The sequence below is a fragment of the Aquila chrysaetos genome, chromosome 4 (genome assembly GCF_900496995.4).
Source record: "Aquila chrysaetos chrysaetos chromosome 4, bAquChr1.4, whole genome shotgun sequence".
Classification (NCBI taxonomy): domain Eukaryota; kingdom Metazoa; phylum Chordata; class Aves; order Accipitriformes; family Accipitridae; genus Aquila; species Aquila chrysaetos.
In genome coordinates this window covers 28,793,573-29,081,930 of record NC_044007.1, presented here as the reverse complement: position 1 = coordinate 29,081,930, position 288,358 = coordinate 28,793,573, and the positions used below count along the sequence as shown (strand labels likewise).

At 37.4% G+C, this 288,358-nt stretch overlaps 1 protein-coding gene across 2 annotated transcripts; it reads right to left on the bottom strand.

Annotated features, from left to right (window-relative positions):
* Nucleotides 1-81,345: 81,345 nt before the first annotated feature.
* Nucleotides 81,346-269,891, bottom strand: MMP16 (matrix metallopeptidase 16). 2 transcript variants are annotated; one of them, XM_030012193.2, is made up of 11 exons: nucleotides 269,715-269,891; nucleotides 268,838-269,020; nucleotides 179,901-180,049; nucleotides 172,111-172,233; nucleotides 160,266-160,570; nucleotides 137,896-138,057; nucleotides 134,742-134,959; nucleotides 110,685-110,823; nucleotides 101,730-101,880; nucleotides 97,401-97,516; nucleotides 81,346-92,807 (listed from the first exon to the last, which is right to left on the bottom strand). In XM_030012193.2, the coding sequence occupies exons 2-11, from the start codon at nucleotides 268,967-268,969 to the stop codon at nucleotides 92,473-92,475; spliced, it is 1,830 nt and encodes a 609-aa protein (XP_029868053.1). In that variant the 5' UTR covers nucleotides 268,970-269,020; nucleotides 269,715-269,891; the 3' UTR covers nucleotides 81,346-92,472. The 2 variants fall into 2 exon arrangements, with proteins under 2 accessions (XP_029868053.1, XP_029868054.1); XM_030012194.1 differs by lacking the exons at nucleotides 81,346-92,807; nucleotides 97,401-97,516; nucleotides 269,715-269,891 and adding an exon at nucleotides 101,591-101,646 and having other exon boundaries at nucleotides 268,838-269,290.
* Nucleotides 269,892-288,358: the final 18,467 nt, after the last annotated feature.

Here is a 288,358-nt window from a genome sequence, read left to right as displayed (position 1 = left end):
TTGTTGTGGGTTGACCTTGGCCAGAAGCCAGACACCCACCTAACAGGGCAGAGGGAGAACAGAGGATGAAACACACCATGGATGGAGATATAGACAGGGAGATTAACTTCTTACCTACATATCAACTACTGTCATGAGCAAAACAGGATCAGCTTGGGTAAGATTAGTTTAATTTAATTTATTGCCTATTAAGATGGATTTGGATAGTGAGAAACTGAGTCAAAAATTAAAACAACACCTTCGCCCCCCTCCTTTTTCCCAGGCTCAACTTCACTCCTTCACTCTGTTCTCCTCTACCTCCTCTCTCCAGTGGCACAAGGGGATAGGGAACGGGATTTGTGGTCACTCCATAACAGCTCCTCTCTGCTGCTCCTTCCTCCTCACACCTTTCCCCTGCTCCAGCGTGGGATCCCTCCCATGGGATGTAGTCCTTCATAAACCTCTCCAAAGTGGGTTACTCCTACAGGCTGCAGTTGCTTTCAGGAAATACCCACCTGCTCCACCATGGTCTCTCCCCAGGCTGCAGGGGCTGCTTTGGTGCCTGGAGCCTCTCCTGCCCCTCCTTCTTCTCTCACCCTGGTACTCACAGGGCTGTTTCTCACTTTTGTCCTCACTCTTCTGCTTGTGTTGGTTTTTTTCCCTCTCTTAAATGCATCTTTCCAGAGGTGCCACCCACTTGACTGATGGGCTCAGCTGTGTGCTGTGGTGGGTCTGTTGGAGCAGCAGGAAAGAGCTGTGCCCAGCACAGGGCAGTCCCGGCCTCTCCTCACAGAGGCCACCCCGCAGACCCCCGCTGCCAACACCTGGACACAGACACCCGATTCACCTTCAGCAGCAGGAAAAGGAAGGAAGACTACAGCCCTAGTTTGTCTCTTGATACAACCGTTGTCAGGAGGATAATGGATAATAGTATAGTGCTTCTTGTTCAATAATCTCCACTTCTCATCTTACATTTGTAGTGATGCAGGGGGAATAAAGTAGCTTTTTCACTACTCTTTTACAGCTCACAAGGGCTATAGGTAGGGATAATATTTGCAGGGGGAGGAAGCAGGGGAGTTAATTCTGAGCCTGCTAGATGATGCAGCATGTTTCTCATAGGCTTATTAGATGTTTCTCCATTTTGTAAAGCCTGCATTAGATCTCCTTTCTTCATCTTCAGGCACTCACTCAGTTTCAGTAGCATGTACATTTTCTCCACAACAGCTGCTGAACTAAACGACTGTTCTGAAAAAATATGTGCTTGCCTGCTATTAACTTCATTGGCATGGTCAAGATTTCCTAGAAATGTGAAGCATCTTCTGGGCTTTCAGAGCTATTTCAGGGTTATCCTCAGTGCAGCATCTGAAGCTTTTTAGGGAAACATTCAAATTCAGAGCTCAGCTGTGTAGCAATACTGCTTACTTATACTGGTTTTGCTGCACTGGTACCTCATTAGTACCAATCCTCTTCCTCTGTTGCTTTTGTCATCCTACCATGTATTAGGGATGCAGAAAAGATGTATTTTCTGGATTTGGGGTTTTTTTTTCTTTATCATAGGGACTCTGCTGTTTAGTGTTCTGATTTCTTTTCCCTCTCTTATTTTCTGCTTCCAGCAGAAAGCATCAGAAAATATAGCCTCTCTGATGGACCTCTTCCAATAAATGTCATCAAATGGTTGATAAAATATATCCTGAAAAAAATCTCATTTAACTGCATCTGACTAGTCCAAACTGACTATGTGCATTAGTAATAGCAGCTCATTCCAGTTACCTATTCAGGTGCTAAAGAAAAGAGGAACATTCATCTTTATTTTATTTGGTTCAATTAGCTTCCCTATGTTGTCCTAGAAAATAATCTATAGAATGATTAACAGTAGTTCTCCCTGTATATTATGATTGTGCTGCTTCTATGATAGGTCTTTATAATGCTCTGGCAGTACTATTTCTTGGGCTTGTCCCCTGTTTATCCTTGGACAATGTGGTTTAACTGTATTACCAATAAAAGTGCCCCACTGTATGCTAGAACTTTCTAACATAGGAGGTAAACAAGGAACCTACAGAGTACAGCTAAGGCATCACTGCCTTATATTATAATCCAGCTCTGAGTGGCTGAAGTAATACTCTAGCCACTCTGTTGTGTGGTAAACTGAAGTCTTTATGCAATTTTTCTTGGAACTAAAATGTGAGCCTGGCAGTTATTGACAACTATTAAATGCATTCCACGCTTACTTTGATGTAAACTGGGAGTAATACAGATAAAAACAGGCATAAATGAGAAGAAAACCAGCCAGAAATATTTTTATTATCATTTTGATGTAACTGGTTGGGGTAAAAAAAAAAGGAAAAGGGACTGGGTTTGCCCCCAAATATCTATTAAATAATACAATTTACTGAAGTGTAGGTAATAGAGTCTTGAAAGATCACATGTCTAAATTCATGAACAAAGGACTAGAAACTCATCCTCTATATTCCTCCCAATGGAGGCTTAATAACCTGCTTCTGCAAGAACATTATACAAAAGAAACAACTCAAATGTATTTGGAGCAAACACAATGGAGGAAATGTCTCTCTCGTTGTTATGAGAAGCTATGAAAATCATACTGAAAAGCTATATAATATTGTATTCAAATCACAGGAGGAAAGAAAACGTCAAAACAAAGTAAATTAGAAAAGAAACTAAAACCAGGAACCCAGAGGTATTTTACAGACTCTTCCAGAACAGAGTAGCCAGAAAATGCTCTAATTCACAATTACTGTTCAACACACACAGAAAGAAACACTTACATTTTTATATCTAAACCAAAATGCTATTTTTAAAGCAATGGTGAAGACGAAGCTCAGAGAAGTGCTTGACTCATCAGACATCTTCAGCCTGGTTATTGTTGTGTGCCTTAAAATACTAGCAGTGCAACCATAATTACTAAATTTCAGGAAATAATGAAAGAATGCTGCAATTTCTGGGAGAAACTTAATGCAACTAAACGCAATACAGAGAAGTTCATGACAGCTGGGCCAAGTGTTTAAAGTTGTCGATTCTTCCAAAACCTGAGTTGTTTAAAACCCCACTGTGGCCGGATAAGTTTGAGCCATCCATTAAAAACACCAAACGGTGAAAAGCTTGGGATCTGGATGAACTTAAGTGTACATATTAAAACAACTTCATTTAATCCTTCTTTCAAAGCAAATTAAAAGGTGACTATTTAGATAAGTTATGAATTTCCAGCTGTTATGTTTTCTACGCTGCAAGAGCAAACCAGATTTTTTTCTCTTTGTGACTTTTATTTTAAGTGAAGGAAACCTACAAGGAACAAATATAAATTTCTGTTTGATAGAGAGTTGAAAAGAGAGACAGGAAAAGCACTAGCACTCTAATTGCTTTCTTTAAAGGATTCTCAAACTGCCCTTACAACAGACAGTAGTGGGAGCAGAACAGGTTTCTTTATGTGAAAAGTACAGTCTATTTATCCCCAGCAAAGGGACAGGGGAGGATACAGAAGCATCCAAAAACAACAGATGGGAGATGTACTAAACTGCCCATTTCCTGTGCTGTTTCTTAGCCACCCATAAATGATCAAGTACCTTTTATATCATATCACATCATCCCAACAGACCTCTCCCCAACACAGTTTGCAGACCTCTCCCTGCTGTTCTTTACCGCTTAATGAGTGACTCTAGACCTCCCTAGCTACATACTGCTCAGCCCTGCAACGATATCACCTAGGACTATTAATCTGGGACTTTTGCTGTTCCACATTTAGGGGTCATCCCCCTACTCCTGTGAGTGGCAAACACATTTCACCTGACAAAGACATCTTTCTTCAGAAGATGATACTGGTAAGTGAAGTATTGAAGGCTTTGTTAGCAATGTAAGATAGGCCATATCCATTTTTATGAACGCTTGTAACACTACAAACTAGCTGCTCTTATCTTCATACTACCCATTCATCTTGCTTTAGGTCATTATATAGGTTCTGCTACTACACTGTGACTGGAGCTCTGTTATCCTGCTATTCTTGGATAGTCTTAAGCAAATAAATACATCTCCTAGCAAAAGTAATGCATTATATTTCTAGTTGTTGATAATACTGTTGAAGTAACAGAAATGTGCTACAATGCTAGTATTAATGAGAGCCTTCAGGTGTGCCTTCAGTTTGTGGGTAAAGATAGGTGCTGCAAAAGCTGACTGACACACTAGCCACTTGTTATTTATGTTAAATGGAAAGACTGTTTTATGAGATAGGTGCAGATACTGTGGACAAACAGCTGTAGGAGGCACAAAAATGTTTGCCCAGTGACAGCTTAAACTAGTCTCAGTGCTGTCTGCCAGGGTGTCCCCCTCCTTCCATCAGCCCTTCTTGGGCCAGCTCCAGCTGAGCTGATGCAGAATGCTGAATCAGCAGAAAACACTTGCCTTTACTGTAGGGTTTGTTTTGTGCTGACTTACTGTCCTGAGCACAGGGCCTGGCAGGCACAGAGACTGGAATGCATAGCCAGGAATGGCAAGATGAAATGGCACTAGAGCAACCAGTAATTAGATTGGCTTGCAACCCACTAAAATTGCAGCCTATACTGACTGTATCTAAAGACAGCAATTAAACTGTGTGTCCTGAGTCTCCAGTATATCAATGGACTGACTAGTGTAAGAGATGAATGTGTCAGAAACAAAATACTGACTTGCAACAACCAAAAGTGGAAGAAGATGAGAAAGCCAGGGAAATAACTGTATCTGAAGCAAAGCTCTTGGAAAACTAGTCTGACTGGAAAGGCATATAAGGATATTTTAAGACAAAGCCTGCTGTTGTTTTCCTGGTTGTGCTCAGGTAAACAGAACTGCCGTATGTTCTTTAGCAATATAAACTAAGCAAAATCTATAGTTCTGTCTGGCACCAATCTCATCTTCTGTTGGAAATTGTTTGGGAATATGCCAAACATCAGCTATATGACCAGGCTAAGGGTAATAAACCATAATACTATTTGAACAGTATTGATGAAAATATCTACTCAGTGTGACCATTTAACTCTGTTGTTTTTATTAAAATTAGTCTTCCAAGGCACTTAAAACATCCTTGTGCTGAGGGCGGGCATGGCTTCCTTACAGCATATCATGAGGCTGGACAGGAGCAATCCTTCTTTTCCTACATGCTGGAGAGAGATTGCCCCTTATTTCTCACACCTGCACTACTGACTAAATGTTTCCTCACCTCTGACTTCATGAACTTGAATGGCTCACACACCTCTTATGACCCCTGCAATGATAATGCCATGCTGGAATGCTCCGGTTTCATTCCACATAAACGCAGCTCATGTTTGGTCTCTCTGTTTTTGGATTACTGTGAATTGTTGGTTATAATAAGACTTACTTAAACCATCATTCCCTGGTGGCATAGACACAACACATCCTCCCTTCAAAGACCAAGTTGTCTTACTGTGGCAGATCAGCTTCTCAACGTCAGGATCACTTCTTTACAGGGACTCCCAGTGATAAAAAGAGATAGACAAATCAACAGAAGGAGATTAACTGTCACCAGCTTGTGAATTGTTACTCCAAAAATATAGGATAATACATTTATCTATTTAATACACCTGTATTAACTTGAGAAGAGCTTGTGATGTTGTTTTATTTTCCAGGGTATAATATAATTTTCTATAAAACAGAAACCAAACCAAACCACACCAAAACCCAAAACCCTGGGAAGCCAACTGTAGCTTTAAACCCTACTGCTCTAATTACCAAACAACATTTTCTGCCTCAGCAGCAAAATCAAGACACTTCAACTACATATCAATATTTTTATTAGCAATTTTTTTTTAAACAAAGCAAAATGCTGTGCACTAATGATCTAAGAACGGCTGAAAAGGGCAAATGAAAGAAAAACATGAGAACAACAAAAGGCATTTGCTTTTTTGGGATGAAAGTAAAGAAAACCTTTTCTAAAAGTGCTTCAGATAATGTGCTTTGCAGAGTCAATCTTGCCTTTTCAGACTTTATCATTAATTATTCAACAGGGCACTAAAGAAAACTCCAAGCTTCAAGCAGCATGACGATTTGTTATTTATGCAAAAATTCAGAGTCAAGGTTTGGTTGCAATCCCTTTTACAAGCAGTACCAGCCAAGTTACCAGGATTCATTTCTAGACCCACACAGAGTTTAGCAGAATCTAGATAGATGCTAAAGTGGTGAAGCAGAACTGGTCAGGCACTATCGCTGGATCTTTTCACAGGGAAGGTTTTCTGATAAATTTGTCAGTCCTTTCTTTTTACAAAATCAGCAGTCTTACTCTTCCAGAGATGTAGGTATTTCTTGAGAAAAAGGCTTTGTCCACATATTGTTGACTTAGACAAACTTGGTCTTTAGTAGTCCAGTTTCCATGCTAACCTGGAAACAGCTCTGAAAGCTGAACTTTCTGTGTCAAAGGTTGGCATTTCATAAATCTCCCTAGATAGGCAGCTGCTGAGAGCAAAGCAGGAGAAAGAATGAATGTCACATTTTGAAATAAACAGAGAAGAGATCTGGAAGCGGGAACCGCTGTGCCGGAGGCCCTCCGAGCTCTGTTCACGGACATGTTGTATGAGAGAATATTACCTGCCATGCCTGAATGTTTTTTGTCCTGAAATCACATGATCTTAAAAGCTGTTCTTCACACTACAGGTTGGCCTAACCTCATCCAATACATATTAATTTTGCTAGTTGTTGGTAGTTTGATTACACAAATTTTTTCAGTTGGCCAACTACGCTGAAAGATGACTGAGAGAAGTTATTAATCTTTCACATAATCAAAAGCATACATTAGACTAATGTTTTTCAGGTTTAATTTCTACAACTGAAAAAATATTTTAACAACATAGATTTCTTCAAAAGTTAAAATCTGCTGGATTGAAGGAGTAAGTAACAGTTCTGAGCTATAAAAATTTCACTTTCACAACAATATCAGATAACATTGAAAAAAGTAATTTGTAATTTATATGTGCAGAAGTTCATCTGGCTGAAAAACACCATCTATATTTTCAATGACAAAAAGCACATTAGAATCTTAGAATCACAGAATGCTTGGGGTTGGAAGGGACCTTAAAGATCATCTACTTCCAGCCCCCCTGCCATGAACAGGGACACTGTCTGCTAGACCAGGTTGCTCAAAGCCCCATCCAACCTGGCCTTGAACACTTCCAGGGATGGACCAGCCACAACCTCTCTGGGCAACCTGTTCCAGTGCCTCACCACCCTCACAGGAATGAACTTCTTCCTTACATCTAATCTAAATCTACCCTCTTTCAGTTTAAAGCCATTACCCCTTGTCCTATCACTACATGCCCTTGCAAAAAAAGTCCCTCTCCGGCTTTCTTGCAGGTCCCCTTTAGGTACTGGAAGGCTGCTCTAAGGTCTCCCTGGCGCCTTCTCTTCTCCAGCCTGAACAACCCCAACTCTCTCAGCCTGTCTTCATAGGCGAGGTGCTCCAGCCCCCAATCATCTTTGCGGCCCTCCTCTGGACTCACTCTAACAGGTCCGTGTCCTTCTTATGTTGGGGGCCCCACAGCTGAACACTCCAGGAGTGCTCCAGGTGGGGTCTCACAAGAGTGGAGTAGAGGGGGACAATCACCTCCCTTGACCTGCTGGTCACGCTTCTTTTGATGCAGCCCAGGATTCCGTTGGCTTTCTGGGCTGCGAGTGCACATTGCTGGGTCATGTCGAGCTTCTCGTCAACCAACACCCCCAATTCCTTCTCTGCAGGGCTGTTCTCAATCCACTCATTGCCCAGCCTGTATTTCTGCTTGGGATTACACTGACCGGGGTGCGGGACCTTGCACTTGGCCTTGTTGAACTTCATGAGATACATCATGACCCACTTCTCAGGCCTGTTAAGGTGCCTGTGGGTAGCATCCCTTCCCTCCAGCGTGTTGGCCGCACCACACAGCTTGGTGTTGTCGGAAAACTTGCTGAGGGTGCACTCAGTCCCACTCTCCCTGTCACCAGCAAAGATGTTAAACAATGCCAGTCCCAACACTGACCCTTGTGGAACGCCACTTGTCACTGGTCTCCGCTTGGATATCTAGCCATTGACTGCAAGTCTCTGAGTGTGACCATCCAGCCAATTCCTTATCCACTGAGTCATCCATCTGTCAAATCCATGTCTCTCCAATTTAGGCACAAGGATGTCATGTGAGTGAGACAGTGTCAAATGCTTTGCACAAGTCCAGGTAGATGATGTCCGTTGCTCTTCCCTTGTCCACCAATGCTGTAACCCCATCATAGAAGGCCACCAAATTTGTCAGGCATGATTTGCCCTTAGTGAAGCCATGTTGGCTGTCACTGGTCACCTCCTTATTTTCCATGTGCCTGAGCATAGTTTCCAGGAGGATCCGCTGCATGATCTTGCTAGGCACAGAGGTGAGACTGACCAGCTTGTAGTTCCCTGGGTCTTTCTTTTTTCTCTTTTCAAATATGGGGGTTATGTTTCCCCTTTGCCAGTCAGTGGGAACATCCCCAGACTACCACAACTTCTCAAACATGATGGATATTGGCTTAACCACTTCATCCACCAGTTCCCTTAGTACCCACAGATGCATCTCATCAGGTCCCATGGACTTGTGCATATTAAGGTTCCTTACATGGTCTCAAAACTGATCCTTTACAGTGTCCGGTTCTTCATTCTCCCAGTCTGTGTCCTTGCCTTTTGCAATTTGGGTGGTGTGGCTGGAGCACTTGCCGGTGAAGACTGAGGCAAAAAAGTCATTGAGTACCTCAGCCTTCTCCATGTCCTGGGTAACCAGGTTTCCCATTTCCTTCCGGAGAAGGCCCACATTTTAGAAACTATAGGAGAACATCAAGAGTCTTGTGCTCATGACTGAACCTATCTTCTTTATTTATTATCATTCAATGTTTTCCTCTTACAGCATCACATAAGGCAACTATGATATTTCCTTTGCATGCAGACAATTATGCAACAATAAAATTCAGCTAAGTAGCTATTTTTATAATCGTGTCTATAAGCTTTGTTTTTACTATTAACTTCCTTCACATTTAATTGCCTTACAAAATGTCCAAGAGAAAATACCTGAAATTATCCTGCAGTAGCAGCAATTGCATCCAGCAGGCACACCAAGTGATCAGGGAACTGCAAAATCTTACAAATGTTTTTAAGACAGGAAGGATCCAGTTTGATTTTGATTTGTGCCCACTGAAGTCTTACTTTAGTATTTTACATCAGCAGTCAAACATGATTCAGTGTTTCCATTTATTAATAAAATCTCTCTATGTTTTAATAAACTAGTTCTTCAGAAAGAAAACAGATTATTAAGTTAAATGCTCTTTGCCCGCTAAGGTTAATAAAAACTCTCAGAACCAACTGGGATGACTTTTACCATGGCAACTAAAGCTTGGACTTATCAAACACATCAAAGCTCACATTTGATAAACTGAATTGAAACCAGACCCTGGTTTTCCTGGAGAAAAACAAGGGAAGGAGTAAGGTGGGAAAGCAAGAGAGTTAGACACGTGTAACCTCACAAATGTTTGTGTCTGGTACATGCTGTATGCCATGTGATTTTTTGCAGCAGCTGTCTTTCTGTAAAATCTCAACATCCATATCACAGACCTGCTAAAGGTGACGTGTAATAATAGGCTTGTGCTTAAAACTGGTGGTATTAAACCCTGAGTAATATTTTTTTTGTGCTGGCTATGTCCTGGATAGATTTCACCTACCTTATCTGTAAGAATGGTATAGTTCTTAAAGCAAAGTAACTACTAAATCTTGCTGGGTCAATATTTCTAGTATTGTTTACGCGACATCTACAGATTTTAGAGATCTTATGCCTTTGTTTCATTTCTAGAAGTCACAGCTTTTTGATTCTTGGACTATCTAGCTGTTAGTCTTCCTTTCCTTTGCCTCTCTAGGCGTGAATAGTAGTTAAATTTGGAAAGTTAAGCTTTTGCTGCCTGAAGACCATACATTTTGTTGGAGATTAAATATTTTTTATTGATTTCAGTGTAATAAAGGTTTAATTTTCATTTTCAGAAATCCTCTTTTGACATTGCACATAATAAGTGGCCTGATAGCAAAATTCTCATGGAGGTGGGGGTAAAGAGGAATTGTGAAAAAGAAACAGCTAAAGATGTCAAGATATCCCAATGCTCAGTAAATATTGTAGACTGAAGTCAGATATAAGTATGAGGGTCTGTTTCATCACCAAGTAGCTAAAAGGGAAATTAAAGACTATAAACTGTAGGGAAACTAAATGAATTCCTCATATCAGTCTTCACTTTTAAGGGTAAGGAAATTCCTGTTCAGAAGTTATTTTTCGTGGGCAATCAAGGTGAAACATGAGCAAAAATAGAAGTATCTACGCAAGAGTTGTTAGCTGAGCACAGGAAGCAAAATAGCAGTAAATCACTAGGGCCTGATGGCATTCATCCACTCAGAGCACTGAAGCAATTAAAAAGCAAAGCAGCTAAAGAAAACAATAAATAAAGCAACTGGAAGGGCTCTAGGGTGGCCAGTGCTGTGTTCATATTTTTTTAAAAAGAAGCTAGATGTTATTAAGAATTGTAAGACAAGAAATTTTGTTAAAGTTTTGAGGCAATAGCTCTGATTTAAGACTAAAATCCTGTGAAAAGATCTTACCTCTTGCCAGGGCCAGGGCACATTGCTGAGGAACTATACTGACACACTTAACTCTATTCTACCTCAGCCTGGGAGTCCTACTATACTGATTTGAGTTGTGTGCATTGAACAATGTGAAGGAGAAGCAGATTTCAGAACTTCCTTGTAGAAGAAAGTGGCTTTTTTTTAACAGACATCTTTTCAAGAGTACCTGCTTTTCTTTCCACATAGCTCCCTCAGTGCTAAGCCACTGGTCAGGACCTCAGAGGTCAGACCAGATGTCTGCATCTGGGAACCAAACTCCTGGAGTGGGCAGGATTGTGCAGTGCTGTGCAAATGGATGGATGTGAGGCAGGAGTTGATGACCTGAGCCTTTTGCTCGGTGTGCAGGATGTGATCATTCTGCACAAGGACCAGGGTAAGAAGTCCCCCAGGGGAAACTGGGCATGTGATAGCACTAAGGTCTGCTGGTAGATCCTCTAAGAGACCCTGGCTGAAGTGGTTTGCCATGGCAGGAGAAACTTTAGGATTGCGAAGAGAATCCTTGTGCCTCTCTAGCCACAGGAAATTTTGAACTGAAGCAGTTCAGCAGCCTCCAAGAAGTTGGCATCAGAACCTGCAGGTGTTCCTGGCTCCTTGAAGTTGCAGTGAAGGACTGTAGTGGCCTCCAGAGCAGAGCAGAACAGGGAGGGTGCAGCCAATTCTCCTGATCACCTCTGCTGTGCCCTGCTGTGTCTAGGTATAAAACCTCAACCCAAATGAATAAACAAGATAATGGGCCTGTAAAAACCCCACAGGTTCTCTGAGGCACTTAAAGCTTGAGAACAGCTTACTGATATGACTTGCTAGCCCTCTGCAGACAACCTGGACACAGTTGTGTCATTGAGGATTGAGGACAGCACTCCTGAAGTGAGAGGCTATGGCTTGTCACAGCTTGAAAACTAGCCCTGGTAAAGGGCCCACTGGCAGCTCGGGCTATCTGAAGAGAACGAGGCTCTGAGATGTCCCAGTGTTGCTACCTTGCCTGAGCTCAATGTTATATGAGAAGCGCTGCAGGGGTCAGTCCTAGCTCTTCTAACATTCAATGAACATCTGAATATGACTCATTTCCTGCTTCAAAGAAAGCCTGACTGAAAAAGAGACTTACGGATTTTAAGACAACAGGGATAAGAGCCCTTTGTCGCCAAGTGGGTTAAAAGAGGCTGTTTACATAGGACTTGTAAGGATAGTAAAATTATGAGCATAGAAATGAAAGAAAGCAGAGGGACTGGAGAGCAGGGGTCTGCCTCTTTAGTTCATGGAATGCCAAAGCAGAAGAGATCAAACCTTTGCTTTTTGTTATTGTTTCACCTCTTCCTCTGCTCCTCTAACCCCAGGAAAACTTTCACTGAAATCAATGGCAGTATGGCCTCAGGTATCCTAAACTAGCAGGATTGCAAGATTTGGCTTCCACTTCTCATTCTTTATTTACGCATGTGTTTTTAGGTAAAAGCTGAGCAAATCAAGTGGGAAATATTAGTGTTGAAACTGAAATTGGGTCACTTGTTCCTGAATTGCATCTTGCCCTGAGTCCATTAGTACAAAAACATTCTGCTGCTTTTTTTGAAATTCATAGTTTTCCTTTTTTTAGTTCAGTCCTTCTAACTTCAAGGAGTTCCCTTGATTTCAGTGTATTTTTGCTATTATTTTTGCTGCATTATCATTGTTATTGCCCTCTTGGTGTGTTTTTTAGCTATAAAATATTTTCAAAGTATTTTTAAGATTTCCTTCACGTCAGTCCAGTCCTGTCTCAGTGCACTTAGTAATTAACTTGCCATTGCCATCACTTGACTCAAACTATTCCAGTTTCCCTAGTTCTAAGGAGCCTCCTTTAGGTGCTCCTGGGACTATCATGCTAGTGATCTAAACTTTATTAGTTAAATAGGTATGGCAAAATATCAATAGGACAGGATCATCCTTTTTTGAGCTTTCTCAGTTCACTGTGAGAAATTAGCTATTATCTGAAAGATGGCTCAAAAACCTTCTCTGAATATACAAGTAGGTTTTATGATAAAGAATGAACAATGTCATCTATCTCTACTTTCCTTGAAAAACAAATAATGCAGCTGGGTGTCCTTTCCTCTAATTTGTCATGCAGGTACGTTTCATTCCTGTATTTTTTCCTTTTGCATTCCCCACATATTTTTAGGGACTCTCTATTCACTTTTAACACCCTGAGCCCTGAACATAGATCTACAGTGTGTCTGCTATAGGCAGATGCAAGCCTGCTCTACACAGACTCAGAGGCGACATGACTTTAGCTTGCCTTAAATTTGAGTTAGTACAAACTTATTCTGTCCATATTTTAAGTCATAGCAGCAGGTTGATTCAGCGCTAATGAGCCCTGATTAAAGCCAGCTTGGTGCCTACTTACTGTAGGGACATGTTTTTTAGAAGCAAACTTATGTTCAATTGTAATTTGTCACATGCAGGACTAGGAGATCTGGAGGGGTATAAACACGTTGTACTGTAGTTTTGCTGAAACAGTAGCAACAGCAGCTTCTAATTCTGAGACCCAGAGGTTCTAAACTTAGTCTTCTGCTGCACAAAGGCATCTTATTATACTTAAATCTTAAAGATATTTTTAAGTCACAGTGCTAAACTATTCTGAATCACTTTCACAAAGAAACATGTTGGCTGAACTAAACCCTTCCTGCAGGTTTCTTTTTAACCATTCTTTGTGGTTTGATATTTCTCCACAAGTCTTTGTAAATCATATATTTATCCATTTTTACATCATGTCTTATGGCTTTCTTCTTCCTGAGGGAGTATAAAAAAGACTAAATGTTTCCTGAAAAAAATACTGTCAAAGTTTTGTCTTTTGCACTAGTGGTTAAGTATCCACACCATATAGACTTCATGTGAACAAATAAAACACAAAGCAATGACTTAACAAAATGAATTCATCTGACAACAAAATCCCACTTGCCACCTTCTAAAAAAACATGTCCAGAAAAATTTTCTATGGGCCCTAGTCTGCCATAGCCTTGCAAAAATAAAGAAGTATTTATGCATATTCATCAACTCTTATTTTGTGAAAAGCTGCATTTGCTACTAGAAATGGTTAAAGGTAAAACACCAGAATGACAAAAACTGCTTTCTTATCTCTTTACAGATGACAGTTTTGAAGAGTCCTTAGATGGACTTTCCCAGTGCAGATAAATATCTCACACTAGCAGAGAAATGTGGGACAAGAGTTCTGTTTATGTTCTATTTATCTATGGGTTCTTCTGGGGAAGAAGGGAAAACAAAGTAACAACAGAAAAGAAACAGAAAGCATCTAACAGAAGACCAAAGAAAAGAACACGGAGAAAGGAGATAGACCTGTTAAGATATCTGCATAAGTATAAAAAAGGGCAAGGAAAACAGAGAAGTTCATTGTCAAATGGATTAAACCAAGATTAAAGTGATTAAACCAAGAAGATTAAAGGATACCTGAAAGCAACAAAAGGGCTTGAAAAGATAAGAGCAGAAGGCACAAAATAGAGGGAAGCAAACAGAGCAGCTGCCTGAAAGACCAGGAATTTTTAAACTGATGTTAGCAAGGGTCTAAGTAGCCAGTGTAGCCACATTGTGTGGCTTCTGGGAGCATAACCATATGAACTTTAACAGTGTGTGACTTGTAGGAACATAACCACACAGGTTTCAACAGTTTGATTTGGTAAGTTGCTTGTGTTACCCAGCTGGAAAGGATGTTTGCTACTCCTAAGGGAGAATGTCCTCTGTCTCTAGGGGTTTCAGTGGTATCTAAACATGTACGCTCCTTTCAAAGACTAAGATATATTTGATGTGTGGCATTCTGCAATTCAGAACAGATTCCATAAGCATTTATAGAGTTTTGCTCAGAATATTCCCTAGCAACAAAGACACGTGGCATCTCAACAACGGATAATGAAAGTTGTTGGTTCACATAGCAATATTATCCCTGAGGAGGAAGGACTCAAATCCTGACTGGTCTTAACACATTAAAAGTTCCCACAGGCCACCTGTCCTCTGTTACTATGAAGCCTACTGCCAAAAGCTAAAGAAGATATTTTTCCTCTTCCTTCCCAACACAGCTAGTGAAAGAAGAAGAGAAATCAGTGCTTGTACAGGCCTTTAGTTTTCTTAAGCTGAATAATCTGAGAATTATCTCTAACATCATTACATGCAGGTGTTAACCCACTTTCAACCCCAAATTTAGGCTGACTCTCTCATACTCTCAAAGTGTAGTGGGATAGAAGTTAAGCTGATAAATGTCTCAGTGTAAATTCAAACTGCTATGGTTTACAGGATATGAACAAGGCTGAGTCTGCTCCAACTCTGCCAGCAGATACCCTCCCTTGACTAAACAAAATGAGAAACTGCCACTCAGCTATAGCCAAAAAGTAGATGGAATATATGGATGTGTCAATTTGGGCATATTTTAGTTTATTCTCTCAAGCATGTTCCTTATCTTATAGGCTACACTAGTTAACAAAAAAATGTGTAAAGGCACAGGAACAGGCATTGCCATACAACTTTTGAATTGTTAGCATGGTCCCTGGCTTAGTTTTGACTCATGTCAATGAGTACTTTCATAGGCAGTACCCAAGTACAGTTTGGAAGTTAGTATGGGCTAGAAACCACTCCTGATGGGCCATTTGAATGAAGCCTTTCTGGTTTGGGTAGTAGAAGAGTTTAAATGTGGGGACGTGAACTGTGCTGAGCCAGAGATGAATCCCTCCCTTGTATTATTTACTGTTCTATAGAGGTAACCATAGCAGTCACAGTGGTTACAAGGTTATGCAAACTTCTCATATTAAAGAAAGGCTCTAGCTAAAACATTTTATTTGTAGCTAGATAATCTATTTGCAATTATTCACCCATGGAAAGACTCTTGTAAGCAGCATTTATTTTTTCAGCTAAACCTGGGATGAACACAAAATCACATAAAATAAAGACAAAAAGGTTTCCTTTCAACTGCCATTAAAAATCTGGAAGACCTGGCCTTGCCCTCTGCACTGTGCTGCAGATATTCTGTTCCAGGACTTTGTGAGTACTAACAAGATATTTAAGGTCATATCTGCTACCTCTGTTTACTATGGCTGCTTTTCTTTCCCTGATTGCTGCAAATGACTACTTTTGCTAAAAAATAATCCCCTTCTCACTGACAATCATACTGCAGAGAATCTTTTAAGTGGTAAGAGGCAAATCTCAGTAGTGAGTCAGCCAATCAGTCAATCAAGAAAATAGTGAAGATTGGCCATGCAGCAATCTCATACATACATATTCCCCCTTGCATTGCCCATCAGTGTCAAATTCAAAATGCAGGTGCATAAATGCTCTTTGATGACTGCACAGGCAGTCGTCATTACATACTTCAACCAGTTGATAGGTATGCTCAGTAGTGTGAATCGCTATTCAGATTTCCTTCTCACCAGGGGAAGTATTTTGTTTTCAGACATTTTTTTTTTAATTTGAAGAGCAATGTTTTTGAAAGCAAATAAGAAAGATGGATGAATAGCATGGGGATTCTGGCCTACTGGAATGACAAATTAGTTTAAATATCCTCTTTCTCATTTCCTCTTCCTTCTTAGTCATTTGTCGTTCATGTCTTCTCCATGGACAGAGGCCTTAAGTATAACCCACTTTTAATCACCAACAGTTGACATTCAGTGCAACTATGCAAATGCTCACTGTCTCCAATTCTAAGCTCCCCACCTAGGTAGTTACAGCAGGAGTCTTGATTTCATAGACTTTATGAGGACATGTTTTTTTCCAAAAGGCAAGGCCTACATATCTGGCTGCTGTTCTGAATAGCTGTGTAGAAGTGCCTGTTTCTCTCCGTTGTTTGTGTCATAGTCTGAAGAGACTGATTTCATAACTTAGCCATTTAATTTAGGTGCCTGAAATTAAGTATAGGAGTGCATCTTTTTTAGTGTTCCAAAACTGTTAAAGCCAATCATCTAAGCTGCTGTGGTGACAACACCTTGCCCCCTGAACATAGTCGCTTGTACTCTCTTTCCTGGTCTTCCCTGACATTGGAGCATAACGGAAACTGGCAAACCATTTCAGGGTCCTAGCATCATGTAAAATTAGCTTTGTGAAAAAATGTCTGTTGTTTTAGCTCCATTGGCTGTCTCACTTCAGCTGTGGAGCAGTTGTCAATGCAGAGAGAAAGAATGAAATGAGAAGGAGTGTGGGACTCCAGTCTAAATCAGAAGTGATTTAGATTGGCTTATAAATTGTTTGGAAACAGCACCACGAAGTCAAAATTCAGAAGAATGTAATATAGTCAAGCTCAAAGGTGCAGCATAAATTCACAATGCACCTGGTTCCCTGAATAGATTCACAGTGCTGACTCAGGAAGCTATGCTTCCTGACTAAAGATGCCAGTCCCCTACATAAGAGGTTGCGATGGGGCCCCACCAGGGAGTGGGAGAACTGAGTGAAGTCCAGGCCCTTAGCAGCTGCAGGATATTGCAGTGTAGCATGCCCCTATAGTATCTTGGAAATAAGTATCCACCATCCCTGCTTTTGGAGTTAGACCATTGTGTGTCCTTTGGCAGAAAATTCTTGGGCCCAGACAAAAAGAAAGGGTCCAGCAAGGAGCTATGTTCCTGAACATTTCTCCATGCACATGAAGAAACAGACTTAGGTTTCTCTGTGTTAGCTCTGAGGCTGGCTACATGAAGCTATTCTGACCCAGAAGCCACACAGAGGATTTGCTGTGGCACTATGCCTGACCTGGTAAGCCCATGGCTTGTTAGCTTTGGCACAGTACCAGCTCAGTGTGGCTAAGCAGTTTCTAGTTCTGACCAGCTTAGAGTCTGAGCAGAACAGTAGCAGGTCTGTCTGAACATGTCTGTGTACATTAGGTGTCGTGGCATTTGATTAAGTGGTGAAAGTTCTTCAATACTGCTCTTCAGACTGTATTTAAGTATAAACATCAGACAGTTACAGACAGACAGTTAAGGAAGATAGGACCAAAACCCAGGGACTCCTCTTTCTAGTTGAGAACTTGACTTTCCCTTCTACTTCTGCTCAACAGTCTTAGCCTAACTAGGTAGCCTAACCTGGGAACCAGATGAAAGAGGAGAATGGGGAACTGCTTCAGTCCTGTAAATGAAGCCACTATATACCAGGAATGCTAGAGTTATTGAGACTGAAGAGCAGCCAAAGGAAGCTTCAGAGTACCGAGTGCAGGAGACAAAGAAATGGCTCTGTTCCTTTCCAATTCACTTTTGCTTGTTTTTCTGTCCCCATGAGACTTTTGTACTCCCATCTCAACAGAAAGTCATCATCATTTGCCCAGTGGAGCATATAGTTTCCCGGGCTGTTAAGATGTGCAAGTTCAAATCTATGGCAGCTAAGGCATAAGGTGCTTAACACTAGGTGTTCCACTTCCTAGCTAATCATGAGGACTGCCCTTATATTAATATTATGCCTTCCATATTAACTGTAGGCCTCAGTAAGTCTAAACATTTGGTGTCTTTAGGATTTAGATGGTTGTCAACCTAAATCTAGAGTGAAGAAGAGCTATAAGTAGAGATCAGTACCTATTTCTCCAGAAAAGGAACTTCTGAATCTGGTTATATATCTAAAATTAGGTTATTTCGGAAGCTACAGGTTAAGCAATAAGATAACCATTGACTTTAAGCACTTGAAGGATTAGACAATGTTTGAAATCTAGTGAATTGTTGTTGGGCATTTTAAGGGCTTTGAGACACTTAAATATCCAGGACAGACAATGCAAGCTTTAGCCTCACCATTAACTAAGGAGAGAGATTTCCTTCACCGTTTTCTTTTCATGCATTTTGCATGCTGTGAGGTACACAAGTCTCTCTCCTTCAGAAGTGGGGAAGGGTGACATTCGCTTTTCAGCACTTAGGAAAGCTGTCAACCTGGTGCTTACAGGCATTCTCCTTGAATGTGAAGGTTATTAGTTCATAGCACTTTCTTCTGACTTACAGTAGAGAAGTTTTCCATTTCTAGGTAGGTACCTACTGAATCTGGCTGGTATTACATGGCCTCTGTGCTTTGAATTGGACACAGTGCAATTTTAGACACAGAGTCTCAAGAGGGTGTTTAGTGAACAGAGGCACAGAACTGCCAAGCTTCTGTATCAAAAGCAGCCACAGGTGAGAGACAGAGGTGGGGTGCCAATCCAACTGCAGCACTCCTGGTCATGTACATAAATACAGCTGTAGGCATTTGAAAGAATTCTTGCCAGGAAACATAAGCAGCTAGGGTTTTAAACCAGTTAGAAGTGGGGTGAGGGAGAGTTTTTGGGTAGCTCTTCTGATCTGAGGTTCTTATATTCCATTTAAGGTGTTTATGAAGTATTTTCATAGTCACCTTCAGGTCTTGTGAAAAATTTACTTCAACTTTTGGCTCCTTTGCTGAAAGTAAAAATGACTTTTTTGTCTTCTTGGCATACCCCTATATTTTGCTTTTCCATGGGATACAGACTTTGTGCTGGTAATGTTTTGGCTCATTTTCTATTGTGTCTTCTATAAAATACAATTATTAAATGTATTCTCTTTATTTTAGAACTTGCATAAATGTAAACTTGTTATATATTGGTTCCATTTGAATCTCTCCAGCTTTGATCCTTTTATTCTGTACTGCTTGCTGGTCCAAATTTTTAGTGTTACTTGGAGACACAAAAACGAAAGCAATAGAGTTTTGTCTTCCTCTAAATCGTTTAGGTGCATACTGAATGCATCAGGCTCAATTCTCTCCCTCTTGTTAATGTATTCCACTAACTGTTGAAAGACACTTTTTTAAAAAAAAGAAAGTATTTAACAGTGCCACCACATTGTGGCAGATTTTTTCGCTATTTTACTAGTCTATACAGTCTGTATTTCTGTTTGCCCTTCTAAATTTCAGTTAATCCAGTCTTAACAACAACTTTTATCCAGTTACTTACTATATTAGAGTATTAGTATTTCTATGTATTTGAAGAGGTTATTTTCTCTTATTTTAGCCAGTGTCTTAGTTGGGATACAGACTAGGAAATATTAATATATATATGGCATGTTGAATACAGATTTTTTTTACAGGTTATGAAAATTATGTGACATTGCCTTTGCAAAAAAAAAAACCCAAACCAAAACAAAAAAAACCCCTCTAATTGCATGGTTGAAGACTGCACATGGGCATGGGACAGTTGAATATTGATCTGTACTTTAGCACATCTAGACTTTGCAGTGACCCACTGTAGGCCCTTAGATTATCTATGATCAATTTGAATTGGAATAGAAGCCACCATCTGAAGGCCTGACTTGAAAGAAAGGGTGACAAGGATATTTCAGTTGAGCATTTCCTTTGCCAAGATTTTAGTATTCCGTTGTTTGGAAAAAATTTACCTTTTCTAAGTGTGTTTATCAGATGAACCCCAGACAGACTTTCTATTTCTTACACAGAAACATAATTAGTGTTCATCACAACCATAGGTGGAGATACATTAACTGAATACTTCCTTTGAAATGAGCAGTTGTACGGATACTATGAAGAGTAACTTGGGAGTTACATGCTACCAAATGTTACAGCCTCTGGCCCTGTTCCAACATACAAGGAGTCCCATTACCTCCCAGCCCTGTTCTTTAGCTATTCCCATTAAAGTCAAGCAGTGTTGAAATGAATAAAAACATCATAAACCAGCTTACAGAGTTTCTATCCCATTTCTTATAATCAACAGTATCTAATTAAAGAAAATTCTATTCCTCTTTCATCCAAAACTATTACAAATGTTGTAGGATATGTCTAATCGGAACACAGTTGCAAAACATAATTATTCTGCAGTCATGAGGTGAACTTTTCAAAGAAAGTTTAAAAGAGATTGCATGCTGTGATAAGTTAAATGTTGCCCAGTAGCATCATTTGTCTAGTATCAGAACTTGAACAGGAAAGATATAAAATAGGCGGCCTTAAAAAAAAGGAAAAAAAAAGGTTTTTCATTTGCTTTGGTATTTTATGAGATTTGTTTTAAAGGGCTGTGGACTTAGCAAAGATGAAACAATTGGAGAGGAAATTTTCTTTGTTTCAGTTATTCTGAATTTACTTAGGAAATTTTTCATGTCTGAAGAACTAGTGAAACAGAGATATTAAAAAGATCAATGGTATGATATTTGAGTGGCTGAAAGACAAATTTTAACCACATCTTGTAATCCTCTGCCTGATTATTAATTTTCATTCAGATCTATATTGATGCATTAATATTTTGTAAAAATAATGTCATTCCATTAAATCTGTCTGCTCTGACAACATTCCTTGAAGAAATTCTCCAACAACAACAGCAAAAAAAAGAAAGCCCAAATATCATAGTCTGCATACTTCTACATCCTGAAATGAAATGCCCTGCTTGACTTTTTCTACTTATATGGAAAGGGACTAGGGGAGAGGTTTCTGGATAACAACATACATATATCCATATACAACTACATAAGCACCTAAAATCAAGAAATATTCACACAGACACTCAAAACCACAGAGCCCTGAAGGAAAAAAAAAAACAAAAAAAACCCCAAAAAAACCCAAACAAAAAACCAAAACACAGAACCAAAAAACAAGGACAAATAAAAATTATAAATTAACTACCTGCATTTTTCTTCTAGCAACCTGCTATCTTTATTTGAGCTGCTTTACAATTTATTGAAGTAACAGAAGATGCACTCAGTTTTCACTAGGTTTGTAGACTTTGAAATACCTCACAGATTCATGTGGTAAAATGTTACTGCTTATTCCAGATTCTTATGTTTATACTCTGAAAACAATAACTTTTTAAGAAAGCTGTTCCTTCTGCACACCAGTAGGAAGAACAGTGATAAAATTGTCAGGAGTCCTTTCCTTTAAGTAACAGGAATGCAGTTGTGGAAAAGGCTATGAGCCTTTTTTAAAAGTTTGGGATTGCTTACCAAAAAGCCCATATAAATCAAATTTATGTAGCGTGCCTTTATGCATGCCAAGGCCCCTGAGCCTACTGAAGTTGAAATCCTTCACAAGATTTCTGGAACTTGCTATTTCACTCAGACAGTAAATGTTGTTTTGTTTGGTGCTTAATCTAGTTAAATAATGAGGGATTTCACACACTTAGCTGCCATGTCCAAAAACAACTTTTTCATACAGTTGGAGCACAAACATTGGCTTTCTTAGCTGTCCTGAACTTGGTATGTGCTATATAGAATGCAATCACACTTTGTCTGTGAGGGTTGGCTTGAGAAATTTATCTTTTCCCATGTTGACCTTGCCAGTGATCTGATTATACTGTATAAGCAGGATATTAAACTGAAAGACAGACCCGACCACAAACCTTAGATTCTAACTTGCTTGGAGCAGAATCAATGCATACTGTCTCTCTGGAAAGCTCTCTTGTTAACACCTGCTGCATTTATTAAAAAAAAAAAAAAAAGAATAAAATTAAAAATATCAGTAGTAGTACTCACAAACACATGTAATAGTAGTATTGTTGTAGCTCTGATTGTCAAAGAATAAAATGGAGTCAGTTTGTTAAGAGATTTTATATCTTTTACTAAAACATCTGATATAGCTGAAAAGGAGACAAGCTATAAGGCCTACAAGTCTTTCTGCAAATGACAATAACACAAAAATAAGATATTGGTCAGTACCAATATCCTAAATAAAGTGTACATTAAGAAAAAAAATAATCTTTGTTACCCTTGTGAAAATCACAGGTAAGTAAAGCTTAATTCTATTTTAGTATATATTAATAACATGATCTATCAGTTGCATTCCTAAATTTACGAGGGTGATTGTGTAACATGGCACACAGACAGCAGTGCCTATCAGCCTCATCTTCCACCTCATCCCCCCACCCAACCCTCCTACCATTTCCCAGTTCCATCAGCTCCAGGTCCATGACGTTGTTAGGCACATGTGGTGATGGAGGTCTGCCCTTGCAGTTGTGTCTGAGCAGTGGCAGCCTGTATATTCTCTCTCCTTGTCTTCAGGCTGCGAAGTGGTGCCCGTTTGAGGGGCAGGGGGTTCATTATTCCTCTTGTTTAAATGCTTGAAGGCCACAACCTATTTTGGATCTGCTGTTAGCAGTGAAAGCTTTGAAAGGTAGATATATTTTCTGATAACAGAAGGAAATTCAGCATAATCTGTGGTGACTTTGCAGCTCTTTATCAACTGTGGACTGAAACAAGAAATTCTGGGAGAAACATGTGGTCTGGCAGTGCATGAATAATGCTGCCATAATTTGATTGTTTCAGACTGAAATAATAGAGACAATTGTAAAATAGCAGGTATTAGAAACATCTGGTTTTTCATATGTAGGTTAAATCAAAGAGCAGAATAATTAGGACTAGGCATTTGGAGGCAGTTGGCAGCTGAGATGGCTGGTATCAGTGTTCTTTCAGGAAAGAGCTGATAAAGAAAATAAACTCCTAAATAAATTAGAATTTTTAACTTATGCAACTGTGAGTTTTATACAGAACCAAAGTATTGTGATCATTGTTTCATACGCCATGATACTGGAAGGTGCTTACCATTTTCACTAGGGTCAGTGGACAGGAAACATTGCATGTTTCAGTAGAAAACTTCAGTTCCTTTAGACAGGTTAGACAGCAGTGCTGATGACTATATCAAAAATAGCTATTCCCATTGGCCATTTGCCACTGCCTTCATCATCATCTGTGAGAGTCACCTGTGTCACACCTACGTACACATTTTTCCTCTTCTCCCTGCTTAGTGTCAGGACCCTGATGGCACTGGTATACCCTAACAGCCTTGACCAGCCTCTTCTGGGACCCCTGCACACACCCTCGGGTCCAGGGCTCTGTCTAAAGTCATTGCCTTCAATCCCTGTCTGAGTCTAGCTGTAAGATTATCTGTCTGCAGCCCTGACCCCAGATGGACATCAGCCCCATCTTCTGGATGAGCCCCCCATGTATCTTGTAGTTTGTCTCCAGGCCTGTCTTTGGCCCTGTCTCCTTGTGACCCCGATGGGACCACTGGTTGGCCCCTGGCCCTGGTTCAGCCCCTTGCCCTGTTGATGGACCGACCCTGTTACCAGTCCCCAGCTCTGCCCCCCTACTCAGCCCCTGGGGTACAGTGCCCTGTCAGTGGTCCACCCCCCGATCCTGGCTTCCTGTTCCTCGGGGAGAAGCTGGTCTTCACTTAGCCCTGACATCAAGTGGGTTCCCTTCCCATTTGTTGTAGCTCTTTAATGATCTATTTGAAGTTATAATGAATAGAAGGCTGCCCTGTGAGAAATTAAAAGAGGTGTGACCCAAAGCTTAGAGTCATGCCATTGAAAACTTGATAGCATTTGAGAGAGTTCAGTTACAGGAGCTAAGAAGATAGAGTCCATCTCAAGCAGAAAGGTCAGGAAGTGATTTACAGGAGCAAAGGTGCTGTGCATTCCTAGGCTAGACGCATTGCCATTTTACTTAAGATTTGAAAAGGCTCAAGGAATCAAACTTAAAAATAAACAGAAGAGTTGCATGTTTCTGAAATTAAAGTACTTTAACTATTTCAATTCATAAGAGTTTATTTGGAAATGCGGTCTGAAGTGTCTATGAGCTTGTGAATTCAAAGGCAGGTGAAACCTGGAAACAGATCTTTGTGGTGGTATCGACAAAATACTTAGGGACATGTTCTGGTATATGTATAATATAAATGTCAGATTGAAGATCTAAACATGGAATATAAAATACTCCTAGACACTTTTACTAGTTTCTAAAACCACTCTAGTCACTACAAGTAAAACAAAATTAAATAATAGGAAACTACAATGTGATAGTAATATCTTTTTTAGCAGTTGCAATAATAACCGTGGCAATCATACACTCAGGACTTGATGGTCCAAACAGTGTTGGATATCTTCTGTACATAGTGTTGTATGTAGTGTATACCTTTTGAACACAGTACATATGTGCAGTTAGGGAAAAAGCACATAGCTATAGAGTAAAGGCAATAAAGCATATTAAGGGAGAAAATATAATTCTGTTGATGATAAAAGCTCATAACTAGCCACAGATGGTAAGATGTTAACAATAATGAAGAAAAGGCATGAATGTTCAAGAAATGTTAATGTTCTGTAATTAGGAAGAAGCAGAATGCTATATAAACATCAGATGAGGACAATGAAATGTTTTTTCAGGCCATTACTAGCCCCAGAGAATAGTAAAAATCTTCTATAGATATATACATATTTAATCTGATTGTCTGAATAACATGAACCAAAAAGTCCTTGAAGAGCTAGCTGAATGTGGCCTGCTGATGCTTTGAATTTTCACAAATCAGGGGATACCAAGGGAATTTTACAAAACTAGAAGAACTTGTGATGTGCCAATAATGTAAAGGGCAGAGAAGGCAACTGTGGCAGCTATAGTCCAGTTGGATTATCAGTATAAACATTATGGAGGGGGGAGGAAAACTGATGTAACAGAGAAGTGATTTAATTAGGCATCAAAATTATCGTAAGTTCTAACCATCTGGTTTAGGAAAAATAGAACTTGTAAAAAAAAAATGCTTTTTTCATTTTTTTTTCTCAGAATGCATGTTTGATTCCTCAACATTATTGTCTAGATATAATACTGCTGAATTTTGTATGGACCTTTGATGTACTGTTGCTTCTCATTCTGTAAAGTACAAGGTAAGTAGATGGGGGAATATCTTAAGTAGTTTTCAGTAGAAAGTTATTGAATAATGAGATTCTGAGTAAACTAAAAAATTCTTCAGGCCTTGATACTTGGTCCTGCCTTATTTAATGTTCCTCGTATGTGTGCCCTCTGAATCTTCATCTAAGCTAACCTCCACCAACTTTTCTTTTGCTATCATTTTTCCCATTTATTCATCTACTGAATGTAAAATGTGTTTGCAGTGGTGCACTGTCACATAAACACCTGTATGAACAAGCAACAGAGGTAAAGAAGTCCAAGCCTACTGATCAGACTATGGCTTTAATTATCAGGCCAAGGTTTTCAAAAGTGACTAGTTGATTACACAAGCATTTTTCCTTGGAACCTAATATCACACTTTTTCTAATATCATAAGGTATAGAGCAACCACTCTCAAAATTGTTAATCTGTTCATGTTTCCCCCAAAACACCTCCAGTCTCCTAGCCACTTTTGAAAATCTCAGCCATGATGCACTCCACTAAATAGACATTTGATGCCAGTTTCTAGGTACAAGCTTATTCATTGTCTTCAGCCTCTTCTAGAAAGACCACCTGTGGGGGAATGCACAACTGAGTCCCTGTGACTATTCACAGACACTCAATGCCTTTAAGATAGGTTCACATGCTCGAGGGTTTGCCCCTGTTTTAGAAATAGTACTTAGATATTAAAAGAATAGCTTAAACATATGAATAATTTTCCATGTACAATTTTTCCATGGACGTAAGAGTTGTAGAGGCTACAGAATTTTATGTTATTGTGTACTGTAATACATTATACTAAATAATATAAAATTCCAACATTACTTGAAGAAAGGTATTTTTTTGCAATTAGTAGGTCTTTAAAAGATGATCATTAAAAGTTAAAATTCTGTTTTGACTTCCATCTTGGGTCATCTCTAGGAATGGATTTAAAACAATGTCTAAAATGAAAATGTCATCACTGAGCTTCTTTTCACTCTGTCTAAATTCTGATGAAGAGATTGCTACATGCTGAGATATTAATTGTATTTTATACCTTTGAAAAGTTTTACAACAGCAGAAGAAGAGATAAATGAGTAAACCACAGTCTAGTAGTGATCAACTATACTTGCTTCAAATAAGCATTTAGGTTCACATAATTGACATTTAGTCTAAATTAATTTACTGGGAATGGGCATTTTCTAAAATCTTACTGACTGCAAGCTGGCCAAGGAATGGAAACCTAAACAAAAACATTCCATTGGATGGAATGTTATTGTTTTGTATAGGAAGGACTTGAGAAATAACTGTAAAACTTTACAGTTATGAAGGTTAAATAATTTTATCTGATAGCAAACATAGAAGATTCCAACATTATCTTCCTCATTTGACATCTCTCATAAGAAATTAAATTTTTGATAGGGTAGATGGGGACTAGTGAGGTGACATGGGGAATATCTAGGTGCACCTATCACTAGTAGTTAGAATAATATACAGCCTTATATCATTTGAGGCAGTCTTAACCATGTGATCACAGCTTTCCATTTTTGTGAGCAACTGTTCTCTCTCTCTAACATGCTTTAGATGTCTTTTGTTTCCACATTGTAAGATTATTCTTAGACCTAGAAAGGTAATATACTGTTTTCTCCTCTTTTCAGTTATTTAGGATTCATCATAAAATAAATGCCTTTTTGAGAGTGAAATTAGGGGAATAGGAGTTTTGGCAAGGGGCTTGTTATGCCATATAAATATGGGAAAAGAAGCTGGGATCATGTAACCCAGAATTTACAAGCAAAAGACAGCAGATAAACAAATACAGACAAGGAGAATGGAGGAAAAAAAGTCTCATCAATGAGTTTCCTAACATTGTCCCCAAGGCCAGAATTATTTGTGTTCCGCTGTAATAAACTGAAAACTTAACCAAAGTGTTAATGTGACAGAAGGCATGCTTGTATTATCTGCCTGCATGTGAAGGAGTTTGCAAGCACAGAAGGGATTTGTAGCATGGGATTTCTGTAAGACATGTTCCACATTGCAAGAGCAGGAATGAGGAAAAATGATATTGAGGGTGAGCCAGCACTATAATGAATGTGTATCTTGCACTTTATCAAGCCAGCTGTTAAAATATAAAATGATAATAAAAGATAATTTAAGGAATATTTTTCAGTTATCAATTTCATCATTCATTAATATTAATTTTTATTACAGAAACATATAAGAATCTCTGACACAGATTAGGTCTCCACTGCGTATGCACTGTGAGATACAATCTCAGACCCACAGAATTTTCTCTCTAGAAACACACAGGGTAGAGAATGAAACAGAGGTAATTTGGCTTGCCCGCAAGTAAATCAGCAGCAGAGAAGAGGGTAGGACTGGAATTTAAGGTGATATGCAGTGGAATATGATGCTTCTTGTGCTGTTTTGAAAGTATAAGCCTTCTTTAATCCCCATTCTGTTTCTGTTCTTTATCAACTGAGATTCTCTCAGGTGGTGATTATTTCTTTCATGGGTGTAGAGCATGATAATATACTTTGTGGCTCTGCTATACATGGTTGTCATGAATAGCTATCAGGATTATGTGCTAAATATAAGTAATTGACTCTTGCATAGGACATGGTCATTCCTATTTGTAGGATATTGTTGGGCAATGATGCAAACATCAGTGTGTGAGAAAGGAAATGGCAATCATTGACATGGAGAGGAACAGATCTCTTTCAAGGATGCCATATCAATGGTCTTCAGTCCAATTCAGGAAACAGAAGTCATTCCCTTCCATGTTTTTTCAAAATGCATTCTGAGCTGAGAAAGTCAAAACTAACAGAATCTTCCAACCTCTTTTGAAATACTTGTAGCCTCAGTGCTGAGTCAGCCTTGTCTTAAGCAGCACCATCAATGAGGTATTGAGTAGAAATATTTCTTCCAGACCTGCTGACTCTGCATGAGGTGAGTGGTCCAGCAACTGCCAGAGAATTAGTTAGAAGTTTCAATTTCTTAAAACCTATGCATTCAGTGGAAGGCTCTTCTCCTCAATCTCAGCCTGTGCAGCCTGGAGGTGGAGCCTTTATTATTTATATTTGATTTATGGTAGCACCCACAAGCCTGACTGGAGATCCAGGGTGTGTTAAGTACCGTATAATATTTTTCTTCATACACAATAACCAAAAGACAAAAGCAAGCCTCAACTTAACTGGATTAATATCTCAAAATAACTGTTGTTCTGTACATAAATTATTTATATATATTAAAAAAAAAAATATTGGCTCACCTGATTAAAAGTTCTGTTGTTCAAGCATTTTGGGATATAATAGAATAAATTACTTCAGACTTCTAAAGGGATTAAAGATCCCTGTTCAGGATCCTGGAGTGTGCAGGACTGGCTGTAGTAGATTTTATGTGATTGAAAGCAGTGCAATGTATTGGAACAGCCTAAGGAACATCAGACTGCAGTGAAAAGTTCTGACCATTTATTCCCTAGCACTCAGGTCACAAGTTGTGATTTGGGAAAATTTTTTTTAATTAACTGTTTCTTTAACAAAGAGAATATAGAGCAGAACATTATTTCAAGACATACTTTCAAAAATAATGCAGAGACCTGGGCATACAAGGTATGTGCAGTATACTCAATGTAGCTATGCAGTGGATAAGTACATCTTTCTAAGAGACAATCTGTATGGTGTAAAACAGGCTTAGCCTTTGAATGCGGGATAATCCCCTCTGCATACCAGAAACCATTCCTGAGTCAAGAAAGAATGAGCATGTGGGACTTGACTAGTGAAAACTAGAAACCTTACCGACTTTGTTTTCGGTAGAACTTTTTGACTTCTTTAATTGTGAAAGTTTGAAAATAAAAAGGAGTTGAAACCTTTAGACTCCACACATTTATATTACACAAACTCCAAAGTTCTAAAGCCTAAAATACTTTGGACTTGGTTTTGTTTTCTCTTCTCACATTGATATAAATTGCAAGAAAACTCAGTGAAGGCCATTACTTCATTCTGATGTTAATAGACAGTCCGGTTTTGTGTTTCTGCTGTCTCAGAATATTTAAGTAATATTTAATGCTAATATACTTTTGTCTCCATTGAATATGATTGTGAGATTCCCACAGCAATATCACAATAATACATTGATATATAGTGTTATGAGATACTTAAATGATTTCATTAAGTCACTTTGGACAACTTTTTTTCCCTTATAAATCATCCAAGAACCTCTGTTAAAGAGCAAGCTGTCTAAACAAAAGTTTCTAGAGGAGCAGTAAATAAATATATTTTTTCCTTTAAGAAAAGTAGCCCAGAACATAGAAAAAAATGTTGAAGGAAAAAGCTATTATTCATGTTACTTAAAACAGAATTGTTTAGCTGAAGACTCTTGGTCTGCACTATGTTGTAGTGCCTTCCAAAAATGACCAAGATTTAGTGTTTAAAAATATAATTAGCAACCTTAAAGATATAATTGTTCTCCTGTCTGATGCCCCAAAGAGTCTAGATAATAGTAACACTTGTTTTCGTTTTTTTCTACAATCTAAGTACTTGTACTGATGCACTCTCCAGATTATGTGGCTGGAAGAGCTTTTGCTTAGTATGATAGCTAGTATTCTTTTGAAGCAGCTTAAAGTTTTTTTCTTTTTTTTTTTTTTTTTTATTCCTTCTTTTCCCCTCTTCTTACAAAGCTTGGAGGATATCCAGACAAAATGAATTGGACAATTCTTTTGTATCCAGTTCTCATGGCAGCTGTTCTCTAAAAGATCTTTTGTTCCAAAGCATCTAACTCTGCTGTAGACTAATATAAGTTATGTCAATTTTTCAGTATACTCTATGTTTGGAAGTAAATGAAGGGCCACCTTGTTGCTATCCAACTTAGCTCTGACTTCCAAGTCATATAATTTAAGATGGGAGTGGTTTTTCATATACTAACCCCTGTATCTTATGAGCAACTTTAATATATCAGTTCACTGAATATAAAACCTCCATGAGAAGGAATGAGCGTCAGGAACTTTGAAATATTGACGCTACAACCATTTATGCCTGAGAATCACCAGAAAATAATTTTTAACATTGAAGCAGGCCTATAACATTTGACCATTCATAAATAAGTTACAAATCCTGTTGGATCTGCATCTTCTTCAGATAACGTTAAAAAAAAAAAGAAAAAAAGAAAAAGAGGCTTAAATCTGGAATTAGTCTGAACTATGATTAAAAGGTACCCTTTAAATCCTTTTTTGATTTTCCCTCAGAAAAGTACACAGTACATGCTCCCACATAGACTAAACAGATAAATAAGTTTTCAAAGAAGGAACCACAAGCAACAGTCTCCAATGTGTTTCACAGTCAGTTATGTGACAGGATTTACTTTGGTTAATTTGTTGAAGTTTTCTTTTTTTTTTTACTATTGGCTGTATCTCCTGTGGTTTCTAGTTCCTCTGTTTCTCAGACTTGGTGCGTAATCATTGGCCAGCTACACAGACTATTATTCAAATGTATGACTAGTTCAAAATAAATAGTACAATTAAGATGCTCACATTGGAAATCTTTGTGGGAAAATTACTTGACGCTGGAGGTGTATCTTGCTGCAAAAGGAATAAAGATGTTTGTTAAGTGATCAGAATGCTTATTGTTCTAAAAGTGTCAAAATGTCAGATACAGTAAAATCTTCTTTAAAAGAGCTCACTCTTAAAGGACATTGATTTAAAAACTTTATTCTTCCCAGCACTTCAGGGAATAAATGTTTAACGCTTTTTTTCTCTCTCTGATAGATTTTCTGTTCATGGAGTTTCTATTTCCGTGCAAAATTTTCCAATGCAACATTTCAAGCATTTTTACTGAAGCAAACATAATTATTGGGTTATGCAGATTGCTCTAATGAATGGTTAGGATTCTAAATGTCATGTAAATCCTGCCTTGTGAACCTAAATCCTGCTGTAGGTATGGCCTCAGTATCACATAATATATTTGTGGTACAGCAGAGAGTCAAAATCAAATCTTGAAAACTGCACACTAATCTTTAGACTATCCTCTCTTGAGAAACTTTGTTCTGATGGCATCAGTGGCAATCACTGGTTGCAGTATGAGGAGAGATGTCAAAAGAGTTCGGGCTGTATGCTGGGTTTAGTCTCTTACCTACAAAACAGCAATGGAAAATGCTTATAAAGCATTTGAACCAGGTTTCTACACAGCTCATGGAGAGAGAGAAAAAACACATTAAAAAGTGAAAGATTTATGTAAAATCTAGAAAACACTGGGAAGCTTAAAGGAAAATTAATCTTGTCTTTGCATAAACGGATGGAAAGATGTTGTAGTCAAATAGGACCCTGCATTCCAGTTACGTAAAATTATAAAAGACTGGTCACTCCTGGATCTTAGGAACAACATGGTTTTAACTGCTTTTCCTTTGTAGATTAAAACCAACAGTCCTGCCCCTTGTTCAATGTCTTCCCTCAGGTCTTGTTTAATAACATATATTTATCTTTTTATTTTTCCTTTTTTAATTTGACTTGTTTGGAGAAATTGTAATTTTGACGATGACATAAGAATGGGAAAAAAGAATGTCAGAACTTTAGAGAATGGTGGAAGATGCTATGTATGAGCCTCCCTCAGCTTTTCACGAACAAAGCCAAGGGTATGAAGTGGTTTGTGGACTCCCTGACTGAAGTGAATACCATCATTACTCATGAACACAAAAGTCAAAGGTTCTCATTCTCAAAATGATTACTGCACAGAAAAATACCATAAATGTGATACGTTGTGAGCAGCAGAAGCAACCAAGCTCAGTTCCCTACTGATTTATCTGTTAGAGTGTGCACTCCTGGGTTGGATTCTCTCTATGAAATGTAAGGGTCTCACCTCACCTATAAACTTTCCCTAATAGTTTATCTGCTTTATCCAAGAATCTGGTTTTATGATTCGTAGAAACAAGGTCTTTAACTCTTCTGTTTAATATGTTTAAGATTGGACAGAGGCTCTAAAAGCTAATAAGGGGGTTCACACATATACACACACGTACACAGAGGCTTATTAAATAAGCCTCATTTCCTTAGGAAACTAAGTTACGGATGAACTCCTTATAAATTGTTTGTGCTAGAAATTGAAGAATGTCTTAAGTGGACCCCCTCTAAAAAACCCCAACCTCAAAAATCTTCCTGTTACCCCCATTTTCTTCATAAATTAATAACAGGAACATTTTAGTGGAACTTTACCAAACTTTGTCTTAAACATTACACTTTTAGATAAGCCTGTTAAAGAGGAGATTGAACCTGGGCTGCTGGCTAAATTACAGCAGTAGGGGAAAGAATTTTAGACGTTAATCCCAGCTCCAACATTTCACACGAATTACATCAGAACTAGCTCTGCATTTTTACTTTTAGAACTGGTCTTCCTTCAATAAGAACAAGTAAGGAGGCTGAAATCCAGTTTGTAAATAAATTTCTGAATTTTGTTTCAGAAGAGGAGGAAAATACTTTCCTCTTACAGGTGGTAGATGTAAAGCTTGTCTTTGTTAGATAATCAAAACCAGTATGTGTTCATGAGGGCTTCTGTTAAATCATAATTGTTAAATGTAAAAATCTAATCTCACATAAAAACCCCTGCAATTCCAACAAGCATTTTAAATTGTCATGGATGAAGAATGTCAGAAAAGAATATGGATCAGAGAAGACTGGAGTGCAACTGATATTAACTAGAAATCTTGGACAAAAAAAATGGAAGTTTTGGGGTGCATTGTGATTGACTCACATTTGTCAATATTGAATGGTGAGGCTGACAAGAAAAGAATATATAGCAGAAAAAGAAGTTTTTCAATACTTAGAGGTAATAGGCAGAACCAAGAACTGTTCATTCATAAGAGAAAAACTAAATATGAGGCAAATACTGTGTACAATTTCCATGGGTAGTTGCAGACCTCCAATTATGCCTCCTAAGAAACAGCAGCAAATCAGCTATACAACTTGGTGTTCAGACTTTTAGAGCCGTGGGCGATTATTCATTTCTGCCCTGAATTCATGCTATTACAAAATTTCATGTATTGCAGTTATTTTTGCTCAGAACAGTAGGATGGCTCCAGTTTAATTCATTAATCAATAACATTGACCATGCACAGAGGGTCTAACAAAAACCCTCTGCACCATTGTTTGCCAGTAGCAGTGACTCCAGTCTTGCAGAACACCTTGGGAAAACTTTTTTGTCTGCAGAAGAATTTAGCACACTGATCTTTTTGAGCAGCTGTCAGTCCAGTGAGAAAGAACAAGACCAGAGTAGGAACTAGACCAGGATGGGTCACTCATGAAATGGAGCTGTAAACCACTGAGGATATCACCTCCTCTTAACCTCTTTTTCTCTTCCCCAATTTGTGTGCCTGCCTTCCTTTTGATGTAACTTCTTTAGGGAACACTGGCCCTTTTGTTACAGTTCTTGAATATCTACTGTGATCCTAATTCAGTGATGGTTCTGTTTGCCGGTGTTAAAGAAGGAATGAAGGAGCTACAGAAGTGCAAAATATATTATATGAATTTAGTTTAAAAGTTTTAATGCAAATGGAGCTTTCTCAGAGTCCAATCAATTTCCCAAACAGTTGGAACCAGTTTAACTCAAATGAAAGCCTTACCTCACTCTTGGATCTCTTTCTTTCTCTTCCTGTAGATTTCTACTACATTTTTGTGGAGAAAAATAACTCAGTTTTCAAATTAACCATGCTGTATTATAGTAACTTGAAGGTGGCCTAATTTTTTCTCATTTCAAATATTCTATTATTAATGAGAAATCCAGCCTAATTATATTTCCGTATGCTTTAAAATTAAAAATGACAGACCTCTGCGGAACATGGAGATATTTTCCAGGTCAGGTATTAACACTAGCATGCACATTGTTTATTTTTTCTGGCAACTGGCCTTTTCTTTTTAAACTCCAAAGTGATGTTAATTTAATAATAGAGGATAAAGTTCAATGCTGCAAAAGCCTTCCACTCCCATCAGGGCTTATGCACATTTCTGAACCTGCTCATTCCTCTATCTTAAAACCCAGAAATCCCTTTGGTTACAAAAGGAAATGATTTCTGGATCCTCTGATAGTGGAACATAGGGATTAACCTCTTGCAACATTTGTATTTGAAAGTGTTTTAATTGGCATTCAGCAAAATCTGAGTTTAGAGTGCTTTTTCTTCTGCAGGGTGACCTATAACAAGTTTCTGGATTTCCAACCTTTTTATTGAAAAAAAAAATGTAAACAGAAAATCAAAATATTATTTAATTCTAGTTTTCTGCTACTTTTTTTACATTAACTCAGATGTCCATGTCTTATTTTCTAGAATGAGAAAATTTGAAGAGAAGGAAAAAAATTAACCTTAAACCTAAACTAATTTGAAGAGAAGGTAACAAGTCAAATCTTCAACTCAAACTTAGTTCATTTAATTCATTAGGACTGTTTAAAATGCTTTACTTTCCTGGTGAATACTTTTTAATATCTTGTTAATTCAAATGCTCCAGAAGAGCTTTAGTGAAACACTGCCTTTATTTCAGATCTAACCCCTTCCTTCAGTGAAGTACAGAGAAAATACTTTTATCACATACTATGTCTTTCAGTAAACTGAGATAAAAACAGATGTGATATTTCTAATGCTAACTTTTAAAATTGCTTATCTGAATGTACTTCCACTTTACCAACCACCTCAGTATAAGAAAGAAAAAAAAAGGCTATCATCAGGCACATACCCACATACAGTGTGGCAATCACTTCAAAACATTTAGCTCTTTCAATTCAATCTGAAACACAAAAATACCAATTTGTATGATCCAGGAAAATGCCCACTGTACTGTTACTTCTCTCGAGCTCAGACATTTTAAACTGCATGTTCTGATTCATGAAAATGATAATTTGAGCAATGTTTGCTTTTAAGGGACTTTGTTGTCAACACCATTCTTCCAAAGAAGTGACTTCTATTTATTGCTAGCATATGACACTGGAAAAATGATCAGAAACAAAGATATTTAAACTATTTTGCTAATAATATACTCAAGAAAATGTTTTCCAAGTCTTCCGTCTTCCTACATTATCATGACACTTTGCATATTTCTCCATGATGCAGACCCCATTCACCCAGCTCCTAAAGTGAGCATAATTTTTCAGTTGGGAAGTGTTCTCACGTCAAAATTCAGGTGAAATAAAACATTATTTTATATATATATATATATATATATATATATATATTTTAGCCTAAGAAGGTTTACAGTCCTGGTAGTTGATAAAACAGCTGGACAGTTTTGCTCCAAGCCATGCCCCTTACACCTAGCATAGTTCAGTCATGTCATGGAATCTTCTGGTTTGGAGACAAAGATTAACCAAAGCATTTCCAAAGTAATATCAAAACAGGAAATCTGAATCCTTCATCAAATGAACCAATGAAATAATTCCTTCTGGAATCTTGTGGGAATTCAATGTGTCACAGCTTTGACCAGCTTGAGGTGCATCTGCTTTTTCAATATACAGTATAAGCTTGTTATGACAGTGTCTGGGGCTGCAGACATTCTACCTGGAGTCATGGGCACCTCAGATAGCTGAAAGTATATTCTGAATAATAAGAGAGTAAGTCAACAATTATTGTGTCAAAAGCATGTGTGGTAGGTCATATTCTATTTTCTACTTAGTGCACAGTTACTCTATCCTACTTATGTTCTATTGAGTCATATACTCTCTAAAATTTCTTCTAACACAATGTAGAAGTGAAGCAATATAATTTAAAAATATTAAACTTTCAGGTACATTAAATTTGGATATTTTTTAGAAAAAGGAAGTAAGTCAGCACCAAAAATTCTAATATTCTTTCAGTTCCCCAGTATTTCTGGAAGGAACATTATACAACTTCATTAAATAATCCATCATTTTTAAATTAGGTAAAAAAAATCAGTCAAAAAAATTATCTGTATTTATTTAGAGTTCTTCAGCAGGAAGATTGTTTGGAATATTTTATACATTCCAATCAACCATCTCTAGAATTACGTGTTCACTGGAAAGAAATATGAGCTAAATTTGAAAAGTTAACAACCTGGAAGGGATTTGTTTGGTTTCCGTTCCAAGTATTTCCCTTATGCAATTTAAGGAAGTTAAATATAGTGTTTACATACGTAGCATCTCCAATAGAAATAACCAGATGCTGAGCCCTTTCATGTTCTTTCAAAACATATTATATACACTTTCAGTGTACTTTGTGATTGGAATCTCAAAGCCATTTAAAGAAAGCAACTGATCCTGGTAGCCTCCCTGCCAGCTTTGTAAGCATTATCCTTATTTAATAGCTGGAACAACTGAACTTGCAGTATCATAACATGCTCACAACCCAGAAAATTTAAGCACATTTCAGAAGCCCCTGTAAGAATCATGTGAAAGATTTTCTATATCAGTATGGATTTAAAAGTGACTTTAGGTAACCAAAATATTTGTAACCCTTTAAAGAATGTTTGGGAAACTGTTTTCTAGTATTGACACAGAGTTAGTGAAATTCAGAGGTTAGAATATATACTGTGCATGGAGGTTTTGGTTTAATTTGAATCCAGGACAAAATGTGGCTCATAGGATATAAAAGCTATATGAAGAATGGATTTCATTTTTTTTTTTTTTTAAATTAACCTCTTCCCTCAAGTCTGAGCAGCCCTGATTCTACCTCTCTCCCCCACTGGACCCCACTCCGCAGTGTTTTCCTTGCTGTTTGCCTTTATGAAAACAAGAACTAAAAGAAAGATTTAAAAACAAGTACAATCAGTTCTCAAATTCTCTTGTAGTTATTACTTGCTCCCCAGAATATAAGAATCCATTGCCAAGAGCGTTTTGAAAGTAGACTTTTTTTATATTAAATTGAAAGTCAAATTATAAACTACATCTAAGAAAGGATAGTTACAGCTTTGCAATGACACTAAAACACTGTTTACATGTCTGAGAGGTAAGACTGGAAGGCTACAGAAAGCTTATAGTGGGAGTGATAAGTGCAAAATAATTTGGGAAAGTCTTTTGTATCAAGTGCAACGGAAGATGGAGACAATTTCAAGAAATGGATTGGGCACCTTTTCTTTGCTCTGAAGGAATGATTGACAGCAATGCTGTGATTACTGTAAAAGTGGAGGGCTATACTCATCAGCTTACTGCTGAGGTCTCAACTAGCTGAGTCAAACACCATGTCCTCAAAGATTTGTGTTTCCAGAAGATCTTGTCTTGAAAGAGAAAACTTTTTCCTCTGCGCTTCTTTGTGCATGGAAGCTTTGGGTTTCTACCTCTAAGGTCAGTAACTTGGACACCAAACTGTAGTCTGGATTACTTTGAATCACCAAGTGCATGGAGATATTTAGTGGAAAACATGACAGGAAGATGACCCTGCCAAAGCATTCAGCTGCTTGTTCCAGAAGATGCTTGTCCACCCATGCCACATAAGTTTCCTAAGAGACTTCTCTTTTCAGTTTTCTAGAAAAACAGGGTATAGATTCACATAGCAGTAAAGGTTAACCCACAGAGAAGTTCTATTGATGCAGAAATCACAGGATACACTGTCTTTTGTGAACAGATTTCTGTATCTAAATCTTTAGTTCTAAATCTTAGGCAAATATTTAACAACTCAGATCATCAGCTATTTTATAAATGGCTTCTGTTTATGCAGATATCTGTTATTTTAGAGGGAAAGTTTATATCTGGCATAATGCACTCTCCTCCAATTTATACAGAAGCTCCTACAATTTAAATCTTCCCCTTAGCAAGGCAACTCTACTAAGGTACCTTGTGCCTGGTTTTAAAAGTTCCTGTTTCAAAGCCTTTTCTAATTCTGTCTCCTGTTGGGCTTTAAGCTGCTCAGGGAAGTGTTCAGGGTTTTCTTGACTGTCTACTTGAATTTCCAGGAATTACCTGGTAACCATTACACAATAAATGATTATAACACTGAATGGCCATCTGGGATGGGAATGGAAAGAAAAGTGAGGTGAATATTACATTTGGAAAAAAAAGATTAAGTAGAAGGTCTAGAATACCTTAGTAACATAGTTCAAAATCCCATGTACGATCAAAGTATTAGTCCAAATCTGAAGCCTAATGCTGAGTATGCTCTAGCCACATGCTAGCAAATTCAGGCCATGTTGATCATGCAATTTATGTCATGATCTCCAGTGGAACTGGGAAAATTAAAATACGCCTGGCAGAAGGACGTGTCTTTCTAATAAGGAAATAAGTACTGTTTAAGGGAATTTACCCGTCAGGGCAAGAAGGGTCTTAGAGGACAGGTGGAGTTTATGTGCTCTGGAGTTAAGTCAGTTAACCACACAAGAAGCAGCACAGATCAGTCAATCAATTTAACATGCCTACATCTGTGTTCAGAGCAGTTTGAAGCATTTTAAGCATATCACAAGCTGCCTTGTGCAGTAAAGGGGATCTAACAGTGCTGGCCTCAGGTAAGTCACCTGCTTTAGGCTGTGGCAAAGAGGAGGAGGAGAAGGAGGAGGAGGAGGATGTGTTGCGCTGGGGAGACTGACACCATGGTGTAAGATCTATAACACACTGCTGCATTTGAGCCTGCATGTGCCTCAATTCTCCTTCAATCCGAATACTTCCACACTGAATTCAGAACATTTTTGACAAACGTGATCAGTGCCATGGTATTCTGAAATGCGAACCAAAGGAGTCAGAATTTTAGCTGTTGTTTCATCTACTGTGAGTCATTGACTTGAAGGCAGTAATTCTAACAAAAGCAACTTATTATCCAGATTCATATACATTACAGAAACTGTGGACAAAATTGTAATTCGGTCATCAATATGAACAATAGAAGTACCCATGGGTTAAAGTTGAAATGCTGTTCTTACTCTTAGAAAAAACAGTGTAGCAAACACTTACCAGCTCTTTTACCAATTGCTGCACAGAGCAAGAAGCAACCACATATAGACCAGAGTATCTACCTGACGGCAACGTGAGTATATAGATGTAGAAAAAGGAAGTTTAGCCTGCAGAATCTCTACGAGAATAAGCAAAATAAAGAGAAAATGTGGCACAGCTTTTCTGTCATGATCTGAGTTTGCCTTGTGGGCAGTTAGGAAATATTGCATAATTGTTATTATTACAGTTGTTATGCTTTTAAACTCAGCAAATCTGCAGCAAAAGTTAGCAGGGACAATTTGTGTTCATTATACCCTGCTAGTCAGCTTTCAGCATGGGACACACTTAAATTTTCTGATGTATTCTGATTCTAATAGCTCTGTCTTTTATGATATTACTACTGTTTGGCAACAAAAGCCTTTAAATCCATTGCTTTTAATTTAACATACCCCTCCATGTTTTCCTAAAATAAAAGCCAATGCAAATTCTCTTTCTATATGTAGCATTTCAATGGGACTTACGGAAGAAGTTACAGTCATCTTGCTGGTGAACACAGACACTGAAAGCAAAATTTCTGTCAGTACCTCAAAACTAGCCAGCTGGACAGTCTGGGTTGTCAGTGGATATTTCCCTCTCTGGAAGTGATAGAATTGCCAAGGTATAGGTGAGTGTCTAGCGGTGTCTTCTTCAGCACTCTTCCCTTTTTAGAGTAAAGGAAGAATTATTTGGGGGTACTCTTCTGTATTGGGAAAGGAAAAAAAGGTCCCCAGGTTTACAAATCAGGCTGCCCTAGATGTGTCTGGAGGAAGATCTCCCCGCTCCGGCGGAGGGCGGCAGACGGAGCAACAGACGGTGCAGGAAGCAGCTGGATGGCTGCGCAGACGCTGGCGGCGGGGGTCTGAAGAGGCTCTCTGTAGAGATTTGGGGGGGAGCAGAGTGGGGAGCAAGGGTAGTCTGCGCTGACCGCTGGACTGCAGGGCATAAGGAAGGGGAAGGGAGGAGACAGTGTCCTTAGCCGCATGCTGGAGCGTCTCTGCATGGCCAACGTTGTGTTTACACAAAGCTCAATCCCTGGAAATGAGAAGCTGCTGTAAACAGAAGTGTGCCTCAAAGCCAAGGAGCACCTGGGGACTTTCGTTCTCAGCGTTACAAGAGCTTCACTTCATTCGCTGCCACTATGAGAGGGTTCTTTTGTATTCCAAAAAACTGAATCAGAGTAAGTCTGGACTGTAGTTCCTAGAAACTCTGTTTCTCTGGGTGTTACTTTTGGGAACGCCTAGACAAATACTTCAGCATCCACTGTAGGTGTTGGCTGTGTCAACAAGGTCAGTAGCAAAATATTTATTCTTCCTCTACGGGCCTTCGAATACAGTTTCTAAACTCTTTTAAATGGTTTCTATTTATTTCAAACTTTGCTATATGATAGGTTAGAGATTTAATTGAGCACAGAAAAAAACAGTGGATAAAGGAACCTACATGTTCTCTCTTCCAAAGCTCCTGTTAAGTAACACACACATCTCTCTCAGTAGAGTCTTAAATCTAGCCAATCTCAAAATCTTATCTTCCACGAAATAATGGATTTTCTGATCTATATATCCGTCTTATGCAGTATTGTTCCCATTCTTATCAGAAAAAAATGAGAGGCAGCAATCAGGGCACCTGCCAGAATTAACAATACAAGCTGCAGCTTTCTTCATCAGTATTTTCAGCTGGCATATTTTAAAAATCTCTTAGTTGAAAGAAAATGTTCCTCATGAATTTGGTAACTTCCGAACATAGATAGAGTCATGTTCTGTTATTATAGCAAGCTCTGCTAATTTTCATACAGACTGTTTTTTCTTCAAACTCCTGGAAATAATGAAGTAGTTACCGGTAGTTTAAATGGATTTTCCAACATTGTTTAATTTGAAATTTTATGGTATTTTTACACAACTCTGCCCATAGCCAGTATTAAGTAGCAATTTTCCATCTGGGTAGGGTGACATGTCATCCAGATGGTACTGGTGTTTACTCTAAGGCTCTCTAAACATCTGTCTTGCAGAGAAATTAAAGTATTCTTTCTGCTCTGAACAGAAATTACTGCTGAATTTTCTGTACTATAAAAACATTATTTTCAGATTAGCAGTGGCCAAGCCATCCATTACTTCTTTAGGAGAGGTTATGACATTGATCTTGTGGGACAATAAAGCCTAATTGTAAGGATAAAAAGCTTAAACTCTAAGCCCGTCTGTGTTGGATTGGTCTGCAAAGAGATAACATGCATGAAAAATCTTCTTTTGGATAATGTGTTAGTTCCTGTGTCATTCCTATTAACCCACAGGCAAATATCTAATTGCCTGATGGTTCGGGTTTGGTTCTGATCTTCTGGAACACCCGAGGCGTTGTGTCGTGGAGGTGAGTGGTGCCTGCAGCAGTGGACAGCGAGGGCTGCTCCCCGCTTTGCACAGTGAGTCCATGTTGGCTTTGTGTCCGTCTCGACGGTGCTCCAGACTTGACCTCTCTTCCGCAGCTGATGGCTCCTGACCAGCACAGGGGCTGGAAGAGAGGTTTGCTGGCTGCATTGGAAGTCAAGTTTCACCATGGCAATGAGCCAGCATGGAGTCCAGATGGGGCTGGCGTCAGCAGAAGAATCTGTGATGAGCACAACAAGCTTAGTTTTATGTGAATCAGAACAATCAGAAGATGGAGTTCAAAAAAGCTTACATTTCATTATTTGTAAGTATATTGGAAGGAGACAAAACAGTTCAGTCTCCTTGTGGAAAGGGCTGGGGTGCTGCAAATAAAAACATTAGTTTCACATCCAAAATACTTTGCCGTGAAAACCTATAACAACACAAAATTGGATCTCCCTTTGCTGTAGTTTGGTACTCATTTGTGGAGCTGATTAGCATGGATAATGAGCACGTTCATTGTGTAATACTCTCTGTACCCCGTTAGTTGGATGGTTAGTTTTACCCTTTGTATAAGAGTGTTGCAGGATTCTTGACAAAAGGGACTGATCTCAACACACTGAAAACCAGACCACCTTTCTGAAATAATGCTCTTGTTATGCCCGTGGGATCAGAAGCAGAGGTATGTTTCAGATAAATTACCAGTGAAACTGCTAAATTCAGCAGTCTTGAACTGGACTTCCATGGCTAGGTCTGTTACTCCCATGCTGCATGACCCTGATGCAAAGTGTTTGCCCCTCCTCCTTGTTCTCGCTGCAAGCTCTTTAGGCATTGTCTCCTACTGGGTGTTTGTGTAGTAGCTAGCATAACAGGGCCCAGTAGGCACAACTGCAACACAATTAATAAATAATAAAACATCTAGTCCCATTCTCTGCCATTACAGGACTGTTTGCTAAGCAGCATTTTCTAGTGTTATTGTTATTCCCTTAATCATTATTTAGCCAAGCTAAGCATACATAAGTCTTTTATTCTTCTCTAATAAATCAGTTTCTCTAGACCCTTCATCCTTCATTTCTCTGAAGGAAGAAGTTAGAGAGGCACTAATAATAAAGTAGCCTTACATTTTCCACAATTCTTATAAGCAGTAAAAGTTTTATGTTATTCATAACCAATACATGATACCCATTTCTCAAAAATAAGCTAAACTGTGGGTTTTGCTTGGTGCATTTCTAACTGTGCCTTACCTTTCATTATACCTCCCGCTTACACATGGTTATCACTTTTCAAGACATAGAGTAAAATTTCCAGTCTTATCTGAGTTTTTCAGGTGCCTCACCTGGCCATCCACTGGTGTGCAAACTTCAGGCAGCACTGCTTTTGGATGCACTGACCCCTGAGTGCATAGTTTATGGATTTGCATGCCTGAACATGCAAATAGATTGAGATAACTAAGTTTTATTTGAACCCCATATTCATATAAACACACGGAGGATGGTTACCAGCACTTAGGCCATGTAGAAAGGACTGTACATGAAACTACATAAAACCCCCATGGCTTTGAATGAGTGGAGGCAGACCTTGCTTGTTAAAAACATATGCATTATGCATTCTGTCTTTTCTCTTAAGGAAGAACTAGAACACTAGACACAATTTTATACACTATTTTAGAAGATAAACTGGATATATTTGGGACTTGACTTGTGCCAAGGTAATTCGTCTCACATAGTACTAATCTTTCATCTTTAATAGTATAAACTTGATAGTTTATCCTTTGAAAGATAATGCTGGTGAAGAGGTGAACTGCAAAAGCTTGCACAGCAACCAAAGCTATATCTACATATTGTCAATCACACATGTCTTTTTGCACTGAACTTGCCATATAACAGCTAGTCTCTTGAGATTCAAGGCTAATAAATATAATACAGCTAAATTGTAGTTGAGAATTTTTCAGTAAGTAAATTGTTTCTTTTGCAGTGGCAACAGTTACACTGCTTTAGCTACTGGCAAGTTTTGGAGAAGGTACTGATATCCTTATGCTGGTAGTTAGCTCCTCACATGAGTGAATCCACCAGAGCTGGTGCTTCTATCTGAGTTAATGTCTGCTGATGGAAAACTCTGTAAACAGTCTGTTAAGAATAAAATAAATTATTTTCAAGTTAACTACTGGAAAGAGGGAAAAGAGATGATTTTGTTGTGAAAAGGATCATGCTAAAGCTGTGAAGGGAGCAAACAGACTGATATTGCATAATGTATAGCAAGCATAGATGGAGATATCTAGATCACTGAGCAGCACAGAACAGATAAAATTACTCCAAACAGTTGGTATTAAGTGTTAATTGCCTGAGCCTCTCAGAGACCACAGGAGTACACTCTGCTGCATGACCCAGTTCTTATGTAAAGTAATTAAAGACAAGTTTAGGCCAAACTCTTCAACATACATACCACAGATCTTGAGGAAGTTTGTCTAAGTCCTTAAGCTTTCTGGTTGGATTTTATCATTGTGGTAGATCAAGCTTTAAAGCCATGGATGCAGTCCTCAAGAGCTTGATTTTTATAAAATTAAAATAATATTTTAAAATATGATATAATATTTTGTTCTGGATCTGTGCAGTTTGGCTTAAGCCTATCTCCAGTACTGATAATATTCCTGTATATTTTAATTCCACAAATTTCATCAACAGGTCACCTAAACATGTCCTTATCTCTTTATGTTTGAGACATCCCTTTGTTTTTAGTGTGATATCTCATGCATGTAAGTGGTCTACAGGATCAGAGCCAAAGTATTTAGTATTTTGCAGAACATAGCCCTTATAAAATAGAGATAGCATGTATTATAAAGTAGGTAGATGGCTTTCAGATGCAGACATAATGCCTTCTCCATAAGCCTGTAAATATAAAAGAAGAAACTATAATTTTGCAAAACCAATCAGTAAAAGTCAAAATGTAATGATAATAATTTTTTATGATTTCCTTGAATACAGATAACATGTCTCTACACAATATGAATTACTGAGCTCTTACAGAAAATTATTGTAAAAGACTCTGAGACAAGAATCAATAGATGAACTCTTCTATAGCATGACAAACATGCAGAAATAGTGCCTTACAAATGGGCTACAGAATTGAAGTGCCAGGTATAATCTTCCTTATGTAATCACTGAGCAGGATCATCATGAAGTATTAATGTATTAGTCAATAAAATAAGTCTAGATAAGGTCAAACACCTTAGGTGTTATCTCTTCAGCTATAATTGCTGTTACAACATGAGTTTATGAACAGCATGAAACATCCTGCATTTTAGCAGAGAAAAGACTTTGGCAAGTAACAGGCTGTTTGGAGGTAGCAGTGAAATAAAGCAAAAGAGTAAGCAGGACCAAACTCTGACAGATGTGTTCGTAGGGCTCTATCTGCCTCTTCCTAGGGCAGATTCTCCCATTCTGCTACTTTTGCACAAGTTAAATGTTGCAAAGAAACTGGAAACATCTTACCTATTGGCAGCTTAGGATCCTCCATCCTTTTCAGGCTCCTTACTAGGTCATTATACCACTTCCCTGAGGCCATGACTTAGCAAAGTTTATTCAAAGAGGAGAACCTGGCTAGGTCACCTTGGCTAGCATCAGCAACAAAATGACCTTGCTGTGCTGTTTTTTCTCATGTTCATCCAGCAAGTCACATCACGCCCAGTAGTTTCTCATCCTCCTTTTGGTTAGCCTAACCTTAGGCCAGGACCTAGCCTTAACACAATTCACAATGCTTTTAAGTGCAATGTGAGTGCAAATCAAAGCAAAGCACAACACTACTTACAAGTCTTTCGCAGCCAGTTACAAGAACTGCAGATGCCAATCGCAAAAAGTTAGACTTGTTATGAAATGGATGACATCAGTGATTAAATTGTCTGCAAAAGCTGACTAGTGCTCAAAGAATACATTTACTCTTACATCAGCATCAAGTTTTTCTAATATTGAAGGGGTTAAAACTTTTATCAATTAGGACATTTTTACGGAAAAAGTAAAGTCATATAGTGACTAGAAACAGAAAATGAATAATGAGAGTTACTGATTCAAATCGTTATACATTATTTTTCTGCTTATCGGCATACCCTAAAAAACCTAGAATATGCCAAAAACCTTCCACTGATTTCTCATTCTTATATCAATTTAAATGTATTAGGATTTGATGAACTGTAATCAGTCAGCAAGCCACTGAAAGGTAATTTTCAGTACAAGGTTATTTGCAACTGTACATTCAAAGTTATACACAATATCATGTACCAATCATTCAAGGGGATTTACCTCAGAATATCCATATATTGTTTTGAAGCTTCATTGACTTCAAGAACAGGCTTGTTACAGGCTTGATCTTGCAAGGAGCAGCATTGGGATCCACCCAGGCACAGCAGTCTGTGAACACAGAATTCACTGAACTTCCTAAGAAACTGGAGGTAGGATTGTCTATCCTGTCTATTGAAATACCATCTACTAGATATCAAAGTTAGCAGTGCTGGGGTATAAAGAATCATCATTATCAGCTGCAGTGTCCTGGCAACCCTGGATATAACAACTTAGTCATTTTAACTGGCTGTTAGGAAAAAAACAGTTTTGTAGCATGGAAAAATTCCTGAAACTAGTCAATTAATATTATTTCCTTTATAAGATGTGATTTTGTAATGGGCTGAAAACATAAAAGTAAGGTTTCAGTTTTTAATCTATATGAACTAATCAGTTCAGGAAATTTACACTAAGCTCATCAGCTGGAAGGCCTCATCGCCTATTTCAGAACAATGAATGTGTCTTGATTGCATTGTGTTTCCTAAATATTTCATTAACACTAATTTGGGAACATTTGTGTTCAGCAGAAATCAGGATCTAAATTCTTGTCTTCTGAATGAGAAGAGCAAATACAGAAGAATAGCTAACCTAAGAAATTGGGATTATTATTGTAGTTAATGATCTCCTTTGGACTAGGAGAAAGATCAGCCTGGCTCTTTTGCAAGGATGGATCAACCTCCTTCAGCACCACTGGTTACAAAACCTCTCTGACATGTCTGCAGATCCTGATGAGACTAGATGTAACCATGTTTAAATGGCTGAACAATTTTTTCCCATGTCATTCTATGTATCCTAATCAGCAATTATTTTTTCCTTAAGGCTCATTTCTATTCTATCATCTCCTCAGTATGCACAAGTAACTTCTAATAGAGACAGAAAAGCTTTTCCTAAGATAAAGAAGTTTCCTACTATAATTTGAGACTCCCCCCCCCCAAAATTACAGTTTTTTTAGTAATAGCAACTGACATGCTAAAAAGATCATTTAATTCTGGTCTAATACAACTCTGCAGAACTTAAAACACCAGCAGAAACACACAGGTTTCACCTTTCATAGTTAATTAGGTATTGCCAGGGAAGACTTTTGGGCACTGAAGCTTCATCAGCTGTTAAATTGTTAGTATAGGTTTTAAATTTCTAGTATGGTCCTTAGCATAATCTTGGCCTGAGCCGAAACACTCTCCCAAACAATATTTAGATTTGAATGATGGTTTTTCATAGGCCAGGATCCATTCCTCATAGGTAATTTCATGCAGTCTGTTTTGAATGGTAAGAGAGTTTAACACTATGTAGTAATAAACTATGGACTGTGTTCTGGGAGCTGGCTTTAGTGCCAGAGATCAGTCACAAGCCTTTCACTAATCTTGTTCCACAAAGAGATCCCATTTAATTGTCTAGAGCTACTTGTCCTCTTCCTCTACTCCTGTGACTCTTTTTTTCCCAAATCTGTTTCAATAAATCTGTTCTTCTGTTTGTCATTAAGACACTTCAGGAATTCCAAGGAAGTCTCTTTAGAATGAAAAAGAAAACTCAGAGAAAAAATAAGTCCATCAAGAGATATTAAACAAGAAGATATGACCTTGGCTCAAGAATTCCCTGTGCTGCTGATTGCTAAGGATTTGGAGGATTTACCAAAGAAATACTGTTATATCATTACCACCTTCTTGTACTTTTTCTGAATCATATGCAATGGCTAGAGGGACTGCTCTGTACCTGTACCGCTGTTCTTTTGTTCTTACAAGAACAACCAGAAAAATACTTGTGGGAGAGATATTATTGTTCTTTTTCATTGAGTGGCCTAGGAATTTTTATTACATGCTGGCATCATGAAGAATAGCAAAGTTTGCAGTGTAGTGTATGAAAATCCATCTCGCTGATTAGCATGATTATTGTGGTTTTTTCCTGCAGTAATTCTCTGTCATTAATGGAAGAGGAAAGAAGGAAACGTTCATATCCTGTTGTACAAAGATGATGAGATAAAATATTGATGTTTTCCTTTTGGCAACAGGCTTTTAGAGAACACCAAAAGATCTATCAATACACACACACGTACATGTAAAAATAGTCATACACTGCTCAATTTTTTAAATGTAATAAAATTTACAACTAAATATATCTTCCTAGTGTCATATATGACTTGCTAGAGAAAATATTAAAAGGCAATGTAGCAAAACCACATCTATTCCAGATTATATGGCTGCAAACTAGTGCATAACAGCTTATAAGAACAATATCAGAAAAGTATGTAGGATTGATCTTGGTTTTACTGCGATCTGTGGGATGTTGTATCTGGCATTTATTGTAACAGGACTAAAACTTTAGTCCTCATTAAAAAAAAATCCTCTTTTTTTTTTTTTAATAGCTGTCCAGCTATTTTCCAAGCCATTCATTGTTACATGGTAATTTTATGTCTTAAACTGCAAGTTTAACTGAAATAATTTGGCTTTTCAAAATAATGTAAATATACTTTAAATTTGACTTTTAATACATTCTAATCAACCTGTACTCATACAAACGGATCTGCTCTTGAAGTGGTATTTTTTTCACTGGTCCAGTGAACTTCATTTGCCTGTTATTTTCTTTTTACAGTAACACAGTGTCAACCAGGACATACTTTGCAGAAAGAAATAAATGTTAATCTTCTACATGTAAAAGGCTATGCTCTCTCTTTGTTCTATCACAGTTTGGATGTTGTCCTATAAAGTATAGAAAGTATTTCTCACAACATGCTGAATTGTGTATAGAATTCAAAATTACATTTTAATCTAAAAAAAGCAAATCATGCATGCCTGATTTTAAATTTTGGTTGACAGTGGGTTTGTTCATTAACAGTAATTTTGGATACTGTCCATACAGACAATATATGTCAGATTTCATTTGCAAGATAAAGTATATGGTGAGACTTTGCAGACTTTTTTTGCCATGTTAATATCATTCTCATTACATTTGTTCAAATTTCTGTCTAGACTGTTTAAAAATAAACTTTCTTAGCATATAGCCAGGACACAGAAATGTTTGTACAAATAAATTTCCCTATTATTATAGATCAGTTATGCATATTCTTCAAACACTGATAAAGAACTAGCTATGCCTCTGAGCTAGCTAATTTGTGGCATTTTTCTGACTTACTTAAAAAACTTACGTTACAAAATATATACCGTTCTTTCCACAGTAGGTGGATTCTTCTTGACCACAAGTCACAGAAAGCTAGAGCAGAGTCATGAATTATAAACAAGAAAAGGTAGTTCATGTTAGGAATGTAACCCTTTGTAGAGATTCAATGTTGTCAATATTTAGCTCCTACCTGGGTTTAGCAAAAAGCTTCTCCCATTTTACTCACTAGTTTTGAATGCCCTTCTTATCTCAGATCCCTCACTTTTTGCTGTAGCCACACATTTCAATTCATGAGGGAGTTTTTCCAGGAAATGGAGCCCACTGAATTAGCATTTCTCATCTTATAGAACAATTTCTCTGTCCTACTGTCTTTCTCTGTTCTATAGGCAGTACTGAAGCATATTTCCAGAAGAGAAAATACCTGTTTGAGCAAAGAACTATAGATTGAACGTAGCCCAGAAATGTATACTACTGCCATATATTTTCATCCTGTTAAGGGTACCCCAGAGCAGTGGTCTTCAAATTGGGGTGCCCATACTCCAGGTTGTGCACAATCCATTGGGATTTGGGAAGAAAATATTTTTTGTATCATTAATAAATAAAATTAAAAAAAAAGAGTGTTTATTTCATCTTTACCTCATCTTTTGTTGATTTCTGTGGGTTTTGTATGTTTTATAATGTGCATAATATAATATTACAGTAGTAAAGGCATATAATTTATAAATAAACAAATATAAATATATTGGGAGTGTGTGCTTAAAAATTTTATACTGATACGGGTGTACATTCAAAAATGTTTGGAGACCACTGTCTTAGAGGGCCCCTGTGTAGTTACAGAACTGCACAAAATCTACAAGTCAGTCAGACAGCAAGCTTTAGCTTCCTATATAGATCTCTACTCCAGCAACAATAGTAACTGGAATGGGCTGCTGACACCCCACTCTGGCTTATCCTGCCACCTTCATAATGGTTTTGTCCCAGAAGCCTCCAAATATATACCATATTGAAATTTTCAGCATCTTGGTCTTGGATGTGTAACAGATGTTTTGTCATTGCTTGTCTCGTCTTACGGATGCTCTGTAGCAGGTCTTCTGTGTTTCCTTACCTTACTTTTTTTTTTTCTCCTTCCTTTCTACCTTGCTCTTCATGACTGTTTCTGTACCCACCCAGTTATTTTATTCTCTTTATCTTCCTCTTGTCCTGTTCTTCTCCCTATCTCTTTCTTTATCACATCCTCTTATTTCCACACAATTATTCTATGTGACTGCTTCACCACAGAGCAACTTTAAGTTCATGCCAATTAAGTAATTATAAACTGCTCCCAAAGACAGGAACAAGTGTAAACAAGAAAGGGAGAAAATAGCAAATGCAACCTTCCTATTATTGTAACTCTCATGCTCTCTTGTTTGCAATCACTTACCTTGTCAGATCTAAGTTTAAACTATAAATTCCCCAAGGCAGAAACCATTTTTCACTTTCCTAGAAACTGTTATGCCATCCTATTGCACTATATAAATATTGGTGCACATTTTTAAACACAATCGATCATTTTGTATGCCATAGTGTTCATCTGTCCAGCTAAAGAGTGCTTAAAGGGTTATGAATTTTATATGGCAGGTACTATGCACTTCCTAAAATGGTGTTTCTTTAGAATGCCATATATTGGGTAACTGAGGTAATTAATCATGCTAGAAAATTTGAGCTAATAGCAACATCAATCTTATGCATTTTGCACATGGAAATCTCACTGGCATCGCTGCCAGGAAGAGCAGAGGAGAAAAGCAGCGGGAAAGGAACCACTCTCTGTTAGGAGCTGCCCAACCCAGCAGCCTGATAGAGGTGCTGCGGCTGCAGCTCCACCCAGCCCCTTACTCCAGCCAGTAACAAGGCTGAGCATGTAGTCCCAGCAGGTACACAGGCAAACACACATATGCAGTATGTATATCCACATGGCCAGCGACACCAGCTAGCACAGGCAGAAAAGTCAGCGCTTGGGCAAACACAGGCAGCACCAGTGGCCTCCTCTGGTTCCCCTCTCCGTTCCATCTGGATAAAAAACTCTCAGTGGAAATGCGCACATACGTAAGATATGGATCCTTCCAGTAACTGGCCTAGACACTTGGTCTGCACTGGAACTGGCCTTTGGATCCCATTCTTCCCAGTCGTTAGCAGCTGGACATAGGAGCCTCAAGACCTGCAGCCCCACTCCAGCTGCTGATATAGACCTACACACACACACACACACACACACACACACACACACACACACAGTGGATGGACCCAGTAACAGATCTTAGACACTCAGTCTATCCAGTAACTTGCCTTGAGACTCTCTCACCTCCTGTTGTCTCACGCACTGACACACTCATGTGCAAATGGGTCCCTTGGTCGAATCCTAGACCCCATGGTCAGCCCAGCAGCTAGCTTGGTCCTCTTGGTAACCTCCAGTAATCAACTGGCAGATTCATTGGTCTCTCCAGCATCCAGCTTCCACTTCTGGCCATTTCAACATGTGTTTCCCAGGCCACTTACCCTACTCATCGACTAGTTCGACTTGATATTCACAAATAATCACACATGGACATACTTATCCACACACTATGCACACACTCCAGTCTCACTGAACAGGAATGTGTGAGGCACTAGGAGGAACAAACACCAGTCAGAAAAATGGCTGCAAGAATTTGCATATATGCTGGTTTCCCCAAGATTAAGAGGATCCCCGTATATTTACTTGCAACTGCTTAGGACAACAACACTGAAAGACAAAGGGCATTGAGTAAATTCTCATTACTTACACAGATGTGAAAGAATGGAAAGACTGTCAGGTCCTAAAGGACAAAAAGGCTATCCAAAACCAGCACAAGACAATGCTGGGAGACATGATGACAGGACCCTTTCCCTTATGTGCCATCACAAGGAATCCTGCTCAGACCACCTGAATACAAATGCCTTGGATGCTAGCTGGACTACTTGGACACATAGGTTTTAGTGGTTTTGAGTATGTGGGCAAGATGATGTGAGTGTGAATGAACAAAATAGGTTTTTGTTTTAAAATTAAATCACATTTTCCTGTAATGCCTCAGGCTAAGCTTTGCTACATTTCTGTTGCTACATTATTGCAACATTATTTCCTACAGGCTGGTTGAGATGTCATCTTGCTTAGCCTAGTGGCTGCTGTGCTTCCCCATCACTAGGCTCAATAGAAATTATCTCAAGAACTTAAATGCTTAGCTTCAATTAATGAATTTCATTAGGTGCTTGACACATAAATGTTTTGTGTGGTAACATGTCATGCTATCACACCTATATCTGCTTGTGGATCTGGCTGTGTTTCAGTCATGATTCATTTGTTAGGAAAGATGTGTTCTGGAAACCTTGCCTGATGTTCAAAATAGAATTTGTTGGCATATTTAGTAGGCAATCATCTCTACCGTATTCAACTGCTAAAGGGCTCACAGACCTCCTAAATAATCTCACAACAAATTCTAAATTTACACAGTAATACTTATACTATGAGATTTGAAAATTCCTCATCCAGCCAGTTGCTTTTTCTGTATTCACAGAAGTTGTATTATTTCCATTGTACTATTAAATGATAAACAAGAACAGATTCTGACAGTCTTAGCAAACCTGAATTACTATCAAATACAGAGTTTGAGGAGGAACATCAGGATTTAGTCAAGCGGTTGAAGCTGAATTTAATGAAATACAATTACTTACTGAGCAGCCAGAGTGTGTGGGTGAAGTGAGACTGTGTGTGGGGGAAGGTTTGAGTATGTGTATGTATTGCTATTTGTAACCACCCTTCATACACCAGGTGGTACATTCTGCTTCCCTAACAAAAAGAATTTCTCTCCGCTACAAATAAGTGCCATTTTCCTTTTCCTTTTCTCATTTATTTTTATATGCGGGGTTGGAGTATAATGTACAGCTGTAATAACAACAGCTAAAAACATTGTAAGGAACTAGCCAAGAAGTGAAGTATACAGGTGACTGCTAAACTTATAGGGATAAAGCACTAAAAGGGCCTAAGTGCCATATGTCATTTAGCACCAGCCACATATTGAGACATGAATGGCAGAGCATGCTAAAGGTAGGAATTTAAATACACAAAATGCCTTGCAATGCAATGTAAAACTTTATATTTCCTTCTCCCTCTCCTGTAGGAATGTTTTCTTCCTCATTAAAATAATACTGTATCTCTTGGACCCCCTCACTGACTGCACACATGACTTTCTAGAGAATGGTGTACTTTCTGCAGAGAAGGTGTAAAGTGTGTGTGAAGGTAGAGTGTTTAGGGCACTCTTCTTGGAAGTTAAAAGCCTGGGTTAGACAAAGCCATGCTAATAAAAGCTCAAGCCTTGGGTCAGCTGCTTCCACATCTACTGCCCTAACACTAGGAAAGACAGATACTCAAGTCTGGGGAAGGCGAGAGCGAGCTACAGCCCCCTTTTTTTTTTTCATATTTCCTACTGCATTTATTTGTCATCTCCCTGCTCAACATGCTTGCTGCAAATCCCACTCTGTAGAGCGTATACAGCTATGAAAGTGTAATTTGCTCTGATCTTTTCCAAAACAAGCACGCCTCTCCCTCCTTCTGAAAAATGCTCATTCCCTCAGTCTCCACTTCCAAGAAGACAACTTCTTATGGGAGAAATAGGCAATTCATTCCTACCTGCACATTTTCACAGCTAGAGATCCCGTAGCAGAGCCAGTTCCTCCTATACACACAGACTTAGTTTTTCAGCAGTCACAAAGAATATGTTTTTTCCATGTTTATATTTTAAGTGACTTGAAGAAATGTTCATGTGTGCCTGCTACCTTTGAGCCAAAGCCAAACAATATCCATACTTCCAACTATGAGTCACAGCAACTCTTTTCAGTTTCAGGTTAATTGATTTTATTGTACATTTTATTTCCCTTGTAAAAGGAAGCTGAGAGTTCTTTTCAGTGTGTACTCTTATATACTCATATTCAGCATATATACATATATACTCCTTCTTTTATGATGACTTGTCAAGGTCTCACTCCTCTCAAATCAATAACAAGAGTCTACTGAGTTTAAGTCCAGAATTTCATCCACAGTTACAGAAAATAAAGCTCTTTCCAGCCTGCAGTTCCAGAAGAGGAACAACCCCTTTTAGCAACAAACAAGGTTAAAGTACTGTAATTTATTCGTGAGACAGAATTAAAGACATATTTGCCATCTGGGGGAAACATTCTGTTACCATGGGTTTGTTTTGAAAATTCAAAAGGTGGCATCCTGGATGCATAAGCAGAACAAGATTTGTTTTTCAGACACAATGGCTTTACTCGAGCATTTGACAAAGCCAAATGCAACAAGATGCTCTATTCCCTGCTTAAGTATCTTGGTAGATAGGTTTGTGTACCAAAATTGGGAGTAATCCAGGTTGTTTTCTTTTTCAGAGTCCTAATTTTCTCATCACAAAACCACTGAAGGAGGGATGTGGTCATTTTCTGTTTAGAATCTTTTTCTCTGACTCTCTCCTTAATTACAGATCTCTTTTCCAAATTTTAACAGCTGCTGCTCTAGCAGAAGATAAACAAACCAACTTGAGAAGTTGTTCAGGAAGATGGAATCAGAAAAAATGCATGGGATCTGGAAAAAAGAAAATTTCCCTGTTAGGAAATAGTGAGACTGCGTTTTAGAAACAGGATAGGGTAGATTGATTTTTCTTATGTATCAGAGCTCTCTTACAAGTGTTACGATAAAATCAATAAGTGTATAAAGGATAACTGGATGAAGTCCTGGGTTGAAATTTAATAAAATAACAGTGACAGGTTAATATACAGAAAGTGATGATCCAAGCCTAGAAAGTCAGCAAGCAACTCTAATTTAAAGCCGAAAAGTAAAAGGACTAGCATCAGAACTTGGTATAGAGTATTTAAAACTGCTGCATGCAGAGCTCCCAGCCTTCTTACACCTGAGGCCTCACATTGTGTGAGGGAGGAGCACATCCTCAGCTTCTGTTGTCTGTCTTTTCTCAGGTGGATGCTTTTACTTCCAGTGCCCAGGTGCAGTACAATATATCACCACAGGTAGTACTAATTTTCATATTATTATTCTCTGTTTTCTTGTGTGGATATTAGAGAGGGGTTTTGTTGGACTGAAAAGAAGAAAAAGACCAAATCTGGCTGGGAAAATGATAATTGTGTTAAATGGGAATTATCATTGTTATTTATTTATAGTTGTTGTAGCCTCAGCCTATTTTTTTCTTTCCAGACATACACTCTCAGTATAACAGATGAAACTCGGGCCAAGTGGAATAATTTGTTGCAGATACTTTCTCAAGAATTTGCTACATTTTATCTGACCATGTGTGACTTCACATTTCAGCCAGAATTCAGATACTTGAATATCTGTGATATGTATTCAATAAAAAGTCATCATTTTTTTAATCCATTAATTATTTGTAACTTCACACAAACACTATTTGGCCAGTGTCAATGTGTTACAGAGTGCTTTTGGGGGGGGCTTGTGCTGTAGCTTCAATATACACAAGTGAAATGAGATTCATGTTCCCTGTGAAGTTGATGGAGATATTTTGGATTTACTCTCTGATCTTATCTGCTTTATTTTGCAAGGGAAAGCTATTCTGCCTTACTTTTTTGAAAACACTAGGAACCGAAAAATTTCCAGAAAAAAATAACTATGCTGATGATCCATAAGTAAAGCACACTATGTTAATCCAGAAACATGTCTTCTAATCTTTTAGGGCATAACTATCTTAACTTCATATCTACTTTTCATACTAGATCTCAAGTGACAATCTTGCAGGTTGCTCTACCTTCAGGTAAAAGACAGGTAAGCGTGTTGGCAAAATGTGTCCTCTGACTATGGCAGCTGACACAGGACTAAGGATTAGAACTGAGGTCTCACTGTTGGGAAAGGGCTTTTCTTACATGGCCACCAGAAAGGCTTTGCTTGAATAATTAGTAATCTGGGAAAGCACCTACTACTACTAGGCTACTGAAATAAAGGGGGGGGGGGGGGGGAAGGCTGGGAAGAGTCTGGATGTAAGAGAAAGGAAGATTTAAAGGAAGTTGCTGTAATTTGAAGGAGATTACTGTAAATAAAGTTGCCTGATGAAGAGAGTGTAAGAAACACTGACTTATGACCAGTCTCATCTTTTAATATCCTATGCTTCAATATTCTTTTAAAGTTTATTTTTAATTGTTTTCTTGCTTCTCTGGAACACATCCAATTTACCAATATTCTTTTTATAAAAGGCATGCACCAGAGCTGGGCACACATCCCATCTCAGCAGCAACAGTCACAGTCACTGGTAGAGGTATCAGATGCTTCCTACTACTATTCAGTGTTCAGCTGTCTGTGTGTAACCACTGCAAACCAGAGTGCTACTCTAGAAGCTCACATTCACCTGACTCCCCACTGTGATCTCTCTCAGACACATTTTTTTTCCCTGGGTTTCATATTGGAAGCCTAGCTAACATTCTTTGCTCCCAGACGTATCAGCTTACACTTTGTGAGACACAAACATATAGATTGTGCCCAATTTACAAGATGATCCCGCTTTCTACATGTGACCTGTATTCTTCATTATATTTAGCACTTCCTCAATCTTTGTCAACAGCAAATTTTATCAGCAATGATTTTATGTTTTCCATGTCACTGGCAAACTTTAAATACTGTACAACCAAGAATAGATCCCCATGTGGCTCCAGTAAAATCAGAAGAGTAGATGGTTCTCCATTCAGAATGACATTCTGAGACATGGAGTTTTAAATCCATGCCACATTGTCTTTGTATCATTCAGGTTTCTGATTTAAAATCCAGTAAAGTTAAAGTGCAAGACCAGAGCATTCACCTTTATCAATGAAATTTGTGATTTTTTTTCTTTCATCATATTAATTTGATAAAATCTTTAATCATAAGCATGTGGTGATGTTATTATTTAAATGGCATTATTAATAATAGCATTTTAATAATTTTTATATTCTAATTATTACATTATAAATACAAATATAGTATAAATATAATATATCATAATTATCATATTATAATTATTATAATATTATTAAATAATGTAATTGTTTTAATAGCAGAGCCTTAATGACTAACTGGTGCTACTACATGATGAGAACCTGATTAACTTGGAGTTAAGTGTCAGTCATTAAGGCTGCTTATTCAGCTCTCTGTGTAGGGATTTAGATACCTTACTTGAGCATTTGGATTGAGAATATTTATTAATTTGCATATGCAACTACTAAGTATTATAACTCGGACATATCACAAGGAACTAGCTCCTCACAAGGGCTTAAACATCTAGATGCCACCTCAGACACTTGCATTTAAAATATAAACTCCCATAATGTACTTTATGTACTGACAGCTAACTCTGGAGGGACCTAAATTCCTTAGAAGTCTAAGCTTTTACCAGTAAAGATGTCTTGGGTACTGACCATGTACTGCTGACCCCATGCAAAGCCACCAGTGGCATAACAGAAGTAAATTGTATGCCAGGAGTACTCACAAATTTATGTTTCAGTGTTTAGCTCATCTCTCATGCTTGTTTTAGTAGCATTTCCAAAACTTGGTTAATGGTTCTGACCTCCCATATATGCAGGTGTCTCTTTTAACCAACAGCCCAACGCTTAGAGCAACAAGACCCGTTTATCCACTTAAGAGGGACTCTAAATCTCCCCTTCACAGTCCATGTTCTATTCAGGTCGCACAATCACAAATAAAGCCTTACATTTGTCCCTTAGGTAGAATTAAGGCTCCAGGAGATGTCTCTGACCACATGGGTCCCAGAAGCTGAGATCTCTTTTGCAGATAGGTGCTTGTGTGCTTGCTTTCCATGAAGTGTCAGGATCACTTTCCTGAAATGCTTGTAGTACTGGTTGTCTTGGACCTTCATTTCTGTTTCTTTTCTCTCACCTTTTCTAAGCAGACATCTGCCACTGTGTTGAATGTATGGACATGTTTTACTCAATCAGTCATCAGATATTCAACTTTTCATTTTATTAACTACAAAGTTAGAATAGAGGTGTGCAAGGATTTTGAAAAACAGTCCTGTTTAAATGAAAAAGAAAACAGATATGCAGATGCAGGTTATTCTATGCCACCTGAAAAAATCTGTTTAGAACAAAGATGCTGACACAGTCTCAGCACCCTCTCAGTCCCTCACTGTAACACACTCGGGCAGCTTTGAGGTGTGCAAGTATGCCATGACTTTTTTAATAGGAGAGTAGATGACTTACAAATGAGGCTACTTAGGCAAGGCAAATATAAATAATTTCCTCAACAATCCATAACACCACAAAGCCCTATACTTTACTTTAGACTGATTACTTTGCTGTACAGATAGGTGTCAGCTTTCCACCCAGAGCTATGATCTGGTAAAGGTACTTTTTCTGATTTTAAGATGGGAAATAGATATATTTATATGATTGTGGCCCAGATGTTTGAATTTATTTGACATTTCATGGCCTTGGCCCTGCCATGATTTTCCTTCCTTTCTGGATCTGTCCCTCCTTGTTTAGCCGCCAGAGGAACGCAGCTGACATCTAAGAAGTTTCCCTGATGTACCATAAATGTTCTGATTTAGCACTTGCTGTTTCACCTGATGGGATCAATCTACCCTTTCCACATGCACAGTGTAACACTTCTCTCAATTAGCCCCTATCCACTGGAAGTTTAACTGTGCCAGCTACAAAGCAGTGCTTGCTGATGACTTCTCTTGGGTAATACACAGCTGCAGTATGTTTGAACTGCTTTCTTTTACATCTATCTTTCTGATCACTAGATTACTTTTTCTGATTTAAAAAAAAACCCTGTTGTTACAAGGAACAGCAAGCGATGCATCCTGTCTCTCTTTGGTATTCTGATTCTTTTGTTTGAAACAGACTTTGGCTCCTATTCTCAGAATAGTTTGAAAGACAAGGTCATATAATATGACTTTCTCATTTAGACAACATTAGGCAGTAATTCTTCAATTCAGACTATGCCATAGTTCTCTGCTCTTATTACATTACAGAGATGAGGACTGCACCTGGTGGGGCGGGGGGGTGGAATCATTTAAAGTTGATTCTGGGCACCTTCCCTTTTTCAGTCCTTTATGGTACATTACAGAATATTCAACAAATTTCTGTGTTTGTCATGAACAACCAGCAGTTCCTCTAGTCTTAAAAGGAGTAATCATTGACAATCAAACACACAATCACTCACATGCCCCAGCCAATAGACACAACACGTAAACAAGACAGATGAAAACATTTTTGTTTAATCTTAAATTCAACATTAGACATTTTTTTTGCATAAATTGTTCCCTCCTCTCCCCCAAATATCTAGTTTCTAAAGTAATATATGAGCATGGACATATAATAGCATGCAAGATTATTATTTTTCTCAGCATTGGAATAAAGGGAAAAGCGTAGGTTATTTTAAAGTCCCAATTACTCTATAATTTGGTTAAGAACTTCAAGTACAATACAGATTCAATACACACATCTTCCCTTTTCTTTCTATTTAGCAAAATGAAATATGGGGACAATATCACGTTAATCAACATTAATATCCATCTAGAATAAGTGGGTCAGGAAGGCGCTGCAGAGGATCAGGTTTCCTGTAAGGTCAATGGAAAAAACATAGGAACATCCATTCCATCACAAAATAAGCCCCTAAACTAAATAGCATTCTTCTTTGCTATAGGAAGTCTGTCCATACAGGGGATGCCCTTACCTCTCTTCTGGATATGTCTACTTCAAAACAGTAAGTCTGGAAAGAATCTAGATAGCTACTTTAAACTTGACACCCAAAATACATTAAATTAATCCAGCTCCAAAAGATAATCCAAGCAAACAAATAAAAAAATTGTTGCTAATCGCTTCAATAAAAATAAGTTCTAAGACATAAACATCACCGACTAAGGTAAGGATTCACAATGAAAAGGTACAACTTTTTTTGGTTTTGCTTTGCCTCCTCTTAACACTACGAACATCATGTCTAGTTTCAGCCAGAAGCACTATAAATATTTCCTAAGCCCAAGGAAGAGTCTTAAAGTCTAGATTATGGGATGCAGGAAGCTTCTACTTCTCTCTGTCTAGTCATTCGAGTAGGTACGCTCTAATATCACTTGCTAAAGCAGGCTCTGAAGACAAGACAAGACTTAATTGATGGAAACATTATTATGGGCTGATTAAGGATTTATAATTAGCAGCTGGTTGGAGTTTTAAAATACTTGTGTGGCATCTAAATGTGGAACCTAATGAGGTGGAAAGATCTATAATTAGCAGCTGGTTGGAGTTTTAAAATACTTGTGTGGCATCTAAATGTGGAACCTAATGAGGTGGAAAGATTCACCCCATCCATGGCACTGAAGTTGGAAAGATATTCCTAGTTCCCTTTACTGTCAGAAAGAGAGAGGCACTTCTAGAGGGGGATTCAGGTCCTCTGATTCACCCCTCTGGGGGTGGTCTCTCTCTACCTATTTTGTCTTGGGATTTTCCAGTTAGTTGCCCACTAACAGGAGAGAGGGCGGGAGGAATTCAGGCTCTGTAATGGATATCTGCCTTTCAGTCCTTTGAATATTTTCCCTTTCATGTGCTATCCCTTGTTTGGTTGCTTGGTTTTGTGCGTTTAATATATTATTTCTTCTGTACACATTAGTGGACAGATGTATAGCCATTAAGTAAAGCATCTGTTATGTGGCTTCCATTATCTGAATGATAACTGGTTTAGAGGAAAGGCTGAGAGAGTTGGGGTTGTTCAGCCTGGAGAAGATAAGGCTCCAGGGAGACCTTATTGCAGCCTTTCAACACTTAAACAGGACTTATAAGAAAGATGGGGACAGACTTTTTAGTAGGACCTGTTGCGATAGGACAAGGGATAATGGTTTTAAACTAAAAGAGGATAGCTTCAGACTAGATATAAGGAAGACATTCTTTATTATGAGGGTGGTGAAACACAGGAACAGGTTACCCAGAAAGGTGATAGATGCCCCATCCCTGGAAACATTCAAGGTCTGGTTGGATGGGACTCTAAGCGACCTGATCTAGTTGAATATGTCCCTGCTCATTGCTGGGGAGTTGGACTACGTGACCTTTAAAGGTCCCTTCCAACGCAAACTATTCTATGATTCTATGATAGATGCCAACCAAAATATTCTTCTCAGTACTGCCTGGTTATTGCTTGTTCCCTTTCCCCCGAGGGGCAGTGTCTTCTGCAAGGTATCATTATCCCTAGCTCTCCTCCAAACCTCACATTCCTCAATTATAATAATACTTCAATTATTTACATATAACGTAATTTATGAATTTGACTGGTGTGAATACTCAGCACATTGGTCAAGGAATCAATTGGACCCTCAGTATTGCATAGTATTTAAATGTAAATTCCACTTCCCTCTAACTTAGGTCTTTACACTGTCACCTGTCATTTAACTATGCATGGTAACACATTCATTCTCACAGAAGTGTCTCCCATATGTTGAAATACTGCTAAAAGTTAACTTTAAAAAAACAGGAGTTTTGAAGTGACTGATTTTTCAGAAACACAGAATAAACAGAAACTGAACAGGTGCCCTAGATGCATTGCCTATAATTCTGGTAAACCAGCCTTTTTATGTTGTGCAGGAGTCTGCTGATGCCCACCACAGTGATTCACCTCCCTTTATTTTACACTCTCATTGGTTTACCTGGCTTTCTCCAGTGAGAAGAAAGCAAACACCACTGGTGTATATTACATATCCACTCCTGCCAGAATCAGAGGAGCTTTAGTTTTAACAGGCAGCTGAGAACCCATTAAAATGAGTTGTCCTGTTCTTCTCAGACTCAAAACAAATTTACATGGTTGTTGGATTTCCTGAAGTTTGTTTAACAAACAAACCAAAAAAAAGTTAATCTGCAGGAATATGACAGCAAGCAGTCTAAAGCTGATGGCAGATGTTCTTAGACCCCCATCACAGCAAAATTTAATTTGAGCTAAGAGAAAAAAAACACCCTTTAAATGAGGTGTTGCTATGACAGTATTATATTTAAGTAAAAATGAACCTTGAAGTTATATTCTAGTTCTACACTTTTCTAAAAAAAGTGGGTTTGCACAACATGAATGGAAGTTTAATAATGGGCTGTTTATTATAGGGCCTGCCTAATTTGGGCGCCTAGTTTAGCTAGGTGCCGAAAGAGATCGGTATGATGATGGCAGATAAATGGGATGGCATTTAGATTACATTTGTTAGAATGACAAAGCAATATTTAACATTACCAATAGCTAGGGTGAGTTTTTCACCTGATATTATGAGGTAAAGTTATTTAAGCAACCAAGAATTGTTCCAGTAACTTGTATTAATCTATTTTTTTTATTATGTAAAAACATGATAATAAAGTTCTTTACTTAAACCAGTGAGGTATATACTAAGCTTAAATTTCAACCAGCTGCTCTCATGTTGCCATCTCTCTGTCTCTTTGTTCGTTCTGCAGAACAAGTTTAAAAATTAAAATGCAGTTACTAGGAGAGACAAAAAAATGGGAGATAAAAGATGATTCATGAGTTATCTTAGATCAACATAAATTGCTAGTAACTCTCTATCTCCCAGACCTCAGACCCTATTATATCAGGGCACAATACAAACTGCTAGCATTCAAACTAATTGGACTTCTTTATGTAATTCAGGAAAATAGAGCCTGTTCAGACTTAACCTCAGATGCAATGTCAACTTCTTAAGTATTTTTACTTAACTGTTGTACGATTGTGAAAAAAACTCCATAGCTTTAGAGTTCCCATATATCCTGACACTCACTTTCAATGTCATTTGTCATTACATCTGAAGTGAAACAATAGTCACTGACAGACTTTTATAGACATATTTAGTTTATGAGTAGAGGCCACTTAAAAGAAGTGGAAGACTGTTTTTCTTTGAGGGACTTCTCATTTGGCAGTATCTGAAGTATCATATCTTTAGGAAACAAAACCTTCACTGAATTTTTTTCTTCACTGGAAGGGGAGTTCAGGATTTCTATGACTGTTTTTCTAAACTAAAAATGTCAGCAACCTAGCTGTAGTATTTTTCATGCCTATTCATTCAATTAAATCTACCAGCATTGAGCTTACATAGCAGGAAAAGGATTTTATATTGCTATGACTGATTATTTTAAAAGAATGTATACCTTCTCAGAAGTGAAAGAACTGAGACTGTAGAAATCCTACATTATAAAAACCCAACAAACTAGAGCATATGATCCTAAGAACTTTATTGTAATATCTCCCCAAACTGGTTGCAGGGTGTCTACATCTGCCTGAAACACCTCAAGTTATTTTAACAGATGCAGAATTGCACAAATCCATCTTCAGGATTATGATAAAGTCATACACCCTTGAGCTAAAGTGCCCCTCCAGAAATGGGGAATACAGAGGATGGGAAAAGGATTCCAAAGTAGGCACAAGGTTGTGTGAAAATTTCAATTTGCAGCCATTTAGGTGAGAATTGGACTCCACAATTACCTCAGAGAATCTTTTCTGTGTAGGGTTGCCTTAAAATGACAAATTACATAAAAATGTCATTTTAATGCTTTTAGCCTTATTTCTGTCATGGAAGTTTTGGTTTATAAATTAGGCTCTGAAATACAGACTGAGAAATGTCCCTTTTTTATGACAAAATTATGCTTTTCAGAGCAAGAACAGTAGTGCATTCACATGCACAACTGACATCTCACACAATGATCCACAACCTGAAAAAAATTGAAAATAAAGACTATGTTTACTGATAATGGAGATTCATTAGGATCTCTATCCTGTTGCCAACAGGCACAGGAAAAAGTTCTTTGGCTACATGTGCTGGCTACTCCTAGTGTTGATGGAAGAACTGAAATATCTTCCAATAGCATCCAAGTGAAAGGAGATCTTTGTTCTGTGTTCTAGTGGGACTGAAAACATACATTTTGAAACTCAAAGATGTATGCTCTAGGAAGACTTAGAAGATGTTTGTTAACTGAGGAGGCTCCAACAGGGGAAGTTAGACTAAATGTGTCACTGTTAAATTTATTATAAGTTCCAGAGGCCCAGACACTTTTAGGTTCCAAGAAATCTCAAACTAATACAGAATATGAAGTAAAATTATTTTTGCATGTACTTCACAAAAGCAGATTCATTGACTGCATAATTCTGTTTGAATAAAATGTTTAAATTTGAAGTTTAAACTTTGCTTACTAAGGACACAAAATATTTCCATGGTATAGCTTGCAAGAGATCAGAAAAAAAAAAATATATATGGAAAGTATTCAGTTATTCTATAAGGTACACATATCACTTGCATATTATTATTCTAAATATCAATATTAAGTAAGAGCTTTCTCTCAACTTTCTTTCTTCTTTTATGTTCCATTTAAAAAATCTTAACGGTGTGAGTGATTGAGAAAAAAAGTGGGTTCAAATCTGGTTCCATACCAGTTTTAAGATATGTCAGCTCTTGGGGTGCTCATAGCTATGCTCACCTTGCCAAAATGTCAGGTGACAAGGCAGGAACAAGGGAATTACCAAGGGACTTTTGAAGCACAGGAAGAGTCATCTCAAAAAGAAGTAGAAGAAATATGAAAATTTTAATGGTGAGAAGAGAGACTTTGGAGAGCATAGATCAGCAGCAAGGCTGGCATGACCCTGCCAGATAAACTGCTGGCACTGGGGGCTCTGCATGGACCTGGGAGCATGGGCCCCCAATAGGCACCCCCAGCAGTGAAAAAAAGGTCAACATTTTGAAAACTGGAGTCCATGGCTACCTTCATCTTGTCTGTCTCTCACAGACAGCCGCATCTGCAGCTCTTCATACTCTTCACTTCCAGGGTTAGGCAGGCTGTCCTGTACAGAAAACAAGACAGAATTTTCTATATCAATCCTTCCAGCCATAATAGTAGTAAGAAAAAGTAAATTAAGGCCACTGTCCACTCTGCCTTTAGTTAACAATTTATCTGTTCCTCTAATGTAGTATGTAGCACACCCCTGAGATGCAGATGAGAGAAGCTGACAAATAAAAGAGTCCTTCTGCTGATAATTGTTCTACTTTGCATATCTCCCAAGCCAGAGAAATTGCTAAGCTATTTGATGCTGTCTTTTAGTGATGTTTACAATACATTTAGCAATTTATAATGAGTAGTTTGTAGATATAGCGAGGAAAAAGAAAACATTGTGAAAGAATTAGAGTTGCTAACATAATGAACTTGAAGAAACAACATGATAATAACTTTTGCTTGGTACACAATAATTTTAGAAAAGATATTTGCCTTACCTCAGTCTTATGAATCATATTTTAATTCATAAAAAATATTCTGCTAAAAGATTCTAGGTGGCTATGACATGATCATTGCTTTCAGTATGTCACACATCATGGCTTTTTATTGTTGATCAGTCCCTTTCTACCACAACCACATACCTCAGGCAAGTGGCCCCAAACTCAGTAGCCCATCTCCCTCTTAGAAAGTATTTAAACATACACAGACATATAAGCTTAATTTCCCTGCTGAATAGGACTTAATCCTCCTGCTTAAATGCCTCACACAGTTGGCGCTATAAGGGCTCATTGTAAGTGGACATGTTTGAAATGTACCTCTCTTTGTAACTACATGTGAACAGTCATAATTACCCATTGTAAATCCACTGCTACTTATTGCATAGCTATTGAAGCATGTTGAACCATACCCTTCTTCCAGTTAGATATTTTAACTGATTCAGACATTTACAACACTTAGATATAGTCAGTGTTCCTGGTACCTTTGCTGGAATCATTACAGGGACTTTGGTTCACCAACAAAGCTTTGAAATGCAGGAAGTTTTGGAAAGATAGTTGTTGCTACAATTTCTTTGCTAAGTTCTCATGCAGATGTGTATACTTAGGAAATAGTCTCTAATTAAACTGAAAAACCAAATAAATTATATGTCCAGTGCATGGATGTAGTGGAATATGTCGAAGTAAGGATGCATAGTTTGTGAAGATCTTGTTAGTGGGTACTCACCACAAAATACTAGGAAAAGAAACAGAAGTAATAAATTAAACACCCAGAGGCACATACGCTAATGAGCCATAGGTAACAGAGAAAATAACAAAGACCAGAGTGCTCAGGTGTCTGTCTGGGACAGGCCATGGATGGAACCACTCAAAGCCTTGAGGAGGTTCATCCGGATGTTTTGTAACTGATAAGAAGGGGGAAACAAGATTATCCTGAGTCTCATGAGAAAGAAAAAACTTATTACGGGATATTTGAAGGTGCTTGTGAGATTGTGAAGTTTATTATGGGATGTTTAGGAGAAGGGCCAAAAAAAGTAGTGTGTAAACAGGTTACTGGTCTGGCAAGCTTGACTGGCTAAGCCCTGCACATGATCAACACAGTCTGTTGAGTCTTCTTATTAAACCCTTCTCCTAAGTGTTTTCCTATGTGAGTGTGCTCTGTGTGCGTGAGACCTGCTAGTAAGCATGAAGCTGGACTAGCTGGCAAGTAGGAAGAGTGGTCTAAGCAGCTGCTATGGAAGGTAGAGACTGCAGATCAAAGGGGCTTATAGAAGGGGGTCTGGCAGCTGTAGAGACTGGGTCCTGGGGCCAGCTACTGGATAGGCTGAGTGCCTAAGGCCAGCTCCTGGAAGGATCCATTTATGTGTGCATGATGCTACCAAACTGCAAGCTGGACCAGCCAGAGAGTCACACCATAAGATCTGGGAGCCAGTTACTGTAGAGGCCATAGGTCTTGGGCAGGATACTGGGGAGACTGGGAGGGGCTACTGGAGGGATCCTAGGACAGGGCCAGCCATCAGAAAGTCCCATTTGTGACTGCAGGCTCTGCTACTAAGCCCTGGAGCTGATTAGCCTGCAGGTGAGCATAGAATCATAGAATGGTTTGAGTTGGAAGGGACCTTCAAAGGTTATCTAGACCACCCCCCCCCAGCAATGAGCAGGGACATATTCAACTAGATCAGGTCACTCAGAGCCCCGTCCAACCTGACCTTGAATGTTTCCAGGGATGGGACATCTATCACCTCTCTGGGTAACCTGTTCCTGTGTTTCACCACCCTCATAATAAAGAATGTCTTCCTTATATCTAGTCTGAAGCCACCTCTTTTAGTTTAAAAAGATTACTCTTTGTCCTATCGCAACAGGTCCTACTAAAAAGTCTGTCCCATCTTTCTTATAAGTCCTGTTTAAGTGTTGAAAGGCTGCAATAAGGTCTCCCTGGAGCCTTCTCTTCTCCAGGCTGAACAACCCCAACTCTTTCAGCCTTTCCTCATAGGAGAGGTGTTCCACCCCCCTGAAAATTTTTGTGGCCCTCCTCTGGACCTGCTCAAACAGGTCCATGTCTTTCCTGTGCTGAGGACTCCAGAGCTGGACGCAGTACTCCAGAGTGGAGTAGAGGGGCAGAATCACCTCCTTTGAGCTTCTGTTCACGCTTCTTTTGATGCAGCCCAGGATACAGTCAGCTTTCTGGGCTGCAAGTCCACATTGTCGGCTCATGTCCAGCTTTTCATTCACCAGTACCCCCAAGTCCTTCTCTACAGGGCTGCTCTCAATCCCTTCATCCCCCAGCCAGTATTGATACCAGGGGTTGCCCTGACACAGGTGCAGGACCTTGCACTTGGCCTTGCTGAACCTCCTGAGATTCACGTGGGCCCACTTCTCGAGCTTGGATCAGGGCATTGGTATGATTCACATCTTCTGTGGGCACATGGTACCTGTAAGGGCACTGCTCTCCTGTCTGTGTTACTTTGCTGTTGGTTGGTTGTGTGTCCATGTATGTAAGAGTGTGTGTGTGTATCGGGGGTACCTGCTTGGCCTCACTAGGGCCCAAACCTGGGCTGGCTCTTGGGGACTGGGCCAGGAGAACTCCCAAGTCTTTAGCTCTGGTGGACTGGGAACGATAACTCCCTTGGGTCCTGATGTTCACTGGATTTGGCATCCCCTTAGCTCATAGTCTTAGGGGACCCTTCTGAATCATATCTCACATGCAGAGAGAGGGAGCTGCAGGCACCAGGCTTGTAAGCAGCCTTACCCTGACTCCTCCTTCCAGGAACCCCCAGCCCCACTGGAGCTCCCACATGCCCCCAGAAACCCAAATCCAAGCACAAAACTTGTGTGGAGAATTCCAAAAGCAATCAATATGACACAGAAAAAAAGAGGATAGCCACCAAACTGCAGAATTAGGGTGAAAATGCCCCATTTTGTACAGTAATGGAAAGTTAATTGGGTGAAAACTCTTCCAAAGGAGCCTAGAGCCATATCACGCGCTACAGACTAGACCCCCAAAAAGCTATTGGTTCCTGCGAATTTGATCTGGAAGCAGACACAATTCTTTCTGGACCTCCAACCTGACAGCTGGTTGGATCTGGAGCACATTAAACAGACACCCAACAGACTCACTGACACTACTAAAAGCACAAATACATTTTTTTCCCATGTCCTGTACCTAGCATGGCCATCCTCTGAACCTCTTAAAGAAGGTGAAATGCAGTTCAGATACACAATTGTTCAAGTACAAGGGGAAAAAAAATCTTTTTTGTCCACAAAAGTGCCCAAAGGAAAATCTAAAGCATGGAATCAATTTAGTACTGTACAAATACAGTGCAATATGTTTCCTGTTACATATCAAAAATTCATGGCCAAGTGTTATTGATAAAGAACCCATTTCTTTTTATCTTTCCACGGTACTGAAAGGGGAAGAAGTAGTGACAGAAGGGAAATAATATCAGTGCTATTTCTTTTGTCAGCTATTTTTCCTCATTCTGTTTTGATTTTTATTTTATTGTTCTATATTGTATCTATGTAAGTAATATGTAGGCTGCTGTCACGTCCCAATTTCTCAGGACGATGACTCAGGTTTGCTGATTCCAAGGTCAGGATTAAGGTGAAACAACACTAGGGATCCTTTAACTCACAAAACTCAATTTTTATTTGCTCACAACAAGAATTGGCATGCTCACCACCAACATTGGTATGCTCATAACAAAAATTGGTATGAAACTATGCCAGTAAACTGTGTAACGTGCTAACCATACATCACCAAACATATACTACAGGCCTTGCTTATTTGGGAATGAGTTCAGGGAAGACAATAAGGAGATCCCTTCCATTGAGTCACGAGGTTCAGAGCAGACCCCCTTGCTTTCTAGACTCTTTCTCAGTGAGGAGCCTTGGGGCGGCTGGATCCCAGACTTGGTCAAGGGCTTATGTCTAAAGGGATAAGGTGTAGGGATTAAGGAAAAGGGAGAGAGAGGGGGGAGAGAGGGATTTCACCGGTCCTGGGTCCAGCATTGGTTCAGTCAGCCAAGGGGTCCAGTTCCAGTGGGTTTGCACGCATGGGGCTTCAGTTTGTGTCCTTTTATCCTCCTTGCCCCTCCTTTGGGTGGGCACTCGAACTCATTAGGCTAATTAGGTAGCCTTTGGGCCATGGGCTTAGGGGTCGTTTGGGGAGTAGCTTCCCCTTCCCCGCATGGTGATCTTTTGCCATACATGGTGAGTTGCCCTGTTCAGCACATCAGAACAGCACCCCAGAACAGGGAGCTGTGCACCCTCCAGCACACCCTCCCCCTCCTGTTGCTGATGGGCACTGATGGGCTGCTTTTCACCCCTGGTTCCTTGCTAGGCACAGTTTGTTGTTATGCAGTTAGTCGTTAAGCAGAACTTGCCCCACCACAACGTTTGAGACATTAACTCCTTCAGTATCTCCCAGCTGCTGACAAAATCACTTTTCCTTGGCCTCGTTCAAAACACTGGCAAATATATGAAATGTCAGAACAAACTCTTTAGTTTTCACTGAGGGGAAGACTTTCAATTTCATTGACAAAGTTAATTCTCTTAGGGTTAAAAGTGTCATTCATATCCCAGATCCATCTTGACATTTCCTTGTCCATTTGTTTACGAAAAATTGTGAAAGAATTGAACAGCTGTTAACTATGGAGGCAACTACTGCAAAAACCCAGGTGGAAAATTATAAGGCAAAATTTGCCTGTGTTACCTTGCTTGCTCCCAAGGACCAGCAAGATGCTATATGCTGGTCATAGCTTATCACCACTATTAAATCCATTAAGGGGTATTAAATCCATTAAAAGCAGGGAAATCTTGCTTTTAACCTTATTTATAAAGTGATGATCTCTGAGGAAGCCATCTGAGAAAGTCTTCCTTAATAAGCCACTTTCTACATCACATATCTTGAATTATTTTCTTACACCTTAGGGAAAAAATCTTTCCTCCTCTTGAGAAACTATGACAAATCACTCATTCATTGCAAACTGTACATCAGCTACAGAGGTTTTACTTAACCTTCCTGCTAGCGCATATATATACACACACACATATATACATATAAATATACTTATATATATATACTGATTTTTTTACAGAGTAGGTGATAGGCTGAGAACATAGAATTATACTGATTAACTTACTGTGTTAGGGAGGCAAAAGATATATGAAAACTATTCCAAGGAGTAATATTTAATTTTTAATATAGAAGTTCTCAGCTGGCCTTAGTGTGCCAAGTCAGTCTGTTCATGAGTCACACTGAGTACCTACACACAGAAGGCATATTCAATAGAAATCTGTATATATTCAATAGAAATCTGTATATAGAGAACTGTATCAGGGAGACTGTCATAATATGATACACAGGAATCCTTGTCTCAGACTAGGCCTTCATCTGTGTAGAGATTCAATTACTAATGGTGAGCATGACTGTTACGATAGCTCTCAAAGACATATTTTCAGAATCGTTATCCCAAAACTCACCATCCTCCAAGTGGTTGATTATCATTGTTTCTGGTTTCAGTGAAGAGGCAGAAAAGAATTACAAGCACTTATCCCATTTAAATATTGATATTAAGTATATCTACTAATGTATGGGTTGATATGAGAGAGAGGGTTCAGTAAATGAAGATCCTCCACATTTTCATTTGAAATCTCAGTTACCCAAAGCAGTGGGAAGCTTGGTAGTTTAGTCCTCACTGAGTCAAGTCAATTATAACAGATGCTGCTTGTTTACCAACTCAATATGTAAACACATAAATGACATTATGGGATCTAGTCTAGTCTCTTGAGCCACTTTCCCAGAGATACTACTTTAAATTTGCATTATTCTTATTCTTTTCCACAGTCCTGCATCTCAGTGTGTCAGGTCCTGTCTGGAGGACTCCCTGTGCCCATGGTGGTGCGTCATGGTTTAACCCCAGCCAGCAACTAAGCACCACGCAGCTGCTCACTCACTTCCACCCACCCAGTGGGATGGGGGAGAGAATAGGAAGGAAAAAGGTAAAACTCGTGGGTTGAGATAAGAACAGTTTAATAGAACAGAAAGGAAGAAACTAATAATGATAATAATAGCAGTAATAAAATGACAATAATAATAGAAGAAAAGAATCGGTATATACAAAACAAGTGATGCACAATGCAATTGCTCACCACTTGCCAACTGATGCCCAGTTAGTTCCTGAGCAGCGATCTGCCCGCCAGGCCAACTCCCCCCAGTTTATATACTGGGCATGATGTCACATGGTATGGAAGACCCCTTTGGCCAGTTTGGTTTGGCTCCCCTGGCTGTGTCCCCTCCCAACTCCTTGTGCCCCTCCAGCCTTCTTGCTGGCTGGGCATGAGAAGCTGAAAAATCCTTGACACTTAGTCTACACACTACTGAGCAACAACTGAAAACATCAGTGTGTTACCAACATTCTTCTCATATTGAATCCAAGACATAACACTATACCAGCTACTAGAAAGACAATTAACTCTATCCCAGCTGAAACCAGGACATGGTGGTTTGTATTGAATAGCTGTAAAGTGATTTTGCTCCTTTGCATTTGTCAATTCACTTTTTGAGTATTTGTCAATTTGTAGTGTCTATGATAATTTGTAACAAGTAGATGCGCATCTTACCTGTGTGTTGTGTAAAGTATCTACTTTGGCTAGCTTTAAGCCTGCCACCTGTTAGGTTAAATTAATTCACTTATGGGCTAAGATGGTGAAAAATAACTTTCTGTACAATTATTCATATAACTCAGTTTTTTAGACTGTTTTTGTCTTTCCCCTCAGCTATCTTCTTTGAAGAGTCCCTCCTATATGTAGTCATTGCTTATAAAATAGAAACATCTCTGATGATATCGCTCATCCTTGTAGCCTTTATCTAAACACAGCTACATTATACAACATTATTACTTTGTTACCATACAAATTTTGGCATGCAGGTGGAGAAAAGGAGGCAGAACTTCAAACAGAATTCAAGATGCAGGTATGTAATGGATTTATACAGCAGCATAATGATTTTTTATTATTATTATTTTGTTTTGTTCTCTATTCCATTCCTGGCAACTTCTAACATCTCATTTGCTTTTCTTCACTGCTACAGTGTATTGAACTGACACTTTCATAGATTTCTCTGTCATACTCCTAAGAGCTTTTCTCAAACACTACTACTTGGCTCAGAAACCATCATTATATATATGAATTTTATTTTTTTCATATGTGCTTCACTTGTATGTAATTTCATTTATATGCCATTTCATTTCCAAGTTCCTTAGTATTGTGTAGATTTTCTTTTTACAATTATTAACACTCATTCCTTGTCTTTATTACTGTATCATCAGCAAACTTTGTCATATAACTCTTTTCAGATCATTTATAAATATAGTGAATAACAGTCTTTGCCAGAGACTCCTATGAGTTTTATTTATGATGTCTCTTTACTGTGAAAACTAGGTAATAATGCTTTGTTTTGTTTTCTGTAGTTTAATAACTTGCTCATCCATCTGAGGACTTTACCTCCTTTGCTATCACAGCTAAATTTCTTTAAGAGTGTTTGGAGGAGAACCTTACTAAATGCCTTTTGGAAATCCAGAAAACTGTATCAACTTGATTAGCATTATTTACATGTTTCAAGAACTCTAATAGATGATTCTGTTACTAAAGTAATTCTGATTCCACTCTCATATGCCATATTTATCCATACGTTTACAAGTCCCTCTCATAAGGTCAGTTTGCTCACTAGAGATGACAGTTTACTTGGCTACAGTTTTTCAGGTTTTGCACAAAGCTCTCTCAAAAAAATCAGGGCCACTTTAACCACCTTCCAGTCATGAGGCAGTTTTAGGAAGACATGATACAGCACAAATTCATAAATCAGTTATTTCTTTTTTCAGTTCCTTCAGAACTTAAGTTAGTTAATTCCATCAGCAATTTGATACTTATAATCCATCATCTTATCAACTATTCTTTAACATCTTATACTGACATTTCAGCTACAGATGATACTGTGATAATCGCATCCAGGAAGATAATTCTACCTCTCTGTGTTCCTCCACTCTTAACACAGATACAGAATTTTGCACCTGCACAGAAGTTTGTACCATGAAAACAGTGCCAGGTATACTATCAAATAAAGTAAAATAAACTTAAAGAATAGTTGGGGGGGGGGGTTAACCTTGGCTGGCAGCCAGACACCTACACAGCTGCTCACTCACTCCCCCTCCTCAACAGGACAGAGGCAGAAAATAGGATAGAACACATCATGGATTGAGATAAAGACAGGGAGTTCATTTACCAGTCACTGTGATGGGCAAAACAGACTCAGGTGGTGGGAAATGAATTTAATTTATTGCCAATTAAAATAGGTTTGGATAGTGAGAAATAAAGGCAAATTAAAACACCACCTTCCCCTCACCCCTCCCTTTTTCCCAGGCTCAACTTCACTCTTTCATTCCTGACTCTTCTACATCTCTCCTCCCCAGTCAGTGGAAGCGCGGGGTGGAATGGGAGTTTTGGTCAAACCCTAACAGTTCCTCTCTGCATCTCCTTCCTCCTCACACTTTTCCCCTGCTCCAGTGGAGGGCCTGTCCACAAGTTGCAGTCCTTCAGGATGAACCTGCTCTAGCATGGGGTCCTCCATGGGTTGCAGTGTGCATATCTGCTCCACCATGGTCTCTTGCACAGGCTGCAGGGAAATCTCTGCTCTGGTGCCTGGAGCACCTCCTCCCTTTCCTTCTTCTCTGACCCTAGTGATTGCAGGGATGTTTCTCACCTTTTGTTCGTCACTGCCTGCGCAGTGTTTTCACCCTTTCTTAAACACATTTTCCCAGAGGCACCACCCACTTGGTTGACAGGCTCAGCTGTGTCCCGAAACGTGTCCATTGAAGATGACTGGAGCCAGCTGGAACCAGCTGTGTCCAGCATGGAGCAGCCCCAACCTCTCCTCACAGAGGCCACCCTGCAGCCCCCCACTACCAGCACTTGGGCACCGACAGCAGATACAATGACTAAATCCCTGTAAGCCACCAAGAGGCCCCTGGGAAGGAGATCAGCTAACTTGTTTCACTCAGAAAGAACTTGCTGTGACAAATGCAACCTTAAAGTGTGAAGAAACAGAGAATGTTCACAGAATTTATCAGTGACCCAGCTTAAGGCATCCACTGCAAAGAATCTTTGCTTTCATATCTAAGCTAGTATCTAAATTCCTTCTGCGTTGACTGGAGAGGCAGTTTAGAATCAGATTCACACCAGCTGCCATAATACTTCCTAAATGAATGCCGAGGAGAAAACAATACTGAGAAATACTGAGGAAATAGAGTATTTTAAATCCTTCTCTCTCTGGGTTAAGTACATAAATAACAAAAGATCTCTGGAGATTAAATATTTAATTTTTCCCTTTTTAGACACAGAGGAAAGAAGACTGAGCCGATGAAAGCCACCTAATTCTTAAGAAGAACCAGAACACCTTGAGCTCAGGGTGCTTTGGAGTCCAGAAGTCTCCACACCCCAGGGACAATGCTTGAATGAGTGACCCATCTCCAAATGTGCAATTTACCCAGTTCATCAACTGATGATGACTCAGAGCTCCAGATGTGCCTAGGTCTTCCCCTAGCTGGTGGCTAAGACTAGAGGTAGAGTTGCACTGTCTTCCTCCTTCAGTGCTTCTTAATAGTAAGCTTAAGTGTCACCTTGCTCGACAGGTTGACTATTATGAATCATATTTTTGGTGCTCAGGGTATGGAGAGCTTAGACATGCAACTCTGTATTGGCAGTTCTACTCATTTCAATACAGAGTATTACAACAGCGGCCAGTGGTGATTATGTGATTCACCCACTGAGGGTCAAAAAAGTAATCTGACTGTGCTGAAAAGTTGAATCTTATTCCAGTTAGGCTAGTGTTGTCATCACCTGGGTATCTTTCTCACTCTAGCCACAAGACTACAAAAGCAGCTGCAAAACCACTTTATGTTCTATGCAGATGGAAAGAATCACCCTTAGAGGAACTTCTGAGGTTGCGAGGCTGCAGATGGAGACTAACTGCTGTAATAATCCATGTGAAGAGTATGAAGGGAAAGAGACATGGGGGAATAAGATTACCAATGCTAAAATAATTACTTTTATGTATAACGAAGAAAGCTCTGCATGAACTGTACAGCTTCTGAGATAAACAGGCACACATGGTTATGCCAGTGTAATTTGGAGAGAGGTAAGAGAGGTGAAGCAAGAGATTTTGTCCCTCAAGGACCTGTTCCTGCAGTCCGCATCAAGAGAGGCATACCTTCTGCACAATGCCATATAGCCTGACGCATCAAAAGAATAATTTAATCGTCAGAACTTCCAATTTGTTGTCTCTCTGAACCACTTAAGTTCAATTCTTTTAATTAACATTTAAATGAGATTACAATTCCCTGTTTGCATTTTCAAAGGTCATTAGGACTTTACGGTATTAGGCAATGTCCCTTTCATATCAAAGGATTTGAGAAATCTTCTCACATCCAGGCATTTTTTACTCTCCCAGTACTGTTGATCTGGATTTATTTTGCTGCTTCTTCTTTAACTACTGATTGTACCTGGGCTGGATAAGTAACACAGCCAGAAAAATGTGCATGGTTCAGATTTCCCCCAAAGTTAAGTACATAGAAACTCCACTGTCAAAATTAATTTCCATATTGCACAAAGCAAAGCTCAGAACTACTCTTTCTAAACACTCTGGTCTTTACTGCTTTTCTTATTGCTCACAGAATGTTTATCTTTTCCCCATTTCCATCTTTTTATTACATTAGTAATATGTTCTGTGTGCTCATTTGTCTGTTCCCTCATCCTCCAAGAGACCTGAGTATACATGGTATAGTAAGATTTCTCAGCAAGATATAAGCTTGTGCTATATGGTATAAGCCAGCATATAAGCAAAGCACTGTACAAAGAGCTGTGCATGCAAAGCTGTAGGTGGCATTCAGCATTAGAGTCAGAGGGCATTCAGCAGTGCTGCCCTTGCAAGGCCTCTTTTTGCTCTCACCTATGTCCTGTCCTCCCAACTGATGTCCATATGGAATAGCTCAATGAATGTGTCTTCTCCATGCTCTTTGTAACGTGCAAAGGCTCTCCTACACACATTAACTTCAAAAGTGAATCAGTGGAAGCACCTTCCTTACAGGTGACAAGAGCAACTTAACTATATCTGAATTTTAGTTGCTTCAAACAAAAGAAATCAGGAACTGGTTGTACTGGGTTTGCATGGCAAGGTTTTGGTAGCAGGGGGCTACAGGGGTGGCTTCTGTGAGAGGCTGCTAGAAGCCTCCCCTGTGTCCAACAGAGGCAATGCCAGCTGGCTCCAAGATGGACCCGCTGCTGGCCAAGGCCAAGCCCATCAGCGACAGCGGTAGTACTTTTGCAATAACATATTTAAGAAGGGAAAAAATAGTTGCTGGGACACAGAAACTTCAGCTGGAGAGAAGAGTGAGAATATGTGAGAGAAACAACCCTGCAGACCCCAAGGTCAGTGAAGAAGGAGGGGGGGGAGGTGCTCCAGGCACCAGAGCAGAGATTCCCCTGCAGCCCGTGGAGAAGACCATGGTGAGGCAGGCTGTCCCCCTGCAGCCCAGGGAGGTCCACGGTGGAGCAGATATCCACCTGCAGCCTATGGAGGACCCCACACCGGAGCAGGTGGATGCCTGAAGGAGGCTGTGACCCCATGGGAAGCCCACGCTGGAGCAGGCTCCTGGCAGGACCTGCAGATCCATGAAGAGAGGAGCCCACGCTGGAGCAGGTTTTCTGGCAGGACTTGTGACCCCGCAGGGGACCCACACTAGAGCAGTGTGTGCCTGAAGGACTGCACCCCATGGAAGGGACCCATGCTGGAGCAGTTCATGAAGAACTGCAGCCCATGGGAAGGACCCACATTGGAGAAGTTTATGGAGGACTGTCTACCGTGGGAGGGACCCAACACTGGAGCAGGGGAAGAGTGTGAGGAGTCCTCCTCCAGAGGAGGAAGAAGCAGCAGAGACAACGTGTGATGAACGGACCGCAACCCCCATTCTCCATCCCCCTGTGCTGCTGAGGGGAAGGAGGTAGAGGATTTGGGAGTGGAGTTGAGCCTGGGAAGAAGGGAGGGGTGGGGGGAAGGTGTTTTTAAGATTTGGTTTTATTTCTCATTACCCTACTCTGTTTTGATTGGTAGTAAATTAAACTAATTTCCCTGAGTCAAGTCTGTTTTGCCCATGATGGTAATTGATGAGTGAGCTCTCCCTGTCCTTATCTCGACCCATAAGCCTTTTGTTATATTTTCTCTCCCCTGTCCAGCTGAGGAGGCGGAGTGACTGAGTGGCTTTGGTGGGCACCTGGCATCCAGCCAGGGTCAACCTACCACAGTGGTACAACTGGAAACGGTGTATCTCTGCCTGACACCTGTAAATGGGAGGCTCAGGTTTGGTTGTCACCTGGGCAGTGTCCAGTGGTATTACACAACTGTAGGACAGCTGGGTGTGCAAGCACATGTCAGATATTTAAACACAGAGAAGCATGTATTGACCTTCCTTTCCGTGTTCCTTTTTTTTCTCTTTGTACTGTGATTCCTGACAGTCCTGACATACCTCATTTCTTTTAATTGTGTGGGATCTCTGAGAGTTGCTGTTCCCAGCATCTTTTTCTATTGTCTGCACCTCTGTTCTCTCAGCTGAGAGGTGAAAGGGATACAATTCACTTAACTTACATGTCTTATGAAGAGAAAGAGTCTTAAATTAACTCCCAAATTTAGCTGTCTGTTCAATGGAGAGAAGAACCAACTTCTGAAAGCCACCAGCCAGGGTACAAATCTATATAGTTAGGTAGAGCCCTGATGTGGTTACTTTAGGCACTGGTTAGGAGCTACAAGTTGGCAATAACGCCCTATGCTAGTCTTTTAAGGGGCATTTAAGTTCCTGTATCCCAAACTGATTTTCTGATAGACTAGGCTGACCTTGGAGAAGGTCTAACTCTTCTTTACCTCTGAGTTTACTACAGTTCTGAGTCTAAACAGTGCCTGACTGGTTGTCAATTATACCCAAGCAAGACTTACAAACTCATCGTTTTTCTGACTGAACTGAACTTCTGGTGAACTGTGAGGTTCTATTTCTTTTTGAATCGAGGTATTTTCAGAACATGCCTTATGCCTGAAAGTGTTATACCTGCTGGGATCATATAGAAGGGATGATGCTATCTTATCTAGTATGCCAGAGTGATTCCTGGAATAACTGCCTCCCAAAAGAAAACACAGGTTTTATCTCTAAAAGACCTAGCTAGTGTACTCCAAAAGAAAGTCTGCAATGCACACACAGTGTGGACTGCCAGGGAAAGAGGACCTGGAAGAGATTTGGGAAGGAAGTTATTTGACACTGTGACAGTATTCAGATACTCCATATCTTCCTCATAAAACTAGTCCTTCACAGATAATAGAGTATTTCCTTACAAAAGAACAACACGAGTAGAAAAACTCTTCAGGATCTTTTCAGCCTGAATCTATTACTTTAATCAAAGTATGAGCAAAGACATGCCGTGGGAAGCTGACCAGTGTGACACAGTAACAACTCCCAGGTGTAGAAACAAGGGGAGAACAGCCACACTTGTCATTTGTCATGGTGAGAATGTTTGACTGATGCTGAAAATCAACATAAAAATTATCTATGAACCACAATACAAAAGCACTGCACAATGAATCTCTTATCTAGCAATTAGACAGCAAGTGAGCAAGTCACGGATAACAAGGATGCCTCTACATGTCACTTCAGCGGAACATTTTAAATAGAAGAATCCTGGAAAAGTGAAGAAAGATAATCAATATGGTGATTAATGACAGTAATTTCACACAAACATCTGGGAAATTAAGCATGCTCTTTGAGAGTTGTTTCTTGCAGTGACTTGTGAAGGGATGAATGAGTTGCAAACCAAGCTTCAGATCAATATATTGAACAGTGTGGTAGCAATGATACTTTTTTCAGCTTGGAAACTTTCCAGAAATTAAATACTAATATGAAAACATCTTCAAAAAATATTGGTTTTTCAAATAGGGGTTTTTTATTGTTTTTTTGAATGCTGCTTTACTCTTACAGCTTACCCATTCTGTTTCTCCTGAATTATGGCTGGAATATTCCTGATTTAAAACAAACAAACAAACAACAACAAAAAAAACCATGGGGGACAGAGGCACTTAATTGAAAATGTTTATATGTTGCTTATAATGTGACACACACTGAAGTAAGAGAATACGGTTTTGTTAAGTCTTGGAAAAGCTCCTTTGCATTCTGAATGTTTGTGCAGAGGATCATAATACACCTACTTCTGGGATGAAAGTGACTCAGGTGAACATTGGTTAGGCATTGATCAGGGTCTAGCTTTTTGTACTAGTGAAGCACAGTTCAAATGTGCACCTAAACTTTACATACCTTGTAGCAAAAATCTTTTTACCAATACAGATTCATTTTCACTACCAGCAGCAGTACCTTGCCAATATACTTGGAGAAAAGGCAGTTTGGCTCACATGTATTGTAGGCTTTAGGAATGAATGTTCATTAAAGTGCAATCCTCACAACTTATATTAAGTACCCAGAGTTTTCCCTGTTGCCTTAGTAGGTAATCTATAAAATACTCTTTTTTTTCATCCTTAGCTTCTTTTGAGTGGAAAATGAGCATGTTCCCTGCCATTGTATGCTGTTTAGAACTGAAGAAAGTCATATATAATATATTGATAAGTTTTACTTCCACTGACAGCTATTGATGTCCAGATGTTTAGTTGATTTTGTTCACTGTTTGTAATAATTCAAACAAGTAGTACAAAAGTGGTTGGCAAGCAGTGATTAAGAATATTCATTATTCATCATCAGTTTTGTCTAATTGGTTAACCTAGTGTTGATTGTGTTTCTTGATTGGAAAGATTTTTGGAGAAGAATAATTCCTGGGAGCTAAAGCTTGAATTTGGGCCCAAACATTAAAACAAAAATCTAATTATTTGCCACATAATTATGTGAAAATAGGTCTGAAAAAGATTGAGTTATGGCACCAAATTTCTCATATGTTAACTGTGATTGCTAGATGTTTACTAATAAGTTTTCTGCCTGTAGCAGCATCTTTACCTATGAAGTGAATGGTATTAAGAAGACATGGATCAACTTGGTAGTTAATTTGTATCTTTCAGAAACAACACACTTCCATGAACTTAAGAGGCTAAGATATTTAAGACACTCCCCAAACCCTTCCATTCAGAACTGGTGTTCTTCCTGTCAGTCACCTGCAGACAAGAACCAGCCAGGGGCCTTTTCCTCTCTCATGTGCGAGAACTGCAATCAGTGACTTCTGTAGCACCTGTTTTAATCAGTTCTGTTCCTTTCTTCCTTTAATCAGCTAAGTAATGGAATTTCCTTTTTTTTTTTCCCCTTTTTTTTAATGATGAGCTACTTGTGGGTTTTAGCAAGTGTAAAACACATGCACCTCTGATTTAGAATGGAAAACAGCGAGGTTTTGGATAGCTTAGATATGTGATGAGTTTGGCCTCAGCTCTTGGATCATCTTACAAGCACTGCCTTCTTTCTTGCTAGGACTCTGAAACAATAATAACTTTCACTTTGTCTCCAAACAGATTGAGCTTGTTCCTGGTTTCCTACACCCACACATATGCATGGGTGTAGGAAACTTTTAATCCGCTATAGCCTAAGAAGAATTACATGTTTGTTGACATGGGAGGAACATAGATCTTTGCAAAGCTGAGCTGGATGGCCAAAGTTTTACAAAACTCTCCTTTGCATCTTAGTCTTGTGGTCTTCTATTGTGATTCGATTTCAAGAAAACTATATATTTTTTTGTTTTTATTATTCAGCTATTTTCTAATCTGAATCATTAGACTCACCTTTTCTTTAGATTATACTTTTCATGGTTTTTCTTACGCACAACAAAGGAGGAAGTTGAGCCACCTGTTCATCATTTTTGTAGTGGCTGTGACAGCAATCTCTAATGAGTGGCCCTTCAGACATTAAAGAAGTAGGTCCACTGTCACATGTTCCACCTCTTTTCCATACAAATTAGTTTTTCCTCCTCTATTTTGATTAGGAGAATTAACTAATGTTTCTTTCACCCTGCTCATACCCAGGTATATCCATATCTCTATAAATTGTCATTATCTGTTAGGCATTCCTCTTCTGAGGCTAAAGTTGGCTGTAATGTTATATAGTATCTAAAGAGCAGCAGCTATAAATCTTACAGTAATATATACCAATGAAACCACAATGCCTTTATGAAACTTTTTTTCTGTTCTCTTATTTATTGACAGGGGTTTTTTAATTACAACACAATGAAACAATGGTAAGTACATAAGATGCAATAGTATAAAAAGCCATTTTAACCCTTCCCTTGGTTAAGACACTTACAGCAGACAAGAACTGCCCCACCCCAACTCCCCCCTTCTCAAATGAAAACAAAAAATAAATATAAATTAATAAATACAAAACAAATCACTGCACAGCCCTTAACTCTTTGATTGCCATGGCAAGAACCATAGTTATGATTCTAGCATGTGACTTTCTGTGGTTAAAGGTTGCCGCAGCAGTCAAAGGGTTATAGCATTGTAAACATAAGTACTTTGTTGAAAATGTTCAGTCATGTTAATGGTCTACAGCAATGAGATTATTATCATGACCCCTTGACCTTTAATGACACAACATTATAAGGAGTTAAAGAGATAATAGCTTGGTGAGCTGTTACAGAGATTAATTAACCCATTTTGTTTAACAATGCACTATGAGGTCTTGATTTACTAATAAAAGACACTTGTGTATAATAAAACACTGTTCAATGCATTGATCAATAAAATCAATGAAAAAATCAGTCTAAGCACCACAAAATTTTGCCTGATTATATCTGACAGTCATAATACACTTTAGCACCATTTAGTCAGCCTTGCATTTGCACACAAACAAGCTTTGTGTTTGTCAGTAGAAGCTACCTGAAAGAATAACATATGTCAGTTATAAAAAGGTTACTGTATAGAATGCTGTGTGAGACAATAAAATAAAATAAAATAAAATAAAATATCAATAATAAAATGACATTTAGTTGCAGAAAGCAAATAAATGCTTCAGTTATTTTGTTACTAACACACATCCTAATGATCCAAACATGGGCTTGAAATGCATATGGGGCTATGCGGAGAAAAGGAAATAAAAATGAGAAATTTGTGTCACACAGAGAAATCATCACATGCATATTCTGACTTATTTAGGCTTTGTAAATTAAATGAACAATTGTTGGGTGGTTTAAGAAGTAGAGCTTGAAAAGAGTTGGTGTTTAACAACATGTGAGTTTTATGGTCATGTTATGCATAAAACTACTTCCAGAGATATCCCAACAATGGCACCAAAATCCTTGTCTCTGCATGAGAAGTTGATTTCCTCTTTCTCAGAGGTGGAGGATAAACAAGCAAATCACAGTGTGGGAAGAGTCACAATTGTAGTAGCTTCTAGCTAACATATTGGAACCAGAACAATTTCTGCTGGAATTACAAGGAGGAAGGAATGGCAACAAGATGGAAAATGGAATCAGCTGCTAAAATAACACCCAACAAGCAGTACTAAGGAAGAAGTCAGGTTCTGGTAGATACAAGATTACAGCACTTAGAGAGAAAGCAAGGTGCATGTTATTCAGAAAGGAAGAGAAACAAGAATGTGTATGAACCATGGAAAACAATGTATCCTTCTTGTACATATCCATACCAAACTCTGAGTGACTACACACTGACAAAACCAGCTGTACATGCTTTAATTGCTAACAATACTAACCACAGGACTGGCAAGGAGCAGACACCACCTCCCTCAAACAGCTTCTGATCATATAGGAACACTTATCACATACAATAAACCTACAGAAGTCAAACACCTGCATCTTTCTCTGCAAGCTGTGACTGAACCATGCAATGAATCTGATTCCCAGACTACAGTAGCAGACGTCAGAGAGACCTCTTCATAAATATGTTATTTATGATACTCAGAAATTAGAATCAATCAGAAAACAGTGCATAATAGCAAAGCATTCTGCCATGCAACAGTGCTAGCATATTATGCTACAGCAGTAATGTAATGGTAGTTGATGTATGTGTATGAACTGCCTTGTGGTAGAGGAAGGAGTCCAGCCATATAAATATTGTCTGAATATCCATGACATATTATAGGCACCAGAATGCAAAGGAGAAAGACAAAAGGTTAAAGGTGAGAACTGGAACCACTGGAAATAATAAAAACATTTTTGAAATACAGCTTTCTAGACTGCTCACCTCTCACAGATGGTATAAACCATGCATGCAAATGGTATGCAATGGCTGGGATCAAAAATAATAGGTCTCTTCTGTTACACCATTGTACATGTGACCAGGCAAGTAGCCACAAGATGCAAATAAGGAGTCCGTGATGATTAGTACTGGCTGTACCACATCATTTTCATAAAAGACTTGAAGGATGACAGTATCAATGGATGGCAGAGACTTCAATAATCTGAAGTGAGTTAACTTGGAGCTTAGTGTTGGGGGACTGGACAATGAACAAGATTTAGTGAAAGATATACATCACGTTCCTCAAATGTTCACAGGAGTTTTTGAGAAGATACTACCTCTTCATCATAGACACAAAAAGCTGCATTTCCTAGTGACAGATCGTAGAAAGTTGTGTGTGATTAAATGAGATAGACAACAAAATTGTAGTTCCTTCTTTTCTCTGTTTAATGAATGGATCATTTCTCACTTGTCTATCAAGAGCCTATAAAATTAAATACTGCCTTAATTAGTCAGGAAACATGTCAGGGCACAGTGAAAAAGGGGGGTGGAGGGGAATCAGAAGTTTGATCGTACTTATCAATTTACATAAAGAAATAGCAATAGATGATCCATCCAAAGGTCATAAAAGTATTTCTATTATATTGAACACTTCAAGACTGAGATATCATGGAGATAAAGATACCTGGCTGTAATATAGACTAATAGAGTTAAAGGCTTCTTTGTCCCTCAGTATTTCATCCAGTGGAATTCTTCAAATGATAGGTAACTTTTTGTATCTATTTTCTGAAAACAAACGTAAGAACATTACACTATGACAAGTTTTTGTACATCGATTCAGGCTGATGTTAGTTTGACTAAATCTCTCTCGAAAGATTTTTGATTGCAGCAGATAAATAATGTGCTCGCTCTCTGTATTTATAGTCAGGTTTAGAGTACATATCCTGAGGAGCCTTTTGACTGACGGCTCTCTGGTGGGTTATGACACCAAATATAGAATTAGTTGGACTTTCTACAGCCTAACAGGTATCCTTGTTGTTGGAGACCAATAATATTTTCAAAGCTAGCACCAACTTCCTGATAATATCTCTTTATTGTTGATTACATAGCAGTTACATGCAATTTTAGTGGTGTCAGTGGTCCTTGTCTCCTTCCACTTCTGACAAACTTTTTTTGCACTTGCAAATACAAACCAAAATGTTCTCATTCCTTTTTTTATATTCTTCTGGAAATGAAAAATGGAAATGTGCTTATGCTGCTTTTTCTATGTCTGTCTGCAGTCTTTAGCCAAAAGACCTAGCTGGCTTTCTGGTGGATCCTAGAAGCTGCGGAAAGAAAGTTCATGACTAATTTAAGTTTCCTCTGAGAAAGATGTCAATAGCCTGTTCCTTTAAATCTGTATTTGTCATCATTGTGATCCAAGGACTACCACCTTCAAAGGAATGCATATTGATAGCAGATGATGACCTGTGTATCTTGGATGATGAAAAGAGGGAGTCATAATCCTTGATCTATCCTCTAAAACAGTTTTCAACCAGACACAATAAGACAGTACTGTGCATGAATAGACAAGAGATGTCTGCACGTTTTTGGAAACACAGTAAAGATGGATGTTAGGCATATATTTAGTTGACAATGTTTTACCAAATGTATTACATAGAGTAAGAGCTGGGAATAGGTTATTTGCATCATCACACATTCCTGCAATTCTGGATTCCTATTCAAGATTAAGTTTTCTTGGGTATAACAATCTCAGGTACTTCTGTGAGCTGTATATTGACAATGGTTATCCTGAAATATTTTTTTAACAGTTTTCAACTACCTCGTGATGCATGGCCAGAGTTCATAGCACTTTATTATAAGGCAAAACACAACCATGTAAATACAAGCCACAGCTATGCCTTGCAGGAATAAATCGTAGCTGTCATGATCATTTAAAACTTCTGTAGGTTGCTGATGATGTCTTCTGAATACATGGCATCGTATGTACCATTTCATAACTTATATAACTCATATCCAAGCAGACAAACTGCTCAGAGCTGACTTCAACATGGTGCTCCCATAAAATATGAAGATGATCAGTATGTGAGCACTGGCAATTTTGTGGCAATAGCCAAGCATAGCATACACAGTATGTGCATCTCTGTTTAGATTCATTGTAAGCCTAAATATGGGGCTGTGCATTTCAAGTGGGATATATCAGTTGTACAATAGTACTTTCTGAGCTATATATAATATCATGGAATTGTGAACACTGGCAAAGATATTATAAACCATTTTACATTATGGAAAAACCTACTTTCTTTTCTTTGAGGTTGTAAAATGATAGTAAGGGAAACAAAATTTGTTCACATCTTATAAACGAGTTAGCACTGATTGCCTGCTGACCCTAAGCACTCTCACCTTCCACAAGGCAGATGATTTTAGGTAAGCTATGAATATGTGTGTAGACTGAGTATTAAACTATGCCAACACATCAGGATAGAAATACAGATTAGAAACATTGTTTTTTGACTTAACACGCTGCTCTTTGCAAGTGGTGAACTCATCTGGACGTGCACTGATGGACATAGTTACACTGTTCTGTTGCTGGTGGGTAAGTAATATAATACTTCACTAAAACCCTTCAAATCCCATTGTCATATTGTTAAGGGCTAACCAGGTACTTTAGGAAGTTATTTTACCCCAGCCTTCTGTTGCTAATCCCACTTCCCAGAAAGCCACTTCCCAGAATGATGGATGGGCAAATGGATGATCCAGGACACATGCATGGCACCGAATGAAAATGATTATTCCACGTGTTAGTGCCAGATGGCAAGAATGTTCAGTATATATTTTACTGCAACAGCAAAAAAAAAAAAAAAAAAAAAAAAAAGGGCGTGAAAGGCTATGAATTAAGATATGCTGATAGGTTGCCAAGGAGATTAAGGTTGTAGTTCTAAAAAGGATGTGATGCAATTTCAAAGGTTAGAAATTACTATTAACTAAACAGAAAGCTTTGGTTTATGTGGTGGCTATTATAACTATCATTTGTGGACAATATCATTCTACAGAAGCAGAAGAAACTAAGCTGTGTGACTGGAAAGCTTTGTGCCATCCTAAGTGGCAGGCATGTGTAATGATTATTTTTTATGTGGTTTTACTGTGACAGCAAGTAGCACTATGCTGCATGCAGATCCAAGTCCAGAAAATTGTCTTTAGCATTTCTTCATTTATGTCTTCTCTGCCTCTAAAATTTATTTCACCTATACTGTGGGCAGACCAAAGCAGTACTTAAGGCTATCTCCACAGGGCGAACATACTTTATGTACACCTCTCACAGAATGTCATATCTCAAAGACATAATGGGCAGCTGCAACTGCAAATGTTAATAAACTGACTATAATTTGTAGATGATATGCTAAAGCTTATGCATACTGGGAAACAAGACCTGTTTATGATGCATGTGTTTAAAGCTGTCTACATGCTTCTTTGAAATACTTTTTGATTTTGGGAACAGATGTTTGCTGTGGTCACATACTGATGATCATTCAAAATATGATCTCCTGATTATCATTGGGCTTTCCTAGTTAAATACATACATCAAATAATGCCACATGATACAGAATCTATGCTGCCTAACATTAGAGGCTACCTTAGATCAAGCATCAAATGGAGCCAGTCTGCAACAAGTGATGGTATGCTTTTGATGCTTACCAGACATTTTCAGCATTGATGGCACTGATGACAATGTCTTTCTCTATCAGCCTCTGACATCTCAGATGGCAAGTCACAAGAATGGGTTAGGCAGATTAGACTCACACATTACATTTTTTCATGAGACCAGTGGCAGACAATTCATTGATTTACATGCATAAATCAGAGATTAATTTTATGAATATATGGTTCATTTACACCTGATTTTGTAACTGACATATGTTTAAATGGTCCTATCTTATGTGAACCACTCTGTCTGCAGTCTGTGTAGTGTGAGCTAAGGAAGTACACCTAATGTTACAGTGCTGGTGTATCAGTCATGGCAATACCATTGTATTCAATAACAGGTTATCTGTTCCTCAGCTCCCACACAGTATTATTTGATATACAGCATAGCTGAACACTTAAGTGGCCAGTGACATTTGTTCCCTCCACTGATAATAACGATTTTCCTTATGGCTCATAGGGCTGCAGTCATCTATTTACGCTTCTGGAAATAGAGCTGTCCAAAGACAGTCTTGACAACAACAAAAGGCGACAGGGAGCTATTTTTCTGTAATGGCTGCTTCACATCTCCTACTGCCACAGTGCACGGCTTCCTCCACCTCTGCAATTGGTGATAAAACTTAGATCACGTTGTGAGAAGATATAGGAGTCAAGACAGAGCAAGCCCCTGCAATCATATCCTTGCCCCTCAGCCCAGTCATCTTGTGCTATCTCCAATTTAGGCTGCTAATGGTGTGGTAGCTTGCATTTCTACTTTTTAAAAAACACAGTGCCTGGAACATTCACTGTTCAGTTTGCTATGTGTCTTTTTTAAGGTTTGCCCTAGCGATGGTTCAAATGCAAAAAAACTACAATAGGATTGTAATACTTCCATTGCTTATAGGCAGACCAACTTTCTATTCTACACACTTTTTTCTACTCAACAAGCTAGAATTTGATTCTATATAATTTGGTAGCAAAAACTACATTTAATTGACATTAAGATTGTGAAGAAAGACCCCCCCAAAAAGTTGAAAATTCAAAAATTAAGCCTTACACTCTGTTCTTAACCCACACTGCTAATGGCATAGGACTCTTGACAAAACAACTGGGGAGGTGAAGTACACTTCTAAAGAAAAAGTATAAGTCTGCCCTTTGCACTTGAATCTATTAGCTTCTGTTATTTTCATTCACAAAATTAGCCTTAAAAAAATCTTTTTCTTTAATTATCCCCTCCCTTTGCCCCACTTTGAAAGAAGAAAAAGAACAGAAGTTCATAGGAAGATATAAAATATGTATTACATTTATTCAGGAGACTTGAAAGGGCTCCTTTGGAGCCATTTGAGTCTCTCCATCCCAGCCTATCCAGTAAATATACAGTTACATAGTTTTTAAAATGTATTTTTTGATAAAAATTAATTTTTGTCTACAGTCAATAACGTTTTCATAGGTTTATACATTAGAAGGCCAGAGGAAACACTGCCATCATCTACTCTGGCCTCCTGCATCATACAGACCATAGTACTCTGAAGATACATGACCCTGTATAGTCAGCTTGATAGACTGTAACTGATTAACACAAAGCATATTCAGTTTTGTATTTTTCCACAGTAAAGATCATGACAATACCAATATGGAAATGTTTATTAAAAATTTTATGAAAAATGTTACGGCACATGAGCAGGAACCCAGTTTGCAGAACTGAAAATATTTTCAGTTTGTTTTTTCTTAATTTTGATAATTATAGGCCCTGGTAGAAAAACAACTATTCAAAAAAACCCATTGTCTTAGAACTTTGACTGAATTGAGTTCAAAACTAGATCAGGAAACATCACTAATTTATTCTGAACTTCTATAATTTGATACTAGCCAGTATGCATTTGGGAATTACAGTGAACACAATTGCTCCTACATCTTTTACTTAAAGCAAACCTTTATGACTGTGTTATAACCTGCTGAAAATAGGACTAAGTAATAGAAATGCTGACACAATCTTGCTCTGCATGATATAAACATGCCAATATAATATTATTTTTTCTCCCTCTCTCTGTATATAATATATATGCACTTTTAAGTAAAAGAAAATAGATTAAACAATCAACTTATCATGTATTCATGTATATATGATGTACCATATACCAAGCACTAGACTTATCACACTTACCTTCCTGCATAATTAAAGTTAAATTCTCCAAATACAAACATTTTTGTTACCTTATCAAAGAACAACAGTCAACATGCTCAGCACTTCATTACTGTCAGGGAAACAGTTGCACAAAAAGTTAAAGCTGCCATGAAAGATATTTCAAAATTGAAGTGAAATTTTCAAGTGAATAAAAAACCAGATGAGATGCTGTTCTGACTTAAAGATAATATAAAATAAGTTTTCCTATTGTAGAGGAAAACCAAATGCAGAATAAGTAGTGCTGTTAGTATTTTCCACCAACTATCCAAGGGACAAAATTGGAACAGCAAAATGAATCATTTTGTTCTGTCTGTAGCAGAACATAAGTTATAGTAGTTTGTTTACAATAAAAATCTCTCCATGGATTAAAATATGCATGTATGTGTATGTGTGTGTTTGTGTGCATTTATAAGTATACAAACACACACATTTTAATATATATGACAAACAGGCATAGAATTCCAAATTCACCAAATGAGCTGATGTGCAGTAAATATCCCATGTTACTTAACTGTCAGTTAATCTATATTTTCAGCAACAACTGAATTGGGTTTACTAAATAATGCTATGGGGTGATACTGGTGCACTTCTAACCTACAGTATGCAGTACCTCTACAAAACATCTCCAAAATGCCATCTGCATTGCATATTTGTTGTAAAACTATATCTTCTTCTAATCTTCATTTTTATTAGCCGTACATATGTATATCTGTTTATGCTCTAAGAAATAAGTTTGCAATGCTTTATAGCATGCCACATATGTTCATAAAACAGGTCCTCAAATCAATATAAAATCATGTAATTGAACAAAAAGGCATACTATTTTTCATGCTATGCTCAATATAAATATAAATTCAAGGCAGTCAAGCTATCCGTTACCAAAATAATAATAATAACCATAATATATATGCATATATACCTACACTCTCTAAAAAGTGATCCAGTTATGTGGATTAAGAAACCAGTAAGAAATTGGTTGAATGTAGTATAAAAGTCTCATTTTATGTAAAAGCCAATACTGGCCATTTCAAGTATTTTAATACTTTCCTATAACCTTTTCATTAATAACTAGCTATTTGTAGAAATGATATTTTTATACTGAAAATTGTATTCAAGTTAAATAAAAATTAACTGCTACTGTAGTTCATTTTTAGAGTGTGCATGTATACATAGCAAAATACCCTTCTACAGATCTATCATAAATATTTTAGTTTATGTCAGTTCTTTTCTATGAAAACACTTCAATGTTTTCTTCAAATTTTGGGTAATGTATACCTGGCCTTTTAAGAAATAAAGCTCGTCTTAGTTCATTCACAACACCAGATTCCCTTCAGTTTGTGCCAGTTTGCAAGTTAAAGGTCAAAGATCAAAGACATAGGACAGTACACTTTAAGGAAATTCAGACAGTGAAGCTGTTCACAGAAGACAATGTTTAACTTGGTAATGACAGTCAACAGGTCAATAATCAAGTTCAAGGCAAGCTGTTCATTGTTGCAAAAGCTACTCCCCTCAAATCCTGGCTTTCATAAAAAACCAGGTGTCTGACTTTTGGGGTGCATCATTCTGACCATCTTTAATAAGTTCACAGCCCAGTGACTGTAAAGCCTATCACTGCAAGAAGCAGCTCCTAAAATCAATAAAGAGGTCTGTCAGTTGCTGACTTTTCTCTAGGAAAAAAATATTGATACAAACCTGCTCTGCAGGTCACATGAAAATGACAATACTGCTGTTAGCACAAATTACACAGAATGACAAAATGCTTTGGTGGTCCCTTGGCTCTGTCAGTGATATCACGTTCGGCTGAAGGCCGGAAATTTGACTAACCCTTTGAGAACTATGGTGAACATGCAAAGGGGTAACACACCAGAGGATTCTCATGCAATATCAGAGTCATCATTTTAGCTCTCCTTTGAAACTGTAGCTCTACCTCTGCAGAGGCAAATTGAATTATCATGCAACGTAGTTTAAAAGAGAAGTTCAAGATGCTTAAGATAAGAGTCTAAGCTATAAAATTGTCATCAGTTCAGAAAAATTCTTGGTAAGTGGTAGAAGTTATTAAAATAGGTTTGGTTCCTTTAACCAGAAAGTAGCTGGTAAATATATTTTGCTTTCTATTTATGTTACAAACACTTTTCCATCAGTAATGCAAATAATTAAAAACACTCACTTGCAGTCACAGGAAATCTGTTTTGAAAAAATGATTTTCTTTTAAAACCTGTATTACCCAAACACAATCCTATAATGTAATGACAACCAAGATTAACATCCACCAGACTCTGAAAACGGATGCAATAGTTCTCAAAGGGTTACACTACAAATGTAATACCAGCGTCAAGTTTCTCTACAGCATGACTGTCGCTTTAGTTCATTGAAATCCACTTCAGAGACACACTGCTTTTTACCATGCTTTGGAATGAGTGCTCTTGACAGACCTATGAAAGGCCTGGGGCAGTTGGCTTGGTACAGCTTGGGAAAGATTATGCAGGAAAACGAACCAAAACTCAAACAAACCAATAAAAAGGTTCTGCTTGAATATATATAAATGAGTTTAAAACATTGAGGACATAGCCCAGAGCAGCTGTAAAAAACACAAAATGAATGTATTATTAAGGCTGTTACTATATTGCAGATATTTTGGCCCCTTGTTTGTTGGAAAATGGCTGTCCGAACAGTCTGAAGTCCTGCGTGTCATCCGAGGCTCCCACCTGACAAAACTGGAAGTAGGAGTATAGGACTTTATCCGTAGCAGACAGAAAGCAATCCTCTTTGGAGACAAAGCTGTTTTGGGTCTTCTCACTTTCCTGAAAGTTCCATTGTGTGTTGTTGTGTTTCTCTAAAAAAATTTACTTTCAGCAAAAAATTTTTCAAAGGGGAACAGGCCTTACTGGAAAAATGTAGAAACACTGGAGATTTTTTTTTTTTTTTTTTCCTCTTGGTTAGTTAATCCTGATAGTTTATAGGGCATTGAGCGTGCAGAGGAAAGGCCTAGAATTGAATGACAAAGACAGACAAAGGACTGAAGAAACAGCAGATACTGTGTATCATGGAAGCTTCCCAGCTGAGCAAATCGCCACTCATGCGCAGGACAGGCAACCCCCTGGGTTTTAAAGATCAGCTTTGTTTCAGACTGACAGATGCCCGCTCCTAGCTAGGAAACTGCATAACAGCTCTTGTGTTGAATCTCAAGTTACCACAAACTCCTGGGAGGGAAAGAAAAAAAACAAAACCCTACATCACACCCACTCTTGCATAGAGCGTTTGCAGTACAGTATGTGGCGGGGTGTTCCTTTCCTTTTGAACTGGAACACAGTGTAAACCAAGACAAGGAGGCACAAGGCCAGGATGCAGGGAATGACGATGGCTATGGCTTTCACAGTGCTGGCTGTGTTGTCCAGTTTGATGACAATGTCAACATCATCTTGAGGGCTGTGTCGGTCTTTATCTCGATCTGTTGGTCCATCACAACCCATAAAATCCTTGAGGATGGATCTGGGATAGCCAGGTTCCACCCTGAGCATCTGGTTATTGAATTTCCAGTACTCTTTTCCTTTGTAGAAATATGTGAAGCCTGAGGAAGAAAGTTGCAATTATTCATGGTCATATCGGAGCAAATCTTGTCATCAACACACCATGACTGAAACTCCTGGTATCAAATTATTTTGTAATTAAAAATTTTAAAAGGTGTAAGGAATAGACATCAGTTATAGGTCTTTCAAATCCTCTTTACAAATTTCATTTCTTTGCTGTCTCTAGAAAATCTAACATCGGGGTGGTTTTCTTTAATTCAATAAACTGGGATTTCTTCCATTACTACAAAAAAATAAAGGAATTCCAGAGAGTATGATATTTGACAGACCAGGGTCCAGCTGATTTGTTCATTCACTGAAAACCCAACCAGAGTTGGAATCCTCACAGCTGGGACTTTAAAGCATAACCACCTCTTCAAGACAGGAAGTCTACTGAAACAAATTGCAATGCTATGCTAGCCAAAAATGACAATCGACCCTCTTTGATGTCATATAGCCTACTGCTGTACTTCAGAAGAAGGAAACTGGATGAAATAACAGCAGCTTTGCCAAGAAAAAACAGGTGTAATCAGATTTAAGTTTTCTGCAAAGAGCTGGTATTTGATCATTCAGACGCAATCTAATGTTATTACTAAACATACCTAAATGGAAAAAAAAAAAAAACCAAACTTGACACCTTGCCAAAAATCTACATTACTTTATTGTCCCAGCTGAAAAATGGCATTGATCTGGCAAGAAACAAACCTTCAGGATGGGTGAACTTCCTTCTACTGTTTATACACTGAATGCAAACAGTTGGATTTTTCTTTATCTTCACTTTATAGACCTCAGCTTATTTCCTGAAGTACTAAAGGCCACTAAGAATACTAAGATAGATTGGGCACTATTTGTCATTTTAACAATGCTTCCTGAAAAGAGTGGTAACTGGGCCATCTGGAGATAATACTAGTAATCGCCTATTCAAACAGCAGTTAGTTTCTTTCAATTCTAAAAAAAATTACTTGATAGTATATTTTGTAGCTCCAACTGTAAAAAATCTTCATCATCTACTGCCACTTTTCAGAATATTTAGAATATTTGAACATTCTTCTACATAGCTATTTATGTAATTTTAATGCCCTTCCCAGCCACTGAAAAGGTACTACTTTTCCTTTCCTTTATCCCTTGCAGTTTTATTATCTGAGAATGTGTTAGTGTATCCACACAAAGGTATAATACTGCTTAAAAAGAAAAAAGACAAGGAAAGCACTGCACTATATCAAAACAGTACTTAGCAGGCTTGTTCACAAAATGCCTTCTATTCTGATTGGAACAAAACAAAGAAAAGGACTCTAATTCTTTAAATATGATGAAGTTTTAAAATTTTAGCATATATAAAGTTCCTTAAAGCAATCTGTAGTTTAAACAAAAAAATAATACCAAATGCAAAATTTCAGTATTTTGAGCCACAGGTTACCCTATTGGCATTTCATATAACAATGTGTATGTAAGAAAGCACTGTACATACCGGCCCTGGATAAATATTTCAAGCGTGAGAATTTGATATATTATCTCTATCAATATTCTAAAACATATATGGAGACCATATACAGATATGACATCTCTAAATCTATATTCTTACATATATACGGAATACGTACACATATACACCAGGGGTACATATAAGTCAGAATACTGACATTAGTTAGTATTTATTGTTGTTATTGTACATTGAAATATCAAATTAAAACTGTTAAAATCAAAGCGGCAAAGGAATCACCAGGCCCTATAGCTCCAGTAAAAATTCTTCAATTGGAGCATATTTTCCACTGGAAAACTCTGAAGGTAGTTTAAACTTTTCTGCCATTTTGCTGAGGCAGGAAGCAGGAAAACAGTAACAGCTGAAGGATGGAAGTTACCAGCAGAAAAGGGTAGTTCTAAGAGACTGAGTAGTTTTACTGCTTTTCATAGCAGAACAAGTGACCTCGTACAACTGTTGAAAGTGATTTCATCTAATCTGCTTGACTTGTTGAGCCTGCTTTGGGAGCTGCTCCTTACAATTTTCCAGTTGCTAGCCACTGGGAGTAGTGAGCGCCATGCCTGACCCAAACAGCATGGAAGGGCTTAGCAGTCACTAACATGTCAAATAGAAACTCAGATTAGGAGTGGTAGTAAGCACACAACGCAAAAAAATCTCAATGGGCTAACAAAGTAGACTACCTTTTCTATTTTTTCTCTTTAAATATTGCCCCACCATCCACTTTAGCAGAATTCCTAGCTGAGAGGTGAGATTTTCTATGCTGCTCTGAAGGCAGAAAGAAAGACTTCTCCAATCTGGAGAACTTTGTGTGATCTCAGATTCCATGGAGCAACAGAAAGGAAATTTCTTCTTCACCTCCTCCTAAGAGTTTCTACCACGGTGTTAGAAACCAAATCACAATATGGGAAGTAGCAGGGAGAGTTTCAAAGATGTTACCTGTACCTTACCAATCTTCTAGGACACCAAGTCAGGATGCTGACTAGAGTAAGAAATTGTTTTTATCATCTTTCCCAAGCCTCTTACTGCAAGATTACCCAAAATTTTTGTGGAAAGTGAAGGAAACCCCTTTATGATCAGACTTATTGCAGGTGTTCATTTCCTCCATGGTTCATGGTTTACACAATAGAAAGACAAGGGAAAGAAAAAAGTATTCTTTAAAATGAAATGGATTAACTGAAAAACATGCTTTCAGATGTTCCCTTATGAAGCCATGTAGTAAAACTTCCTTGTCAACTGTGCTTCTGCCCAAAGAAAGGAAAAGTTTCAGGCAAAACGTAATCAACTTCTTTCCAGCTAAGCTGCGGTACTTCTTATTTGTATCTGTTTTTGTTTCTTTCTCTCCTCATACAAAAAACAGCGGAGTTTTGAACTGTTTCTTAAGATATCTTTTTTCCTGATTTCAGGGAAAATGTCTTAGTGGTCTTCTCGGGAACTTTATGGTGTCATTTTCAGTCCCTCTTTCTGCCCTGGGGCCCTTTTCGGCTTTCTGAGAAGCCCAAGAATGCCTTCTTTCCCTTCCCCTCCTCCATGATCTCATGTCATGTTTTACCACCCTCCTCATTCAAAGAGTCAGACAGACTATCAAAGCCACTGGGTTAAAAAAGAGAAGTGGCTTTAATGTAACGAAGAGTCTTTCTTGCCTTAGGAATGAGTACTCTGCCTCTGCAGTATTTTCAAACCCACTGGTCCGAATGTTACAGTAAGATAATTTTCATTTGTAATGAGACACACATATACCTGAGCTCAGTACAGAAAACTTATTATGGGGAATGCAATCAAGGTAAGAAAAAACCCCAAACACATACATACATACATATATATTATATATATATGTTAAATTCCTTTTGGATGTAAATCTTTAAAAATATGCTTAAAAATTAATGAAGGGGAGAAAGCAGAAGTTACATCCATTATGTTTGTGCATACATACTATTTGTGCCCATTTCCACATGTATGTGTATTTACAAACAGTTAGTTATTGAGTGTGATGTATGTAGAATATCATCTTGACTGACCTACTTTCCAGTTAAAAACAAAACAAAACAAATAAAAACAAATAAAAACAACACAAAAAAATCCAGTCTAGCCAAAAGGCCAGAATCCAGAGAGGGTTTCTGCTTCTGGATAAAACAGAGACAAAGCAAGGAAGCAATTAAACATATTTCTGAAAAAAAAACCCCAAACATTTCCATGGCAAATTACTTAATCAAGAGGTTGAAATAAGAGACTGAAATGGTTTATACAAGTAAAGACATCTTTTTATCTGCTTATTAAAAGGAAATTAAAATAATAGGGCAATATATATGTGTGCTGTCTGTGAGGCAAACAGAATAAACTCAGAACCTACTAATAAATGTCATAAATGCCATACAACAATTCTCCAACAATGATAAATGACAACAAATGAATATTTTTATTCCCATCAAAGGGATCTAAACTCTGTGCAGCTGAGGGCTCTGTTGGCAGCCCGCCAGCAGCCCCTGGGTAGCACGGAATTCTCATAACATGGACGAGATTTTGGCTGCTCTCATTCAATTGGAGGTGTGGCCAGCTGAGATTCTAGGCTCCTGTATGCGATGATGCATCTTGATACAGGTAATAGCATTTCATACTAACATCCCTGTCATATGCATTTCTGCATCATGGGCTTACAACATCTTTGATTTACATAGATTCCTAGGGATATTTCTGCCTAGAAAAAGATTTTGCTTCCCTTTTCTAGTTGTTCAGAATGAAAGTAAGACCTTCTAAGCTGTTTAAACAGCCAACATCTTGACAATTCAAATAGAGATATACTATGTTTAGGAAGCTTGTTTTAAGAGGTACTATAATTTAGCAGAGAACAAAAATAATTAAGTGAATTAAGACACAAGGGAAAAAAGAATGGAAATTAAGGTTTATAATGCTAAATTTGAAAGATTTTTCTCCATTGTGTTAAAATGTACATGCAAACAAAGAGCCATTTTCACAACAGCAAGTTCTACAGCAGGAAATACTCTGTTCATAAATCAAGAATTCCTTCACTACTTAACCTGAATAGTCAATCACCCCTCTACTACTCTATCTTACATAAAGGGTGTTAGTAAATCTTTAAAACAGGAATGTGTTTGCATACCATTTTCTTTGTGGACAAAGGCTCCCTGAGGAGATTCTGGGATACCTTTCCAAATTGTGATTGGTTTGGGATAACCAGGATCCATGGATCTCATTTCTTCACTGTACCTCCAGTACCTGAATTTTTTTTTAAAGGACAAAAAAAAAGAAAAGAAAAAAGCATTTATAAGATAGCAGATGAGTAACTACATATTTTTTTCCTTGTAATGTTTGCTACATTCATTAGCCACAAATGGGAATACTTGACTTCTTTTCTTTGAACATACTACTTGCTGACTGGACAATTGTTTCATGTAAGCAGAAAGAAGATAAAAGGTTTTTGCACTTTGACAACTAAATCAGCATGCATCTCACTTATAATCATAGCAATTCTGATGCCCACGACTTCTGCACAGTGACACAGACAGATGCAACATATGAAAAAAAGATACATTAATGTTTTAGGTAACATTTTAACCACGGAAATGACAGTAGATTCAGATTAAAATGCTCCCAGCAATCTTAATTTAACTCCTTATATGTATGGATTACAGTAGCTTTTCATTTCACTATCATTAAATAGTGTAATACAAAATCCAACCTGCTTTTGTGCCTTTCTGCCAGACAGCCCTTCTCCAATTTAAAAAGCGTCAGCATGAAAATCCTATACAACCTGAACATGTAAAAAGTATTTACATTTGTGATTTTATTTACACTTACAGATAATGTTGATAATAGCTTTGTCCTTATGCAGTTGGCTAAATTGCTATGCATATCTTCATATAAGAATTAACATACTGTACCTCTAGTAACTCTGTGTATCCTGATACAATATTTGGGTGGGTCATTTCATATTTTGGTTGGCTCCACTAATTTAGAGGATAACAATTTAGAGCATAGTTTTCTTGGAGAATTTTTTTTTTTCAAAATCAGTTTTATTCATGTGAAAAATTACGTAAAAAGGCAGCCACTCACCATTTCAGGACATCAAGAGCCTGAGAATATATCACTTTAATCAATAATCTGGTCACTGCTAAAAACCTGACCCTTTTTCTAATTTGAATTCATTTGACTTCACCTTTTAGAAATCCTTGTTATGATCATTCCTGATATATTAAAGAGTCCTTAAGTGCATGATATTTTGTCCCTCGGAAGGTACTCAGACACTCTAGCTGATTCACATCTTAATCTTTTTTAAAAACAAAATGGTCTAAACTCCTCTGTATTTCTCCCTGCAGGGCATTTCTCTGCCTTTAAACTTTCAATGAAATTAAAAGGTGGCAGATTTCAAGTGGGTTAAGAGTTGGCATGTTACATTAAAAAAATTTGTATTTATTTTTTCTTTCTTATGCATAAATTATTTTTATAGCCTGATTTCTTAAGCTAGTCACATATGCATCAGTAACCAGCCAACAAAGGAGTGCTCTTTATTTTGAAATCTAACATCTTTCAGAGTTTACACAGAGAAAGAAACAACATGTAGAAGTAGTAAACAAAGCTCTGACATCAATACTATTGCAACCAGTTCTTGCTCATCTTTTGACTCTGCATTTCTTCATCCTTAGTTTGCATTTTCTCTTTTCAGATTTGCCTGTTCTCTCTTTCTCGCTATTTCTTTATTCTCACTCTTTGCTGAGCTTAGTATTCTATTTTCTAATCTCCATTTCTTTATCAACCATCTTACCTTTTCCTCTATCCCTCTTTCCCAAATGCTATTTCCTTCCTGCATACTTCCATTCATTTTCCTTTTTTCTCTTCCAACCTTTTCGAGCTCCTTTTACTAACCTCTGCGGTTTTGCACTAGGCTGCATGATGGAAAAGTCCTATAGGACTTTCAAAAATATAAGTTGTCATTAAAAAACCAAGTCTTTGAGGACACACCCAATGCACACTAAAAAGTCCCCAAACTGTTGTATTTTCAGCATTGAAGAGAAATGCTATGAGGGAAGGACTGATCATGATACTATTTTGGCAATCTGTGCTGGAATAATGAGCACGTCTACAGGGTAAGAAAAAGCCTAGCCCTGATTCTCCTTGGTATGCCAAATATACAAAAATGAGTCACACCAGAGAGGGGCATAAACAAGGCCATGTGTCAAGAAGTGCAACAAACCTGTTATCATCTTGTCCTACACTACTCAATTCTGGTAGGAGAGGAATGAGAGAGGGCAAAATGTTTTCTGTAGTCATCTTTTGTTCCTTCTTTAGCTTTCATACAATTATTTGGAAGAATTATCTTTAGTGTTTAAATGGATCATTTCAAATATTAATAATAATGATCCATACATGAGCTGCTTTAGACATATGAGTATTACAATACCATTTACTATTAGGACTTTTAAATCTTCTTACTGGTTTGTTTTTTCCTTTTTTTTTTTTTTCATTTTATAGCTGATACTTGATGCTTTGTATTCTATTGCTCTAATTTTTGTATGTATACCACTGTTCTGGGACATTTAACTCTGTCTAGATTCTGCCCTAGAGCTCCTTAACTACAGTTTACTGTCAAAACGAAGTAAGTATGCAGGTCCTTGAGTTACATAAGGAGGAACATACTTTATTATTTTGACACTGGCATAAGTTTTTGGTTCCCTTTCATTCCTACCTCCTGCCACTGAGAAGCCACATTTATGTTACACCTTCTTTAGGAAAAGATCCACCCCTATAGTAGACTTATACATACTGCTACCAACTAGCAGGAGAATTCAACTCTAACTTTACATTAAGAATAAATTGTGAAATAAACAATACACATTTAGAAACTTAGTGGTATATGGGTTTATTCCCACTGGTGATCAATATCCTGTAATAGCTCAATTATCTCTGCAAGGCTCATGTTGTTCGATCTTCTAACATACTGTATTGCATTTATATCCTGCTGAGTTTCATTGCACTTGTTTGTTAGCTCTAAGTAGCAACTTCTCTGTCAATAGATGTTTTCTGTGATATTTCTTTTTGTCTTCTGTTATTACCACTAGTGTTTTAGGAAAGTCTTGACTATAAGTAACTGCTTGTGCATGGAAATATAAAAGGACACTGCTGAATAAAGTCTAAAGGAAATAGAGGTCACATAAGATTCCTACTGTACATATCTTCCCAGGGGTGTGGAGGTGGCAAATTATTACCTGAAAATGAACCTACTTTTTAAAAAAAATTTATTCAACCATGGGAAGGAAATTATTTGGGTGGCTTTATTCTTCACTGTGGAAACTGATTGCTTGAAAGGATACCTGGTTTTCAAACACCGCAAAAATTTTACTTAGTTATCTACTTTTCTCATCATGAGTGTTGGAGAATTATTTTATATTTTTTTCTAGAAAAAAAGCTTTAACAATAAAATTGGTTGTGGCAAACTGTAGTGCAATATTACAGTACTGCTAAAAAATGATCAGTTGTAGTGTGTTAAACATATTCTATGATGTGCATTAAATTAATTTCTTAAGTGAGCCATGAATACTATTAGTGTCTTAGAATCCTAAGTACCACACAGTAACAACAGCAGTCATCATATTTTTAATAATACTAATACAAACATTACAATTATTAATAAAGAATAGTTTGTCTCTGAGCACTCAGAATTTGCACAGCTATACATCAATCAACAAACATAGTAACATCCTGAGAACCTGTAAAATCTATTATTCAGATAACTTGATGGGTTTCACAAATTAATGAGTTCTGATATCTCTATAAAGCAGACAAATATTCTTTCCCTTATTTTTACAGACAGGGAAATGAAGACACAGGGACACTAAGTGAATAGTGCAAGTCTCTTTCAGGACTGGAAAATAACTCAGATTTTAGAGTTCTTTTCTGTTCTTTATTAATCATAAAAATAAGTGTCCCTTCTGAAGGGAACTGTAAGATTTATTTAAAAAGAATTCCCAGGGAACTGCTCGAATTGTTCTCTAGCATCCTGGTTTAGCTGTCATTTCCCTTTCTTACCTCATTTTTAAATAGTAGCAGAGAAGTCATTTTCACTGACCTTAAAAAGCTTTGGATCATGCCTTGCCTGTTTATGCGCTAGGGTTTAGAAATGTGATTAAAAAGGAGCAGGTAAGAGTGTACATAACCACATTACTTTGAATATTTAAGTTTAAATTTGCCACAACTGTGACTTGCCTGTTGACTTCTAAAATGTAACTGTTCCACTGGATTCATTTCAGTATATTCACACAAATATAATTTAGGTTATAAGAAATGTGAAAACAGTATGCAGGAGGAGTTAATTTCATCCACAGAAATGAACTGTTTAAGTGGCTTGACTTCTTCTTTTGAGAAATAGAGGAAAAGATTAGCACGCTTAGCTGATATGCACCGAATCGCTTCCTTGCAGAATTCCTATACCGACCTATCTCCTTTGAAGAAGTAGGTTTTCCCAACATCTTCCCACCAAATTGCTGAATCAATGCCATGGGAAGGAATTCCGCTTCCAAGTGTTACCAAATCATGAGGATAACCTGGCTGGAGAGTAGTGTCCTTGAAAACCCAGAACTTGTTACCTGTACAAAAGCATATATATACACATACATATATGTGTGTTAGTCTTCAGTACTGTCAGTATTAATATTAATATACTCCTAAGAAATAAGAAAGACTCCCAAAGGGCTATAGTGGTTCTGCCAAACACAATGAGATGAAAAACATTCCATCACTGCAGATAATGCAAAATTAAATATGCCTTACAGATACCTTGCATTTATAAAGCACCTTTCATTCAATAAGGCCAGAGAATATTTTGATATCAACTATATAGGGATCAAACCCAGAATGAAATGAAGTCATCTCAAAGGGCTCTGCGGTTGATAATGTAATACATTTACAGCAATACTACACAACAGATTTACATTTCATGAGGAAAGAAGAGTGAATTTTAAGACAAAATGAGGTAAGAAAACATAAATAAATAAAAAATGGAAAGTCCTATCCTCACAAAGACCATATAATTTTATTACCTGTACTCTCCTTCTCCTCAAGAAGTTAAATTACTTATGAAGGATGAACAGATTATTTCTGAAATTACCATAGAATTTAAAATATTTTTTTAATCATATTTTCTTTAGTGTGGCCTAAAGACAGCAAACTAAGGTTCTGAAGTCCCACAGGTGAAAACCTTGTGTTTCTGAAATTAATGGGGGGTTGCCTTTAGTACCAGTGGCAGTAAGATTTAACCTTTGGTTGTGGGTGACGAATCATTCAAAACCACCCAATTGACCTACTACATGCTGATAATACAAGGTAGTCGTACAACTCTGACTGGTGTTAGCACAGTGTCTACACAAATCTCAGGTTACCTAAACTGGCTTAAATATGAATAATAGCCATAACTATTTGGTTCCTTAACTAGCCATAACTAGTGCCTCCTGGACAGCAATGCTCCGTGGTTGAAACCCTACTGTTGCAGTTACTAGCTAAATATATTGTCTATATAGGGGTATGCTTGTCTACAGGAGCAGCAGTTGCACCAGTGTTTTGTAGTATAGCCCCCCTGTACCTGTTTTTGGGGAGGATGCTTCCTGTGCTCTCTCTTGTAACTGGGTATCATACCTCACCAGCCCACAACTCCAGTTTCCCAGCTTCAGTTTACTCTACCTTCCTAGCCAAGCTCTTCTTCCTCACTGAACACTTCCACAATTATGTCAGCTGGTTCATCATGTCATATTAAGCCTTTAGTCTAACACTTTCCCCAATAATTGTGTCAACCTCCAGACTCTGTGTTCTCAACATACTGTGCCTCCTGTCCTATTCTTGCAACTGTCTTCTCCTTTTTACTCTTTTGCTTTCTTCTAATTCTTCTTCAAAATACACTTCTCACCTGTGTCTTTTCAATAGAGACTTCTCTTTCAAACACAGACAGGTCCGGCTGAAAAAAGGGAATAAAGATCCTCATATGCTCCCTAGAAATAGGGAAGAGGGAGCATAATTTGCATTTTAGTACTTATCTGAAGAGCTTGCTTTGAGGCCTGTCTTCTCTTTGCATTATGTCATCTATGCCACAGGGACACTCTTTCTGAGCTAGACTATATGCTCCATTGTGTAGGAACCATGTGTTTATTTTCTCTTCAAAGCACTACCTCCATCTGTGTTTCCAAAAAGCATTACTATTTTTATTAAAAATAACACTGAAGGAGAAGATACTCTTTGATATCATGTAGACCGTTCTGAGTTACATCACATAAAGGTCTAGAGAAGACCCATGAATGTATGTATTGAATTAGCCTATTGGATACTGCAATTTGGTCTATCCATTGTTATTTATGATGTTGATATTTAAAATATAAGCAGAAAAGTTTGAAAATATATTTTGCTCAAACACATTTGGAAAGAGATCCTAAGAGATAAAATCATGGCTGTTCATACTAGCCACTGTACTTAGCTGTAAGGCTAGCCAGGTTGTTACACAGACTTAGGAGGTTAAGACACTGTGCTGCATAAATATTTTATAAGGAAATGTAATATTACCCCAAAGATCTAGGATCAGGTGTATGCCAGAGTCACCAAGAGGGAAAATCCAGAGAGCTGTTTTGCAGTTGGTTTTATATTTTAGCTATCCCTCAGTGGTATTAAATGTTTGTTTAAAGGGAGGGTTTTTTTAGTCTCCCTGTTTGTACTGTAGTGATTTAAAGCATGTTTTCATTTTATCACAGTTTTAATTAGGAGAGGGAATATAGTTTCAGTCCCTCCCATGCTGGGTTTCCAGAGTAAATTTTTTATCAGCTTCGTTATAGCTGCTTGTCACCCACTTCCAAGCACAGACACTACAGTTTGCTCAACAGATCCATCTTCTCCCCCCTGCCAGTTGAAGGAAGAAAGGGTTCAGAGAATGAGTATGTACAGAGCCATTTGAAGTACTGAAAATAAAAGAGACACAGAGATCTATGAAGAACAGTCATAGAAAGCTGAGGTCTGTGTTGACCTGGGATTAAGGTCTGTGCTAACCTGACATTTACCTTTACTGAGATTCCTTACAAAATTCACTTATAGGGTTTGATCATGACAGGGGTGAGCATCTTCAGTCATTCACTGTCCCTCCTCCGATGTGGTTTATCCTTTTGCCAATTCACATGACCAGACGCAGAAGGCTTCAGATGGTAATGGCAGTTTCAAATGCAATGATAAGAGAAGTCATGTGTTTTGGACCTTACTAGTTGGTACTTATGGTGTGAACAACAGATGGCATCCAGTGAATGATACTGAGCCAGCTCATTTCTGTTTCAGAAGATCATTCAAAATGACAGCTGTTGCACAGCATTGAGAGGCATATGCTGTGATGTATGTAATGCCATTACCTTTCTCTGTGCCTCACAAGGAAGAAAAGTAACAGCAATTGTTAGGAATAGATCATTATAAGCCATACCCAACGAGTCAAATTTAGCTATTAACAAGATCAGGTCATAAACAATGGTTGAGTACACACCATTATAAGTGACAGCACCACTGAGACAGGTATTTGTTGCATATTGAGATATACTGAAGTAGAAGGAAAGTGTAGATGTGGGAACACAAGACTTAAGAAACTAAATTCTTCTTCACATAATTTCTTACTAAGAAAAAAGTTCTTTCTGGGTAAATAGAGAAAAGGTAAATTTAACTGTATTTTATGGAGACAGTAGGGCATTGAGAGCTCTAACATATGTGGGCAAGACTTCTATTGATTCTAACTAGAGGGAATTGTATTTAACATTTGCTTTGGAAGACGTATTTAGTCTGCTACAACTGTGTTGATTGTTAATGGGAAGGACTGTATATAAGAAATCCAAATGTTCCGTCTGGCTGACAGTTTTCACTTTGAGGTTTGTTTGTTTGTTTGTTTCAGGTGGTTTTAGGTGGTTTGTTGTTGGTTTTGTTGTTTGGTTTGTTTGTTTTTTTCTGTTTACCTTCTGTCCCTCAGCTGGAGGAAAGTGGGTGGCTGTTGATCAGAGCATTTCCAAAAAGTCAGAAAAAATGAGAAGTTTTCAAACTCAGAACCAAATACTAGGAGGGTTTAAAGCTAAAATTCAGTGCAAAATATGCCTGACTGTGATGAGAATTAGCTCCTTTTTTTTTCTAACTTGTATTTATGTATCTTAAAATGTATTAAAAATGAATGCTTAAGTCAGTATGCTTTCATTTGGCTCACATTCCACTTCCAAAAGTAAATAGTCAATACACTTCATTAATTGTGATTATAATGGAAATAAAGAATATATGACAAAACTAGAATAGTTATAGTTTGATCCTTCTTATAGATAACTAATGCTTGTTCAGAGTCCTAACCTATGCCCTTGGGAGAAATCACCACTGTATTTATTTTACAAAGTTGTTTTTTAAGGTCTGGTTGGTGGGTTTGTTATTCTCACAGACAATAAAGCACCACATGTTTCATGAAGACTGGCCAACCTTCAGAATGTTTCATCTCTCTGCTTTTATTCCCTTATGTAAGATCTAATATAATAACAAGCAGAATGGTAAGGTCACAAGCTGAGAATGAAGCAAGTGATAAAAAAGTCAAAATGTCTTACTTTTTGCAATAATGCTTTGTTAAATATCATCACTGTAGGGAAACAATTGAGAAGGATGAACTGTGACTGCAGTTATTTGAAGTCTCTCAACATCTGTCTTTGACATTCTAAAAAAAATATTGGGAAAAAAAGGGTATCTGTATTGCTATGCTTCACTGAAAATATTGAATATTTAACTCCAGATATTCTTCAGACTATTTAACTACCTACTGACTACTGCAAACAATTATGCAGGTTTTAGCAACTGTAATTCTTCCTTTATAGAACCAGAATGCTGAATAGTTGTGCTCCTGGGCTGTCAGCAACCAAGTTTTTTGTTCATGTTATATGCAGTTATGATATGTGTGTAGTGCAAGACCTGTGTGGGATATAGCATATAATCATTGTAAGTGTTACAGTGGTGAGACAAATTCTCAAAACCCTTAGGAATTATATTCAATTGAAACCACTTAAAATTTTAATATTTAATTCTAAAGATTTTTTTTCTCCAGGTCACCCTTGCTCTTAATTTTGGTCTTTCAAGCCAGAATCAAGTGTCTTCTTACTAGTATCCCCAAATTACTATTCATGCTTCTTTTTTTCTCATTCTCTATTTCCCACATTAAGTTTCTGTTATTTCTCTGCTCCATGATCTAATGCTATAGTAAATCTATTTTTCAAAATAAAACTGTCAAGCAGTGGGATAAGTGCAGTTGAAAGTTATGATGGTGGCACTGGTAGTACGGGTTTTACAGCAGCCTTTCTATTGCTACATTTGGTTTACCATAACGTTCAAAAGCGCAGATGGCTTGACAATTTCATTTTTAGCACTATATAAATTCCCACAGGTACACAGAATAAATTTTACTATTCACATTTCCTCATTAAAAAAAAAAAAAAAGAAAAACGTATCATTCTGGTGCCATCTTCTTATTATGGACACCAGCAGTGAATAATAATAAGAATGTAAACAGCTGCTTTTTATAAGCAGCCATCCACCAAATTGCTAGGTACTTTATGAGCATTACAAGGCACAAGGAGGCAGGCCAAGTATCTTAAGCCACCCAAAACAAGCAAGCATCACTTTGCACTACAAGCACGCTACTGAATTTTTACAATTGTTTTTCCTTGTGTAAATAAATACTAGTAAAAAAAAAAAAAAAAAAGGAAATAAAAGTTAAAATAGTAAATGGTAAAATTTAAAAAAATATAAAAAACAATGATATTTCAAAACCAAAGAAGAAACTTGATCCAACAGTCTTGAATTTGACTCAGCTTGATTTTCTATAGATATCTAACACATTATGCGTGATCTCACAGGCTCCTCAAGTATTCTCAGGAGAGTAATGTTAAATAGGTATAAATATACTGATAGATGTTATTAGCACAATTTAAGAATAATTACATTTCTCATAGCAAAAACATAGGCTATGAAGACATTTCAAAAGTTCATAAATAAATGTTCCATCCTGAGCTGCTATTTTATATCATTTGCAGATGGCTCATATTTCAAAACATAGCTCCCATTTAAAAAAAAATGTTAGTTTTAAAATACTTTTATACCTTTACTAATCTATATTTCTATTACTGTAAAGAAGAAATCTACTAATATCATGAATCCAACTGTATACACAAAGGGAGGAAAAATCGAATGCTAATAAAAAAAAGTAATAAAGAACTAAACGTGTTTTATAATTTAAATCAACTGTTTCAAATTTGATGTTTGCTGTCGTGAAAGACAAGGATTGAAACAAATCAAATAGAGCATAGATTATTGAAAATAAATGAGATTTGTGGATTTCTAAAGAGATAAATGAGTGTTTCAATCCACGATGGTTCACAAGGTCTATCCTGAGTGCATATTAAAAATGTCACTGGCTTAACTAAATATCGTTTATCCCAAACTTATGACAGTGTAGGCATGTAAGGAGAAGCAAGGTGGCAATTAGTCACTAGCAATCACAGATGAGTGAATTGGCTTACTCCTTTCTTCACCTTCCTCAGAGAGTAGAGATACTGCTCCACAAGTATGATAGCAGGAGTGAAAACCAGTCAGTCACAGGAGGTCCCATTTCACACTAGTAAAAAAGCCTCCAAAGCGACTGAAAGAGCGCAATAGAGATACAAGGTGTGCCTGGAACCTTCCTTTGAGCATCTACAGATGAAGTAGTGGCTGTTCTGAAGGGAGGATATTTACACACTGACCTGTTTCTCCACCACACACCAGAGATTCAAGACTCTATACCTTACAGGACATTAGATGTTACTGATACTTTGAGAATAAGTTTTGGAGACTTTATTTTAAAATCTGCAAGTAAATGCTGTCTTCACTCAAACACCATGCTTTTCTACTGTGAAGAACTAACTGGTCTTAAAATGAAGTGATCTGGAAAATGTTTTCTGAGAGGAGCCCATAGTGACATTATTCCTGTTCAAGCTCTGTGATAGCACTCACTCCATCTTTTCTATTTTTTCTCTGAATAATGGACATAAATGTTGGCTTAGACATGTGCTTTGTGAACACATCTGTATGCCAGACTTCAGATTTAAACCTCCTTCTAGAACTTACCTGGTTTGACCACTTTTAGATTGGTAAAGCACACTACTTGGATAACGTTCTACTTGCTCAGCATCTTAGCAACAATCAACTTGTTTATTTCTAGCACCTTTGGGAGGAAGACATATACTCTTTTCCCAGGAAGAAATTTTGTGAGGGAATGGAAGAAATGAGACAATGATTTTTACCTACATTCTATTTATATACACCCCTGCAATCATGTTCCATAAGGCAGCGGAGACCCTTGGTTAACAGGAATTTTCGAGGACAAACATACAAAAGACTCAGCTGAGCCTATTGATTCTGTGGCAGTGGAAAAACATGAATTACACTGATAGACAAACACCATCAGGTAGATATTGGAAATCATGAAGAGGAAGTGGCAGAGAAGCAAAAAATCAGAAAAAATCACACAAGGAAACACGAGGACTTTTGACCTTGGCAAACAAAGGGACAACACAAATGTCACTGGAAAAATAATGGAAGGAACTTTGAAAAGAAAGCAGGTGTAAAAATACCTGCAACAGAAAATCCAAGTATCATATGATATCAGCTAGAAAGCATAAAACTACCTGGTCTGATATCAGGAAGCATAAGCTAGGAATGATGAGGAAGGAAAAGAACACAATATTCTGACTTCTAAGAGCACAATCCTGCTGCTTCTGCTTGCTTTAATTAATCCTGATTATTTAATTTCCCAGGTAGAAAATAGAGGAGCTCCTCTCCTCCTTCTGTTTTTTGTTATCTATAACCTACAAAGTACTGAATCAGCCCATTCACCTAAGACCTAACAGGAGTCAGTCAGCACTGGGTGAAGAGTTAAATAATGATAAAACATATTTTGAGGTCACTGTGAAGGAAAAGAAAGCAGGTATAAAACTAAGGCTGATCATTTCTCTCTGAAGCTCAGGTAATGGATCCCAGCATTATCAAGATAGAAGTCTGGAATGCACAGGGTAGTTCCTTTGCTCTATGTAGCAGAGATGAGCAAAGGAGTATCTACAGAATAATATTTGTTTCCTCCCATGTCCCATGGACCCAAAAATCAAGCAGAGGGATGAAGATTTGGAGATATCTTGATCATGATTCCTGATCTGATCAACTTCCCAGAGTTTATGACATGAAGTTTATTTTATGGCAACAGAAGTAAAATCATATGCTGTACTGAAGTCATGTAAATAGAAAATGTACTATATGAAATGTAATTTTCCTTACAATTCACACAAAAAATACAATTTCCCTATTAGTAAAACATAAACTTCATCTTCATTGTACTGTTACGCAGTGTTTCTGCATGTTATTAAACATTTTTCATTTAGCATTCCCAAGATGACAATGTTTCCATAGTGAATGAAATATTTCTATCTCCTTGTTAATGATTCCACTTGTAAAAATGAATTCATTTTTTGATATAGGAACTTAAAAAAAAAAAAAATTCTACTTTTTTGTAATAAGTTAACAAGTGAATCACTCACAAAACTAATTAGCTGAATAATTTTTTACATATCTATTCAGTTTCTTCTTTCTTCTCCCAAATTATTATCTTATAAAACATACTTTATATGGTTTTCACTCTCTTGTTGCTAAATGGGTATTTATTTAACATATAGGATAATTTTCTCATTAAATCTGAATTAGATATATGTTCAAGAACTTTAATTTTAAAGAATGGCTGATGCCTGGAGTGAAACTTTGGAAAGAATGATTAGCAACAATTCAATCCATACAACATATTTTCTGGAGTTTATGCTTCTTTAAAAATACTAAATATACATCTATGAAAAAGATATTTATTTTTCCCACCTGAAACTCCTAACATCACAGTTCTCAGATGAAATAAGTACAGTGCAGTACAGTGAGATATATGTAGCACAGATGTTATTTATATATATGCAAATTTCATTTGTAAAAAGGAAAAAGAGCAAAGAGAACCACAAAAAAAAAAAAAAGGAACTCTGTTCATTCTTGCTTCCTAATCCACATTTTTCAAAAAGGATTTCACGGTAGATCACTGCATTGCTATGTCTCTTATTTATACTTTCAAATTTTTACTGAATATGTAAGAGTAAATGATTTGATACTCTGAAATGTAATCATAAATTAAAGCTGTAGTTGCCAAAATGAGAAAACATAACTCATATACTCTTCATTTAGCTACCAATTTGCAACATGATTTACAAATCATTAGTAAAAAATAAGCAAGATATGTTCCAAGAAATCATCACAGCCAAAAGTATTACACAAAATCTTACTTTTCTTCTTTTCTTACCTTTAAAGAAGACAAAATTCCCCTCACTGTTTTCATAAACTGCATCAATGCTGGGAGGCAGTCCCCTCCAGAAGTAGGTAATCTGCATGGGGTATCCATCCATCACCCTGTTGTTTCTGACTCGCCAAAACCACTGATCCTGGAAAACAAATATATGTCTCTTACTATGCTTTGAGGCATTTATATGTGTTCAGTTGCTGTCTTGAAAATACTGAACAGCCTATCCTAGCATTTTTAGACCATGACCTTTCACTGTTTGCATAACTATATTTGCGTTTGCATTTGTGTCACGTCCACACATTACAAATGTGTCAGAACTAGTTGTTCCCTGAGGTGGGAATAAGCTACCCATGTGAATTGTGTGTTTGGTATAGATAGCCTTCGCAGAACATACAGCGTGCTGTATGAGATGACATAACTTGCTCAACATCATTCCTATAAGGGGCCCAACTTAAAATTTGTGGACTGACCACAAGTGCTTTTAGACCGAACCGTATGCATATGTGTAAGCCTAATATAATGGGACTACAGACAGGCTTTGAAGATCAAGTAATTCTGCAAGCCATTTTTTTGCAGTGCCTGCTAACAGTGAAAGGTTCATAGATATAGCTGTAACATTACTACATCATATCATTACGAACTACACTTTGATGACAACTTTGCTGTAGTGAAGATTTGCAGTCTTTCCATGTAATATTAAATAGAACTGTTAATATTACACCCAGTTATATGTGCTAAATCCAGTGTCCTGGTAAATCTCTCTTAGCTTGTTGCCACTTAAAATCACTTCTCCCTGTGGGACATGCTATTGCTTTAAGTGAGAGTCATATGGAAGTTGCATTGTTGAGCAATGAGGAATGTTCAAGTTCAGAAAAGAGTATGTGACACATTAGGTGGGTGTTGAGAAAGACGTCGTTGTTGTACCTCTTCAGCTCTTATAACAACAACAGTTCCAGTTCTTCCAATACCTAGAGATGAAGGATGGGGTAAGCAAGTATTTAACTTTTTATACACATTTGCATGCTTTTACAGCATTAATATTATATAAAACAAACTCCCATAAATAATAAAGAAAGTGCTATTTTGTCAGATATATGTCACAGTTTCACATGGCAGTTCAGCCTTCTTTCTGTATAGGTCAACTTGCCAAGCAAAAGAGATCTGTGCTCTTACAAGAATAGGCACAGCTTAGAGAGAAGATTAATACTCTACAGTAGCAGGCTTATGATGAACTGTATTCATCATTTTTCCAAACCTGAGATCACAGCTCTCTTTAATTGTTTATCTTTCCAATGACTTGACAATTTATAAATCTCCACAAAAAATATTAGCCATACAAATACAAACCAGCTCAACATATATATAAAAATACATCTTAACCACGTGCATAAATGAGTCTAAAATTGAAAGAGTTGTTTTGAGTCCCAGATTTCTGAGAACTTTAGTATTAAAAATAGTTTGAATAGCTTACACAACCTGAAAAATATTATATTGAAAAGTTGCAATTGTCTGGAAAGAATACTACTAAAATCTCTCACATTTTTTTCATGTCTAGCTATTTCATTGCTAGTGTAACACGATTGCACTATTCTCATCTCATTAGATTCCTATTTTCAGCTTTCATTGTTTTTTTACTGTAAGATGTACTATAACATTTAAGGCATTTAAGGAAGGTCAGCAAAGCAATTTTTTAGGATTAATTGACTAAATTCCAGTAAGAGAATGGGCAAAAGTGGGGGAACACAACTTAGAGATACGAGGATTTAGGAAGGCCTAACTGAAGCATGTGTTCTGAATGTTGGAACAGCTAATGTCAACCTCTGTTATTTTTTATTGTAGCATGTAGATAAGACAAAAGGACTTTGAAAAATTGAAATTAGGGGGGAATATCCTCAAAGCAGACATTTGGAAGTACTTTTTCATTGAAACAGTGATAAAGGTACATATATATATATATGTGTATATGTATATGGTAATGTCAACACTATGTAGCCATAAGCTTTCAACAAGAAATAATTCAAGGTATCTGACAAGAAATTAATTCAGTAGGGTGTTACTGTGTATACATATCCATCCTGGACTGGTACAGGCCTTTTTACCTGAGACTGATTATGGGAGATCCCCACTTTATCCTATCATCATTTTAGAGATACTTCCAATATAAATGGTATCTAAAATGGTATCATGAAACATAATGAATCTTCAAGATCTTTTCTTTTTTTAATATGTACCTTGTTACTCCCCAAATTCTACAAAGAAATGAGACTACTACTTCTGTACTAATATTACTAGCGTTCAGTTAGTTACATAAGTAGAATTGATTTGACCAGATTTATACATCTACAATGTAAAAATCTGTTTAGAAATTAATCACTGAACCTGGCACAATAAAGGTCCTTCATAGAAACATTCTAAGGTAAGCTTCATTTAGTTGTTTACTTCTCTACATTGATTATAAAGGGAATCTAGAAACCTGGCTCCTGTTTAGATGTCTGCAAAGTACTAAGTGGGCATCTAAATGCAATTGAGATAAATCCCATCCATTCTCAACCTTTTTTTCTCCTGGGTTCAACCCATCACAATGCAAAGAAGACAAAATCATAAGGATGACCACACAGGGCCAGATCAGGGTTAATCTAGGCCTGTACCCTATCTCCAGTGGAGTCACTAGCAAAACAACAGATAAGACTTCAGCCCTGAAGTGATCGGGCAGTTGGACTAGATGATCGCTGCAGATGATTGTAGAAGTTGGATCCCTTCCAACTGTTCTGTTCTATTCTATTCAATTTGATTCTATTCCATTCCATTCTATGACAATAAAAACAAAGGGAACCTGCAATGACACCTCTCTGATACACTCTCCCAGTCACCCATCACTTGTGGTTCAGGGACCTCCTGAACCAAAGCTGATAATTTTGTGATTAATAGCACTTGATGGACTTTTACTCCTTTGGACTCCTTCCTAAACACATGCAAAATTAGAGCATCCACAGCTATCTGCAGCAATGTGTATGACAATTTAATAACCCACAGTGTGAAATGCCATAAGCAATCAGCAAGTCACAGCTGCTCACTGGTGTTCAGCCTTCATTCACCTTATTTCTTTTTCTTTATCACCAAGAATAGTAGCACTTTGCAAGATCTAATCCAAGATCTTTGTCACTTCGTAATAAAACCACCTTGTCAACTAAATCCTTTTGCTTGTTTTCAGGAAACCTTCTATACTGTAACACATCTGACCAATATTAAGGATAAAGGATCTGTGGCTCGAAATAAGATCTTCCTGTGCCACTGCCCTCAGTGTCTAAATATTCTATTCTGAAGCATAATTGTGAACATCACATACCATGCTCTGTCTTCTGCTGATGGAATCCCATAGAGTCCTTATTTCCCTGCTCTGTTTTCAGTAGATTTACATGCCATTGCAATAATCATGAACAATAGGGTATTGCTCATTAGTAAGGACCCTACAGGTTTCCACAGAACTAAAATTTTGGAAATGTATAATTTTAGCATTTTTATGGCCTTATTTAAACAGACAGAAGCAGGCACATGATTTGCCAATAGATGTATTTTTAGAGATAGCCAGACCCACAAGAATCAGCAAATATCTGGAAATGTCTGGGAGCAGAACTGGAAGTTTGGATCGTTTGTAAAACTGGGCAAGGTAGCTGTTGGCAGAGGTTGACAGAATAATTTGTTTATGTAAATTCAATTTTCCTGGCTGACTTTCTTATGAACATACTGGACTCAACAGTTTTAGACTGCCAGAGTTCAAACTCTGGGACTCAAGAAACTCTAGAATGTGGCTGTAAAGCATGCCAAGGATCTTTTCGAGGTATCAGATGGGATAGGCTCTGCTTGTAGAAAGAATGGATTGTTTCAGCACATATAACTAAATGTACTTAATTTATCTTAAACAAAGTTATATTTACCAGCAATTTTATCATCTGCATTCTGATAAACAGGTACAATTACTGAAAACGTGGTACACAGTTCAACTATTACTGAAATCTGAAAGAGTCATAGTCCAAGACAAAGTGTATTCACTCTAAGAAAGTTCTTTCACACTTGAAGTAAAAAGCTTGAAACAGTTTCTCTGACAAAACACGTCTCAGTGTATTTGGTTACACTGAATAAATACAATTTTGTCTCTTTTGAGAAATACTGTGTATTGAAAAACTGCTTTTCTTTCCCACTATATTGGTTAAGTATACTTTTAATTATTTTATCTCCCCAAAACACATTAAGTCCTGCAGACAGGTAGAACACATGACTTGTCATATCCACCCCAATTCCAAGCCTGACAAACACATACATTGAAAGTGTAGCTTTTAGTGCCTTTCCTTGCTGGCTAGCAAATGCCTTTTTTTAAGCATCTGTAGTTATCCAATAGCTCCAAATATATCGATCACTCCTGTGCAGCTGGGATCTTGCATAATAATGGAACATTAAATATTATGACTATAGACATACTAAGTAAATTAAACTTGGACAATTATTCCCAGTTCAAAAAGCAGAACTGAAACAAACAAACAAAAAAAAATCACAAAATTTAATTGAAAAGTGACCATTATATATCTAAGAATCAGAAAATGGGCATTGAGTAAGGGGAGACTGTTTCAGAAACTATTATGGATAAAGAGTAATAGTAGAATGAAGAAGCAGGAGCAGTCACTCAAACTGAGTGTTATGAAATTCGTTTCATTTAGAAGATGGCATACGTCTGAGAAAAAAAGACAATAAAGCTTTTTAGAGAAAACAAGCTGAACAGAGGTTATACATAAATCATTCTGCACTGTCAGTAAATGCTCTAGGTATTTTTTCCTGTGCATATGTAACTCAGTGATTAGATGAAAGGACTAAAATATAGTACATTGTGTATGACCATAGCAAACACCTTCTGCATAAAAGCACTTCATTATTAACAGCTTGGACAGTCTTGAATTGAAGAGTGTATTAGAGTCAAAAAATCTGGCTCATAATGCATAGTTTTCATACTTTATTGTTAGATACAGTCTCCTAATCTTAAAATAAACCGATTTCAGCTTTTTAGTGATGACTGTGTTAAATTGTTCTTCATGTTTGATTCTATAAACTCTTCTAGCAAAGTTTCTAAACCAAAAGTTTGTAACTTTCCTTTTATTTATTTCTATTTGATGCTGATAAGCATTGCTGACATCTCATTTTTTATTTTCAAATGAACATTTAAATCTGTACTCCTATGAATAATTAATTTCAATTTTGGTATTTATTCTCACCTTAAACTTCTTTCAGGTTCCTTAAGGGACACAGCTGATGGGTAGGAGAATTAAAAACCATCTCCAGATATTCCAGTTAATCCATAATACACAAACTAGGAGAGTTTTAGTGCAAAATTAATGGTGCTTTCTTCTCTCAGCACCTCATTTTCTCCTGTCTCTGGACCAACAACCATTGCCAACAATAAAACATTAATTTGCTATAAAATCTCTAGAGCTCTGCCCTTTATTTTATACCTAATGAACTCTATCTGCAGTTCTGTAATGACATGCAACAGTCTGACTCAGAGGTCCAAATGAGATCCACTAAAACCAGAAAGACTGCCCAGTGTGGTAGACATTATAAAAAATCTACAAAGAGCTAGAAAGAAGAAAAAAATTAGAAACCTTTCAAGTGGTAACTTTTGTGACTACTTGGAGATGAAGATTAAGCTGACTTTAGCAGAAATTAGGTTTTGTGCTGGTTTTACAAGGAATCTTAAAACCCACTCTAGGTACACAAGGCAGGAAAAGATTTAAGGCAGACAGTGGGATAGGTGAAAAACAAGGACAAACCACAACTGTAAATTACAATATTTTGACTGCGGTTATAAAAATTTGTGTGAAACCCCCAGTAATTTGTGAAACACCCTCACATTGTACAGCAAATATCTGTGTGAATTTGTCTTGGTCAGTACTGAGACTGTGACTTGATGTTAAAGTGTATATATATATATATATATATATATATATATATACACACTTTTTTATATATATATATATATATATATATATATAGTGCTGTTAAGGGTATTCCACCACCAAAAGATGGAATGAGATGCAAAACTGAAAAAATTAATACCTACAGCTGCTAGAGAAGTTCTACTATGGCCAGATTCCAAAGGATCAATGCTTGGCCTACTTAACTAAAAAAAAAAAAAAAGGCAAATAAACATAATACTTTTACCCTAAATCGATGTTAATCAAATGCTGAATTCCAGTTAATACTGTAGCTTAATATTATTGACAAAACACATCAGGGTTTCACACTGGGTCATGTCTTCTCCCATAAGCTACCTCTGACCATGTGCAAAAGCAAGACTTTGTCAATGGAAGATTAAACATACCCAGCAGCTATGCAAAGCAGAAGTGGTAGACTGAAACATTCAGACAAATGAATATCCTTCTAATTTTTTCCCATCAGATTATTGAAAAAAAAAAAAGCCACTGGTAAATAATATACTAAGCTGTTCAGTAACTTTCAATTACTCTCTTACAGAAAAAGAGTTCCAGTTATGTACAGAGAAACTTACCAGAGGACAGAACCTGCAGAGACTATATTTCAAGACTGTGATCCAGGAGAGAATTAAGTTACCCTACTACACACCTTTATGGGAGTATTAAGAAATGTCCTGAATTTGGGAAATGCAAGGTATATTTGTTGTATGTAAGTCAAAATAAATCAGAAATACCCTTTTAAAAATCTTGATCTAATCTCAAAAGGCACTTTTCCACATCTACTTCATCAGTTGTGTGAATTTCACCAGAAGATCTCAATGATCGTAATACTGCGCCTGCAGCATGTGGGATTGAAGGCTTTGTTCCTACTCATTTGGGGAATTCCACTATTTCTTTAATAACATCCATTTTCAACACTCCAAAGTAGGAATTTATAGCATTTAATTCAAAGGACACCACTGCATAGAACAGGAAAAAAAAGAATAAAAAGCTTTTGAGCAACTTTTTGTGAAATAATTTTCATGGAGCAGAAAAAAGAAGTTACAGTCCAGGGGAATTAAAAGAGGAAAAAATATTAGCACAATTCAGCTATGAGAATGAATGCTGAAATTATTTTTCTTTTCTTTCTTTAATTTTTTTTCAATATAAAATTGCAAGGAAACTTCTAGATTAGCCTACTTAATTCCACAGCAGAGAACAATTGGCTCTAGTGAGACTGGATTCAGACATTAAATGGATGTTACCAATCTAGCTCATTTTAGGAAACAATTAACTAAATGAGCTATTCTATACACACACAGAATATTTTAGCTCAGCTTATTATTAAGCTGATTCATATTAAGAACAAACAATGATCATTTAAAACTACAAAGGACTGTTAACTGTTCATTAACAGATAAATGTATAATACATTGAAGATGACTTATTTGAACTTCTAGAAACAATTAATCTTTCCTAATGTGTCTGAGACAACAACATGGTTGTAATAGGGTAAAAATGTGGTCTGAGAACCACTGTGAGAAGTCAGAACACTCAACACCACTCACGAAAACCTCAGCACATCCTATGTTGAGATCCTGAACCTCCTGGTCATCTCCTCACTGGAGATGAGACCAACTCACTGGATTCAAAACTAAAGGATGCAAAAACATCACCAAATGCTATTGCTAGTTCTGTCACTTCCTTACATTCTCAAACAAGGAATGTACTTCCTTGATGCGATTTAGTAACCACTGTTAATTACCATTTGTTACTGGCATCTAATCAGACACTGAAGCACTCCTCCAGACAAATTAAAGCCATTGTTTGTTATGATCTTCTTTTTCTCAACAACATGTTAAGCTAACCAACACCATGAGTAAAAGAACTAACTGCTGTGACTCAGAGTAGGAGCAAGTAAAAAAACTCCTAAACTTACCCATTTGTTGCTTATGGGAAGTACAACACTGAGCCTTCTTTAAAGTGTCTGTCTTCAGCTAAGCCACTGACATGAAAAGTTCACTGGTGTAAATACATTTTCAAGTGGAAAAATTATCTAGTTACTTTATCTAGGAAAACTTTGCTAAAAAGTAGCATATTTTTTTTTCTAGTAACTGCTCTTATCTGTTTCTCTATGTAACTGAGAAAGTAAAGTAATGTCAAGTAATTTATTCAAGGTCAAAAATGGCTCTGTTTATGTTAAAATCTACCTTCTTGGCTTCATGTTCTGAGTCCTAACTATTGACCTGAATAGCCTCTTTTGTTCATTTGAGATATGTGCAAAACTGTTTTCCATTGCTCATGCTGAAATCTATAGCTATGCTTTAAAAAAAAAAAAAAAAGCTACAGTAATGCAGAAATTAAGATTCAAAGATTAGGGAAAACATGAAAAATAACATTTCTTTTTCCAAAGGAGTCAAAGGGCTATGGCACTCCATATACACTCTGACTCGCTTCACAAGAGAAACTTCTTTTTTCCCCCCTCATTTATAAACTGCTGTATAGATCTGCTTCATGGACGCTATATAGAAGAAAATTGTAACGTGCACTCTTGCTCATCCAAAGTCTGATTCTGGTTTATGCACCACCAGGACAACAGGATATAACAAGAGGAACTATGACTGAAGCTGGAGCAAAAATACCTCCTTTACATTCAGCATCAAATTCTAAAGTATGGTCGATTAGCCAAAACACTGGTAACCATTCTGTGACCATCTGCACAGGCCAAGGGCACTCATCCTACCTGACCCTCAAGGCAGAATAGTGGGCACTTGTCTGAAAGCAAAGGCTGCAGCTCAAGGCTGGGGGGTCTGCACCATCTACCCCAGCGGTGGGCGATGCCTCCACCCAGATGGAGCTGCTGGAGAGAGAGGCTGCAGTGCAGACCTCAGACTGCAGGAAGGGCCTAGACCTTTCTCCTGGGGCAGGGACGGGCAGCAGACCTGCCTGCAAAAGGTGTGCCCAGGTGGAGGACCTCCTGCAGCGGGTGGCTGAGCTGCAGGAGGCAGTGAGAAGGCTGCGTAGCATCAGGGAGGCTGAGAAGGGGTTAGATAGCTGGTTCCAAGTGCAGTCTGCAGTGGACCTACAGCCCACGGCCAAACAGCCAAAATCTTCCACATCAGAACTTGTCCAGTGTATCTATTTGGATTACAAGTCTGGCAGCTACAGACCTTGCACTATGGTGCAGCTGGAGGTGATATTGCACAGTGCTACCGTTTTTCTGATGTGTCCCAGAACATATTAATGGTAACAACTCAGGTATAAGAGTCATGTCATCAATGCTTTATCTTTGCCAACTGATCATTCAATTAAAAAAAAAAAAAAGAAAGAAAAAGAAAAAATAACTATCTCCTTTGGGTGGGTTTCTGTATTCCTAACTGAATTCAGTATTTAAATTCATTCTGATTTTGTCCAAATAACTAAAATGACTGAGACTCTATAAAATGTTCCCATTGCTGCATGATGATGATCCAATATGAAGAAACAAACAGCCAGCTATAAAAGAGGCACAATAAAGACCTCTAAAGACATCAAATCTAGGCTTGCAGCCAGGAATCTTGAATGCTCATATTCCTTCTAACGTTCTGTAGGTAACAGCACATGCACATGAAGTACTGCACAAAAGCCTTCATCCACAAGATGAACATTAAGCCTTTACGGAGCAGTTGACTGTTTATTTCCCCAGTAGTGATTGCACTTTGAGCCTACAAAACTGTCTGTAAATTTTCTTGAATGCATTTCTGTTGCCTGTTCACATAAAAGTCAATGAGTTCCATGAGTTCATGAAGCAATGGTGCATTCTGCACCATGGAAAGATATGAAATTTGGGCATTTTTTACTATAAAAAAATTACTTATTTTCTTGACTGAAACTGAAAAACTTTCTCCTGGGATTGAGAAAAAAGTGTTCTGCTGAGGTATATGTTATATTTAAACTGCAAATATTCTAACAGTGATGATTCAAATGGAAACAGTATGATATGTTTTCATTAATACATGCTCCTGTCTATGTAATATAATTCAAACAAGATATTCTTGATAGATCCATCTTTGAAACCAGGCAGGTATATAGTAGGGGCTAAACAATGAAAAGGGGTGAAAAGGTTTAATAAGTAGATGCATAACAATATGAGGTGAAGATGTCTCTTTTGCCGTAGCTCTCCTTGTCTCTTTCCAAATAATAGTGTAAATCTGAGTTGGAATGAAATTTGGCTTTCTGAGAGGCCTGCATTTATACAGGCTGTGTCAACACTTCTTGGAAATATCATGGGATGTATGACGAACATAATGTTAAAATGAGTTAAATCTCCTTTTCCATTTACCAACACGTACTTCTTGGTACTTCTCTTACACTAACACGTTCCCCTCTTGTGCTCTGCGGGAAACTAAATAAGCAATACTTTTCTATGACAGTTTTCTAGCTTAAATCTGACAGACATGTGAGCCTCTATTCTATCTGAAAGCTCAGTAATACTAATTTTACAACTCCCTTCATTCTCCAAGTCATCACTGATATTATATGTCATACTCTCCACTTTTCTTCTACCTTTTACAGCCTCTTTTACTGTTTCATTAAAAAAACCCAACAATATCAAGAACCTTGGACTACCTTTTTCCCTTTAATAATATTGTCAAGAGGATCTGAAAATATGTGGAATTCCCTAGAAATAGAAAGGATATCAGCATAAAAGTATTTTCAGGATTCTTTTCCCAGATGCACAGTATTTCCTAGCACTGTGCTATATTGCATTACCAACAATAGCACAGACTTTAAGACAGAAATCTTCCTGGAGAAGACCAAGTGTACCACCTAGGATCCTATAGAAAAATTCAGGGTTTTTTTCCATAGTTGTTTGTAGTTTATTTTTGCTATCCATCTTGGGCCATGAGAACAGAATAAGGAACATTTGCGTTTGTGTGCCTACATGCCTTTCTGTAACTTATCCCCCCCCCCCCCCCCCCCCCCCCGTTATACTTTGTTTCTCATCAGTCTGAAATTGTTGACTCCACATTTGTAAGGAATAGACATATAAATATGTGAAAATGGTCCAGGACAGACTTATCTTTGTCCAAGCAAAACAGACCAACCATTCTAATGAAATCAGAATAACTGTGTTTTCTCTACTTGTCTGCCCTTATCACTTTATCACTTGTAATATGATGCTTCACCATCTGCCTGAGGGGGGAGCAGACTATTTTAACAGCTACTACAAATATGTCTGAGTCATCAGGCCCTCTGTAATGACTTGGGCACTACCTGAAAATCAAAAAGGCCAGAGGAGAGCAAACTCAACTCCCTTTCTTTATTTTACCCCCAAAACATAGCGATTAAATCAGCATGGAATGGAGGCTATGGGCCTAGATAACCAAAATTTACTGACAATCCAAGAGAAGGTATGACTTGCTTCATCAAAATTTCTAGACACAGGCAGGGAAAACACTGAAAGCAGTCAAACGGAGAAATTATGATTAACACAGAGCCATAAATACTTGTTTCTGGCTTCTTTAACCCAGCTAGATACCACTGGCAAAAGAAGAAGACTGGAAAACTCCAAATAGAGCAGAGAAGAATTCACTCAGTAGAAAAATAACGTTCACCTACATGAATAAGCCTGTAGTTTGTGAACTATGGCATGTCTAGGAGATCATTTAGCATAATTTCCAGCTACAGGAAGCTTCTAAGTCTCTTTTCACTGTGGAAATAAAATGAGAGTCATTATCATTCACTCTTGTTGGCCAAAAGCTTGTGAAGATGAGGGAGTAACAAACTATATGCACCAAGATTAGCCAAAACCAACTATCAAAAATCTATTCTTGATATTGTACAAACACAGAAATTAGTACTCCAAATATTTTTTCCTAGATGTAATACAGTTTTCATTTCCTTTAAGCAGTGATCTTTTTACTCTAGAATGAATTGTGATATATTTATGTTAATATTTATGACATCACTATATCACCTGTCTTTTCATATTTCTGTCGAACCCATAAATTCATACACATCTGTGTTTCTCTCCACGTGCACATGTATGCCCCTGCCCACAGCAAGGGGATTGGACTGGATGATCTTTGAAGGTCCCTTCCAACCCAAACCATTCTGTGATTCTACGATTCTATGACTAATAACAGGAACGCGTTCACAAGAAAGTAAGAGGAAAAAACATTTAGAGAAAAAATGAAAATTGGGCAAAATGTTCCTAACAGAACAGTAACATTACAAGTTGTAAAGAAAGATGGATGTCAGTGGGTAAGAACATAGCATGAGCTGATGGAAACCACAATGTACGTATCATGCACACACGCACAAGTACAACGCATGAAAACAGCTGTGTCAGTAATTCTCACATTGACATTTGTTACCTCTCTGAAGGCCTAAAATAATCATGTCCCTCCCCTCAAGCTTCATAATCACTGAAGCCAAATTTCATGGTTTTGCAATACAGGTGCAATTTGATGTGATCCTAAGCGCAGATGCAGTATGTGCTTATCCTACCACTTATGCTGTCTCCCAGCCTTCCCCACACAGCACATTGCATGGATTCTCCGAGGAGACCAAAAGAAGGTGCAGTGCCCTGATGAGTCATGTCAGAACCACAGGTGAAAGCAAGAAACAGTGAGTAATTTAAGTATTTCCTCCTGGCTGCAGTAGTTTAGGACAGTCCATGCATAAACAAGAGACTGAAGCTTCTATAACCAGGCTGGGGCTCTCAAGAACATATCCCACTCCTTTTACACACTCTGTGTAGGCAAAATGGAAGACAACCTACCCTACTCTTTTCAGGGCGATAACACTTCTGTCCACATATGCATACCTCCAATGAGTAGATGTGAAAAGATGTATATCAGCCTTCAAAACTGTATGGGTTGGTATACATAGATGTAAGATTTATGAAATCACAACGTAGAAAACATGTAGTTATTCAGGTCAGAGCTGTGGTTTCTTTGCAAAAGGAACCAGACACTTGCAAACAATGTAAGAATGCATTTAATTTTATACATGCCAACCTTTCTAAATGCAAAAAACTATATATTTCTGTTAAGCTTCCTTTTTTGTTCCTGTATTATCCTCAGTGGCCATGGAAGTCAGCTAATACAATACTCTGAAGGCCAAAATGTCCCAATCTTTTGACTCAAAATCTAGCTATTGTAATTGTGCAATTGAGGAGACAAGTATTCTGAGATAGATTGGAACTAATGAACTAGCTAACTAAACACTTAAGTAATGGTCTAACAAGAGGCTGTTTGTAAATCATCAAATGGCTTACAAAAGTCCACACAAGTCACTTGTAAAGAGCAAGATGTACAGACCAGGGCATAACCAAATTCAGATTTTAAAAACATATGAGTTGAATATATGTTGCTGATAACTCAATCTTTCCTGGTGTTTAGGGTATGAATTAAGCAATAAGCTCTGATAAACTGATGACATATGAAAATAGAGGAAGACATGACGTAAGAAACTCTGTAAGTGAGTGTATGGGGTTATTTTGGATTCAAGCCGCTGCAAGATAAGATGCTAATATATGCTGTTTGATGCTTGTGATCTAAGAAATTGTGCTGACAACAAAAATAAAATCTGGGTACCAAATCTAGCTTTGAGTAGCATGGGGCAAGGCTAAGTGAATCTTCTTCCCCACGCAAATGGCAGGATTAGAAAAAGACTGTAGAAGTTCCCACTGTAATCAGTGGGTGAACAGCAATATTCTTGGAATGACTCAGCTTTGAGGTTGACAGCAATGGCCAAAAAGAAAAACAGGCCATTAAGAGTGGCATATCCAGCAAAGAAAGAGCAGCCAACAGTGACATCTGTCATAACAATGCAAATATGAAAATGGTAGATATTCGATTGTCTTTGCTCACTGTCTCTGTCACTCAGACACAGGGATTAGATTATGAAGAAAGTGAAGGAATTTCTAACAGTGAATATGCAATATTGTGAATTACATCTGATTACAGATAAGCTGGGAATGTACTATTTGAAGCAGTAAATGACTGTGGGTTTTATAAAGGGCTGGCCAGACATCACTCCAAAACATCAGCAAAGGCTCCATCGTGATAAGATTGAGGAGAAATGCTGGTGAACTGTTAGGGAGAATGGGAAAAGGTTGAACTTTGTCATTATCAAGTAAAACCTTTGACCTAATACAGTCTATTCTCCTCAGTGAAAATATTCTCACTGGACAGATATGTCAAATCATCAATTAAAATGATCCCTGTATCATTTTGATTTATAGACTGGACAAGTAGTATAACCAAATTTGATTTAGTATAGGAAAACAGCTTTTGATTTCATATGATGGTATTACAAGGTAATCTGCCGTTTCTTGTGTTATTTTACCTAATATGTACTACTCAAAATAGATAGTTTCCCTGTCATGTCAAAGGTACTTAATTCCAAGTGAAATCTTGAATCTCTTACAGTCAATGGAATTTTCTCCCATTACTTTCAATTGGGACAAGTCTTCCCTCAGTAGGCAAGGAAGGCAACACTTAAAAAAATAAAAAATCAAGCTACAGCTTATAAAAAAGAAGAAAATACAGGATTTAAATAAATATCTATTATAACTTGTTGATATTTTTCAACAGATTTTCAATAGCGTGGATAGTATTTCACTGATTTGTTGAAAAAATAACATGGATGTTGTTCTAAGTTATGTAAGGGCTCAACTGTTTAGTAGTCCAGTGTTTTGCATCGGAAACGACTAATTCAGAGGAACAAATGAGATTACTTTCTTTTCATTTAAATGCCTGCTAAACTTCTGCATTGTGGAGCCTCAACCCCTTGAAAGGGGGAAAAAAAAGAAACAATGAAATTAAAAATACACAAATACTTCTGGAATATAAAGCTTTAGCTGTAAATCAAGATTAAGCAAATATTTCTAAGACTGATCAATACAATTGGTTGAAAAAATCTTACATTACAAGCCATTCCAATTGTTTCCCAAAATGTTTACCTAAATTAGTTGAAAGGCCACAATTTTGTACAACAAGAAATTTTAATTAAGCCTTGTGCTTGGAGTGTTTCTGCAATTACTCCCTTTGGTTCCATTAGGATGTAGCCCCAATTAAAATGTATTGTTAATATTACAAGATAACACTTGCTGGTGGTACAAAATTGAAGATATGTCTCCATGTAATTTTAGATTATCCCTTGCTGTGAGTTTTTGCAATTATTTCTTGTCAATAATTCTTTTTTCTATTCTCTTGCAAATGAAAAATTTTAATCAGTTCACTCAAACACTGAGTCTATGAAAAGAGGCAAGTACTACAGAATTAAATACCTTTTGTACCCTAGTATTCAGTTAAAGCTTTTTGTTAGTAATTTTTGTTGTAGTAAAATAATAAGTGAAAAATTAATAGGGTCACAGGATTCTGTGACTGTAACAAGCAAATATTGTAACTGTGAGGGCAAAAAAATCAGGATTTGATCTCTCAACTTTAATTCACGTTTTTAGTCCTAATCAAGTGATTATGCCCACTGAGGGCTTATGTGCATATATTTTCCCCGTTGAGATTCTCTGTCTAGGCTTGAGTTACTCATAAGAATTAAATCTGCCAGATCAAAGTCTTTCACATGCATTTGTTTATTTGTATTTGTAATGTCTTCACTTATTTATTAGTGCTATGCAGAACTATAATTGTTCTGTATTTCTTGCATTTGATAGTATGTAAAACTTGTTCTGATCAAAAGGACAATGAAGTTAATGGTCATCTAGATTTCAGAACAACCTCTTGACATATGGTGAGAAAAAAGGAATGGTTATATTCGATAAGAAAAATAGCAATTCTAAATACACAAGTAACACCATGGAAGCATGCTGTCATTTGTTGGAGTATCCTGTGGATTTTTTTTTTTTTTTGATCAAGAAGAAGTCATAATTCTATTTTTTATTCAGTACTGTTACAAGTACTTTCCTAAGAATATATAAAAATTTGACCCAATGTATCCTTTTGTATAAAGAGAGTAACAGAGCTCTTCAGTTTTTACCAATTCCACTCAAAAAACAAACAAACAAAAAAAAGCTTCTAAAGAATGACTAATTCTTGGAATTTGGGCCTATGATTTACAAATACTTAGTCTCACATTTTCCAGTATTTATTAGGTTAAAACTAAGTCAGAAATAAGAATTTGTTAAGATTCACATTTAACTGTCCAAACCTTTACAAATATTGTCCCAAATCCTACCACCTCATTTGTATATAGGTTCACACAAGTACTTGAGTACTTCTGTTAAACTTAGTCCTTCCACCCCATTGTGAAAACTCTTGAAGACTCTTTAGTACCTCATTTTAATCTGTGAGGACTCTCTGGGGTAGGGAGTGCACCTTGTAGGTTTTAATGGCTCATCATAAGTACCATAAGATGGTGGGAGACTCACAGAGACAGGACTGGGTCAGTCTTTGAATGAAGTGTTTTAGCCCAGAGCCTAACCTTAGGAGGGAGGGTGATTTCCCCTGAAAGCTGAGACAGGGGAAGGAGGCAGCAGAGGATCTGCCTCACACAGCTGGAATGGGTGGACGTTCCCTCCCCTGCAGTCCCCTTGTTAGTGCTTTGTGAGCAGCAGCCACACACCCCAATCTCCTCTGCCTGGTGTCTTCTTCTGAGCTCAATACAGAGGTCACAAAACAGTCTCCTGACCAAATCTCACCAGCTATTGCCTGTGAGGGCCATATCCCAAAAGAGATGATGGATCAAATGCTACTGGGAAATGAGTAGGCAAAACAGTCAAATTTCAGTGGATCCACAGAATCACAGAATGGCTGAGGTTGGAAGGGACCTCTGGAGGTTTCAGGGAAGTATGAAGAAATACTCGAACCCTCCTTTGGAGGAAAGAGGGGAAAACAGGTAACACAGAAACATTTTGGAAGGCTATGCCTTTTTAGTGCTCATATTTCAATTGCTACACAAAATCACAGAAGGGTTGAGGTTGGAAAGCACCTCTGGAGATCCAGTCCCCTCCTTTGCTCAAAGTAGAGCCAGCTACAGCCAGTTGACCAGGTCTATGTCCAGTCAGCTCCTGAGTATCTCCAAAGATGGAGACTCCACAACCTCTCTGGACAACCTGTTCCAGTGTTTAATCTGTAAGGGTTTAAAAAGAAAAAGTTTTTTCCTATGTTTAAATTGAATTTAAACAAGGTATTCTGCCTTGTTTTTCTCTCAGGGAAAGGAAAATTCAGAAGGATATTAGTCTGTAAGGTCAAGTTGATGTCTTGGCACAGCTGTTAAGACTACCTCTTCTCCCTGGACTGTATTGCAATGCACATCATCCAAATTTGCAGTACGGAGGTAGTCAAGCAACAGGTACCCTCATGTCATGCAAAAAAAGTGGTATGAGGAGAAATAATAATATGTATTTTCCATGTGAGGGTTTATTTGGGTCAAGATGGCGTGAGCAATTACATCTTAACAAGATGGTAACTCCACTTGCATTAGATGAAATGCTTGTGTGGTACATTCTCAAGGGGTCCACAGCCAAAAACGACAGTGTCTAAGGAACAGCTGCCCTTCAGAAAATTCTGAACCACGTGTATAGTGGAACTATAGTTTGGCCTCAGAGGACAGACTGTATCTAATTAAAAGCAAAGCACATATGATGGACGTGAGAGGTGCTCAGTACCATCTGCTCTGCTACTGATCAAATCCTTTTACATCACATTGTTTGCCAATGAAAACACATCCTTTTGGAAAAAAATAGTACTCTTTCTTCTGACAAATCTAAAGCCCTGCTGAAGGTACTGCGTCACACATCCTAACATTATACTTATTAATGGACTACTACATGAATAACAGGAATTTTACTAGCCAGATAGTACAGATTGTTAATCAGTTCAAATTGCTTACAAGTTTCAATAACATGTATATCCACTACACTGATGCTTTTGTAAATAAACCCTAATAATATAGTTATGATTTTTTAGAACTTTCTATACATAATATTTATATGTGTACAAACATACCTGTAGGTTAATAGGTGCTAGATAATAAGTAAAGCTATGACTGAGTTGCCATCTTTCTAATGGACATAAAACTATATTCTAAAGTCCAAGACAATTTTTTAAAAGGAGAGAGGGTAGAAGGATTTTTAACTGAACTATTCTGGTACAATTATTACCCAGGTGATTAGATTCTTGTCTAAATACTTCTGCAGCTGGATGGAATATACTACCTACTTTCCATACAGTGATGAACAGACTGTGCTTTCCATTTTAAATCTGTGAAATGTGTTAGTTAAAACCCTTCCCGACCTTAGAAGCACACTGCATGTCCCTGCTTTTTTCCTTCTTGACATCCTACAATTTGTTTTTGTGCCACAAAACATCCAGCCTGTACATTTCCAATGGGCTTGGTGTACTGTGATACATTGAAGTCCCCGCTGAGTTTTTGCTGCTTTTCTTCTTCCTTTTCAACATATAACTTGAATTACCTGAATTAAAGCAGCAGTCCTCCCTGATGAGTTAAAAAATGGCAAATTCCACCAGATTATTCTTCCTAACATAATGATATAAAAAGTAGGGGGAAAGAAGTCTGCTCTCTGCAGACTTAGCTACTTCTGACCTCCTGTTCCCAGTCTTTTACAGTTGAGATGTTAAGTGGTTTTCCCTCTCAGATCCCGAAGTGTCTACTTCCACAGCATCCTCTGCTGAACTTTCCCAGGCTGCAACTGACAGCCCAGACATGCACAGCACCACACGACAAAAACCAGCTACACAAACAGACCAGGAGAGCTTTGAAAAAATGTGTGCTTCCAAATACGGTGGAGTCAAGTCTCACACTGTAGCTGTTTCTTTGTCTCTACTTTTTATTATTAGTATTTTCCCTCCGTCTCACAGATTTTTTATTAGACCTACCAGTTATGATTAAATAGCCAATGCTAAACTGCTTTAAAAATTCCTCATGTGTTTAGCACATATCAAGAAACAGTGTGTTTTTTTCCTTTTGTGTTTAACAGCATGCTCTATATAAATACACAATTCTGAAAGGGGTATTAAATGGCATCTATACACTTATGTATGAAAGCAACTGCAGTATAAACCAATGCCAAGGGGTAATGACAGCCTAATTGGCTTGGCTTGTTCGGCACGTCATAAATGTTTTTACAATGGTTCTTAGCAGATGAAGAGTCAGAAAACAAATTTCTGCAAGTTGTGGAGAAATTACTATAAAACAGTAAAACACAGCCTGTTAAGGCCTTCCTAAAATTGGTTCCATATTATACCATCTGTAATGTTAAAATTTCAGAAGACATTTCTCCGAGCTGTAAATGCTATTTGTCTGATGGACAAGCTTCTTTCTCTTATATTTACATTAGATTTCAACAAATACCCTTGTATATGACAGTGGTTAAAAATGCTGTTCTTCAAGGAGTGAGCTAACTTCCAACATGAATACTAAATCTGTTATAGATTATATAGGATCCATTCATTTGTTTCTTAAGGATTTAGCATTAAACAAAGGACGGACCAGGGCAACCTCTATGAGATGTTCTTCTGTGAAGAAAAACCTATGCCACATAAACAAAGAGCAGTGACCTGTCCCTCCAACTTGCTGATTACGCAGGACAAGTTCCACACATTTAGTGCTTACTTTTCTAGATATAACCTGTTCAAAAAACTATAGAGTTTGTTAAAATCTGTGAAACTGAAAAGGACATAAAGAAAAAGGATATTAACAGCAGTAACAGAGATTGTGGAAGCAGAGCTAGAGGTAATTTTGTTGCCAAGGAACAATCAGCACATAGAGTCAAACACAAGCTATACATGCCTCAAAAATAAGAGAATAAGCAGTGTTACTTGATCTGCATCTTTTGAGACATCATACGTTCTGTGCAACCATTGGCTCCCTTGAACATATTTTTAACTGTGTAAAAGATTCAGAAGGTGTTAACACAAGTACCTTTATTGATAGGACATCCTAGATTATCTTCCGAACTGTTTTGCTACAGAAGACTGGAAAAGCGGTGTAAATTGCACAGAACACTGGAAGGAAGTGGAAATATATGCTGTAAACTTCTTCACTAATGGTTCTTTTCTGGTGCCCTTAGACAATGGGGTTCCTTTTCATGATGCAGTAGCCCTGGAGGTACTCTCAGGAGACTTTAAGGAGAAGATGGTATTGTTGGATACCACATATTGCTGTATACAATGGCTGAGAGATTTTTCCATTAAAGGCAGACAATGTCATACCACTCTGCACAACTTTCCCAGAAAAGGAAGACCAATTTCTTTTTTCTCCATTTTCAGCCATTTTTTGTGTCCCAGGGGAGTTCTAACTAAACAGAGGGAGAAAATAGATGGAGAAAAGATTGGAAATGAGAGTGACAGCTAAATACTAATTGTATTTAGCATAAATACAGAAGCTAACTGGAATCTCAAGATAAAAACTTGGCACTCATGAATTTTGTCACAGAAATTCTTCTGTCCTGATGGTTGCTTATACCAGTTCAAGCATGTACTAAATAATAGCAGTAATTAAAAAACTGGATTAAATTAAGACAAACTTCATACATTTTAAAATATCAGTTGATGACAACTGAACCCAATAGTTACAATACATTGATTTTAACTAATGTTTTTCTTCTATAGTATACTGTGTCCCTGAGCCTTATAGCTAGCAGGGGCATTTTAGGGGCATCTAATTTAAAGAATTCAGGAAGAAGTCCTTTTGGGACAATACATTTATATCTCAGTAATCCATGCATATTTGATGAAAAATAATTTTGTTTTCCTTAAAATCCAATCATTTCTACTAAAACAATTGAATCTAATTTTATTTGGTCATCTTTGGGGAATCTTTTACTAGTTGATTGCTTTACTTTTGTGTTTACTGTTCATGTTAGATCAAGAACAGTTCCTCTTTATTTCATTTCTATAACCCTACAATTTTTATCAAGTGTTGCTAGGATTGTTACTTTGTCAAAGTGATGGCAAAACAATAAAAGGTGATGGATAAGTGTAAATTCCATTTTCCCTTTAAGTTTACTGTTATTTAGTTTTACTCTGGATATATCTATTTGAGAATGCCAGATAGGCTTAAAACCACAGACAAAGCTCATCAATTTGACTGAACATAGAAATTGTTTCTAATATTCTGATACTCTTAAGTATACCTAATAGCTCAACAACCAAGAGAAAACAATCTTCTTGAAATTAATATTGTTTGTCATCTTCTACAAAAATCCACAGTGTATCTCAAACTGTTCTTTCGTGCTTCAGTTTTATTTTTAAATTATAATTTAATTATTGAAAAGGGCTCACATTCTTCAACGCTGTGGCTAAGTTCCCAAGCAATTTCAAGGATTATTTAAACAAATTGAACTCCTGAGCTTGAGACTGGCCCATGAGATAAAAAAGTGGCTATTTTCAATTTGAAATTGGTACATAACATACATGCCATTCAGAAGGCAGTAAAATCTGCCACTACACAATCATTACAGACGTGTGGATAAAGACAAAGAAAGAAAAGGATATCATTTGATTAGCCTCCAACTTTATTAATTTAACTCATCTGGGAACTATCCAGCAATAATTCTTCCAATGAAGGTCATAATTCTTCTTTAATTGTTTCCACCTGGTACAGTACTGCCATCAATCCCCTCTTCTTCTCCACCTCTCTGTACTTGGCTCTCAGCCCATCACTCATGCCTTCCCAGTCTATCCTTGTACTAGCATTAAGGGGCAAGGGCAAAGAGGTTTGGTTTTTTTGTTGTGTCAGACCACAGAATCTCCAGCTTCGCTTCCTCCATTGCTGGATGCTTTCCCTGTATTCAGTCCCCATTCCTGTTTATACCTCCTGAGAACTAATTCCTGTCCTGCTCCTGCTACAGCCTGACAAGCCGAGCTTTTCCTTATAACCTGCCCCCCTGAGATTCTGCAAAGTAAGTTGAAAATTACTAACAACCTCTGACTTTTCTAATTCCTTCTCCCCTTTTCTCCTCCTTTCATACTCCTTATACACCAAAAAGCACCCCCCCCAAAAGAAAATCTCAAACAGGTAATGAAACTCCTTTAGCAGACAAAAATCTTCATTAGCAAATTAATGTACACACCAAAAAGTTAAGGCCTACTAACTCAAGCGTTCAAAGACACTCAGACTACAAAGTCAAGATTTGTATACTTAAGTAAACTCCATTGCTTAGCATGCTAACCCAAGTCATGCCTTGCCATGTTCCCAGGTACCCTGAGGAGAAAAGGGAAACTGTGGGATCCTTAAAGAAATTTATCTGCACAAAGGTCATCTCTCTTCCCTTCCCAACACATTGTTTTTATGACTGCAGCAGCTTCATTTTGGAGAGTCAGACTCTAAACATGAAATATGTAAACACTCTGTTACTGGACACTTTTCTCTGACAAAGTTTTACTGTGTTTCCTCATTAGGGTGTAGACCATGAATGGAGTTTTCATTTTGGAACAAAAACACAGTTTGCACACTAGTAAGCATACAATCTGTATAGTAAATACGTAGTGTTAAGGCAGTAAGCTGTAAACATTTTTGGAGAAAACTTAATTTGTATTTCCAATCAGAATAGGTAAGAGAGATTAGTAATGGTGGTGAATCTATTTATCCAGGAACACAGACCTGGCTAGACAGGAAATTTTGTATTAGTGGGATAGCATTTCACTATTTATCGATTTATGTCTAAAATAAATGAGAATATGATCTATTGCTCTTGAGGTGGATGACATGAGATTGAAGTAGATATTTTAATATCCTGTTTAATGTCAAGTTAGAAAATTAGATTATTCCTTAACCTTTGAGTTTTAGTCATAAAAAGACTGATGGTTCAGGACCTCCCAGTGTTTGAAGATATACCATCTATTCAAATGGAAAGGGCTGACAGCTCCAGGGCTGGCAAAATCCTTGGCTGTTTATGGGAAAAATATTTTCTGCCCATTGGGTTGTGAAGATAGCTCAATAATTTTGAATGAGTTCATGTAAAGCTATTTGTACATATTTTTTCAGGTACACTAAAGAAAGTGAAAGCCTAGTTAGCATTGCTAATAAGATTTACCTGGAGTGATAGATTACATACAAAGAAAACAAATAAGGTAGAAATGGGTCTTATCAGAAAGTACAACGAAAGCCATTGAACTGGGAGCTTCATGTTTTGGGACAATTTCATTGCACTTTCCTTGTACTTACACTATTGCTGAAGGGAAAAGTGTTATCTGTTCATGTGAAAGGCCCTTCTTCTCTACCTATAATGTTGAAGTTAAAAAGAATCCTATCATATATTTACAAAACAACGATCCCACGCTTCCTGTTGTTTAAGCAAATTTGACATACCAGTAGTTCAAAATAATAGATTATCCTGTTGCTCATTTCTGGAACATTTGCACAGCACTTCCTGTCAGCAAACTGGTTTAAGATTTAAAAGACTGAATAATAATGGTTCTGTAATTATTCTTCAACATTCAATGTCTTCTGGAAACCATACTGCAGATCATCCTCTTAAGATAGCTTTGATGTCCATGAGTCTTAGCAAAGTCCTTCTATCAAAAGATTGCCTTTCAGTTCAGTTTGTTTATTTCAATTTGTTGTTTATACTAAATTTTCAGCTAAGAGAAAGAAGATGAATGGAAATAAACAATGACACATTTACAATAACATTTCTGTGGCAAAGACCTTTACTTAGATGTTGTGGTTTCAATGCAACCACAACACAATGACAAACTTCCTTTGTAAATGACAGATCTAATTGTAAAGTTAAAATTATAGCTTCACGGAAAAAAAAAAAGAAAGCATTGAAGACACAATATCTACTGTATGTCTGGATGTGGCTGTATTCCCAACAAAATCATTCCTATTATTCATGAGTTGATTTACACTTTTTATCTCTCCACAACATGCAGCATTTATTTACCCTTACAATTTGAAGCATTACAGTTTCTGCTGACACGGGTGTTTTCCCAAAATAGAACATTACAGCAGTCCTCTGCTAGACATTTAAGCCACGTGTATGTTTATTTTTTAATTTCGTTCTTGAACTTTCTAACTGTGAGCAGGCTGGGAAAGTGGAGTCATGATGAATGAGTGTTTGCTTAAAAAAAAAAGGAGAAATGTAGACATTTGATGTAACATTGAAAAATTCACAGCCTCCTACCTTGAAAACAAACATTTCCCGGCGAAGAATAGCCAGAGTGTTGAAGTTCCCATCACAGATGTTAGGCTTGGCTCCGGGATAGGAAGGTTTGTCACCAGTGGGTGGCCGGGGAGGTTTAGGTTGCCTGTCATTCTTCCGCGGGTCTGCTGGAGGGATTGAACGATGTGGGGGCACTGTTGGCAGAGGTCTTGTTGGTGGTGGGATCCTGTCAGGTGGACCTTTAAAAATATAGCAGCAGGATGTAATTTACATGCCCACCAGTGGCACTCAAAGAAGAAAAACACAACAAAAACCTGCTGTACACAGTGCAAATCCTACAGTGGAAGGGGAATGGAAAAAGTGACCTAACACACCTTTCCTGTGTTGTTAAAGGGTATAATGAATGACTACCATAAAACCAAAGCACGAATGAAGAAAATAATTACTTTTCACTATCCAGAATCTTCCTTCCTTATTTGAACAACGTTCCAATAAAACCTGTAAAGGATGCATAGCCCACCATCATTTCAGATGAGAAGTAATTCATAGCACATACTTCGCCAATTGAGTAAGAACTGTTAAACCAGAATCATTGTCTATTGTACAAAACAGAGGAAAACAAAAAACCTGTTCCTAATAAGATCATCAGCAGTCAATGGATTTTCAACCCGTATTTTTAACTTCCACTCATCAATTCACATATGTGTATATGTATTTCCTACTGACCCAATTTGTAGGCCAAGTAACATCATGTGCATTAGTGAAAGGACATTCCCAGCTTTCCCCAGTGCCTCTTGCTACGTATAGGAGCTCTTGAAACTGGACTTCAAATCCTAGGCATCCATATAAACAAAAAACATAAATCACATGTTTTCTGCAATATTCTGAAATTAATTATTTCTTATTTTAATTTTTATTTTGCAGTGAGTCTTACAAAGCTAGATACCTGGTAATTAAAGGAATTATTCTGAGGATAAATGGATTAAAAAGAACCAAAGTGAAAAACTAAAACTCCGTGCAGCGGTTTTTAAACATTTTTCTCCTTTCAAATATATATATTTTCTGTCATAATATACAAAGTTTGATAACAGGTGAAGTAACTATCCCACTCATGATTTCTCTACCTGAAAGTCAAAAGGCCATCCTAGACAGATGGTGTTCATAACTTTAATGGCGTACTGAATGACTTGCAACGGGTGTACTGAAAATGCTTTTCCCTTTCTACACATATTACTACGTTTACTTACATTTTGCATGTACAAAAAGATAAGTTTCAGTTGGATCAGTAAGATTTCTGGAAACAAGTTGAACACTTTAATTTTGCTCATTCTATTTAGGCCTCTCTCCAAACCATTTAAATACATAATCAAATTTGACTTTAAAAAGTAAGTATCATTTGCATGACTAGCTTCAGAAAGACTTTTGAATAGTGAGACAACTCTAAAACTGCATAAATGGCATTTGAATTTCTGATACTTTTTAAAAAAAGTATACTTTTTAAAGAACAAGATGGACTATGTAAGGAAACATTAAACTCACCAAATGGTTCTCATACAATTTAATAAGGCATTTATTTCATTCACAATTTTAAGGCTTGTGACATTTATCATTTACAGTTAATAATGGTGTTTCAAGGAATACTGCAGACCAAAGTAATTATTTTAATAGGTGTGACATTTTTATTGAGGCATATGATTCCAGATCACCTCTTGATTTTAAAGGGAGCAAAGGAATCAGTTTGCAGTAGCTCATGTTGGAAAGTTTTTAACCCCAAACCAAAGTTTTCATATGCCATTTGGTGGTGATGTCAGATATTACTTCCCAGAGGTAACACATTTCTCTTAATGTATAGCCCACAGCTGTTAGAGCTTAGCAGTTAGTTTTCAGCAAAGTATTCTTGTCTAGCCCTTAAGTCTAGACTACCAACTTATGAGGTCATGAGAAACAACCTTCCTTCCAGCTAATCACACAGGAAAAAAACCCAAACAAAACTTGATCAGCCAATCATTTTGAAATTGCTATTTAAGCTTTATGAAAATATGTATCAGTGCTTGTTATTATAATATTTTAAAAAGCTGGTTAATATAAACCACCATGGAGGCTGCAGAGTTCTAGTTAGCGGTACAGTAATTCCACATGATCATAGCTGTCCTTTCTAGGAGTAAAGATGAACAAGAAATGGCCTTGATAATATTTAATAGAAACCTGACAAACTTTTAAACTGAAAATAATTGTGAGTACAAAGTTGAATCTAATACAGAATTAATTAGGGAATATTAAGCAAGGCAAATCCAAATGAGATATACTGGATACATAGCATTAACATACAGATACCACAGATTTTTTACTCTAGGAGAGAAAAATAAAATATATTTTTAAAGAAAAAAACAGACTATTTAAAAAATACCAACAGAAACAAAGTCTTTAAAGCCAAAACCAAAACCATGTCTTTGGAAATGTAAGGAACAGTAATACGGGAGTCAGTGTTACATTCAATCAATAATCAGAATAACGTTATTGTTTTGGCTTCCTTTTTTTTTTTAATTTTCAGTTACCTTGCCTTGTCAAATTGAATTCAGTACATGCAGAATTTATTTACTTTACATGTGTCTTTTATATCAGGCCACAAAAAACCTAAACAAACATATTTTAAAGAAGTGGGCCTTTTTTCCCCCAGGTAGCTCAAAGTCTTGGGCTGGTAATAACATTCTTTTGAGATCAATTTGCTATATTTATCTCAAGAAAGGGTATTTCTGGGACCACATATTTTGTACACCCAGGGAACTGTTTAGTATTATAACTAATAAACTGGGAAGCAGTCAATTCATCCAGTTACACGCACTTGGACTACTGTGGAAATAAGCTTGTTATGGTTAAAGGCCTGCATTTCTTTTCATAGTTTGGGATCCTTTTGCAGGTATTTTATTTATGGCTTTTTAAAACATTTAAAATTACTATTCCAGCTGAGTGCAAATTTGAATGCAAGTTGTGAACAGTGAGAAACAAAGTAAAAGAGCTTCATCACAATCTTTGGCCTACTCACAAGAAGGCCCCTGGCACAACAACTGGCAGAGTCTACATTAACAAACTCTTTTTGAGAGGTTGTAGGGACAGGAGGATCTCAAATGTATTTTAAAGCAAAAAACTTATGTTGCTTAAATAGAGCATGACATACCGTATATCTTTTGGATGCCCTGTAAGTCATCATTAGGTAGTTTGAAGTTGTCAGTTTCCATATACTGGTAAAATGGAGCCATGATTGCAGTGGGATCATTAGAGTGCTCCAAGCCCAGAGCATGTCCCAGTTCATGCACTGCAACTAGAAACAGATCATTTCCTATGAAGAGAAGAAAGGGAAAAAAGACCTTTGAAACCATAAGCATAGTAACAGAAATAACACAAGTGGAGGACTCTGCACTTGAAAGACATTTTCACTGAATTTGAAATATACAAGGTAATGCTTAATAATGTATCATAAGGATAATGTGGTAGCAAAGGCAGCTTTCCATTTTTTTAAACAAGGAAACCATTACTGTTACATATAATATATGATACTCTTACAGACACCATAAGCATAATCTCTTTTAACTGATGCACATGGTTAGTGTAGGGTTCAAGTGTCATATCTCATGGCCAGGCTTGCGTGCAACTTTTGACTTGAAGTTGAAGTGAAACTGACTAAAAATGTTTGCATCAAGACATAGTTCCACAAGGAAAATATCCTTGCTGTGTGTGGTAAACTTCACAAACTGAGGACTACGTATTTAGGACAAACCCCACAGGGAACTTAGTCATCCAAGTGCTTGTAATCAGACCCCTGCTGATTATTTGTAGATGTTGTCCATTTCTGAATCACCATAACTGAAATTCTAATGAGGAAGATATGGGTGTTATGCTATCCTTCTCAAAATAGGATGCCCTTATTTATTTCACTGTATAATTCCCTTACAAGTGTAGTTGCTTGCTTAGGTATTAGAACTTTTTGATTTTTGTAGGTCTAAAAAATAAAATAACACACTCGTGTTATTCTGTTGTGTTAATCAGTCTGAAAGACTGATTTCACTTTTTTGTTATTCCCTTCTAAAAATCATCTTTTCATTTTTTATTACAGGGTATTAGACACAACTAGAAGTTTTGGCAGTAGAATTATGGCACTCTGTGAAGCAAACACAAATCAAAGCCAATGGGATCATTTCTATAAAAATTTCAGAGCTGGACTTCTATGGTATTAATTTTGTCTATTTTTATTCATCTAAGACTTAGTTCAGCTTATCTTTCTATGAGTCTTTTGTACAGATTCTGTCTGTAGTCAACCTGTCATATAATGAGACTATCATTCACATCAGGAGAAAGATTCTGGTCACTTGGAGAGAGTCACATCCAGGATATTGCTCATTTTCACCACCTAGGGATGGGAAGAATCATCCTCCAGAAGTGTGTTCCTGTTCCACTGACAAGAGAAGTATTCTAGATCAGCAGCTTATGCTGAACATCTAACTTTTAGATGGCTGGACTCAAGTGAAATAGGTGCCACCTACAGTAGGTAGTTTCTTGTTGAAAGAGCAGTATAAATAATGAAAGGCTTATATTGTGGCCTAATAGTTGTATACTGGAACAAGAAAATGCTCAACATTAAGTCTTATCCTATACTCTGTAAGTTTTTTGAGGGTAGACAGTTATTTTCCACTGCTGGCACTTTATCTGGAATTCTAGATCTATTATAAGCACTATTATATTAATAGTAATAATATTAAAAAGTTGAATTTAACAACAAAATTTACATATATATAGTTACAGAACGTTGAGGACATAGTTGACAGCGTTTCAATTTTTCAAGTATTTCCTCTTGTTGACACAAAGAAATAAACTTTCTCTCAAGTATATATGAAAGGGGAAACACTTGGCAGTAGATGTCTCCATGATGTATGGAGCCATGCTGATGTTTGTAAAATAAATGTTTGATTGAAAGCATGGAAACAGTCACAACTAAAACTATGTGCTTAGTTGACAGAGTCTTTTCATGTCTTTCTGATTCTTAAGCCGGAAATATGAAAACTAAATGCTCTTGCTCTTTTATTCAGTATAACTGTGTAGAAAAATCATGTCTTTCAAAAATTAATGTGAAATAATGTGCTTTCAGAAATGAGAAGAGCTTATCCTATCATTTATAATTATGTGGTTTCCAGATGAAATATTTTCATGACAATATTTTTTCTTGGATGCAGTTCTTTTTATAGTAAAGCAGATTCTCAATGTGCTGTTGTAACAGGTTTGATAAGCTTGACTGTGCTGGTGATGAATGCTTTTGATACCTGAATCTGCCCTTCTATATGCAAAGCTGATCTCAACATTATCTCATATGAATAATCCACAGCTTCTGTAGCTAACCTCAGCATTGGAAGTGATGCACAGGAGCAACTCTGTAAAGGCTTTCGTTCTGCATGCATAATGGAATAATTAATAGAATTTTAAAAAATGGTAGGCTTAAGATGGAAAGACATGAAAGAGAGAAGATGCTACTGTACTATAACTATTGTACTGTGACATGTCTCACATTATTTTTCAATTCTTTTCTTTGTTTTATGAAAGTTAAAGTTCTAACCCAGGATCATTAGAATGAAATATTTCTTTGTCTGGCATTAACTCACATATTTAAGATGAAACTTTCTTTTGCTTTTCAGACCTTGTGAAAGGCAAATTTGCCACCTAGACCTCTGTTTCCTACATCATAATTAAGAATATTAACAAGTCTAGGTCCTATATTAATAATTGTACTGTTTGCCACAGTATTTACTGAACCATTTTCAAATAGTTTTAAATTAACAGTATTTGATTCTACCACTATTATTAGGCTGGTCAGTATCAATAGACCAAAGAGTGTTTTACATGTGGCATTCAACCTCTACTGTTTAAGATAGGAGGTCTGGCAAGTGAACTTGTTACAATTTCTAAAATTTCAAGAAACCACAGTTAATAAATAGTTTTGGAAGAGTTTACTGCTTCTCTCTATTTGTGTCAATTATGCAATGCATGAAGAATAAATACATCCTTTAGTTATCAGATGTCATTGAGTCTCCATAAAGATTTCCAGGAATTTCCATATTTTGTTCCATGTTGACCTTGCAGGGGTGTGAATTACACTGTAACAAGGAAATAAACAAAACACTGTCATCTAACGGTATATCTTCCTTCTGGGATCACAGATAATGAGCATACCGTAGAGCACTTCCAGAGTAGTACTTTTAAATGATAGTGGGACTACGTCAGAGAACATGTATTATGCAGGGGGTGGCTGTTTCTTAGTATCTCTTTCTCCCTTTGTCTTTTGGATCGGGGTGATTATGTAAAAAAAAAAAAAAAAACAAACCCCAAAACCCACAAACTATTCAGCATCTGACTGCCCCTCTGGAATTAGGCAAAGCCTAAGTCCAAAAGGGAAAAAGGCAAAAGGACTATGAAAAGTAATTTCCACTTCCTGCAATGCAACTTGTAACCATCAGGGGAGCTATTAAACACGGTAAAGACAGAGCAGCACTGGGAGCAAATGAATAAGGGGGAAGGGAGAAGGTCACAGGAAGGAGCTGGGACAATAGTATTCTTGCCTGGGGTGACAATGATTTAACAGGGAACATATTTTCTACTTGTAGTCAAATAGCCCCATTATTCATAACAATTTCCATCAAGAGTCATGATTGTCTCCAGGGCATCCTGAATTTAAACTGACCCAAATAACTTAGTGCAGTTGAAACTGAGGTTTAAAGCAGTTCAAGATGTGTTGTTTGCGACCAGTGCAGGTAGGACTTACTACTGTCTTAGTTCCCATCCTTTTTCCTTTGCATATAATTAGATTTCTCCAATTAGGCAACAATTACTTAGTCCCTCTTTGCTTTTGGGAGCAGACTTGCCTTGAGCATCTCAATGTTATTGTAACTAGCTACTGAGAGTGCAGAAGGATAACCCTGGGTGCTTGCTCTTTCTCTTCAGGCTGCACAGCATTGTACTTGTGACTGCAAGGTGGATAGTAGGCCAACTTCAGTTCCTTGGCAAGTGGTCAGAGTAAGATGAAGGAGTGTAAAGGCAAGTGAACATTCATACCAGCTCAGGTTAGCTTTGTTATCCTACTGACATTGGATATAATTTTTTTAAACATTTTCAGCCCCCACTGTTGAAGGAGAGAGTCCCAAATAATTCTGTATTTCAGTATACATTACCCAAGTAGAAACATATATTTCAGTTCACTTGGAAAAATGAAGGACCATTGCAAAACTTTAACAAGTCATGAGTAATAGAGTTAAACTACATATGATTATAATGACTTTTAAACTAAAAGTTGCCACTGTAGGATATACCATGGTGAATATTCATTGTGATAGTCTCAGTTACATCTTGTTATATTTATCTATGGAGTAGTAGAGAAATATTGGAAAATATATTTCACAAGTCCAAAACTTGTACATCTCTGTTCCTGTGTTCCCCATTACCATGGAGATTTGGAATAGAATAGATACAAGCTCAAAAAGATTGTGATTGTTTTTCTTACTTTATCTCAAGTTTGATTTCACAAGAAAAAAAAAAGATACTGTGTGTAAAGTACTAAGAAAAAATGGTTATTTTTATACTGACACTATTCTCTGAGGCTATAAACTATTTTAGGCACTAAATCTGCCTGACTTTACAATCACTGCCCAAACTCCAGAATATAAATATGTTTTAATATATCAAATATTCAACAGCCAGCAGTGTGGAGCATGGTGTATGGGGAAGCCTTTCCCTGTAGCTAATACATACACTATTTTTCATATCTACAGATAAACAAAGCTAATATGTTTGTCCACAGCAAGCTATTAAGAAACCCTAGTTCTGAAGATATTAATTCCCATTTTAAATGCTATCTGAGCTTAATTTATAAAAGCAATACCCTAATGGCTTAGCAAGCCTTTGATTCATCACTTGCCTGTCTTTTTAATGCAGCACTAAATGACACCTCAGGGCATGTCACTTCGTTCTTCTCCTGGGCATGTGACAGTAACTGCTACAACACATTGTGAGCTCAAGAGTTGTCTGTCATTTAAATGCCATGTGACATCAGTTTTGAAGACTTTCCCATCCAGGGAAAAACAAAAAATCTAGAAACCGAATTTCAAATGACAAACAAACTGGAAAACTATAAAAATGTTTTATACATGGACATACACTGTTTCTTCCAAAGATTATTCTACTTCATTTTTCATGTGATGCATGTAGATGATTTCAGATTAAATCCATATGATTCTCAAATGTAAATCTGTACAAGAAAGACTTCTATTACAGCCCTATTATCAAAAAGACAGTACCTCAAATATCAGAAAATATTACACCCCCTTTACCCATGAACTTGTGTCCAATGTATTTAGAATTTGCATTTTCATTATTCTGTTCATTTGTACCATTGGCTCATCAAACCAATGCTGCTAATCCCAACTGGCTGAAATGTTGCAAACTTTAGAGTAATATTCTTACTCTATATAGCATACAGAAAGAAAAAAAAAAAAAAAAAAAGAAACAAAAGAAAAAAAAGTTTCTTATCTTTGTTATTATTCTTATTCTTTCCAGACAGGACAGAATTTTGTACGTGTTATTTCAACACTCAGTGATAAAACAAGATTCTTTCTCTCTCTGACCTTATTGCAATACAGCAGAATTGAGCATATACATTATGTATGCACTTACATAAGCACCATATATGCATATATATGCTATACAGAGAGTATACATGGACTAAATATAATCACAGGCATACTCTTACCCAAATAAAGGTGCCACATTTTCCAGTCTAAGAAATCATACATAGTTGCTTGACATTATCTCAAACTTCTGCCATTGGCACTGAAATTTGGTAGCTTGGTGGTTATTTTGGAAAGAAAGTTTTGCTAAAAGATGGAGCTGAGATGGTGCAGTAGCTTTGAAAAATGAAGAGCAAAACTAAATTTTTGTGGTTTTAAATAAAAATGTATCATATATAGTATATCCATTTTCTGTATGAACTTAGTGTATCTATTTCATATACTCTGTATTTTAAAGAATCATTTTTCAAGAACATATCTATACATTTAGCCTTTTTTTTCCATTATGACAGAAGAGAATGACATAAAAATATGTTTCTTTCACTCCATTATTACATATACTAACATATAGACTAAAATCTTTGCAAGTTGACTTACTGACATATATATATGTGTGCAGACAGAAGGGGAGGTACAGGCAGTTTGTTATATACAAAGTATGTACTAATAGACACTGCGTATAATTTAGTATACCTTCACCCACATGTGAATATTTTTGAAAAACTATTCTATTTAAAAAAGATCAGCTGATTAGTGTGAAATTTAAACTTGTTTGCTTGAAATTTGACAAGGGGATATTCCTACAGGGCAAGACTGTCTTCAGGTGACTCAGTGATCATTGATGATAAGGACATGTGAGTTTAGAGGTGTGTATGTCCTTCCTGGCAGTATTCTACTGTTTCTGCATATTGTGAGGATAATTCAGAAGAAGTCAGGAGCCTGATAAATAACATATTTGAAAGGAGCCCACATTCTTTCATAATACAGATCAGCCTGTATGTTAGAAGGCAAGGACATGCAAAAGGTAAGAATTTCTGCCTTACTACTTAGATTTATTACCACATACATTCTACAACTTTCTAGTAAATTGCTTGAAATGGGTAGAATTAATTACTTAATGTATTCTTAATTTTTCTTCTAAAAAAGCATGGATGTAAGGATATTTCCATTGTGTTTCCCCACAGTTTCAATTACTAGTACTGAAAAATTTCACAAACTATTCTGACTAGTGAATCAATACCAACTTCTCCAAAGAGTGAGAAGTGAAGCAGCTGGAGATGATCCTAGGGGAAGTAAAGAAGACACAAGATCTTACTGCTTCCCAAAAAGGTGTAAAAATCATAGCATGTGTTCTTTCTGCAAATATAATGCTTATGGCTTCATTTCATGCTTCGAGGAAACCCTGCTTGACAGTGAATTAACAAATAAAGAAAAATTACACTTATGCTGAATCTCTAGCTCCTGGGATTAACTTCTTCATCACTCAGGTCTACTACTGAATTCGTATACTATTCTCAAATGGAATTTTCATTCTATTAGTAATAAAGTCATATCAATTAACAGACTGAAAAGTTTTATTTTGGGTGTTTTCATGGTCATTTTTAGATAGTAACTATTTTAAATAAATTAAAATTATAATGGAATTTTGCATTTTGCTATAAAAGATCTTCATAAATTAATTTCTTTCAGCAAGCTCACACCAGTATAAACATTTGAAAATACAACGGTTCTTCAGAGAGATCTGGACAGGCTGGATCGATGGGCTGAGGCCAGTCGTATGAAGTTCAACAAGGCCGAGTGCCAGGTCCTGCACTTCAGTCACAACAACCCCATGCAGCGCTACAGGCTTGGGGAAGAGTGGCTGGAAAGCTGCCCGGCAGAGAAAGACCTGGGCGCTGCTGAATATGAGCCAGCAGTGTGCCCAGGTGGCCAAGAAGGCCAACAGCATCCTGGCTTGTATCAGAAATAGTGTGGCCAGCAGGAGCAGGGCGGTGATTGTCCCCTGTACTGGGCACTGGTGAGGCTGCACCTCGAGTGCTGTGTTCAGTTTTGGGCCCCTCACTACAGGAAAGGCATTGAGGTGCTGGAGTGTGTCCAGAGAAGGGCAACCAAGTTGGTGAGGGGCCTGGAGCACAAGTCTTATGAGGAGCGGCTGAGGGAGCTGGGGCTGTTTAGTCTGGAGAAAGGGAGGCTGAGGGGAGACCTTATCGCTCTCTACAACTACCTGAAAGGAGGTTGTAGTGAGGTGGGTGCTGGTCTCTTCTGTCAGGTGGCTGGAGATAGGACAAGAGGTAAATGCCCTCAAGTTGCGGCAAGGGAGATTTAGGTTAGATATTAGGAAAAATTTCTTTACTGAGAGGGTTGTCAAACATTGGAATAGGCTGCCCAGGGCAGTGGTTGAGTCACCATCCCTGGAGGTATTCAAAAAGCAAGTAGATGGGGTACTCCAGAACATGGTTTAGTGGGCATGGATGATGGTTGGACTCGATGATCTTGAAGGTCTTTTCCAACCTAAATGATTCTACGATTCTCACAACATTACAAATAACCAGGTTGCCAAATAACATTTATGCTGTTTTTCCAGTAGTCTCAATGCAATTACAAATGCTGCAAATACTGTAGTAGCCTTATCTATTTATATGCTTTCCTATCTTATTTTTGTTTCTGTTTTTAGTTGTTGCTGTGGGAACAATAAGCTGAAGAAGTATTTAAAACTCATTTCTGAGGGCTGTGAGGATGAACACATGGTGGGATTGAAGATTTGGATGTGTGCATGCAAAGAGCATGTATCACACAATTCTCAGCTATCCTCCATGGTCCTGTCCCTGAGGGTCATTCATGTGAAGGGAATGGACATCTTTCTACCACTCCTGAGTAAGTGCCAGTCTTGGTGACAATAAATGTAAAACGAACTTAATTGTGCATGAGTCCATATTAAAATGAGATCCTTGCTTTTGACAAAAACAAATTTAGGTTTTGCCTTTAAGCCACTCAGCTAAAATGCTGGCATATTAACACTGTGGCTGTTTTTGTTTTGAAGGGATGATTTTTTTTTCTTCATTTATCCTAACATCCTGTGTGTCCTACTATAAAGAAATACGTGTAATTACTACGAGGAAGGTCAAAGTCATGCTGCCAATATTCACAATAGATGTAACTTGCCATGGGGCAGAAATCTGAAAGGGTCCTACAGATCACTTAAATCCCCACAACAGAATGTACATAGAATTTAATTTATGTGTAAATCTTGTGTTGGCTCTCTGTAGAGATAAATTTTTACCCTGTGTCAGTTAAACTACTGAGATTAATTATTCTATCCTCTAACTTAACTCACATTAAAGCCATCAAAACCAGGTTATTATGCTTACCCTATTATTGTACCTACCTAACACCTACATATGACTTTAAGATTTTTTGAAGAGAAAGTGACATAGTGTTGTATATATATTTGGAAATTTTATTTGAACAATTCTCCCTTCACTGTTATTTTGCTTGTTTAAATCCTATTAAGAAAAAAGTGTCAAGAAAGAATTGTCTATGTTTTTCTTTTCCTTGGACTGGTGATAAAAGAAGTGGGAATTTTGAATCCTAATTGGCAAAGTGATTAGGAGAAGAAACAAAATCGTTAAAAGTTCTCTGATCTGAAAAGCAGATATGTTTTCTAAGAAGACTGCAGACTTCAAAGGGAGACCTGATCCAAGTGTGTACCATATTCTAAATTGAGACAACTTCAAACTGGGGATCATATCTATGGAGAGAGTGACAGGAAGACAAATCCGCTACTTTGGTTTTACTTTGTTAAAATTTACTCGTATGAAATGCTCTGATCTATTGGATAATCTGCTACTATTAGTGGGTATATCCATATAGCTGTTTGTTCACTCTAGCTAGAGGAACCACTGTAAGCCTCTCTAGCACTCAGAGAATACTGTCAGTTCGGCACTAGTGACTCTTGGCACTTGTCCGCATGGAGATGCCTCAGCACCCACTGTTGAGGGGCAGCCTCCGGGATGAAAGACTGCAGAGGGCAGGGCAAAGGGTGCCAGAGAGGCCAAGACGGTTAGGCAGCCAAGCCATCCTCCTGGCTCTCCTGGCAGAGGGAAGCCTATGCAAGAGGATGCTTAAAGAGGAAGATGAAGGTAGGAGTTAGCTGCTCCTGCCAAAGTGCAGGAGAGCTTGGACATGGGAATGTTAGCCAGGGCAGAGGTCAACCCTGGCACACTTTCCCTTCTGTGAGTTAGGCGCTCAGCAGGACCCCAGCCTGGGGGGTCAGTGGCTGGCACAGGCAGGGAAAAGGGACGGCACCAGAGGTCCCATGTCAGACGGCTCTCAGACCAGAGCTTCCTACTGGAAAGCAGGGAGCTGAGTGCAGGGTAACTGGGGGCACGCTGCTCCCACAGCTGCTCTGCCACAGCCCACACTCGGGCAGGTCCGGGACCATTATCTCTCCACCTCTGCCAGCCACCATGGCCAGCCCTGCCAGTAACGCAAGTGTTCATTAAAAACCAAACAAACCAGCTAAGGACTGACTGTTGGTATATATTGTAGTTGCTAACTCTTCCTGAAGCTCAGGCCCTAATATTTTTACTGCTTCTGCTAGCACTGCTAGCTGGAGTAGAGCTAGCAACATTAATCCGATGTCACTACCATATCTTCAATTTCCTGAATACTCAGTGATAATCCTTATACTGACATTGTAGCAGTTCCTAAACCGCATGGTAAGAAAGGAGCTACATACGATTCTTAGAAAAGCAAAACCAAAAGTATTTTTACATATTACCATATTACCAGCTATGCATTCAAAATCTAAGTGGTGCAATCCATTTGTGAATTACCATATTTAGACCAATAGGAGAGTGTTTGTCCTGCCATGCTGAGAGGGACAGGGGATAGCCTACACCAGTAATTACCTTTTCTGAGTGTAATACTGAACTGTTTCCAAAACAGGCATCTCTGCTGCTGAGACAAATTTCTTTGGACCCCAGTTGGTGCTGTTATTTGGAAGTACTTATCACTTCGGTTCTCCTCTAATCTGAAATTGCACGATTCAACATCACTGGTGGAAGTCATCTAGCTACAGAAAACTGTAACACAAATGTCTATACCTGCACCTTGCACAGCCAGTGATGAGAAACAGGTATTTCAGGACATGATTCATCTAGTTTATTTTAGACACCTACTTCAGGATGCAACAAATCTTACCCAGGAAGGCAATATATCTCTCCTCTAACTCTAAAGCGACTCTGTGAGATTAACTCAGATATAAATATCAACATATGGTCAGATTAATTCCACCCCCTCAAGTCTTCTGGCTTCTGACTTAGGTCTTTTCATTTAAGTCAGTGGCAAACCATTAATTATAAAGGTACAGGATATGGACTTAAGTGATATATCTACTAAACCAGGAAGCATTCATCATTGACTTGAACTAGAGACTTAAACCTGTCCACTACAACAAAACATTTTGCACAAAACAATATTGTTCTTTTAATTTAGCTTTTTTTTATTATAATTTTTTCTGTTTTCATCTTTTTTCCCAACCTGATGTTTTCGCTGTAGATGTTTCCAGGTATTGGTGTTAGCTGCTCAGCACTTTTTGAAACCCAAACCACTTAGGAAGGAGTCTAAATATAGATTAAAAACATTTTGGCCTCAACAACATATGGCTTGAGCATTTGGAAGTGAAGAATTGTCAGGATAAAGCACAAATTCTCTAGGCTTGAGAACACAGATATTGTAGAAAATCTTTCATTAGTTAGTTATAAACTATTCTTGAAAAAGTCATATATAGTATTACCTTGTATTTTAGGGTTATCTTACATTCTTCTACTTTTGCAACAACAATCCATTAAATTTCTGCCTAATTAATAGATAAATAAATATGTAATTACTATAAAAGTCTTGTCTCATTCTCTCAGGAAACAATGACAACATCCATAGTAATTGGCAACATGATTTTTCAGATTCTGTTTGCCCCTGAAGAGGCAGGGGAAAGGAGAGGGCAGCACAGTAATAATCTAGAGAACATCTTTGGGAAAAGTCAGATTTCCTAAAGCTGCTGTCTTGGTGAAAAAGTCTCCATGAAGTGGTCCTAGCAGCAAACAGAGACTTGAAAGTCTCTGGATCGCATGAGTTGGAGTGCTAAGCCTGGTGCCTGCTTTAAATGACAGAAATGCCACTTTTGGTTTAAAGGGACAATTTGAGGATCATAGACAGTTTCTCTTTCCTAAATTATTTATACTAGCAGATCAGACTGAAAAGAAAAAAAAAATAATTTCAAGCCATTAATTCATGAAGTGATTTTTTTAGTTGTGAACTGATTTCAATTTATTTGCAATAATAAAGGTGATTTTGGCTTTTTTTTAACCCAACATATTTGAGAGTATGGCTCTTCACAAGCTCTCCATAGCAAGTAATCTTTCAAGAACCTGAAATTCAGTCTCTAGTGTGAAATCTCATAGGTCATAGGGTACTATAGTTATTATTAGCATTAGTTTTATTAGTATTATTTTTATATCATACATTTTAAAGAAATATTGCCTTTTTGTAAGCTGATGGATAACACTTATAAAAAGATGCATAGGGGATAAGAAAAAAAGTACTGGAATATGTTAAATTCTTTCCTTTTTGCCCCCTTCTCTATAACTTTCTATCATCTACAAGAATTATATGAAGCTCTCTCAGATTCAGGACTCAAAATCTGCTGAGCTTCTTTCTAAGAGGAGGAAAGGTTAAGGTAGGAGCTAGATTTATTTATTTGTTGTGTGTGAGGTGTTACTTTTTTTTTCCCCTTGTCATTCCCACACAGTAACCATGTGTGAGCAGTTCTGGGGTCATAAAAATGATCATGAAGGGGATGGCCCACATTTTATGTATGCACTTATTCAAAATACATCTGTTTGCCTAACAAAAAAGCCTTCCCAATGCTCTTTTCTAGCATACTGCAGGGCAAAAAAAGAAAAAAAAAACCACCAAAACAAAACCAAAAAACCCAACATTATTAGTTTCAACTTACTAATAATTTTAACAAACATTTTTCAGTTAAATTTCCCCATATTAACTCAGTACTCTTAATATACCAATATGAGTGTCTGATCAAATGAATCCAGTTTGGCAGAATAAACTTATCTTCATTATTGTATAAACAGTTGTTTGAGACAAAGACATACTTGAGAAAAAAAAAAAGCAGTTCTTTTTCTGTGAATGTAGGTGCAGTGGTTGCCAAAATTGTCTGCAAGGATCCATTCTGCCTTTCAGCTAGATGTTTCCTTGGCAGTAAAGTTGATGTAACAGACAATGTGAACTTTCCTCATTTATTTCCATGCAAAGTCAGCCAGCTTAATTTTAACATTTTTCATCAGCAGTTTAAGATAGGCTAGCTGATCGCAAACTGAGGCAGATGGCAAATGCAAGCAGATTGTTCTACTGGCCCCAGTATGTGGGAAATAACCTCCAGTTGCAGTTTGAATGGATAACTGAGTTTGCAACTTCCCTAACTACTCCATATAAGCTTGCAATGATCTATGTTTACCTACACTGTGATGGAAGCAGTATGCAATTTAGTGGCTCAGGCTACATTGTTTTTTTTGGTTTATGACCTGCATCATGACCATCTCTGTTTGGCAATTAAGCCACAGCGTAAATAAAACCTTGCTTCTATAGACACAAAAAGCACAATATAAGATGTGCGTAACAGTCTACATTTCCATTGTTTTAATTAAGAATATCACAAAGTCCATCTTCTTGATATACTCCTCAGCCTCTCTTTCGGTTTGCATTATAATGCACTTGGCAATTCTAGGCCAAGAAAGAAGCCGAGAGCATGGTATTGTACACTGATAGTCCCTGGGATGTATTGAAAGCAGCCGGCTAAACACATGTAGAACGTGGGGCTGGATTCATCCACAAGACTGCTTTCACTGACTGCCAGTGTTTAACAGAGCTCCCTTTTAACAACATGCAAATGAAGTGCTTTTCTCAAAGTGGAAAAGGTGCTCCATGAAAGCAAAAAAAACCTCCCCCAAAACAATAAAAATAAGGTCATTACCCTTCCAACAATTAATATTTTCCATCACCTGGCTTCCAGCCAGTAAATGGGGTCTAGCAGACAGATCCTACTCTCCTATCTGTAGAGCCCTATGTCTAATGACTGAGTCCTCACAAGCCAGCCAGGACCATTTATGGTTTATTTTTTAATCATTTTCCATCCCTTCAATAACTGAAAAGGACCTTTCTATTCTCAAGTGCAACTTTGCATCCTATGGCAATACTTTCAAGGACACTTTTTATGCAGCAGACACTGAATGTTTCAGAGTTACCATTTTATGTAAGATCTTGGGGTGACTGGATATGGAACAGGTGAGCATATGCACACCAGGCAAGTATAATCCATGGAAGGTTTCGAAGTTTGAGGACAGATTATCCTGTTAAATTCTATTGGTACAACATGCACTTACTGATGGGGAAAGAGTGGTTTGCTTTTTAAATACTGGAAGCCTTGAGGTTTAGCAATAGAAAGTATTAACTGTGTTGACTCCTCAGTTAAGTTGGATTTCAGGGGGAATGGTGAAATTAAAAGAATCAATCGTTACTCCATTTGTCTGCAACTTGCAAAGTTCTTTTAAATATTATCTTGGCATCTTCATCATTGTGCAACGTTATAAATGTAATAGTTGGGTTTTGCCATCTTTTATAATATTGCTAATTCTCTCATTTTGCACTCAAATAGATTCAGTTTAAAATAGAAGTTGTGCTTCCTTAACCTTACTACTACATATAAATAAAGCTGTAACTCAACAGGCTAGGTCTCTTTATCCTGGAAACCAGATATGGACAGAGGTCCATAAAGTTATGAATGGCATAGATAAAATTATTAGGAAATTAATTCCTCACAATATGGGCACCAGTCTACCTAAAGTGAATTTATCAATGGCAGGTTCAAAATTCAGAAAAAGGTAGTTTTTCAATGTGTATAGAACACATTGTCACGGGATGTTGTGGATACCAAATGCTTACATGAGTTCAAAAAGAGATTACACCAATTCATGAAAGGAAATCCCTCAAAGGCTATTAAACACAAAAATATGGCCTGTGGCTCAGAAATTCAATGAGCCACAGATTGCTGGAAGCTAAGAGGGAATATGCTAGGGTTTTGTTGCCATGTGTTTGCCCTGCTCTTATTCTCTTCCCTAGGTATCTGTTAATAGCCATAACTGGAGATAGGATATTTTGTAGGATAACCTTTGATCTGAACCCATGTTGGAAATTCTGTGTTTAAAAGTATATACACAAGTATAATACAATACAAATTCAAAGAAGATATTAATCTTTTACATATTTATCCTAGTACAGAACTGAAAAACAAGCATGTGACAACTGGAAGGCCACACTGTTTGGTTACAGATCAAATTTGATATTGATAAGAGCTTATTAAAAAGATATATATTCAATTAAGTAAGAGCACTATGCTTTATGAAATTAAAGTCACGGTAATGTAATACAGAGCTTCCTTTAATCTGAAATACTTGGCTTTCTTTATAGCTAACCATAGCATATGACATGAGCATGGTTTGAGACACAGCGCTCCCTTAGGAGACTTAGTTTTCACAACTCCACTGGTTCATATTTCCAGCAGCATATATCTCCTGCACTGTGTCAACCATGCTGGCAGCCAAAAGAAATTTACTACAAGTTGATCTATGCAGTTCGGAGATCAGGATTTTCATAAATTTTTCTTGGCTGCCAACACAGTGCCCACAGCAGAATCTATGCACTAACTGGAGTCCAAGCACATTACACTAGATACTCTATTTGCATCATGTCCAAGAAGCTTTTACTTGACAATCGACAAACAGCATGGTACAAAGTGACAGGTTTGGGTTTTTTCTTTTTATTGCCTGTAAAACTTGAATAATTTTTTGAATGCTGGAGAGTTAACAAAAAAATTACTGAATTCTTGAAGTCTTGGTTTTGTTTTCGTGAGAACACAGCTTCATGTATATACAAGTTACAAATATTCCACATGAATGTAAGCACTCTGCGGCAATGCTCTCCTTACATTTAAATGTAACTGTACACTAAACTCATCTATTACTTCTGTAATGGAGTTCCACTTGCTATTATTTATTGCATATTCTTTGATGGAAGAACTGGTTTCTGTAGAATTTCAGTATGGTATAGTAGCTGCCTTGGTAAATTTCCTACAGAGGTAAAAAATCATGCATTTTACTTTGATTTCTATTTCTCTTGCAGATACAAATACTAAGATGAGTATCAAACTACATTACTGATCTACTGTGCTTATCTAAGGAAAACTTAAACTTTATATTGTCTGCTACTGGAAGACACAGTACTATGGTCAGATTTTAGCCAGTAATTGTTACATTAAGAATCATGTCTAATGTGTTTGAAATCTAAGCTCCCAAGAAATCCTTGTTTTCCCCAGGAGCTACTTCTAAATCTTGCTCTGTTTTAAAAAGCTGCACTTGTGTAAGTAGGTCAATCTTAAATTAATCTAGTTAAAAGCAGTGCACTCTCCATTCAAACTGGTTTAACACTCCTTTAAATAGGCTTAGATGCATTCAGTAATTTCCCAGAAAAAATAGCTGCTTTAAACAAGGTTTAAACTAACTTAAGTGCATGTAGCCAGACAAATGTGAAATCAATTTTGATAAACCAATGCAATTTTTGAAATAGAAGTAAGAGTTTATGCTTTAAGTTAGAGATGTTTACCTTCTGACAGATAGCAAAAAAGTTTTCGTACACTCTCAGGTGAAGAAAGGAAATATCTAAATTAAGAAGCCATATAATATATGATACGTATTAGTAATGAATTTTGATCTCTATTAGAACATAGTGTATATATCTTCATCCATGATCACCCCTTCTCTGAATGCCTTCCTTTCTGCTGTCTCTGCCATAATTTTTAGGATTACATCTGAGACCTTTCCTATATTTAATAGGAATTATGTCTATAATAAATCATGCAATAAATCCAGGGAAAAGAGATTGGTGGAAAATATGTAAGGCAATAGTGAGGAAGAAGAACAGATACATCTCAGTCATTATTCCCAACTGATAGGAATAGTCTGTGTTTCATTCAACATGCAGGTAGCAGTGACTATTAACTGCAAATTCATGACAGTCCTTTCTTTCTTTCCCTGCCACTATCTGCCAGAATGAAACTTCTGAGCATAGTGACTAGTTAAGGACCCTGGCTTTGATGGGTTGGGGTTGCCAGGGAATATCAGAATGCTACACAAACTGGATCCATGAAATGGCCCTTGGGGTTTGCCAACAGAACTAGTCAAGATACACAGATTTCTAAAGATGAGACAGCTTTCTCTGAAGTCACTCTTCAGAAGACTGTTTTGACTCTTCATCTGTCCTTCTCTTGGGTCTTACTTCAGAAATGGTGAAGGGTCTGAGATTCATTTAGCTTTTGAAACTGTCTGCTTTTAAATTACTAAGAAAACTTCAAACTAAACTGAGTCTAGTTCTTGTCCTCTCCAAGGCTTTACAAGGAATTTCTCCAAAAAGCCAAGCCAAACAAACAAAAACCCAAACAATCAAATAACACTTCCTCTCCAAAATACAGCAGCTAATGATCTTATAATAAGGGACATATATCTACTTCATCACTTCAGAAGCAGCCCCCACTGTGTAGACTGCATTTAGCACCTCTTAGATCAAATGTTGCCACCTCTATTTCTGAAAGTTCTGTTACGCGTTCATAGGCAACCTTCAGTCACAAGAATGAGGCAATGAAATAAAATCTAGTGAGTACTGTATATAATATATGCTTTGACTTCTTTCTAATTTGCATTTTCTGAAGTACACAGAGGAAAACTGGCCTACTGAAATTTTTTATGGTTTTATTACTATATGCTATTAACAAGGCAGAGTTGCAAGATAATTCCTATTCCTAATTATGTCATTGTAGTAGTACACCTGCCATTTTTTCCAGTAGCAAACATCTATGCTCAGCAGACATTATTAACAGCTTTCAAAAGACTGTTGCTCAAAGTTAGAACAAAATTTGGAGAATATAAGTAGAAACAAATAATTGCCAGTCTTATGATAGGGAAAGTAACTTATCTATAAGACCTTGTGAATGTGTATGGCCCATCATGCTGCAGTAACTTGGAGGATAGGGGAGCAGGAGACTATAGGCTCTGAGGCTTAACAACTCCATAATGAAGCAGATCTTCCAGAAATCTAGCACAGTACTTGTTCTACTAGAATCTGATACTTCAACCTCTAATTATATTGCAATGCATCAAAAAAATTCAATGCTGCAGATTTAAAAATGGACAGATGTAAATAATATGTAGGAAAGCCTTGTTAAGGCTAATAGAAACACCACTTTCACTTTTGGTACATGAAGACAGGGCATAGGACAGGATTCTTCTGCTAGCTACTAGAAAATTTACTACAGAGACAGTCCCTATACCTGCCGCTCCCTGGCAGTGACTTTGAATTTCACCACAGTGATTTGAAATATTGCAACTGAAAAAAATACTTTGAAAAATACTTTTATTGAGGATTTTGACAATGCAGTGTCTCCAAAATATTGTCATTCTTAGCAGGAAGTCATTGTCCTTTTCTGGATTTAGATACATTATTCATTGTCCATAAATTTTTCATTCAAAAAATGAGGTGATATGTATCACCTAAATGAATTGCAGTCATGGGAGCAATGAAATCTCTCCCTTGCCTTAAGACTGGTATATTAAGATTTTTTCCTTTTCTTTTTTTCCTCCACTTTTTCTTTCCTGCACTTAAGTTCAGAAGAAAATAAGGATTTAGAATTTTTCTTAATAAGTGCTGATTTTTCAGATAGCTACTTATGTAACTTGATTTTCATCTCCTGTTTATTCTTTTCTCTTTTTACATCTTTAAGTGTACGTACTGTGAAATGTTTTCCTATGATATTCCTATCCTTTCTGATTTGCTATTCCTGAACAGTGTTTCACCTTTAATGTTTGTTTCCTCCATCCTCTTCTTCTACCATAGTTTCCAAGCGTTACCAGAATAATCTGAGTTTTAACCGGGACTCCCTAGGAGCACAAGGTACTTCATAAGATGCATGAAAAAAACATCCTGTCCCAAATAATTTACAAACCTAAGGGTCTTGCCTCACACTGAAGCCTGGACAGGCAGACCATAAAGTAAATGCGGTCTACTATAGGTGAAAAGGCCTACTCCCACAGAACAACTTGAAAAGTAGATTTCCTAAGAGAACAAGTGGAACTGAAAGCTGGCTAGAGGAAGGCTACTGTCCAATGCATACAAACACTTTTTCCAAAGTATTGGAAGACTACCATTTTCCCACCTTGCAAGAAACCCCAAACACCTTTTATCCTCTAGTATATCCCTCCTTTCCCAGCAAAAGAAATTCTGTCCTTGCTTCCATTGCTCCCCTGAGATGGCAAGTTTCTTGTTCTTCTTTCTGGCCAATACTTCTGGCATCACCTGCAGCACTATGGAAGGAAATTCAGAGAAAAGACCTCTACAGCACAGCTGGAGTTAAGGTACCAGCTGTACTCTGCTTACAGGGTATTATGAAAACAAAGAAATACATCATTTTAGAGAGCCTGCAAGTGTTAAATTGTATGACAGGAGGTTTTTTGCTGAGCGACGGGCCCATTAGTCTTTACTCCTACAAGAGCCTTACTCATTCTTTAGAGTGAGGGAGGAGTCAAAGCACAGATCTCTTCCCCAGAACATGATTGATAAGATAGATCTGTGATCCACAAAAACATACTACTGAAGTGAGAACAAAGGAAAGCAGCACTGCACTGTGGAGATGATGCATTTCTGTTGGAAGTGTCCTTTCAGTCTAGAACATCATTAAAACCAAGCAAAATACAAGAAAATCAAGCAAATATGATAAAAAAAAAAAAAAAGCCAAAAACCCCAAACCTAAAGTATGAAGACACTGCAAGTAACTAGTCAGGATAAATCGCCTTAGGAATTAACTATCCTCAGAATACTGAATTTGTATATGATTCCTCATTTGGAATAAAAATTATTTTAAGAAGGACACAGTTTATGTAGGCATTTCAAGAAGTTGCCTGTCTTTTCTGAGGCAGACAGTATGCAAATCATTTTCATTAGAAGAACAGTACAAGGTGGAGAACGAAGCTAGTACTTTTCAAGAAGATCTTATATGTGCATTTTTGCTGCTAAATAACCAGGTTGGTCTGTGTTTTCAAATCACTCCGGAATAACAGAACAGGAATCAGAGAAAATCAGCCCTTTGGGGTGGGAGTTAATTTAGAAATAAAAATAAATCATCAAATCTTTTTCCCCTTTTATTGGATTTCAAATAACACTACGTGAAGATGACTATTGGACTACTGGAGCGATGAACCCTAAAAAAATGACACTCCCCTGGGAAAAATGGCTCATAGCTAAGATCATAAATATATTTTTCAACCTTCTGCTTTTCAGTGCTCTGAGACTGAGCTCAAGATGATAGGAAGCCTAAAAGAGCTTAAGTCTTTTCTTCCTGTCAATCCCAAATATCATGCTTGTGTTCTTTTTCAACCCAGAAATTTTTTCCAGTCACAAAAAAAAAATCATCTGGATGTTCCTTTAGGATTCCTAGATGTAAGCTAATGCAGTAAGATCATCAGCAGAACTTGGCCTACCTGATACCTGGAAATCACCAATCAGACAAATAGGCACTCTGCATATACACATCAACTGCACATATGTTGCTATTACTAGAGTTACAATGACATAAGGCTTTTGTCTGGACAATAGCTATGACCAAAGATCCGTGGTTCATACCAACTCAAAATGAAACTAGGAGTTGCCAAAATTCTTCAGAAAAATTGCATTGGTAAGATATTTATTTAAGTTGTCATGTATTTTGCACAAATTTTCCAGTCATAAAATATCCTGGGTTTTCTACCTTGACTATTCCATTCTAACAGGAATATGTCTCCCTCAAAAAGTATACATGAGCACACCGAACTACGTAAGTTATTAAATTTGCAGAGTAAATTTCCAGTGATACCTATTAAACCTTCATGATATAGATAGGAAAACTGTTTTTTAATAAAAGTTCAATGTTCTAAGATACATAAAAGCATGTTTTTAGTGACAGTATTTTACTTTCACTTGATTTTTTTTCCTTCAAAATATCTTAAAATTTATTAATACAAGACATAGCTTTTGAAAACTGTTCTACAAAACTCAACCACAAAAAGGCATATAAAGACATAAGTGCCCTTTTGCACTCTGAAAATTATTTAACTAAAAGGAGAAGGAGATAGCCAGAAGTTTGCACAATTTCATACAGACTAAAAGTATCCATATGTGGAACTGCTCCAAAAGAGTTATCACATTTTAAATTGACACCTTGACTTCAACATACACACGCCTGTAGATTTTTCTGAGTGCTTGAATAGCTCCGAAAACAAACATAATGTGCAGTGTTGGTCTCCCACTGAGGCCCATAAAAACACCTTAATTTTAGCCTCACGATGCTGTGACTGACTGAACTGCACAAACAGAAGATTCCCACTATTGTTTCTTTGAGCTAAACTTGTGAAAAGGGCAAATATGAGCAGTGCAATACCACAGATTTTGCTCCAGTAAGAATCTAGGGCTTGGTCCACAAGAAATAAGCTTCTTGGACCCATTATACTACTAAGGGCTTTCACAGTGCAGTACACTGCTCTTGCTTCACTGACCCTGGCACAGCAAAAGTATTGCACCATTAGAACAGTCACAATACCGTATTTATACTCCTGAAGTATTAACTTAAAGCTTTGTTGCAAACTCCAGGCTACAAATACTGCTACATAAAAAGCTCTGAATTTTACTTGGAAGATCTCAGGTGAGAAAGGGAAAGGAAATGAATTAGATAAAGCCTCTCATTGTTCACAAATTCAGTGTAACATTGAAAGACAACAGTTCTGCACTTCTTGTCATCTTTATCATCTTTTGTATGCCAGAAACATCCTCTTTGTGCATCTGTGAATCATCTTTTGTGCATCATTGTTTGCTGAAGAGACTCTCTCCACTCTGTAACTGGCTTAGAGAGATCTACTAGGACAACTGAGGCTACTTGGAACCAAAACCTGTCAAAGCATCAAAACATCAAACACAGAGTATGTCTACAAAAAACTCTTCTTCGATACTGTTCTGCAGAGATGCAAAGGCTAGCTTTAAATTAGGTTTCCTAGATAATGGCAGTGATTTAGTCACATGAATTTGGAGCTCGGCAAGGGCCAGACTATACTTCTGTGAAAAGTAACTTTAAAGAGTATCTTTAATCTTGATCTGGTAAATTTTAGGTACGTCAAGTACACTACGCAGTCATTTATTTGACTACGGGGAATGTGCAGCTTAAGTAAATTTGAATTATTGTTGGAATTAACAACTCCAAAAGACGTTCAAAAGTTATTGGAAAACACTAACTCTGTTCTTGGAATGGCATCTTTAAGAGTTGACTTTAAATGCTGCCACTGTACCACCATAAAGAAAAACTGGAGAAGACTAGATTTTATGTACATTGGTATCCACTGTACTGGTGGGTAGTCTCAGTTTTTCTTAACCTCTCTTATATCACTGCTAAAGAACATTCCACATTTTTCCTAAACCTAAATAAGATCTAAATGGCAAACAATTTCAAAATTATAGTTTATGTAAATATTCAACAGTACAATATTTGAATGAACACAAAGGTTCCTAAAAAGAATTCAATGTTTTTCAAGAGAAACACATTTTCATACTGTGACTTACATTTAGACAGAAACTTTTCTGCCTCAGATTCTAATAGACCAATCAAGCAAAGACACTTCTAAAGTAAGGTGAACTTAGGACAGAAAACTGTGTGACTTCAGGGACAGGGAAGCATGGAAATAGTTCTTTTAGCTGAAAATTCATACCATTTATTTATTTTGTTTATACTGAAATTTTCTCTTACCATCATGATTGGGGTTTCCCAAAGTCCATGGCTCATCTGAGTCAAAATGAGTGTCTCCCCCAATTCCTGGCCCAGGGAAATATGCATGAGCCAAAAATCCTCCCTCCCCATCAAAGGGAGAACTGTCTCCATGAAAACCTGATGCAAAAATGATTGTAATATCAACGTCCCTCTTGCCATTTTCTAATTCAATATAAGGAACTTCTTCAAACGTTAGAGGAGTTACATTCTGCCACACATCGAAGGCACGGCGAATGGCTTTACGAGTTTCAGCATCACCTACTTTTGGAGTGACGTTCTTTATGCTGAAAGAAACAGAGAAACGTTAAATAGATTAAATTTGCAAGTGCTAAGTGACACTGCTTACATCCATTTCCCCCTAATTATTAAAAGCACTGTGCTTTTAATAAAACGTGCTAGTCTAGCATTATATCCTTTAAGAAGAGTATTTTTAAACAAGCTGGTGTGAAATTATTGTGTCAATCTGCATAGCCCTTTATGCCAGCACTTATTATATGTTAGCTAGGTTTCACTCAGCAGTACAAAAATCTTATTTTTAGAAGATTAAAAATATTTTAAAATGAAAAATTCTTAACAGTGGGATAACCAGATTAATCAACCACTGACTGTTTACCTCCTGGACAACAATTGGAATCCTTCACAGCTAAAGAATGGCATGTCATTTCTGATCAGAAGAAGTGTTTCCAGTTAAATGAAATTTTAACTTCTTAGTGAATACATAAACAATAGCAGAGCTCCATTCTGTGACCACCAACCAGTATTCACAAAGCCTTAAAAACAGTTCTTGTTGCATTTGTAACTTATCAGAAACAAAGCTTTTTTAATTCAATATAGGCTAAGATGTCCTTTTATGATCTGATTACTTCTATAAATCTTACATAAAACTGTAGAATTCATCAGAGAAATAATTTTATAGAAGATAATTATGTGCTAATTCATAAATATATATTTAAACAGAAATTTCATTCTCCACTACTTCTTCAAATGACACACATAAGAGGCAAAAAACCATCAGAATTACAGTTGAGTTCAGAGTCACAGTTACTAGTAAATTATAGTGGGATCATCCTTTTAAAAAATTTCATTTATTTTTATTATTGAATTCAAGAAAAGAATGGCAATAATCAATTTCAGACCTATCCAATTTCCTCCATCATTTTTACTCAGTTCATATGGCCAGCAAAAACTCCATTAGGTTTGTGTTTGTTCTGAAACTGCTGCAATCAGATGCTCTTTTTTCATTTGACATGTGCTTGACTGAATGTCCAGCACAAATTTCAGAAATTACGTAGTTCTAGAGTATCTGTAAGATTTATGTAAGTTTATACAGTGTGGCATGTTAATGGAGAACAAAAATATTTTCATGAATAAACCTGGACTGATTGACTTGTTTGGTGCATTAAATGTGCTTGATTATATGGCATTGTAAGTTTATATAAATGGAAATAAAACCTTCAAGTCTAATTTTATAGATTTGACTTCACATATATAATATTTTCTTCATAGATTCATGTAAAAAACATAAAGTTATCTGTTTTGACTTCCACTCAAAAATATTCTTGTGTTGAGTCCAATAATGCTAGTCTAACCAAAGCATTATTTCTCTTTAGCTAGTATGGATGTTCCAAAGAGGTATGACAGATTAGAAGATAATATACTGAGAGAATTCACTGCTTCCCTTGATCTTTTGTTCCAAAGAAGATTTAATCAGTCATTACATACTTGTGCTTATTCTCTTATTTGTCTGGTTTGTAACACTGGTTCTTGTTCTGCTTTTCTCTTCCACATACATGAGCTTTAAGAACATTTTTCCCCCCTAAAAAAGACATTTAGAAGACATTTCTGCACTGCAAATTCATTACCTTTTTGTTGTCTCTTTGAAATTAAAAGTTTGAACTCTTTAAATCTCTTACTATAAGACATTTTCTCCAGTCTATTAAATATTTTCTGTGATTTTTATTGAATTCACTCCAATTTTGCAATGTTCTTTTAATACTGACTCTGTCAGAACTACAAAGTACTGCTGTACTGATCTTGCTGTCGGAGAGAAAAAGTCCTCTGATCTGTAGGGGCAGCCTTACCCTATATGATGTAAATGTCAAGTGATTCAAATTGCTTTGTATGATGCCCTTTCCTCATAGTTAGTTACCCTCAGTAATTTTATGATCAGTGTTGTGTTGATTTTCAGGTGATTAAAAAAATATTGGATGCACTGGACCAACTATCATCCCTGCAGAACTCCTCTCTGAAAGCTCCTTCCTTTGTGAATTACTTTTTTGACATGTTTTAGTTAGCAAGTTCATAAGCTACTCATCCTGTGCCCCTTGAGAATGTACAGTATTTTACAACCAGAGTGTCATGTGGCACTAAATCAAAACGTCTCACAATGGCACACTTGCACTGCCACTACCAAAAACTTGACAACAGTTAACCTGTTGCTATGCTAAGAATACCACTTACAAAGCTGATGAATTTTCTCTTAGTCAGTCCTGCCGTGTGCTTTCTAAAGCACGTAAATTGTCTTAAGCACAGTGCCTTGAAGGATTAGAGCCTCTGTTATTTGCTACGTATAATGAATACAGCAAATAAATCAACGGGCTTTCATAGAAAATAGAATATGTCTAGCAAAACTGATATTTTGATGTAGGAAAAGTTCATCTGAAAGATATAGTGGGGTTTTTTTTATTGTTTTGCATTTAGGAATCTTAGTAGTGGGTCTAAGTCACACTTTGGGTTTATGTAAACAGCAAAAGGATGGTCTTATGCTGTGATGTGATATGTGACATTAGGAAACAGATAAAAACAGATCAGAATTTTGTATTGGTGGTAAATTACTTGGTGGATGAATTACTTGGTCTAAAAGGGTTTGAGTCATATTTTAAACCATATCACTTCACATTTTCTTGCTTTTCGTGCACAGAATTAAATTTTAGTCCTTGATTACAAATGGAAAAATAAGCCATTGTGCTAGTTTCACCCACATTAACTAGGGGTGACTACCCATGATGGGAGACCTTTTCCAGGGGATTCAGCTACTGAATTACTTTTGAAATAGCATCCTACATCTCAAGATTCATTGTCAAGAGGAAAGATTTTTCAAAGCATACATTCTGTATTAAAACAAGACAGATCTCTGGCTTCCACAACAACCTTCTGGAAAGGGTAAGATTATACTGAAAAATGTAGCTTCTAAAAGAAACTAAATAAATCAGTAGTTATTCCAATATAAGAGTATTTCCAGAAAATGATTGTCCATTTTAATGTGTTTAACACAAGCCAATACTGTGTGTAATACGAATGTTGAAGTTGTCTAGCTGGGAACTTTGCTTAGAATAATTCATCAATGTAGACATATGAAGTCCAAGTTATTTTACATTTCTGTTATGGTAGTGATCATATAACCTCCAAAGGGGAAGTACAGGAAGAAGATCAGTCCACACAGACAATGTTTCAACTACCAGAGATTCTAGGACTTAAAAGTCTTCAGTTTAGACATATCACTGCAATAGCAAATAGTCTTATATGAACCCTTTTCCTATTACATTTGGCTCTACATCTTACAGCCAGCAGTCACCTAAAATAGTGGTAACTGTCACTGGTAACAAAAAAAGGAACTGGGTATCTTGCACTAAGCATGTCCAGATAATGGAGCTCAAGTAAAAATAAGTGAAGGACATGCCAACTCAGAACCACTCCTATTGCAATGTGGCAGCATAGCAAGACAAAGGCCATCACAATAAGAAAACAATATTTCCTAAATATTACTTTCCTAACCTCCAAGTCTAGTGATCATTTCACAGAAAAGGTGTTCATTAGAGAGAAAGATCCAATGCTGACCTTGACCAGATCAGCAGTGCAACCTTATAAAGAGACTGAAGAACATACAATTCCTTCCAAAGGGAAAGTACTTTAGTAAGCAAAAGATGATCTGTAAGATGAAATATTTACTTCGAAGTAATTTTTTACAAACTACTAAGCTGAGTGATGCTTTGTATAAATTTTGAAGGCTGTTATTCTTAGACAACCACAGCCATGTATCAATTGAATACAGTATTTTGTGGTTATTATTGCTGTTTGATGCAAACATGGCTTTCAACCAGGTAGTTGCTTTAGTCATTATAGCTTTTAAATCCATGTCTTGCACAAGAGATTTCATGAGTGTTATACACTTTTCACACTGATCTACTATTTCTACAGATGCCTTCAGAGTCTTGTTTTGGAGACTGTTATTCTGAAGTTCTGAGTCCTAGTGATTCTAGAAAAGATTTGGGTTTTCCTTCCCCTCCCCCTCCTTCCCCAAAATATCCTCAAAAAAAATTATCCATGTTTCAGTGACACATTTTTGGCTGCAACAGCTTCAGGAGCCCTGCAAGGCTGTCAGGATATACCTCACTTGGCTTTGTAAAATCAGTCATCTGAAATTTAACTACAGTACATTAAGTAGCACATATTTGCCATTAAATTTCACTAGTTCCTTTTTTCCTTCATGAGCTGTCATTAGAACAGCTTGTTATATTTTTCATATAAATTGCTACAATTCTGCATATAAAATCAACCCTTCTGACCTAAGATAGACCCAAGAGGCAGTTCAGCAAAGGCTAGACAAAGCTCGAAATGCATAAAGCTTATTATTGCTGCTTACCTTAGCAGTAATGGCCTCCACAAGAGTTGCAATAACTCAGTGACAGACTTCTTCATGGCCTGTAGACTTTGATACTTCTATTCTCTACTGCATATAATAAATACTGTTTTTAAATTTGTTCTATGCTCATTTGTGCATTAAATCCAGAGTACAAGATTAACAATATCTTACTACGCTGTTGTGCTGATTAGACTGGATACTAATGAGTGCTTTTAGAATTAATAGGTAATTATAGTGATACAAGATGATCTTTTATTCTTTTTAGAACATCAATATTTCTATTAAATATAAATGGGGAAAATATTTCTACAATGCCACCTCTCTCAAAAATTCCAAGATTTTCTTGGAGCAAAGTCACAAAATGGAAACCCCATTCTAAAGAAAGAAAGCACACAGAAGATAAAAGAGCAGGAAATTCAACTGAGTAGGTAAAAAGATGCAGTCGGTAATCTGTTTGAAGTAAGCCAATTATAGATCTGTATGATATGAAACAGTTAAGATAAAATGAATTGAAACATAGCTTAAATTTGAATAACTTGTTGAAACTACCTTCTCATTGCCATTGCTGTAAATCAAACCTAAACTGAACCAAAGATTTCTTTCTTTTTTTTTTTTTTTTTAATCCCACTGTTACTTTTATTGAAAGTAATAGATTACCTCTGGTCAAAGATATATTTCATTTTGCACCACCATTTCTCTAGAGATACTTTCTATCAAGTTGTTTCATTAATCTCTCACTGATGTGGGTTTTCTTAGCTTGAACTTCTTTCCAGTCTCATTTTCCTAACTCTTTGTAGCTATAACCTAAGAATGTTTCTCATGCAAAATGTGATCTCAGTTCATATAGCTCCTGCCTCAGCTGATTAAACCCTAGTCAGAACTATTGCTTTGGATTTTCTTGTTCTGTGACCACATTAAAAGTCAACCTACTGCTGCCATGTTGGAAAGAATTCATAATTCTCTTGCCTCTTCTGTTTCATGGATAATATTCTCCCCATGATTCATTAAAAGGAAAGGAAAATTGACAAAGATGAGATTTCCAAAATACAAAACCAAGATTAGCAAAACACTTGACAGATAAATGGTTTTATAGGAAAGATGTTCTAAGTAATCCCATGTCATAATTTACTACTAATTAATTTAAAATGACTAAAATGCAACATAAACATTTGCAATTATAGCATGTTGATATTCAAATATTTAATTATTTCAGGATTGCTGAAGTACATAAGTATTAAAGAAATGAGAACTGATATTCTACAATATTCAAATTTTATGTGAAGAAGACTGACACTAAAAATACATATAGTGCAGAGCATTTTTTTTGTTAATTGCAGTGTGGAAAAGAATAACTAATTGGTTTAATTGATTGTTATGTAGGAATCCTCTCTCACAATTACAGTTATCTACACTTTTTTCATTGCATAAATTTTAGAATCGCCACACTGTGATTTAATCGCCTTTTATTAGGTACATTTTACATGTCCTCTCCCCTTACATTCAGAGGTTAGAAATCCTAAGGTATATAACACTGCTAACAGTTCTTTAAGAAAAGGGCAAGCATTACCTTTAGTAAGTTAGACTTTGGGAAAGCATCAAGCTTTAACAGAGGGATAAATATGCTTAAATCAACCCTCAGGAATTCAAGTATTCCATTTTATTCAGATTCCTAAACATTGCCTATAACGGCACTAGCAGATATCAGGTAGCTAGATACTGGAAACTTTCCTGTGTATTATCAGTTTGACTAGAATTGCATTTTTAATGGTATTTCTGATTGAAAGCTGGTAGGAGATGCAGTTATAATGACAAAAGAATGTTTAATAGAGCCTTAATTAGCATCTAATTCTGCATCTATGCTTACTACAAAAAGCTAATGCTTAGTGTCAGGAATCATAGCATCCTCGTCCTATTAGTCCTTCAGGATCGAAGCCCTATGGTAGTCCAACAGTTTATAAGAACTTTATGGTAGAAAATAAGTAGTCTCTCTAGTACAAATTACTATTTTTCTAGATTTGCAGCTGTCAATCATCAGAATTCCAGCAAAATATATAAGTAGGAATGCTAAGAACTCATGGGTGGGTCTTTTTGAAAACATCTGTTTTCAGAGGACCCTGAAAACTTCTTCACCATCCCACTCACAATGCTTTCCACGTCTGGAGGTATCACTTTTCAATATAAATCTGCATGCATTTTCTATACCACCGTGTGCTCTAATTCAAAATTTGTTAGTGACTTAAAATGGTAGAGTAGGATTCTAGAGCATGTATTTAGGTATTTCCACTGCCTTAAGGTCTTGTAGGCCTCATATGTATGTAGGGAAAAAATTATATCAAAATGCAGCCCAATCCTGTAAATGCTTCTGGCATGTTTCAAAATATATTAGTCAGGTACAACTGAATTAAAGCACAGAATATTGCTAGCGTATTGAAGAAAAGTTTTCAGACATTTCAGTTATTCACAAATTTGTTAAAGTTAGGACATTCTTGGCATCTCTGAAAAAAAACAGATAATCATTATTTCCCCTTATGTCTGCTTTTCATTTTTAATGGGAAGAAAATATGCTCATGTCTTGATGCTGAAATAGTATAGCCATATATTTAAAAAATAATGCAGTGTGAAAGTCATCACAGTGCAAAGCTTGTGTTCTCATTTCAATATTGACACAGAGCTAACCTTCTTTCACTCATGAGCAAACTGAAATCAAGGAAATTCAGCATATACTGACTTTGTGACAAGTATGATTAATAAGGTATGCAATTCCTTGATTTAGGAAATATTTTTAAATATTCTTCTGTAGTAGTATACTCAAAATATTATTTTATTAAAAAATCTTGTTGCTACTTTGAATCAACAGTGTTTTCTAAGTTTTTTTCTTAATTCAGTATTTTCTTACTTTTCAGTGTGGCTTTTAAACACCCAAAAATAATTCTCTTTCCATATTCCACACAATATGGATCATTCAGACCATAGAAATAACATAGTCTGTGGTTAACAAGCCAGATAGGACTTTTCATTGCATACTGAAGCTCTCAACTAGCCTTCATTCATTTAACTGGGCAGCATAAAGTTAGACATGTCCAAATCTTTCATCATCTGTCGGTTTTTGGAGAGCTGAAATCCAGGTTGTATTCAACTTGTTGAGAAAGGAAAAAGACATTAATCTAGGGCTTGACACAATGCCCACTGAAGTAAAGAAAAAGATTAAATTAATTCTAGTTAGTATGGGATGAAGCCATTGACCATCTACAATTAAGTTTCCTCCACCAATTAAAATTTTACGTATTGCTGAATTATCAAATTGGGATTTTTTTCTTCCTCAATTCAGCAAAATAAAGCAGCATACCTTTCAAATTATTATTTTCTTTTATTTTAAATTGTTATGTGTTCTAAGTAATGTTTGTAATTAAAGGCAAATCTTGGCTTATTAGAGAGCATTCTCCAATTTTATTTGCAAAAGTGTTCTGCAGACTGAATAATCTGAGCAATGACTGACTGCTGGAGTTAAAATTATGAATAGTATGCCCAGAATTCTGATGAGGAGTACTTTATATTCAATAATTCTCTGTCTAAAAAGGACATATAAACATTTATGTTCTATTTTTACAAAGCTGATTGCTTTATTGATTCACATTGTTGTTTCTTTAAAGTGCTGCATGATTTACTTCCCTAGGTAAGGTGATTGGTTTTTGAGACTCATAAGTGTCCTTGTAAACATGCCCTTAAAAAAAAAAAAGTAAAAAAAAAATCCCTTAATAGGTTTCATAGATTTCTTCTCTGACTCTTTATAATGTTCAGAGATTCTTGTGTAACTTGATACAGTCTAAAACACTAAGGAAGAATCAACACCATATCATTAAGATCTTTGTAGTCTGTTCTGTAATGGGGCTATAATTTTCATGTACTCTAGATGTTCTCCTTCACTCCTATACTCTTCTGGCTGGTAAAAAGGTTCATATAATCACTTTCTGTTTCTCTCTTTGTAAAAATCATGTTAGTATATAACATAAGTACTAATAATGTTTACATGGTATACCGGCATGAACTATACCAGGCAGAAAAGAACAGTAAGTAATATTGCTGTGTAACTTCATTAGAAACAGAAATTCTAACACTCTATTCACCAGTTCAAATAAGCAGAAAGCTGCATTCCCTGAGGGAGAGAAAGTATAATTAATGCAGCACAATGCCCATTCCATGCTGACGTTCCCAATACTGGAAATCTGCATTTTGATACTCTCTGCAGACATATTGTTTTCTAAGAGTAATTATCACCTAAGTCCAAAATGTAATATGTCGCCAAAAAGGACATAATTAATGTAAATTATAATAGTAAGTTGCTTCTCTGAAGCTCCATCTTGAAATTTTGGGGTAGTGTTTCAGCTTCAAAAATTACAAATTGAAAATATGGAAATGTAGAAAAAATATTATGTCACATGTATCTGTTTTGATCCTCTTACCCATGATTACAGGGACAATCAAAGAGGAAATATATTTTGAACAACGTTAATTAATTTAAATTTAACAGGTGCCAGGAGAAATTCTTGGGGAAAAAATGAGTGACAGAAAATGCTAGAGTAAAAACGTAAGTAGATACAATTTAAAATGCATTTATATGTGATCTCAATTCTATTTTTCCATTAATAAATTCTTGATGTTTTGCCTGAAGTTATAATTGTTTCATTTAAATAGAGCATCTGAGAATATACTCTAAGACCAAGTAGCCAGACAGATAGTAAGTGGTAAATGTAGCTTTTGGTATCTTTCAAAGGGCTCCCCTCAGCGCTGGTATTGCACCTATTTGACAGTGATGCATAGAAAGAAGAACTCCACATCTGCGTATTTCACAGAGTCAAACAAGAGCTTATACATTTACAGTATTATACTAAATATTTTCTTGAAATAAGCAACAAAGGATCAAATTTGAAAAGCTTGCCTTACTCTACTCCAAAATCCTTGGCAAAAAATAATCACCAAATATTTTAGGAAAACCCATTAACTGCTGTTAAGGTCCGTGTTCTGCTCATCTGTTGGTCTCTTTTTAACATAATGGGTATGTCCACAAAACACTTTTTTTCTATTAACCTTCCTGTTCAGAAAAGCTGGTGAGTGCACTCCTACGATAGGATAACTGTGACGGATGGCATCTTATTTATTTTTTATTCTGTGTTTCTGTTTGGGGCTGGGGCAGGGTGGCGCTTGGTTTGAGGGTGGGTTTTGTGGGGTTTTGGTTTTGCTTTCCAGAAAAGTGGAGGAGGTAGCAGACACTGAAATGAGGGAGAAATCACTCTTTCATTGGAGGAATTACTGAGCTTGCTTAGCAGGCACACTTCAGACTACAGGGTCCAACTGGCCAGGAAGACACAGAATGCAGCTGGAAACCTGCAGGTTATAAAGAGACTGAGACATAGCACTGAGAAAAATGGAGCAGACAAGTGATGCTAGAGATATGATCAAAAGTTTAGGGAACAAAGCAACTTAAAATGTCATTCAGTTAACTGGTATTAAGCCTGTAAGCAGGGAATTGCTGGGAAGAACAAAGCAGGTGAGGAGAAGCGTGTGAAGAATTTTATTTCCTTTTTTGTTGCCCTTATTTGCTTTGAGTTATTTTTTTAATTCAGAAAGATTAATATTGTATTTTTTATTCTATTAAAATTTGGGTTTTCTACTTTAAATGTCTTTTGGTCTGTAATTCACAACAAAATATATTATAGGCTTATTCACTTCAAAGCTTTGGTTGACTAGAGGTCTTGTCAAAGTGAGAGAGTGAACATTTTACAAGAGGGAAGGCAGGAGGTAAAGAATTGCTATAAATTCTTCAAAGTGAGAAAGATTACTAGATAGTTGCCACATAGTTTAATACCAGGCACCCTTGTTTGTTATTATGATTAATGCCTTGGGTGACAGTACAGAAGATATACAAGTGGCAGGATTTAGACTGTTGTAAAAAATCCTGCAATGAAATGGAGAATCAGACCCTGTACAAATCAGAGGGATAGAATACCACACATATTTGTAGGTGACCATACATGCCTTGCCATACGTGTGCACACACTACATTTAAATTTTAAAATGCAGATAAATGTAGAGTGCTGTAAATGGGCATTCTTATCCTAACCAGCTATGTATTACATTTACATTAACAATAAAGGACTCCAGCCAATGCAACATACTAATCTCAAGGCAGTCATTTCTCTATTGCTTGAAGTTATATCAGTGTGTAATGTCTTAAAATAGAATTCTCCAATTCACACACAAGCCATAGTATTGACACAGAGTTACTAATAAAATTACCTCTTCACTGTGGTATGAAGAACAATCTATATGAACATTAGAGCTTATGAACTTAAAATGTAATACTTATATGGGTTCATGAATAATAACATCAGTTAATGAATTTGAAAACTATGTTACCCGTCAGAACTTACCCTTGTTATATATTACAGGTATCCCAATGAGGCTGTGTAAATTTTTAAACAGGTTGTATAGGAATTCTCAGTTTGCTGACAAATTATAGATTTTATATTACATACATGACACTCTTTGGTTGACAGAGGTCTAGCAAGTACACAGTTTGCATCTAACTTTCCCTGCAAAGATCAGTTCTGACAGTAGGCAACATACTCTGTAAACTACATGCCAGACTCAAGAGTTATACAGATGTACCCCCCTGCACACAACCCTGTGCCCATCATCACGTAGGCAGGAAATGGTTGGGTCAGTGACTCCCCAAATTATAATCAAATTCATTTGTACTTAGAACAGACCTGTAGGCACCTACATTTTGCAGAGACTGACTCCTTTCAATAACCTATTTTACATACTTAAATTAGAGATCTGAGTTTCATTACAGATTCCAGTTTCAGAGCAATATTCCCTGAGAAGTTGCCGAGAGGGTTGAAAGGTTAGGTTAAAGACATATTGGGAGTTAAATTGATGCTGAAAGCTTCAGAGAATTTACTGGTTACTATATGCATGCAATTTTAATCCAAGAAAATAATTTGGTTCCTATGTAGCACATACATACTTATCCAAGAGGTATCCAAATCGGCATTTTTATATCACATAATAACAATAAACTTCTCAAAATACTGAAAAATATTTCAGAATTTTATATTTACTTTAAATTAAAAGTCAGCACTACTAGTGACATTTATACATCTATATGAATATCTTTGGTACCTGTAAGTGATATGTTTGTGTTGCCATTTCTGTCCTGTTAACGCGTAGCGTTTCCGACGAATGCTAAATTTGGAGCTACCTCTTGTTTGGTCAGGCACACCACATCGAGGCTTCTTCATCCAGCTGCAAGAAACAGCACCACATAGTTAAAGCAACATGAAAGAAAAATCATAACCACTGCACCCAACTAATAAAAACATACTTTTTTGAAGTTACATTCACTCAAAGCAATTATGATCTGTATTACTAGCTTGCTTGCTGAAGGTGAAGTTAAAGTATATACACAAAGATTTAGTTAAATCACTAGTTCCTAAATTATTTTTTGTATTCTGTGATCCTTCTCTTTTGTCTCATTGTCATGATATTTAAACAAGCCTTTAATCAAAAAGTCCAGTCAACTGCCAGAATTTTTTTTTTAATTCAAGATACTGAAACTGCTAACTTTATGATAATATTAAGTTCTTCTATCTTACTCTCTTTCCACACAATGAAGAGTATCTCATTGCAGCTGTAAGCTCCCAGTGGAGATATTTAACTCAGGAATTCTGCTTAAGAATATTTAATGCTCTGCACAAAATCAAGCTGAAAAGGTCTAAATCACAAACAACAAAAATGACCATTCCAGCAGCACCAGGCTTTCCACAAAAGTGCTTGATTTTTACAGTGGCCTTCAATATTTCAATGTTTTCCAATATTTCAAAAACTTCACATTCGTCAGCATTCCAAATACGTCAAAATTAGGATGATACCTAATTCAAAAGCATGAGTTCAACAGCAGTATTATTGAACTGTTCCTAACTTACAGCATAAGGGGCTATTTAGTTTGAGTAAAAGTGAACAAAACTCAGCTGAAGTTATTATATTATATGAGCTATTCAGCAGAATAATTTGCCATCAGGAAGATAGCAAGATTAAAGACATTCACTGCATAAATAAAAGACAAATCTCTTCTGTTACTTTTTCAGTTCATTTGACTTTATTTCTATCATGCCAAATAATTACTGATGTAAAAGTTGTAGTTTTCCGATGGTATTTACCACAAGAGTAGTCATACCCTATATTCAGGCTTGCATGAATGAACTTCTGACCATTAAACTGGCATTTAAGCATTGTTTCATAAATAAATATACACACAGCAGCTGTATGTATGTATGACTGGATGACAGAAAAGTAATTTGAAATGTCATCTCAGAACGCAGACTACTTTTAAAACATGTGTAGGTTAACACAAACTCAAAAAAATAACCAGCCAACCATCTTTCATCTTTTCCAGTAGACATTCGTAGTTCAATATATGCAAAATGAAGAAAACAATCTTGTTTTGTCAAAAAAAACCCATGGAATATTTGCAGTACAAAGGAGTAGTGTGTGTGTATAAAAAACTACATAATCTAATGAAATCATTGATTTTTCAGTTCTGTACTCAAGGAATGAGATATGCATTGTAAGTTTTAAACCTATTAATACAAGTCAAACCATATTGCATACTGAGTGAATTTTTAGAGATGGGCTAATGCAGTCAAAATCAGCCACACTCATTTTCATAAATCCATGTGAAGAGGTTTTACAGTACAGCCAGACTTATAACACTTCATATATGCTGTATCTATGGATATATAGCAAGCTATTGTTTAAATGCATAACTAAGAGTTAAGCTCACCAGCCTGTGGGAAAATATAGAATTTTAGTGATAGTACCACGATGTCACTGCACCCCACTTGCGCTGATAAACACTATAGAAGTGCCTGCAAAAACTTTGATGGGTGACACATCCATCAAGTCGTACAAGTGGGGAAGCCACAACTTATGAATTTGCCTGAACTGAAGACACTGAGTTCATTGTTATCTGTTTCAAATAAGAAACACAGAATGATTTGCTCTAATTTCTGTCAGATTAATTACAAAGTATGCATGGCACATAAAACAGTTGACTATTACTTGTATTTGCAAGGAAGACAATCTTCCTTCCCTAGTGTCTGCAAAGACAATACTACAAAATCTATAAAACTTTACTCTACCAGTATTTGCTGAAACACCCTGCAACTCTACTTCAGGTTCCTCTGTTTTTTTAAAAGTGTCAGTTCAACAAAGTAGATGTTAGTGATTTCTGGGATGAAATATTGTTGAAAAGTTTCAGTTGCTCTAATAAAAAAAGAAAATGAAGGAAAGAAGCAGATAGTCATTACAGACCAAAGGGGAGTTCTGTTCTTCTTAGCAAAATGATATCTTATTTACACTTCAGCAAATGAGACTAAAATTGGCTTAGACCTCAGAAAACTTTTAGACATATTGTCAGTAATACTTTTTTGCAGTGCATGTTAGATCAGCATACATTTACCATGCATTTTAATGACAGGGTATATTTAAATTATGCTGTTGAAACTGCTCACACACATTGCAGAAAAAGACATATATGTAACAAAAGAACAGTGTTCTCACCTTAAGGTGATATCACTACATCAAAAGAAAGAAGCAAGGAATAAAGCAAAAACAAATAACTGTTATATTTTGTTAGAAACACCATACAAAAATGTCAGGGTCTTGTATAAAATATGTAATACATCACTTATAGTTGTATTGTTTCAAGGGCAATGACTTTAAATCAATTGAATTAGGCCTCCCCCCCAAAAAAAGAAGTTTAAATTATTTAGCTTAACTGATGGAGACCTATTTTAATAACAGGGTTTGCTCATTGGCAAGCCAGGGGCAGCTAAGTGTAAATATTCCAACTTGTGAATTTAAAAATTTCTGAATATTCCAAGTTGTGAATTCAAAGCTGTTACTGAAATAATCTCTCAAGTTATGTCAAAGGCTCAATACTTTACAGAAAATAATGTTAGCATAAAATGTTTTACACTTAAGATTTAATACAAAAAGTCAAGAACAATAGGAAGCATGGATTCAAAATTCAACATTGTATTATCTTACTAGAACTACTGACAATCCTATTTTAGCAATACAAAACATAGCCCAAAATACACTGTTAAAAAATTCAAGCAGTCACAATTTGTTCTTGCATTGATTTGAAGTGGTATCTACCTATCAAGAACATTATGCTTGTATACTTCTTGGTTTGGATGGGCAGGGGATGTTCCATGTTGTCATGCTGTCTGGCCCACTGATGTTCTTATTATTCTTACATGAGGACTGCGACTGTGGTTCACACACAATATAAATCCCGTTGTAAATCAAATGGAAGCCTTTGCACAAGTGGCTCACTAGCTCTCAGGAAATTATCTTCAAGTAAAATTTAAGGAAAGATGCAATTTGCAGCTGAAGAGTTGGACTATCACCAAATCTATCACCCAGATCTTAGCTGAGCTAAATTTAGCAGTCAGAATTTTAAACAAATTAATATATGGATATTGGAGTTCAGTATTTTCTAGCACAGAAATGAAGTAAAATGTTAACTTCTGGCACATAAATTTTTCCTTTTTTTTTTTTTTAATATGTTAAAAATATTTTTTTAAACAGGAATTGTTCTCACACTGACTGGGAGGAAGACTTCTGTCAGTAGTTATCATTAATGCTCATGACATTTGGGAATACTTCATGTGTAATATGCTCTTCCATCTGGGGGGGCAATTGACAAATAAAAGATTCATTTCTATTTTATTCCAAATATAGCTGCTTTTAACATAATATGGTCAAGGTCTCCTATGTTCTTGATTGCTTGTTGGAGTTTAATTAATTTTTTTGAAATAATTTGTTTTAATTTTAAAAAGCTCCATACCGGTAACGACTTTGCCTCTCTTTCACCTGTTTCTGAACTTGTCGAAATCTTTTATGCAGCAGCCCCTCAAAATTAGTATTTTATCAGTACTCAATAAAGAGGCTTAATTGTGACTAATGTACTCTCTCTGCAGACTATGTCACACCAAATTCCTCTCAACTCCATCAGTTTGAATCTTGAGGAGCTATATATGTCAAGAGAATTAAACCAGTTTAGACCCAGAGAAAAACTGAAAATATTAAAATAAAAATAGGCAGCAAAATTGTAATGCTCTTCCAGTAGAGAGAATGCTGAAACTGAACATCTCATAACTCAAGCCAGTTGCCTCACCAAATTTTGTTCTTCGGGGGTTAAGAGGAAGAATCTTTTTCTGTCTCCTCACTTTCTTAAGCCTTCAGGAAAAAGTTTTGGTCTAACATGGAATCAAAACATTAAAAACATACCCTTCATTTATCCCTAATCAAAACTGCTGCTTAGGCCATATAATGTTTTTGTTGTTTGTGGGTTGTTTTGGGCTTTTTTGGTAGAGTTATAGCAAAAAAGGAAAATAAAAGGGAGAGTCCAACTTGACTTACTGCAACTTGACTTAGTGGCTGGAAAAACTATAGATGTTTATTCAAGAAAACTACTGAATGGTACCCTTAAACTTCTTGTGAGGAGAGACAGATATGTTTTCTAAACATCTTTACTCTTCCCTACTGTAATTCTCTATTACAGGACTTTACTGACACTCCTCTAAGTAATAGGAAGCAGTCAAAGAGTGATGTAAGATACTGTATTTCAGCCCCGTTACTGATGATGATTTGTCTGCAAGGCTTCTCATTGAATTTTGCTGAGGGTACAAGACTTTATGTATAGCTTTTGTACAAAAACATTTACTAATAAAATAGACCACTGAATCAATTTCAACAGCTCAAAATTTACCCTTCAATCTTACTCTGTGACTGATAATTAATATATAAACAGCAGAGGTCACACATAAATATGATTACATCTTGATTATAAACCTTGAAGTAAACTTGGTTTGAAGATCATCTGAGCATTAAAATAAGCACATTTGCCATTTATTTATAAAGGATGGCATTAAAATAAAATGAATGCTTTGCTACTATTGCATAGAATTAGCCAGCATCCTATACACAACCTTTCTATCTGTATACCAGGAAGTTTGTAATATACCCCTTTAAACTGCAAAACATGTTTTGGAAATAAACATGTAAAGCAACTTTAAGAAAAGACAACTAGTCTTTTTCTACTTAGTATGTTTGGTTTAGGGATGTGAAAGAGCAGGATGCCAACAGTGGGTCCATTTTCAGAAGACTCCTTTTTAATGAATCATTGACTGTGTTTTGTAACATATAAATGAATCACAGGAAATACTGTGGCACGCCATGCAAATGTCAGACAGTATTTTCATTGGGTTTACCATTGTCATGATACTTGTATTCAGAACATCTTTCATATTTTTACGCCATTATAATGATGTCTCTTTCTACCACTCACTCTTCCTTATCCCCAGCAATAAGCATCCATCATGCTTTTCAAGCCATCTGGGAAACAAATTTAAAAATATAGCAAAAACAAGTGAATGGTGAGTAGTAGGGGGAAGATGAGCACTGTTCATATTTATGCATACCAAAACACTCATTGAGGGATTATAGTTTTTTCTGAGCAACAAAATCCCTCCAGGAGACTTTTGGTGATGTGGCTGGAGGACATTCTTTCTCTGTTAATATCCCCAAAGCTGGTTCCTATCAAGTTACTACTATAACTTCTTTTAATTGTTTGTCTTTCTGAAGACGAAGAGGCACATCATAATCTCTTCTCAAGACATGCTAGAGAAGCAGGTAAATCTTCATGCACAAGATGAGAACATATTGGTTTTATGAGGTTCCTGCTGTTCTCTTTATTTTGTAATCCCAGTTTTGTATGTGATTATAACATATTAATCACAGAGAAACAAACGGTAAACTGTCACATATTGCTGGCCAAAAGAGAGTATGTATACTTTCTCTGTAGATGAAAGAGAAAATTATTTTAAACGTTTACAAAATACTGCAATAAATGAACAATTGAAAAAAAAATTATCCTTTGTTATATAGTCATATCTCCCAAGAATATTCAATGGTGTTAATTGATGGTAACTTGAGGACACAGTTTAGTTGAGTTTATTTTTTTTCTCAAGACCAATGCATATGTGACAAGTCTTTAAGAATCAGTTCTGTTCCAAACTTGACTCAAGTTAATACAACTCCAAATGTGTAAGTAAATGCAGAATTCATCCAGCATGAGTTATATGTACCTAAGAATTGCCATACTTTAATATATCTTTCTGTGTATAAGAAAATCATACATCAAAAGGTTTGGAAGACTGACTATCCACCAGATTGTAAAATTAATGTTTTGGACTGCTGCATAGATGGATTTCTTTGACTCTTACATTGCAGAAGAAGTGAAGACAGCCTTGCTGACGTGCTGGCCAACAAGCCCAATTTAGCAAACATAAACCACTTTCCTTTGCAATTGAAGTGGTTTTTTGTTTTGTTTTTTTTTTTTTTTCAACTGGCTAGCTGATACTCTAAACTAAGAGATGGCCTCCGCTTTCCCTTAGGTTACCACTTTCTATCTTCTCTGTACTCCTAACTGTGAACAGATTATTTTCCTTTTAGTGAAATACATTGCCTCTTACAAAGCTGCCACTAATGTGTCTTTAAAAGGCTACAAGTGACTGGCATAGCAGCACTCTCCACTCAAGGATCAACGACTGAAGCTATATAAAGAACCTAGCCTTTCCACCCTGCAGATTGGATCATAAACATACTTTTGAGCATGGCTCTCTCACAAGGCATTTACTGCTATTGCACTGCATGTTCTGAGGTCCTTTAAATTCCTAAACTGAGGGATGTGTGATCAACTAACCTCCCCTTAGGGCAGCCCTAAAATCTGCTTTGCTTTATTGCTTTTCAATGCAATAATGCATGTGCCAGTGGAATAAAATGATTTTTCCAATCCTGCCAGCATTTTGGGTAGTCTCTTCCCTAAACTCTAAATGATAGAAAGATCATTCATGTCAGCTACTGTACCAAAAAAGAATAACAAAAGGTGACACATCACGTTGAGGCTGGTAAATGGGAAATGAAGGAGGACAACCCCCCAAAAAAAAGCATTTTAGAGAGTAGAAACATATTTCAATAAAGTAAATGTTGGATATGCAGTGACAGTACTATTTGTTATTGTTTGCTTTTCAAGCAAAGTAACTTTTTCTAAAATCACAAGATAATCTTTATCACATTTTAACTGGAATGAGTACAACAAGCACTTCAATTCTTAATCCCAGGTACTTTTTCTTAACTGTGTACTAATACTTTTTTTTTTTTTCATATTTTCCTGGCACATTTTTAAAATTTGTTATAGTATAGAGTTGTTTGGAAGTGTCTTTTAATAGCTCTGTTTCACAAAGTTTCCCTGTGTTCAGTCTGTCAGTAAAATCAGACACTGCCAGCCTTACACAACTTCAGAATTGCAAAGGGCATGCAAAACTAATCCAATTTTACTGCATGTTAAAATGACCATACTTGGTCTTTTGTTACTGGAAACCATTAAATGAATCGGCCAGTGGAGCATGCTAAAATTTTTTTCAATAAGGATAAGGCAATTTACACTAAAGATTTTCCAGTAAGAAAAGACTCTTTCCACTGTGAAACTTTTCATGTATTCTTGCCAATTTTGAATAGGTTTCTCCACTTCCACATTGATAACCTTTTTGCCCTTTCTTTAGTTAACCCTGAAACATTTTCTTTACATCACATGCTCAAAGGCAGACAGCATTTAGGCAGGTGACAACCTGCTACCATGAAATACAGAAGATGAAAAAAAAAAAAAAAAAAAGGAAAAAAGGACGTAAGGAGAGAGAGAAACATTTTAACTCCCCATCTGAAGCTGCAACACTATTTGGATATCCCGGTCACCCTGCTTCATGTGTTATAAAGTTCTTCCAGTTCTATTTTACCCTGCTTGAAACAGAAAAGTCAAGAGCAGTTCAGTACTGGTTACTTACTCAATTGTGTTCCTGTCCACTTTTCCTGTCATATTAATGCCATAGAACTGCTGCATGGCAGCTATAGCTGATTGCATGGTTTCTGCAGAGCGCAACACCGACATTCGGGGGTCAGTTGGTGGAAGGTAGCCATACTTTTGTAACCATACCTGCAATGACAAGTGCAGTGGCTATTAAATAGAAATTAGAGGTAAATAAAATGCTCCCTAGTAATTAGTTTTGTACCATATATAATGAAGCTTCTAATTCACCAAGCATAAATCCTGTTAGTTTGGGTTGTGGGTTTTTTTATTATTTTTTGCAGAGAAGAAATTCTTTGGGGCTTTTATTTCACCTCCTCTATTAAAGATTTTGCTGGTTTAAGACTTACAGTGTTTTCTACCCAGGAGCCAGCTCTCTTTATTATCTGAAACTGCATGCTTCAATTATTTATTTAATGTATTTATTTATTTGAAGTTACAACTTAAGCACCTAACCCTGGCTCTAGGCACTTCAAGAAATTTTTAAAGCAGACAAAATGTAAAATCTACAATATATGCCACATATAATTGACTATCCACAGGGTACATAATAATATTCACCAACTACAATAATAAATCCACAATAGCTCTCACACAGTTATACTGTATTGTTATAATCTCTCAAAGAATGTGAAAGAGAGGGTGGGCAGACATTCAGCTTTCTGAGAAGAATATCAAAATCACATACTTATAGGCAAAGCAGGTGGCCTGGAGATATTGAAGTAGCAGAGTCTGTTCCCACTTACAGGAAACTCCCTGATAAGAGGATCTTCCTTTTTAAATCAAGAGGGATTTAATGTCAATTGTTTATGCTCTTAATTGTGTGGAAGTGAAAGGGAGAAGGCATGGCCCAAGTAACTGAAAGCTTTATGGATTAAAGCCAATATCTTAAGAACACCTGGAAAAACCTTCTGAAATATGCTGTCCTCTTGAGGCAATGCTTCATAAACAAGTAGCTGTGATTATCTTAATGTTTCTAAGCATTCTCAAAATCTAGCCTATGCAAAGCACAGTGTAAGACTTTTGAGGCAATGAGAGCACTGATACATCTTTAAAAATGTCTTAGCTTCTCATCTAAGGACTGGAACTACTCACTAGAATAGGTGTATGAATATATGGTCACATAGAATATATGTACTAGAAAGGTACATATATTGCTAATCTACAAGACACAGTTAAATTGTGTTGCTGCAGCTTCACTCTCCCCAGTAACAAAGTACTTGTGACCCCATAAATCTGATCTTCTGTTCTTTAAAAAAAAAAAAAAAATTAATAGATAAACAAATAAAAAAATTGGTTCAGCCACCTCTTTCAAAAATATCATATCCCAATTCACAGATTCTGAATCATTACACTAATGAATGCTATCCACCCCCTCCCCCCTTTAGTGTGTTATGGGCTCTGTCTGCCTCATACAACACTTCTGGGTTTTTTATGTGTTTATATCCACTGTTTATACACAGCCTAACACCAAACTGTGTAGTCTGCAATTTTCAGCTTTAAGTTTAGCTAGCAGAGTCTACCTGATTCAGTTCCAGTAGCAGGTTAACCATGTTGGTGATGCACTCCTCTTTTACGGACCCAGTGAAGAACCTCAGGATGGATGAACTCATTGCTATGGTTTACTTTACTATCACTGAACATGTATTATAGGTGAACATTGGCTCAGTGTAAATAAAAGATCAAACTGGCACTAAAGATAGGGGAAATCTTCAGGTTATGAATGCAGGTATTTCTAATTTAAACAGGTTTACCTTCCCATAGTGCAGTTCAGACACAATCTCAACAATGTTTGTGAGCTCCACACAACAGGGATATACAGTACAGACAGGATTAAGACCCAGCCTAACCTCTTTCACCCTCACACTATCTCTATATACAGGTGCCATTCAGAATAAGAACAAAATTTTGTTTAATAGATAGGAAGATGCTCTTATTTCTAGTATAAATGAATTGCTACAATCAGTACCTACATCCAACTTTACATACTCCTGACTTCTTGCACTTTTCAGCTTCAAGGGTGAACTTGTGAACACTAAGTTTGTGCTAGATTTGGGTCATCACACAAATAATTTAGTTTATGTGTTGCTTTGAACTGGAAGTCTGTTTTTCCTTCCGCTATTGGAAGATAGCTCTGAGAGGCCAGCTAGAGCTGGAAGGTTGGCAAGAGCAATGCAGTATGTGAAAACAAGACCATGGAAGTAAGAAATAAGTTTGAGACAGAGTGGGTTGATTTCACTGTAGCATGTAAAGTCCCTTTGAATTAATATTTGTGATGCATATATTTAAGAATGGGGTTATTTTGAGATTCACCTTCTCAAGTCAATGATATTAAAACAAATGATCAGACAGGGAAGAAAAATAATTCTGAGCAGCATGTCACTGTTGTCCAAAATGATACCACCTTCTTGCCACCTTCTCAGCATGAATTTGTTATGCAGACACAGAGCAAGGCTTTTCATGAAGCTCTCTTTCAGGTGCTAAGGGCACTCAAAATTGCTTGGTAGGCTTGTGAGGCCACCTATCACCACTCAAAACCATCCTCACCATGGCATAACTGAAGGAGACAGAGGTGTGGGGTTACAAGTAACCAAATTTACCAGAAGATAAACCTTCAGATATCTGAATTAGAAAGAGAGAGACAGAAAAAATAGCTTGGAGACTACTGCTCATGGGAGGAGTGGAGTAGAGAGCAAAAACTGGAATCTAGCGGAGTGCCACTGCAGACACAGAAAAGGAGAAGAGAGGTGGCTCAGAAAGGAGCAGGAGAGGACAGTGTAGCATTTCCCCTTCTAAAAAGACTCAAATACAAGTTAAATACAGGATGCCTGATAGTCACTCCCAATCATTGAACAAAGGAAGTAGACCACCTGGGTCTTCCCTCAGCTTCAAAATAGCAACTAGAAGACACAGCAAACATACCAGAAAGTCAGATGACACTTTGAAAGCAAGTTTCTTTTTTTGAAAATTCGGACAAATTGACCTCCAAGACTAATAACTGGTGAATGCTTCAGAGCTAGTAGCATTCAGTGCCACTAAATGCTACTAGTGTTCTGTCCTTGTGAGAAAGGATCATGAAACAAGATAAGAGACAACAAATCTGGTTCCTGTTGCATTCATCAAATTCCTCAGTTTTCTATTAACAAATTCTGAAGGACCTTGGATCGGTCCGTCAGATACCTGAAATAAACCCCTCAGATTCTATTGTGCACAGTCCAAATGCTGGGAACTATGGAGGAGGAGCTTAACTTCAAAGTTAAGTCCAAAATATATAGGTGGGTAAAAGAAAACAGAGGAAAAGAAACAGAATGAGGCAGACACAGCAGAACAAAAGAAAACAATTTTCTCACAGCCTTGTATTTTTGAGGCAACCTATTAAAGAAATTATGACTACAAGAATTTCCCCCTCCACCCTACTGAAATTAGATGTCTCTCTGCCTTAATGCATTTCAGCAATGACAATGCAGTGTTGGCAAGCCATCTATCATCCTGAGGAACTCACCTGTCTTGGAACAAGGAAATAGTGAAGTAGATCCATCTAACATGTAATGTTGGGGATGCCAACAGAGACCCTTTGCACAGACTCCAGAATTAGTGATATGTCCCATTCCTTCACACAGTTTAGGAAGATAAAATACTGCTACTTCAAGTGAAGTGTTGGGCAGGACTTTCTTGTCCTGAAGCAAAATGAAAGCCATGGTAAACATCTCATGGTAACCACAGAAAAACACAGCTGGAAGACAACATGTTCTACCACTTCCCTCTCTATTACAGTGCTTCACTATCCTACTGCTGTGAAGTTTGCCTTAGACTTGAATCTCCCTTACTATAATTTAAGTCTGTAACTTCTCATTTTACCTGCTAAGGGTGAGGGGAACTGATTATTCCTTTCCCCTCTGCAGCAGCTTTTTATGTATTTGAACTCTCTTATGTGAGTCCCTCTTTCTAATCTTTTTTAAAATAAACTAAAGAAAACTCTTTCATTTAATCTTATTTCATTGTCCACATTAACCTCCAGGAAACTAGATGCTAAAATCTATCTTTACTAAGCATCTGCTTGCACTAGATTTGTATGTTAGTTCCCATTGTTAGCCTATTAACAAACACTGGAGTTTAGCTGAAGTGTTAGGAGTAATTCGGAAGAACATGGACACTCAAATACTTCATTTGGGAAAAAAAAAAAAAAAAAACAAAACCAAAAACAACAGAAATAAAATTAGCCTAAAAATATTTTTTTCTCACTAATTGAACTTCAAGGCTTATGTCCCATTTATCTATACACTTTAAAATTATAAACCCATGCTTTACATACATTTTTCCACCATAAAAATTCCTTCACCATAATCCCACCTTCTCTTTTTATGATTGCAAGGAAAAAGATAAACAGAATCAATTGGTGATGAAAGCTGTAAAGATGCTAGGAGTTTGCTGGGGACCTGCCACTTCTGCAGGAGTCCATGGAACCTGTAAGTGCTCAGCACATGAGTTGTATCACCTTCCAGATTTTGGATATTGACTAGATGCCTAAGGTTTGGGGGGTTTTCTGCTGCGATGAAAAGATCTTTTCATTTTAGTTTGTAATTGCTACTAATGGTATGCTATACGGATCATCTGGCTATGGAATAGGTAGCATTTTGTCACATGGCTGTATGTTTGTCTCCTCTAAAGAATAACGCATTGGTCAACTTAAGTGTATTAAACATACCAGTGGACTTCAATCATTGAGATCTTTGCTAGTTTGGGAAGAAAGATTGCTCTTAAAAACATTATGTTGACACCAAACTGTTACTAAGAACAAAGAAAACCCATGTGTCGTCATTAAAGATTAAGAAATAATATTATGAAGATAATCAGAGTTTCAGAGAGCTTACTGACTTCCAAGATAGAAAGGAACTTACCAACAAATTATTAGTTCCTGAATGACAGTACATAGTATAAGCTACAGTACAATTATGTTCTATGAACCTGAAAGCTTAGTAAATCAGTCTAATAAAGCATGGATCAAAACAATTTCATAAACACCTTCAGTAGTGCAGCTGCATATCATTATTATTCATGTATTCCTGTTCTTTTTTTAGATTTTATCATGCAAACAAAATTCCTATCTGTACTGAGTAAAGCTGTGAGATTTCATAATTTCAAAATATTTTTACTCTTGTTTTTTAATACACTTCCACTAAAGACACTATAAGTGAAATGATTTAAAATGTCTGAGTAATTCAGGAGATGATCTATATTTTCAAAAAGCATACATTTAAGAATCGAACTTACACTGATCACCACAGGATTTAGCAGTTCAAGTGCTGATGTCATTTTGAAAAGAGATTGAAGGCTTTTACTATGGTATGGCTAAATAAGTTAACTCCAGAATTAGTATCCATATGACCAGGTAATTTCTCCATTTAGGCCAATTAATCATGGCTAATGGTGTGTTTTAATTACAGACCTAAGTATTGCAGCTAATACTGACTTTTCAGTGCCAACTTGATAGCCACATAGACAGAAATGTTTACACAGAGCATTAGAGGGAACCTTCTGCAGTTTTTCCTACCTCATATCTCTAATGCCACCAGTTCCTCATTGGTGATGTTTTCTCTTTTTAACAGAAGACACTGATGTGAATTTACAGGATGGGTATATTGTGTATGGTATCTATCTAGTGAGAAAAATACTTCCCCAAAAAGCATATAACAAGAACATATACTCCAGGAGAGTCTAACCTAGTCTATCAGAAATGTCTACAGAATGAGAATAAGAATTATGATAGACAATATAATAGCTTAATGGTTATGATTGGTTTGCTACCTATGGTTGTAATTTGAGATAACTAATCCTTAACAGCTCAAAAAGAGCCTGCATATTCAGAATACATTAGTCTGCAATGGCTTAAAGCTCACAAACAAATCCACTTCTTGGAAATTGTATAGCAGGGTGGAAAAGATCTTAAAAGGAATAATCTTCAGACCAAGAAACTATCTTGTTTGTCATTATGAACATGCCAAAAAGAAAAACTCAGCTTGCAAATTTTAGTTCTCCAATGACCTAAACTAGAAAGTGACCAACTTCTTTTCTTCTGAATTACTGTGAGAGTCCCCCAAAAAACAGTTTAGATGTGGTATTGGCATAGTCTTAGACACATTAGTGATGGTAATCTTTATTGTGGATTACAAAATTTGTAATGAGGACTTAATAATATAGAAGAGTCTGTGGGATGTCTAGGTTGCAGACTGCACTATAGTAAATACTTAGATGCAGTACTAGAGTAACAGAGTTGAGCTCACAGTGGGCCAAAGAAGAGGATACATTAGGCCTCAGTGAGTTCAATCTTGCTGCAGCTAGATAGTTTAAAATTAGTTGAGGCATCTCCACTGTCCTAGTATGTGTATGCTTATAGTTTTTTCTGCGTTCCAGCTACAAAACAGATGTGAAACTGAACATTCATATTATATAAGTCTCAAACAGTACAAAACCAGATTTACCAGTACATGATCTTGTATGTCACTTTGTACACGAAGTCAGGCGAGATGGGACAGAGTCTGGGATTTCCCCATGCAAGTGTATGGTGACTGAGATAATTTTAAAAGGGAGCTCCTGTTCCCAGTGAGAGGTAACTCTATGGCAAGAATCAAGACTGCAGCCCAAGGCCAGAAACTCTGCCTGGTTAGTGACTTGAACCAAACTCAGAGTCCAAGGAGTGGCAAAAGTAAAAAGGCAAAATATATTCAAAACTACTGAGTTCCTCTCATTCATAATTCAAGTTTAAGTATTCCGAAGCTTTTGCTTTACTGCCACAGTTGTGCGTGGAAAAAACAATGTAGCTTGAGAGCAGCAGGAGTAAGGTGTAAAAGAGCAGCCAGGAGCAGCAGGACAGAGCCATTTGCAGATTCCCCATTTGCAGACTCCAAGCAGGTGGGAACCTACCAGTAAGTGGCAGACGTGGGCTCCGCGTGTAACACTGTGCTTGAGAGACTCTGAAATACATTTGGAACTGGGATCAGATACTACCCAGCTCCAAAGGCAGCAGTTACATTGTTCATTCACTACTTCTACCGAGTGCCTGTGCTGAGAGTGGGTTAGTGTTATAACAACCATGACACAAATCTTTGCCCTGGAAAGGAACTCTTTGTACCTCGATCATTCCCTGTAACAGTACGCACATTTATAACTGACTGCAGAAAGTGGACCTTATTCGTTAGTTGCTCAGGGAAATTTTCTCCAGTCACTAATAGAAATCTTGGGAGAAGTCTGGCATGGACCCAGACCAGTGGAAACACTTCCACAAATAAAACTAACAGTTTTAGTAGATGTAAACACTCAATCATAGAGTGCATGTTAGGGGACACTGTCCTTACATCTTACTAGAATTTCCATAACTTCTAGGAAAATATGAAGTGCTCTGCAGGGATAAGGATGCTGTGTTGAATAGTCTGGCTGGATAAATCATGATTGCTTTACTAAAAAAAAAAGAAACTTCTAGGGCCATGAAGATGATTAAGGGATTGGAACACTTCTCCCATGAGGAAAGACAGAGAGCTGGAACTTTTCAGCCTAGAGAAGAGAAAGCTCAGGGGGGAACTCATCTATGTGTACAAATATCTGAAGGAAGGGAGTAGAGAAGATGGAGCCAGGCTCTTTTCAGTGTTGCCCAGTGACAGGACCAGAGGCAATGGGCACAAACTGAAATATAGGAGGTTCCCTCTCAGCATAAGGAAACACTTTTTCACTGTGAGGGTGGTCAAACACTGGCACAGGTTGCCCAGAGATGTCATGGAGTCTCCATCCGTGGAGATATTCAAAAGCCACCTGGACATGGTCATGGGCAGCCTGCTCTAGGTGGCCCTGCTTGAGCAGGGGGTTGGACCAGATGACCTCCAAAGGTCCCTTCCAACCTCAACCATTCTGTGTGATTCTGTGATTTTAGACTGAAGCTCCCAACCTGTAATATCCTGAAGACTTGTAGAATCCTGCTCATACTGACTCAAACCACAGAAAGTCCCTGATGGATTAGAAATCCAGGTAAGTCACTACTGATATTTTTCTAGTTTTTTTCCCCCAAGGTCTATTGTAATAATTACTCTAAATTACTTCAGACTAATTCTCATATGGTCAAACAAACCAGTAGATTCTTTTACCATGTACAGTACTCTTAAACTGAAGTGAATGTATATTATAGCTCACACAGAGAAAGGTGCATAGGTGCATACAGGAATATGTCATGAGGCTTGCTGATTTAAATTGCTAATTTAGCATTCTAACAGAATATTCAGTTGACTCCATCCCAAAACTTTGGTTTGAAACGGAAGACTGCTAACTTTTGCTAAGCATGTACTCCTTGCAATAGTGACTGATTTTCTTAGACAGGCACTCTCCCCATTGAGAAGGGGAGACTTCATTTGGTATTATAACTCACATGCTTGTACACAGTGTCATTCCCAGATCTCCAAGACAGGAAGAACAGAAGTCATCTAGGAAGGAAAACATGTCTACGTACTTACATTCCTAAACAGCCAGAAAGTTTCGTGGACCCTCTTACCTTTGGCCTATAAGGCATTGACACTGCTCCTAACATGAGGACAAAAAAAGGACTGGCAGAGAATCAGGAAATATGAACATGGGAACAACACTAATTATTAATACTTCTGCAGTAGAAGTCAGATAATTTGCTATGAAGCAAGTGTCCCATTGTGCCTCAATGAACAGAATGAGAGTCAATACCTTCATCAGCAGTAGACAATACCTAGTTCAATATGAAATGAAGAAACAGTTTATAGGAAGGAGAGACTGAAAACCCCTATGTACAAGGGGTGTTGAGTAATTCAATCTTTTAAACAAGATAAAGTAGAAAAAATAATGAGTAATTCTTAGTAGTCATCCACAGTCATTGAAAAAAAAAAAAATGAGGAGACACTCTTGGAGATAACAACCTATTTAGCAGAGTGTTGCAAGATTAGGGGAAAAAGTCCTCATGTTCAAAGATGAAAATAAGTCCTAGGAAGTTAATTCTCCACAGAGCTCTCTTTCTACAATACCTATTCAATAACACATCTTGTTTATGAATCTCAAACTAAGGAAGAACTTGGGTGCAATTTTGCAACTTTTTGCCTGATAGTGAAGCAGTCTGGCTTCTGGTATACATTTTGCAAGAATTGTGGTCTAATTCTTTGACAACCATCATATTGTGGGGTATGGAGATTGTCTACAAGATTCTATAACCTCCAGTCCCTATAAGACTAATTTTATTTGTCACAACTTTTACTTTTTTTGCCTTCTCTCCCTCTCTGTATATCTTCTGAGAGGTTACTCATGTGTTCCTACCTGGAATATCCTTGATCTTTGCTGGGTTTAGATTCTTCTCTTTCTTTTACTGTTTTCTGTGGCTTGTTATATGTAACTGTGGAGTTCATTTAGACACCTGGATCCCAGAATACTGCTGGCCAACTCAAGGTGATTGGCATACATAAAAAACAATGATGAGGCTGGAGTCAGAACAATCCTGGTTGAGCATAGGCCCATTAGGTGTTTCTGGGAAAATCAGCTGGCTTTTGTGGTGGCAAAAATAAGAATCAGTGATACTTCTGAACTTTCCTCAGCACAGCATTGCAAGAATCCAGACAGGGCTCGGAACATATGAAACACTATTTAAATGCAACTGTCATTTGTTGATGTATCAAGGAAGGCAAGAGTTCAAAACGACTTTTTCATCACACTCCAGAAGATTACCCCACCTTGTCATTGCCTTGGTATTAGCATCTTTGATCCCAATAGCTTTGCAATACCTCACCTGCAAGCTGATTATTTTGGTCTAATCCATCTGTATAATGCTGGCATTATTTTGACTATGCTTACCATCACAGTATTTTAGTGCAGAGTTGTTTCTTCTATTTCACTATTTCAAAACAGAAGCAGGGAACTGAACACCAACCAGGGAAACAGAGTTTGCTGCTTAGAACTTACAGCTTAGCACTTGCTTGGACTTTTGTTTCTTCTGGTTTAGCTTCCACAAGAGAAAGGCCTATCTCCCCTCACACACTTATGCTAAACAATCAAAGCAATACATTTCATCATGAATTCATAAGGACTGCCTCACTACTTCATTGCCATCCTACAAGAAGCAAAGTCTCAAAGTGGTTGGCACTAGCTGGAAATGGACACAGACGTTTTTAGGCTCTGAGAATATCATTGCAGTCAGTCACGTACTTCAAAAGAGAAGCATTCGTATCAGTAAAACTTAACAGTAATATAGGATTGTTCCTCATAGACTGTAAAATCATCATCAGCAGCAGCATCTACATCAGACAAATAGAAACTGTATACTACTACAAGACTAATGTAAAAACTCTTGGTTATTTGGTACATCTTCTATGGCACAACTATAAATTACATGCTGTCATGTAAAAAAAAAAAAAAAGATACCAACAGTGTATTAAAGCAAAAATACATCAATCAGCACTACCGTTTTTTATATGTCCCAATAGGTTGTTTCAAATTATCTTAATAAAAGTACTAAAAATTTGTTCTAAGATGTTTACATAGGAAATACATAAATACATAATGTACCAACAGATGGTGTTGTGCTACTTTAGAAAGGCTTGTGGGAAGGTAGTCCATTGTAATAAAATCAAAAGGTCAAGTTACAAAGTTCCTTTGGGGAAATGATTATACAAACCGTATCTGACACTTGGTGTTTGAATCCATTAGATAAAATAACTTTACTATTATAGTTTATGCAGTTTTAAGTTTACATCAGTGAAGTAGATGGACTGCAAGTTAAACTTCTATAGGAAATGTGACTTGGCCAAACTTTTTTTTTTCTCCATATCACTTATATTTAATTTCTTCATTATAATAGTTTTTTTCTCATTTTATAGACACAAGAAACATAATATTTTGAATCAAACACATTCATTAAATATCTATGCAAATATTTCCTGTATAGATATCAATATCGTGAATACTCTTAGATTATGGATTAAACTAAAATTACATTAAAGCAAAAGAACAGAAATGCAATAACGCATTGCATATCTTTTGTGGATTTACACTTCATAGGGTTTTTTACTACACCTTTACAGATAAGATTGCATGTAAATTCATACTGTACTGCGCATAAGCAGTGTTTGAAAGTCTGTGTCCATAAAAACCCAACTGGTTATGCTAAAGTCAACAGCAAAGTTGCCTTCAGTGGAAACAGGAGGTATTAAACTGAATCAGATAGTTCCTTTATTTTGTTGAATGTAACTTTTACTTTTTTTCCTTTCTATGCCTTTTCAGCAATTAACGATTTCACTACTACTTGCAATATAAGCTTTAATGGCACAGTATGTTTGTTTCCCATGGTCAAAATAGTTTTTAAATATAAATTGATACTAAACCCACTTTTAAATTGAAAATATCTTTTTTTTCTCTTCTGCTTTTCAAAGTCAGATATAAAATATGTAAAGTTTAAGATGCTGCACTTCCTTGCTGGATATCATTCCGTATTTTAGAAATCCTTCTTTTTAACAATCATGGTGTTATAAGATTTGTGATATTTTCAGTACTATAATAGCTCTTTGAAAAATCTGATTCACGTTTTCCTGCAGAAATCTGTAGATAGAAGATGAACATGGATTTTATAAGTACATAAAATCTACAGATAGTATCAGTTTGCCACTTCCCAGGGATAGACAGGAAGAGACTGTCATGAACGTAAAAGGTAATACTGTGGTTTCCCAAATTACTTTATTTGGTCCACAGAGCAGAATGAAAATGCACAAAAAAAAGTAAATGCTATGACACAACATCATTTGAAAGAAAAACCTTGTAACTTCTGCAAGTAGGCCAGGGAGATAATAGAGAAGAAAGGAAGTAAAATCCCTGAAATATATGATTTCTTTAAAACAATGCATCCAGTTGGGAGGAAGAAGGGCAACATTTTAATTCAGCCACTCTCTTCCTGTTTTGCAATAAAGACAATCTATTCAGCTACATAGGAACTATATCGGATCAGAAGCTGTAACAATGAAAAGGAAAAGGCAGTACAGAAACCAGCTCATCCTCTGTCCCATTCTCTTTCAGTTTCTGACTTACTCCCCAGTTTAGAAAATATTGGTCCAGTAAAGGAGTTTCCATGGGATATTGATCTGTAATTAACATTTCCCACTTTCATTTCCAACCCTTCTTCAGAAAATGCCCGTGGGAGATGACTCTGCCACGGGGAGGGCAGGGATCAACCAGCATCTAGCATATCCACTTTTACATGCTTCCTTCTAATGATTCTTTCTGATAATTTATGCAAACTACACCTGTCTTATTTTCCTTTTGTACATGTGGTTCAAATGGAGCCAGGCAGTGCCTTACAACTGAAGAGGTAACAATAATACTGGTTAAACATTTTTACTTTTTTTTTTTTTAATCATCTTCAACAGTGATCACATACCTTTCATAAATTCTGTTTTAGCATGGATCATAATAGGTGAATACTGTAGCTTCTCTGTATAGAGTTCAAATCTTAAGCAGCAAGAAAAGGTGAATTTAGTATGGGTAAGACACTATCCTTCCTTCAAATCACCACAGAATCCATCACAACTGACTCCTGCCATAGATGTTAAGGTGAAGAAAAAAGACAGGAAGTGTAGAGAAAGCTATCTTGCTTGCTATAATAAAGACATATCAATTCTGAAGTAAAACATTCCGTTTCCTTGAAAACATCTCTGTGTAGATTAGTGGCAGAATATGACCAACTCAGGCTAGCTGTATTAGCCTCCTACTTTCATAAAGATAAAAAAGTCCTCATACTTCATTTGATAAGTCTATTTTGCTTGCAATACACTAACTCACCAGCTGTTTGCAATCCTTCTGCAAGTGGCAGAAAGACTGCATATATTTCAGTACATCTGCAACCCTCCTTTTTATGTCATCCTCTACACTATTTTTGTTAAAGGGCAGGATTACAAAAATAGAAGGGGGAAGGGGAAGTGGTGGATTGATGCAAGTGAGGGATGTGACAAGGTGATTCCTGCAGGCAGAAAGGGACATACAGTAATTGCTTCAAAGCAAACCACGGGATTATCTTTTATTAGCTCCCCTATGGGCTATGGTCATGTGTATTGCAATTTTAAAATGCAATAGAACAATTTTAGCTTTGCTTAATTAGGACCTGTTGCTGTGAATTCCTGAGTACTCCCAATAGCCATAGGTTAAGATGGATGCTTAGAGCACTCAGTACCTGGCAGAACTCAGCCAAGTGTCTCTATCAACGAACAGCAAGATTAGGATTTATCTATACTTTTTAAATATACATTAAAAAAGTAAGTTGCTAAAAGAAAATAATTTCCTAACACTCACCAGTGGCAACATTTATAAAGCTCAGACATTGTAGAGCTTTTTTTTTTTTTATAAATACATTGTTTTTCTAGCTCAAACATGCAGATAGAAACAAAATAGCAGAAAAGGCCAGGGAAAATTATGTGTGCATGCTTTTCTGTTTTTTTCTTCCAAGAGACGTGGTCTTCCATGCAATTAAGAAGGATAATATGCAAAACAAGTAACCTAGTACATTTTAGAAATTACATTTGCAATTAATAAACATAACAGGTCCTGTGTTCTCATAGCACTGTCATTAGTATGCTAATCCTGTGAACCTAATGTTTAAGTATCCCAAGCAGCACTTTATTTGATATTCATTTGTTTTCAGTTTAACAGAAGTTTTTTAGACTTGGTCTACCATAAACTAGAGGGAAAATTAGAGCTGGAATTACCCCATTCAGCAATTAAATCCAAATTTCTAAAAGTATGTATATGTTTTTGTACAGGTTCAAACTGCAAATGAGAACACCTTTTGCGTGTGTTAAAGCCCAGGGTGTTTACGACTGTTTATGTATACATATGCTTAAGAGAAAAATTACACATTTTTTTTCAGTTTTGGTCTTAGAAACAAGAAAAAGTGGTTTAGTATAGTGATTGAGTTAGCAGTTGTTAATGGACAAACTGAATATTTGATTTCTCAGCTCTTATCAGGAAGAAGGAAGAAAACTAAGGAAAAAGGAACAGTGTTAAGTTTTGCTATACTGAAAAAAAAGAAGAAAAAAAAAAGAAAATAGGGTTAGGAATCTAATGAATTTCTGCATTTTGCAAACATTAAGCTCTCCTCCAGATTAAGGTACCTCAGAACTGCAACTAAGGAACCAACACCCAAAAACCGTCCAGCCTGTAACCCATGTATAACAAACAAAAAAATACAGATTTTGATTGAGATGGCATAAACTGGTTAGGATACATTGTTCTAGTCCATCCTATCCCAAAACAGAACAGACACACAAAACATTTCCAACTGAGACCTTCCAACAGGTGGTGGACACCATGGAAGTAGTACTCTCATTTTGCTGTATTGTTTTTCTGCATGACAGCTAAACTAGAGCTTAGTTTAGACACTTGGCAATGGTTTTTGACTTCCTACAGGTAAGAGCTAACAGTATGCTTTTGCATTGTTTGAGGATGATATCTCTATTACAAACATCTGCACTCTAAACTTCATTTTTATCAAGTACCATTTCCTTACTCACCTTAAAATTGTGCAATTTACCTGCATCACACGTATTCTAAGGTTCAATTTTTTTAATACATGCTTGCCACATACTTCTTCTGTAAGCAATTTTTCACAAAAAGTAATCTTTCTTCTTTCTCCCAATCTAAGGAACAGTCAGTCTGAGAAAAGTGATAAAGTTACCCATCCTTTTTTAACAATGAGAATTTCATGTTACTAAAAAGTAGAAATTCCTCGTGTTACCTTTTAATTTGGGAATGCTGTATGAGATCAGCTTTTAAAGCAGTAATAGCTTTCTAACAGTCTAACCTGGGTTATTTTTAAAGGCATTTTAAATATTAGGACTTGAGTCTTTTTTAGTGTCATAAGGTAGCCATTATCTGAACAGAAGCTGGTGCAAAGGTGACTTCCTGAATGTACGGAAGAGTTCTTGGAGTGCTCATGATGCTCTTTGATGATCTTATAAGGAGGAGCAGGGATATGAACAAGACTTTAATGAGAAGTTCCTAGAGAGTGAAAGCTGTCAGCAATCATATTGCTGAGAAAGCTACCTGTAGCAAACACAGGGATGTAAATGGAGGCTCAAAGAGTGGCAGCAACCTTTCTTTTCTTTCTCTTCCTAGCAGAAAGTCTGAAGCAGCAGTGATGGAGACCAAGTCTGCAACTTGATGCAAAGTTGGAGAAAGTTCTTCTGTCTTAACAACTATTGAGGGACAGAGCTTCAAAGTTACCAAGCACCTAATAGTCAGAAGTAGATTTGAAGACCCTAAGACATTACCTTAACAGAAACTACAACCAACTTTCCATTAGTTGTTAAGGTACCTACAGTCATTGAAGCATCTCATATGTCTTTTCCATGAAGTTCAGCATTATAGCTCTTAGGAACCTAAAGTTGCCAGGTGGAAAACTGAAGTTTTCTCCTCATTCAGCTTTATGGATAAAAAGTGAAATATGGTCACTCAGCCATACTGCCAAAAAGTGAGGTATGCCTAATGAAATAAGAGTCTCTAGGAAGTGGCATTTTTAGATTCATCAAATTTAATTGATCTCTAGTTCCCGTTGCTTTCCTTTCCTCCTTTCTAGAGCAGAAATACAGTCTTGCTTCAGCATTGGGTAGGTTTTGCAGATGATCTGAAAGGAAAGTAAAGCTGAAGGATCTGATAACGTCAAAAGCTCTTAGCTGATTGTATGTACTCATGCCAGGATCATTATCACTATCACATAAACTGATAATCAGGATAAGTGATTGGAAACTAAGTATGGGACTAAGCATGGGAAATTCCACAGTGGATTGTTTCAGTGGTGTTTCATCTCCTGCCTTAGTAAAAACTTCCTAGTGGACAATTATGAAATAATCTGGCTGTCGGGGTAAATTCATTTTCACCCCATCAGTTAAAGGTTGTTTTCTTAAAAAGCAATTTTCACTTCAAAGTTTACTGTCCACTTCAAGTGATCCACATTAATTTTTGAAAAGACAAATAGGACAACTCAGTTTAGCTTTTCTTATTCTTAAGGCCAATCCTATTTAGTCTTCTCAAATGAAACAATATTAATACAGACCCTTATAAAAAGGCATTCCCTTACACAAATTGCTCCTCACCCTTTTCTAGAATTCTGCCTTTTCTTGATGAATCAATTCCTGATATGAAGGTGTCAGAACCTAACAAACACTATGTAAGAAAATAGTAACAGATTATCTTAATGTTATTAAAATATTTCAGAATTTTTAGAATTGTTTTTAAATGTCCTAGCATTTTCCTTTTGTAGCACACTGAACAACTGTTTTCGCTGAGCTGTCCAAAACATTGCCCAAGTCTCTTCCCTCAGTGACTACAATTAATTTAGAAATCTGCAACGTGTGTGAGAAATTCAAATTATCCCCTCTAGTATGCATTAACTTATCAGTACTGAATTTCACCTGCCAACCTCAATAAATTGACAACCATTCACTCCAGTCCACACATTCTGAGAACTGTACTACAGCACTCAGCAAAAACCTCTCTCTCTCTCAAAATAAACTCAAAATCTCATCATAAACTCACTTCTCAACAAAATCTGTTGGAAAAAAAAGTCTTTCAAGGGTAAGTAGCTAATGGAATGAGTTTCAAAGTTTTAAGAAATATTCTTTTCACTGTCAAGTTGAAAATCAGGATGGATTGTCTTTTCCCCAATGGATGTGCTTTATTTCAAAGCAGCATTAGTTCAGGGAAGTCCTATGACCTTTACTATGAACGCAAGATGATCAGCAGTCTTCTGTGAGAACAGGTCTCACATTATTTTCCTCCTAGAGTTAACAATCTTCTTAGAGATAATTCTTCATGAAAATGAAGATGTGATGGGATACTTGTACAATCACCATGGCAGTAGTGATTTGCATTTTTGCATATCATGATCTAGAAATCATTAGTCTTTCTTTTGTGCCTGTTCACTTTATCTCAGCCCCACAAAACATGTGGTTGTGACAGCAAAGAGGTAATGCTTACTGTAAGCGAAAGCTGTATATTTAAGCGATACGCATCATAAGAGTTTGGGAGGCCTGGCAGTTGATGCCTCCAGGGAACAGTGCAGAGGCCTTAATGAAAAAAAGCAGCGGGGACTGACAAATAACAGAACATAGGTCTTCAGAGGGACTAATATAGACCAGTCTGGGGTTGGAATGAACTGGAAAAGATTCATGTGGTTTTAGTGAGCACTGAACTGCTTTGTAGGAAAAAGAATCTGGGAGAAATGGATCAAAAGTCTGCTACTGAGGTCTGGGATGATGTATTGGCTCAATGGCTGTTTATATAAATGGCTTCCTTTGTACACATAAGGTCTAGACAGGTGGAAACACATATACATCCCTTCAAACTTAACCAAAGCCAGTTTTCTGTCATATGATTAAAAAAAAAAAAATAAATCTGCTTGCAGGCTCAGAACGAGCTATTTATTTTGTTTATTTCTGTACGGTACATAGGGCAGCTGACATACCAAGTTCTGTATGTGTCAATTTTCATAATGGAACACTTGAACTAAATCTTGTAAAATCTTTACAACTAATTAGTGTGAGAAGAATATATAGAAAGTCTCTGTTCCCAACTTGTGAGGGTCTTGAAACATTTCAGTTAGTGCCAAGTAGTGCACTATTCAGCATTATAATAGAAATGCTTGGCAAGACTTTCTTTTTTCTTCTCCTGACACTAATTTTTATGTTCTCTTTTCCTTCTTGACTTTAAAATATTGAAAACTTGTAACACCAGGAAAGTATCTGAAATCTCTTGGAAACACTGTTTTGATTCTCATATCATGTATTGAAAATTCTGCTTAAAACTCAAGTGCCTCCCCATGTAGCACAGATCTGGTACCCTCAGGCACTGTTCTGCCATTCTGAAAGGCTTCTCAAGTAGCTGCTCTTTTCTAGAAAGGCACAGAATCTAATTTAGAAATACTCACACTTAAAATTTAATTTCCACACAAGACTGGAAAAGTTTTATTATGGAGAGGTTAATTCAGTACAGCATGGACATGTACACATAAAAATCTACCACAGAGCTTACACTGCCTTAAAAAAATTAGTTTCTCTGAATGTTTCACAATTTTAAAGGATTTCTTCTTATAGCAGAGCAGATAAGGAAATAATGGTAATTTCCTTTCATCGATGAGGACCTGAAGCAGAGCTAAGGCAAAGAACTGTCCCATTAAGCCTCTGACTGAGGATCGAGAGGAGAGGAGGAAACTCTCTTGGACACAAACTGTGCTTCCTCCTCATTCATCAGAACAAATTCTTATGCTGATACTTTAGGGTTCCTGAAGTTGATGGAACTGCTTTCACCTTGATGTTTGACCAAATGATTTGTAAAATACATTACAATACCCACTAAAGAAGGTTTCAGGATAATTTAAGTCTTTTGCAAAAGACCTAATGAATGAAAGCGCATATACTGTTATCATTTATTTCCATATTCAGATATTACAGCTGACTTGATAAGGTGTATTTAACTGTTAGCTAATGCGTAATTTGTCTTCTCTTCAAATATATACTTTTAAAAATAAAAAACTCATACTTTTTTAAATAGCAGATCTTTAAAAATCTGTGCCTGTGACTCTTGTATTACTCACTAGCTTTACGATGTGTCCCCCCACTATACCTTGGATTATATATTAATTTCTTAAAATAACTGCAAATTTCTCACACCTCTAAGCAAATAAATATATTCCTATTGTATTAATATTACAAAATATACAGCACCAATTAGAGTATTTCTTCATTATGTATTTCTAACTGGCCGTGATGGTTATATCATGAAGAGGTTTTTTTTCCAAATAAACCCGTATTTTCATACTGTATACCATTCATTACTACTCTGAAGAATTATAAAATATAGAAAAATATATAAAATGCATATCTTCACAGATAATTGCACATGACTGAACTTTACAGTGATTGTGAATATGAACTGTTTAAAAAAAATCTCAAACTAGGAATAAAAACAAGGAATGAAAACAATACAAGAGCCCATATACATAAACAGTACAATACATCTAAGTTATAAGAAATGTAGTGAGCTATTAAAGCCACATGTAGTTTCTCTTTTTTATGTTAATAAAGCGACAAAAGCAAAAAGCAGTAATTTTTCCAACTGGAATTGCAGACGGACTCTACATGTACTAGTCTGATTAAACTAAAATACCTTACACACATTCACTGTGTTTGCAGGCAGATAGAAATGAGTTATGAATTTCACAGTGAGTTTACATTTTACTTCCATTACCGTTACATTAACTGTCTCAGTTTCAAAATACCTTAATGATATCACTTGACTCCGCTTACTGTCCTTCAGAGCTACTTTTCCCCCTGTTCTATTGTTTAAAATGCCTTTAAGTTGATAAAACATACTGCATTTCAGTTTACTCTGGCATTAAGTTTTACTATAGTATATACTTGGTAGTTTTTTACTACATAAAAACCCAACACAAATTGGCAGCTAGGCAGAAGCTTTAAATTTAGGCAGGGAGTCTCCACAAGCACAGTTCTTACCAGGCATTTTTCATGTCCAAGTATCAGTGACAAGGCCCATAGATCCATATGACACCTTAACTACTATCATATTACTGTAAGCGATCCCAGTAACAATGGCTTGGCTTTCATTTCAATATCTTCCATCTTTGCAACAAAATCTGTACATACTTAGAAAAAGAAGCCTGTGTTTCACCATACTTCAGTGTATCAAAGTAATGCTTTTAATGTTGCTTGTAACACCCAAGCTCTTGTTGATAACTGTGCTTCAATTAATAAAATGAACTGCAAACACATTGGTTTTCACAAAGTCTTAAGTTTATGTTGTTGTTTCAACACTTGGTTGTGGAAACATGAAATTAAATCCAGACCCAGATGTCCTCCCCTGTGTGTTACAAATTCATGCAGACTTGCACATGAGGAAAGGCTTAGCTTAAAGCACATGAAAGAAGTTTATTATCTAAATAGGATATTATTAAAATTGGGATTGAAGTGGCCTCACCAGATGTTTACTTTTGTGAAATGCTTAAAAGCAGCACCAAGTTAGACTTGGTGTCAACTGCTTACTGTCATTTTGATCAAGAATTGATAAATCCTACTTTAATATTTTCAGAATTTAAATAAACTATGACCAGTGTTTTGGAAAGGCAGTTCTCATTTCACCTGATTTTGCTGGCAAAATTTTTATCAACTTTCTGATATGTAGTAGTATGATAGATGATATGGGGAGTTACATTTTCAGATAATACCCAAATAATGCTAGTTTTTTATCAGCCTGTATTTTACTGACCCAAAATTCAAACACAATCTCAGTGACAAGGGATCTGACAAAGAACCTCTAAGCAATGCCATCTGTGATGAGAATCTGTCATGTTCAGCTTTAGAAAGGTCAGTGCAGAAGGACAAGCTTGCTTGCCGCATCCATCACAATGGAATTCAGCAGCTTGGATGAAGAAAATGCTTTCCTTTAGTCTGATCAATCACACAGTATCAGGGCAATGTCTCAAAATACTATGAACAAGCACTAACATATTTGCAAACATTGATTTTTCTTTGATGCTGTCACCTTCAAATCTGCATACTACTCCAGTTTGGGAGACTACTTCAAACCACTCAACATCATAGAAAGAATGAATGAGAAAAGTTGTCAGAAAAAACACTTCAGGAAAGAGTGTTCTCTTTAAATCACAGCTTTTATAATGCCTCAAAGTACTTGTAAAAAATGTCTATATTTAGCTGAAAATTAGGTATAAGTTTAAATTCTGGTTAACTAGTTACAATGTTGTTCAGTCCAACAACCTCCAGGCCATGAAACTACTTTAATTGTTTTATGCCTTCATGAGTTACTTGATCCTGTCTATGCAGTCTATGCCCTTCATGAACTTTTCCTTGCTTCAGATCTGCAGGAACACTTTGACCTTCTGTATGCCTCTTCAAAATGTGACAACAAGGTAGAATTACTTTGTGCTTTGCTCAGAGTTCAACCTTTTCCATGGACATGTCAGAAAAACAGCTACAGAAATCAGGCAACATTTGAGTCTTGAAGGAAGCTCGGTGTTACTTTTTGGTAGTGCCAGCTTTGTAGCTACATAGGTAACTATGAAAAATACAAGTAGAAACAGCACATGGAAGTATGTATGGATGCAATGAACCCTGTTCAGAATTGAGGCAAATAATGTAGAAAAAAACAGTAGGAGTAACACTACAGAAAGCTACAGAGTGACAGCCTGGGGTGTGCTGCCATTGAAATTGGTATCAAGCACTGGTTGATCTCTATGGTACAATGTTCTATGGTACACTAGCTCTAACTGATCAGTCACAAGTCTACAAAAGAGTATAAATGTGGCCCCAACTCTTTGGTTACTTTCCACTGTTGGGATAATATACAATAATAATTCACATATGATGATAGTTATTTCTGTGGCAGGATGGAACACTCAAGTAACACTGAACTCAAGAATGCATTTATTTCTTTAAATAGTTCATGGTATCTTTTTACTACCAATGTAACTTACCATAAACAGATTATATCTTCCAGAAGTACTACTTGCTCTAGTTCTTTCATCCATGTATAGTTGTCCCTCCTTTTCATTTTATTAGCACTAAAAGAACAATTCAGTAATAGTCATATTCAGCATCCTGACAAGATAGTCCCCTGAACTATCTAGTGTAGCAGCCTACAGGTAGAAGCACAAACATGAAATAAAATTGGACTGTGAAGAAGATGCCCAGACCTACAATAGTCACTGCCGTTAAAAATATATCTGCAGTGGTTAGATGAGTCAAATTTGATGAGAATGATTTAAAGGTTATCACGTCTGTTAGCCGCTGTAGTGCCAACTAATGAGTATAATCTGCAAAAGTCACCTCAAATTCTGCTGTTTGTTTTAATTTCATTTTAAAGAATGGTTCAAAATGAGTCCTCTGAACAAAATGTGGAGTGTGATGTGGACACAACCTGGACAGTGTGATGCTGCTCTTCATGCATGTTGGTTTAATATCTTTAAGGCCCAGTGGAATAGTAGGGAGAAGGGAATCACCTAAGGCTGACCTTAGGTTAAACTGTTTTACTTCATCAGTTGTGCCATAGGTTTCTTCAACCAAAACCAAACACGTGAAAACAAGGAAAATATTGGTAAACACATGGAAATGCCACATGGCACTCTGGCTAGCCCCCTTTGGTTGTGATGTTTTCTAATATGTCATTTTTTTCCACAGGGATTCCCCTGTATAGTGAGCAGCCACTCCTGCAGAGTCAGTGCTGGGTCACACACACACACTTAGGAAGTCTCCTGTCCCACCTCTTCTGTATAGCGATGGTGGTAGCTGGCACATGTCTGTGCCAAACTCTGCACAGGTGCAGGAGGCGGTATTTATTGGCCACCCAACAGCTGTCATTCATCTCCTCTGTGAATAAAGGAGCAAGATGTCATATTATTGGTTTACTACTATTATTTTCCATGCTGCTTTGAAATACATGGTGTATGAATTCTGAAAAAAGGTATGCCACAGTTTCGTAATCCTTGTTTTGGACTAGAACAACAGCTAGCAAACTGTTCTACTATATCCAAGATCAATTCAGACTTGACGGCAGCCCACTGCTGGAAGTGGTACAGCCTCATACTAGTTATGAAGAAGTCCAGCTACGACATTTGCATTACAGTGCCGTCCCCCCATCTATTGTGCAATGATAATTACTGAAAACAGTGCACACTCCTATTCAAGCTCAGTGCTTTCCAGACAGTCAGGATAAACAGTGACTCTCACACATTTTTAGAGCATGATATGCATTCAGCCTTCCAATCCTGACAGCTTGCACCAAGCTCTCCCCAGCCCCAGCTAAAAAACATAGATCAGGCAGGAAAGCCAGGGAAAAGAAAGCAAAACCACTGCTGTCCTAAAAGTCCTTTGGGATCACAGGCAACCAGTGCAAGTCAAAGCACACCACTTAGAGTCTTCACCTGTGCTCAGAGACTGGCTTTAAGAGAAACCAGCCTGGTTTGAAGTAATGTTTCCACCATCCACCACTTAAGATGTGCCAAGCACTACTTGGCCACAGCTGTGACTCTAAATCAAAGTATCTCTTATTTGAAAAAAACCAAATACATCTTTCACTTACAAAAGATAAGAGCTTCCAGCTGGTATAACTGTCAAGGCAGATCAGTTTCTGGTCCAGTTCCAGCTACCTTGACAGCATCATCTTTAGTACAGATGCAGACAAAAAAAGTCCAGAAACAAAACAGGACAGATGAGATTTGAATTTCAATTGTAAGGTTCTCTCTCTTTAATCTTGTGATAAAAGTCACTTTAAAATAATGTAACTTTTTGGTATTGCTTTTGAAACATAACATGCAGCTATATGTGGTAGGTACAATTAAAAAGTACCTTTGAAAACAGCACGATGGCAGACATTTAACAATAAAGCCCAGCCAAAACCCGCTTCAGTATTGTTTCAAGCAAAAGCAAGGCAGAATTGATACAGCTGAAGTGTCTAGGAAAACTGACAACTCTATGATATGAAAATATGTAAATCAGAGAAACTGCACATCCCACAGAGGGAAATATTGCTGATATTGTGAAGGAATATTGCAAAAAAAATTGAGTTAACCTCAGTTAAGAATAACATGCAATTTCATAACAAATTTGACTCAAAGCTTTCTCCGCTGTTTTGTACAGGTTACACCGTTACTTCACCTTTTCAAGAATCTTTCTCAGAACATTTGGTCACCTGACATTCACCATTCACCCAGCTACTGCCATGCAAGCTCACAGATCTCTGGGATAAACTGGCTTGTGGCAGGTGACTTCCATGGTCAAAACATATTTTACGGAAGATTTAAGCAAAGGGAGCCATCACACCTTGTGTGGGAGATTGTTAATTCCCAGAACCCTCTGCTGTACATCATGAAATGCTGGATGTCTGGGAAAACTTCAAAAATGGGTTCACAGGAAGGAAAGGAGAAAGGGAGAGAGAGAAGTGGGATATGAGTATGATGGAAGACACAAAAGACAAGAATAGTAAAATAGTATGTATTCAAATTTATATAAGATCTTCATAAACAAAGGTATTTCTAAGCCAAAAATTTAAGTTGGCTTTAAATAGGTGCCAGTATATGCCTATAGGAAACATTTTGCAATATACCTATGACATGTGCAAACCATTTTGATGCTTATTTCCTCACCTACACTGTGCAGGACACATAGGCCATATATGTTTTAAGGTGCTTGCCTTACTGCCAGTTGACTTTTTATAAATTACTCATATTTGTAAATAATTCCCAAATCATTTTGTCAAACATTTTTCTCCATTTGAGGGGGAAAAAAACCCCCCAAACTCCCAAACAAACCCAAAACCTTTAGGGTTTTTTTGGACGCAAACTAAAGAAGCCATCACAATTTCAAAAAACACAAGCAGCTGGTGGATTGGCATCTGGAGGCTGATGACAGCTCTGTGGAGTTTACGGAACATATATGCACTTGAATGTTTCTGCTCTAAGAACAAATACAAAACTGAGCTACCTATTGCTTATCCTAAAGCAGCATGAAAGTCAGAACTATATTTTATAGTCAGATCTGTCTCAGACCAGAAAAGGACACCTGTGCTACTGTTGCTGGTTACCATGTAGCCTGGTACGTTTACCCAAACATGTCCAAAGATCATCCACAGTACATCACAACCTCAAGTTCCCACCACCTTCCAATCATGTAAGAGGCTTTAGACTTCCACTATGAAAGACCAAGAGCCTCACAAATGATAATGTTGCAGTATAACATCTTTTTTCATGAGTGTTATGATGACTTATTTGGAAACATAGGGTTTGTATCTTGCAGAAGACAAACACTGCTGTCAAGGGGAAAACGTGAGGGTATAGTGTGATGAGAGTTTCTTCTACTGGGTTTCTCACGCCTGCACGCAGTGGTGCCATTTATAGCTGTTTGCCACCATAAGCATACTGACCTAAAATGAAAATAGGAACCATTACAGAATGACATGCGTAAGCTTTCTCAAATAAAAACATGCAGGCAGCCATCAGCAAAACTAAATCCCTATGATCAACCTGAAGTATGCTCTAAAGCAGCTGTGTGGTGATTATACTGTAAAGAGAGAAACTGCAGCTGGAAGAATCTTCAACAACTTCATATCTTTACCCTTTGATTATAAAGAAGTAGGAATATAGAGAAAGTTGATACCAACTGCACCTCGCTTCACCACAGCTTCTTTGTGAATTAAATAAATTGCAATACATTTTGAGTTTAGAAGAATCAGACATTCCTTCATGAATCAGCTATTTAAACAGTCTTCCTTCTTAAAAAGCATGTATTTTATATTCTTCTATGTGATGGAATAGTTTTCTTCCATTTATTTGCCCACTTGGCTCTGAAAATCTGATAGATACTCTTCCTAATGCTTTCCCTGCTGTCATCCACCTGCCTTCTCTACCTCCTTAGACTTACATTCAAAGTTCTGCCTCCACCTTGTTCAACTTTTACACAGTTCTGGATTATTCCTACTTACACCCCATTTGACTCTCTACAAACTCCAAGAAAATTTTAGCTTTTCTCCTCTTTCACTACCTGCCTTGGGATTTCAAAGCACAAAGTTTGAGTGCAGTAGTTGCTCACTCACTTCACTCAGGCTTTACCCCAGCCTCCTTCCCTGTCTTTTCCATGCCAAAAGCTTCCATAGTAGATTATAGCCTTCCTGGCAATGGCCCACATGAACCTACACAGTGCATTACAGGAGATGCTGAGTTCGTTCTGCCCGCCCTATGAGCTAGCCAAAATGTACCTGCTTTACAGAGAGCTAAGCCTGAATTAAAAAAGCCCTCCTGAGAGATAAAATACATCAGATCAAACTCAGCATTATGTCAATATAGGCACAGATCTTTTGGACTCAGCTCAACTTACATTGTACTTTCTCAAAGCCCACATGAGAGACCCTAAATACACCTATAGAATATCTTGGAGACATTTCCTCATTCTCCCAATTCTTTCTCCTCTCACAAACTCCACATGCATTCATATAAATGTGTACTCCTGGGTGAAGGAAAAAAAGCAAGCCCATACTCCAGCATACTCCTTGTTTACCCTTGCTTTTTCCTCTGTAGTTCCCACAAAACTTCCGCTGAAGATGCAAAAACAGCTGAGCCAGCTCTGCTTAGGACCACATGGATATAGAGGATCACTAGCCCAGGCTGTTCCTCACTCAAATACCGTTGGCCTGCTTCTGATGCTGCCTCTTTTGGGGGGATTCCTATTTCCACATCTTGAATACACTTCCTATCATGTCATGGATTACTGTGTCCAATTCTGGACTCCCCAGTACAAGAGAGGCAGAGACACATGGGAGCAAGTCCAGCAAAGGTCCACAAAGATGATTAAGGTACTGGAGCACCTGCCATATGAGAAGAGGCTGAGAGAGCTGGGACTGTTCAGCCTGGAGAAAAGAAAGTTCAGGGAGGATATCATCAAAATGTATAAATAACTGATGAGTAGGAGTAGGAAAACGAGAACAGACTCTTGACAGTTATTCCCGGGGACAGGACAAGAGGCAATGGGTACAAATTGACATAAAATGACATAAAGGAAATTCCCTTTATACATAAGAAAAATCTTTCTCCCTGTGAGGGTGGTCAAGCACTGGAACAGGTTGCCTAGAGAGGTCTTGGAGTCTTTCCATCCTTGGAGACATTAAAAATCCAGCTGGACATGGCCCTGGGCAACCTGCTTTAGCTGATCCTTCTTTGAGCAAGGGGGTTGGACTAGATCATCTCCAAAGATGCCTTCCAGCCTTCAAGCATTCTGTGGTATCTACTAACTTTGTGCCTTTGATCCATTTTCTGGCTTTTGACACTGTTCACAACTCCCTCTTCTCCCTCTTCTTTCTCCATCCTCCATTCCTGGCACTTTGCGTCTCTTTCTTGGAAGGCTCATTAATGACACCCAACTGCAGAGTCAGCTCAAATCAGAAAGCATCACAACCTTTGGCTTTTGGACTTCTGAGTGATGCCACACGCAAGAAGGCCAGAGCAGAGTTAATTGTGCTGACTGAACCCACTGCATGATCTACATACAGACCAGATAATTAACAACAGAAAGTTGATTTCATTTCTGTTCTCTCAATTCCTGCTCAACCTTGTCACTTTTGTCTAAAATGTCTCTTCGTTTTTTTGGACCAGGTTATGCTAGCTCTGACTAAACCTAAACTACTTCCATGACTCTCTTTTATTTATTATAATAGGCACAATCTGGCTTTTAACCAGGAATATCAAAGTAAAGAAGGCCTTAAAATCCTGGGATTTTAAGGGAAGAGTTACAAAATTTTAATTTCATTATTTTTTCAGTTACTTTATTCATTGTAAAATCAGCATATCCAGAACACAGGCCCCCTATCCCCACAGACCTTGGGTAAACAGCAGACCTGATCATCCTCTCATTAACCCTGATGGCTTTGGTGGAATTATTCCTTGCTTATGCTGCTGCAATGGAGGTAAGAAGCTGATCCTCCATGTTGCAAGACTTACATCAAAGTACTGGAGAAAGAATCACCAAGCTTTCTACTGTTCTTTTTTAATACTGCTTTTAATTACTGTTATAAGAATGGTCCATAATAAGGTTCAAACCTGGTTATATATAACTGTTTTGTTTTTTTTTTTTGCCACACATGCAAGCTGACATAAAGGAAAAACTTCAAAGAGCCCTCTTTGTCCAATTGAGATGGGCTAGATTCAATTAAAGATAATAAAAAGGCGAAGTAGTGAATTATTTAATCAACTCCATGTCTGCTTTACTAGAGGTTGCAGTATAATAAAGCATTCTCTAATAAGATTTTACTTTATCACAAATCCAAACAAATAAATTGAAACATCATCCTGCTACATGAAAAAATATAAACTACCAATGCTATCAAAAAATATTTTTTCTGCATTCTGTTATATAAGCTGGTACTGCCAAAAGTTACATAGTGCTTAAAATATGTAATTATACTGAATAACAGGGACAAAGCCCTGAGGAGTTTTAAAGTCACAGATAAAAGCCAACACAGTAGATGCAGCTCTGCAGCAGGGAGACTGGCATCAGTGCTGCTTGACTTTTACTACTAGAAGTAGACTGGCAAGTCAAAATCTAGCTCTGATAGATGCAGACATGGGTCAAAATGATTGAAGAGCTATCTGGAACAGAAAGCAGGGAGGGCCTGCTTCATAAGGTGCTCCTACTTTAGCTCAGTGCTTGCACGGCCTATGAATGCTGTGACAGCGACCTTCCACACTTCCCAAACATTTCAGTGGTAGTTATGTTAGGACAAGGCAGCAAGCTCACATGGATTTCTATACAGGTACTTCTTCTGGCATCCGTCTCCTAGAAGCCAATTTCCTAGGTATTTCTGCTCATGCTCTTCTGAGAAAAGGAAAGGAAATGAAGGCAGAATAATTTATTGTTGCTGAGGACTGAAGAAAAAAGCAAATACTAGATTGTCACTTCCCATGTAAAAGGGAGAAAATCTGAAAATATGACCCATGAAAACACATATAAAGCTAAGAAAGCACCTGTGCAGGTTTTGCTATAACGTAAAACAAGTATAAGACCGATTTGGAAATTCCCACCATTCACCTACTGGACAACAGCCATGTAAACAAAAAAAATAGGTTGAAATATCTGATCTCAAAAGAGAAGTGAAATGCAAAATTAATCAATGAAGATAAATGAATAATGAAAACTATACTTGTTGGACCAGAAACAAAAACATTGCAATGGATGAAGAAATATGGTTGCTATTGTTTAAATGGACAGAATTTTTGCATGATGTTGCTTTCATTATCCACAAAACAGCAAAAACTTACATGCTTTCAAGGAACTTTATAGCTTTAGTAAACTTCCATGGAAAAGCATGACATGGTGGTCTACTATTTAATTTTCAGAATAAATAAACTGTTACAACCAGAGTATAATGTATTAAAGGGAAAATGTGACTGTTTTGCCAGAAATAATTTAAAAAAAACAACAGACTCAAGACAAACAACTGTTTTACATAATCACTTCAACTGTGAAAAACAGAAGAATTCTGCTTAAAAAACAGAATACCCCTAAGTATCACCCATCAGCTGTGCAGGAGTAAAATGAACAAAAGATTACGTCACTGCTGCTCCTGAAGCAATGTCTTTCCTCACTCCAGCTGAGGATGCTTCTTTTTGGTTTTTCCCTTTATTGAAGCAAAAAAGATGGGGATATCTATGGAAATTAATTTCACCATCAATGAAAATAAAACCTGTCCATCTATGCTTTCACATAAACCTCTCAACTTTTAAATGAAAAGAGAAAATATTTTTGAAAAGAAACCCTCCCAATTACGAAAAGAGGCCCTGCTTTCTTACTGAATCACACAGTTTGAAACAATCTGCTTATGGTTCTCTTGCTTACACAGACACAAATCAGGAATAACTCTATCAAAGTTCATTTAATTACTCTGGTACAATGGTCATGCAAGCAAATGGTATACCCAGCGCAATTTGTTCTAAGATAGTGGTGCAATACGTGTTAGCCTGCCTGAACTATATCTTCCAGGAGGCACTGCAGACTCACCTAAATGAAACCAATGTGACAGGAAATCTAATCTAGTAACGGAGACAGAAAACAAATGTCAAAATACTGGAATTGCCTATAGGACAAAATTGGTGATTCCAGCTAGCTCTAATGTGATGTGTTCAGATACGGTGGCTGCCATTTCCATCAAATAGCCCCAAAACAAACAAGATCGAAGCCTGGAGAGGTGATATTCTCGGTCAACAGCAGAGAGACTGCTGTGCTCCATATGCACATCTGGAGCATCCACAAGACAGAAAGTGTTCATGCAAAACTGTAGAGACAGTATTTGTGGAGTAATAAATAGCAGCAGTCTGGCAAGTGACTCACCCTGAGCTGACTCAGAAGTTCTGTTCCCTGCCTCTATATGTGCAAACCTATTTGGAATAACTGATTAATTAGGAAGGCATCATGTCTGAGGCAACCTGTCCAGTTCCCCAGATACAAAGACCAAATTAAAAAGCCACATTAAACAAAACAGAAGTTTAAAAAGAATAGAGATGAGGGCAAAATCAGAATTTTGACATAGCATTTTGCAAAGAATCATAAAAAAGGAAGGCTGGTGGAGTGTATAGGAGTAATGAAGTCACTTGCCTATCCCAAAAGCAGAGTTAAGTGCATCTAGACCATTCAAGACATATTTTTTTCTTAAAAAAAAACAGTGAAAGAGATTCTACACTGTTTCTTGTTAGTCAGCATTCCTGCATCTCATTCACAAAGGTGAATGTTTTTCCCAGTACCAAATCTAAAGCACTGGGCTTTGATTGGTTGGTTACTTATGGGTTTTTTTGAAAACTAAGCTAATTATTACCTGTTCATCCACATGGATGTCTTTTGCCTATAAGTCTTTTACATACTGAAAGTCTGTTATCGTGAGTTCCATCATTTAGATGAACTCAATTAAATACGTCTTCTCTGCTCAAAAGGGAATTTTCCATACCTCTTGTAATTTTGCTACTCTTCTCTGAGTATGCTATAATTTTAAGCTCTTTTCTAAAGTGTGGAGGTAAAGAATGGACACATCACTTCATAGTCAAGTCTTCGTCAGGTCCAGAATAAAATCATTAACTTGCATATACTGCATATGGCATTCTGGTTAATACAACCAGAATAACATCTGATGTTTATATATCAAAACCATCATTTTTTTAGCTGACAAAGTCTGTGGTCCCCTAAGGCATTCAGATACTGTTCTTCAGAATAAATACCTAGTTTTTTATCTCATTTTGTATTTGTGCATTTCACTCTTTCCCCTAAGCATTTTACACTTATTACTGAATTTCAGCACAGTGATACAAAACATCTCAAATTTTCCAGGATAATTATCTTTCTTTCCTATTGTTCAAAATGCTTCCAAACTCTCATATTTCATCCATAAATTATATGAAGTATATTTGCTAGTCCGTTACCAAGTCATTTATCAAAATGTTGAACAAAACCAGGCCCAGCACTGTCCACCCTCCTTGACAGTCAGACATGATAACTCAGCTTTAAGTACCATTTCCTACTATTTACGCACCCTGTCTTAATTTCATCTAGATCATATTGTCCTGATTTATTTATGGACTTCTTTATGGGACAGTGTCAGAAACCTTGCCTGAAGTCAAAATTAATCCTATCTGTTCCCACAACCGATTAACCCAGAAATCCCATCAAATAAAGTAATTAGAGTACGTCGATGTGATTGTTTTTTGACAAAATCATACTAGCTGTTTTTATTACTTTATTATCTCCTCTGTACCTACACACTGAATGCCTAATAATTTGTTCCAGTAACGTTCCAGGTGTTGAAATTACACTGATTCAGCTATAACTCTACAATAGTCTATTTTTCCTTTTTTGAAGTTAGGTACTATGTTTGCTAATGGTTCAGGGATTGAGTTGGCTAGGTTTTCTAAGTACTTAAGGGCAAATTTAATTGGATCCTGTCAACATGAATACATCATGTTACGTTAATATTCTTTAAATTCTCCTTCCCAATTCTGTTTGTAATGTTTTGTTAAATACATGCCTACAGAACTGAAGGGGATTTTTTTTTTTCTCTATTTCTTTTTTTTTCTTTCTTGCTAAGCAATGGACCAGTGCTATCCTTTAACATTCTATCATTCTAACGTATTGTTCTAACACCTTCAGAACTTTTTCCCTAAAGCTTTCATGTGCCTTATTTGTGTAGCCTGATGCATCCATATTTCTGAGTACGTATACTTCCTGTCTTTCCTCCCTATTGTGACAGTTTGTGACTGTGCTTTTAACATATTCTCTTTCAGTAACTGCTAGCTCTCTTTCACTTATTTATCCTTTAGATTATCTTCCCAGGAGACCATTTCTACTAGGTCCCCAAGTTCGTTAAAGTATGTTTTTTGATGTCGGTTGTTCATGTTCTGCTACTATGGTTGCTTCTTCCTAAAACCACAAATGTTGCCATTTTACAGTTACTTTCACACAAATTGGCTTCCAAGTGCAGATTCTCATCCAGTTTTAGAAATCTCTTAGTCATAGCCAAATCTAAGAAATGCTATTTGTAATAATAACTTTCTTTACCTTTTAAAATAAAGTTATCCATACATGAGACCTCTATCCTTACATACCATTTTTGGAACTGAGTAACTGGTGCTCTCCAATTCAACTACACCAAATCCTTCAGGTGTTTCTAGTGACTCTGTTCTTCTGAGCAAGCTGTCTACAATAGATTCCAAGAATGACAATGTCCCTTTTCTTTTCCCTTCATAACTTTAGCCAGGCTGGTAAAGGTGTGCCTTCAGGAAGTCTACTTCTCACTTTCTTGCTTGAACATCAGAGAGCTATAAATAAATTTTTCGGATGAAGTGTAACTCTACAGGTTTTCCTTGGCTGGTCTTTTCTAAACAAGTCATACTCTTCTAACCAACTAGTCCAGCTTCACGGCATCTCTGTGATCCATACCAAGTATATAGATCTAGATGTGCATTCAACTTTAAGATTTCCAGGCACCTCTGTAAAGAACTCTCCATGTTTGGCTATCTTAACCTTCTGCTCCTTCCTACTGTCCTTCTATAATTTCCAGTTCCTGCTTCAGTTTTCAGATCTGTGAATACTTCAGCCTATCGGTGATATCTTTACTCACAAATAAGTTCCTGTCATTAACACATTTCAAACTTCAGTTAAAAGGGCTGGAACATCTCTCCTATGAAGAAAGGCTGAGAGAGTTGGGGTTGTTCAGCCTGGACAAGAGAAGGCTCTGGGGAGACCTTATTGCAGCCTTTGAATACTTAAAGGGGGCCTATAAGTGTCACGGTTTAACCCCAGCCAGCAACGAAGCACCACGCAGCTGCTCACTCACTTCCCCTCACCCAGTGGGATGGGGGAGAGAATCGGGAAACAAAAGTAAAAATCATGGGTTGAGATAAGAACAGTTTAATAGGACAGAAAGGAAGAAAATAATAATGATAATAATAACAATAATAAAATGACAATAATGATAATGAAAGGATTGGAATATACAAAACAAGTGATGCACAATACAATTGCTCACCACCTGCTGACCGATGCCCAGTTAGTTCCCGAGCAGCAATCCCCCCCTAGGCCAACTCCCCCCCGTTTATATATTGGACATGACATCACATGGTATGGAAGACCCCTTTGGCCAGTTTGGGTCAGCTGCCCTGGCTGTGTCCCCTCCCAACTCCTTGTGCCCCTCCAGCCTTCTTGCTGGCTGGGCATGAGAAGCTGAAAAATCCTTGACTTAGTCTAAACACTACTGAGCAACAACTGAAAACATCCGTGTGTTATCAACATTCTGCTCATCCTGAACCCAAAACATAACACTACACCAGCTACTAGAAAGACAATTAACTCTATCCCAGCTGAAACCAGGACAATGAGAAGACAGAGAGAGACTTTTTACCAAGGCCTGTAGCGGCAGGACAAAGGACAACTGTTTTACACTGGAAGAGGGTAGATTTAGGGTGGACAATAAGGAAGAAATTTTTTACAATGAGGATGGTGAGACACTGGAACAGGTTGCCTAGAGAAGTTGTGGATGGCCCATCATTGGAAGCATTCAAGGACAGGTTGGATGGGGCTTTGAGCAACCTGATCTAAAGAAAGATGTCGCTGCCTACTGGTAGATTGTACTAGATGATCTTTAAAAGGTCTCTTCCAACCCAAACCATTCTATGATTCTATGAAATCTGCCTCCCCTCTCCTCACAGCTGAGCAAGCTGACAATGGAGTGTATTCTTTTCCTAAAATTCATCAAAGAGTTTTATTAATTGTGTGCCTATATATACATGTATGTTAATGGAAATGAAATCAAAAAGAAGGGAAAACAAAGGTATTTACAAAACCTATAAACACTACAATAAATGCTAGTAACCAAATTAATCAAGTCTTTCAATATCTATACTTAAAACAACACAAAACCCATTCTGTTACAGATATGTTTTTTAGGATTTGAAAATTTTTGTTATTGCTTTAGGCAGAAGTAATGCAATTCTAAGTGCCTTTATGCTTTCTTAAGTACTAGGTATGATGTGAAAACCTGTCAGTCATGTCGCTTGATCTCATTATGACTGGAATTTTCATTAAATTATCTTCAGAACTGCAAGGAAATTCTGAATTACAAAGATTATAATGAAAAAAAAGAGTGACTTGACTAAAATAACTTAATTACTTTACACTAAAATGAGCACTGAAATTATGTATTCAGAATACTGGACAATACCTGGTGCAACTAGCTGCTGTTACGTACAGTGAAGTCACAGCATGGAAGTAATTGTGCAACAAGGCTATATCTGCAATAGAAAGTTCCACCACTGACATTACAACATTCAGCTGCAATTTTGAGGCAACCTGCATAGCACCTTCATTGTGCAAGAGAATTTATGGGAATATAGGTCTTTTTTTTTTATATTAGCAGACTAGTGAAGGAAGACTACTGCCTCAGTGAGTAGGCTTTGGAGAGAAAAGGGATGCATAAATAAATTCATCCATTCTCATAGTAAGAAATATCCAAAGGGTCACTACAGAAGTTTGATTCCTACCATCACAAGCATGTCTTCGAAAGGAGGCGAGCATTTTGCAATATATACTTCACACCTCTTTTTCAAGATAAACGTATCTATTGAAACACTGAACCTGTAAAAACTTTCTATATAAAAAATACAATAATCATATCTATAATTTTATAAGCATATATAGTGATGAAAACATACACCCACACATGCAAATGTTCACACAGTGGTATATACTGGGAAATAAAGACATAATTTGAATTCTTGAAATGGATATAACGAAACTTATAAAATCTCTACATATTTTGCTTTATATATGTATCAGAAAATGCAATAAAAATTTAAAAGGATTGATTTAAATTCTAAAACCATTGCTTATATAAAGATGATTTATTATCTCAAATTAATACTAACTTAGACTGGGCATCTGAGTGAAAAATGTAGCACTTCATTGTCCTAAAATTAAATTAAATGAAAAAAGAATTCTAATAAATAGTAAATTCCAATAAGATAGAATATTTTCATATTTTCCTCATGTTTCACATACACTGCTGCAAAACAAACTGAAACATTGACTTCATAACTATCAACTAGTACAGTAACATTTATACACAATTCTGATATGTTAAAATTTTTTCAGCCTCCTGCAGTATAGCTTAATATTTGAGAGGGTTTCTTTTACACTGTCACTAGCAAATGCTTGGCAATTTAACAATCTCTCTACAGTATAAACATTTATGAAAATGTCAATCATTGTGGCTTATACGTGCTTAAAAATATTTAAAATTTCCCCAGAGGGCAGTAAGCTCAGTTCCATGTCCTGGTCTTGATACAGTAATAGGCTGTTATTATTGAAAGTTCTCCCAGGGTTTTCTGCTTCTTTTAGCTGGACCTAAATATGGTGAGAAGGTGGCTTTTTCTAATGGCTTTTTAAAGGCTCCTCTAAAATGACCTTATCTCTAGCTCATTTGAGTTTATTCTTGCAATCTCTTCAACAAGATGTAGGAGATGGTTTCTGGGGTCTTTAAGGTTATGTAAACCTAATAATTAAAACCACTGAAGATGTGAAATCTTTCCCACCACAACATAGCTAGCATTACAAAAAAACTATCAGAGATAGCAAAAAAGCATGTAATGTATTCCATGCTTTCCAAAGGTGCCTTAATCTGGTCCTATTTCAGAGATTGCATAAACTGTCTTCCTCACATTGTGCTGAAGAGAGTGTAATGGAGAAACACTTTTTCCATAGTTTAGCTCATTTCAATAATTTAATGATAAATCAGATAATGGCAGTTTATAGTGAGTAATGTGCTCTGGTGTGGGGAATAAACATAAATTAAAGAAGAGGAAGAGAAGCTGCAAAGATCTAAATACTGAGAGATACCATCTCTCCACTAGAAGACAACTTAAATAAGCTATAGCACAATAACCTTTGGAATTGCACAAACATGTCTGGCAAAGCCAAAAGGCCAAATACAAACTTTATAGCTCTCTAAAAGTAAGGAGAACACTAAAATCAACAAAAGACCCACTAGCTTCAACAAGATCCAGATTTCCTCAGAACACTGTAACACCACCACTCCACTGTCCCAATTTACTAAAAATTTCAAAGCTGAAATAAAATTTTAGTGGTGAAAATAATGACAAGAAGTTTTTAAAATGGTAATGTAGTCTATGAAAAAGTGACAGGAAAACTTTCAAGGGAAATTCAAGAATTTCAAGATTAAAAAAAAAAAGAGGGGTCAGATGTTAGGTTGAATCCATCTTAGACTTTGTTACAAAGAAATTTATTCATCCTTGATGTTAAAATCATGTTAGCTCTGATCTGTTTCTGCAGGAGCCTACACTGCCTGAGCCAACATGTAAGATGTTTTTTACAGTTTCTACTAGAAAGGAACAAAGCTTTTTCTCTTATTAGCAGAAAATGTTATAGAAATTCAATAACATGTTCCCAAAGTTCACCCTACAAATTGAAGAAAATCTTGTTCACAGAATTACACTAAGATGCTAAAGAAACTTAAAAGGAGATCATTAAAACAATGGTTGAATGTGTTCCAGTTTATATGAACTTTGTCAAAAACTGTAAGAGATATTTTAGCTGAGGAACAGGCCTGTGAGACAGAAAATCACTGAATCAAAAAGAGGTCAACCTGCTACAGAGATCTGAAAAGGAATTCTTACTGTGATGAGTTGTAGGCACTCAGACAAGCTATATTTTTAAAAATTTAATCTAATTTAATGGAGTCAGATCCTTACCACCAGATTCTCCATCCAACAACAGATTTATCAGTAAACTAAATGTCATTGCGCTATGCCTAAATCTTTGCTAAAATCACATACTCTGCTATACAGCTGTGGGTTCCAAGAATCACAGCTACAATAACAGGCAAAAGGTTTGAACTGTACTGAGAACTTCTGACCAAAGCAGAATTCTGAAAAAAGTCCACTGAAATTTAGAGTCCTATAAAACAAAGCAGAATGAATTATCCATTACAAGAATTTAAAAAGGATTGTTTTGCAAATGAATACGGGTCATGCCACAATTCTTTCATCTGGAGTAGGGGATCCAAACTTTCCAGACCAACCATTCTCAACAATATCTTTCATTTCTCACACACATACTTTCATTACTTAAAAGGTTTTAAGTAAAAAAGAAAAATAAAATCTGCATTTCATCATTATAGTAAAGTCCTGAACTCTTTTGGAGTCAGTTCCAGGATACATCCAAGAATCTGTAGGTTGTAAAATAGAGAGTGCACAGGAAGGAAAGCACATAATATTCCTAGCAACCTGTAATTTATTCCCTGCAACCTGTTTTTGTACTAGGAGACTCGATGCTCACACAGGAAGTAGGTGATCACAAATTCTGAAAGACTTCTTCCCCACTAGCTCCTTTCTGAAAAGTGCAGTTGAAATTGGCAGTGTTAAATTTTATTTTATCATGTACTAACATGACAAAAAACCAGACAGGTCATATTTAACACAACATGGGATTAATTAAAGATTAGATTTCCATGTTTTATGAACAGTTACATGAGTTTAACTTTTTATTTCATTAAGAACCTGCAATAGTTCACAGGACCAAAATGCAGCAGATTTACAGGCACATAGCAGGTGCATGGTAGAAGTTGGCTCACTGAACTTTTCCTTGGATTGACTGGGCTTGAGGCATGAGTTTAATGAAGGAGACATATGCGGCTACCAACCCCAGCTTTCAGTTATTTCTTTGCTTCTCCTAGAATCCTTAAGCTTTGTATTTGTTTAATTCTCAGACTAATTTGCACCTTTCTATTTCTGACAAAGAAAAGATGTTATATTTAGTAATTCCAAATAGCTTTTCTCATACTGTCAAATAAATGAGCAGAAAGATGCCTTCAGATCATTAAGGAGAAAACATCTGCCCCTACTCTAGAATTCACCACATTTCAACAGAAAATGTTACAGAATGATGAAGAAGGGGTTTTGTTTGTTTGTTTGTTTTTTAAATCCCCTGTTTATTTGGTTTTGGAAAAGTCAGCCTAAAATAAGAAGTAATTATGTGTAAGGCTAAACAGTAAACCTTAGATGTAAATAAACTGGAGTCACCATCAAGTAATCTATCAATAACTCCTAGCAAACATCTAGAAGTTAATTATACTAATTTCACACACTACTGGCTTTGGACTGCACCTAAAAGAGCCGACAGCCACTTTATGAAAGAAAAAAATTAATAGATGTTATAAGGGTGAATTTGAACAACAACATACAGCTCCTGTTCATAGCTCTTGCTACTGTGAAGTTATATTTAAATTCTTACTCAGTAAGTAGCTAGTGACACTTTTTTCCCTTAGCTGTAGATCCAGTTGTATAAATCTTTATTTGTCCTGGGTTTAGATCAAAGAGATGAGCTTTGGATCAGATGAAGAGATGATCAATTCTCATTCCCTGAATGGTAAACACCCATTGCGGGCTTCTCCAACAAGGCCAGTTTAATTATAGATCCAGCTGCAACCTAACAGAACCACGTTTAAAAAGACCTATATCTAGATCCTAATTTACATACTCACCTCAAAACTGATGTTTTTCCTGACATATAAGGTATCAGCTTGTATAATTTGTTGATACAACTGTGCTAATCCACTTTGAGACTAAAAAACATGCTATCATCCAAATCCTGCTACTCTGCAGGGGTTCCATGCTTCTTTCATTGCAGTTAAGGGGTGCTTTGCCTCTGACTGCTGTGATATTTTAAAGCATACCGCACCCCTCCAATCTACATTTCACTCACAATGTACAGACCTGCTAACTATCTTCTTTTTATCTGTGGTGAAATCTACAGGGTGCAACCAGCTAATTCAAAATAAAAGTTAGATTTAATTCTGGATATGCAATAGTCATTAAGAAGACATTAAATTCCCCCTATTTTTTTTATACACAGGGTGCAAACATGACCACTTCCAATGTTTACTTGACTGCTATGATAATTGCCAAGCCACTTCTCAGTCTTCCAGGTCATTGGTAGCTCCTTCTAGGTCATTTCCACAGCAACTCAGAAGCCAAATAGAGAGATTTGACCAATGGACCAACAGAAGTGAATGAAGGACAGTCACTCATGCAAATGTGCATACACCTCTGGACATCTAACAAAACATAATCTTACAATTCTTCTGGAACTCCAGAATTGGGAAGTCTGATTTCCTGTTCAACCTGCAGGTGACCAGCGTGCTCTCATGAGAGAGGATGAATTCTAAATCATTACGTGATACAGGATTTTCAGTCCCCTTAAGACTATCTTTTTAAAGAAGACTGAGACCTAAGAATCTACCATAAACCCATAATTTTTTTATTTAATAGTCTAAGATAAATCATACTCTTTCTAGAAAGCTGTCACTTCTGTAAACTATGCATACATTCATCGTTTTACAATCAGTATTCTGAAAAGCTTAAAATTAATCATTACAATGGACTCATAAGAGATTGCATAACGGATGCCTCCAACTGCTTTATAATGAAAAAAACCCAGGAATTTGATTTACAATCATTTTACATATGCAGTATGTCTTCCAATTTTCAATGATGGATTAGGGGCAAAGTCAAGTAAAGAATCTAGATCTTCTGACTCCAGTCCTCTGCTCTGCCACCTTGGCATTAAATTTCCTCTCTTTCCTTCAAAACAATTAGTGAAATACAGTGCCTACCTAACTAACTATATTAAAGTGTAACTTAAGCAAGAGAGGGGTTTATGATTTGAAATGAAAAACATGCTAGCAAGTGTCTGTCTTGCAGCTCTCATGAATTAAGTCTACTACAGCATCATCATGTTTTTAATTCTGACTTTGTTTAATTACAACTGTGGGTAAATTTCCTTTGCCTGTGGTTAGCATAAAACATTGATATGTATGACCTGCAAAAATACAAAGTCTTAAAATAAACCTAATAAAATCTATTCTCACCTTATTTAAAAGTACTCCAGTATACTCTGCTCATTGCCTTAAGTACTTGCAAGATTAGAAATTGTCATTTCCTGTTACAGAAATAAAAATAACTTACCCATACTAACCTGCACGACATTGATCTGTGCTTGGGAGATTGAGTTAGAAATAATGTTAGTTTCCAAATACAGTGTTAAAAGCAGTTGGACGCACACTACAGGTCCACAATTCCCACATCAATTTGTATTCTACAATCACAGTTTCTTAGTGTTAACAGTTTTTCTCTCCTATTTGTAGTGTAAAACACCTACACTAAAAGTGAGAATTGATTTATTAGCACTCTTTTTAAGTAGGTCTAATGCACAAAGATGCATCTGGAGCATCTCTCTACTCCTGTGAAAGAGCAAAGTAACTCTGCAACCTATTAATCTTTTTCCAAACTTAAATAAACTCATTTGCATGATCGGTAATGTTAGAGATACTGCTCCCATCTGGGACAGATGCTAGACCCAAGAAACAGCTACTGAATACAGACAACATCTTTTCTCCGAAGAAGACAGACCACTCCAATTTGCTTCAAATATTACTGATGCATGGCAGAATGAGAAGCACTAGTTCACTCATGCAGCACAGTTAGTTTCCTTACACATAACTGAGTAGGAACACTTGACAGTAGTAGGCATCTAATTGCAGGTGCTGAAAAAGAATCTTCTTGTGTTACAGGGGAAAGGCAAAAGTGGGGCACAAAAAGAAACAAGAAAATGACATGTCTGGCTGAAGTCCACACCCCTGCTTTTTCCCATTAGTACAATGTTTCTTTCCCTCACAGATCTACTATTGCGTATCAGTGAAGGATGTAATTCCACCAGAGACAAAACATGACAAATATATTTTTTCTCATTTGCGTGTTCTGAGAGGTCTAAACTTCACTTCCAAACTCTACTTGATTCATACTTAATTGAACCACATGCAATATGCAAACTATATGCAAATCATCACTGTAGCAGCCAGCACTATAAATTCTGCTGAGAAGAAACACATCCCTTTATCCATGCATCCAGTTTTCCATTGTGAAAATTGTAAATTCTTTTTTAATCTCTACTCAAGCATTAAAGAACTGTGACAATCTATTGCCACATAATGCATCCCTACAAATAATATCAGTATCCAAGTATTATTAATTTTTCTTTTTTAAGTAAGTGCAACAAAAAAGTTTAGATTTCCTGTGAGTTCAGTGGATTGGCTAAATATATCTAATGTATTAACTCTTTCACTTTAGATTTAGGGCCACTTCTTTCAGTCTGTTGTCTTCTGTTTCCTCAGCTATGCAAACAGTAAAATGAAAAGCCTATAATCTGTTCCCTCTTTAACCTACTGAAAATCCACAATATAGTTTTTCTCTTCCAGTGTTTATCTGATAAGCACACATCATAAATGAGTTCAGTCTTGATAAAAATGTCAAAACCAAGCCCTGTATCACAGTTTGGTTCAGCTCTGCTGTTCTCAGTGAAAGCTAGTCTGTTGTGATAGAATTATATACTTTACATGCTATAAAGCTCCCTCTGTTTAAGCAGTGGGTGATAACCATGGTTAGTTTGGCTCTCTCAAGTGCAAAGTCTAATCTGACATTATTCCAGGTGATCAGGATCCTCGGATTCAGCTGCCTCAACTCTGGAACTAGCCCTTCAAGCCTTTTAAGTGCCACAGATAATTGAATACATTTCTCCTAGAAAACACATGGCTATAACAGAGATGCTGGCTTATCATTAATTTCTTAAAGAACAAATCGGTAACAGAAAGAACTTGGGTTCAGAAAAGGAATTTCTAAAAGACACAGAGGTGCTGTTCTCCTGAGAAAGAAAATGGGGGGGGGTGGGGGCAAAGGGGGATAAAGTTCCTCAGTGGAAAAGCAACGTCTTGAATGTAATTTTACTTGTGAAACTTCTAACGAACTTTATGCTCATCCAGAAGCTATGTTCCTTCTTCCCCTTCACATTCAATTTCTGGGCAAAAGTAGCCTTCTTTGTCCAGACAGCATGTTTCTTTTAAAATGTTCCTACTTCTGCTGTTTCAGTGGAATTTCTCTTTGCTCTGATGCTCCTGTCATTTGCTACTGAATTTCTGGACAGAGAGCTGTTCAGAGTAAATGGCCCTGCCTAGAGAACATCCACGCTGTTCCCAAAGGGAATCGATGCCAATAGCGCCACTTTTCTCTCTCACATCTTGCCACACTGGGCAATAGTTTTCTTGACGAAAAATTAACTCTTACAGTGTCAGCAACAATCACATTCAAAATAAGACTGAAATGCATCGTGACAGCCACACGCGCGCACACAGAAAAAAGCACCCCAAAACACCAAGGACTTCAAACCCTGGTGGAGCCTTAGCCATCATCTGGTCATAGAATGTAGCACAACAAAATATGCTTCTTGACCCACTGAGTGCAGTAAATTATAAGGGGTGATTCAACTCCAATGAGTGTTCCTATGAAGACAGCACCTCTGAGCTCAATGTTTACTGTTTTTCAATGGCTTTTATCAGTTTACAAGTAACAAGATTATAAAGAAGATTCCACGCCACCCCACACACCCTTTCCAGCTCTCAGCATGGGATCCAGAAAGCTGGTTTCTCTCTCACATTCTCCCCAGTAATCTTGATCCAACTTGTATATAGCAAAGAGACAACTATGGCAAGGATCACTTCTCTGGACTACTGTCCTCTTCAGTAAATGTGGACATTAATAATTACCTTTAGATTAAAAATGATTATTTGTTTGATAATATTTATAGATCCTATGCACGTATTAAAATACATGTGGAACCTATCCCAAATTCTCCAAATTCTGGGCAGATAAAAACTCCAGTGCATATGTTGTTTTAAAAAAATGTCTTTATACACTTTTTGAAGGCTATCAACAGCAGATAGGCTTCACAAGCAGTTGTGCTCCAAGGCTGCTGCAGGAGGTGACTGAGAGTATTTGAAAATGCTTTTCTCTGTAATCACTATGAAGCACTAAGTTCTGGAGAGACTGGCAATTTTCAATTTCTAGAAACTCACCTTAGATAAAGGGTAGTTGTATTTCAATTGAGGATGATGTGGCTCAAGCAACATTAAAAAACAGATGCATATTTCTGGGCATAAAATTCAGTAACAATTTGTCACCGCTCATGCTACAGATAGAGCATCATCAGTAAGGGCTGGGATCACGCCACCATACGACCAGTAGTAGAGCATCCAGGCCAGTACTACCAGGATGGATGCTGCCACAGACTGCAAGAGAGACAGGCAGACAAGAGACAGGCAGAAAGCATGGAGGGGCAGTACAGTCAAGCAGCTGCATCACACTTAGATTGTGTGCCCCAACTACAGAGGAAGGCTACAACCACCTTCACCTGCTGAGTAAATCCAGGCCACATGAGGGTACAAATGACTACCCCCCAATTGTTTTTTTTTAATGTCTGCTTGTATTAGTGGTTTAATTACTTCTCCATATTTTTTAAGAGTATACAAGTACAATAGAAAACCTTACCTCTTCACCATAAATCAACATCTTATTTGAAATATTTACAGGTAAAGTATCATCTGTGTTAACAAAGAACTTAGTTTTGGCAGCTAATCATTTTGACTGCACAGAAAGAACCTCTACCTTTCATAATATTTTATGTAGTCAGAGGTTAAATTGTTGATTACCTAATCAAACACCTGCATTTTGCAGCACTTGGCTGTGTAATTAAAGGTGCAGCACTGAGACGTAGTGTTCAAGGTCAACAACTAAAAAATCAATCATTTAAGTAATAAGCCCTGGCTGACTTTCCTAAAATCAGTCTTCAGCTGCAAAGTGTTTTTAAATAGATCAAGAAGATGGCTAGGTTATGAAATAGTTGTATTTCTCACTGTCAGTCCTTTTGAGAAGTTTTAATTAGAATATAAGCTTCAGACACCTCAGCATACTATGCCTATTAAGACTTATACAGATATAATCAGGAGTGGTGCTCAATTATAAGCATGTTATAAAATGATTTTGCCTTGGTATTCGTCCCAAGCTAAACACTTCCCCTCATACTCTAAATATTATCTTCATTAACTGTATCTTAATAATGCCCAGCATTGTGTACTGTAGATATAGTTTCATTAGGCTGCAATTCAACCAGATATTTAACTACTAAGAATGTAATTGATGTTATCTAAGTCAATGGGTCCATTTAAAAGGCATAAATCTGAGAATTTCTTGTGGAAATTTTGAACGTTAGTACCAGCACATAGACTGCAGAAGAAGTTGTGCTCCAAGGCTGGTGCAGGTCACTGGGAAGATTTAAGATTTGCTTGTGGAACGACGTTGCAGTATCTGGGGTGGGGGGAAGAAACAGCTTCATGCCTGCATCATCTCACTGAGGGGTGGATACAACGGGTCTTTCTTAAGCAAGGCTCTAGTCCCACTCATGTAGTGGACATTTTGCCTGAGTAACTGAGCTGGAATGGAGCATTGGACTAGATGACCTTTAAAGGTCCCTTCCAACTGAAACTGTTCTATGATTCTACGATTTGGTCCAAACTGCCTTTCTGAGATTTGCAGTTCAACACAATACAGAAAAGCAACCCAAAAGTTCCCTGAATGTTTGTCTACCCCCTTTCTCCATTCAAACATCCAATATGACCTCAGAGGAGTTAAACATGTCTCATTTTAACTGTTTAAAAAATTAGAATAACATCAGCCATGTGCACTGATGATAGAATTAATGAAAATGTAAGTATCTTCCCTTTTGCATAACTCTCAAGCACTCAGGTACATAAAAAGTTGGAAAGAACAGCCATATATTATAGTTCAGTGCAAAAATGTTCACAATATTTTTATAAGGCCATGCCACAAGGGAATAATTAAACTCATTTATGTTTTCAGAGCCTTTTGAGACCTTTGAATTAATTTTAGTAATTTTTAAGAAACTTAAAATTCTCTTCCAGATTCCAGTGTTCCAGGAAGCAAATACCTCTGACCTTTTTATTCCATTTCTAAAAGGTTCTCTTTTTATTTGCCTATCCAAAATGAAAAAAAAAGATAGAGCATAATAAAAGCAAGAATGACTGAAAAGCAGTTCCAATGGTTTACTGTTTCACAAAGTGCTGAGTGGAAAGTAAGTGGCAGAAAGAAGGAAAGAAGAGTGGATAAAGTGTTCCAAACAGGGAGAAATGAATGCTTTGTAGTACATGTAAATCTGTTCTGCAGTTATGGTTGCTCTGAAGAGGAAAAAAGTCGTATTTCTTTCTTAAGGGTTAAGAAGAGATCTTACCTATTTAGCATAAATACCAGCCCCTCCAAGAGAGGGGAAAAAAAAAAAATTCCAATACAGTGGCTTTTTCACATGCTATCATATGCATAGCTTACATAGCTTACATATGCATAATATCTTTAACGGGAAATCCATCAAATCTGCACTCTTCTCCCACTAAAGCTTCCTGATGGAACTGTGTGGATGTTTCTGTAAAAAAATGTGCCACATGTTTTGTAAAGTATCTTTATATGAACTGCAAAACTAAAGGGTTAAGCTTACGAAAGAATCACAACTTGTGATTGTGTAAACTAAGTCCCTGTCATATCAACATTTGATCATCATTCTGTAGAGGCCATATATATCTGCCTATAGATCTGTTTAATGAATCCCATACAAAAAGTACAGGGCCTTTTAATTTCAAATTAAGGGGAAGAAGGTGGTGTCTGCGTTAAACCAGAGGCTAAGAACAGTCTTTATTCCTCATATAGCAGTACCTATGTCTGTCACATTGCAAGTGATATTTACCCTCCTGAATTTGCAAAACATATCATATCTGAGGACCCTATATCAGTCTTTTTAATTTGCAGCATTTCTTTTTAGGGACTCATTCCTCCTCTGCAAATGGTGTTTCAAACAACCGTTCATAGTACAGTTAAATTTGTCAGAAAACGATACCTACCCTATTCTATTAGTGTGGCTCTAGTATCTGGGCTCACATCATACAGAGCTCTTTCAAAGACTAGACTAGAGGTCATTCAGACCAAACCCATTACCCATCAAAAATGGCTTGCTTCCATTTATTGTCTAATTTCAGTCAAGTGATGGTTCTTAACCATGCAAATTGTTCTCATTTATATGCCTACGTAAAGTTATAGCAGTCCATTGTTATATAAAATGGACATTTCAATGTATAAAGTGTATAAACCGCATGCATTTCAAACTCCACATTCTCAGAAACCTATACACTAAAAAAACGAGTAAAGAATTTCAAATATCAGCAAAGAGTTTGAAGGAAAAAAATATTTTCTCTTTAGCAGTATTCTTCTATTCTTTTTTGGTAAGAAAATGATCAATACATGTTCGTATTTTCCAGTGCACTGACTGCAACAACCCATTAGAAACTGTAACATACAGCAGGAAGATACAGAGATACGCTTTCACGCATTTACACTGACTTATATTTCCGCCATTTGGAAAATAATGATTTTTATTCTTGTGCCCTGAACAGAAGTGAAATTTGCATGTCTGCATTTGTTTGACAAGACCAACTTCAACTTGCACAGTGTCTCGACATTCCCATATATCTTTGTCTGCATACTACCATCATTTGATTGATACTTGCATAGCTCTAGGAATAGTGATTGCTTTTTAACCATATCAGCATAACAAGGGAAGAACCAAAAATACCGTGTACTCCACAGAAATAGTGATTTAAAAAATCCTTACATCGTAACACAATAAAAGAAGAGTAACCCAGCCTAGATAAGGGGGATCTGAAGACTATAACCCAGCAGAAGGTAACACTCAGCAACTGAGCCTGATTAGATGTCTGACATACTACTACATAATAAATATGTCATGCCATACTAATATCTGTCTGACTTCTGGCTACACTGCAGTCAAAGTAGTCTGATCACATTACCATTGAGGACCTGAATAAAATGCTGGGGTTTGCTTCTGGTACTGCTCATACACTAATGAACACTGTTCTGATCATGCCCTGAAGAGTCTGACTTCTAGTAAGACAGATAGGAAAAAATAAGGAGTAACTAGTAAGTAAGAATTATTTATGTCTCAAAGAAAAATTTAACCAGACAAATAATACTGTATGCATAATATGTTGTAAATGGATGAAACATAGAACCAATTACAAGTTTCCCTACAACTACATAGTTCTAGTTACTTGCAGATATAGTCCTTCAAAGGCATTTGGAAAAGGAAGACTGAGTGACCTTGAGGACAGTCCCTGAGATCTCCTATTATTGCACTGAGAAAAAAAATTGTCTTTACAGAGGTGTTATTTCCCAACTAAAATTCTTGTGTGCATGCCCCTGTGTGGCAATATTTATTTTTTAAACAGGTTTGGGCTAAAAAGCCTAGTATATTAAAAACTGTAATAAAACCTTCCGCATAATTTATTTGTTTCAGTAGAAAACTGGAGCTGGTCCAGAGTATTTCACTTTGTAGCAGGGAAACAGTTAGTTGCATTTATGGAACTGCAGTCCATTTTGAACTACATGTATTTGACTCAGCAGGCACTTACACACAAAAACGTAGAGTTTCTCTTAACGTAGAGTTAAATAGTAAATCTTAGAGTAATAGCTTTAGTTAGCTGGTACTGTGGGATTAAACTTCTTCACTAGCTCATCAACCACAGTTTAGCCCAGTCAAGTTAAATTAAGGTCAGAGGTTCAGGTACAACTGCCTTTAGCTGATGAGTTCTGGGATCAGCAGTGCAGGTTGTCTATTGCTGTTATAGGCCAAGAAAATGTGCAGAACAGCATGTTTCTCTCCAGTTTATATGGGTGAGCTTAACACAATGGCTTTCTCTCTATCCCTTCGCCATAAACTAATCTCTTCGCAGAAGCCTGCCTATTCTAAATTTTTAAGCATATATTGGTATTCTAATTTATTATTGAAATAGCTTTTTCCAGACCTACCTGTGGAGGGCTTACTTTTCTTAACCATTTCTCTGCTATGCTTTGATATCTGCTTCACCTGCTGTGCCTGCAGTCAAGCAGGGCATGTTCTGCAGATGCTTCATCCCATATTCTCATTTGAGATGTTACCAAAACTTCATCAGCCGGGACATGGTTTTGCAAATGGAGAACAGAATAAGGTAGCCAGTGGGACAGTGTCCAGGGAGGGACAGGGACAATGAGAAATTAAATTACAATGAAAAGAGTAATCAATATTGAGAGGTAAAGTTGAGGAAGGAAATTGAAGGGGAAGACAGAAGGTTTGGGGACACAGGACAATTATGAAAGCATTCTGGGAGTAGAATTTTTGGTAAAGTTCTGTGGAAAAGGGAGTAACGTAAACAGATAATGGCAGAAAGTGGAGAACAGAAAAAGGGAAGAAGGAAAAGAAAAGAAAAAAAACAGGAAGCCACAGTGAGCTTTTTTAATATTTTAGAACACATTCATCTTAGTCAATAATATCTACATATAACAGTGAAAAAATAGCTATGCCTATTAAAAAAATAAAAGTTTTTTAAATAGCTGGATAAGGAAGCAAAATCCCCTTTTCTTTGAACTTTTAACTCTGCCTTCATCTCCTTACAGGAAACTACATTAGTTGACTTCAACTGATGCAGTCCCTTTCACCAAAGGAAGGTAGGGCCATGGATTCTCCCCCCAAAATATCTTCTTAGATGCAAAAATTTGCTCTATTCACAAGAAATACCATCCAAGACACCTCTTAAAACTCATCAGCCACATAGAACTATGTGACACTAACTGCAAATTCAAACAATAGATAAAAACATAGTCGATGAAAACTGTAATGGAATTTGAGAATTGCGTGCAACACTTTTTTCCTTCTTTGAAATTTCAGCACGTTTCTATTGAAAATAATAAAATCAAGCAAAGCATCAAAACCTGCTTTCTAATGGCACATTTCATTAGGTGACATCTACTCCCTTTTCAACCACAGCCATGGGAAGCAGACATCAAGTTATTTAACACTCTGTAATGTATTAGAACCAGACAACTGAATAGCAGACAACTCCTTGCAATAGCTTCCTGGTAAGGTATTCAAGCTGGTAAAAAGAAAAAAAAAGTGGGGGGGAGGAGAAAAGAAAAGGCAAATATAGCAAACCAAGAATATGGCAAAGCAGCCTATTTTTGGCTCCCTACTTATAAAAAACCTGACTAGTAATCATATTCTGAATGATCTAAAATAAACACGGATAGATAATTCTGGAAGACTCAAACAGTCAGAGAAGTGCTATCCAACAAGATTAAATAAAATTCTGCAGCTGCAGTCACTTATATTGAGCTAGTACAAGCATCTCAAGATACAGACATAGAAATGAAATGTGCAGTAACACTTTGAACATAAAAGCTCAGTACACAAACAAGAGTGTGGAATGAAAACATACCATTTGTAAAAAGACAATGCTATTTTCTCCTAATAGGACTTGCACGCATTTTAAATTTCAGTGGACATACAAGAAAAGAAAAATAACTGAATATCTTAGTGAGAGAGCTTACCAAAACAACACTCAATCCAGCCATCCAGAAGATAAATTTTAAATAAATGATTACTCAGGTTTTACAAATCAGCATTTACATTCAGTCACAGAAAAATGCAAAATATAGTGGGCATCAGCATCAGCCAAGAGTTTAGCTTACCACAGACCATATGGGAGGATGTCCCCATAGACTGTGTATCTTGTACTAGCATGGCATCTGCAGTACATAGCAACACTTTATCTGATGTAATAACACCTTCTGCTCTTAGCCTTTCTAAGTTATAAAACAAATGATTAAGTGATTTCACCATAAGAAGCCTCATGGAATACTGACAAGGCGGGATGAATATAAGGAGTTATCATTCCACATGGCAGGCACCTTGTAAGTCGATATATTAAGAGTTACAGCCTAAGTTTATCCTTTTTTTAGAAGACTATATTGTTTTTAAAAAAGAAACTGTAACTTGCAAATTGAGTGGAGGCTCCTGGAGTTCTTTGGTTCCTTACACTGCTTATGCCTGTGGATCAATACATTCAATGAAAATATAGTAAAATCAATGTAAACCTCAGTTATCAACAAATGGCTATCATGCTTTGAAACTATTCTGTTAGTTAGAATGCCATAATGTAACTAGTAGCATCCACAACACCCAGGCTATAAATCCAGAATGTATTCACAGCCATGCATCTTCAACAAATATTAAGAGAGCACAGACAGACTTTAACAACTTACGCTATGAGGTGTGTTCACAGCGGTGCACCTTCAACAAATACTAAAAGAACACAAATGGACTTTAACGACTTGTGCTATGAGCTGCAGCATTTAGAGCAGAGGACCTTCCAGAGGGATAGGTGCTCCCTGTAGGCACCGTCTCCCATTGTGTCATTGGAATAGTTAACAGAAATAAATGCTGCTGATACACATTGGAAGGAAAGGTGGGAAAACATCAAGAAAAAGATGCTTTCCAACAAAGTCCCCGTCTCAATCATGCACCATAGAAGGATGGCATCATTCAAACTTATTGCAATAAACCAAATATCAGCATTCCTTTTTCCATAGATGTTTTGCCATCAAATATGGCCTTTACTATTCTCTAGTATTAGAATACGTATCTAAATACAGAAAGAAAGAGAGAACTTCAATGCCATATAATTAAGGAAGAATGACATGCATTTATCTCTCTAACCTTCCTCAGAAAAGGGATAAGGAAACTACCTATCATCAGTCTGGATCTACCCAAAGGAACAGAGAAACAAAAAATAAACTCATTCACTGTTTCATGGGAGTCTTCATCACAGGAAAAAATAAGTAGAGAAGGAAAACATACACATGAAATATTTCAAGTTTAGCAAGTTAGCATTTTTCAACACGCATTCTTCCCTAAAAAAAATTTTTATGTGGCTCTTACCTTGTCCTGTCCTATGCTAAAAGCACTGAGCAGGAAATGCTGTCACTGAAGTCATAAAACCAACAATATAATAAAAATGTCTTCAGAGTGCTCTGTCTTCTAAGAGCTGCCTTATACTGTCTGCATCCAAAATGATAGCTCTACTGACAGAGCTAGCCCAAGACAGGACCACATTAGAGATTAGTTTTAGAGATTTTTGCAGTGATGTCATGTTCTCACACAACAGGGATTAATCAATGACATTAGTCTCTTGTTTTATTACAACCTCAATTTTAGTATACTATGTCTGCTTTTAACATTCTTCATTGATGTGTGATAACCACTTGACTAAGCTGTGCTCCATCAAATACTTGAAAGGAAATTATTTTTCAGAATTATAAGAGATGGATTATCCATAAAACCAGGAAGTCAAATTTCATACTGCTTTTCCTTAAATATTTTTACCCTTAAAGGCCTTGACTCCCTAATCGTATCTCTTAACACATAAAATGCATCTCCAGGTACAGTAATCTCATCCTGTTTAAGCAGGGGAAATTCGTTCAGAGTTTTCTCAACATCCGTAATGTGTATCATCTTTTGGCCTCAGATGAAGATAGCCTTAGAACATACAATATTTTTTCACCCCCAGGATTGCCCTTGATTAACATTCTGTAAATCAGAATTATTTTCTCTGTAATAAATATCTACCTAACAGACTACTTCCTGTTGTATGTTTTAGACCAAACCAGCACAACTGCACTGGTTATAGAAGACATCCTCTCATTTTATACAGCTGAATTTGCTCAAACCTGCCTATTAAATTTGACAGCTGAGGAGATTACAAAGTTTAAGAATTCCTCATTTGTGAAGCTCCAATAACCTCAACTGGGTTATAAGTCCTGAGGACTCTGCACAAAAACGATACAATCTCCAAACATTTATAGGTAAGTGGTCAGCCCTCAGCAGGGCTTTTGAAGAATGCTCTTTCAATTCGAGTGCTAACATTCCACCTGAATTTCCATTGAAATGCTGGAATGCTTTTTGGATATTTCCTTAAAAGGGATTACATAGAAGCAAGATGTTTCCATGTTTGAAAGCAGAGTATGTTACATAGGTACTGCAGATTGCCTAATACCACTAAAACTCATGGTGGATCAGTAGTTACTTCCTGCTTGAAAACTGCCACTCATGTCCCAATCCTCTTCATCCAGTACAGTCATTCCATAACTAATCATCAGTAATGAAAAAGTAACGTCTTCCTTCAGTAGAACAACTGCTAACTCAGTTGATATCTAAAAGGATCAAACAAAATCTTTTAATAACACATCTTAGTTTAATTTTCTAACAAGCCATGCCAAATGAAACACTCAGGCAACAAATAAGATTATCATGAAATAGAAGGGCCATTCCTTTCCCATTCCAGCCACTGATACAGATCTCTCATCCTCATTTTCAGTGTGAACACAGGGCTTTATGCTTTTTGGTCCAAACTCAAAGGTAATCACATTAAGAGAGGTCAATTTCAGACTCTTAATTTTTGGCATTGCCTTTAATTTTGAACAGAATTCTCTAGGTCTTTTTTCCTGCTTGGATTTTTTTAATAAACCCTATTCCCTATAATTCCTATTTCCATGCATGACAGATTTCTTCCAGTTTTGCTCTCAAAAGAGGATAAAAAGATTCAGAGATGGGGGCTGGGAAGGAGTATACTAAGCTTTGCAGAGGTGCGTTAATCTTTTTACCGTAACACTGTCACTGTTGTATGTAAATGAGATCACGCAGTAAGAACCAATAACACCGGTCTTTAGCCAGAGGTAGAACAGAAACTCTTGGCTAAAGAGTAGGAAGAACAGATAAAGAAAGAATGAATAACAAAGGCGGAGAAGAAAGAACTGAGCCAGCGTGTGCTAGAAGAAATTAATTATTCAGATTCTTCCAACAACCAGGAATGGATATCAAGCTTCCACTAATCTTTCCCAACAGGTGGCATTTGTTTGCAAGGTCCAGTGAAGGAAGAGAGAGTCAGGAGTCTTTTCTCCTATTTAAACTGGTAGCCCAGGTAAAGGTGGATTTTACAGGTTTGGGGAAAGAAGCTTAATACTAAGGTAATTAATGCTGATCCCAGGAGATGTTATGTTTCTCCTCAGAAGGGTTCATTTAGAAAAGCTGTGTTCAAACCTACCTGACTTGGCGGCGGGGGGGGGGGGGATTTTCTCTGCACAGATGCAAGCATTGACTACACAACCTCCAAAAAAGTCTCCATGATAATTCTAGACTAAGAGAAAATGAGACACAGCAACACAAAACAATCAGTGGAAGAGCTGCCACACTTGCTTTGATACTGTTGGAGGCTGGGATTAACCAATCCATTCCATTTCACTCAGTAGTAATCAAGGGCCCAGCTGCCCTGCTATGAAACAATGGGGAGGTATAGCATGGTGGAAACAGGAAAGCGTGTCAGCAGAAAGCAGTGAGACACATCAACATAGGAAATGGTTTTAATGAAAATAGACTCCTATTCTTCTGCTTGTATTTTCACCTGGTCGCATGAATTTCCATGCAGACTGGCTCTGAGCTGTAATGCTCTTATTCTGCATAGGCAGTAAGCTGAATTCCAAGGTCTGTCAGCAGGGCATAATGCTGCCTGTGGAGTTGCACAAGCTAGCTCGAATACTAGAGGCAGCATAGTTGCACTATAGAAGTGTTCTGCCACAGCTAATTAGACCAACCACTGCATGATGTTGTGGGAACATATCCTAGGAGAGTTCCTGAGATCTGACAATAGATTTCTCTTAATTTCCAAGGTGGTGTATCTTTTGTTGAACCTAGACTGCTTCATGCCCTTCGAAACACTTTGGATGCTGAGCTTTCCCATCTGAACTGACTCAGAACATCCAAACCAATCTTTTCGTTTGGTGGAGCCCCGAATACTACCACAGCCTCTTGGTTTCTTACTGGGTAAGTTTCAGGCTATTTTGTGAAGCGCTTCATAGCTATCAGCAAACACGATTGTCAGCTTCTGTTTCAGGTAGATGCCCAAATCGCAACATACTCCAATAGTGAACCCTGAATGACATGGAACTTTTGGAGCTGTCTCAGTCTTAGAAAAACTTGTCTTTGTAATACAAGCTTCTTTCACTTCAGTGATTTCCCACACCTTCCTACTCTATGTTTTTCCAAGAAATCTCTTCACTGTTTGAAATTCCCAGCAGTCCAATAGTTTTATAAACAGTCATAGAAACAGAGTACTTGCTTTTCCTGAACCAGAACAGCCAGTTGTTACTCATATCCTTCACCTGGAGGCTTCCTCTACATCCTGCTCCAAATATTTCACCTTCAAAAGCTATGCTTTCACACTTTGATTTAAAAGTGGTAGCCTTGTATTCTGAGGAGCACTTTACACTGCAGGGTGGATGAATTTACCAGTAGATATTCCACTAATGGCTACCCTGACATTAGGAACTTCTTTGGTAAGTTTTCAGTAGATCTGAAAACAGATTTGAATCTTAAGTCTACTGAATTATGGAAAGAGATAAGCCTCCCTTAGCATGCATACTTTCCTCCTGTACTTTCAATTTTTGTTCTTCATCTAGATACTTTCCTAAAATATCAAATGTCTGGTTAGGGCATCAGCATTATTGTTGTTTATACCTATGCCTGCTTTAACTTTATAACCAGTCATAACATTTCAGGGTTGTTTCTGACCACTTAGCTAGCTGCCCCTCAAGAATCCTGAGCCATAAAATCTATTGCAGGGATACACAATATCCCTTGAATAAAAACGACAAAAAGCAAGATGAAAATGTTTTAGAATGTAATCACAACTACAGGGTTGTATAATTATTTCTCTCAGGAAAATCTGGAATTTTCCTATCATGACATACCACCTTCTTAAGACACTGGCATGCTTATGTATTGTTCTTAGACTGTAAGGACTGCCATGTATGTACAACTTTAAAGAATTTTGGCATGCAAGCAGCCTAAAACTAGAGAAATGGCAAGAGCTGTCAATGCTTTAGAAGGAAAAATCACATTGCATTAACTATTGTAAGCTTGCTTTTCTCACTTAACCTCTGCAGTGTCTGTGCACTATCAGTTTAGCAATATTACTGAGCAAAACAAGAAGAGGCTCCTGCAAAACTTTCCATATTCTAAAAGGAATAGAAAACTATCCATTTCCATATAACCTTAGTTATTTCAGAAGAAATGCTGATCTCAGTGACTTACTGTCTGCTTTTTAAATAACTCTCTTCTCTTTAGATTCAGTTTCTGAATGACAGCCTTCAGTTTATCACAGACTGCTTGCCAGACACTTCCTCAAAGATTTCAGGAGGATAACAAACAGACCTGCAAAGCTTGCATCGATCAAGTTATGCTGAAACTTCCACACCTCTCTTTGTTTTTATGTTCTCTTTACTTTTCCATACACAGGCACCATCTTCTCCAATAACACCCAGTTGATGCCCAGTATGGTGCTCTGCCAAAGCTTTTCCATATACAGCCTTTCAGTTTCTGAGCAGCTTTGCACTGTCTGCTTCAGACAGACAGCACTGCTTATATGTCACATATAAGCATCAGAAATGAAAAACAGATATTAAACTTACTATTGCCTTACTTTGAACTATGAACATGAACAGTAATTTTAATGAATGAATGTTCAGCTTCAATCTACCATACAATTCTTTTCAAAAATCAGAGAAACAACACATATACAAATATTTCCAGAAACTGAAAAATGTTAGATAGCAATAAAGCAGCAAGTAGTCTGCAACTTCAGCACACAGATGTACACTGCTGTTAAATCTCTTTTGACAGTATTAAATAGGGCCATGATTCAAAGTTTTTAAACACATGCTGTACTTATTTCTATGGAAACTGAAAGTTTGCTTTCATTTGGAGTTGCACACTAAGCAAGCCTTACAAAATCCATATAACCTATTTCAGAAGGAAAAGTGCTCACTTCTGAAACAGTCACTTATCACATCACACCAGAAGTGCTTTCATATGTCCAACCTACACACCTCACCAGCTAAACTCCACAGTGAATGAATGGAAAAGAAGTAACTTGCAGCATTTTCTTGGACACTAAATTGCCTGTCCCCAAGGGGATGAATAAGGACTCTGGATTCATAAGACTGACCCCTGAAAACTCTATCATCCCTGTACACAATCACCAACCCCATGGAGCTGTATGCGCACACATACACACAACCACAGAGAGACCAGCACAATCAAGAACACACCGATGACTGAATGACATGTTCTCAGGTACCAGGATCACTGCTCTTAAGAATCTCTCTTCTGAGAAAAATACAAATTGATTATCATACTAATAAAAGTTATACAACACTCCCATTATGCATTATTCAGAGAAATACTTCTGCCTGAGTGTGTTTTGAAGGAACATTTAGAAGTGACCCCCAAAATGAAATGCCTTTCACTTTTCCTTGAATTGCAGTGGGATCATTTTCAAATGAAATCACAAAACTGTCTGCATGTACAAGGGAATGAAAACAATTTTAAAAGCATGCACAGGCAGAAATAGAAAAAAAAAATACTTCACACACAGGCCTGAGTATTTTTCTGAAATTACCTGCTGCACATTCTTCATTGCAATTGCCTGTTTTTGCATATATACCTAATGCTGTTCTATACACAGATTATAGCATAATAAAAATTTTGGTTTGTGGGTTCTTTTAGTGTAGTAATTATATCCATACAACAGCAGCTTCTGATTTAGATACGGCTATACCTTCTCTACATTTGATTCTTCATACTGTTCTATCTTTTTAACTTCCTGCTTCCACATCTACAAATAGATAAACCAGTATAAAGCACATTTACGCTCATGTCAATTCTACTGAGTTATACTGGAGCAGAGTTTGCTTCTCTACCTGTCTCATCCACTGATAGGAAATAAATTTGTAGTGTGAACAAAGTGTGATGGGCAGTTCTTGGTTTCATTCTTGATGGCAGTTATGAACACTTGTTGGGATGGAATCTGTTGAAAAAGGGATATTGCTCCTTCCTTGGGAAGACACTGAGCCTCCTCAAAGAGAAAAAGATCAAGCAAAGGAACCTGCATGACAGTAAAGAGCTAGGAGCCTGCAACTCATTTGAAAAGGTGAAGAAATGATTGCAAGGAGCAGATAACCAGGCCTCAGAGCTGATGGGGCCTTTTTTTTTTTTTTTTTTTTTTAGCCCCTGTGGGCCCCACAGGATGGTGCTGAGTCAGGAAGTCAGTGGGTTTTCTGCAAACAAGGATCAACTCTGAGAAGGCATTTGTTTATAAATCCTTCTTATTTCTATTGCCTTTCCTAAGTTCTTTGAATTTTCTTAGGAAGTTAACTAATCTAGTTTTATGCTAATAAAACCTAAAGGTTATTTACTTATTTACTTGTTTATTTAAAAGCCTTTTGGTTTTCTTTGAAGAGTTCCTTGTAAAGGAAAGGTCTACACACATCTGCCTCGCAGCTGTGGCTGACTTGGGGTGCCATGACACTAAAAAGTAAGTTCTCAAATCAGTAAAGCCTCAGATGTTTCTGGCAAAACCAAACAAATAAAACTACCACCAAGAAAAACAACCAGTAACAGAATCCAGCTGTACCTAGTATGTTGGTCTTGCAACTTCATGGATTTGGCCATCAATTCAAGAATTCAAGCCCCCTAACTTTTACCTCTGACTGCTGTCAGACAATCATCTACCAGAAGGAATAAGTGCCTCATGAATAACAAAGTCAGATTAAACCCAGCTATTTGAAACAAGGAAAGCCAAAACCATGGCACCAATCACCTCTCTGCAGCCCCATTAGTCTCTATACTGTCAATGTGGTGTCAAACTGTGACATTGTCTGTGACACAGACAAATTCTTGTCAAGTATTTTTTATTCTTACTATTCCTTAACTTAAATCAAACTTTTATAAATGTATTTTTGAAGCATAAGTGTGATGGGTTGACCCTGGCTGGTTGCCAGGTGCCCACCAAAGCCGTTCTATCACTCCCCCTCCTCAGCTGGACAGGGGAGAGAAAATATAACAAAGAGCTTGTGGGTCGAGATAAGGACAGGAGAGAGATCACTCACCACTTACCGTCACGAGCAAAACAGACTCAACTTGGGGAAAATTAACTCACTTTATTACAAATCAACCAGAGCAGGGTAATGAGAAACAAAACCAAATCTCAGAACACCTTCCCTCCACCCCTCCCTTCTTCCCGGGCACAACTTCACTCCCGGCTTCTCTACCAACCCCCCCAGCGGCACAGGGGGACGGGGAATGGGGTTTACGGTCAGTTCATCACACGTTATCTTCTGCCGCTTCATCCTCCTCGGGGAGGACTCATCACACTCTTCCCCTGCTCCAGCGTGGGGTCCCTCCCACGGGAGACAGTCCTCCACAAACTTCTCCAACGTGGGTCCTTCCCACGGGCTGCAGTTCTTCACGAACTGCTCCAGCATGGGTCCTTTCCATGGTGTGCAGTCCTTCAGGAGCACACTGCTCCAGCATGGGTCCCCCACGGGGTCACAAGTCCTGCCAGAAAACCTGCTCCATGGGCTCCTCTCTCCACAGATCCGCATGTCCTGACAGGAGCCTGCTCCAGCGCGGGGTTCCCACGGGGTCACAGCCTCCTTCGGGAACCCACCTGCTCCGGCGTGGGGTCCTCCATGGGCTGCAGGTGGATATCTGCTCCACCGTGGACCTCCATGGACTGCAGGGGGACAGCCTGCCTCACCATGGTCTTCACCACAGGCTGCAGGGGGACAGCCTGCCTCACCATGGTCTTCACCACGGGCCGCAGGGGAATCTCTGCTCTGGCGCCTGGAGCACCTCCTCCCCCTCCTTCTGCACTGACCTGGGGGTCTGCAGGGTTGTTTCTCTTACATGTTCTCACTCCTCTCTCCGGCTGCCGAAATCTGCCTGTCCCAACTTTTTCCTTCTTAAAAATGTTATCACAGAGGCGTTACCACTATCACTGATTGGCTCGGCCTTGGCCGGCGGCGGGTCCGTCTTAGAGCCAGCTGGTATTGGCTCTCTCTCGAACACAGGGGAAGCTTCCAGCAGCTTCTTACAGAAGCCACCCCTGTAACCCCCCCGCTACCAAAACCTTGCCACACAAAGCCAATACAATAAGCTTTTCAAGTCAGTCTGAAGTTGCTCCTTTCTAATTTTAACACCACACTGAATGATGTAGACTGATTTCAAGGTAATCTTCATGCTCATTGTAATGTTAAAAGTATACCCATATCAGCAGCAATTTCTGGAGCAATACAAACAAGAAGGTGGGCAGCTGCAGAGGGCGGAGGTGCAGGGGGAACTGTCCAGCAGCACAGGGAATATGCTAACTTTTGCTTCCCTTCTTACAACTTCTTTTATAGCTGTGCCAATAACCAAACCCATGCCAGGCAACGTCTTTGCCCTGAGAGCTCATCCTCCTCTGCAGTCTCTACAGAAGCTTAGATGTGTCATGAGAACCATCCCATGCTTCTTTTTCTCAGTTTTATTCATGCAAATGTTCAACTGATGGAAAATACCAGAAAAGGATTAAGGTAATCAGTCGCTAAAGGAGATTCAGTCCACTGCACTAACAAACAAGAATTAAAGTGTCATTTTTTGATTCATAATTTACAATAGAAACTTCTCCTTCCATATCACAATTCTGCCACCCTTTTGTAAGGCAGGTCTAACTAATATGAAAAGTATTTCTTAAATAATGTTAGGTTTAATTGCATAAAGAAGGTGCATTTCACACTCTTAAATTATGGATTACAGTCTTCTACTTCAGCAGAGCTATGAGATCATACAGTGCATTAAATGTTAATTAGGATATTTTCTTTCAGTTCCTCCTTAAATTTATGTACATCGGAATGAATTCTGCAGAACAACTTGGGGCAAAACTCTCTTCCTTTTTATCTAGGATGTAAATGACAGGTGCAGTAGCAGTGCACTTGAACAGCATTTTTCTCTGAGTAAAAACCATATAAAATTGAAACTGACTTACAAAAAAAGTTCTCCATTTCAGAAAAAATGTCAGGAAAACATCTGAAATAATACACTAAACTGGGTAACAGGCTTTTAACTGATTTGGGGAAATTTGCTTGCCATTATTATATTATTTTCAAAAAAGAAATATTTTCCTTTAAGAAGAAAAAAAATGCATTTCCAATGGCATAGGTAAAGTCACATTATCTTAAAGGAACTCTTCATTAAACATAACCGCCAACTAAAGATGTGCAAACCTCATAATGTTCTTTAAAATACCATTCATCCTTGCTCCAGACACTTCTATTTTAAGTAACAGAAGAAAACATAAGAAAAAATGTGGATAATATTGTAATTTAATACCACATTATACAGCTAGACCATTGACAAATCAGTTTTAACTAATGGTATGAAAAATTTTTAAGCCTACTGATTAGAGGTTCAACACCTGACTTCTAAACATATCTGAGCCATTCAGCAATAAAATCAACACAGTGAGGGAAGTATTTTCACCATGACTTTCAAGCATTTAAAAGAACAGCAAAGATATGGAGACTGAAATCCTTTCTTCACTAGGTTCAGTGGCAAATTGAGGTATTTCAACTGGGCAAAATGGCACATGGAGATGCTATTAAAATAGTCAGCTTTACTAAAAGTAATGCTGAAACATCACAGCCAAACCCACAAACTACATTGCTGGTAGAATTTATTTTTACATGTCCACCAGGTAACACCAGGTTATTCTGAAAGCCAGAGCTCGAAAAATCAGGACATATCTCATAAATCACTGTAACTATCAACTAGTAATCAAAGCTGGTGAAGGGTCCTGAATCACTTACTTTAGGCCATGGCACTAGCAAGACGGCCACCACCTTGGATGATTAATGCAAATGACCAGGATTGATAAAAAAAAATCAAAAAATATGCATATCTGAAAATAAAATATATTACTTACATGCTATTACTTTAAAAGCAAGAAGAATGCATTCCCATCTTTTAGTATCTTCTTTAGAATTACAAATTATCTAACTAATGTTAATGAGATCAGTCTAATGAGATCTTATAATGGATTTTATCTGCAGTGTTGCAATGGTATTTCAAGGAATTTATTTAATACACAGACAATTGTTTTCACTGGTTTCTACAAAGATGTTTTAAATTTTGAAGTCATGTTTTTTGTAAAATTTTAAGTGAAGCTAAGTATAAGCTTACATGTTTGATTGCTTGGTAGTAAATATAATCCATGTAATAACAATACCCAGATGTTCCACTTGTCAAAAATAATGTAATCTAAAAGAAGGGAGTATGTAAACTCCAGATTTCAGCTACAAGTAACCACCTAATAGCCTTATGTAGAGCACCACTCCCAGATTCAGAATCAGTTCCCCCAAGAATAATGAATATTCCTATAAATGAAGAAAAACAAAGATGCTAAACTAAGTATTAAAGAAAAAAAAAGAACAGTACTTGTTGATTATTCACAGAAAATGTGGACTTTATAATTTCCTATTGTCACAAATCTGTGTTTCCTTTCTGCTGAAGCCATCAATGCTTCTTCATTGTAGAGTTCTATTACGGTGGTATGTTTGCCTGATAAAAAATGACAATTTCTTTTTTTTTCTTTTTTTGATCATTAGCTGTCTGCCTTTGAATTACACTGTATATCTTTACAGTGACTTTGTAAGGTCTTCACATTGTTGTATTCTCTAGACTATAACTGAGCTCTGTATTTACTAATTCATCTTTATTTGCAGCTGGCAGTTGCAAAGATGTTAGCTACACTCAGGAGACTTTGACATGTGACTTCTTGAAATGTAGAGGAGTTACAATTTTCCCTTTACCAAACTGTTCCATGTTTTATTTTCAAGAAATGCGAGTCCCAAGGCAAAAAGAGATTATTAGACTGACTTACTCTCTTTCAAAATAAGGATTTAATAACCAACATGCATCTTTTTACTTCTAATAACCTTAGCTAGCTAAGGCTTTGGTTTAGTCAACGTTACTTCTGGTTAAAACAAAAGCAGAGTGCAAGGGGACAGAGTAATCCCAGCCACCTCATTTTGAGTCCTGCCTTGGACTTACAAGCTGACAGAGCTGTGAAGAGGATCCTTCTGGTTGAGGCTGAAGCTGCAAAGATGAATGGATGAAGGTTAGGCACAGCACTCCTTTGCGAGACACTGATGATGAGAGATAGCACTGGTAGCATTTTGCCAGGTTAGTTCAAGACTCACATGGACTAATTATACAGTATGCCAAGTAGGGAACGTTCCTTCTGCAAGTTCAGATTTCATGCAGAAGGTCAATGCTGTGTTGCCACATCAAAAGTGAAAGGAGGCGGTGAGTCAAGCAACAAAATATACCTGAACTTCAACCCCCCAACACAGACATGCTTCCCACAGAATCTATCAAACAGCTCATTTGTAATCCTTACTTAGTGCTGTTGTACAGGGAGGGGTCATAAGATGAGTTATTGTATGGCTCAAAAACATGCAAAAATACACCAGGGCCAGGGAAAAAACTATTTGAAACATTGCACTTTTTTGACACAAACAGAGATTTAGTCAATGGTAGTATGAAATAATCTTCCCTCCTTAGAAAGAAAAGTATGAGTTCTTCTGAAATAGAGGGCTTTTGAGTCTTATACATGCATGTAAATGGTACTCTGCCCTGAAGTATATGCACATGAATAATCCTTTATAGACTGAACTTTTAAAAATCAGGCTCACTGGTAAAATTTGTCTCCAAAGTCTGAGGTGGTAAACCAAACAGTGTACACTTGATACATTACCTCTTGCCCCAATATTCCAAATTTTCTTCATACTTGCAGCAGATAATACTGCTAAAAATAACAGTAACTTCTCTCTATTCTACTTAAACTCCCTGCCTGCAGGTAGGCCTCAAACCCCAAAACTGCATAGATGCATTTTGGATTGGAAACATGTAACCCAAGCACTAAAACCAATGCATAAACAGAATATAGGTCAGTTAACTTTGTTGGAAACAACTGACAACTACCAAATGGTCTTTAGCAAACCGATACAATAATCTAAATACACAGAAACACATAGCAATTTGGGGCACAATTATTTCAGGCCTTAATAATTTGGTGTATGATACTGTCAAACTCTTGTCGTAATTTCTCTCTATGAAAGTATAACGTTAAAAATGGAAGAACAAAATTGTTTGAACATAAATAAAAGATCACCAAAGGAAAAAAGACTAGCAACTTACAGAATTATTATTCTCTTATTTTTTGTTCATAACCATTGACAAAATGTAGGTATCCAACATGGACAGAGATAAATAGCAGAGCCTTAAGAATAGCAAGAGCAAACTGATCCCTCTGCTAGCTGGTGAGAACCCTCAAGCACATCAGTATAAGCTGACTGATGTCACCTTACTGCTCTCCTCAGTTACTCACTAGGAGCCTGTTGCTGTATTTTTTTTCTTCAGCAGAGCTAAATAATTCATCAGGGCATGGCGTTTTGTGAGCAGGCCAGACTGCAGGCATCAGGCCAAGACCAAGGTCGCCATGGAGACCTACATGCAGCTTCAACCCCACTCCCTCCCTCGCTGAGAGAGCCTATGAAAAACGGCATCAGCTGAGCAGTCGTGCTCATTTCAGCAGTGAACAATAGGTATAATAAAAACAACAAAAAAAAGAAGGAAAATAATTATATAAAAGCATCTGCTGTAACTGCGTTGAAAGATTTAAATGACAAATGAGTCATTAAGCAGTTCCTATTTGCACTGATACAACTATTATTTTACGAGAGAAGTACTAACCCCCCATTATTAGTAAGAGCTATTGCTGCTCTTCAAACAAACAGATTATCCTATACATTGCAGATGGCAATTTATTAAAGATACATGCTCTTTAGAATTCATTTTTGTTACTAAAATACAGTTGGAGGAGTAAAATGAAATCCTAACACAGAAATAAGATTTATTGCTTAGATTTCTTTTACCCTCTTATATTATACATAGTTGCTGTACAATACCAGTTTTCAGAGTTCTCTCATCATTCTTTAAAAAGACAGGCATATTTATTATCTAAACCAAAAAAATAGCAGTCAGAAATGCAAAAAATTACATCAAAGATGAAAAATGCTTTTGAACTGTGTTTATTGAAGGGTTTTTTTATTTCTCAATTAATGTTTTTCTTTAACAGGAAACCAGCATTTTTGTATGCTTTATCAATGAAAAAAATGAAAATCTATTCTGGAATATTTATACTAGATCAGCTTAACTTTATAACCAGTATTCTTTCCTTTTTTTCCTGCTGCGTATTGCTGTTCATTTACTATCTCGGTCTCCAGGCACCTGTTATTAAACATCACTATATTTTATTACCCAAAACTACCTGTAAAGCGAGGGCCTGGTCATGTTTTTATTAGATATATAAAGTACAAACCTGAAAACAAACTACATTCTGCAACCTCCTAGAATAAAGTTCTTGATTTTTTTTCTCACTTCTAAGCCTGTTTATTCCAGAAGCCATATAAAACCACTCCCTCTAGCACACTCCCACATCCTCAAGCTTACGTGTTTATTGGAAAAAGTGATTCTGAAGAATGCTGACATCACGGTAATACAACATAGTACTATATATATAACCTTTGCAAGCCACAACGTGCTCTCTATAGGTGATAACGGGAAAATTTACAGTGTGAGAGCACAGGCACATAAGTCAGAGGACCACATGACTTCTGTGTGGTAACCCTGAAACCAGAAGAGGACCATTTCTGACTCCTTGCCCTGGAAGGTCCTTATAGAGCCTTCCATGGCCTCCAATACACATTCTTGTTAGGACTGCGGAACCCTGAATCTAGTATGGACCAATCCCTTTAAGTTTTTTTCTCTCTGATTGCCAATCTCACCCTCTGCTTAGGCTCAAAGCTGTCTAGCAATATACTTGTCTATCACTTCCCCTTCCAGGTTTTTGGTTTACTAAAAACTGTAGTCAAAGTATAGCAGGGCTGAGTGGACATAATAGACCTCTTCTTCTGATTTCCAATACTCCCGCAGAGATTCTCCATGTTCCAATAAAAGTTCATAAAGAGAAGGCCCACTACATTTTGCAGCAGTATCCCCTCTGGCAATCGCATGTGCGTAAGCCATACAGAATTTGAGACCAATTTCTCCCAAGGTTAAGCTGACAGATAGGAACACCAAGCCTAATTTAAATCCCAGACCACGCACCAAAACCCATGATATAAATGTATTTCTTTTGTCTTTGCTGTACAATTATGAAGGAGGTAAAAAAGGTCAAAAACATACCTTTTTCAGTTTTAGAGAAGTTTGGGGTTTGGTTTTTTTTCACAGAAAAATATTTTGGCAAGAAACGATCCAGAAATCCAGGCACTAACACGTGACTGACTCTTATCGTCACATATTTTCTGGACAGAAGGCATGTGGGACATCTTTTCACTATTTCATCACAAAAGAACAAAAGTTTCATTCTCTAGAAAAAGACTAGTAAATCACAAAAAAAAAATCTGCTGATGCTCTGAAGAACTCTAGACAGAAAATAAGAACTAGTAGAATCCCTCCGCTCAATTATGAAATGGTAAAAAAATTGAATGTTAAAGCCTTGCAGCTCAGATAGGGATAGCATGAGCTGTTGCTGGAAGTCCAAACTCCACTACAGGAGGAGGACAGACCTCTGGGTGGAGTTTTCATTCTCGATGATCTAACTGCAGCCTTCTAAGCCAGCTGGCCATTACATTTATTTTCCATTGGATTTGACAGGTCTGGTCTGCCTCCAAGGCTGCACATAGAACAGCCTGATTATCATGGATCTGAAGACCTCATTATGAATGTGTAAAAAATCCAGATACGGTAACAAAAACACCAGCAAGTGTTGGACAGCTGAGGAAATGTGCTGAATGGTTCTGATGCCCACACCAATTTAAATGGATGAGACGAGAGGTACTTCTGATCCAGCCTTCATGTAATGCCAGAGCCAGGCCTTTTATCCTCTCCAGAACATACACAGCTTGGAAAAAGTTGTTATTCATCTGCCTTAAACTGATCTATTGTTTCATGAATATTGCACTTACCCTCCTGTAAATCCTTGCAGCTATTGACGTTAATAAATCTGTTTGATTTTTACAAACTGTTACTTGTAAAAAGAAAAAAAAAAAAGAAAAACTATATAGCTTAATTTGCTTTATTTCTAAAATGTGCAAAGAAAAGGCGTAAATGAGAGTCTGTTGATGCATTTTTCCTTTAGAACAGACCATAAGTGGACATGGGGAAAAGTATAAAAAGAACAATTACCATGAAAACTTGCTAGAAATACTTACAGATGGATTCAGTGGCTGCTGAGGGTATACATTGTAGAAACAAAGGAAGTAAAAAAAAATCACATTTCCTGACATACTGTTTCTTGTTTTGTTATCATGATCATGTGGGAGATAGAGAACATTGGAAACAGGTTCTTTTGGACTTGGTTTTCAGCTACTGCCTGCTTTTCTAATCTTCTATGTACAGGAGCCCTACAGCGGACATAAATGTTATTTACAGAGTTTTAGATCCTTTTAACACAGAAGAAGGTAGAGAAAGAGTTGTTCACATGAGTTGCACTAAATTTCACATTGTCCCAAAGCAATTTCCTCTTTCTTCTGTATGCTCTTTGGGGGAGGGAAAAATGGGACAGAATGTACAAGCCCTTGTCCTCTGCCATTGGAAGCCACACCTTTAAACAGAGGGAGGCCATTTTCTCCTTTCTTTACGGTTGCTTGTGTCTCTTTCCATCTCCTGGTTCCTTTAGCATCCCTTATGCACTCTGCTGTTAGTTATTTGATCCACATTTCTTCTTATCCTGTGTAACCCTTGTAGAGTGTGGCTTAGGTGCTGGTGTACAAAGGATTTTTAAGCTTATTATAAAAAGAATGTGTGACATAGTGGTCTGACACCGCTTTTCCAAAGATACTAATCATGATGTCTGATTCCGGCTTTTGCAGTGATGTTTGGGCAGATTAAGTGACATCAGTTTCCTCATCTGTATATGTATGATAGAAAAATTCCATTTGACAAAGTAAGAATGCATACTTTTGTCAAAGGTCTGTTGAAGTTTCACAAGGCTAGAATGGTACAAACATACTAGTATCACCAAGCATGAAGTATTGCGGCTCGCTTTTGATCACAGAGATCAAATTATCAAACATCCCACTTATACCTGAACTGGTATATATGAGGTAGCCTTCTGGAGCAAGAACTTTTGGATCCATACCATGATGCCTTAATGACTTTACCACCAAACCACAGATAACTCCTACGGCATGTGATAGATCCATAGGAATCACCGGGGGGGGTGGGCTTTTACTGAATGGGATGCTTAAACAAAGAGTGAGCATGTCTAGAATGTGAAAGTGGTACAGACTGGAGACTCAAAAACAATAGGACTGTGGCAGAGTGATTGAAAAGTCTGTCTGGTGTGATGACTAATATTTTCCAGCATAAATATACAAGATTTCAATAAATGTCCTACAAAGTGCTACAGAAAGTGCAGAGATAATGCTTTTACACAGCATTATTATCATTGTGAGAATTTGCCAATGTTTTTCAAGCATTTTGAACAAGGGCATATTTATATGCAGCAATAATAAAATATAGTCATATTTAGCTGCTAGGCAACTATGAAAGAATGTAAGGCTCTTCCTCCAGACTACCACCACAACTTCACTTCATCTTAACACCCTGTATTTTTTCCTATGCACTTGGGAATCATGGACACCTATGTTTTGATTCTACTATTAGTGTTAATTTTCTGCATAGTAGCTTGTATCATGCTATGTTTTGGATTTGTGATAAAAACAGTGTTGATAACATGGGGAAATTTCAGTTATTGCTGAGCAGTGCTTACACAGAGTCAAGGTCTTTTCTGCTTTTCACACTGCCCTGCCAGCAAGCATGCTACTGCACAAAAAGTTGGGAAGAGGCACAGCTGAGACAGCTGACCCCAACTGAACAAAGGGATATTCCAGACCATATGTCATCATACTCAGCAATAAAAGCCAAGGGAAGAAGGAGAAGGGGTGACATTCAGAGTGATGGCATTTGTCTTCCCAAGTAACCGTTACACATGATGGAGCACTGCTTTCCCGGAGATGGCTGAACACCTGCCTGCCCATAGGAAGTGGTGAACAAATTCCTTATTCTGCTTTGTTTGCATGTGTGGCTTTTGCTTTACCTGTTAAACTGTCTTTATCTCAACCCACGAGTTTTCTCACTTTTACCCTTCCAATTCTCTCCCCCATCCCACTGCAGGGAAAGTGAGCTAGCAGCTGTGTGGGGCTCAACAGCCTACTCTGGTTAAGCCATAACAATCGCTTAACAAAATGTTAGGCTGACTAGCAAAATGAAATATAGTAAAATTGACTTCCCAGTTAGTAAGGGACCTCCCCTAAGTCTCTAACCAAAAGGAGTCAAGTGATATAGGCCTGGATCTACTCATACACATACTAACTTTCTGTCTTTGGATATGAGGATTTTTGGGTCAGGTGTAGCACTATCTGACTGCTATTGGGAGCCCAATCAAGTATCTACCTAGCAGGCATAGCAGGTAGAATCAATGGTAGTTTCAGGGTATCTGTGTTTCACTCTGTACTGTAGGACAGATACACCTTCTGTATCACAAACAGTATCACAGATCTATATGTCACTATAGTGACACATGAGCATCTCATCTACTTTAAAAGAAACGCTACACTTGGTCCTTGGCCAAAGAAAGGAGGAGTAACACTGCTAATGCCAATGGAGTGGCAGTGGTGCAATATATCTCACACTCTCCTCCTCCACAGGGAAAAGAAGTGCAAATTTGTCCCAGTATGTAGTTCAAGCAAAGAGGCCAGGTCAAAGTAGCAACATTTACACCTTGTTCTGCTGGTGATCATTCAGACTAATTTTAAGAGAGAATAATTTCAAGTTGATGCAGAAATTATGTCCTCATTTTACATCATGATGAACCATAAGAAAAATATTTCTAGTGATATGGTATAGATCTACCTGGTACATACAGGTAAGTTAAACATATTGATAATCATTTGACACTTTTTTCCATAAGTGGCTTAAACTGAGGCACTACTTTGAAAATTGTCAGACACCTTATTCAAAGGATCCCTAACTAAGTGCGCCCCAGTTCAGATATCTGTGTTGCATTATTTGATATTTTGTTGTATTTTAACATTTTCTAAATAAAAGAAAAGAAATAAGTCTTAATGACTTGAAGCTACTTTGCCAAGCACACAAGAAACACTTCTGGAAAATGATCAGCCATGCTATCATCCTGCAAGCAATACTCCCAAATTACAGTTACCCCATAGTCTACAGTGTTCAACCAATTGCACTGATGCTAGCAAGAGCTAATCCTGTGAGTAAAGAGTACAGAGCAAAAGCAACATGAAACATTCTAGCTGGTGACAGGGGATTCCATGGCTTCAGACATAGTCCCCTAGCACTTGAACTGAAAGCTTTGTAAGAGAAGTGCTCCAGGTGAAACCACAGCCACACACAGGTCAGAGTAAAACTCCCATTAATTTCAGTCAGGACACAATTTCACTGCAGGAATTTAATTGTCGCTGGTCTTGCTGTATTTTCAATATCCTTTCTTCTACTTCGAATAAAGAAATGAAGTTAAAAAGGGGAGAGGAAGGACCACATGTTACATTGTAATAACTATATTTACATAAAGAACAAGGGAGGATCTGAAGAACTGTGATCCATTAACTCTGACTTCACTTTTAGGACAGAAACTGGAAATGCTTGCTATGGTCTCATTTACAAACCTTTAAAACTGTCTGATGCATAGGCCAGCCAGAGTAACTCAAACTCATGAAAAAACTACACACGACCAATTTACTGTATGTATTGCTGATATGACAGACGATAAATGTGACACAATGAACATTTTATCTCGATTTCAAATCAGTTAATGCTGCATCACACAGCAGTTTCACCTACAAGGTCAGACATTAGAAAAGTTGCTCATACAGATTAAGAACCGGCTTACAAAAAGAGAATGGAGGGTGTCAGATCACAAGAAAACATTTGACTTGAGTAGGAGTAATAAGCAGAATAGGTATCAATAGCTTTATTTTGTTTACAGAGTTTATACTGAAGACAGTATTTCACAGGGTATCAGAGGAGACTAATAGTATCAGTGACAAAAAGCCACTTCGGGCTTTCTCCTTTTAAAGACACTGAACGGTCTAGCTTCCCTAAACACAGTTCTCAATAGCATCCTTTCCCAGATCAAGGCTGAAGTCCTCCGCTGTGTAACAGGCTGAGCTTTATAAAGAGAAATGCAAAGGAAAAAAACAGGGGAAGGCTCATTTTTCCCCATCTAAGTACTACTCTGAATGTGGTCTTAAAGGCTAATAATACTAGATCATTGCTACTACAGGAATTTAGAGGGCTGCTAGTACATAACACAAGTTGATCATCCCAGCTCAGTTCCCAAAAATACAGTTCAAATCAATTCTCAGGGGCATTCTTCCTTGACAGTCCCAGGAAGTATCAAACAGTGAAGGAGCCTTAGAAAGCTCTCTTGACTTACCTCACCTTCAGCAAAGGAAAGTCCAAGCACTGGTTGCTTCTTTTGCCTGAATCATATCCCAGATGAACACCAGCATACAACTGTCCACATCCTACAAAGGGGCCTTTGGTTTTCTCACCAAAGGGGACACCTTCTCCAGCAAAATTTCACCCACTGTGGGACCTCACCCGGAGATCCAGACCTGACTGCGAGGCAACACCATAACATTTGCAGCACCCACAATCTCCAACCTTAATGGAAGTTTGTGACGCAAAACTGCAAACTTATAAACCGCAGGGAAGCATTTCACGAGAGCCAACTGTGTAGGTCATGATCAGAGGTAACAATTAATGTCTCTGCTTCAGCTGACTCTATTCTCTCACCTGGGGACTTGGGTGCTGCTTTCTCCAGCTCAGGTTTGATCACCTTTGGTACAGCATTGGGTAACTTGCCTTGCCACTAACCATTCTAGAGACAATGATGGGAAAAAGCATGTCTGTCTCCTTAGTAGTCAGTAAATGTAAGTCAAAGTTACAACCAAGAAAAACACAATCATAAGAAAGCAGAGATTCAAAAGAAATACAATGCAGAGCAGAAAAACAAAGTGTTGACCCTCAATCTAATGTATGCAAGAAATGGCAATAAAATTATTTCAGGCTTTTGAAGGCATATCTTCTAGATCATACATAAAACCTGACTGAGCCCTGGCCCGATACACCAGTATGACCCTACTGCAGACTGATACTAAATAAAGCCCTGATCCTCAAGTCTTTAAATCTGGTTAAATTCTCCTTCTACCATAGAAGTGTCTGGGGCTAACCATTGTCTGCGGTGCCTGGATGGTGCAAGTCCGAAGAAAATATTGATATGCAAAAACCAAAGAAACAATAAAACAGTTTTCCAACAGTGTCTGTCATCAAATTTTTCTGAGAGAAACTGCAACAAATGGTAAAAAGGACACAGATGTTCCGGACCTTTTCCCTTCACATGTCATCTGAACAGAGTGAATCACCAAGAGGGACAAATCAGAATCAGTTCATTTAAGAACACTCACAAAAAAGACTGGTCGTATCTAAATTACATGTGCCTAAGACTGTTCTCCAGCAAGAAAAAATCACTGGCACAACAGCTCACCTCCACACAAGGTGCCTGAATTCAAATCCTTCAGGAGGTTGTCCCTGGTCATACTGCGGTCCATACTGACCATGCTAGCTAGCTGGTCCATACTGAAACCACGCCTGAAACAATTTAAATGCATAGACAGATGAGTTCAGTGCCTGAAGACTTCTGTGGCATTGCTTAGCTTACTAATATAGACAGAGTTACTCTGATACTGAATTTTATACTTTTTGAAACATGACATGTTATCTTGAAATTTAACTCCTGCAATTAACTTGTCATTAGCTTGGTTATCTTGCATCAAGCAAATAAACGGGTGAAAGAGATGAAAGTTCCACACAATACCAAAGTTTATCCAAAGCTTTTCAGTTTACCATCTGTGCTGGAAATTTCTCAACATAATTAAAGATACTGAAGACTTATACCAGTTTCAGTTAGGTCTGTAAGGCAGCAATTCAAACTGTATTGGCACTTTTACATAAAGCTCTCCAGAAAATCTGCAAAAACATTTTTTTTTATTTTAATATATTATATATAAACACAGTCGGACCTCTTTTAAAAATCTTCCAATACTGTGTTCATTCAGTATAAACCCATGCGGTGTAACTTGAAACTCACAATGAACTCAAAGGATACCTTCTTCTACAGTCTCTGCTTCATCTTATATAAGACAAAGGTTTTCCGGTCATCGGGGGCTGCATTTCAAATGCTTTTTTGTCTCCAACATTAATGTGATTAAGTCTTTACAACCAAGCAGGACATAATGAGTTAAATTCATTCCACTATCTTTAGAGAGACCCTTTGTGGGACTACATCTCCAGAGCTGAATCTAACCCTATTAATACAAGCAAAGAGCAATGCCTGAAGGGATTACCTCCTCTGTTCTTTCAAAACCGAGAGCCACACCATCCACTGCATTTATCTAACATATAACAGTGTGTTTCTGTTTAGCTCTTACTTTGAAATTCATGACTTCCTGTCTCCTTTCTACCCAAGCAATGTTTTCTGAATCATAGGAAAGAAATGTGGTGACTGATTTAAAATACTCCCCATTATAGATATATATCGTTAAAATAATTTTGAACTCCCTATTTGCATTCTTGAACAAGCAGAATCCCTATTGCCAGGTCTTCCAAAGGCCATCCCCCTGATTTTCAACTCCTGACTTGTGCATGAAGCCAATCACTACGGGAATTCTGAAGTTTAAATTTATATTGTTAGGCAGTCAACTGTCTATCGTGTCGTGTCATCCCACCTCCAATCAATATTCATTGAATATGTATCAATCACTGACATTTTTCTCATGAAAATATTATCTAAGCAGTCAGCTACTAAGCAGTCCTGTCTTCTTAAATTTCATGTATCTCAATCAAAGTAAAACAAAATAAAACAACAAAATATAAAAGGAAAGAGAAAAAGCATCTGATTACATAAGAGGAAGGATGAATTATATTATCTAAATACTCATCTAAAAATTCATTTATATTATTTAAATATTGTTATCTAAATTAACCTCCTTAGTTCACAAATTATTGTTAGTTTACGCCTAAAAGTACATGTCACTACTGATATTGGTATTTTAATATACTGCTTTTGGAGGTCTAATCTTGAACATCTAGGATACTGTTCCTACCTCACTACAACTCTATTTGTCTCTCACGGATGCTACGAAATACCAAGTTAAGAGTAGAAAATCACAAACTTAGTTAAAAGCAGTAAAATCTGTGCTTTTCTTCTCCTATTAGAGAAATCACAGTATCTGTTAAAATAAAAGCTAAATTCCTGGAAACTACCCAGTCCCTGTGGCTGCAGACAATCAGTGGAATCACTGCAGACAAGCCATAGAATCAAACTTAGGCTTCTCTCATGGTCAAGGAAATAGTGATGCACAAGGCCAGCCAGTTACCCACTGTTAAACAATTTAATGGTGTTATGCAAATTGTATAATGTTAGTAGTCATCATAGAGTGAAAAACAGTGTTTGTCAGCAGTTAGAAGTACTTCAACCTTTTGAAGTGGCAAGTTTTAATAGCAGCAGAAAAGCAGCAAATGCAATTTTGAAGACAACCAAAACTGCAAAGAGGTATGAAGTGAGGACTGTGGTTAGTGCTAGATAGGCTTCACCTTAAATATTTGGTATGTTTTCTGAAGACTTGGCTTACTGCATATAAGGAAAATACTGTTTCTCCTTTAACTGTGAATTTCTCATCCTTGTTTCAGGGAAAAAAAAAAAAAAAAAATTGAACCCACAATCTCAAAAAGCAGAAGACAACCAAAAATATTCCAAAAGCCTTTTTATGATTTTCAAACCAGTCTGGTTGATTCCACAGGCCTTATTCATGGTTGTCAGCATTGAATTAAATGTTATTGGAAAAAGAGACTTTCACACATGGTGTCTGAATAGTGTAAGTGACAAAAAGCAATGAAGCGGAGAACTCGATGCAACCTAGTCCACATTTTTTGTCTAATACAATAGCTATAGAGGTCTTAAGGTAGACAGACTAATGCAGAAGAATAAACATTGCAGTCAATGGCTGTCAGTAGAGCCATCAGCCTCACTGAATGAGAAAATTAGTGTTAGACTGAGGGTATAGGACAAGGAAGGAATCCAGTCCATTACTGCTGCTAAGAGAAGTTATACTATGTAAGCCATTTCATTAAATAGTTAGATCCCATCTCAAAACAAGTTAACTTTTTCTCTCCTACATCACCCCCCTACTATTCTTTCTGGAAAGTGTTTCAAGAATCCCACTCCTCTAATGTTTTTAAACTTTCTTCTAACTACAAGATTCAGTTTACACATAGACAGTGTATCTCCACTTCTTTTTGTACCAATTTGATACCTTATGTACAGGTTAAGCCTATAGATTTCCACACCAATATTTATCTTTTGTATTTAGTATGTACATACTCTTAATTTACTCAGTTAAAATGTTTGGTGATTCAGTGCTTTTCAAAGAGCTTGGAGTAAAATCTTGGACCCAATGAAATTAATGGCACAACCTGACCAATTCCATGAAGTTAGAATCTCATCAAAGTTTTCCAATCAAGACCACTAAACACAGATACCTTACTAGGATAATAAGTACATAAGTAAACAAATAACAGTTCTGTAAAAGAAAACAGATCAAATATGGGTGGATTCCCTTCTTCTTCCTGTCTCTAAATAGTTTCTTCTTACCACTGACACATGGGTAGTGTATAAGCTCCAAAAAAAGAAAGCATGGAGCAAAAGTGTATTTATACTCTCCATTTCTATATAAGTCTGAAGGCTGTTGACTTCTTTCAACAACTCTGCGAATTCTTTGTTCCAAAGGAAAAAAACAACCGATTTTTTTTTTATTAGATACTTTTCCAAACACCATTACACAATTTTCAACTACACATGTGCTATTTTATTTCTAAAAACAAGTTAATACCTACAAAGCCTTTGCATTGTAGGACATTTAAAAGTCCCACTCTGTCCTTTTCTAGCTATCATGCTAAAGCTAACGGGCATGATGAATTTCTCTATTGTATTAGCGTTGGAACATGAGAAAAGCTATAGTTGCTTTAGGCTCTCCTGTCCTTAGTCACTCATAACTTTTACAAAACATTACAGACTGTATTGTTCTAACATTTTTAAAGCTTAGTTTCACCTTAATAATCATTTCCTCTGCTGCTGAAAATTTAGAGAAGGAAGGGAATATTCATAAAGACATTAAAAAATGCTTTTAATGAAATGGAATCTTTATTTTGAGCAAAGCTAAAGAAAGAACATATTTCTATAGAATCCAAATCTTTTGGTCCAAATTAAATTACCATCACCTTCTTAGAAAGATCTTGCATGCAGAGAAAAATTCTCTTATATCTCAGTGGAAAAGGCATCTAAGCAATTAATCTATGAAGAACAATGACTCTATCTTTATCTGACTGCTGGGACAAAAAGTGAATTCTCTTGGCAGCCAGGAAAAATGATGGGATTATTCACAAAGGAACTAAATACTGTTTTTTCTCTAAATGAGCTTGTCAGTGCAAAACAATAGAGTAGAGCTAAATATTACAAAGGAAGTTCTTCTGGAACAGAAGATTGCAGATATATCACTCTTCTTTCCAAAATGTAGACCTAAAAATCAACAGCAGATCTAGTCTCTCTATAATTACATGATAGCAGAAAACTCATTTAAATAGTACATCAGGTAGCATACTCAGGTATTTCAAATTTTGGACTTACATAAATAAGTAAATAAGCAAACATATAAGCTGGCCAGTAACACTGTTATTCTCACCCCGTTAATTTCACAGTTCTGAAGACCTGAAGCAAGTAGTGTAAATAAATCAATGAAATTACATGCGTGCCTATGATGAGATCTAAATTCTGGTATTAACACAGAAATGTAAATTTCTGTGGAATTAATCCACATTTTACTTTACATAACAAAAGTACTTGAAAACATAGCTAATTATCCTTGAGAACCTAGGGCTCTTACCCAAAGAAATTATTAAAATGTCATTTTCATTTTTATCTTCTTGGGGATTGTCTATCAGACAATAGACATTTAGCGAGCTTATTCTTCTAAAATGTATTTTCTAATTACTTACTTTTTATAAAAATGCTTCACATTCTGTTCTCTCCTCTCTAGGGCAACAAATAGCTGTTTAGAGGTTTATATGTTTAGGAAGGAAAGACCGCCTTTAAAATCATTTATGGTAAGGCATCAAATAACAGTCAGAAGCACTAAGTTTATAAAACGTGTGCTGTAAGTTAGGTAATATGTTTTACACGGACTTAAACAAGCCCAGGCTTGGTCTCGTTAAGGTTGAAGTCAAAACTGCCTTGTTGCCAGTGGAGAAGTGTTGTGTTCTTTACATCCCTAATTAAATATTTAAAATACATGAGATCTAAAGATATAAGAAAGTATTAGCCTCTTGTGCTAAGGGATAAATGTATTTAATAATGTGCAGGGCACCAGAGTGACAGGGTAAAAATTGTACTACCATAAAAATGGAGCTCTGCTCTTGGTTTTGTCAGAAGTACCGGTGTCTGATGTGATCTGAGATGATCTACATTATCCAGGGGATGGCAGATATATCTATCATCAGACCTTTAGGAGGCCCACGCTTTTCTGGAACATCATCTAGAGGCCAAGCAAGATAGACCACAGGGCCTAAATAGCACCAGGTACCTAGACAACTGTAATGAATCCCACCATTGCAGAGGAAAGGGATTCAATCCCAAATTATGACATCCGAATGCCAGTGTCTACCTGGGGGAGCCCCGCAGATATAGGTGTCTCGACACCCTCCATCATCCCTTAAAATTTGGAACAGGATTTAGTTACCTAAACAGAAGTGTCTAGAGTCATCTGAGATAACTTAGGACACACAGCCTAGCTTCCTGTCGCTAGCCTAAAAAGATGAAGTTTTCATAGGTCCCATGTTATTTCTGCCAGCCTTGTGCACACCTCGGCCAAGGGCAACTTAAATGGTGCAAACACATAACCAACTGAATCACACTACTAGTCAATACTAACAGTAGAGTGCAGAAAAAAGACTCAACTCACTCTGATACAGACATCAGCTGGTTGGTCGGCTGAATTAGTCTCTCTGTTTCATTGACTTCAGGGAGCAGACTGTTATTAATGTATAGGAAACCTGTACAGCGCATTTGAACACTTAAGTTTAAGTACTGTTCTCTCAAACTGATTCCCTTTCCCAATCTAACCCTGCAGCTTGCACACTTGCCAGAAAATACACCTCATGCAAATCATCGTGCACAATCTCATCATCAGGATGTATATCAGCAAACAAACTCAACCTTCCCACATGAAATATCTTGAAATCCTCCTTTCACATGTGTTACATAATTTGCAAAGCATAGAAGCATAGAATTGTTTAGGTTGGAAAAGACCTTCAAAATCATCGAGTCCAACCGTCAACCTAACACCACCATACCCACTAAACCATGTCCTGAAGTGCCTCTTCTACACATTTTTTTAATACCTCCAGGGATGGTGACTCCACCACTTCCCTGGGCAGCCTGTTCCAATGTCTGACAACTCTCTCAGTAAAGAAATTTTTCCTAATATCCAATCTAAACCTCCCCTGGCGCAACTTGAGGCCATTTCCTCTCATCCTATCACTAGTTACTTGATAGAAGAGACCAGAACCCCCCTCACTACAACCTCCTTTCAGGTAGTTGTAGAGAGCAATAAGGTCTCCCCTCAGCCTCCTTTTCTCCAGACTAAACAACCCCAGTTTCCTCAGACACTCCTCATTAAGACTTGTGCTCTAGACCCTTCACCAGCTTCATTGCCCTTCTCTGGACACACTCCAGCACCTCAAGGTCTTTCCTGTAGTGAGGGGCCCAAAACTGAACACAGTACTCAAGGCGCAGCCTCACCAGTGCCCAGTACAGGGGAACAATCGCATATCTGCTCCTGCCGGCCACATTATTTCTGATACAGGCCAGGGTGCCGTTGGCCTTCTTGGCCACCTGGGCACACTGCTGGCTCATATTCAGCCGGCTGTCAGCCAGCACCCCCAGGTCTTTTTCTGCCAGGCAGCTTTCCAGCCACTCTGCCCCAAGCCTGTAGCACTGCATGGGGTTGGTGTGACCCAAGTGCAGGACCCAGCACTTGGCCTTGTTGAACCTCATACAATTGGCCTCAGCCCATTGATCCAGCCTGTCCAGATCCCTCTGTAGAGCCTTCCTATCCTTGAGCAGATCAACCCTCCCTCCCAACTTGGTGCCATCTGCAAACTTGCTGAGGGTGCACTCGATCCCCTCGTCCAGATCATTGATAAAGATATTAAACAGAACCGGCCCCAGTACTGAGCCCTGGGGAACACCACTTGTGACTGGTCACCAGCCGGATTTAATTCCATTCACCACAACCCTCTGGGCTCATCCATCCAGTCAGTTTTTTACCCAGCAAAGAGTACACTTGTCTAAGCCATGAGTCGCCAGTTTCTCAAGGAGTATGCTGTGAGAGACAGTGTCAAAGGCCTTACTAAAGTCCAGGCAGACAACATCCACAGCCTTCCCCTCATCCACTAGGCGGGTCACCTTGTAACCACAGACATTATGATAGCTCAGATGTGCCAGTGTAATGAACATCTTTAAGTCTGTGTTTGTGACCACACTAATGATGTAATGTGTGAAACTGCAAAATAAGATTTTTTTTTTAACAGAGCGTAATATCTGGATATTCATAACACTCCTACTAATATCCAATTTTTTCACTAGGTAGTAATACTTAAATACAACAAGGCATAGTACTTTGAGAAAATCATCACAAACTGGTCAAGCCCTCCTGAGACAGCGTCAGCAATCCATACACACCTACGTATCCTTTAAAATCAGGCAGTGTTAGTTCATTTCAACTGCACTACAGATTTCAAATGGAGTTAAAATTTAAATCAATCCTTCATTTCCCTCTGCCCCTCCTGTATCTTTCACTCTGTAAAGTCAAAGAAATACACCAAATTACCAATCAGTGCATGCCATCTATGCTCATAAACAGCTCCTATCATCTTGGATTATAGAACAGACACCACTTTCTGTCAGATACTGTTTAACCTGAGCCAATTTCAAACTGTTGCCAGTAGCCAAAGGAAAGTCTATTGAAAAGAATTCTTCCACTGCAGTTTTCTCTACTGTACTTCTACCAGGTTTTTTTTTCAATTCCAGTTTTGGAAGTCCCACCACCTTGGATTTCAAAACTTGACAAAACACAATCAAATATACAATAGTTAGCAATCCTGCACTGGCAGAGAAATAGGCTCTTGATAAGTCTTTCCCATCCCTAATATCTCTGATTCTATGGTTCATTAATGACTGATGACTTTCCTTGGCTGCTGGCAATGGTCTGTAGGAAGACAAGCTGACAGGAAAGAAAAGAAAAAGAAAAAAAAAAAAAGATGAAAACAAGAGATAACAAAGAAGCAAGGAAAAGAAAAGTAAAGAGGAAAGTAGAAAGAAGGAAGGAAGATCATAAGGTGAACTCATGGTACAGGAACCCTGAAGAACAGGATTCAGTTTCCACTTCTGTCATATTTAACATGTCAGCATAGCAAATCTCTTACTTCTCCTGTGCCTCATCTTCCCACCACTAAGTTTTTAACATCCAGGGGTAAGTGAGCAGCCGGTCTGCCTATTAGTGGTGTCTAATAAAAAACATTAATACCTGGAGCAGTGAAAGGCCAATTGTTTATTGTATTTCATAAAAATCCACAAATATTCAAACAAAAAAGGAGAACCTTAGGTACCGTGATGACAAGGCAACATGAATGTTTGTGGAACAATTTACTTATTTAATAGTACATTCATTCAAAAATAGAACGGTTTTTAATTCTGCATTGCATAACATTTACAATCTGATCCAAAATCCATTCTGTTTGTTAAGACTTTTACATTTATTTAAATACACTTTGAAGCAGACTATTTGTTTTCATATTTGGGTAACAAAAATTAACTTATTCAAAACCTTTATTCTGAAAGAGAATGTGATACTCTCTATCTTCAGTCATCTAATAACATCCTTCATGTAATCCTACGGACAATGTTCTCTACCAAGTTTTGGTACTTACATTTTAAAAAAACAAAACCAAACTAAAAAACCACCAGGTTTTGAAGTGTTATAGACATGTTTTTCACCTTTTCTGCTCTGGTGCTTGTCTCTGGAACATATTCACTACTTGAATGATTACACAGATGATCAAACTGAAATGCTGTATTTATATTTTATGATATCCCTCTACTATTTTTTATGAAAAAAAGTGAAACAGCCCCGAGACAAATGAATGATGGAGATATATTCCTGGCTCTTTTACATCACTCCCATTGTTCTTGACATGTATTGGAAAAGGCAGCAAAAACTCTTCAATAAGTCCAATTCACATTTGTGCAAGCTAGGTTACAAAGATGGATAAGCTATGTGATCAATATGAAGACTCATGATGGAACTGGACACACAACCCAGATCTCCACCCCCCCCCCAGCACAATGCCTCAGTCACTTACTCACATCGCCTCCTTTTTCCTACATATTTAAAAATAAATGCAACAGAGGAAGAGATAACAAATACCTTTCCAAAGCTGACATTCCATGCATGAGTAATAAAGGACAGAAGTATCAGAATCCAGCACTTCATAATCAATAAAGGAAATCAAAAAATGGAACACAGTCCTGGGTTGTTTTGTTTTGTTTTAAATACATAGAAGTGATGAGAGGAAAAAAAAAGCCTCACGTGCCAAGACCAAAATCATGCTGTACAGTTAGCAATATAATACTATTATTTCTAGTAAATAATAATAGATTTTATTGTGTGGAAGACAGATCATTTATTTTACTTGCAATTAAATATATTATTACTATTCTGTACAGCATGTAAACCACGACGTGTTGACAAACACAATCTGTCAATTTCTCTGCTAAGACAGTGGGTCAAAGCAATTTACTAGGAGAGCATCACACAACCAACATCTGAGGTAAGAAAGAAAAATATGACAGGATCATCACCTTCAGATCTGGATGCAATACAAAAAGGAAGTAATTTCCTCTTTGGTACACTTTGTAAATATCCACTGTACATTTAAAGGAAGTCTCTTCCTTCTCATAGAAAGGGATGCTTGTTTTTCTGTTTTGTTATCTACGTTTTAAAGAAATTGACAATTTTCCATCTGCCTTTCAGCTGGTAATTTTCTGAAAAGGTAAGTCTCCCCCTTGACAACCTGTATTTCACACTTCTAAGTGTAGATGTGAGTACATGTCAGCAAAAATGAACAGGACCAATGAAATAGAACAACTGTTTCTCTACAAGATCATGAGGAAAAAAAAATTAAAGACCACATTTTCTGAGGTTAGCATTTCTTTTCGAATTATCTATACAACTGTGAAACGAGTTCAATTGTTTCATAAAAGGGAAAAATGCATAACAGGATCTTCACGTATTACAGATATGTCATGTGAGTGGGGAAAAGCTGATGAAAATCGATGTAGACCTGTCCTACAGCAGTGACTTTGTCCCCCAGAACCACAGCATTGTATGAAGAGTACTGGTGAGTACAATCAGAAGCTCAAAGCGGAGGGCATCAGTCCTAGAGGGACGTTCTTTCCCCAAGCTCTGAACCATCTGGTATAGAGGCAAGGCCACTGCTACCAAGAGGTAGCAGTAGAGAGACAAATCTACTTCCACCCTGGCCCTAAAGTGACAGATGTTCTTCTAAGATGCAGCCATAAGGAATTTGTTCCAATACTCCTCCCAATATACAGAGACATCTTCCACAAATACTCCATAGCACAACTATCCCATTCCTCACTGCTATTCCCCACAAGGGTCAATCACGATATGATTCATAAAGAATTAATACAAAAGGCAAAATAATTTTCACCCGCAGTCACAAAACAATTGCCAAACAATATGCTTTATGAATGTTTTCTCACAGCGTAATGAAAACCGCTACTGTTCTACAGAGAGAAAGCATCAAGTGACTTTAATGTTCTACATACCTATTGTGACTCATCGCTTCAGCTGCACATCCCCTGTCACAGCAGTTTTAATCCCAGAATTTTAAACTCCCTTCCCAATATTGGCTTCAAGCCTCAGCACTTGAGATTGGATTGCCTAATGCTAAGCATTGAAATCAACAGGGGCTATGTTTCCTCACACCCTGAAGCCTTGATCTTGAAATTAACAGGAGATTTAAAGCATGACAAAAACACCTGAACAAGCCCCTAAGTCAATTATGTGCTGTAATACCTCAAAAGGTGTGCTAGGAACATTATGATCACAGCTGAAGTGCAGATAACTCCTCAGCTAGTATAAAATAGCTGTTAACAAGTAGAGAAACATTGAACCAATGGTTTTGGTTAATAAGTAAAACACCAGAAATATTTTTTTCTATTTCTGTAATTTATGTCAATTTTAATTCATCACAGAAATAAATTGTTACCACTTAATTGCTCTTACTGTACAGCAAAGATGCTTATAATGAATGATGATAAGCACGAACATGAATGAACAGTTGCCAGGCAACCAATAAATAAAGGTTCCAAATAGCATGACCTCTCTTTAAAGGATAAAGCTCTAATCATAATTATTTTTCAAATCCATTTCAGTGCCAGCTAAAATCATGTTTGCAGCACTAATCCTGGTCTTCTTCATACAAAATGAAACCAAATCTGTCATTTGACATATCACAGATAACAAATTAAACATACTCAACCTTCTCCTTCAGATTATGGTCAATAGTGTACCTTGAGGATAGCAAACAGGTTAGACAAACTGGAATCCGAAACAGAGAAGTGAGAATTAAGCAATTTAAATAGGGTAATTAATTTTTTTTTTTTTTTAAGTTACATTGTTACTTTAAGGATCTTCAAAAAGCATCAACACAAAGTCCTCCAGTGTTTTAACTCCACAAAATGATCATTTGGTGAAGTAGAAGGATGAGACACACTTTAAAATACTGAAAACAGATGCAGTTTGAAATGTTTTAAAATATATATAATACCACATTCTATCTTTATAAACTCTTACAACTCAGTCTTGCCGAGTGCGTAAGCAGAGTTGAGGTGCCTAGAGCAAGCACTGACCTTTTAGATGGATTCAAATAAAACTGACAAAGAGCAGCATAAATCTTAAACCAGTTAAAGAACATAGTATATCCACTCTGAAGAAACAATGAATGGTTATGCAGGAGTTTTACATTATGCCTTCTGAGTAATGGAAGGGGGAGAGCTTGGGGTTTTTGGTGGACTAATAAATTTTGTATTTATTTTAGTAAGATCTCATGTCAGAAAACGTTAGGAATACATGTTTTGGCAGGTTTATCTTGCACTACATAAGGTGATTACATAAATCTCTTTATTTAACAATTTTATTTCTTTTCTTTAGTAGAAATGAGAACCACTAATAGCTGTGATGCTTAAACACTAAATAGTCTAAAAATTTGCAATAGGAAAATAAGATGAACTACAATTATAAACAAATATGTCTTGCACCTAACGTCTAACATACTGTGTCAATTGTGTACTCAAAAGAACTGGGACCATACTTTCAATCTGTTTTTGAACAAAATACAGGCAACAGAATCCATAAACTTCCCTGCAACATTAGACAAAATAATCTCATACTTTACAGTAGAAAATTGATCTACAGGAATTATTGTTTAAATTACAGCAGAGAATGCACTCTGCCAACTAGTAGTCTTCACAGGTATTTCTTCGTATTAAATGAGAGTCAGTTCATTATATAGTAGGTATTTGCCTTCTATGACAGAAAACACATAACTTTCCAATTATTTTCCTTATCTAGATATATCTGCTCATCAGAAGCCTTTACAAGAGGTTTTCTACTTATCTGTATTTCCTCAATAATCAAATAGGAAATACACCACATTATATCTATATTTTTATTGAGTAATATTTCACCCACTAACCATCTCCACCACCTGATTCAGTAACTCCTCTCCATCCTTCTAATAATTTCAGTTTAAACTTCTTGTTCTAACAAAAATCCAATTCATTTAGTTGATACCTTATGCAAGACTAATATTCAGAATTTAAATAACTGAGAAACATGCATACTGACTGCAACTAAAAACAGTGCAGAAGATCCTGTAAATTCCTTTTAGGACACATGGCACTACTTATATCAAAACCACCTTAATTGCTTCTCCACAGTTTTGAGCTTGCATTTTAACAAATTATAAAAATACTGTGTTGTGCTTGCAAACCTGAGAACCAAGCCCACTAGCTGAAAAGTGTGTAAAGGTGATATTGGAGGATTTTTTTCCCCTCCCAAATGTTTATTCCCTTTCAATTACCAGCTGAAGAATTAAACTGGTCTGATTTTAAGCTTAAAAGACCCAAAGCCTATGGAAGAAAAGGTCATGCACTACCATTCAGCAGGACCTGGAGGCTAATTGTAAAGTTTATTAACAATGAAAACAACGGGGTTCTCAGCCACTTATTACCATGGAGGAAACGGATGGTATTTTTCTGAAGTTTGGATTCCACTGTATTTTGTTCCACAATATGCAATTTAACTGTCCCACTTCTGAAAATGGGAGGAGAGAAAAGACTGTAGTGTTTTAAAGAGCTGCTCACACTAAAGTAAGAGTCATTTTAAGATCTCCCCAAGAGATTCAAGTCTATATATTTAGCATTAGAAGAAGGAAAATAGAGCATAACTGCCAGCTTGAGGAGAGAGATGATGAAGCATGCTTTCTAGTTTCCCACATCACAGATACAGTCAATGAAACTAGGTGCAATTCTAAAAACACCTCTTTGCTCAACAGGGTTTACTCAGCTGAGTAAGAGTAGGCAGTATTAGGATCCAGAGATTAATCTTATTCTAGATCCATACTGATCCTGTCTTCTGACCAAGGTATTCTTGTTTCAATAACCATTTTTCCCTTAACAATATGGTGACATTGTTTTTCAATTTTTTTAATACTGAATATTCAATAGTAAATGAAATATACACATACTTATTATTTAAATATATACATAAACTAACAGATAACATTAGAAGACAAACTCACAGGATAATACCAGCTCAAACAGTACAATATTATTGGTTTTAGGAAAACATAAATATATATATAGTCTATATGGATAATACTTGTGAAAGACCATCTATAGACACTCCCAATAACACACAAAGGAGCTATCTTTGAGCAACACAAGATATTATTATTATTATAGTGAGGAACACAGGGGAGGAGGAGAAAGTTGGTTGCTCTATCATTTTTTAGTAACAAATTATCTTCTGTGTGTTTCAATTTTACATTTAAAATGTTCTTTTAATAACTATTATTCCATTCACTATCTCACTGATGGACATTTTCCTCTGCTAGTGTACAGAAATAGTTGAAAATAGTACAAAAACTCTACACTGATGGACAGATTCTTCCGTTAATGCACTTACTCATTGAAGTTATCGTTTTGGACCAATAGCTCAGCACTGAGAAGAGGCAAGTAACAGTGTAGTCCTTAGTTTTTCCCACGATGTCAGAAACAAAGTCTCACAAAAATGCCACTGGTAATCAGTGAACTTTGAAAATTAATGCTAAAATCTTCCTAAACATCAGACTATGTGAGTCTTAAACTTCATCATGATTACTTAAACTATCAGTTTACAATCGTCTCTCATGCAGCGTTACCACAAAGCTCTCACCGACTCGGAGTGGAAGTGTGCCCCTCCAGAGTCCCATACTCCATGATCTGAATCTTAGTCAGCTATGTCTGTTACAGGAGATACTACACACATTAATACATTTCAGGATTGACAACTCAGCTATCATCAGAAGCTTGATGATTTCATCCACATGGACGTTCAGTTAAAAGAAATTTTACAGAGGGACAACCAAATAACAAGGAACAGTAATGTTCAGAGAAGCTCGTAAACTTCAGCTTTGTGTTTTTCTTTTAAAAGATAACATTATTATTTAGTATCTTTGAGGTACAGTAATATCTCCTAAGAATTGCCCTGGCTTACAGCCTAACAAACCCGCACTGAAACAAACCAAGAAAAAATCCAACACTACTACAGAGATTTTGCTTATCAATCAGGAATGTGGATTAATTAAGACAGAACAAGAAAAGGAAATAAATCATCTCCATTTTCATAATGTTCAACAGGTATTATCTGTACTTTATTTAGAGACAAGAAAGACTGAAGAAAAAAATCTGCTTTCCAACCATCCTAAGCATTTTTTCAGTGACACTTCATTCAACTATATGCACACCACTTCTTTCTTGAACCCTACTTTGCACATTTATTCTTACTGTCGTAAGAAATATTGTCATATTTTCAGAATTTACTATTAAGTACAACTGTTTTATGCACTTGTGCTGACACAGAGGATTGTACAGCACAATACATAAATGCTGTTGCCAAGTTCTTTGCCTCAAATTCCCCATGCTTTTAGCTTTTGCTGTTCCCGACAAAAAGAAAGTTGAATATGCAGTGCTATCAAAATAATGTGAACATGGCAATGGCTGTTCTGGGGCAAATCTCAGGTCCATTTAGCCCAGGACCATGTCACGGACAGTGGTCAAAGGCAGTGTCCTAGGAAAAAGCCCCGTATTAGGACAACTGTTAAATACTAGAGTAATTCCCTGCAACACTATTCTGGCTCCCAGGAATCTGTGGCTCAAAGACTTAAATATGAAAAGAGACTGGGAGCGCTGGCATATGACAACACACTTTGTTTCAGAAGGGCTGGGAGGAAGAACAGGAGATGGCATATTTCAAAAGGGAGAAATATGTGCCCTCATCACACACACTTGCCACTTCATTCCACCCAACAGCGTTTCTTGCTCCCGATATTGCCTTTGCCCTCAGAATGCGCTGTTTTCCATCTGGAAGAGGTGGCAAAAATGAAAGTGTTTCCCTTCTTCCCTCATAAAACCTCCTTCTGACTGGAGCTGGCCTCCTGTTCATATTCCACTTGACTAAACCAATCTTTTTCTCCTCCCACACTAGCTCCATCTGCCGCCCGTCTCTCCAGCAGAGCGAGATGCCAGCAAAGCAGACTTCTGTGGGAGGAGAAAGTTCTGTCGCTGGAATTTCTTCCCTATACCCTGCAGGGGGCCAGCCTGTGAAGCCTGGAGAGGATACAGAGAGCAACTTCCTCTCTTCCACGCTGCTTTCCCCTGCTCATCAGTAAAGAAGGCAGCTGAGGACATGAGCAAAAGAAGCCTAAAACTTCAATGTGCACTCTGAAATTTGCAACTTTAGTTACCAAAAGTCTCACAATTGTACTCTAGACTTGAGCGTGGTACACACCACATAAACATGTAAGAAGACGGGAGTCCTGCCCCAAAATGCTTACAATCAAACAGAAGCAGAGATGCACACTTGTAATAAGGAATGGACAAGAGTGACTACAGCATAGGTGACAGAGCAAAAAAGGCTAGGTTTTACAGTCAGAAGAGATCTTAATGATGGAGTAAAATGACAACACTTTCTGGAGAGACACAAGTCAATGAGAGAAGCTATGGATGTGTGTTGTTAAGCTGAGAGGACGATTGCATGTGGGAAGGTAAATTGCCTGTAGAGAGGGAAAGACTAGAATGAAAGTAGACATGGGGAAAGAAAAAGTGATTTTTTTATAAGTTTGAGGCAATCTTGCATGAGGCAGAGGGAGAAGTACAGGTAAGAACTTCAGTCAAAAAGGGAGACAGTCTAAGAACAGAGAAGAGCATCTGCAGGAGCAATCTTGCCAGAGACGGTAGCAAGAATTAATGTCACTGAGTGAGAACAAGAGCTCATATAAAACAAGCAAGTGTGCATATGTGCGAGACAGAGAAAACACAGACTTCATTTCTCTGAGAGAAATAATTGTGGGAACCCAGGAGACAAAAGAGACTAGGAACAAAAATGAGTGAGGGTAGTGTATGGGTGCAGCAGAAAGTTTGGAGTGGGGCTGGCAGGACAGAAGAAAGTGAAGAAGTTGAATAGACAGGGAAAGGAAGAGGGAAATACATCACATTGCAACAGATTAAGAAAAAGGGCTCACAGCAGAATGAATGGAGTGACAGGAGGGAGAAAAAAAGAAAAAAAGAATATATGCAAGGATGATAAAGTCAGTAAAGGAACATTAGTTAATAAAAAGCACTATGTAAAAACCCCAAACAGGAAAACTGGGAGTATATAGAAAAGTGACTGGAAACGGATGTCCACTGAATTGTCACGGTAAACTCCTAGGGTTTGCCCCATCTAGGTATTCTCACATTTTAATCTTTTTTTTCACTTGGAAAGATTCTGTTTCCTGGTCCTCCACACCCTCTAACTTTTGTGCTGTAGTCGCACCTTTATGCTGTTTGTTTCACTATTTCTAGCGGCAACTCTTTTTGTTACGTTTAAATGGGAAAAAGATCTTATTTTGTCAAATACTCTACCACAAAGAAACGTACCGAAATCTCAAATTTCCTTCCTCCTGTCCCCATAACGCTCTTTCATTCATTCTTCTTTCAAAAAAAAAAAAAAAAAAAAAAAGAAGAAAAAGCTGGGGAAAGTCAGCAATACAGCAGTATCTTAAGCCCGGGATATTCCCAGAACCTTCCTTCTCAGAGCTGCGTGTACATACTACGCCCCAGGTTTCCCCTGTGCCCGGGCTGAGGGTTTCCCGTCCTCCGTGGGCGAGGGCAGCGGGGCGGCACGGGCTGCGCTCCAGCCCCCGGCATCGCATCGCGCTTTGTGCTGCCGCGGATAACGGGATCTCCGGCTGAAACGCATCCATCAGGCGGGGGAACTCAGGGAGGGGAGCTAGCTACCGGCTGCTGGAAAGCAAGCCAGCACAGACGTACGCCCTGGCTGCTGGGAGACGTGGCTGGCTGGCTCTTTGATTTGATTTTATTTAGGGGATAGGAAAAAAAAGAAGGGAAGGGGAGAAAGGGAGAGGGGGAAGCGCACACGCATACGGCTGATCTTACCTCCACATTGAAATACTGCTCCGCTTTGCACACTGTGGCACATAAAATCCAAAGGAAGGTTTGCAAGAAAAACACCCTGGACTGAGACACGAAATCCAACCGGCTTCCAGTGCTGAATGCGAGTACGATCATAGTGAACTGTGCTTCAGTGGATGGAAGATCTCTCTCTTTCTCTCTCTTTGCCTTAAACAAATACACAAACAAACCAACCCCCGCCGTGTCGGTGAAGAGCCCGTAGCGCAGGTTCACCCACAGCCGGGGAGGGGGAGGAGGACGAGGAGGAGGAGGAGGCGCAGACACTTCACAGCACAGGCGGCGGCAACGGCAGGGTCAGCTCTCGCTCATCCTCACCGCCAGTCCCGTAAGGAGGGAATGTGGCGTCCGAGTGCAGCCGCAGCTCCTGCACGACTCCTCTGTGCCCAGCAGCAGCAACCCCCTCCCCGTGTCCTCCCTCCCTCCCTCCCTCCTCCTCCTCCTTCTCCTCCCTCTTTCTCCTCCTCCTCCCCTGCCTCCTCCTCCTCCCCCTCCGCCTCCTCCCGGGAAAAGCCGGCCTGGCCGCCCGGCGGCGCGGCGCGGCTCGGCGCGGCTCGGCGCGGCTCGGCTCGGCTCGGCTCGGCTCGGCGCCCTGCCTAGCCTTGCCTCGCCGTGCCTCGCCTCGCCCCCCGCCGCTCCCCTCCACTCCAGAATGTTCAGCCGAAATCTACATAGCCCCGCCCCATCGGCGTCTTAAAGGCGACGGGCCCACCAGGCGGCCCTGCCGCGCCGCCGCCGCCGTACGGCCGCGCTGGCCCGGCAGGCAGCCCGCCCGCCGCCGCCAGCGGCTGTCGGAGGGCGGCCGCCCAGGAGGCGCGCTCGGCCGTTCCTCACACGAACGTACCGAAGCAGCCGCACAGGCGCCAAGTCCGCCGGCACGGTGGGCCTCCCCTCCTCCAGGAGAAGAGCCCGGCGCGACGTGAGCTTCCCCCAGTCTTTCCCCGCTCCGGCGGGGCGCGACAGCGGTCGGGGCAGTGCCTGTGCCCGCGGGTTACCACACGCACGCACCGCCCGGGCCGGGCTTCCCCGCCCGCCCTGTGCGCCGGGGGACGGGGAGGCGCAAGCCCGACAGGGTGGGGGGGGTGCACGCTGCTGCCGGTAAGCGACCCCGAAACGCCTGCCCAGCGCGGTCTGCGGGAGCGGCCGCCGTGCCGGGCGAGGCGGGCCGGGGCCCGGCGCGGCGCGTGTCCCTCGGCCCCGGCGTCCCCCTGCCGCCACCGAGGGGCCGGGGACGCGCAGCTCGCCCCAGCCCCGGTGCGGTCCGGTTTAGCGGAGCAAGCCCCACCGCCCGGCCGCGCTGCCGTGAGAGGTTTCCCTCGGCACGCAGCGAGACGCACCGCGGCGAGGGAGGAGCACGTCGTGCGAGCGGCACATTGAAGTGGCTGGGCGGTGACTGAGGCGGAGAGGTGGAGCTGCCCGAAACGCAGCCCCTGATGGGGAAGGGTCACGGCGTAGTCATTAGGGTGTCCCGGAGCGATTTGTTCTTTCCGCGGCTCGGGAGAAAATCCAGAGTCACTGCTGACAAAGTTCACAGAAAGTGAGCTCGTGGTAGTGTAGTTAACAGTGATATAAACAAGCCGGACAAAGTCTGGGTACTGGGTTGGCTGAAAATCTATTTTAATACGTCCAAATATATGGTCATATATTTAAGGGAACACAATGTGTGAAACACCTATAGCATAGACAAACTTTATGCTGGATATTGTGATGTTCAACATGCCTTGTGATTATGGCAGATAAACTACTCTTGCAGTGACTTTGTGGTTAACGAGACATTTTATGCAGCCCTTTGATACGTTATCTAGTCAAAGGAAGCTGGGATGATCCACAACATTAGTGAGACAAGCTATTGCAATAATGCATCCTGGGGGAAAGGGGGGGGGGGGGGGGGGAATGCAAGCTTACTGAAAAAAGAGGCAATTTTAAAATTCCAAGGTTTTAAAATTTATCTTATTTTCACTTGTTTGGTTATCAAAAAAAGATGAAAAGACACTTGATCATGACATGGAACAACCTGGAAGTAGAAGACATATCTGACAGATGAAATCTCCTTACTTAGATAGCTGAGGTCGAGGCCAGAATTAAAACACGTGCAGATTAGATGTATAAAATTTTGACAACACCTAGTAGCAGGACATAGGAGTGTGGTAGGTTCTCCATCATTTGATATCTTAACAGTAAGGCAGTTATCTCTGAGGAAGTCATGTTCTGCCTAACCAAAAGTAATGGTATTTAAGCAGAATTCCTTATGTGATGTACTTTTTTTCATGTTAACTGCTTGATCTTAAAGGCATTTTCTGTTCTTCAGATTGTTAGTGATGTGAATGATGAAATCATGAAATATAGAGCTGGCAGCAAGGTAGAAGGACCCGTTGGCACTTTGGTGGCCAGTATCGGAAGTCGAAATGATCTTAACAAATTAAAGAAACATCTTGGAACCATCAGGAGGAAACTTAACACTGACAAATGCAAATTACATTTGGGAAGAAAAATCAAAAAGTAAAAGGATACTGGTAAAACAGCAGCACTTCAGAAAAGAATCTGGGGGCTGTAATGGACTATAAAGTAAATATGAGTCAGCAATGTGCTACCATTAAAGAAAAAGACAATGCAGCCTCATTGTGGAGTGTATTAATAGGTGTGCAGTACATCTGACAGGACAAATTATTTTTCTGCTAGGGATTGATGAAGCCAAATGTGTTTGGTCTCAAACTAGGGACAGTCCAGAGGAAAATAACAAAATATTAAAATGTGTAACAAGTAAGACGTATGTGCTAAAGTTGAAAGAACACTGTTTATTTAGTCTGAGAAGACTGAGGGTAAATGGTCGCTTTATATGGAAAGTGTTGCTGTGAAAGGGACAGAGATATTTCATTCTTTATGGGTTTGGGATGAAGGAAAAAATGAATCCACTAAATTATTCAGAAAGTTCAGATTCAATGTTAGACAGAACTTTCTGAAGTGTGATCGTAGTAGCATTTGGAACAAGATACCCAGTGGGAGTGTGGAATCTCTTCCATACAGAGGTTTGATAGGCAAGAATATTATAGATATCCTTTCTCCATTCCTAGGGCAGTGGATTGTATTATGAGATCTAGTAAACTTTTTTGCTTCTAATGTATCAATAATTTCTTTCCTTTTATTACTCTATGAATTATCACTGTAACTGGTGTAAAAGAAACACTAACTCACTAACTTTAGAGTGTGACTTTTGTTTTTCCTCTTCTCCTAAGGGAACTCTTTCTTGTTTGTACTCTTAGTGAGCACTAGCTCTATTTTTGCTGGTGTATTTTGTAGAGTCTGTCATTAGTGTAATACCCAGAAATGGAAATACAGAAGTTACAGTAACTGGAATTTCATTTATCTGTCCTGTCAGGACTGCTGTGGCTATTTATTGTGAAAAGCACGGGGCCATGAATACAGCTACCTCCTTCCTTTACACTGTATACATTAGAAGAAGACAGAAGAGAAGCATGGTATGAATAGAGTGGTGGAGAACGAAAGCACCTGAGTATTTGTAAGCATGTTTGAGAAAGAGAGAAGGAGACCACACAGGTAAAGAAAAAGATTGGTAAGAAAAAAGAGTAGCAGTGTGTGAATATGAGTGCCAAGGGAAGAGACAAGGCATATGAAGGACAGAGAAGATCTTTGAAGTGAAAAATATCATTCAGGAATGCTTGTGTGAGGGAATAAACACCAGCAATGATGGGAAAGAGCTTTGAATATTTATGAGTAAGTGTGGGCAGGAACATACAGGAGTAGGGTCAGAGCCTCATGGGACATGTAAGAAGGTAAGAAGAAATAGAAAAGAATTTAAAACTGCATACAGAGGGCTGTTTGTAGATACGTGTGTATGGGATTATGAGAGAGATTAAAGAAAAGACAGAAAAAAGCAACAAAGATGAAAGGGTAAGTAAACAAGTAAAGAAGGAAGGAAGCAGAAAAATGAATTGGAAAGAAGTGGCAGCTATTTGTTCAAGTGCTTGAATGATTCAAGTCCTATACTTTGTGTCTTGCAGATTTTATCTTTATCAAATACCAATAAGATTTTACTATTCTTGCCTATGGCAGTTACCAGCAGTAACTAATAAGCAGTGAGCAGGTTTGTAGGGAAAGCAAAATTGAAAAACTGAGATTTCCATTGAGTTCTAAAACTTTTAGCCTTTTTGAAAATCAAGAAGAGATCTCTCTCCTGTGCTCCCAACCAGCCCATTTACCAGCTGAGTTCTGAGTCTGTAGAATGTATCTTTTATGGATGACTATAGTCACAGGTTTACAATGGATGACTACCAGAAGCAGACATAGACATCATTATACATTCCCATGTCCAGCTTTGAACACAGGGCAAAAATCTTCGACTTTACTGTATATCAATTCTGAACAGAATTTCATATGATAACTAAAAAATCAAAATATTACATGTTGTCCTTTCTGCATTTTGTGTTGCTTAGCTGCTGATAGTACCAGCTGGAACTTTTAAAGAGGAGAGCTTCATTACAAGATATAATAAACTGCAAAGATTGAGGGTAGATACCACATATCTCACACATCTGCATTTATCTCACACTGCTATATTTAATTTTGGTTTGGAAAAGATGTTTTAAACACCTAGCCTTTTACTCGTGGAATGAGACTTCCATGGATGTGTCCGTATGAATTCTGTTTTACTATTTGAAAGGTCCTACAGGACATGAAGGCAACAAACAAGTTTAACAGTGTAGGAGGCAATATTGCATTGAATATGTATTCCTGCCAGGATCACACTCATATTGCCTGTGTTCAGGTATCTATGGTTCTTTATTTACACAAGGTTCACTGTAGGCATAAGGCTATCTGGTCAGGAAGTAGAACTGACTTATACTGCCAGTGCACTTTACTGTGTTGACTTTGAGCTCCACCGATGACTTTATAAAGAACCTAAGTAAAGATAAAGGTAAATGACAGTGTAAAACCTCACACATAATTGTTGTAGGATTACAAGGAAAATTCCTAGAGTCATAAAAGTCAGTAGTATTTCAGGATATTTTGGTTCATGTTTGATTGCAATTTTTCACAAGAGCCAGTGAAGTCAGAGAGGAAGAAAGTCTGAAAGTGTAAAAATTTAAATAGGAAGTTATAAATTGAATTTCTAATTCATAGGGTCATAATATCATAGAATAATTTAGGTTCGAGACCTCTGTAAGTCATCAGGTCCAACTGTCTGCACAAAGCAGAGGCAACTCAGGTTAGGTTACTCTGGTGCTTGTTCAGGGAGTTACGAATCAAGTTAATCTAACCCAAGCATCATTTCCTAGTCTGCAATATGATTTCTCTGCTTCAGGGATCTATTTTGAGGGTGAAATCTCTTCTGTAAGGCATTTGTCAGGCCTTCAGTTATTTTGGTCTTTGTGGTGAGAACACCCATTTCAGCAAGTAGAGCAGGTATCTCCTAATCTCTTGAAGGCAGGAGAAGTGGCCAAGAGAAATAGGTATAGAAAATATAAATTCTGTACCTGAAGACTAAGAGAAATACATTTTAAAGAGAAGATACAGTGTGAAAGAGAAATGGCTCCTGGAAGAAAAACATCAAGAAGTACACAATAATAATTAAAAAAATCTCTTTTTTGATAATAACATTTTCATAAGAACATTTCTAGGAACATGAGTTAATATTGGGTTAATGAAGAATAGATCAAAAAAATGCACTGAAGCAGCTAAGTCCTTACTTATTTACTCTGTGTAAGTGTTCATATCAAACTTTATTTTCTCTACTTTATGACAATTTTCATGATGCTGTTTTCTCTCCCACTCCTGATGCATTCTCTCCATGCTTTCTGATTTTTGGCTCAGTCTGCAGAGCGAGAAAGGCCCATTCAGGCATCAAGTCCATCAGCAATTTCCCAACATATATATCTGAAACTAAAGATTTCTTTACAGCCAAAGGTTTACGAGTGGTCCAGATGTCCTTTCGACTGTGCTAGTGATTATTCACTGAGTTTACAGTAGTGTCAGAATGGCAGTCTGGTGATTGTTGTAAGATCTTAACAATTTGTGTTGAATATTATCTCCTTCATTTTTACAAGGTGCCCTGTGTATAAGATTGATATTGTTAACAGCTAAGAGAAGAACACGATACATGAAACAGAAATAAATAATGCAGAGCAGTGACAGGTGAGTCTGACAGATTTGAGGAGGAAGATATAAGGAGTTCTGAGAGAATAAATACACTGGCATAGCCAAAGGGCTTGAAAAGTAACAAAGTCCTCTTAGAAATATTGAAGGGTTTGGTCAAGAAAGAAACAGGTGTCTGTCATAAATACTACGTTTCAAAAGTGTGCACAGGTCTAGTTACTAGGTGGCTTCTATAACGTAAGCACAAAGGCTTCCATAACTCCATATCAAGTTGAATCTTAAATGGAAGGTAATTATCCCAGGTTTTGTGTTGCTCTAACCTCGCTGGAAACTCCACATCAACATGGTTAAAACAGACCTTTTTAAAATTACTCTATTAGTTAACCTCCCCAAATTAACGGTACTTACAACCTGTCTTTTACTGTCCACATGAATTAATTTTATATTGTCTATTTTCAGCTTTCAACACACTTAATAATGTATTTAAATGTATTTTTTTCCATATGTTTACAGCACAAATGAATGTTGGAAGTGTTACCTGGGGAAAGATAAGTCTTGGCAGTTGGAGTTTAGGAGAAATAACATTGCATTTGGCACTTGAAGAATAAACCTAAGACCGTGGAATTTGATAGGTGGATTGGATACATCTGGCAAAATGAGTAGCAGTAAAATAGATAGGAATGTTAACACTTAAATATTATTGGTGAGTTTCGGAGTTCATTACAAGTGTCATTAATGAAATCACTACATCTCTTAGAGCTATTGTTCTGCAGACTCAAGAAAAAAATTATTACACTTGGGATATACATTCAAGGATATCTTTATCATCACACCATAATTTCTTATTTGCTTTTGCATAAATTAAAGTTTAGGTTCTAAAAAGCAGTTCTGCTGCTTTGGTAGCCCAAGAACTGGAGTTACTCCCCTCGAAAGCATCAGACACATATGACTCCTTAAGATCATTTTAGTTTATACCATTCATATATGAGATTTTGGATCAAGAAGAGCTGAGAGAAGAGTTTAGAGAAGAAAAACTGCACACTGCTTGTGAAGAGAAAGCAATGTTATCAAGAGAAAACGTGTTTTAAAAGGGCACACTTGAAAATGTATCTGAAGAGGCCAGCCTGCAAGAAACAGGAGGGTTGACTCTGGTTAAGCTTATATATTACTCCATTCTGCAATACAGATACACCCAAAGTGACAGATACTTATCTGATAGAAACAGTTATTCAAGTGAGAGAGGAAAAATCACACACAGAGAGTTCAGTTTCTCTGTGTCTATACTCCTCCAACTATAACCTGTTTATTTTCCCCTTTTATTGACAAGCTTTACTTCCATGTTAGGGTTACCTTAGTGTCCTTTTGCTATAATTGGTTAATTTTTTTTTGTCATTTGGGAAATAGTGGTCAGGTCAAAGAGGACTATAAAATAATGCACATCCTCATAAGAGTAGTATTAAGGTACCATTTGCAATTTCAACTTTTAACTTGAATGCTGATGGTCTAATAAGCAACATTTAACAATTCTAGAAATGCAGCTTTTAAGTGCAGGAATATTGAAGTGTGGGTGTGTTTTTAGAAACCCACTTATCTGAAAGTGAAAAAAGTTGGCAAGGTGAGGGAAGGAGAGATTCAGGAAATAAACTCTTTAGACTAGTAGGGCAGACATGTTTATCAGGACTACGCTATCTGAAAATGCATTGCACACTTACAGGATCTAGTTGCACCATATAGATGATTTTACCTGTCTTTGGGGAATATAAGTTTGGACCTGACTCGGTTTTCCTCTGCTCAAGCTCCTTTGACTAAACAATGTTCTGTTCCTCTGTTTGCAACACAGTTTACTTCTCTATTAGGGCAATGTGAATGCTTTCTTCTTAGTCTTATAGGTGGTTTTGAATTTATATTTGTTCTGAAAGGAGAGGATAGGGAACGATTTTAAAGTAAGCTTAAACCAAATTTTACCGTGTTAACTTTTTTCATCAGTCAAACTTCATGGCCCTCCTGGCTGTTCTTTGCTATTCCAGTGGCAGTCATAACCTTAGCAACAGCAGTTTAAAAAATTTGCATAAAATACGTGAAAAAGGGTGAAGATGCTGGTATAGATGTGATAGTTGGGAAGAGGAGAAAATGTCTTAGAATCTGATGGTCTGCCACAATATTATTGTAGCATTTCTGGTGGGAAGGACCTCATGTAAAGAGGTACACTTCAAACCTATCTGTATATATGATTGTATCGTAGGTGTGTGTAGAGCTACAAAAACAGATTTAAATTAATTATATTTCTAGTGCTAGTGCACACAGGTAAAGGAAAAAGATGGGAAGATAAAGTGCTGAGGCACAACTGAAGGTTATTAGCTGTTTATACATGGCTACTGGTAACAGTGACATTGGCAAAAGAGTGAGATAAGCAGTCCAGTTTTATATCTGTATTCTGAGAGGAATACATAGAAAGTAGTTAGATCATGCTGTGGACTTTTATAAAGTCTTACTGATTCAGTTTGATGTGACCTGTATAACTTAGGCACAGAAAAGTCACACAAAAACTACTACTACCCCCGCAATTCTGCTGTATATGATGTGTGAGCGCAAACGCAATCCTGGTCCTTGTAATGTTTTCTATTGTCTTTCTTCAAGAAAGGCACTATTTATATATTTTTGATGTATATATTTTTAATCTTCCTTAATCGAAGACATACAGGTTTTTATATCTTTCCTCTGTCTTCCTTCTGGGATTTCTCTGGTCTTCTCAATTTTATTTTCTTCCAACTTCTGTATTGCAAGACACTTCATAAAAGCATAAGAGCTGGCTATACAGTATTTCCATATCATTAGTGGGGCTCCCAGTAGAGATCCTAAGCATATGTTCTTACTCATGCATAACTGAAGAAGAGGCAGAATTATGCTTAGACCTTTAGCTTGAGACAGGCTTCCAAATACTGCTCATACTTTCAGGTTGAAATTTCAAGGCAACCTGACAGGTTTGAACATCTAGTTCTCATTAATTTTTATGTGAACTAGACAAACCTATCCCACAGACATATTTGAAAACACTAGGCTTATACTCCACCTATTTCGTTGTGCTGTGGTAGAAAAGATCAAAAAAAAAAAAAAAGAAATAATGTAAAAATAGGAGAATTAGAAAGAGACTTGCTAATATAGATAATTTTTTTTTAAAGTGCGTTTACTGCTGTTTTAGTTGCTTAGTCGTCACCCGAGATTTACACAGGGTCTACATTAACTGATTGATATTGCAGTTGCCCAACTTACTAACTGCTCTGAAAACCTTTCTTACTGTTCATATTATTTAGTATTATCACCATTGTTACTATGTCCAGTCATTCATAGTGAAAAATCCCCTTCTTCGTATCGTGAGTGGGCTGTATGAGGTGAGGGGCCTTTAGTAGACTTTCAAACCTTCAGTTCTCACTGACCCAAAGGCAGATGAAAACATTTGTACCTTTTCAAAAGTTTCCCACATTTTCTTAGAACATTCCTGTGTTTGTCAGGAAGAGTAAAATTTCTGGAGGACAGAGAATGAAAACAGCATCATTAGAAATATGTGGGTTTTTTCATTGTAACACAGACTAAGATTGCTATTATGCGAGAGTGTGTCTGTGTGTGCATGCACACACACGTGTGTGTGTGAGAGAGAGGGAGGGAAAGCACACAAGGCAGAGTTCCAGATTATCTTAATAAACAGAATACAATGTCTAGTGTTTCATTACAACTATCCAGAAAGCTGTCAGAGAGTACAGTGAGAGGTGGAGTTCTGAGACAAAGACTTCTTGCTTTTCCCAAATGCCTACAGGTACTTATCTTCAAACATATGACGTTCATCCATGTTTAGTATTGAACAAAATGAGTGTGAAACATATGCATGGTATGCTTATGAGAACATATATATGGATATGAACTAACAGAGGTAATGGAGATTAGATCAAGTAAAAGAAATTTTCTCATTAATTATTTGAGCAAGTTCTGTTTTACCAACTCTAACTTTTCAGTCTCAAACATCAAATTTGTAAGGTTACCATTTTTTATGAACAAAATAAGAGAGCTTATCTATTCTTTAGTTATCATTACAAATTTGTTAGAGTTCATAAAAGAATTTAGTTGGAAATGTATTTATTTTTATGCTGTTAGTGCTTTATTTTTTACTTAAGTCATGTTAAGATACATACAGTTGTAGTGTTTAAGTGTCTAACTCTAAGCCTTGTAGTTGTTCTTTGTCCTTGGATGGTGTAGTTCTGAGCAAAGGTTATCACAGGAACATTCAAAAACTAAAATTTAAGGGTTAAAAATCTAAATATCCACAGAGAGAAAATTTATATTCAAGCCACATAAATGATCAATAGTCAAAAGAAAATAGCTGATTTTACATTTAGATGAGGAATTCAAATATATCTGTAAGTATATGATCATACAGAAAATACTCAGGGATCATAAATAATAATCAGATGACTTATGAAGCTAGGCAGGCTCATACAAAACTCGGAAATTTCCAGTAAGTGTTCTGCAAATAACCTATGAATTAAAAATCATTTGCTTAAAAATTCAGCTCTAAAAAAGTGTAAAGCAGATAGATAGATGCATTTCCAGCATTCAGGTGAGGATTCAGGTCAATGTGCTGTAGACTGATACTTTCATTGTTTTCAATGGAACTAACTTATACTACCAAAGGACCTCTCTCAGGAAATCTATATTTGACCTAAATAATTTCCTGTAGCACAGTACAGCCAAATACTTTGCTAGTGCATAAGAGAACAGATTAATGTATATGTGACAAAAGAAGCACTAATAACCTCAGGAACTAAATACTGTTTTAATTTTTATAATATGAATTTCAGATAAATCCAAAGTCTATGGAACTTAGGTCTTCAGTCTAACAAGATTACTTCAATATTCAAAAGTGGTTCTGGTATGTATTAAGGGTGCTTTTTCATTATGGCACTTTACAAATACTTAATAAAATGTAAGCCTTTTTCCTAATCATGCTATACAGTTCCTTGGATTCTTAATAACTTTTTCCCTTTTAAATTATAACAATACAGGTAACATGGTTTGCCAACACATGCCACATATTCCATGTTTTCTTTAAAGTAGTATCACTGAATGCTTACTTTTCCAACCCTCAGGAATTTCAAGTTACTTGACAGTACTTCATACAATGCCATTTGGGATCATGGTATTGAACTGGCACCTGGGAATCTCCATTTTCCCACCTTCCTGTAGGATCAAAACAGTTCACATTTTGCATTTTCAAGATCTGATGGTTCAGTTCCCAAATTTACGTAACTGTTTGTTCTGTATGTTTTAGCTGAATGCTCTGTTCCCCACCAAAGCACTTTGTTGCCATGACGAAACAAATATTTCTATTTTACTTGGTACATTCACCAATCAGTTTGGTATATTTTTTTCATGGAGGGCAGCAGGGATTTAAGTCTGAAAATCTGGAACAATGCATGACTAGGTGATGAAAAAAGTTCCTTTCTTAATATACACTTTTTAGAAATGCAGCTCCTTAACAGTATCCTATCATGTCAGTTTTACACAATCTAGATTAAATTACCAAAAGAGGTTGAAAAATATTGACAAAGTTCAGTTTTCAATAGTTTTGTGTCAAATTAGAAAGGTGGTGAGGTGGTGCCTGTCTGTCCCAGTTGACCCATTCAGGGAAACAGTTTCTCTGAAGGTGTTTTCCATATTTTCATTAATGATTTAAACAATGAAATGAGGGGCGTAGCTATGCAATTTACAAATGACACAATATTTATGGAGTTTCCAAGTATTCTGGAGATCAATGTATCTCAGAGAAAAGATCCCAAATCTGATTAAATTTAATGATGACAAATACAAGTACCATGCTTGGAAAAATGTTATATGGGCAAATACAAAAGGAGGAAGAGCAATGCAAGAAAGACTACAGAAACGTATAGATGTGCCATAATCTGAATTAAGGTTTATAAGATGTTGCCAAAAAAGGTAAATGTCATTCTGGGAATGGTTCATGGAAAATTGACAGCTCTGAGTGATATTTTTTCTTCCTTCCTCAGTCTTGGCTAGGCTTCAGCTAGAAGTTTAGGTTTGGGCACCATTCTCTAAGAGAAAACAAACAGAAAGGAGCAACAAAGTGATCAGAGTTTTAAAAACGTATGAGAAAAGCTTTTGTAATGGACTGAAAACTGGATTTGTATAGCCTAGAAAGGAAGACAGTGCAGAGGACATGGCAATGAATCTATGAAACTGTACAGGTATCATGAAAAGAATACGTTTATCCTCCATCACTGTGGGATAAATTTGACTTAATTTAAAACCAAGACATTTAGTTTAGACATATTTTTTTCCTTGCTGTAATAATACATAAACATTGGAAGAGGCTACTTAGGAAGGCCATGTAAGTTTTAAAAATAAGAATGTTTCAAGTTAGTCCTGCCTCAAAGCAAAGTAGATTGACCAAGTGACTGACCCATTGTATTATCTTTTTAATTAATTATAGGTAAACAATGCAATCAACATTAAAAAAATAGTAAATTTAAATTTGATCTGGATTTAAGTATGTATAGAAGTATTTCTTTTCCATAGGAAGAATTTTTTACTTGTTCCACTCCTTGAGAATTAATATAGGACAGAGAAATACTTGCATTTCTCCAGTTCATACATTAAATTTATTTATTAAAGATAATTTTCTCTTTTTTTTTTTTTTTTTTTTTTTGGTCAGGAAAGGTCCTCACATGATGGGAAGTTTTGTGGACTTTTGTGGAACACTCTAGTGTGCTGACTAATGGGACTACTCTTTGAAACACTAGTATTCTTTCCTTTTATTTTTGCTGACATGATATATTTTTCCTTAGCTCTTGGAACAAAAAGCTTTTCATTTAATGATTAAAAATGTACTTGCTTGGAATGGTATGAGCTTGCCATTCTGAGAACATGATGACAATAATATGATTGTGATGTCATTACAGCTTATACAGCTTTGGGAAGTGATCTCATTTTCAGAAACTCATAGCTCCTCATAATAGTTACCAGTACAGTCTCTAAACCTGCCTTTACAGATGGGAAAAGGGTAAAGTTCATCTGGACTCTATGCAGATGCCAATAATCAGACTGTAGCCATCTTTTAAGGCATCTTGTTGCCCTTTTCAAAACATGAACTTGAGGATCCTGAACTGTTAAAAATACTGATCACAACAGCTTATTTTCTAGATTTTTTTCCCTATATTGGTAGATGAATAAGTAGGTAAGATAAAGTGTTTCTGGTACATGAAAGTAGATAGCCTCTTCTAGCCCCCTTTTTTTTTTTTTTTTTTTTTTTCAGGGATAGATGCCACTTGCCATTTGGAGGAGGAAAATTGCAAGAGCAGGATAGCTCTTGAACCTTGGTCCACATTACTGAAGACCACCCTGTTATTAATGCAGTTGTAAAGGGATCATTTCAAGACAAGTAGTGATACTGTTCACCATATCATTCTTCTGCTTGCTGTTTGCTGTAATAAGCTGTGTGTCTTATTCAGCCTAAATGTCTACAGCCAGGAAGACCATTGACTTAGTTTCAGTAATGAAGACAGGGAAGAAGAAACAGCACCTCTGAGCATGTAGTACCTTATAAACCACTCATGTTCTGTATGGCTAGAAGCCTTTCACATGAGTAGAGCAATAGACAGTATGGCATAGAAAAACACAATATGGACCAGTACTGTTTAGAACAACAAACAAAAGTGAGGCATGCAAGGGCATGACTTTGTGTTGAGTAACCTACTCTTTATGCAAGTAATTTTCATTAAAGTAAGCTAGTGAATACAGGAAATTATTTCTGTAAATATCCATTTAATTTTTTTAATGAATTCACTTCATTGTATTTCTTTGTTGTGTTTGTCTATGAATATTCTAGTGAACTAGAATTAGAGTGCAGGATTGTACTTATTTGGTTAGTTAGCTATTTTTAAGAAATAGTTCATTTAAAGGAAATGCTGGAGAATGTTTAGGGAAGATGAGTCTTGTACCTGTAAACAAAACTAGTCATGGCAATTCAAATACATTACAACTGGAAACTTCATCAGCTGCAGATAAATGGAAAACAAACAAAAAAATGTCCTAGGAACCAGATCTCCCCTTTTAAAATGTAAGGATAGTAATGCCATTCTTTAGTACCGTTTCTCCTCCTTTGAGCTGTTATCTGGAATTAAGCTGAAGCAGCTCCAGAGACTTTATTTCTGTGGCCCCCAGTCAGTCTTTTACTTATTATTTCCTTGGAATGAGAGGGAAAATAACATTTTTCCCATGTTTATGTTCTCTTCTTACCATATTCATTCATTTTACTCAAAGAGTTTGCAATTGTTCCCACTTCATACTGCTCCAAGTGGGGAACAACCTTCTGATGAGTGCATGTGAAGGGCAAGAATCTTTGGGTCTCCTTTCCATTTACGGTCTCCTTTCCATTTACAGTCTCCTCAGAAGTTCCATCCTAAAATCATGTAGACCACTTCACCAAGTTGGTGAAAATGAATTTGCTCTGTGATTTTTACGACACAAAGATTAAAGAAATGAAACTAACGCCAGTCAACCTGCATCTCTCATATCTGGGCCACCAACAGTTAAGATGAAGATAAATAAACAATTAGTTCTTTAAAAATGTAGTCATTACACAAAATCTTTTTTTGTTTCAGTTTTGGGTTTGTTTTTTTTTCAGCTGCGTTGCTATCCTTTTTCACTGCTGCCTCCATATGGACTCTGATTAATTATATAATTAGTTGTGCACTAGACCAATTTGAAACTTTTGTTTCCTCTACTTCAGGTACGTCTGATAATTTTACTTTATATTTAATTGCATGTGGGACTCCTGCATACTATAATAGAATGCTCCAGGAAGAGTTTTGCTAACTGTAGGCTATAAATTTTAAAGCTTTTCCAGCTATACAAAGTCTGCATTGCATTCTTAGAAGTAGGTCATGGATAAAACTAAGTCTACCCTTCATGCTACTCCTCATTTTCCTTGTAGGAGACATGATCTGTTACCTCCAGAGCTCAAATTATCTGTGAGATAGTAGAGAAAAGAGGAAGGAAAGCAAAAGAATAAAGTGGGGAAAAAAATCATAAGACAGAGAAGCAGCAGAGAGGTAGAACATGAGCTTACAATTTCTGATACATCCCTGAAGAGCATCAGCCTTCTCAGACATCGCTGTCATTCACCATTTCCTGTTAATGCCTCTGCCTGTTCCCCCTTTCTTTGGGAGACATTTTCACTTTCGTGGTGAACGGAAGAAGCAATCTCTTCCCTGTTCAGAGTGGTAGGTTGTGTTTGTGACATCCATCTGAAGGCCCCTTTCATATTGCTCCATAATAAGGAAAGAGCAGAGCAGAAAAATACAGAAACAACAGGAAAAGAGAAAATGAGTGATAGAAGAAATGATGAGTCAAGCTGAATGGGAGAATATCCTTTTCAGATGTAGACAAGAGATTGATTATATGTGGTAAAGATGAGATATCAGTGCATTCAAGAGAAAGCAGGAAAAATGATACTGTCTGAGAACATCATGATTGGAACAATGGAACGAAGAAATAATGAAGTAATAAGATGGGATCAAGAAGTGGAACTATGAGACTTTATTACTGCTTGACTGAATTGGGAGAAAAGATCTTTACTGTGGAAATTGCCAGGAATATGTTGAAACAGCAAGGACAAAATTACTAGGAAAATGTTAAACAAAACCAAGGTAAAAGAAAAGATATCTTTGGATCCAGTCACCTCCCTGCCCTACTAACAAATGAATTGTTGTTGTCCTCCAAGTCTGATTTTCAGGTAGTGCAGAAAACAGTTTTTGACTCCTTGTAAGAAAAATGGTGAAATCCTGGGTCCACTGAAATTCAAAGGGAGGTCTGCCATATAATTACAACCCGGGGATATGAGTTCAACCAGTGTATTAAATATTTGCCTTTATACTTTGCTGTATTTCAAAGTTTTTCTCCTGTGTCTCTTCTATTAAGAGAAATTTCTTGGACAATTACTTGAGCAGTACATATTTTTATTCTTCCAAGTATCCATTATATACCAGCTATGGCCTTGAGTTAATAAGGATGTTTTAAGAGGCAGGGGAAAGAGTGAGACTGTAAGTATAAAAAGATGTAGAAAGGGTAACACCAGGCAGAGGAGCATGTTGCCTGTGTATTAAAAAAGAATACAAACAGTTTAATGCAGCATGGCAAACTTTGTCTGCATTTTTGGGAAGGGAAAAGAAGATAGGTCAACTAATGAAAAAAGTGTCTCTCTTTCTAATATACCAACTATACAGTGGAACAAAGAATATTAATGTAGCCCACTGAGATCAAGCAAACTCTACACTGGCATTACCTGACATACCCAAATAAAAATGACTTTGTTTCTCATGCTGGAAATAAGTTAAAATCCATGAAGTACAAGAAAGTGGAGTCTTGCTATGAGATAGATGTACATATTTCTTCCTAGACAATTTAAATATCAGGTTAATTATTATAAAACCACAGATCTAATGGGAAGTGCCTGCAATAAATTTTCAGTTAAGGTTGGCTATCTCAAGATCTCATAAAACTAGTCCTAGATTCTTATTCACAAATATTGCTGTAAATTTGGATTCTGCAAATCTAATTCAGAGTCAATCCTATAATTTAATAGAATTTTACAAAATTTGTAACAAGATAAGTACAATTCAAACTCATTGAGAATGGAAAATTGATTCCTTAATATGAAGAATCCCTCTTAGTGACATTTTTTTATATAATGTAGTGCTGGATCACAGTTAATTATGACAACCTAAATGCTTGCTTGCTTTCAATGGCTGCATATGGAGTGTTTTATAGTTGATCTGACCCCAGGAATAGCACAGTTATGGAACTGTGTGCATGGCTGACACACATCTCACCCCTCACCTTGCTCACCTTCCTCACCTTGCTCACTCTTTGAAGCCTTCTATATGATTCTTTGTATTACTGTGGTGAAACCTATATTGTGGAGCACTTGAACTGACTGATTTTTTATTATGGCAGAGGCAAAGCACCCTCTTGCCAGATTCCATTTCCTTGCTTTCTTTTCCAAGGATGTATAAGATACACAGTATCTGCCCACACTTTCACCACTGGGTTAATGTGTAACTCCCCGACCTCCAGATGTTAACTCCCAGGTAGGCACCAATAGTCTGAGGATGATTTGTGTTTGCCTAATTTTAGATTTCAGCTGTGGAAGCCTCTTCTCTCACAGTCCTTTTGACTTTACTTGGGGATCCCAATGTATTTTTTGCCTAAATCAACAGTTGCTGTGAGAATATAGTTAGCAAATTGTGCAATCTGAAAACAAATTTTAAACTGTAGATACAACACAGCAGTTAAATGCCATTGTTAAGAAGTGTTTAAAATCTCTGAAATGTGTTTACAAGTGAAAGATGATTTTTATGAACGTATTAGGCTTGTGTATGACAGAAGCAGAATAATACCAGATTAGAAAATATTCAGAACAATGCAAGAAATACGTTGTAGAAAAATTTATCTCTAATTCTTTATGAGTGATGTGTAGAAGTCGTGTCTGCCCTTACAACTCAGAAACATTAAACATGATTCATAAAATTCAAGCAAATATAAATTTGTGCCTAATTTACTGATACTGGATGTAAACTTGTTAGCGAAAAATTATTATTTTATCCACCTGTTTTCCACGGAGCAGCAAGAGCCTGACTGGTCCGTTGAAGAGGATGAGCCAAGAGCTGAGAGCAAGTACAGCACGGGCAGGGCAGTGCCCTCTCTGACGAAGGCACAGCCCTACTGCATTGGGGCAGGGTGATGAGAGGGATAGGGTCCATCAGCAGTCCCAGATAAGATGAGATAATGAGTCAAGTCCAGGGTGAGCCCAAGGATCCGCTCAGGAGTGACAGGAGACAGGGCTGTAAACAAGGCTACTACAGCATAGGTGCAAGGTCTATCCAGGAACCCCACAAACCAGGACAGCAGGAGGCAGGTCTGGGCTCAGGGACACCTACAACGTAGCTCAAGGCAGGTCTGGGTGTCCACGCATGAGCTTGAATGAAACCCCGTGCCCATGGGCAGAGCAAGTGGGTGAAGGCCCAGGTTAGGCTGCTTAGGGTAGCTAAAGCCTATTAATGCACTCAGGGCCCTGACAATGTAAATCCAAAGTAATCCCATTCACTTCAAAGCATAAGCAATGGAATTGACAGTAATCAGTCTCTCTCAGTCAAGCTTTCAAGACCACTATGTGCTAAGAAATGGTTTAGAAAAATAATGAGTCATTTAATAAATATTTATGTTGCTCCTTATTGTGTGAAATAAGTCTTATTGATGGACTCCGAATATTAAAACACCCACTGGATGTTTAAAACAGATTAAATGACCAAATTAGGTTAATATTAGCATTGCTGCAACATGCAAATTTGTGATATTTGTGAAGCCATGTTTTATTCCCAGTAATCCATATTTCATAAAATTTCAGACACATCTTATCCTAACGAGACTTTAGTTGATTCCTATTCCAAATTAAAATATATAAAATATAATTCATTTTAGATATAAAGGCCACATTTGCACACATTTGAAGGGGTCTAACTATGCAGATTGATGCTTGGTGCAATTTACAATGGCAAGTGAGATTCATTAAACAGTGCTTTTAGAAGTCAATGAGTTAAGTACTTACTAAAATCTATCTACATTTTACTCACCTTAACTATCTTTATTAGACCAGTCCCTTCAAGTCTAATCTTTATAATGTCATTCAAAAACCTGTTATATTCTGTGCATGCCCTGATGATTCTCTAACATGCTTCTGACAATATTTTATTTTGTTCCCTTTCAGTGCTTACCCGTCCTCTTTCTTTGATAGAACATTATCCAAGGCTTGCTCTCTGTCCCCAACAGAAGCCGTGCGAGTTTGACATGCTGACTTAATTTCAGAAATTAAGCAAGCATTGAAGCTACAATAGAACATGAATAATGGCTGAGAGTGATTGAGACTGATTAATACACATACTGCAGCGCTGAAATGACAGTCACCCACTCAGTCTGATTGTATGGTTTGGGCCTTAGGGCAGTCATGCTATACTTGGTTGGTTGGTGCCACTGCTAGGTAGATTTTGAACATTTGTTGCAACAGACTTTACTCATTGTTTAATGTAATAAGTTTCCTGTCTTCCAATATAATTTACATTTCATAATCCCCAACACATACTTTGCAAAAAGTAACTTATGGGATATTTTTCAATCAAAGATATTTTCTGGTTCAGACTCACTGTTCTATGTTACAGAGCATATGTTTTTCAAAAAGTTTTCAGGATAATTTATACAATTGCAAATAAGTAAGTCCACTAGAGGGCAACAACATTGCTAATCTAGCTGAAATAG

Excerpts from the sequence above, each read along its gene's own strand:
- MMP16 (XM_030012193.2), bottom strand. The coding sequence starts at position 268,969 with ATGATCGTACTCGCATTCAGCACTGGAAGCCGGTTGGATTTCGTGTCT. Across the intron at positions 172,234-179,900 it reads GTGGACAGGAACACAATTGA|CTGGATGAAGAAGCCTCGAT; the intron begins GTAAGTAACCAG and ends TGTTTCTTGCAG. Across the intron at positions 160,571-172,110 it reads CACAAACATATCACTTACAG|CATAAAGAACGTCACTCCAA; the intron begins GTACCAAAGATA and ends TGTTTCTTTCAG.